General features: G+C 49.3%; 1 protein-coding gene across 3 annotated transcripts; it reads left to right on the top strand.

Annotated features, from left to right (window-relative positions):
• The first annotated feature begins 13,393 nt into the window (after positions 1-13,393).
• On the top strand, positions 13,394-241,160 carry apc2 (APC regulator of WNT signaling pathway 2). Of its 3 annotated transcripts, XM_072482138.1 has the most exons (15): positions 13,394-13,542; positions 117,177-117,335; positions 152,955-153,045; positions 163,319-163,514; positions 166,859-166,967; positions 170,672-170,785; positions 177,265-177,342; positions 213,629-213,709; positions 214,435-214,813; positions 217,369-217,464; positions 220,013-220,152; positions 223,681-223,758; positions 226,168-226,284; positions 227,593-227,807; positions 229,921-241,160. In XM_072482138.1, exons 1-15 carry the CDS (start codon positions 13,489-13,491, stop codon positions 235,685-235,687), a joined length of 7,674 nt encoding a protein of 2,557 aa, XP_072338239.1. In that variant the 5' UTR covers positions 13,394-13,488; the 3' UTR covers positions 235,688-241,160. The 3 variants fall into 3 exon arrangements, with proteins under 3 accessions (XP_072338239.1, XP_072338241.1, XP_072338240.1); XM_072482140.1 differs by lacking the exons at positions 13,394-13,542; positions 117,177-117,335; positions 152,955-153,045; ... (2 more) ...; positions 170,672-170,785; positions 177,265-177,342 and adding an exon at positions 189,384-189,849; XM_072482139.1 differs by lacking the exons at positions 13,394-13,542; positions 117,177-117,335; positions 152,955-153,045; ... (2 more) ...; positions 170,672-170,785; positions 177,265-177,342 and adding an exon at positions 189,384-189,858.
• The last annotated feature ends 6,513 nt before the right edge of the window (positions 241,161-247,673 follow it).

Below are 247,673 nucleotides of genomic sequence, written 5' to 3'. Positions count from 1 at the left end.
AAAGTACCAAGTGCGGCTGTATTTAAAAAAAATAAGTTTAGAGTACCCAATTATTTCCCCCCCCCCCCCCAATTAAGAGGCAATTTTTCGTGCCCGGAAGGGATCAAAGCAAAGTGGGAGGAAGAATTGGGAGAGGATATGGAGGAGGGGTTCTGGTGTGAGGTGCTCCAAGAGAGTGAACGCCTCCACCTCGTGCGCGAGGTTGGGGCTGATACAGCTGAAGGTGGTATACAGAGCACCCCTCACAACGTTCCCGGGGGGGGGGGGGGGGGGGGGGCGGCGCGGCGCGAATCACGTTCATATGTTTTGGTCCTGTCCAAAGCTGGAGGTTTACTGGAAGGAGGTTTTGAGGGTAATCTCTAAAGTGGTGCACGTGAAACTGGACCCGGGCCCTTGGGAGGCCATATTCGGGGTGTCGGACCAGCCAGGGTTGGAAACGGGTGCGGAGGCAGATGTTTTAGCCTTCGCCTCGTTGATCGCCCGAAGGCGGATCCTGCTGGGATGGAGAGCAGCCTCTCCAGCCAGTGCCCTGGCGTGGCGGGGGGACCTGTCGGAAATCCTTGACTCTTGAGAAGGTTAAGTTTGAACTGAGGGGAAGCTCGGAGGGGTTCTACAATTCATAGGCATTATTCATTATGCACTTTCAAGAACATCGAACATTAGTTTGGCCGGGGGTGGGGGGTGGGGGGGGGGGGGGGATTGGGGGGAGGGGGGCTGTATGTGTTAATGGTGACTATGGGTGATTCCTGATTCCTTTTTATCATTTGTTTATGTGAACATGTGGGCTAATGTTTGGGGTTTGGTGTGAGGATGGGATCGTTGTTATTGCTATGGGGATTGACATATTTGTTACTGATTATTGTTTATTGTTGGTGGGTGTAAATTTGGGAGTAAATGTGAAAAAGGGGTGAATAAAAATATTTAAAAAAAAATTGGCGTGGCCAATTCACCTGCCCTGCACATCTTTTTGGGTTGTGGGGGTGAGACCCATGCAAAATGTGGGTGTATTACACTTGGGGAGTGGCGAATTTCCCCTGTATCATGCCATTTCAAATAATCTCCATGAACATTCCCGTCAAATGAAACCGTAATTGCACATTAAACAAAGGGTCATTTCAATTTTACTGGTTATCTTCCGTGATCAGAATGACTAGCCTTTGAGCTGCAGCTACAGCAACAACCTGTATTAGGTAACATATTTACTGTCGTGAAAAAGTCCAAAGCTGCTTCGCATCAACATTCTGAAACAGACCCGAATGAGCAGGTTCTTCACGGAGGTGGAGGATAAATGTGGACAGTGTCAAGGAGGCCCGGCCAACCATGCCCACATGTTCTGGACATGCCCCAAACTTACCGGGTGCTGGACAGCCTTCTTCAAGGCAATGTCCAAGATTGTGGGGGTGAGGGTGGAGCCGAGCCCCAAGAGTGGCAATCTTCGGGGTATCGGACCAGCCAGAACTGCATGTGGGGAAGAGGGCCGATGCCCTTGCCTTTGCTTCACCCACTGGAGAATCCTGCTCGGCTGGCGATCAGCAGCACCACCCACAGCTGCAGACTGGCTGGCAGACCTATCGGAATCTCTCCGCCTGGAGAAGGTCAAGTTCACCATCCCAGGTCAGAGGAGGGTTTTCTCAAAACATGGAGGCCATTCACTAACTTGTTCCTAACCCGGTTTGACGCCAACAATCAATAGAGCGGGGGAGGGGGAACGCACGGGAGCCAACGGGACCACAGGGAGGAGACAGAAATGGGGGTGGGAGGGAGGAAACGGGGGGGTGGGGGTGGCAATCGGAGGAAACAACAACAATAATAACGTTTATTAGTGTCACAGGTAGGCTTACAATAACAGTGCAATGAAGTTACTGTGAAGAGAGAGGCCAGAGGGCGGCTGACACAAAGACCAGAGGGCCCAACACATGGCCACGCGAAAGAGAACCTTCAAAAGCAGGCTGACAACAGGAGGGGAGAAGAAGGGAGGGGAGGCCAAGTGATAGGGAGGGGGAGGAAGGTGAAGGAGGGCACTGTCCACATATAAACACCAGACAACTACCCACGCTGTAGTAAAGGACCAAGGAAAGGGCCCTGAAACAGCGAAAGAAGGGAGGTGGGGGGAGGGCACACCAAAAAAGAACAACTTGTAAATTGTAACCGTCGCATCCATCCCGAATCAGTGTTCAGTGTATAAAGTGTAAAAGCTTTAATAAAAATATTTTTTAAAAACCATCTTGACACAGAAATTAACACCAGACCACGCAAGGAGAGATTAGCATAGAGAAGTGTTTCACAAACTTTTTTCCCAGGAGCCGAACCTTTACCAACCGGCTGACCTTCCGGACCCAGGCCAGCCGACCTTCCGGACCCAGGACAGCCGACCTTCCGGACCCAGGCCAGCCGACCTTCCGGATCCAGGCCAGTCGACCTTCCAGACCCACGGCAGCCGATCTTCGGGACCCACGCCGGCTGATCTTTACGACCCACCGTTATCTCACTTGCTTCGTCATTCAAAGTTACATTTCTGTATGGGTTGTTGATCAGAAGTCCTGGAGCTCACACCAGCACTGCTTTGTCCTGTTGTGGACGCTCCTGGGAAGCTCTCTCCAGCAGATTTAGTTGTGAGATCCTGGCCTGTTTGTGTCTCTGGCCCTCTCTTCCTTATTACAAAATGATCCATCTTCAGTTTGTCACACAGTCCTGTTGCTTGCTTGCTGGCAGCTACAAAATGGAGGAAGCTCTCCTCAGTAATTTCACTCCCAGAGTACGTGATGTCAGTGTACTGTATGCGTGACCTACTCTCTGCCATCGCTTCTGGTGGGAAGACTAATCGGTTTAAAAAATAAATTTGGTCCTGCGACAGCACATTGACGACGGAGAAGGCAGTCTGCCCCGCTGGGCTCCAGGCCTGCGCACTGCTACATCCGGCTGAGGAGGCACGCATGTGCAAAAGGGTCAGCATCCTTGAAAGCCTGCAGCCGGCCAGCATTTATTGTTAAAAAAAATTAGAGTACCCAATTATGTTTTCCAACTAAGGGGCAATTTAATGTGGCCAATCCACCTACCCTGCACATCTTTGGGTTGTGGGGGTGAGACCCACGCAAACACGGGGAGAATGTGCAAACTCCACACGGACAGTGACCCAGAGCCGGGATCGAACCTGGGACCTCAGCGCCGTAGGTAGCAGTGCTAACCACTGCGCCACTGTGCTGTCCTTTGACCGGCATTTTTAAAAGACGCCTTTGGCCGTTGGACACTTCTTCCCACAATTGGGAACACCACAAACGATAGCTCCATGATCCTCCCGATACGCACCCGCGGGTCACGACCCGGAATTTGAACATGAATGGGATAGGTGACCATACATGCGGGGCTGACTGCCTTCTCCATACGTCAGTGTGCTGTCGCAGGAACAAATTTATTTTTTAAACCCATTAGTCTTCCCACCAGAAGCGATGGCAGAGAGTAGGTCACGCATACGGTACACTGACGTCACGTACTCTGGGAGTGAAATTACTGAGGAGACCATACATGCGGTTCCTGCATTTCAACAGTGACTACATTTAAATAAAAACTATTTCATGAACTGCAAATCTCTTTGGGGGTAACCTGAAAGATGCCAAACAAATGTAAACTTCCCTTTCTAATTCCGGGAATTTCGTGGCCTGCGTGTCTTCAGCACAATCCTCAAACGTGAACCCTGCCGTCTGAATTGGCAATGGGAGGCCTCTCCAAACTCCTTCTCAAACTGGAAGGCCATGGGGTGGCACTGTGGTTAGAACTGCTGCCTGACAGCACCAGGGACCCGGTTCGATTCCGACCTCGGTCCGGTGGGCCGAATGGCCTCCTTCTGCACTGCAGGGACTCTAAGGGGTTCCTTTTCTGAAACTGCGCAGAGCTTTCAGGATAATTTGATTCATATCCACTTTGATGATCGTGATATGCTCATACGAGTTGGATGAGCAGCCAGCACCATAATGAATGGCGCAGCCGCCTTGAAGGGCCGAATGGTCTCCTCCTGCTCCTATTTTCTTTTTTAAAGAATTTAGAGTACCCACTTCTTTTTTCCCCCCAATTAAGGGGCAATTTAGCGTGGCCAATTAACCTACCCCGCACATTTTTGGGTTGTGGGGGGTGAGACCCAAACAGACACGGGGAGAATGTGCAAACTCCGCACGGACAGTGACCCGGGGCCGGGACCGAACCGTGGGTATAACCACCCTGCCGCCCCATGGCCTTCCAGTTTGAGAAGGCGTTTGGAGAGCCTCCCATTGCCGATTCAGACGGCAGGGTTCACGTTTGAGGATTGTGCTGAACACACACAGGCCACAAAGTTCCTGGAATTAGAAAGAGAGGCTTACATTTTTTATGCTGCCGTGAGACAGCAGTGCTAACCACTATGCCGCCATGCACCCCCGCTGCTCCTATTTTCTATGTTTCTAACAATCTAGGAATTCATCCATAACTATCTAAGTGGTCACGTCACATCCGTCACATGGTGCTGGGTCAGCCTGGGAAACACACAATTCCAGTTTTTTATAATAAACTTAGAGTACCCAATTCATTGTTTTCAATTAAGGGGCAATTTAGCGGGCGCTCTAGCAGGGTGGGGGGGCTCACTTGTGCCTGACACTGCATTGCCCCTCACCTTCTCTGGGGGACTCCCGTAATCTGGCACATTATAATTGAAGGTTCTTTTATTTTTCTGCCTCCGTAGATAGTTCAGGCAGTGTCCTATTGGGCCCCCCTCCACCAGCACCCCGACTCCCCCCTTCCCCACCATCCTCCTTCCCCTCTCTCCCCACCATCCCCTTCCTTTCCCTTCTGTTGGTACAGAGGACCCCCCCCCCCCGACCCCCCCCCCCCCCCCCCCCCACTCCCCGTACATTGGTACTGAGTGGAGGGCACCCTGTTTCTCCGGCACAAAATTAGTGTATGTACCGTTTGGCCTTGTATATATTTTTTACTGTTTTAATGAAAAGATATGGCCAATCCACCTATCCTTTTGGGTTGTGGGGGCGAAACCCACACAAACACGGGGAGAATGTGCAAACTCCACACGGACAGTGACCCAGAGCCGGGATCGAACCTGGGACCTCGGTGCCGTGAGGCAGCAATGCTAACCACTGCGCCACTGTTTCAGTTTTAATGATATAAACACAAATTGGCACCTACGATGCTTCACCACAACCTCACTTGAAGCAATGCCAAATATGCAAATACCTACCAATCTCGAATCTGATCGCTGCACAGCGCAAAGATCACCTCGGGCCTGTGAATCATTCTCTGCCTATTAGAAAGAGCTCAGAGTGTGTATGGTTACAAGCATGCACGTAGTTTCAATCCCCGTGAGTAAACCTTTTAACATTTGTATCCCAACAGTTAAAACAAAAGTATCCAACAAGGTTATGAAGCAGCCAAGAGGTCCAACCCTTTGAAACCCAGCTGCACACCAGGGAGACAGTGGCGAGGTGGTATTGTGACTGGACTAGTGATACAGAAATCCAGGGTAAAAATGCTCTGAAGACCTGGGTCCTGGATTCTGGGTTTGTTTATTGTCACGTGCATTGAGGTACAATAAAAAGCATTGTTCTGCGTACAGTCCAGACAGATCACTCTCTACATGAAAAGAAAATACATAAGGCAAACATAAAATACACAATGTAAATACAGAGACACAGACATCGGGTGAAGCATACGGAGCGTAGTACTACTCAGCAGAGAAGATGTGTGGAGAAATCAGTTCAGTCCATAAGAGGGTCATTCAGGAGTCTTGTAACAGCGGGGAAGAAGCTGTTTTTGAACCTGTTAGTGCGTGTTCTCAGGCTTTTGTATCTCCTGCCTCTTGGAAGAAGTTGGAAGAGTGAATAAGCCGGGTGGAGGGGTCTTTGATTATGCTGTCCGCTTTCCCAAGGCAGAGGAAGGTGTAGACACAGTCAATGGATAGGAGGCAGGTTTGTGTGATGGACTGGGTGGTGTTCCCAACCCTCTGTAGTTTCATATGGTCTTGGGCTGCGCAGTTGCCATACCAGGCAGTGAAGCAGTCAGATAGGATGGGTAGGGTGCTCTTTCAAAGAGCTGGTGCAGACTCGATGGGCCGAATGGCCTCCTTCTGCACTGTAAATTCTATGGTGCATCTGTACAAGTTGGTAAGAGTCAATGTGGACATGCCACATTTCCTTAGTTTCCTGAGGAAGTATAGGCGCTGTTGTGCTTTCTTGGTCATAGCATCGACGTGGGTGGACCAGGACAGATTTTTGGAGATGTGCACCCCTAGGAATGTGAAGCTGTTAACCATCTCCACCTCGGCCCCGTTGGTGCTTTGCTTCCTGAAGTCAATGACCAGCTCTTCAGTTTTACTGGCATTGAGGGAGACATTGTTGTCGCTACACCACTCCTCGAGGTTCTCTATCTCCCTCCTGTATTCGGACTCATCGCTGTTCAAGATCCGACCCACTACGGTCGTGTCGTCAGCAAACTTGTAGATGGAGTTTGAGTCAAATTTTGCCGCACAGTCGTGTGTGCATAGGGAGTATATAGGATTTTGTGCATTCTCCCCGTGTGTGTGTGTGGGTTTCACCCCCACAACCCAAAAGATGTGCAGGTTAGGTGGACCCTGGCGCTCTGTGAGGACGGGTCTACCTTGCGCTGTGTTCTGGTCCATGCGGGGGGAGGGGGGGAGGGGGGGGAGGGGGGGAGTCCCCGCTCGGTTTCGAATCCCACCAGGGCAGATGGTGGAATTTGAATTCAATTTAATCTGGAATTAAAAGTCTAATGACAACCATTGTCAATTGTTTTAAAAAAAACATCTGATTCACTAATGTCCTTTAGGGAAGGAAAATATGGCCAAATGCCCTGAAGGATGGGCAATACTGCTGGTGCCATGAAAGAATAAAATTAAACTGGAGTTATATATGGTGCCAAACACCACAAGTAATGTGAGGTGTCTATACTGGGCTTGCTTAATTTTACTATATTTGGATGGGGAAATGTCTCTCTCATTGAACCAAAATACTGCATAAATTCATGTAAATGCCCCCTCACACAGTTTGGTCAGGATTTCCAGGTTGTACTGAGGAGGTTGTACAATGTCAGACACTTCGACCAGTTTATTAATCAAAAGTTTTACCCAGGTGTCTTTATTGACGAAACCCAAGAACAATGGACAACACAAGTATAAAGTTTATTTAACACAATAACAATATCCCTCAAATTATTTCCAAAATATTCACTAAAAGGCCCCAAAATTCACAATACTCCCCGTGCCGTTGGAGTCAGTCGTGCCCAGGGTCCAATTCTCTGAGCCTCACGTTCCTCAGGGCCTTCGTTGCGAAGGTGGGTCCCGCTGGTTGCTTCCTTCTGTCTCTGGTCAGCCTTCCAAATCTTCACGGTCACCTCCATGCCGAGTCTTCGCTGCTGGGAGGTCCGAGGTTTGATTCTTATACCCCTCCCCTTGCCTTTCCAGGATGTTCCCTGGCTCCCAGCCGATGAGGTCACAGGATGGGAGTGGCACTACCCAATGGAGTTACTATGGTCAACCAGCAGGTAGTCCATGGGAGCCCATTTCCTGGTGCATTGTTGTATGTACCCTTGGCTACTCAAAACAATCGATCCTTGATTAGAACGGTGATGCACGGTCAATGACCACTAAAGCGAGGTTGTAGTCCAACCGAAGGCATTAATAAGCTAGATGTTTCCCCCAGCAGCTCAGGTACAGAATGAGGGCTGCTGGGGCGGCACGGGTTCTTATACCCCGGGGTGCTTGGCCTGCCCGTAAAAGTAGCAGCGGGGCCCCTCGGGGTTGCCAAAAGGCCGCCTTGCAGTGCAGGCCTGTGGGGGAATGGGGGAAGTCTAGGGGTCGGCCGCGGAGGGGTTCCACGCTGTCCAGGGTGCTGCCGCGCGGTCGGGAACATAAGCGCGGGCGTTCCTGGGGGCCACGTCCAGGGAGCCTGCAAGGGCCCGTGCCTCCCTGAGACCCAGGGTGTCCTTTTCTAACAGGCACTGGCGGATTTGTGACGATAGCATACCTGCCACGAAAGCATCCCGGACTAAGAGTTCCGTGTGTTTGCTCGCCGAAACTTGTGGGCAGCCGCAGCTTCTGCCCAACACCAGGGGCGTCATTCTCCGACCCCCCAGCGGGTTGGAGAATGGCCGTTGGCCGCTGTGAAACCCGCCCCCGCCGCCCGCCGAAGTCTCCGGTACCGGAGATTGGGCGGGGGCGGGAATCGGGCCGCGCCGGTTGGCGGGACCCCCCGCTCAATTCTCCGGCCCGGATGGGCCGAAGTCCCGCCCAGAAATTGCCTGTCCCGCCGGCGTAAGTTAAAGTTGGTATTTACCGGCGGGACCAGGCGGCGTGGGCGGGCTCCGGGGTCCTGGGGGGGGCGTGGGGCGATCTGACCCCAGTGGGTGCCCCCACGGTGACCTGGCCCGCGATTGGGGCCCACCGATCCGCGGGCGGGCCTGTGCCGTGGGGGCACTCTTTCCCTTCCGCCTCCGCCACGGCCTCCACCATGGCGGAGGCGGAAGTGACTCTCCCCACTGCGCATGCGCGAGAAACTGTCAGCGGCCGCTGACGCTCCCGCGCATGCGTCGCCCCGAATGTCATTTCCGCGCCAGCTGGCGGGGCAACAAACGCCATTTCCGCCAGCTGGCGGGGCGGAAATCCCTCCGCCGTCGGCCTAGCCCCGCAATGTCGGGGCTCGGCCGTCAAAGATGCGGAGCATTCCGCACCTTTGGGGCGGCGCGATGCCCGTCTGATTGGCGCCGTTTTGGGCGCCAGTCGGCGGACATCGCGCCATTGGGGGAGAATTTCGCCCCAGGAGTGCACGGTAGAATTCCTCCAGCGATTCCCCCGGGGTATGTCGCCTTGTTGCAAGCAGGTGCCGGCGTGGACTTGGTTTACCGGGCGAATATAGTGTCCTTTTAGCAGCTCTATCGCTGCATCAAAGTCTTCCGCTTCCTTGATGAGGGTGTAAATCCCCGGGCTCACCCTTGAATGCAGGACATGCAGTTTCTGCTCTCCCGTGGGTGCATTATCGGCCGTCTCGAGATACCCTTTAAAGCACGCCAGCCAGTGCTTAAAGATTGCCGCTGAGTTCGCTGCGTGGGGGCTAAGTTGCAGACACTCCGGCTTGATTCGGAGCTCCATCCTTTCTTCTTAAAAACTAGCTTATTAAATTGATGCACGATCAATGACCACTAAAGCGAGGTTGTAGTCCAACTGAAGGCTTTAATAAGCTAAATGTTTCCCCCAGCAGCTCAGGTACAGAATGAGGGCTGCTGGGGCGGCACGGGTTCTTATACCCCGCCTTGCAGGGCGGAGCTATCAGACACTCTAACCAATAGAAAGCAGACAGTTTCCACCAATGGTGCTTTAGCCTATCAGGTACCGTAATACCTATAATACCACAAACGGATGATCTCTTGGTGGGTGATTGATTTACTCAACCATGTGAATTGTGCCAATTGTCCTTTGATGGGTGATTGTTAGGACAGGTCCAGACATGTCCTGGCTGTTTTCGAGTTTCAGTGCATTCGAACTTGGCTGTTTGCTGGAGCTGGCTGTGGCTTGATTTAAAATGCCCAATTTTTAATTTAAAGCATCCGATTTTATCGCGCCTAAATTACAAGCCACTGTACATGTTACCACATCTTCAAATACCAGAACTGGCCGGCATGCTGGTTCCCAAAAGGGCCGAGGTGAAGATTTTGACAGCTTCAAATTCCTGGGAGTGCACATCACCAACAATCTATCCTGGTCCACCCATGTCCTCGGTAGCACAGCGGTTAGCACTGTTGCTTCACAGCACAAGGTCCCAGGTTCAATTCCCGGTGTGGGTCACTTTCTGTGTGGAGTCTGCAACTTCATCCCTGTGCGCGCGTGGGTTTCCTCCGGGTGCTCCGCTTTCCTCCCACAGTCCAAAGATGTGCTGTAAGGTGAATTGGACATTCTGAATTCTCCCTCCGTGTACCCGAACAGGCGCCGGAATGTGGCGGCTAGGGGATTTTCACAGTAGCTTCATTGCACTGTTAATGTAAGCTTACTTGTGACAATAAAGATTAATATTATTATTATTAAAGACCCCTCCCACCTGGCTTACTCACTCTTCCAACTTCTTCCTTCGGGCAGGAGACACAGAAGTCTGAGAACACGATTCAAAAACAGCTTCTTCCCCGCAGTTACCAGACTCCTAAACGACCCTCTTATGGACTGATCTCTTCACACGTCCTCTCTACTGAGCAGTACTACACTCCTGTATGCTTCACCCGATGCCGGTGTCTATAATTACATTGTGTACTTTGTGTTGCCCTATTATGTATTTTCTTTTCCTGTACAGAATGATCTTTTTTTTTTACAGAATTTACAGTGCAGAAGGAGGCCATTCGGCCCATCGAGTCTGCACCGGCTTTTGGAAAGAGCACCCTACCCAAGGTCAACACCGCCACCCTATCCCCATAACCCAGTAACCCCACCCAACACTAAGGGCAATTTTTGGACACTAAGGGCAATTTATCATGGCCAATCCACCTAACCTGCACATCTTTGGACTGTGGGAGGAAACCGGAGCACCCGGAGGAAACCCACGCACACACGGGGAGGATGTGCAGACTCTGCACAGACAGTGACCCAAGCTGGAATCGAACCTGGGACCCTGGAGCTGTGAAGCAATTGTGCAATCCACAATGCTACCGTGCTGCCCCTGTCTGAGCTTTCTGAGCTGCACGCAGAAAAATACTTTTCACTGTACCTCAGTACACGTGACAATAAACAAATCCAAATCCAAAATCCACAAGGCGGACAATTAGGCTCGCTAATAACTTTGTTAAGAGTAAGTTCAGAAGGTCAGGGATGGCACGGATGCGCGTGGTTAGCACTGCTGCATCACGGCGCCGAGGATCCGGGTTCGATCCCGGTCCCGGGTCACTGTCCGTGTGGAGTTTGCACATTCTCCCCATGTTTGAGTGGGTCTCACCCCCACAGCCCAAAGATGTGCAGGCTAGGTGGATTGGCCACGCTAAATCGCCCCTGAATTGGAAAAAAACCAAATTGGGTACTCTAAATTAAAAAAAAAAGTACGTCCGGAAGGCTGACTGGGATTTTCCAACTGGCCTCCAGTTTCCCAATGTGCCGACGGGCAGATTAACTGCCTAGAGCACGACATCCAGGAACTGGCTGAGTGTCCAACATTCCAGGCACACCGAGGGGCCCTCCACCCCTGCTAAAATTCCCTCAGTTTTGGACATGTCCAGAACATGTGGACATGGTTCGCTGGTCCTCCCGCACACTTCGCACACCTGTCCTCCACCCCAAAGAATCTACGCATCCGGGCCACTGTCATGTGAGCTCGGTGAACGACCTTAAATTGGATCAGCCTGTGCCTGGCGCATGTTGCGGTCGCGTTGACTCTACTCAACGCGTCCGCCCAGAGGCCCTCCTCTATCTCTCCCCCCAGCTCCTCCTCCCACTTTTGCTTCAGCTCCTCGGTCTGCGTCTTCTCCGATCCCATAAGCTCTTTATATATGTCTGATTCACTCCTCTCTCCTATCCATCCTCGAGAAACCACCCTATCCTGAATCCCCCTCAGCGGCAGGAGTGGGAAGGTTGATACCTGTCTACGCAGAAAGTCCCGCACCTGCAGATATCGAAGTTTGTTTTCCCCCGCCAATGCAAACTTCTCCTCCAGCGCCCTCATATTCGGAAAGCTCCCCTCTATAAACATGTCCCCCATCCTCGCAATCCCCGCTCTCCGCCAAATTCAGAACCCCCCGTCCATCCTCCCCGGGGCAAACCGGTGATTATCGCAGATTGGGGACCCGACCGATGCCCCCTCTGCTCCCACATGTCTCCTCCATTGCCCCCAGACTCTCAGGGCCGCCGCCACCACTGGACTGGCGGAGTATCGCACCGGCGGGAACGGCAGAGGCGCAGTTACCAGCGCCCCCAGACTTGTGCCCTTGCAAGAAGCCGCCTCCATGCGCACCCACGCCGGCTCCCCCCCCACCAGCCACCTCCTCACCATGGCTATATTAGCTGCCCAGTAATAATTGCTGAAATTCGCCAGCCCACCCTCGCCCTGACTCCGCTCGAGCATTGCCCTCTTCACTCGCGGGTACTTGCCCCCCCCCACACAAAGCCCGCAATAGCTTTATTGATCCGCTTAAAAAAGGACCGCGGGATGAAGATGGGGAGGCATTGGAAAACGAATAGGAATCTCGGGAGGACCGTCATTTTTACCGATTGAACTCTGCCCGCCAGAGACAATGGGAGCGCATCCCATCTCCGAAATCCTCCTTCATCTGATCCACCAACTGGGCCAAGTTAAATTTGTGCAGCCTGTCCCAATCCCTCGCCACTTGGATACCCAGGTGCCTGAAACTGTCCCCTACCACTCTGAACGGCAGTCCCCCCAGTCCCCTCTCCTGACCCCCTCGCCTGGACCACAAACATCTCGCTCTTCCCCATATTGAGCTTCTACCCCGAAAACCGGCCGAATTCCCCTAAAATTCCCATAATTTCTTCCATCCCCTCCATTGGGTCTGAGACATACAAAAGTAGGTTGTCCGCATACAGCGAGACTCTGTGCTCCACCTCCCCTCGGACCAACCCCTTCCAGCCCCTTGAGGCCCTCAGAGCAATTGCCAGCAGCTCTATCGCCAGTGCAAACAGCAGTGGGGAGAGGGGGCATCCCTGTCTCGTCCCCCGGTGCAGTCTGAAATAGTCCGAAGTCGCCCTGTTTGTCCGTACACTTGCAACCGGAGCCCGGTACAGCAACCTAACCCAGTCAATAAAGCCCCTCCCAAAACCGAACCGCTCCAGCACCTCCCATAAATAATCCCACTCAACCCGGTCAAAAGCTTTCTCCGCATCCATCGCAACCACTAACTACCTCAACCTCCCTGCCTTCCCCGGGTGCATCATGATCACATTTGCAGAGAAACATTATTAAGGGAACAGATGGAAGTCTGCCTTGTGCACCACTAGGTGGGAGTGAGCATAATTGTGGCAGAGAAACAAGTGCAGATACCCGCCCTGACCACTGGGTGGTGCCAGTGTTCCGTTTTCACCACAACTCCCAGCTCTGCTGATGCTGACACAATGACAGCCACCTGCAAGTCCAGGGGCAAACAAAATGATTTTGTAAATCCTCTACCTGAACGGTTAACTTCCTGAATTTTAGACCGAACAATTCTGCGTGCGCAAATGCTTTGCAGCCTGAGCTTTTGATGAGTCTGTTTGCCCAACCCCACCAGAAGGCTATGAATCTGGCTGTTGGTTTGGGGACTGAGTGTTTGAAACAAAATTCATCTTATTATTTTTCTCTCTGTCTCTGTGTACAATGAGCCTGGGCAGGTACCCTGCCACCTGGTGGGGAGGAGCAGACTGCACCCAGACAGAGGGACACACACACACACACACAAACCAAGCCCGCAAGAGTGAGCCAGCCTTGCTCTCACTCAGAGTTCCTGGATGCAGCCCCTGGCCAGACACAGTCCTTCATGGGTTTGCTTTGGCTCCTTTCATTCCTGCATTCTTCTCTTTTTGGAAATGAGGTAAGCCTGCTCCTAACTAGATTCTCAATGTCTGCTGTGTGCTAAAGCAGGCTCCCCCAACCCTCACCCCCCCCCCCCCACCACCGCTATGTGTTAACGGTTGGTTTGCTGCTGCTGTTATTGTTGTTGTGCTTTATTGTTCAATTAATCAGCAATGTGAAGGCAGGTCCCTCTACGGCTGGGGAATAACGGCACCGGGGAGCGATGCCTTAGGCTCGCTCTGCTTCGTGATTTCCCTTCATTCCCGGGTGCTGAACAGAGCTCTCTCGTGGGTCGAATATATTGAACCGTTCGCCGGCAAGGCGTTTACTATTGTGAGCTTTAGATTTCCGTCCTCTCTCTCTCTCTCTGCGAGGTAAAATCCTGTGGCTGTGCGTCACTCGGTATCATTCACGCGTGGGACCATGTTTATGTTTCCAAAGCGAAGGCTTCTCAATTTATTCCCCTTTTTTCCCTCTCCAACGCCCCCCCCCCCCCCAACCCCACCCCCCAACCCCACCCCCTCAGCTCCCAAAACCAAAATTTGCTGTCGGTTTGAAAGCTTCCTTGCCTTTAACAAAAAAAATTAGAGTACCCAATTCATTTTTTCTTTCCAATTAAGGGGCAATTTAGTGTGGCCAATCCACCTACCCTGCACATCTTTGGGTTGCGGGGGCGAAACCCACACAAACACGGGGGGAATGTGCAAAGTCCACACGGACAGTGACCCGGGGCCGGGCTCGAACCTGGGACCTCGGCGCCGTGAGGCAGCGGTGCTAACCACTGCGCCACCCTGCCGCCCCTTAAAAGCTTCCTGGCCTTAGGGGTTGGAAAAGGAAAGAAAGAAACCGAGCATGTTAGAGATGTGGGACAAGAAGTGAAAACTCTGGAAATGCACAGCCGGAAATGCAACGTCTGAAAAGAAAATAACTGCTGAGTGTGGCCAGTGGGAAACATCCTGACAAAGGCTTTCTGTCCGATAGGTTATCCTGTCCTCCTTTGGAATGTCGAATGGTTCCAGAATGGTTTATTTTGGTTCTTATTTAAGAGCTCTTGTTGTTTTGCATTGACAAGGTGTTTGGAAGATAGGGTAAGGACCACCTGTGTGTCCCTGATTGCTTGAACCCTGTGTGAAATCAGCACGGCTAGGTCACAGGAGTGAGTTGATGATGAAAGATTAAAGTGTATTAAGCTGCAACATTTGTCTGTGTGGCTATGAGCAAAAACCCCCATTGGGGTGGGACACACACAGAGGAATTGCATCATTTCACCTGAACCGCCCCCCCCCCGCCCCCACCACCATCACCATCACCACAGCAGTCCCAATGCCTTATGGTTTTCTTCCCTCTTTCCCTGAGCATTCTGGCTCCTTCTAGGCTCAATATTACAATCCATTGAATCCCTACAATGCAGAGGGAGGCCATTCGTTCCATCGAATCCGCCCCGATCCTGCGAACGAGCACCCTGCCTAGGCGCGCTCCCCTGCCCTATCCCTGTAACCCCACCTAACCTGCACGTCTTTGAACTGAGGGAGGAAACCGGAGCACCCAGAGGAAACCCACTCAGACACGGGGGAAAAAGTGCAAACTCCACACAGATAGTCGCCCGAAGCCGGAATTGAACCCGGGTGCCTGGCGTCGTGAGGCAGCAGTGCTAACCACTGTGCCGCCCTTCATATTCTTTAAATGCAGGCAGCCTCCAGCACCCTTGCCCTCCTCCATCTGTGAGCCCAGACTATTTGACTGCAGCGAACATCACTCATTTGCACGTCCTGTTCCCCCCCAGTCCACCCACGCACACACAGAGGTCAACAGACGATGATCAGGAGTGAGAATCCTGCATGATACTTGTGTTTCTTTGCCTGAAAGTGCTGGCTTGGCACACAGCACAGCACTCTATTGTTGGCTAGAGTATCAGGGCACTGCGCAAAGCACTTCTCTCTAATGGAATATCAGAATACCGACTGCATAAAATATGAAATAACTAATGTGCCGCAATCATGCTGTACGATATAAATAATAAATGAATTAATGTATTTGGATGGAATTCCGATGAAACTTCCCGACTTCTGTTTCTTCTCTCCAGGTTGTTGGCTAAAATTAGAGTCAGCTTCTGTTGTCCAGGCAGGGAGCAGGGGAAGGAAGGGCTGTACTTTCACTGAACGCATGTGGAATGGTAAATGTATGGGCGGTGAACTCCCATTGACAAGGTGGGGAACTGTCCTTGTGAGTTTACAGCAGTGGCAAAATGTTAAAGTGCCGAGAACCTTTGGGGGACGGGCTTGTTCCCCATGGTGGCACCGACCAGGTGGTCAGCAAGAAAGAACTTGCATTTACATAGCACCTTTCACAGCATCAGGGCAGCCCCGAAGCCCAAAGCTGTTTCCAAACAATGAAGTGCTTTTCTCTGCTGTTTGAGGGGAAATCCACATTTGGCACATGGGAGTCTTTTAAGGAGCAGCTGATGGGAGTGCAGGACAGACATGTGCCAATGAAAAGGAAAGACAGGAAAGGCAGGATTCAGGTACAATGGATGACCAGGGGAATTGCGAGTCCAGTCAAAAAGAAAACCTATGCATACATGAGGTCTCGGCAACTAAAAACAGATGAAGCACTTGAAGGACACAAGGAAAGTAGAAAAGAGCTCAAACAGGGTGTTAGGATTGCAAAAAGGGGTCACTAAATGTCCTTGGCAGACAGGATTAAGGAGAATCCCAAGGCATTTTATACGTATATTAGGAACAGGAGGGTAGCTAGAGAAAGAGTTGGTCCAATCAAGGACAAAGGAGGGAAATTATGTGTAGAACCTGAGGAAGTAGGTGAGGTCCTTAATGAGTATTTTGCATTGGTGTTCACAAAGGAGAGGGACACATTGATTGGTGGTTTCTCAGAGGGATATGTAAGCACTTTGGAACAAGTTGTTATTATGAGGGAGGAAGTGTGAGGTGTGTTAAAAAGCATTAAGGTAGACAAATCCCCAGGGCCAGATGGCATCTATCCCAGATTACTGAGGGAGGCAAGAGATGAAATCGCTGGGCCTCTGACAGAAATCTTTGTGTCCTCATTGGCCACAGGTGAGATACCAGAGGATTGGAGGATAGCCAATGTTGTACCATTATTTAAGAAGGGTTGCAAGGATAGTCCAGGTAATTATAGGCCTCTGAGCTTGACGTCAGTGGTAAGGAAATTGTTGGAAAAAGCTCTCAGAGATATGGAGCTGGATTCTCCGAAAATGGGGCTATGTTCCCACGCCGGCCTAAAAACGCAAACGTTGCACTCCCGAGTTTCCTAGAAAAAAACGTTGCGATTCACTTACCTTCAGGGGGCTGGCAAGTTGGTACAAAAGATTAAATCACACAGGGTCAGGGGTGAACTAGCTGGATGGATTCAGAACGGGCTTGGCCGTAGAAGGCAGAGGGTAGCAGTGGAAGGGTGTTTTTCCGAATGGAGGTCTGTAACTAGTGGTGTTCAGCAGGGATCAGTACTGGGACCTTTGCTGTTTGTAATATATATAAATGACTTGGTCGAATATGTAGCAGTTCTGATTAGTAAGTTTGCGGATGACACTAAGATTGCTGGAGTTGCGGATCGTGATGAAGGTTGTCAGAGAATACAGCAGGATATAGATAGGCTGCAAAATTGGGTGGAGAAATGACAGATGGAATTTAACCTGGGCAAATGCGAGATGATGCATTTTGGTAGACCCAATTAAGTCAGGCGCTATAAAATAAATGGCAGAACCATCAAGAGCATAGACACCAAGATCCTTAAAAGTGGCAGCACAGGTGGAAATGGTGTAAAGAAAGCATATGGCATGCTTGCCTTCATAGGACGGGGCATCAAGTATAAAAATATCGCAAATTAAGTTACGGTTAACGAGGACGTTGGTTAGGCCCCATTTGGAATACTGTGTCCAATTCTGGCCACCACACTACCAGAAAGACGTGGCGGCTTTGGAGAGAGTACAGAAAAGGTTTACCAGGATATTGCCTGGTATGGAGGGTATTAGCAGGTCCCCACACGCCGGCGGCAAGAGAAGTACATGAGCGGCATGGCAGCACAGTGGTTAGCACAGTTGCTTCACAGCGCCAGGGTCCCAAGTTTGATTCCCGGCTTGGGTCACTGTCCGTGCGGAGTCTGCACGTTCTCCCCGTGCCTGTGTGGGTTTCCTCCGGGTGCTCCGGTTTCCTCCCACAAGTCCCGAAAGACGTGCTGTTAGGTGAATTGGACATTCTGAATTCTCCCTCCGTGTACCCGAACAGGCGCCGGAGTGTGGCGACTAGGGGATTTTCACAGAAACTTTATTGCAGTGTTAATGTAAGCCTACTTGTGACAAGGTTGTTTAAAAAAAACAGGTGTTAACATTTCGGGACGATGCACTTTCAGCGGGACAGGAGGATTGTCAGGGATGAATAGTTTTTTAAAGCACGGTGGGAAGTAGGGTGAGGGGAGGTACAGGGGATAAACAAAAGGGAAGGGGCTGTGATTGGGTGGGGGACAGGGGGGATTAAATGCAAAAAAGTGATGAGAGTACAAGAACAAAGAACAAAGAAATGTACAGCACAGGAACAGGCCCTTCGGTCCTCCAAGCCCGTGCCGACCATGCTGCCCGACTAAACTACAATCTTCTACACTTCCTGGGTCCCTATCCCTCTATTCCCATCCTATTCGTGTATTTGTCAAGATGCCCCTTAAATGTCACTATCGTCCCTGCTTCCACCACCTCCGCCAATAACGAGTTCCAGGCACCCACTACCCGCTGTGTAAAAAAACTTGCCTCATACATCTCTAAACCTTGCCCCTCGCACCTTAAACCTATGCCCCCTAGTAATTGACCCCTCTACCCTGGGGAAAAGCCTCTGACTATCCACTCTGTCTATGCCCCTCATAATTTTGTAGACCTCTATCAGGTCGCCCCTCAACCTCCGTCGTTCCAGTGAGAACAAACCGAGTTTATTCAACCGCTCCTCATAGCTAATGCCCTCCATACCAGGCAACATTCTGGTAAATCCCTTCTGCACCCTCTCTAAAGCCTCCAAATCATTCTGGTAGTGTGGCGACCAGAATTGAACACTATACTCCAAGTGTGGCCTAACTAAGGTTCTATACAGCTGCATCATGACTTGCCAATTCTTATACTCAATGCCCCGGCCAATGAAGGCAAGCATGCCGTATGCCTTCTTGACTACCTTCTCCACCTGTGTTGCCCCTTTCAGTGACCTGTGGACCTGCACACCTAGATCTCTCTGACTTTCAATACTCTTGAGGATTCTACCATTCACTGTACATTCCCTACCTGCATTAGACCTTCCAAAATGCATTACTTCACATTTGTCCGGATTAAACTCCATCTGCCATCTCTCCGCCCAAGTCTCCAAACAATCTAAATCCTGCTGTATCCTCTGACAGTCCTCATCGCTATCCGCAATTCCACCAACCTTTGTGTCGTCCGCAAACTTACTAATCAGACCAGTTACATTTTCCTCCAAATCATTTATATATATACTACAAACAGCAAAAGTCCCAGCACTGATCCCTGCGGAACACCACTGGTCACAGCCCTCCAATTAGAAAAGCATCCTTCCATTGCTACTCTCTGCCTTCGATGACCTAGCCAGTTCTGTATCCACCTTGCCAGCTCACCCCTGATCCCGTGTGATTTCACCTTTTGTACTAGTCTACCATGAGGGACCTTGTCAAAGGCCTTACTGAAGTCCATACAGACAACATCCACTGCCCTACCTGCATCAATCATCTTTGTGACCTCCTTGAAAAACTCTATCAAGTTAGTGAGACACAACCTCCCCTTCACAAAACCGTGCTGCCTCTCACTAATACGTCCATTTGCTTCCAAATGGGAGTAGATCCTGTCTCGAAGAATTCTCTCCAGTAATTTCCCCACCACTGAAGTAAGGATCACTGGCCTGTAGTTCCCTGGATTATCCTTGCTACTCTTCTTAAACAGAGGAACAACATTGGCTATTCTCTAGTCCTCCGGGACATCACCTGAAGATAGTGAGGATCCAAAGATTTCTGTCAAGGCCTCAGCAATTTCCTCTCCAGCCTCCTTCAGTATTCTGGGGTAGATCTCATCAGGCCCTGGGGACTTATCTACCTTAATATTTTTTAAGACGCCCAACACCTCGTCTTTTTGGATCTCAATGTGACCCAGGCTATCTGCACCCCCTTCTCCAGACTCAACATCTACCAATTCCTTCTCTTTGGTGAATACTGACGCAAAGTATTCATTTAGTACCTCGCCCATTTCCTCTGGCTCCACACATAGATTCCCTTGCCTATCCTTCAGTGGACCAACCCTTTCCCTGGCTACCCTCTTGCTTTTTATGTACGTGTAAAAAGCCTTGGGATTTTCCTTAACCCTTTTTGCCAATGACTTTTCGTGACCCCTTCTAGCCCTCCTGACTCCTTGCTTAAGTTCCTTCCTACTTTCCTTATATGCCACACAGGCTTCGTCTGTTCCCAGCATTTTAGCCCTGACAAATGCCTTCTTTTTCTTTTTGACGAGGCCTACAATATCTCTTGTTATCCAAGGTTCCCGAAAATTGCCGTATTTATCCTTCTTCCTCACAGGAACATGCCGGTCCTGAATTCCTTTCAACTGACACTTGGAAGCCTCCCACATGTCAGATGTTGATTTGCCCTCAAACATCCGCCCCCAATCTAGGTCCTTCAGTTCCCGCCTAATATTGTTATAATTAGCCTTCCCCCAATTTTGCACATTCACCCTAGGACCACTCTTATCCTTGTCCACCAGCACTTTAAAACTTACTGAATTGTGGTCACTGTTCCCGAAATGCTCCCCTACTGAAACTTCTACCACCTGGCCGGGCTCATTCCCCAATACCAGGTCCAGTACCGCCCGTTCCCTAGTTGGACTGTCTACATATTGTTTGAAGAAGCCCTCCTGGATGCTCCTTACAAACTCTGCCCCATCTAAGCCCCTGGCACTAAGTGAGTCCCAGTCAATATTGGGGAAGTTGAAGTCTCCCATCACCACAACCCTGTTGTTTTTACTCTTTTCCCAAATCTGTCTACCTATCTGCTCCTCTATCTCCCGCTGGCTGTTGGGAGGCCTGTAGTAAACCCCCAACATTGTGACTGCACCCTTCTTATTCCTGATCTCTACCCATATAGCCTCACTGCCCTCTGAGGTGTCCTCCCGTAGTACAGCTGTGATGTCCTCCCTAACCAGTAGCGCAACTCCGCCACCCCTTTTACATCCCCCTCTATCCCGCCTGAAACATCTAAATCCTGGAACGTTTAGCTGCCAATCCTGCCCTTCCCTCAACCAGGTCTCTGTAATGGCAACAACATCATAGTTCCAGGTACTAATCCAAGCTCGAAGTACATCTGCCTTACCCGTAGTACTTCTTGCATTAAAACATATGCACTTCAGGCCACCAGACCCGCTGTGTTCAGCAACTTCTCCCTGTCTGCTCTGCCTCAGAGCCACACTGAAAATGAAAAAATGAAAATCGCTTATTGTCACGAGTAGGCTTCAATTAAGTTACTGTGAAAAGCCCCTAGTCGCAACATTCGGGTACATGTTCGGGGAGGCTGGTACGGGAATTGAACCGTGCTGCTGGCCTGCCTTTGTCTGCTTTAAAATCCAGCGATTTAGCCCAGTGAGCTATTCCCTAGTTCTCCCTCAATGCTCTCACCTTCTGACCTATTGCTCCCGTGCCCACCCCCCCTGCCATACTAGTTTAAACTCTCCCGTGTGACACTAGCAAACCTCGTGGCCAGGATATTTATGCCTCTCTGGTTTAGATGCAACCCGTCCTTCTTATATAGGTCACACCTGCCCCGGAAGAGCTCCCAGTGGTCCAGATAATGGAAACCCTCCCTCCTACACCAGCTGTTTAGCCACGTGTTTAGATGCTCTATATTCCTATTTCTAGCCTCACTGGCACATGGCACAGGGAATAATCCCGAGATTACAACCCTAGAGGTCCTGTCTTTTAACTTTCTGCCTAGCTCCCTGAACTCCTGCTGCAGGACCTCATGCTCCTTCCTGCCTATGTCGTTAGTACCAATATGTACAATGACCTCTGCCTGTTTGCCCTCCCCCTTCAGGATGCCCTCTACCCGTTTGGAGACATCCTGAACCCTGGCACCAGGGAGGCAACATACCATCCTGGAGTCTCTTTCACGTCCACAGAAGCGCCTATCTGTGCCCCTGACTATAGAGTCCCCTATTACTATTGCTCTTCTGCGCTTTGACCCTCCCTTCTGAACATCAGAGCCAGCCGTGGTGCCACTGCTCTGGCTGCTGCTGTTTTCCCCTGATAGGCTATCCCCCCCGACAGTATCCAAAAGGGTATATCTGTTCGAGAGGGGGACAACCACAGGGGATTCCTGCACTGACTGCCTGCCCTTTCTGGTGGTCACCCATTTCTCTGCCTGCACCTTGGGTGTGACCACATTTACATAACTGCGATCTATGACGCTTTCCGCCACCTGCATGCTCCTAAGTGCATCCAACTGTTGTTCCAACCGAACCATGCGGTCTGTGAGGAGCTCCAGTTGGGTGCAGTTTCTGCAGATGAAGCCATCCGGGACGCTGGAAGCCTCCCGGACCTGCCACATCTCACAGTCAGAGCACTGCACCCCTCTAACTGATATTGCGTCAATTAATTAGTAAATTAAAGTTAAAAGTTAAAATTAAAATTACATTTTTTTTTTAAATGTTACCGTTAACTATCTGTTTCCCAGCACTAGATTTCTACTATAAATGTGAAAGCTAAATATAGTACTCTCCGATCTCTGGCTTAGATACCCCTCTAAATTATAATTAAGTAATTATGTTTAATTAGTTACCAATGCTTAATTTTTTAAATTTAGTGTAGATTCCCACCCAGCCACTCAGGTCACAGCTTTTCTGTGACATCACTTCAGTCCCCCCCCCCGCCCCCCCACACACACACAATTTGAAAAGGTAATAAAAGTGAAAATGAGTAAAAATCACTTACCTACCTTCTGAGGGTCTCAGATGTTCTCAGGTTTTCTCCCTGCTGATTAAAAGTTACAGGCCAGAAGAAAGAGAGAGAACAAAACAGTAGGGAAAAAGCACCTTCTCCCACTCTTCCCCGAATTACCTCACTGCACCAAATTACCAAGTTTCAAATTCTCACTCTGTCTGTGTCTCCTTGACCAGCGCAACGCTTACTAAGTGTGCTTTCTGTCTGTCTTTGATACAGACTTTAGGATGACTCACACTACTTAAACTTCAAAGAGAAGAATACAATGTGTACCTTTGTGCCCTGAAACAGGCCTCAGGTGACTGCCAGATAACTGCCTCTCAGCAATTAGGGTGAGGGGCAGCGTCAGCCAATCAGACACTAATCTACATTACACTTTTAACTGAAAAACAACAGAATTAGATTTATCACTTACCTTTCCTGGTTACCTCACTGCACCAAATTACCAAGTTTCAAATTCTCACTCTGTCTGTGTCTCACTCACTCAGGCTGTGTCTCCTTGACCAGCGCAAGGCAAAAGGAGATTGGGACAAATATGGAAACAAAGGTCGCTCCAGAGTAAATAAGAATATCCAATCGGGCCACAGTGGGAATGTCACTGCAGCAGTAATCCAGAGGCCCAGGTCAACATTCTGCGGACATGGGTTCAAATCCCACCATGGCAACCTATGGAATTCAAATTCAATGAATAAATCTGCAATCGGAAAGCTAATGCTGACCATGCAACGATTGTCGTAAAAAACCATCTGGTTCACTGATGTCCTCTAAGGGAAGGAAATCTGCCGTCCTTACCTGGCCTGGCCTACATGTGACTCCAGACCCACAACAATGTGGTTGACTCTTCACTGCCCTCGCACGCCAGGATGTTCAAGGGCAATTAGGGATGGGTAACAGATGCTGGCCCAGCCAGCAACGGCCGCATCCCATTAATGAATAAAGAAAAGAAACAGTACAAGGGAACAGTGGTTAAAAAGTTGGTAAACTCTTTTTAAAAAATAAATTTAGAGGACCCAATTCATTTTTTTCCAATTAAGGGGCAATTTAGCGTGGCCACCTACCCTGCACATCTTTGGGTTGTGGGGGCGAAACCCACGCAAACACGGGGAGAATGAGCAAACTCCACACGGATAGTGACCCAGAGCCGGGATCGAACCTGGGGCCTGGGCGCCGTGAGGCAGCAGTGCTAACCACTGCGCCTCCGTGCTGTTCCGACAGTGAGACACATAATATCAGGAAAGCAGGTTAAAACTTGGGATGGAGCTGCAGGCAGGGAGCTAGGGAACCTGGATGATTTTTATTGCCACCCTGTCTGGTTTTCAGTTTAAAGTCACTCCCCATGCACCCCAATCAACCAGGAATCGTCAGAGCTGAGCCTAATCCTCATTTAACATTCAGAGGTGTCTAACTTTCAATGAGTCAGCACGGTAGCGTTGTGGATAGCACAATTGCTTCACAGCTCCAGGGTCCCAGGTTCGATTCCGGCTTGGGTAACAGTCTGTGCGGAGTCTGCACATCCTCCCCGTGTGTTCGTGGGTTTCCTCCGGGTGCTCCGGTTTCCTCCCACAGTCCAAAGATGTTCAGGTTAGGTGGATTGGCCATGCTAAATTGCCCTTAGTGTCTAAAATTGCCCTTAGTGTTGGGTGGGGTTACTGGGTTATGGGGATAGGGTGGCGGTGTTGACCTTGGGTAGGGTGCTCTTTCCAAGAGCCGGTGCAGACTCGATGGGCCGAATGGCCTCCTTCTGCACTGTAAATTCTATGATATTCTATGAGTCATCTGTGGGGTGTAAGATGCCTGCCTATTAATGGTGCACAGCAAAGAGATAGCAAGATTGGAAACTGAAAATACCCTTTGATTCACGCTTGGTTAATTTATTCATTATGCAGGGCGGTTGTGGAAGAAAATCAATACAGACACAAAAGAATGAAGAGGTTGTCTGTTGAACTACTATAGGTTTGATGAACACGTATAAATAAATTCATATTACAGATTGAACAGTGCAGTGTGAATTTGGGTGTGTCATGAGGCGTGTGTGACATTTCCTTAGGTGACTCTACACACTCCACAGAAGAGATGTACCCTCCTTACAGAAATTAACTGACGTTTCTTCACGCAAGGATTACAATCAAAAGTAATGGCTGCAAAACACCTTGGGACATCCTGAGCTCATGAAATACATTGGGCGCAATTCTCCCAAGAGGAAACAAAGTCCCCTAGCGAGCACGATTAGCCATGTGTTTCCCGGCAACAGTGCCAAGAAACACATGACTGTTCAACGCGGCTCGCGTTGTGCAAGGGGCCTGAACGGGGAACACACGGCTGAGGCCGCACAGAGCCCCGTTCTGTATAGCGGAGAGCTCTGCTCGCCGGAACTCCCCATTGTAGCGAGAGATCGGGACATCATTTAAAAATGGCATCCCGATCTCCGAGGCCCCCGAAAAAATCCCCGACCTCCCTACCAGCCCGAACACAATATGGGAGGGTCTCACCCCCCCCCCCTCCGCCCCCCAGCATGCCCCATTACCCAAGCCGGGCACCCTGGCCCGATTGCATGCATGCAAAAATGCCAGCTTGGTACCTTGGCAATGCCAACATGGCAATGTCCATGCCAGCTGACAGTGCCACCTGGGCACCTTGGCAGTGCCTGGCTGGCACCAAGGTGGCACTGCCAGGGTGCCAGGTGGCACCAGCAGTGCCAGGACAACACCCTGCCCAAAGGGCATGCAGCTGGGGGTCTCCGATCCACTTGGAGACCCCCACGAGTGCCGATCCACAAACGGGGACCAGTGCTGGACGGCGCTCGCGGAGGTCTCCCACGTGAAGGGGGTGAATCCCAAAGCTTCAGGCATCCCGGGAATCATTAGGGTGAGGCTCCTCAGGAATCTGCACATCACAGTGGGCGGGATTCATATCGCAATATCTTGCAAGATCGCGTTGGATCTCGTGAGGCGTGGCGAGCCAATTAGATTCTGGGGAGCACGGTCTCCCGACTGTCAACGACCTCGCTGTGCCGCGGCCGATGGATCGCCCCCTTTGTATTAAAATGGATAGCATCTTCTCTCTGGCAGCTTCCCCCATTTACAACAAAGAGGGAAGTTGACCAAGAACACTAATTAGCATTTTTAATGTTTGTCAACCATTTATTTGGGTTCCTTTGTGTGTAACGGAAGCCCATCCTCCATTGTATGGCAAAAACAGGGCTCCAAATCTAAATAAACAAAGGTTTGACAAAACATCACGACCACTGCCTAGATTATAAAATTGGTGATTCTGAGATCTAGTCCCCCTCAGCGGGGAGCTGCACTCACAGCGAATGTGTCTGCAGAGATTGTGGGTGTCCATCACTTTGTCAGGTTCAGTACTGGAACATCAGATCCCCGAAACGCAATCCCTACATCTGTCATCTCCGGCTCGGAACATGTAATCATCCCTAAAGCTTGCGAATTTTGAAACGCCAAGCGTTCCATTGGGATCTTGGTGAGGTTTGTTATTCCAGAACGATGAGATGGAAAGGTCTCCTGATCATCTTGAGATCTTGCGATGGGAAGAAAATGGACAACGGTCCAAGATAGTCATGGACCTCTGACGGTTTCTGGACAAGGGTAGAAGCATTGAGATCACAAATACAGCCTTAAGGGGGCAGCGCGGTGGCGCAGTGGTTAGCACTGCTGCCTCACGAGGTCCCAGGTTCGATTCTGGCTCTGGGTCACTGTCCGTGTGGAGTTTGACCATTGTCCTTGTGTTTGCGTGGGTTTCGCCCCCACACGCCAAAGATGTGCAAGGTAGATGGATTGGCCATGCTAAATTGTCCCTTAATTGTAAACAATGAATTGGGTACTCTAAATTTAAAAAAATACAGACTTAAACACACTGTAGCATGCAATATTTTAACTGATATACGTTCGTATGTTTGCCTATTTCTATTCTTTGTTTCCCTTGTTGGAAAAACACAACGTAGAGTTCACTGGGTGGGAATATGCAGCCCAGGCACTTAGCTTGAACCTTCTCTCAAGTCTTCCAATCTCGTGCACCTCTGCACATTCTGATACCACATGGAAAATACTCGTAACACTGAATGATGTCAAACTGCAGCTGCTAATGGTGATTGAGTCATTTCCATTATCGACAATTAAAGCAGCTGTGTTGTTCTGCGTCAATGTCTTGTTTGACAATAATTTGCCACAGATTAACTGCTATAGCCTGGCATATAAAAACACATCCAAGATTGGCCTGGCTGTCCTTCTTACTGTAACTTTCAAGAGGGGGCTGGATGTTTGAAGGAAAAGGGCCCCGAGGGATAGGTGGACTGGGACCAACTGGAATGCTCTTCGAAAGAGTTGGTGCAGAATCGACGGGCCAAATGGCCTCCTTCGGCATTGTGCGGGACAGGAAGAAAGGAAATTCAAGCAGACAAAGATACAGTTCACTTCTAATCATACATACTTTCTAGGTTGTCATTGCATGTCACAGCTGATGTGAGATTGATTGGTGCCGAGTGAAATTTGCAGATGGTAAAATTCAAATTATATTTGTTGGCTACAAAATACCATCTGGTCTCCAGCAGAAAGCCCTGGGTCCTTCAGTGTTCACACATCCACGTGCACAGCTCTGTCTCCTGAGTGGAATTTCATTGAAAGCAAAGTATGTTCATTAAGGTTTTACATTTTAGCAAATGATGCAATAAAATTACAACATAAATGAATGCACCGCCATACGCAAGAAAAAACCCAGCGCAACGTACACTGAGCAGAGAGGGACAGGAGAACAACATGATAACCGGCTCGATACAATCATTAGGCATAACTAGGTGCCTATACAGCCCCGCCAGGGACTGAGGGAGAAACAGGGTGAGGCCATGAAAGATGTGGTAAAATGGTGCACATCCTCCCACACTGCGCAAGCTCGCAATCACCACGGGAATTCAGGATATATTTTCAGGATATATTTTCTGCGCCATGCTCGGGTGCTCACCAAACGTACATCTCCCCCAACTCCCGCAGTACAAAAGGCACCAACGACCTCCACAGCCTCCTCTCCTCGGATACCAGGCCCGTCTGCACCCATGCAGAAGCCAAGAACGGAACCTTCCTGTCCACCCTTACAATACACGAAAACCCCAGTTCTAAAGGGATGTTACGTACATACCACACAATGCAACGTAATCCCAATCTCAGGCCCAGTGCGGAATCAACGCCATTCCATACAATTGTGCAGACACGATCAACTGCTGGATGTTTGGAATGTGTTCAAACATTCAGGGCCTCCCAACGAAGAAGGCAAAGGGAGAACTAACCACAGGATAACAAGCGATTAGGACCCACCCAAGGCTCCGTATTACCCTGGCGCCCGCCCAGCACTCACCAATGAAGAAGAGAACAGGCCACTTAATCACACAAGGAAGTGTCCCACCTCCCCGCAGGGGGACAACGGGATATTCACCGAAGCCAAGGACTCTGCTCATTTCCAGGCCCCTGAGCACCGAAGAAGCGAAACCCAACCTCTCGGGATGTCCTTAATAAGGGCCTTCGAGAAGGGCCCCAGGGACAAGCGGGTACCAGTCGCAGCACCGGACCTGGCCTAGCCCAGCACATCCCAACCCACAGTAAACTATACCCCCAGGAGCTCCAGCACACCCCAAAACCTGCACCCCAGCCGGATCCACACCTCCCCCACCCCCATCCGGGGCAATTCACCACCCTCACTTACACTAATAAGAAAAAATGAAAATCGGTCCAGCCCCAGACGGGGAGACCACATCCTGAGGAGAAGAAGAATCGTCAAGACACCCAACATTGGGCGCCCTGGGAGGGGGTCCGATTCCCTCCTCCCCGGTATATCCGGGGGAACCTCCCCATAACCACTGGACCGGACCAGGATTAGAAACCGCAATGAGGTTACTGTGAAAAGCCCCTCGCTGCCACATTCCGGAGCCTGTTCGGCTACACTGAGGGAGAATTCAGAATGTCCAATTCACCAAACAGCACGTCTTTCGGGACTTGTGGGAGCAAACCAGAGCACCCGGAGGGAACCCCCGCAGACACCGGGAGAACGTGCAGACTCCGCACAGACAAAAGGAATCGAACCCAGGCCCCTGGAAAATGGTGGCCATAAAATGTACCAATTTCTACCCCTGCAATTGGAACATTCTGTCAGTAGAAACACTTTAGTATCGTCACTAGAAAGGTACAATCACAGTGTTACCTGGTCACAAAGACAGTTTCCCTTATTACTGTGACCATGGAAACCTTGGGCTGGATTCTCCGACGTAGGGATTCTCCGTTACGCCAGCAGCGCACCCACACCCGAGGATTTCCCGAGGGCGTGGGGCTGCCCACAATGGAAAGCCCCCATTGGCTGGCTGGTAGGGTGGACAATCCCGCGACTGGTGGGCACGGTGGCGCAGTGGTTAGCACTGCTGCCTCTCGGCGTTGAGGTCCCAGGTTCGATCCCGGCTCGGGGTCACTGTCCGTGTGGAGTTTGCACATTCTCCCCGTGTCTGCGTGGGTCTCACCCCCACAACCCAAAGATGTGCAGGCTAGGTGGATTGGCCACGCTAAATTGCCCCTTAATTGGAAAAAATGAATTGGGCACTCTAAATTTAAAAAAAAAAATTCTGTGACCATGGGAACTGGCAATAGAATTGGATAAAAAGGGAAAGTTTTGCAAGATGTTAAAATAGGGGCTAAATTGTGCATCCTGGCCAGGTCATACCCTGGATTTCCAACCCCGCCACCTGAACGGTACTCTGCATCTTGACTCTCATACTCAATGCCGTGGGAGGTGAATATTATTATTTGTGTATATTCTTGATATGGTTATCTGTGACAGCTACACTGTCATTGCTTCAGCTCGTTGCTTTTGATTTTGTATTAGTATGAAGGAAAATTTAATTTAGCGGATAACCTTTCAGCGTCAATTCTTGAAAGACATTTTGAATCTGTAGCTCTTTCACCCGCTGTCAGAGGTGTTTGATATCCTGCATTCGCCTCGCAGAATCGGCAGAGCGGAGCGGATCTCCTATTCTAGAGATTGAGCCAGGAGCTGGTTCTGATTCATGCTGAATTGGGAGGGAAACCGAATCAGACGCAGGAAGGACTTTGAAGAATAAGGGCAGGCAAACACGGAAAATATCGGTCAATCTCAGCAGGTCTGACAGCATCTGTGGAGAGAAATGGGAGCTAAAGTTTTGAGTCTGGTTGACCCTTTCTCAAAACACGACGGTGAAGGAGGGTAGTATACAGGACCTTCATGAAGCTTTCGGGCAACATGTGCCAGAGGAGACTCCGCCTCACCAGGGACGACTGTGTGTCCCCTGTGCCACATCCTTGTCGACACCTATGTAAGACTGCTGTTCATCGATTGCAGCTCCATTTAAACACCATTGTCCCGACAAGACTAATAACCAAACTCTGCAATCTTGGACTTGACCCCTCCCTGTGCAGCTGCATCCTTGACTTCTGCACCAACAGACCGCAATCGGTCAGGATAGGCAACAGCACCTCCTCCACAATAGTCCTCAACACCGGGGGCCCGCAAGGATGTGTGCTCAGTCCTCCCTATACACACATGCCTGTGTGGCAAGATTTAACTCCCAACTCAGTCTGTAAGTTTGCGGATGATATGACTGTGGTGGGCCGTATCTCCAACAACGACGAATCAGACTATAGGAGGGAGATAAATCACTTGGTTGCATGCAAACAACCTCTCTCTAAATGTCGGAAAGACCAAGGAACTGATCATCGACTTCAGGAAGCGCAGCACGACACACACTCCCGTCTGCATCAATGGCTCCGAAGTGGAGATGGTCGATAGCTTTAAGTTCCTGGGGTCACCATCACCAACAGTCTGTCCTGGTCCACTCACTTTGATGCAGTCAAGAAAGCCCAACAACGTCTCTACTTCCCGCGGAAGCTAAAGAAATTTGGCATGTCTGCATCGACTCTCACAAACGTCTACAGATGTGCGATAGAGAGCATCCTGTCCGGCTGCATCACAGCCTGGTATGGCAACTGCTCAGTCCAAGATCGCACGAAACAGCAGAGTGTGGCGAACTCAGCCCAGCCCATCACGCAAGCTTACCACCCCCACATTGATTCTGTATACACCTCCCGCTGCCTCAGGAAGGCAGGCAGCATTATCAGAGACCCCTCCCACCCAGGCATTGCCTTCTTCCAGACCCTTCCATCAGGCAGAAGGTACAGAAGTCTGAAGACTCACACATCCAGACATAGGAACAGCTTCTTCCCCACAGCTACAAAACTCCTCAACGACTCCCCCTCGGACTGATCTGTTCCCTGTAAGAACACTATTCACGCCGCCCTATGCTGCACTTGCTCTTCAATTTGCTTTGTTTGGCCCCTTGTTCCGCACTGTAACCAATCACTCTTCATCGATGTGCCATTTGTCAATGTTCTCTGTTGATTATTCTCTTTGTCCACTCTGTACGTACTGTGTACGTTCCCTCGGCTGCAGAAAAATACTTTTCACTGTACTTTGGTACATGTGACAATAAATCAAATCAAATCAAATCAACTTGGCGCCACATGGCGGCAGAGGACTCCCGTTCCCTGTTCTGTCAAGGTCACGGCAGCTCCCAATTTTTACGCAATGGGATCGTTCCAAGGCTCCATGAGTGACCCGTGTGGCATGCTGCTGGTGTCCGCCCATAAGTGCATCTGTGAAGTCACGATCCACTCTATGCTCGGGCTGTGGACTTTATTCATTTTGAGCTGGAGCAGGCCCAGCTTAGACGAGAGAGCTATGGGCGTCGGCAACAAATCTGGTCTGCTACAGGTGCAGGGGGCGATCGACTGTGCCCATGTTGCTCTACACGTCTCGTGGCATCAGGGAATTCCTTTCGTAAACAAGAAGGGGTTCCACTCTCTCAATGTGCAGCTGGTGTGTGAGCACCAGATGTGATTCATGTGCATGCGTTCCAGGGAGCCCGCATGACTGCCCCTCCTTGGGCAGTCGCAGATCCTTAGCATTTTCGAGGTGCAGGGATGGCTTGTAGAGGATGAGGGCATTCGTTGAGGTTTTGGTTGATGCCACCAGAGCGGAGGCCAGAGATTGCCGCAGAGGCCTTGTACAATGAAGTTCACAGCGCCAATTGATCTGCGATAGAGCAGCGCATCGGCCTCCTGACGATGTGCTTCCGCTGCCTTGACAGGTCTGGTGGGGCTCTCCAGTACAGTCCCAGAGGGTCTCCCGCATCATGGTGGTCTGCTGTGCGCTACAGAGCCTGGCTCTGCAGCAGAGCAACGCCCTTCATGAGGAAGACCTCGGGGAACAGCACAAGTCCTCGGATGAGGGTGCCGTTCAGGGAGGAAGTTGAGGGAGAGGCTGCCGAGGACCCGGAAGATGGAGGCCAGGCAGGACAGGGGTGCGCATGGTCAGGAAGGGTAGGGACGTCCTCATCCCCTCCTGCTTCCTGGAGTAGGATCAACATGTTGTCTGACAGCGCAACACGGCCCCCCCCCCCCCCCCCCCCCCCCCCCCCAGCCCCCCCCAGCACGTTGTGACCCCTCATCTTACTCATCAGGGTGGCTGGGACTGGGGACTCCTTGAGTGCCTGCTGCCCAGTCAATGCAGGAGGGCGATGACGACTCGCAGTGAGGAATGGTCTGTGATGCTCCTCAATTATTGCCTGACTCCTACCTGTCTGCGGCCAGCAAGCAAACTCTCCGGCTTGTGTCCGAGTGAGGTTCGGCTCCACATTACTTTGTCCCTTAGCTCTGAAGGGGGGATTAGTGGCGAGGGTCTCGTGTTCACTGAATCTTGCCTGAGTCCTATCACTGTGAGTGACGCATTCACACTGAGAGGGCCTAACCGTCTGGCAGGCATTGAAGGTCAGTGAGAAGAACATTATCCTGATGGTGAGAAGCACTCTGCCACTGGGAGGAGGCTTCAAGAATGTGGGGCGTGCAGGTGGTGAAGAACAATAATGTTTAATTCAGTGTCAAATGCAGATGTTACAAGTGATAATGACCCCCAACTACCTCCGCCTATCATCAGCCACCCTCTGCCCTCCCTGCAATTCCTTCCACTATATCTGGGTGTGTTCCCAGGGTGCCGATCAGAGTTGGAGGCGGCCTGCTGCCTCCCACGCCCTGCGGCCTGATATGCCCTGGGCGTGCCTCTGGAGGGCTGGGGCCTGGAGGGCCCCGGCCTACTTTTGGGCGGCACTGATGCTGTCACATCACCCTGTTCTGTCCCCTGCGTCTGTTTCGCGGCAGTCTCGGGAGCGGGGGCAATCAGCTGGTCACTCTCAGGGTCTCTCGGGAGGAAGGCCCCGGGATGTACTCCGGTGAATCTCCTCCCTCCGGGTGCTCGTGGGCCCCTGGGTTAGTCCATGTGATGGAGGGGCAGCTGGAGTGAACTCCAGAAGCTTCAATGTTATCTGGCGCTGCCATCCTGGTGGCCCGTCATTCCCTGCACCATGGTGTTAAACCCCTCAGCCCTGATCCTCAGGGGCTGAGCCATGCTTCGGAGTTCTCCCGTCATGGATCTGGCCTCTTGCCCCAGGCTTCCCACTGCAGGCGCCACCCTTGCAGTGTTGGTCTGGGTGCCAGGCAATGTTGGCAACCCTGTGACTGAAGGCTTTGGGTCTCCTCCATTCGGCCTTCTAGTCACAGGGATGTCGCTGACAGCCCCTCCTGTTATTCCAGGCTCTGTCTTTGCATCTCCAGCAGCTGAGGGCTGGACGTGTCCAGAGGCCCGGCACCCGGCACCCAGCTGGGGCACAGTTGAGTCCTGGGATCCAGCAGATCTCCGACTAATCAATCGCTGGGTCATTCCTGACTCCACCTGAGTTGCTTCAGAAGCCCCGTGGTGCTCACCAGATAGTGACCCAGAAGCCTGCCTGCTCAGTCCAAAGATGCGCAGGCTAGGTGGATTGGCCATGCTAAGTTGCCCCTAAGTGCCCAAAGGTTAGGTGGGGTAATGGGGATAGGTTGGAGGAATGGGCCCAGATAACTTGTTCTTTCAGAAGCTTGGTGCAGACCCGATGGCCCTCCTGGCCCAGTGTAGGGATTCTATGATTCTAAGTTCGCCCACCAAGGTGTGTATCTGCGATGGTGGATGGTGTGTGTGATAGCTGTGATACTTAATCCATGTCCTCCGAGATCTCCTCCAAGGCGGTGTTGAGGGCGCACGGTGGGGCCACTGCTGGTCGATGGGCCTGGCTCTTCGTTTGATATTCCCGCAAGGCAAGGGACATAGTTTTAGTACATTCCCTGGTCAAGGGTTTGGACTATGCAGAACTCACTTGATACCGATCACCTGGATTAAGGTGTAGTGGTTCCTCACTTTTCTGTCGCAGGCCCACCTTGCTCTCAGCACTGGCCCGTCCCTGTGAGCTCCAGGGCTCTCCTCATGCGGAATCAGGATCCTCAGCATCCCGCCGCCCACCTTCTCTCGCTCCTGGCGGTTGTGGGTGAGCCCTCTCCTGTCGAACACAAATGTGGATAATTTGAGCTGGACACCTAACGGGTCAGAGATCCATGACACCTGGCATGTGTGGGCACTGCGCGTAAGCAGGGAGGGGTTCTGACGAGGAGTGCCGGGGGTTTGAGGATGCTGGTGGGAGGGAGGGAGCTGGAACCCTGCGAGGTGGCGGCATGAGGGATCGAGCTGACATTCCGAGGGGGTGACGGAAAGGGGGGAGTGCAGCGAGGAGACAGGGAGCACTTACCCTGGCCGATCGGAGTAGGCACACCCGTCCTCCTGGTCAGGCGGCCGGCACTGACCAGTGCTGCCACGTATCCCAGGCGGGAGTGGTCACCCCGCTGGAGGGCCGTTTGCCAGTCCGAGGGTATATTGTCACCCGCCTCTCCTCCACGGCGTCCTGCAAATGGCTGAGGGCTCCCTCTGTGATCGAGGGGCTCGTTTCCTGGCTGCCATCTGCCTGGCTTGAATGAGAGTGATTCCTGTGGAGCTGTTTAACGGCAGCACCCACTTCCTTGAAGTGCCCGACGACCCCGGGGCTGGGCCAATCAGACCCTTTGCTCCTCGGGTGCAGCGCTTTCCACCTGGGGAGAACATATTTGTTCAAAGTGCCTGAATATCGAGGTTCGGACTGCAGCACCGAAGCCGACGGGATTCACACTGATTTTATCGCCGAAAATGATGCTGTCATTTTTCTGATTCGCTCCCACATTTATGGCTCATTGGTCACCAGCAAAAATACGGGAGAGAAATGGCCTGTGATTGGAGGGGCAATTCTTTGAAGAATCTTTAACTTTACTCACCGACATTTTAAACGTCGGGTCCATGGGCTGGATAGAGAGGCCTGACGAAGTGGGTAGTGACCCATGGGCCACGTGTTGGACAAGCCCGATCCACAGGATGCGCTGCAGCTACCCGCCAAGCTCCCTCCGACAGCACTTGCAAACCTCTGTCACCTAGGACAAGGGCAGCAGACGAATAGGAACACCACCACTTGCAACTTCCCCTCCAAGCTACACAGCATCCGGACTGGGCACTTGTTATACCGTCAATTCACTGTGAGACCGTGAGAACGAGTGAACATTAGGCTTTGTTATCCATGAACTCGCCTGCCAGAGTCGGCTGTACAAATGAGTGCCACCCACAGGTGGCCGGTCTATATATGGCCCCGGTGAGGGCGATGCCAGAGGCGGAGCCCACCGGGGTTCCAGGACAGTACCTGGAAATACACCGTATCATCACTTCCAGGTCATAGGTCACAGCATTATACAGACAGCTCATGCATTAGGTGAATACATTCACCACATTCACCCCCTGTTAAAAAAATCAAGTCCAGCAGGGGTGACGTGGGGTCATTAAATATTCAGTCTGTCTGGAGGCCGGATCGTTCTTTTAGACTCCTCAGCTCTGGCGATGCGGCGGGCACGGTTGTTGCAGATGGTGACTCCGGGGGCGTTGTGGCTGGAGCTTGAGTCTCAGTCCGGCATGTCGGAGACGGTTGGGGGGTGGGGGTAGGCAGGGGGTTGGTGGGTGGCGGCAGTGCCAGCGCGGGACAATACAGGAGACCCAGGGGCGTAAGGGGCGCAGGGGATGGCGGTAGGCAGTGGGGAGGGGGGAAACCAGCTGACGTCAGGTCTCGTAGGGAGACCGTATCTTGCCGTCCGTCCTGGTGCGCGATGTAGGCGTACTGGGGGTTGGCGTGCAGCAGCTGGACCCTCTCGACCAGGGGGTCGGTCTTATGGCTCCACATGTGCCTCTGGAGAAGGTCAGGTCCCGGAGTTGTCAGCCAAGGTGGAAGCGAGACCCCGGAGATGGACTTCCTAGGGAAGAGAAACAAGCGGTCGTGTGGGGTCTCGTTCGTGGCTGTGCAGAGGAGCGATCTAATGGATTGGAGGGCGTCGAGGAGGACCTGCTGCCAGCGGGGGATCAGGAAACTTCTAGACCGGAGGGCCAGAAGGACGGCCTTCCATACCGTCACGTTCTCCCTCTCCACCTGTCCGTTTCCCTGCGGGCTATAGCTCGTAGTCCTGCTCGAGGCGATGCCTTTGCTGAGCAGGTACTGACGTAGCTCATTGCTCATGAACTATGTGCCCCGGTCGCTGTGGACGTACGCAGGGAAACCAAACAGCGTGAAGATGCTGTGCAGTGTTTTTATCACAGTGGTCGAGGTCATGTCGGGGCAGGGGACAGCAAAGGGGAAGCGGGAGTACTCGTCAACGACGGTTAGAAAGTATATATTACGGTTGGAGGAGGGGAGGGGCCCTTTGAAGTCAATACTTAGGCGCTCAAAGGGCCGGGAGGCCTTTACCAGGCGGGCCTTGTCTGGCCGGTAGAGGTGTGGTTTGCACTCCGCACAGACTTGGCAGTCCCTGGTCATGGCCTTGACCTCCTCGGTGGAGGAGGGCAGATTGCGGGCCTTAATAAAGTGGGTAAGCCGGGTGACCCCCGGGTGACAGAGGTCATCGTGGATAGCCCAAAGTCAGTCATCTTGCGCGCTGGCGCATGTGCCGCGGGATAGGGCATCTGGCGGCTCGTTGGGCTTCCCAGGACGATACTTGATATCGTAATTGTCGGTGGAGAGTTCGATCCTCCACCTCAAGATTTTGTCATTTTTTATTTTGCCTCGTTGTGCGTTGTGCAACGTTGTGCGTTGTCAAACATGAAGGCGACCAACCGCTGGATCCAGTGCCGCACGGCTTCCACTATGGCTTGTGCTTCCTTCTCGACCGAGGAGTGTCGGATTTCGGAAGCGTGGAGGGTTCTAGAGAAGAATGCTACTGGCCTGCCCGCCTGGTTGAGTGTGGCAGCCAGTGCGACGTCTGACGCATCGCTCTCTACCTAGAAGGACGGACTCGTCCACCGCGTGCATTGCGGCCTCAGTGATGTCGGCCTTGATGCGGCTGAAGGCCGAGCGGGCCTCAGCTGTCAGGGGAAAAGTGGTGTTTTTTTTAAGGGGGCGGGCTTTGTCCGCATAGTTGGGGACCCACTGGGCGTAGTAGGAGAACAGCTCCAGGCATCGTTTGAGGGCTTTGAGGCTGTGGGGAGGGGGAGTTCCGTGAGGGGGCGCATACGGTCGGGGTCGGGCCCTAGGACTCCGTCCTCCACGACGTAGCTGAGGATGGCCAGTCGGGTAGTGTGGAAAACGCACTTCTCTTTGTTGTACGTGAGGTTGAGGGATTGGGCGGCCTGGAGGAACCTCTGAAGGTTGGCGTCGTGGTCCTGCTGATCATGGCCGCAGATGGTAACATTGTCCGAGTACGGGTATGTAGCCCGCAAACCATACTGGTCCACCATTCGGTCCATCGTTCTCTGAAAGACCGAGACCCTATTAGTGACGCCGAAGGGGACTCTGAGGAAGTGGAAGATTCGGCCGGCTGCTTCAAAGGCAGTGTAGTGACACTCTTCCAGGCGGATTGGGAGCTGGTGATAGGCCGACTTCAGATCGACCGTTGAGAACACACGGTACCGTGCGATCTGGTTGACCATCTCCGCTAAGCAGGGGAGGGGTACGCATCCAGTTGTGTGAACCGGTTAATTGTCTGGCTGTAGTCCACAACCATCCGATTCTTTTCCCCGGTCCGGACGACCACCACTTGTGCTCTCCAGGGGCTGGCCTTGATGATCCCTTCACTCAACAGTCGCTGGACCTCCGACTTGATAAAAATCATGCCTTTGGAACAGGTGGCGATGGGCTTACAGTTGGAAGTGAGGATCGCAAAGAGCGAAGAGGGGGAGACCTTGAGGGTCGCGAGGCTGCATACCATGAGGGGGGGGGCAAGGGTCAGGCTTCGGTGACTGCATTGGAAGTCTGATCCGAGCAGCAGGGGGGCGCAGAGATGAGGGAGGACATACAGCTTAAAATGAGCGTACTCTCCGCCCGGCATCGCAAGATTAGCGATACAGTACCCCCGGATCTGAACCGAATGGGAACCGGAGGCAAGGGAGATTGCTTGGGATGCGGGGTAGATGTGGAGGGAGCAGCGCCTTACCGTGTCAGGGTGGACGAAGCTCTCCGTGCTCCCGGAGTCGAAAAGACAGGGGGTCTCGTGCCCGTTGACCCGGACGACCATCATTGAGTTTTTCAGGTGCTTTGGCTGCGACTGGTCGAGGGTGACTGCGCCAAACTGTGGGTAGACAGCGTGGTCGGCGGTATCGGGGTCACAAAATGGCGGCCCCCATGAGTCGCACGTATTGGGCTGGGTCGAAGATGGCGACCAAGATGGCCGCCCCCATCGGTCGCACGTGTCGGTCGGTGCCGGAGCTGACGGCCAAGATGGCGGCCCCCACGAGTCACACGTGTCGGCCGGACTTTGGAGCCGGCGGCCAAGATGGCGGCCCCCATGAGTCGCACGAGGCTGATGACACGTCTGAAGGGGGCGTCCCGGGCAGGTACGCAGCCACATTGCGGGGTTTGCGGGCCTGCGAGTCCATGGGTCGGGCCTGGTGAGTTTTCGATTTCTGGGCTTTAGGTCGGCCCAGGCAGACTCTGGCGAAGTGTCCCTTTTTCCCACAGTCGCTGCACGTCGCTGTGCGGGCCGGGGGTGTTGACCCTGGCCGCAGAAGTAGCACTGCGGTTCCCCGGGCTGGACTGTGACGTAGTCGGGTCCGACGGGGGCCGCGACGATGGTGTCCACAAGGGGTTCGCTGGGTCTGCGGGGAACGCACTGAGGCTCTGGTAGGCCACCTCTAATGAGGTAGCTATCTTTACCGTGTCCCGCAGGTCAGAGGTCCTGTTTTCCAGCAGGCGCTGCCTGATGTAGTTCGATCGGACCTCAGCCATGGAGGTGTCCCGGATCTGTAGGTTCATGTGTTCCTCCGCCGTCACATCCCGATAGCTGTGTGGTAGTCTGTGTAGAGGTATTACGGTACCTGGTAATGCTGGAACACCATTGGTAGATATTGTATGTTTCCTATTGGTCAAGCTGTATGGTAGCTCCGCCCTGCAAGGCGGGGGATAAGAGCCCGTGCTGCCCCAGCAGCCTTCTTTCTGTACCTGCTTCTGAAATCTGCCACTCCTCAATCGAAAAGGAGGCCCAGGCCATAGTAGAAGCTGTGCGACATTGGAGGCATTACCTGGCGATTCACTCTCCTCACTGACCAACGGTCGGTCGCTTTCATGTTCGATAATGCACAGCGGGGCAAGATAAAAAACGATAAGATCTTGCGGTGGAGGATCGAGCTCTCCACCTACAACTACGAGATCTTGTATCATCCCGGGAAGCTAAATTAGCCTCCTGATGCTCTGTCCCGCAGCACATGTACCAACGCACAAGTGGACCGCCTCCGAACCCTCCACGAGGACCTCTGCCACCCGGGGGTCACTCGCTTTTTCTACTTTATCAAGACCCGGAACCTGCCCTACTCCATCGAGGAGGTCAGGACAGCCACCAGGGACTGCCAAATCTGCGTGGAGTGCAAACCGCACTTCTACCGGCCAGAGAGAGCGCATCTGATAAAGGCGTCCCGTCCCTATGAACGCCTCAGCATGGACTTCAAATGCCCCCTCCCTTCCACCGACCGTAACACGCACTTCCTGAACGTGATTGACGAGTACTCCCGGTTCCCATTCGCCATCCCCTGCCCAGACATGACCGCAACCACCGTCATCAAGGCCCTCCATAGCATCTTTGCACTGTTCGGGTTCCCCGCTTACATACATAGTGATAGGGGGTCCTCCTTTATGAGCGACGAACTGCGTCAATTCCTGCTCAGCAAGGGCATCGCCTCGAGCAGGACGACCAGTTACAACCCCCGGGGTAACGGACAGGTAGAGAGGGAGAATGGAACGGTCTGGAAGACCGTCCTACTGGCCCTACGGTCCAGGAATCTCCCAGTCTCCCGCTGGCAGGAAGTCCTCTCGGATGCCCTCCACTTAATCCGGTCAATACTTTGTACCACGACCAACCAAACACCTCACGAACGTCTCCTTGTCTTCCCAGGAAGTCCTCCTCTGGGGCCTCGCTCCCGACCTGGCTGGCAGCTCCCGGACCCATCCTGCTCTGAAAACACGTGCGGGTGCACAAGTCGGACCCGTTGGTCGAGAGGGTCCATCTTCTCCACGCTAACCCCCAGTACGCCTACCCTGACGGCCAACAAGATACGGTCTCCCTACGAGACCTGGAGCCCGCCGGATCCCCACGCACACCTCAGCCACCAGTCCCACCCTCCCTCCCACCAGTGCACCTTACAGGAGGATCGGTCCTTCCGCCGTCCCCGTCTAGGCCCCCCCCACCCACCGACTCACCCCGCAGGCGCTCCCTTCCCAGGTCAACCGTTTTCCCCACCAGCGCCATCTAGGGGTGTTGAAGCTGCCACGCTCCCGGAGTCACAGACGCCCGAGCCTCCACCGGCGTCACCACCAAAACTTGGACGATCACAGAGGACGACCAGGGCCCCCGATCGACTGATTGCTTCATTTTAAAGTATATAGTTAATTGTGAATCTGTAAATAGTTATGAAACGTTGTACAAGGATAAGAGTGGTCCGAGGATGAATGTGCTAAATTGGGGGAAGGCTAATTATAACAATATTAGGCGGGAACTGAAGAACATAGATTGGGGGCGGATGTTTGAGGGCAAATCAACATCTGACATGTGGGAGGCTTTCAAGTGTCAGTTGAAAGGAATACAGGACCGGCATGTTCCTGTGAGGAAGAAAGACAAATACGGCAATTTTCGGGAACCTTGGATGACGAGTGATATTGTAGGCCTCGTCAAAAAGAAAAAGGAGGGATTTGTCAGGGCTAAAATGCTGGGAACAGACGAAGCCTGTGTGGCATATAAGGAAAGTAGGAAGGAGCTTAAGCAAGGAGTCAGGAGGGCTAGAAGGGGTCACGAAAAGTCATTAGCAAATAGGGTTAAGGAAAATCCCAAGGCTTTTTACACGTACATAAAAAGCAAGAGGGTAGCCAGGGAAAGGGTTGGCCCACTGAAGGATAGGCAAGGGAATCTATGTGTGGAGCCAGAGGAAATGGGCGAGGTACTAAATGAATACTTTGCATCAGTATTCACCAAAGAGAAGGAATTGGTAGATGTTGAGTCTGGAGAAGGGGGTGTAGATAGCCTGGGTCACATTGTGATCCAAAAAGACGAGGTGTTGGGTGTCTTAAAAAATATTAAGGTAGATAAGTCCCCAGGGCCTGATGGGATCTACCCCAGAATACTGAAGGAGGCTGGAGAGGAAATTGCTGAGGCCTTGACAGAAATCTTTGGATCCTCGCTGTCTTCAGGGGATGTCCCGGAGGACTGGAGAATAGCCAATGTTGTTCCTCTGTTTAAGAAGGGTAGCAAGGATAATCCCGGGAACTACAGGCCGGTGAGCCTTACGTCAGTGGTAGGGAAATTACTGGAGAGAATTCTTAGAGACAGGATCTACTCCCATTTGGAAGCAAATGGACGTATTAGTGAGAGGCAGCACGGTTTTGTGAAGGGGAGGTCGTGTCTCACTAACTTGATAGAGTTTTTCGAGGAGGTCACTAAGATGATTGATGCAGGTAGGGCAGTAGATGTTGTCTATATGGACTTCAGTAAGGCCTTTGACAAGGTCCCTCATGGTAGACTAGTACAAAAGGTGAAGTCACACGGGATCAGGGGTGAACTGGCAAGGTGGATACAGAACTGGCTAGGCCATAGAAGGCAGAGGGTAGCAATGGAGGGATGCTTTTCTAATTGGAGGGCTGTGACCAGTGGTGTTCCACAGGGATCAGTGCTGGGACCTTTGCTCTTTGTAGTATATATAAATGATTTGGAGGAAAATGTGACTGGTCTGATTAGTAAGTTTGCAGACGACACAAAGGTTGGTGGAATTGCGGATAGCGATGAGGATTGTCTGAGGATACAGCAGGATTTAGATTGTCTGGAGACTTGGGCGGAGAGATGGCAGATGAAGTTTAATCCGGACAAATGTGAGGTAATGCATTTTGGAAGGTCTAATGCAGGTAGGGAATATACAGTGAATGGTAGAACCCTCAAGAGTATTGAAAGTCAAAGAGATCTAGGAGTACAGGTCCACAGGTCATTGAAAGGGGCAACACAGGTGGAGAAGGTAGTCAAGAAGGCATACGGCATGCTTGCCTTCATTGGCCGGGGCATTGAGTATAAGAATTGGCAAGTCATGTTGCAGCTGTATAGAACCTTAGTTAGGCCACACTTGGAGTATAGTGTTCAATTCTGGTCGCCACACTACCAGAAGGATGTGGAGGCTTTAGAGAGGGTGCAGAAGAGATTTACCAGAATGTTGCCTGGTATGGAGGGCATAAGCTATGAGGAGCGGTTGAATAAACTCGGTTTGTTCTCACTGGAACGAAGGAGGTTGAGGGGCGACCTGATAGAGGTATACAAAATTATGAGGGGCATAGACAGAGTGGATAGTCAGAGGCTTTTCCCCAGGGTAGAGGGGTCAATTACTAGGGGGCATAGGTTTAAGGTGAGAGGGGCAAGGTTTAGAGTAGATGTACGAGGCAAGTTTTTTACGCAGAGGGTAGTGGGTGCCTGGAACTCGCTACCGGAGGAGGTAGTGGAAGCAGGGACGATAGGGACATTTAAGGGGCATCTTGACAAATACATGAATAGGATGGGAATAGAAGGATACGGACCCAGGAAGTGTAGAAGATTGTAGTTTAGTCGGGCAGTATGGTCGGCACGGGCTTGGAGGGCCGAAGGGCCTGTTCCTGTGCTGTACATTTCTTTGTTCTTTGTTTTGTTGGAGGTATTACGGTACCTCCATAACTATAATTTCGACCACGTTACCATGTTGTAATATCAAGCCACCACCCCCGCCGGACCCTTTTTTAATGGGAGGTGAATGTGGTAGTCTGTGTAGAGGTATTACGGTACCTGGTAATGCTGGAACACCATTGGTAGATATTGTATGTTTCCTATTGGTCAAGCTGTACGGTAGCTCTGCCCTGCAAGGCGGGTTATAAGAGCCCGTGCTGCCCCAGCAGCCTTCTTTCTGTACTTGAGCTGCTGGGGGAAACATCTAGCTTATTAAAGCCTTCAGTTGGACTACAACCTCGCTTTAGTGGTCATTGATCGTGCATCAGCTGCAGTTCCTCGCGAGTAGGGTCAGGATTTCCAGGTACTCGTCCAGCAATTCCCCAGCGCGTTGACGGTGAGTAGTAAGAAGGTGTCGGGCGAACACCTCGTTTATGGGCTTCACGAAATGCGCCTTGAGGGTTGCGACCGCCGCCTCGTACATGGCAGCTTTCTCTATCATCACGGAGATTCGATGGCTCACCCGAGCGTGGAGGAGTCGCAGCTTGAGGGTCTCAGTGGGAGGCGTTGTGGAGGAGTCAAGGTAGGCCTCGAAGCAGCAAAGCCAATGTTCCAAGATCGCCTTGGCCTCTGACGTGTGCGCGTCGAGTTCGAGCTTATCTGGCTTTAGAGTGGCTTCCACAGTGCTGTCGATGGATAATAAATTGTTAACCCATCAATTCACTGTGAGACCGTGAGAACGAGTGAACATTAGGCTTTATTATCCATGAACCCGCCTGCCAGAGTCGGCTGTACAAATGAGTGCCACCCACAGGTGGCCGGTCTATATATGGCCCCGGTGAGGGCGGAGCCTGTGGTGATGTGCATCAATGTAAATGCATGTAGGCTAGCTAGACACTAGAGGGAGCACCAGTGACATCACACACACACACTCAACCAATAGATCAGGTAGATAAGACACGACCAATGGTCATTCACGATACACACGGAGGTGACACGACCACAGGGGGACACCAACCCATATATAAAGGACACCACACACATGATCTGCCTCTTTCCAGTGGAGACAGTCAGTGAGTAGAGACACAGGGTTGATTCAATATTACACCCACCACGTGGATTGCAGCAACTGGTTAGTCAGTCTGGGCAGCTATAGTAGGATTAGCAGTAGTGTCGAACCCGAGTAATAGAAGTGTAAATCGTTTAATAAACGTGTTGAAGTTATCGCCACGTCTGGACCTTCCTTTGTCAAGTGCACCACAAGGAAGCCGCTTATGTTACACCTACAACATAACAAATCAGAGCCCACCGGGGTTCCAGTACAGTACCTGGAAGTAGACCGTATCATCACTTCCAGGTCATAGGTCACAGCATTATACAGACAGCTCATGCATTAGGTGAATACATTCACCACAGCACTATATCGCCTTCACGTTTGCTGGGCTGAATCCCTGGGACTAACAATGGTTCAATAAGCCGGCTGTCCACCACCTTCCGAATGGCAATTTGGGGATGGGCGACAAAGGCTGGCCTGGCCAGCGATGCTCAGTCCCATGAACAAATAAAACACACAAATAACAGCTATTTGAGTGAGATAACACTTCTGTAAAGCACCTTGGCGTGTTCTATGATGTTACAGGCATGATATAAATATGGGTAATTGTTATTGAGATAATGGTGGGCATTCAAGACCTTCAGAAAGACAAGTTAGTTAAAGCTTTCAGAAGTGTAGGAGGGGAAGGTAAACTGCTACCTCTCTGTGGCTGTCACGAACAGTTGTGCGAGAGCTGCCTTTGGGCTGGATGTGACTGCACAAAGCACATTCTCCGAATCCCTTGTGTGTGTTTTATTGTGATTTATAACTCCCAGTCGCAATCTCTCCCTCCAGTGACAGTGTTCAGCTGGTTCAGGGAGGCTATGCAAATGGAATTTTTTGCCGATTTAATTTGGAAGGAATTGTGGAGCAGAGAAAAATGATTAAAGCGAGGGGAGTATTTTGTGCTTCTGAGGGTAATTTCAGTTTGTGAACCAGATTCCTGAATAACAGATTTCCCTCTCTTTGTTGATTAAGAATTACATACAATAAATCAGGTGGCTTCTGTTGCCATGGAGCCGCCTAGCATATAGCCCATTGCCTGCCGAGACCAGCCACCAACAAGGGATTCCTAATTTATTGAGGAGGGTGTAATATATTCCAGTAGTATCATTAACAAAGAGAATTCGTTCATATCAAGCGCAGGCTTTGAAAGCAGACCAAGGCAGGCCAGCAGCACAGTTCAATTCCCGTACCAGCCTCCCCGAACAGGCGCCGGAATGGGGCGACTAGGGGCTTTTCACAGTAACTTCATTTGAAGCCTACTTGTGCCAATAAGCGATTTTCATTTTCATTTCATTATGGACATCAGGAATGCCTCAGAGAGCTTCAGACTTTAGAGGTGCAGTAGCTGACTAAACTTGACAGCTATCCCACCCCCAGCAAGATCCCGTAGAGGGCAGACAATGGGTGAAAGGTTAATCTGTTGGGTTTTTTTTTGGTGGCTGGGGGAATGTTGAGTAGGGGTCCTCCCTGGTCTGTTTTGATGTACAGCGAGGTGGGAGGGCAAATTCCGGGACTGGTGAAGCGGCCTGCTCCATCCAGGATGGAGGCCTGTCCTACCTCAAGGGCCAGGCTAGATTTCCCCGGGATTGGCGGAACATTGGGTAGCCTGGATGGTGATCCGGGTTAGCAAGAAGGTGTTCCTTGATCAAGCGGACATGACTACAAGAGAAAGGGCCGGCCATTTAAAACTGAGGTTGCGTAGAAATTCCTGGGTGGTGAATTGCTGGAATTCTCTGTCCCGGAGAGTGCTGGAGGCTGGGTCATCAGAAGTATTCAAAGTGGGGGTGGATAAATATTTGATAGATCGAGGAATATAGGGCTATGGGGAGATGCACAGAAAAGGAGTTGAGGTCGGCATAGATCGTCCAGGATCGCATTTAATGGCGGGGCAGGTTTGAGGGGCCTGATGGCTCACCCCTGCTTCTATTCCTTGTGTTCTTGTGACACAGTCCGCATTATTCTTCTGGAACCCCCTGGAGAATTCCTCTTGCCATATACATTTTCAATCTCTTCTGCTGCACAATCAAGCATGGCTGAGTGCAATGTCCATGTAACATTCTCCACCCAGTTCTGAATACACCTGCGGTTTTGGAATAGTCCACTTGGCCCCTTGGACTTTACAACTTCGCCAGGGTCTAATTTTGAGATGGTAGCACAGTGGTAATGTCACTGGACTAGTAATCCAGAAAATCAGGTTTATGCTCTGAGAACTCGGGTTCAAATCTCACCGTGACAGCTCGGGAAATTTAAATTCAATTGACAGATCTGGAATTGAATGGAACGGTTCTATGGCTCTGCGGGAACCCAATCTCAGTAATGGTTACCATGGAACTATCATTGATTGTTGTAAAAACCCATCAATTAGGTATATGGTAGCTCAGTGGTTAGCACTGTTGCTTCACAGCGCCAGGGACCCGGGTCCAATACCGACCTTGGGTCACTGTGTGTGGAGTTTGCACGTTCTTGCCATGTCTGCGTGAGTTTCCTCCGGGTGCTCCGGTTTCCTCCCACAAGTCCCGAAAGACGTGCTTGTTAGGTGAATTGGACATTCTGAATTCTCCCTCAGTGTACCCGAACAGGCTCCAGAGTGTGGCGACTAGGGGCTTATCACAGTAACTTCATTGCAGTGTTAATGTAAGCCTACTTGTGACACTGATAAAGATTATTATTATTAGAAGACATAGAAGCCCCAACGGTGCAGAATGAGGCCATTCGGCCCATCGAGTCTGCACCGACCCTCTGAAAGAGCACCCTGCCCAGGCCCACTCCCCTGTCCTATCCCCGTAACCCCAGCTAACATGCACAACTTTGAACACTAGGGCAATTTTAGCGTGGCCAATCTAACTAACCTGCATATCTTTGGGCTGTGGGAGGAAACCCACGCAGACACGGGGAGAACATGCAAACTCCACACAGACAGTAACTCAAGGCCGGTATTGAACCCGAGTCCCTGGTGCTGTGAGCCAGCAGTGCTAACCACTGTGACACCATGTCGCCCTATTGTAAAATCCACCTGGTTCGCTGATACCCTCCAGGGAAGGAAATCTGCCGTCCTTGCCAGGGCTGGCCTGACCTACATGTGACTCCAGACGCACAGCACTGTGGTTGACTCATAACTGCACTCTGCAATGGCCGAGAAAGCCACCTAGATCAAGGACAATTAGGAATGGATAATAAATGCTGCCCTTGGTCAGTTACACCCACATCCCACGGAAGAAGCAAAGGAAAAAAAACATCTATTTATAAGGATTCTGATTTGCATAGATTAGTTGATTCAGGCGGGCGTCTTAGCCACCTACGGGTAAGCCCAGGAAAACTCCATGACATGTTTTGTTACGTTTCCTTTGTAACATAAGCGGCTTCCTTGTGTTGCATTTGTCAAAGGAAGGTCCAGACGTGTAAATAACTTCAACACATTTATTTACACTATGTACACTTTTATAACTTGAGTTCGACAAGAGATCTTGGGGTCTATGTTCATACGTCTTTGAAAGTTGCCACTCAAGTGGATAGAGCTGTGAAGAAGGCCTATGGTGTGCTCGCGTTCATTAACAGAGGGATTGAATTTAAGAGCCGTGAGGTGATGATGCAGCTGCACAAAACTTTGGTAAGGCCACATTTGGAGTACTGTGTACAGTTCTGGTCGCCTCATTTTAGGAAGGATGTGGAAGCTTTGGAAAAGGTGCAAAGAAGATTTACCAGGATGTTGCCTGGAATGGAGAGTAGGTCTTACGAGGAAAGGTTGAGGGTGCTAGGCCTTTTCTCATTAGAACGGAGAAGGATGAGGGGCGACTTGATAGAGGTTTATAAGATGATCAGGGGAATAGATAGAGTAGACAGTCAGAGACTTTTTCCCCGGGTGGAACAAACCATTACAAGGGGACATAAATTTAAGGTGAAAGGTGGAAGATATAGGAGGGATATCAGAGGTAGGTTCTTTACCCAGAGAGTAGTGGGGGCATGGAATGCACTGCCTGTGGAAGTAGTTGAGTCGGAAACATTAGGGACCTTCAAGCAGCTATTGGATAGGTACATGGATTACGGTAAAATGATATAGTGTAGATTTATTTGTTCTCAAGGGCAGCACGGTAGCATTGTGGATAGCACAATTGCTTCACAGCTCCAGGGTCCCAGGTTCGATTCCGGCTTGGGTCACTGTCTGTGCGGAGTCTGCACATCCTCCCCGTGTCTGCGTGGGTTTCCTCCGGGTGCTCCGGTTTCCTCCCACAGTCCAAAGATGTGCGGGTTAGGTGAATTGGCCATTGATAAATTGCCCTTAATGTCCAAATTGCCCTTGGTGTTGGGTGGAGGTGTTGAGTTTGGGTAGGGTGCTCTTTCCAAGAGCCGGTGCAGACTCAAAGGGCCGAATGGCCTCCTTCTGCACTGTAAATTCAATGATAATCTATGATTAATCTAGGACAAAGGTTCGGCACAACATCGTGGGCCGAAGGGCCTGTTCTGTGCTGTATTTTCTATGTTCTATGTTCTATGTACTGCTAATCCTATTATAGCTACCTAAACTGACTAACCAGCTGCTGTCTTCCATGTGGTGGGTGTAATATTGAATCAACCCTGTGCCTCTCCTCACTGACTGTCTCCACTGGCCAAAGGGCAGATCATGTGTGTGGTGTACTTTATATATGGGTTGGTGTAATGCCCCCCTGTGGTCGTGTCACCTCCTTGTGTATCGTGAATGTCCATTGGTCGCCTCCTATCTAACTTATCTATTGGTTGAGTGTGTGTGTGTGATGTTTCTGGTGCTCCCTCTAGTGTCTGGCTAGCTTACATGTATTTACAGTGATGCACATCACCACAGAGAGATGAAAAGAAGAATAAATAATACAAGAAAAGACGACATCAAAGACTGGCTTTCTTTTAGCATTTCTCAATGCATAGCATGTACAAGTAGTTGGCTGTCCCGATATTTGTATCAGATTCCCAACTCTGGCTGTACCTGTGGATTTTATCACAATATCCAGCCTTCGACCACCAATGTTTTTATAATATAAATGACAATGACACAATATTTTTAATGCCCCTCTGTCTTTATTTCTTTCTGGGGTTGCGTGCAGAATTGGTGGATGATCCATTTGTGGGCAATCCGGTGCGAGTTGGTAACCTCAAGTGTTCTTGTGCCTGAAGGAGGCTGTATTCCCAGGACATGCAGGTGGGGGAATTGGGTCTCCAGCGTTCTCTCTCTGTCGTTGTGCTTCCACGTCTTTGCCATTGCGAGCGTGGACCTTAGGGTCACACTGACAAAGGATGACTTTGAACTGCCAAGGTTCTCCTGTAACAGGCTTCGTATGAATAATTTGCTGAATTAATAACCGGAAAAATGCCACCAGATGTTATTTTGTTACCTTCCTTCGGGAAAGGTTCCAACATTGATGTTATGGAGCCCCTGGTAAAGATATTCTGAACACTTATGGATGATTTAAAAAAGAAACCGATAGGGCAACACGGTGGCACAGTGGGTTAGCCCTGCAGCCTCACGGCGCCGAGGTCGCAGGTTCGATCCCGGCTCTGGGTCTCTGTCCGTGTGGAGTTTGCACATTCTCCCCGTGTTTGCATGGATTTCGCCCCCACACAACCCAAAGATGTGCAGGATAGGTGGATTGGTCACGCTAAATTGCCCCTTCATTGGAAAAAACGAATTGTGTATTCTAAATTTATATTAAAAAAGGAACAGATTAAATCTTTGCTTTCTGATGTTGGGATGGTGCAAATGCGGATTTTGAATAATACAAAAAAATCTGGATTTGTGCAGATCTCCGTATGGCTTTAAAAACATGAAAGACTCAATCACATGTTTAATAATAATAATCTTTATTATTGTCACAAGTAGGCTTAGATTAGTTGAAGTTACTGTGAAAATCCCCTTGTCGCCACACTCTGGCACCTGTTCGGGTAAACTGAGGGAGAATTCAGAATGTCCAATTCACCCAACAAGCACGTCTTTCGGGACTTGAAGGAGGAAACCGGAGCGCCCGGAGGAAACCCACGCAGACACAGGGAGAACGTGCAGACTCCGCAAATCATTGGCAGGTGGAATCCTCTCTGCTTCTTCCAAAACTTTGTGGAATATATTACACGGAAGAAAGTCGACCACCTCCTCCTCAGCGCAGCTAAGATTGGGCAACGCCAACCTCACCTGTGAGTCTCACATCCAGCGAGAGGACCAATAATAACGAAAGGAAAATATTGCCTCTTAGCTGATTTGTTACTCATTCCACATGCCCAAAGATTAAAGAGGATCCAGTTGTACAAAACAAAAGACTCCTTCATTAGTAATACTGGCCCTGAAATAAGGTCACAATATTCTAAGATGTGAATGCTATGGTCTGAAATTCCTCTCCAATAGCGCAGTTTCTAATCCATTTATTTTGAACAGGTTGGCTGGGTAGTGGAGGGGATCACAATGAATGTGTTGAGCTCTTTGCGCCCTTACATAGCTAACAAAGCCAATATTGACACCATGGGGCGGGGGATCAGAGCTGGAATCCGTCGCCCTTCTTGCCTGTTCCCTGTTTCCATCCAGCCTCGGGGCTTTTCTGTGGAGTAGCCATTCGGTCTCATTAGGAGGCCACCCGAGGCCATTTAAGGCAGGCAGTGGGTTCCCGGGACCCCACAGCAGCGGGGGCCAGTTTCAGCGCCTGAGGGTGGGCACCTAGTGGCTTGAAGCCCAGACCTGCCTGCCTGGATGCAGGAGCAACCACAGGCTACCTTGGAGACCGATTCCTGGAAACAGCCCCAACCTCTGTTTCCTGCTCTGGATGAGGCAGAGTCCAGTCCATTGTGCCAGTCAATGAGTTGGAGATGGGCCTAGACTTACAAAACTCAGCGAGCAGAGTCTATGTAAACAATAGCTGTCTGTGGCCTCGTGGTAACCTAGTAAGCCTGAGGTTCGGGCTAATGCTCTGGGTTCAAATCCCATTAAGCTAGTGGAATTCAAATTCAATGAATAAAATCTGGAATTGAAAACCAGTCTTAGTAATGGTGACCCTGAAACTCTCCTCGATTGTGAGAAAAACCCAACAGTTTGCTGATGTCCTTTAGGGAAGGAAATCTGCCGTCCTTACCTGGCCTGGCCTACATGTGACTCCAGACCCACCGCAATGTGGTTGACTCTTAACTGCCCTGTGAAATGGCCGAGCAAGCCACTCAATTCCAGGGCAATTAGAGATGGGCATCAAATGCTGGTCTTCCCAGTGATGCCCACATCCTCGGACAGAATCAAAATAAACCACAGCATGATGAGTTTATTTAGTCCACATAAACAGTCTCTGCGAACTACAGCAAGCAGAATTGATGAACAAAACAGAGCAGAGACTCCTGATTAAAGAGAATGATTCTCAGACAAAATATGGTGAGGAGAGGATAGTAGATTCATGTGAACTTTCATGCGTAAAATCAAACCCATTCGCTCACAGCTGGGCGAGCGCCATGCTTGATTGACAGGGGAATTACCCAATCATTTCCATTCTGGCTGGGACTTGTGGTGTGACTATATAGAGCCTGCAATTATTTTTTGTTGCTGAAAAGAGAGATTAGTTGCAGATACTTTTTAACTTGCACCCATCAGGACAAAGAGAAGAATGCCAAATTACAAAATATCAGAAGGTGTGATTCCACAATTGGTCAGCACTTGCTGAACAATCCTGAGTGCGCCAATAGCTACAATAACAACCAATTTAAGACAATCAGTTGACTTGTAAGGTGGCTGATTTACACTTGCTGGAAGCAACATACAATCATACGCAGGGACTCATTATCCGCAAACACAAGGAATATGTACAAGCCCTGCATAATCTTTGAATGACCCGGAGGCTTGAGGAACGTACAGTTCCCTCTTTCTTTCCCCATGGCAACACCTCAGCCAATCAGAGACAACTTACAAATTAATTTACTCCTCTAGTATTAATTGTTGTAATTGTTTAAAATTTGGCATTCTTGTATTTGTCCTGATGAGTGCAAGGTATAAAGCTTCAACACTATGCATCTCTTTTCAGCAGTATTCAGCTAATTTTTAAATATCTCGGGTGGGATTCTCCGTCCCTCCAGTCCCGTTTTCCGGCGTGATGCACCCCCGTTGACAGTGGAATCTTCCGTACCTGCAGCCGGCCAATGAGGTTTCCCATTGTGGGCCACTCCATGCCATCAGGAAGTGAACTGGCGTGGGTGCGTTGCTGGGCGAAATGGGGCTGGTTTAGCACAGGGCTAAATCGCTGGCTTTTAAAGAAGACCAAGGCAGGCCTGCAGCATGGTTCAATTCCCGTACCAGTCTCCCCGAACAGGCGCCGGAATGTGGCGACTAGGGGCTTTTCACAGTAACTTCATTTGAAGCCTACTTGTGACAATAAGCGATTTTCATTTCATTTCATTTCATTTCATTTCACATTAGTGAAACTTTCCATATCGGCTAGCTTGTATCAGCACCAGGCACTCCCTGGTCAAGTATAACACAGAGGAAATATCCATTTCTCTTTCCCCAACAACCTACCCCAGTCTCACCCTTTGCAACATTTTCCCATTTCCTGCACACCAGCCATCCGCTGATCTCATTGAGCTGTATTTTATGTGCCCCGTTAGTGTGTGTTTTGGGTGGGGCGAGCAGATAAAATCGGGTGAGTGCCCACCAGGGGTAGCACATAAAATAGGGCGGGGCCCACCACCTTAGTGCCCACCCCCGTGCTCACCCCCATGACATGGGGGGCTAGGCGAGTGCCAAGATCAGCAGCCTGTCAAACATATTCAATTAAATAATCAAGGGCCAATTAGGCTTGTTATCGAGCCAACTAACTCTGGTAATGCACTATCCTCACCATAAAACCTTTGATGCGGGAGGCTGGGCAGGAATGGGCAGCTCGATTTTAAAAAAAGACACTTCTTCAAAATGGTGTAAAGAAGGGGAAGGTTTCGCTCTTTGGGGGCTGCCCTTTGCCAATTGTGCCCCCTCAAGATCGAACCCCACTTCCTTTGGCGTTGCCCAAAGCCTCAAACCCACCAACTCCTTTCCACCCTGCCCCCCATTACCGTAACCTCCCTGCCCGAGACCCTGGACTTACTTGTCCCAAGGACCCATGGCCTTCTCCCTTCACCACCTACAGTGCTGGTGTTGGTGGCAGCCGCCAAGGACGTGCTTGGCTGATGGAGTTGCCCGCCAATCCCATTGCCCAGCAGCTCCAGATGGTGGGACTTCATCCTCAGCGAGGGCTTATATTAGAATTCATATTACAATTGGACTATCTACCATGGCAGGAGTCCAACCAGTTGTCTTGGTTTGCAGTTTACCAGGTGAGTGACCTGTACCCCTTGGCCACAGGAGCAGCCCTGTGAGGGATCCAAGTCCCACTTAGTAGTTGTTTTGATGGCCTGCAGCGGCTACGGCCACGGGTCAGCATGGAGCATGTTGGCTCCACACTGGCTTTGTCTCCGGGGGGTTGGGGGGGGGGGGGGGGGGGTGCGGCTATGCGCCCATCCCCTTAATCTCTCCTGCATTGTTCAGCCCACTGAGTGGGACTGCCAATTTTGTTCTACCAGCTCAATCGCATGAGGAACTTCCCAAAAATCATTCCTTGTGAGATTTGTTGCGTGCAGTTAACGCCGTGTGTTTGAAACCAGGCAATTGTATAACACACTTTACTCTCCTGTGGAGTGCTTTACATTTTTAATGATTTGTACACTTCAACAGACAAAGCCGAATGTGGAAAAATATCAGCATCAGTACTAATTGTATTATAATAGCAGTAATACTTCATTTCTGATAAATCTAGTAGAAATGTAACAGTCATTAATTTCCGCGTGATGTCTTTAATCGGTGCAGTTCATAGGTCAGGCTTAGGACTTTATTGGGAAGAGATTGTCAGGATGTGATATGAAGCCATACCTGCCCACTAACTGCAGCTCAGTGGGAAAAAAAAATCACTTATTGTCAATGAAGTTACTGTGAAAAGTCCCTCGTCGCCACATTCCGGCGCCTGTTCGGGGAGGCTGGTACCGGAATTGAACTGTGCTGCTGGCCTGCTTGGTCTGCTTTGAAAAACAGCGTTTTAGCCCAGTGTGCTAAACCAGCCTCTGGGTCATAAGTCTTGGGTTCAAGTCCCAGACTAGAGGCTGACATCCCAGTCCCATATGAGCGCTGCGCTGTGTAACGTTAAATCCTCTCAGGATCTAAAAGATTCCACGGCAGCATTTTAAAAAAGAGCAAGGGAGTTCCCCCTGGTGTCCTGGCCAATATTAATCCTTCAAACAACATCCTGAAAACAGATTGTTTGATGATTTGCCTCAATGCTCTTTGTGGGGTCTTGCTTTGTGCTAACTGGCTGCTGTGGTTCCCACAGTGACTACACTTCAGAGGCATTTAATTGGGTGTAAAGTAAAGCACCTTGGGATGCTCTGAGATTCTGACAGGTGTGAAGTGTTGGGTACTCTGACACACAGACGAACCAACACGGTTGCGAATGGTACAACGCAGTTTTATTTCAATCGACTATTAACAGAGTAAACTCTGGTACTCAGCACATGGTGAATGTCTGAGTGGCTGGCAATGAGGTCTGTGCCCTGTGCCGTCTCCTGCTCGAGTGTCCAGGAAGTGTCGTGTTCCCTGTTTTGTACTGTGTATGCTCTTGTCTGTGATTGGCTGTCGTGTTGTGTGTGTTGATTAGTCCGTTGATCTGTCCATCATTATGTATGTATGTATGTGCTATGATGTTCACCTGAATATCATGACAAGGTGCTATATAAATGCAAACCTTTTTGTTTACTTTTACGGATGAGAACTTTCCATTTCAACTCTTGTTCCAAGCCAAGCTGATCGCAGCTGTTGGTGCATTAAAGTTTACTTCAGCACGGCTAGGCTAGGCAGGGAAGAAAGAACAAATAGCAGATGTGTTCTTCTGCCCCTTCACCCCCTCCCCCCCCCCCACACCCCTCCACTGCCGGTCAACCGGGGACTGTTGATGCATTGTGCTCATGAGACCGCGTGTGGGCTGTCATGCAAGCGAGGCCTAGAAGGATTGCGGCCGTAACTGGGCCCTACACGGCGACTCTTTGCGGGAGTTTCCCTTCACCTTCACAGCCCCCAAAGTTCCCACCTCGAGTTGCAATGAGGGCTTGCGAGCTGTGTGGAGATTTCGGAACCGTGATTGTTTCAGTCCTGTTGACGGTGCTCAGAATCTTCCCACCACATCTCAGAATCACTTCCCGTACAGGACATTTCACAAATGAAGACTGCAGAAAAGCCGCAACAGCAGAGCGATTGTGGAAAAGAGCACTGATCATTTAGGCCGCGACTGACACTCAGAAACGGAGAGAACGTGTATCATTGTGTGTGCTGCTTTCCATTCATGAAAAACTTTATCGTCCAGTGCTGCAGTGTTCCGAGACAACCTCCACAGCTATTCCTACAAATTTTCGCTTGACGTTTCTACATTTTGAAGATCTCAGATAAATTTGGCTCTCTGACAATGTTGAATATTGAATGTTGAATATTGTATTGGATTAGTTGATCTGAGCAGGATCTGATGGTGGGCCCTCAGTGGTCAGGGTGGGAAGGGGCAAATAAATCAACCAAGTTGATTGCTGTTCCGGATGCATCCTGGGAAAACTCTAGGAGTATTGTGGCACGTTTATAATCCAATGTAAGTGATTCTGGGATGTCGGGAACCTGAGGCAAGAATCTGAGCGACGGCCGTTCAGTAACCTGAACTGGAAGGCGCGATGTCGGAGACTCGGAGTGAGGACATGGTCTCAATTGTAATCAGTTGCATATTTTGCTGGCAATATGAGATGTTTTTAAAAATAAATTTAGAATACCCAATTAATTTTCTTCCAATTAAGGGGCAATTTTGCATGGCCAATCCACCTAGCCTGCACATCTTTGGGTTGTGGGGGCGAAATCCACACAAACACGGGGAGTTAGGATCTGAAATCACTCACGGTTTAACCATTAATACAAGTCGCCAAAATCATTGTGGTGTTCAACCCAGTAATAGAAACAAATCTGTAAGAACTAAATGGAACATACAAATCAATGAAGAATGAAATTATAATGTTTGTTCATTAAATTCGATCAAAATCTGTGCTGGCCTGGAACAGACCTATAAAATCTTGCCTTGGATACACATTTCCCATATTAAGCATGTTACAGTCAAGATTGTTATTACAGTCGCTAACATAGCCACACATTGAGCACTCCAGCAGAGTTACAATACATCAAGTCATCTTGGATTTGTTCCTATCAGATGCAAATAAAACATTTCCAGGCAAGCTAGCTTTGGAGAATAACGGGGTGAGACGGCTCAAAGAACTAATTGGCCCTTTGGCAATTGTGTTCAGAAGTCTTCGCCAGGCAGCAGCTGTAAGCGATGGACCCCACGCTGTTTGGCCTTACTTACAGCCTGTGCCTTGAGCGCAGTCCAGCATCCGCGTGGAGCGGGGCTTTTTAAAGCAGAAATGCAGGCAGCAAGGTTTACTGTAGGGATTTAGCCACGTCGCAGAAATCTGGAGCGGAAGAAAAAGGTTGTTCTGGTTGTGTGCAAACATCTACCTTTGCATCACCCAGAAGGAATTGCTGGATAATGATTTACGGTGGTAAGATCGGCTCCCTGCCTGTCTATAGCTCCCGCCCCATGTCTGTTGCCAGGTGAGTTTACACACAAAGTCCTTGCTAGCACCCTTCCAACATGTACCGGAGCTGGGTTAAAATCAAATCGCAGGGCAGCACGGTGGCTCAGTGGGTTAGCACTGCAGCCTCACGGCGCCAAGGTCCCAGGTTCAATCCCGGCTCTGGGTCACTGTCCGTGTGGAGTTTGCACATTCTCCCTGTGTTTGCGTGGGTTTCGCCCCCACAACCCAAAGATGTGCAGGGTAGATGAACTGGCCACGCTAAATTGCCCCTTAATTGGAAAAAAATTAATTGGGCACTCTTAAATTTAAAAAAAATCAAATGTACCAGCCTCAAAGAATGTAAATCAGTAACGTTCATGCAGAGATCACTAAACCTGCATATTTTGCTTTCTGTTTTTTTTTTAACCAAACGGAGGATTATTGATTTAGCGCACTTAAAACCAAAGGATGGAAGTTTCAAAATATTTGGGCAACAAGCTACGTGTTCATTAATATTTAATAGCACAGCAATGTAATTGTGATCGTAAGCTGTTTGATTTGTGTAAGCGAGGGAGCCCAGCCGCTTCAGCGGTCTGCTGGGATTAAACATGTCACCCCCGTTGCCATGGCTACGATAATCCCACGGCAGTGAGTGAAGGTTGTAGAACCCTTGGCTGTAATTCTCTCTGACAGAATAATTGACATTCGCTGAAGGTTGAAAGGCTGTGTGTCGAGTGCGTGGAACTAGATAATTAAAAGTCACTCAGTTCTACATGCTGCTGGACCATCCCAAAGAGATCCTAGCAGCTTTAATCAGCGACGGACGAAAATTGGTTCAAAATGGAGGGAAAGCCTAATCAGCAAACCTTAACCAAACAGAGGTCTCCAAAAATCAGAAATTGGCCGAAGTGTGCTCAATGAGCTTGGCTCATGTGAGTATGAAGAGATGATAATCTTCATCCAGGCTGCATACATAATTGATGTGTTATGGGGGAGGGAAATCTCTGTTTAAATTGCTGTTGAAATGGCTCCGTAGCAAGAAGAGGGAAAATAAATCATGTCATATTAGCGTCACAAGATAGTTTGAGGCCAAGCTTCAAACAAAATGTCTGTTCTTGCATCTGAAGTGGTTGAAGAATTGTCAGACAGTATTCTCGCCCCGGAGAATTGCCAATCATCCTTTATGAAGGGAAGCTTTCTCACATAGGGGCACCACTGCTTTACAACGTTTCATGTCCTTTTTTCATGTTCATTTTCTCTTTTGGAGATGCAGGCGGAGGCTCTCTGTTTCGGTGCTCCGCTAACCATAGTTTACTGCTCGTTAAAAACAACATTCAAGAAGCTTGATGACCCAAGAGACATGAGCAGGAAGGCTAACTCAGTTTATTTGCAATACAAAGGTAAAACTGCTAATTCAGCATACAGCAATAGAATCCCAACCTGGGACTACAAGCACTGCCCAGTCCCAGCTGGGCCGGCCCCCGCCCGCTACCAGGAAACCCATATTCCATGGGCCGCACCGGGAAATCTCCGGTGGCCCTCGTGGGAGTTATCACAACACCAGTCAGGACAAACCAGCCCGTTTCATTGGCACCCCACCCACCACCTTCAACATTCACTACCTCCACCACCATCTGGACCCCATTTGTGGGCCCAGTGCTGAACGTCACTCGCCCAAGGTCTGAGGCAAAGGGGATAAATCCCAAAGCCTCAGGTACCTCGGGAATCTGCACATTAGAGTGAGACTAGCTGTCATATTAGAGCGAGACAGCTAGTCTCACTCTAATGTGCAGATTTGCCAAAAAGTGATCCCACCCACAATGGACGGGATTTACATCGCAACGTCTCGCGAAATTGCATTGGATATTGCAAGGCATTGCGATCTGGGTAAATCCCAAGAAATGAAATGAAAAATGAAAATCGCTTATTGTCACAAGTAGGCTTCAAATGAAGTTATTGTGAAAAGCCCCTAGTCGCCACATTCCGGCGCCTGTTCGGGGAGGCTGTTACGGAAATTGAACCGTGCTGCTGGCCTGCCTTCAAAGCCAGCGATTTAGCCCTGTGCTAAACAGCCCTTGAAATGAAAAATTAAAATCACTTATTGTCACAAGTAGGCTTCAATGAAGTTACTGTTAAAAGCCCCTAGTCACCACATTCCAGCGCCTGTTCGGGGAGGCTGTTACGGGAATTCAACCGTGCTGCTGGCCTGCCTTGGTCTGCTTTCAAAGCCAGCGATTTAGCCCTGTGCTAAACAGCCCCTTAGAGAGTGGAGTCTCCCGGATTTTATCGGCAATGCTACGCGAGTTGCTTTTCCGGCCCAATACATTTAATTCCTTCGTCCAAATCATTAATATATAATGTGAACAGTTGAGGTCCGAACACAGATTCCTGAGGCACCCCCATTAGTCGCTGCCTACCAATCGGAAAAAGACCCATTTATTTCAACATTTTGCTTCCTGTCTGCTAACCAGCTTTCTATCCATCTCAAGATACTATCTGTAATCCCATGAGCTTTAACTTTACAAAGTAATCTGCTATGTGAAACCTTGCCGAAAGTCTGCTGAAAGTCTAAATAAACCACATCCACCAGTTCTCCCTGGTTAACTCTACCAGCTACATATTCAGAAAATTCTAATAGATTTTTCAAGCATGATTTATTTCCCTTTTGTAAATCCATGCTGACTTTGTCTGATTACATCACTGCTTTCCAAATGCTGTGCTATGAAATCCTTGATAATGGACTCCAGCAACTTCCCGACTATCGACGTTAGGCTCACTGGTCTATAGTTCCCTGATTTCTTTCTACCTCCCTTTTTGAATAGTGAGCTGATATTAGCTGCGCTCTATTCTGTAGGAACCATTCCAAAGTCCAAAGAATTTGGGAAAATTACCATCAATGGATCTACTATTTCTATTCCTTAAGTACTCTGGGATGAAGATTATCCTGGAAATTAATCCCCACTCAATCCCATTAATTTCCCCCAAATCATTTCTCTACTAATGCTTATTTACTTCAGCTCCTCACTGAAACTTGTGTTTCTTAGAACCTCTCGTACATTATTCATGTCTTCCTTTGTGAAGACAGAGGCAAAGTACGAATTTAGTTCCTCAGCCATTTCTTTGTTCCGTTATGAATTCGCCCGTTTCTGAGTGTAAGGGGCCTACGTTAGTTTTTAATCAATCTCTTTCCCTTCAAATACCGATAGGAACTTGTACAGTCAGTTTTTATGTTCCCCGCTAGTTTACTTGCAAATTGTATTTTTCCCTTCTTAATCAATCCCTGGGTCTGCCTTTGCTGAATTTTAAGCTGCTCCCAATCCTCAGGTCTGTTGCTTTTTCTTGCAAATTTGTATGCCTCTTCTTTGAACCTAATGCCATCTCTTATTTCCGTTGTTATCTACGGTTTGGCCGCAGTTCCCTTTCTACTGTTGCGCCAAATACGAACAAACAACTTTTGGAGTTCACCTATTCGTTCCTTGAATGCCGACTATTGCCTGTCTGCTTTCCTTTCTTTCAGTAATGTTTCCCAGTCCATCATAGCCAGCTCATGCCTCATGCCATCACAATTTCCTTTATTGAGATTCAGGACCCTGGACTCAGAATCAACTACCTCACTATCCACCTTGATAAAGAATTCCACCATATTTTGGTCACTCATTCCCCAAGGGCTCTCTCACAACTAAGATTGGCAACTAATCCTTTCGCTTTGCACAACACCCAGTCCATGGTGGCCTGCTCCCTTGTTGGTTCCTCAACGTATTGGTCCAGAAAACCGTCCCGTAAACACTCCAGAAATTCCTCCTCTATTGCACTGTGACTAATTTGATTCACCCAATCTAGATGCAGATTAAAATCACTCATAATCACAGAAGTTCCTTGATCGCATGCATCTCTGATTTCCTGTTTGACTCTATTCCCAACATTACCTCTGCAGTTTTGTGGTCTGTATACCACCCCTATGAATGTTTTTTGCCGCTTGGTGTTTCTTAACTTGACCCATACAAATTCCACATCATCTGCACTAATATCTTTCTCCAATCTTGTATCAATATCTTCTTTAATCAACAATGCAACTCCACCATCTTTTCCTTTCTGTCTGTCCTTCCTAAAAACCGAATAGTCCTCAATGTTTAGATCCCATCCTTAGTCACCTTGGAGCCATGTCTCTGTTATCCCTACTATATCACATCCTTTGATATCGATTTGTGTAACTAGTACATCCATTTTATTTTGAATGCTCTGTGCATTCAAGTATAAAACCTTAAGGTTAGTCTTTTTAACGTTCTTTGTCCCGTCTCTACTATTTTAGTAGACTGGAGACCCAGAGTACTGCTCTGGGGACCCGGGTTCAAATCCGACCACTGCAGATGGTGAAATTTGAATTCATTAAAAATTTGGGATTAAAAGTCTAATGATGTCCCTGAAACCATTGTTGATTGTCGTAAAAACCCATCTGGTTCACTGATGTCCTTTAGGGAAGGAAATCTGCCGTCCTTACCTGGTCTGGCCTACATGTGACTCCAGACCCACAGCAATGTGGTTGACTCTTAGTTGCCCCCTCAAGGCCAATTAGTGAAGGGCAATAAAAGCAGCCCAGCCGGTGATGCTCATGTCTCATGAACAAATAAAATAAAACATTCCTGGAGGTAGGAAGCTTGATAATGGGGGGGGGGGGGGGGATTTCAACACGGTGCTGGACCCAGCACTGGATCGCTCTAGGTCCAAGACGGGTAGGAGGCTGGCTGCGGCCAAGGTGCTTAGGGGGTTTATGGACCAGATGGGGGGAGTGGATCCATGGAGGTTTGTCAGGCCCCTGGCCAGGGAATTCTCATTCTTTTCCCACGTCCATAGAGTCTACTCCTGGATAGATTTCTTTATTTTGAGTAGGGCGCTAATCCCGAAAGTGGAGGGAACGGAATATTCGGCCATAGCCATCTCAGATCACGCCCCGCACTGGGTGGAGCTGGAGTTAGGAGAGGAGAGGGACCAGCGTCCGCTGTGGCGTCTTGATGTGGGATTATTGGCGGATGAGGAGGTGTGCGGGCGGGTGCGGGGGTGCATTGAAAGATATTTGGAGGCCAACGACAACGGGGAGGTGCAGGTGGGGGTAGTCTGGGAGGCGCTGAAGGCGGTGGTCAGGGGAGAGTTAATCTCCATCAGGGCCCACAGGGAGAAGAGAGAGGGTAGGGAGAGGGAGAGGTTGGTGGGGGAGATCTTAAGGGTGGACAGGAGATATGCAGAGAGTCCCCCAAGGAGGGACTACTCAGGGAGCGGCGGAACCTCCAGACGGAGTTCAACCTGTTGACCACAGGGAAGGCAGAGGCACAGTGGAGGAAAGTGCAGGGGGCGACGTATGAGTATGGGGAGAAGGCGAGTCGGATGCTGGCACACCAGCTCCGTAAGAGGGAGGCAGCGAGGGAGATAGGTGGAGTTAAGGATAGAGGGGGGAATACGATGCAGAGTGCGGTGAGAATAAACAAGGTATTTAGGGACTTCTATGGGGATCTGTACAGGTCTGAGCCCCCAGCGGGGGAAGAGGGGATGTGACGATTTTTGGATCAGCTGAGGTTCCCGAGGATGGAGGAGCAGGAGGTGGCTGGTTTGGGGGCACCAATTTGGCTGGAGGAGCTGGTTAAAGGATTGGGGAGCATGCAGGCGGTGAAGGCCCTGTGGTCAGATGGGTTCCCGGCGGGTTTTACAGGAAATACGCGGACCTGCTGGGCCCGTTGCTAGTGAGGACTTTCAATCAGGCAAGGGAGGGGGGACCTTGCCCCCGACAATGTCCGGGGCGCTGATCTCTCTGATCCTGAAGCGGGACAAGGACCCACTGCAATGTGGGTCGTATAGACTGATCTTGCTCCTCAATGTGGATGCTAAGTGGCTGGCAAAAGTGCTGGCTATGAGAATTGAGGACTGTGTCCCGGGGGTGATTCATGAGGACCAGACGGGATTTGTAAAGGGCAGGCCGCTAAACACTAATGTGCGGAGGCTCCTCAATGTGATTATGATGCCCTCGGTGGAGGGAGAAGCGGAGGTAGTGGCAGCTATGGACGCGGAGAAGGCCTTCGACCGGGTGGAGTGGGAGTATCTTTGGGAAGTGCTGCGGAGGTTTGGGTTCGGGGAGGGGTTCATCAGCTGGGTCAGGTTGCAATATAGAGCCCCGGTGTCGAGTGTGGCTACGAATCGGTGGAGGTCGGAGCACTTTCGGCTGTACCGAGGGACGAGGCAGGGGTGCCCCCTGTCCCCCTTGTTGTTTGCATTGGCAATTGAGCCTCTGGCCATGGCACTAAGGGAGTCCAGGAAATGGAGGGGACTGGTCTGAGGGGGAGAGGAACATCGGATGTTGCTGTACGCGGACAACCTGTTGCTGTATGTGGCAGATCCAGTGGAGGGGATGGCAGAGATCATGCGAATCCTAAGGGAGTATGGGGACTTCTCGGGGTATAAGCTCAATGTAGGGAAAAATGAGCTCTTTGTGGTGCATCCAGGGGACCAAGGAAAGGGGATAGATGACCTCCCGTTGAAGTGGGCGGAAAGGAGCTTTCGGTACTTGGGGCCGTGCACAAGCTCAATTTGACACTGTTGGTGGAGCAGATGGAGGCGGATTTCAAAAGATGGGATATGCTGTCACTCTCGCTAGCGGGCAGGATGCAGTCGGTTAAAATGATGGTCCTCCCGAGGTTTCTCTTTGTGTTCCAGTGCCTTCCCATTATGATTCCCAAGGCCTTTTTCAAACAGGTAGGTAGGAGCATCATGGGTTTCGTGTGGGCAAATAAGACCCCGAGGGTAATGTGGGTGTTTCTGGAGCGTAGCAGGGACAGGGAGGGCTGGCGCTGCCGAATTTGTGCGGCGATTATTGGGCTGCCAATATGGCGATGATCCGTAAGTGGGTAATGGAGGGAGAGGGGGCGGCGTGGAAGAGGTTGGAGATGGCGTCCTGTGTGGGCACGAGCCTGAGGGCGCTGGCGACGGCACCGCTGCCGCTCTCGCCGACAAGGTACACCACGAGTCCGGTGGTGGCGGCGACGTTGAAGATCTGGGGGCAGTGGAGACGACACAGGGGTGAGGTGGGAGCCTCGGTTTGGTCCCCGATTCGGGAGAACCATCGGTTTGTCCCGGGGAGGATGGATGGGGGGTTTCGGAGCTGGCATCGGGCAGGGATTAGAAGAATGGGGGACCTGTTTATAGATGAGACGTTTGCGAGCCTAGGGGCGCTGGAGGAGAAGTTTGGGTTACCCCTGGGAAATGCTTTCAGGTATATGCAAGTGAGGGCGTTTGTGAGGCGGCAGGTGAGGGAATTCCTGCTGCTCCCGGCACAGGGGATTCAGGACAGGGTGATTTTGGGTGTATGGGTTGGAGAAGGCAAGGTTTCAGCGATCTACCAGGAGCTGAAAGAAGAGGTTGGAGGCCTCGGTAGAGGAGTTAAAGGGCAAGTGGGAGGAGGAGCTTGGGGAGGAGATAGATGAGGGTCTGTGGGTTGATGCCCTGAGTAGGGTTAATTCTTCCCCCTCTTGCGCCAGGCTCAGCCTAAAACAATTCAAGGTTACTCACAGAGCGCATATGACAGGGGCGAGGTTGAGTAGGTTCTTTGGGGTGGAGGACAGATGTGGGAGGTGCTCGGGAAGCCCAGCGAATCACGTCCACATGTTCTGGTCGTGCCCGGCACTGGATGGGTTTTGGAGGGGTTTCGCGAGGACTATGTCCAAGGTGGTGAAAGTCCAGGTCAAGCCGAGTTGGGGGTTGGCACTATTTGGGGTATCGGACGAGCCGGGAGTGCAGGAGGCGAAAGAGGCCAGTATCCTGGCCTTTGCGTCCCTGGTAGCCCGGCGGAGGATCTTGTTATTATGGAAGGATGCGAAGCCCCCCAGTGTGGAAGCCTGGATAAATGACATGGCAGAGTTCATTAAGCTGGAGAGGATAAAGTTTGCCTTACGAGGGTCTGTGCAGGGGTTCTTCAGGCGGTGGCAACCGTTCCTAGACTATCTCGCGGAGCGTTAGGAGGAGGTCAGCAGCAACAGCAACCCAAGGGTGGGGGGGGGGGGGGGGGGGAGGGGGGGGTCTCTTTCGGGGGGGGAATTTCGGGTGGGTGGGGGGCTACCCTTTGGGTACCTTTGAATGTCATATGGGGGGGTTACTATATATGGGGGAAACCCAATGAATAAGTTTTGTATAATTTTTGACTGTTGTGTTTGTGGTTCTTTCCTTTTGTTATGGGGGGGGGGGAACTGTTAAAAATTCTGTTGGAAAATTTGAATAAACATATATTTTTTAAAAAACATACACATTTTTTCCAGGCCTGACAATTAACATTGGGTAATTAATCCTTTGTGCAAATGGATATGGAGTAAGAATGGCTTTGGTCTCAGCTGTGATGCTGTATCGTGATTGAATAACCAGACTCACACATAGCCGGGATTCTCCGATAACCTGCCGGGTCGGAGAATCCCCGGGGGAAGGCTCGAATCCCGCCCCGCCGCCTCGATGCCAGCTGCCCTATTCTCCGGCGCTTTTTTCGGAGGCTGGCAGGATTCCCGCCACGCCGGTCGGGGGCCATTGTCAGCGGCCCCTCCGCCGATTCCCCGGACCCCGATGGGCCGAGTGGCCGTCACGTTGTGCCCAGTCCTGCCGCCGTGAATTACTCCCCTCACACACGGCGGGACCTGGCAGGTAAGTGTGCGGGGGCAGTCCTGGGGTGGGGGACCCCGGGGGGTCCGCCCCCACGGTCGCCTGGCCCACGATCGGGGCCTACCGATCCTGCAAGTGGACTGGTTCCGTGGGGGCCTTCTTTCCTCCGCGCCGGGCCCCTGTAGGGCTCCGCCACATTGCCCGGGGGCCGGCGGGAAGAAGGGAACCCCCGCACATGTGCGGAAATACGCCGGCCAGTCCGCGCATGCGCGAGATCACGCCGGCCGTTCTGCGCATGTGCATTACCATTCCTAATAACTCTTGGAAAGGTGGTGGTGAGCCAGGTTCTTGAACCACCGCAGTCCATGTGGTGTAGATACATCCACAGTGCTGTTAGGGGGGGAGTTTCAGGATTTTGACCGTGATGGAACGGCGATATAGCTTCAAATCAGGACGGTGTGTGGCTTGGAGGGGAGGTTGCAGGTGGTGGTGTTGCCATGAATATGCTGCCCTTGTCCTTGTGGCTGGTGGCCGTCATGGGTTTGGAAGGTGCTGTCGAAGGAGCCTTGGTGAGTTGTTGCAGTGCGACTCGTAGATGGTTATGATACCGAGGCTGGGGCAGCACGGTGGCGCAGTGGGTTAGCACTGCTGCCTCACGGCGCCGAGGTCCTCGGTTCGATCCAGGCTCTGGGTCACTGTCCGTGTGGAGTTTGCACATTCTCCCCGTGTTTGCTTGGGTTTCGCCCCCACAACCCAAAGATGTGCAGGGTAGGTGGATTGCCCACGCTAAATTGCCCCTTAATTGAAAAAAAAAGAATTGGGTACTCTAAATTTAAAAAAAAAAAAAGCTGATACCGAGGCTCATTTACGGGGGAGGCTCGATGGACCACTTGACTGGCTCGGGGCCAATCATGTGGGAGCGCCAAACCCTGGCCAATGGGGGGTTTGTGCAGGGCCTTGGGAACTGGACCCTGGACAGTGTAGACCCCGGAGCCAAAGTGTTACGACCTGTGATGCTGAGTTCTGTGCCTGTTACCTAACTGCCTTTGTCTTTCATCAGTAAACCCCCGTGATAATTACGGAAGCTTCCAGTGTTTGTCTCGAGCCATCACACTGGTGACAAGGTAAACATTTTCAATTGCTGCTGACATGTGAATTGAGGAGGAAAGGAAGGAACGGTTGAGAGAGCAGAGAAGCTCCAGTAAGAGTCAGAATTATTTAAACCGTTGGCAAAAATGCCAATCATTGGGAAACTGGACCCAGTACATCGAACTGAGAGTCAGTACATCGAACGGTCCCAATATCCTTTTTTACCACGAACAAGGTCACAGGCGAGGACAAGCTGAAGGTGATATACTTCTAACTGTGGATCCCAGATATATAATTTACTTAAATGCCTTGGACCCAAAATCCCTTTGGTCCAGCAGGTGGACCGTACAGTCGGGAAGTGGTTTCAGGGTGAGCAGAGTAACAATTTGGAGAGGGACTTGGTTGGTGGTCCCCGCCCCTTCCTTTTCTTGAATTTCTTTGGGGAAGCAGGGGTGATCAGGAAGACTCCCAATCAGGACATGTGTGAAGAATTGCTACTTTGGGCAGCACGGTAGCACAAGTTGTGGTGATATGCATCACTGTAAATACACAAGGGGTTAATGTAGATACACTAGAACTAGGTAAACACTAGAGGGAGCACCAGAGACATCATGACACACAGACATTCAACCAATAGGTCAGTAAGATAGGACACGGCCAATGGGCAGTCAAGACACCCAGAGGTGACACTACCACAAGGGGGCTACCCATATAAAAGGACAGGGCACACATGCTCTTTCTCTTTCCATAGGCGACACTCAGAGAGACTGGGGCAGATCAGGAAGCATCACACCTACCACATGGATTAGAGCAGACTGGTTAATTAGGTTGAGTTGCTATAGCAAGATCAGCAGGAGAGTTGAACTCAAGTGGGAGAATTGTTAACTGTTCAATAAATGTGTTAAACCTATCTCCAAGTCTGAACCTTCCTTTGTCAGAGTATACGTCAAGGAAGCAGCTAATGCTACATGAAGAAGCAGAACACAACACAAGTGATTAGCACTGTGGCTTCACAGCGCCAGGGTCCCAGGTTCGATTCCCCGCTGGGTCACTGTCTGTGCGGAGTCTGCACGTTCTCCCCGTGTCTGCTTGGGTTTCCTCCGGGCGCTCCAGTTTCCTCCCACAGTCCAAAGACGTGCAGGTTAGGTGGATTGGCCTGATAAACTGCCCTTAGTGACCAAAAAAGGTTAGGAGGGGTTATTGGGTTACAGGGATAGGGTGGAAGTGAGGGCTTAAGTGGGTCGGTGCAGACTCGATGGGCCGAATGGCCTCCTTCTGCACTGTATGTTCTATATACTTGTGCACGGTGTTGGGAGGCTGGCATTGCGTATACGATCTCTGGGTCAATAACATCAAGGAGGATGAGGAAAGAAATCAGAAATAGAGTTCAAACAGAAGTGGAAAACAGCAACAGGAATTTGGAGCGGTGCTGAGAATTTACAAAGTAGCAATCTGGATCCTGTAGCAATTCCCAAGGCTCATTGTGTCCGGATTAGTGCAATAGAATGTTAATGAGTTGATGCTTTTAATCCCAGTAAAGCATTAGCAAGCTGTTAGATTTAATAAGCATTCAGAAAATGTTGAAAATGAATGAGACAGGGCGGCATGGTGGCACAGTGGTTAGCACTGCTGCCACGTGGCGCCGAGGTCCCAGGTTCAATCCCGGCTCTGGGTCACTGTCCGTGTGGAGTTTGCACATTCTCCCCGTGTTTGCGTCGGTTTCACCCCCACAACCCAAAGGTGTGCAGGGTAGGTGGATTGGCCACGCTAAATTGCCCCTCAATTGGAAAAAAGAATTGGGTACTCTAAATTTATTTTTAAAAAGTGAACGAATGAAACATTATGTGCTTTGGATGAACACAAATGGATCGATTTTGACTTAGTGCAGAGCTGCAACATTGCTGATGGTTCCACATTAATAGGCCATTGTTTAGGGGCGATTGGCTGTCTTGTAGCTTATATTGCAACAATGATCACACTTCAAAAGTACTTCATTGCCTATAAAGTGCTATGGGACGTCATGAGGTTGTGGAAGGTGCTATATAAATGCAAGGCTTTCACTTTTTTCCCTTGTAACTCTTATGGTATCTATAACAGGCTGGGAGCTGTCTCCGTGCTTGGTGGCACACATGGCTCAGTCCAGCACTAGACTGAAACTGGCTACAGGTCTTGTGCTGTCTGACACCACTGTCTGGGCAGCATTGTATTCAGTCCCACATTAACCCTACATGTGCCCGACCCTTATACTACAGCAATGGTCGCTCTCATGTCAGTAGCATTATCTGATGTCTGGGAGCTGCCTGCTTGGCCTCGGTATCCAGAACCCCACTCGCCCCTCTTCAAGGGCACCTGGCCATTGAGGCATCCTCTCTCTGCAGTTGCAGTTACAGCAACAGCCACTGCTTATGGTGGCGCTGCTGAGTCTGCCAAGCTATGGCCGTCCGATTAGGGTGGAGGCTCTTGGGGTGGGTCACCATCCTAAATAGGCAGGGGCCCCAGTGGCAGCCCTTTTATCTTGGCTGGAAGGGTCAGGTGGGGGTGTGGCTTACAGTTCTGGCTGCTGAATCTCCAGGATTACCTTGGAGTCACCAGGAAGTAAAGAACAATCTCCTGGATATGGAGTAATGTAGGGGAATTAAATCATGGGGGCATTACAAAAATTATGATTTTATTTTCAACTTGTTTCATTTATTAGTTATTTAAAAAAAAAAAATTTAGTGTACCCAATTATTTTTTCCCCAATTAAGGGGCAATCTAGCGTGGCCAACCCACCTAACCTGCCCATCTTTGGGTTGATCATAGATCATAGAATTTACAGTGCAGAAGGAGGCCATTCGGCCCATCGAGTCTGCACCGGCTCTTGGAAAGAGCACCCTACCCAAGGTCCACACCTCCACCCTATCCCCATAACCCAGTAACCCCACCCAACCCAAAGAGCAATTTTGGACACTAAGGGCAATTTATCATGGCCAATCCACCTAACCTGCACATCTTTGGACTGTGGGAGGAAACCGGAGCACCCGGAGGAAACCCACGCACACACGGGGAGGATGTGCAGACTCCGCACAGACAGTGGCCCAAGCCGGAATCGAACCTGGGACCCTGGAGCTGTGAAGCAATTGTGCTATCCACAATGCTACCGTGCTGCCCCACGGGTTGTGGGGATGAAACCCACGCAGACACGGGGAGAATGTGCAAACTCCACACGGACAGTGACCCGGGGCCAGGATCGAACCCGGGTCCTCAGCACCATGAGGCGGCAGTGCTAACCACTGCGCCACCGTGCCGTCCATCATTCATTAGTTATAAAGTTATTAGAGATTGGGGTGGAGACCGTTTTGTTCTGGCAGGGCAGTTAGAGGTGGCAGGGATTTCGATGAACCGTAGTCAGTAACCTTAAGCTACAGAGCAGTTGCGACCCGTACCCCACTCCTCTTCCCTTTTTAGGGTAATTACCATGATTGGAACTTGGGCCAGGCTCATTAATGGTGCCATTCAGATGCCCGCCTGAGGTTAGTGAGCTGATTCTGTGGCCAAGAGCAGCATTGTTAAAGGGCCTGTCAACGTTCAAAAAAGATACATTTGAAAAGTGGGCCACTTAAAATTCAAACCCCTCCCTGAAGAAACGTGAACAATGCTAAATGCCAGGACACACCTGGCTAGGGTGCCAATGGCTGGGTCTGTGTCATGTGGTCAGGCGTAAAGCAGTGGGCAGCAGTCTTGCCTCTATAGAAGGCTGTGGGTTTAAGTTCCTCTCCAGATCTTGAGCATTAAGTCTGAGCGAATATTTCAGAACAGTACCGAGGGAGTGCTGGACTATTGACAACACTGTGTTTTCCTGGGATGTTAAGTAGAGGTCCCGTTTGCCCTTGCAAGTGAATGTAAAAGATCCCGGGCGGAATCCTCCATTCCTGAGGCTAAGTTCCTGAGAACCCGTGGGAGTTTCACGACGGGAAAATCAGCGTGAGATGCCTGTGGATGGCGCGGAAAACGGCCGGAGAATCGGCGGGTCCGGGACGCGTATTCGCAGGGCAGACGACCTGCACCAATCGCGCTGGAAAACATGGCGCCGGTAGTGCTGGAACACTAACCCGCCAACCCCGACCCCACAGCTCAACCCCTGTCCACCCCTGACCACTCCCCCCCCCCCAACTCTAGCAGAAGCCCCCCGTCCCGGCCAGCAGCACAGATCCCGGATGAGTGTGATGGCAGCCGACACGCTGATCCGGTTGGAAGCCATTCTCCGCCCAATCGCCAATCCCGATTTCAGCATCGGGTTACTGAGACTCCAGCCACCGTTGGCAATATTTTTTGAAGAAGACCAGGAGAGCTCTGTTGCTCCAGCCAATATTTATCCCTTAGTCAATATCAACAAGCCACATTATTTGGCCTTTGGCACATTGCTGTTTGTGGGATCTTGCTGTGTGCAAATTGGTTGCTGAATTTTCTACATGACAACAGTGACTGTATGTCAAAAAGTACTTCACTGCCTGTGCGGCAGTGTGAGATGTTTGGTCTTTGTGAAAGGTTAAACGTAAGCCCTGTACTTTTTGCAATGTATTCCTGACGCTCTTTAGAGTACCCAATTCATTTTCCAATTAAGAGGCAATTTAGCGTGGCCAATTCATCTACCCTGCACATCATTTGGGTTGTGGGGGCGAAACCCACGCACACACGGGGAGAATGTGCAAATTCAACACGGACAGTGACCCAGAGCCGGGATCGAACCTGGTACCTCGGCGCCGCGAGGCTGCAGTGCTCCCACTGCGCCACCGTGCTGCCCTCTTGTATGTCAATCCTGAGGTGCAGCAGAAAGTGCTAAACAGAGGAATGTGAGTGGACCCATTTCCTGCTCACACTTTACCAACAATAGTTGCAAACATACATGTTTCTATAAATTAAATGGTTAATTTCTAACAAAGCACCGGGGTCAATAACCCTACACAGACGATATTTCCTTCATCAGCATCGCTAACAGGTCCTAATGGCTCTTGGCTTTTCGGGACAGTAATTCTGCATTTAAGTGACATATGATTATTCCATCAATGGTTATAATATCATTATTAATGGCTCTTGCTCTTGGCAGTGGATGTAGCTCCAGGAGCTTCCATTAAGCTGGACCGTTAACTCTGTTGCGCAAACTGAAGCCTCTGTACAAATAAAACTGATGTCTAGTGGGGTCATTAAACCTTCCTGCAAGGGTGAAAGATCCCATCACAATTATTGTTTAATTGCTGAGCGGGTCTCATTTCCAGCACTTTATCACACACAGCGCAAGCATTCTCTAAAATCTTTCCCCCCCTTATCGTGGAATCGTCGAACTTTGCAGCCCTGAAAGAGACCACTCTACCCATCATGCCTGCGTTGGCCCTTTGAAGAGCAGCCACTCCCCCCACTGTTAATTTAGAGAGTTTAGAGAGAATGTCCCAAACCCCATTATTCAATGAGCTGGTGTAAAAATGGCTCAGAACTCCAGATGTACATTATTGTCTATCTCCAGAACTGAGAGAATTGCATTGGGTAGTGTGGATGGGAGGTGCACCGAATGAGGAGGGCGACGGATTCAGCCCCCAGTTGGTCCTCGGTTAACTGGTCTCAGTTGGGAGCAGCAACTGTGGGACTTGCAATTGGCCTGAGTGTCCTGCTGCTGGAGACAAGCAAAAAACTCAGCCGGGCATCTGCTCCTTATTGCTATTGGGTAACATTCGCCAAAAGTGTGGCTATGTCACAGTGGGTTGGGTTCATTCATATTCATTCCGGGGATATGGGCATCACCAGGAGGAGCATTATTTATTACCCACCCCTCACCACAGTTGAGACGGTGGTGATGAAAAGTGTTTGAATCTTGTGGGTAATGCGAATGCCTCCCCGATGCAGTAGAGACTTACGCCTGTGATTTCAGTGTATGGCATACTGCTGGGACAATGTAGCAACAATTTGTATTGTGCCAACACAATATGTGGCCTTGGATTGTACATGGTGTATGTTTCCCAAGAGAAAATGTTCCAACACTGCCATCCCTCAGCTGGATGAACTGACTCACACTTGAAAATAAGAGAATACAAAAAATAGGAAAAGGCTTGCATTTCTTTTTTGATTTCTGATTTTTCCAATTACGGGGCAATTTAGCGTGGCCAATCCACCCAACCTGCATACCTTCGGGTTGTGGGGGTGAGGCCCATGCAGACACGGGGAGAATGTGCAAACTCCACACAGACAGTGACCCTGGGCCGGGATTGAACCCAGGTCCTCGGTGCCGGGAGGCAGCAGTGCTAACCACTGTGCCGCCCAAGACTTGAATTTATTTTGTACTTTTAGCACAGGTTGTCCCAACATTTACAGTTAATGAAATACTTCATGTGTGCCCTAGAGTCTTTAATGCTCGCCGGAGCCACCCATGTAGGCAGGTGGGACCTTTATTTAACGTGCCCTCTGAAAAGGTGGTGCCACCAGTAGAGCAGTACTCCCTTGGTACTGCAGTAGGTTATACGCTCAAATCATTGAGTGGTTCTTGAAGCACTGTAATCACTGTTGCAATGTAGGAAACAGGGCAGCCAACTTACACACAGCAAGATCACATAAACAGCAATAGGACAATGATGAGATAATCTGTGTTCTTGAAGTTGATTGAGGGATTGATATTGGTCAGGGCGTAACTCCCCTGCCCTTATTTGGAACAGTGCAATGGGTCTGTCTTGTAAGAACACCTGAGAGGGGAGAGGAGACCTCGGTGTTACGACCCCCTACGGGGACAGAACTTGTACTGCATCCGACTCCCCTCCTACCCCCTCAGAATATGAGCTGCCCAGGAAGCAGAAATTGACTGGTGGCTTTGATTGATTATTTGAGAATCGATTCAATTATGAACTTTGAACAAGGAGCACTGTACACGAGATGGAGGGAAAATGTAGACAGCATATGACTAGCAGCACCAAATCTGGTGAATGCTCAGAATATTTCACATAAAACAACTTCTCGATAAAATAATCAAATATATTCAAAAGCTATCAAGTGGGCTGTATTAACCTGTCATTCATTCGGATAACTTATGTTACAGTCTGCATTATATTTTCTCCCAACCAAATTTGTCAAAGATGCATTTACCAGTGAAGTAGAGACGGGAGCGCTCAATATCGAGTGAACTGCTTTTCTGCACATTAATCAGGAACATAGCTCTAAAAAGTTAAGAAGTTAATATGGCGGTAAAATGAAGCACATTTCTCTAGCCTAAACTTGGTAGTTTTTTTTAGTGCAGTATTACAATCCCCAACCAGACCCCAACATTTTCTAGGAAACCGGACAGGAAACGAAATCCCTTTTTAAAATTTTGTACAACTGTGAGGAGAGGATTCTTCGCTCCAGGAATGATCCTACATGCAAATATGGATATGGTGTATTAAAATAAACTCTATTACTAACGCAGTGATAATCTACCTGAACATCACAGAAATATAGCTTACAATTACCAGTTAAACAATACTTAACAATAAAAGGAAACACTTTAACTTCCTTCTTTATCTCCAATCAAGCAAAACCCATCACAGGTCAAAAAACACTTTTAAATAAAGTTAGCAAACACAGTATCAATTGCTGTTCTCTGGATAAAGAGTTCTGTGAAAGACTGCTCAAAGGGAGAAGTCTTACAACACCAGGTTAAAGTCCAACAGGTTTGTTTCGAATCACTAGCTTTCGGAGCGTGGTTCCTTCAGTGATGAAGGAGCTGCGCTCCGAAAGCTTGTGATTCGAAACGAACCTGTTAGACTTTAACCTGGTGTTGTAAGACTTCTGACTGTGCCCACCCCAGTCCAATGCCGGCATCTCCACATCATGCTCATAGAGAGAGAGATCATTTCAGTAAACAGCCTGAAGGTCCCTGTGTCAAGTTAATGTTGAATCTGACAGCCTTCTGCAAAAGCTGTTGTTCAGCTGACAGCTTCTAGAACCTAACTACAACTCCCTGCTACAAACCTGGTCCCTCCCATTAATTACATCATCTGCATTCCCCGCCAATCCCATGGCCTACTTACTTAGGTGTCTCTAGTAATCTACTCCCTGGGGAATCTCCAGAAACCATTTTTAAAAGTAAATTTAGAGTACCCATTTCTTTTTTTTCCAATTTAGGGGCAATTTAGCGTGGCCAATCCTACACTGTACATCTTTGGGTTGTGGGGTGTGACCCACGCTGACACGTGGAGAATGTGCAAACTCCACATGGACAGTGACCTGGGGCTGGGATCAAACCCGGGCCCTTGGTGCCGTGAGGCAACAGTTCTAACCACTGCGCCACCGTGCCGCCCGAATCGCCAGAATTCATATCAATTCCCATTCGGGCTCTCCTTTAAACATAAACATGGTTGGAAAGGATGATGATCTCACTTTTATGACATCTTAATTGTACATTTTGCAGCCACAAGGTCTGTCTGTCTTTTAAACTAGGATTTGAAAATATATCCTAACCCAGGCTTTTAAAACATTACTGCAACAAATACATATAGAACAATGGGCGGGATTCTCCAACCCCCCGCCGGGCCGGAGAATCGCCGGGGGGCGGGCGGCGTGAATCCCCCCCGCCGCCCTGATGCCGGCTGCCAAATTCTCCGGTGCTGGTTTTTTGGCGGGGGCGGGAATCGCGCTGCGCTGGTCGGGGGCCGTTGGCAGTGGCCTCCCCGGCGATTCTCCGCTCTGCGATGGGCCAAGCGGCCGCCCGTTTTCGGCCAGTCCCGTCGGCGTAAATTACACAAGGTTCTTACCGGCGGGACCTGGCTCTGCGGGCGGCCTGCGGAGTCCTTGAGGGGGGGGGGGGGGCGGCACGGTGGTCCACGGTGGCCTGGCCTGCGACCGGGGCCCACCGGTCTGAGGGCGGGCCTGTGCCGTGGGGGCACTCTTTCCCTCCGTTCCGGCCTCTGTGAAGCTCCGCCATGGCCGGCGCGGAGAACAAACCCCCTGCGCAATCGCTTGGATCATGCCAGCGGTTCTGCACATGCCCCAGGACACGCTGGTGCTCCCACGCATGCGCCAACTCGCGCCGGCATTCCTGTTGGGCCTGGACTTCCAGTGCAACCTCCAGAGCCTCACCCTCAAATATGGCGGGCCCTTACCCCCCCTTACCGTTTGCGGCCTCGTGACCCTCAAAGTCGATCCCCCCTCCCTTTTTGCCAATCTAACTGCGGATTGCAAGCCCGTTGCCACCAGGAGCAGATGGTACAGCATCCACGACAAGACCTTCATCAGCTCCGAAGTCCAGCAGCTGCTTAAGGAGGGTATTATCGAGGCCAGCAACAGCCCGTGGAGAGCCCAAGTGGTAGTGGTTAAAACTGGGGAGAAACACAGGATGGTCGTGGACGACAGCCAGACCATCAATCGGTACACGCAGCTCGACGCGTATCCCCTCCCACGCATATCTGATATGGTCAATCAAGATGCGTAGTACCGGGTCTTCTCAACAATTGACCTGAAATCCGCCTACCACCAGCTCCCCATCCGGAAGTTGGACCGGCCATACACGGCCTTTGAGGCGGACGGTCGCCTCTACCACTTCCTTAAGGTCCTTTTCGGTGTCACAAATGGGTCTCGGCCTTCCAAAGAGAGTTGGACCGAATGGTCGACCAGTACGGTTTGCGGGTCACCTTTCTGTACTTAGATAATGTCACCACCTGCAGCCATGACCAGCAGGACCACGATGCCAACCTCGATAAATTCCTCCGCACTGCCACTCTTCTCAACCGGACCTACAACAAAGAGAAGTGTGTGTTCAGCACGACCCGGTTAGCCATTCTCGACTATGTAGTCCAAAACGGACTTCTCGGGCCTGACCCCGACCGCATGTGCCCCCTCATAGAACTTCCCCTCCCCACTGCCCCAAGGCCCTCAAACGCTGCCTGGGGTTCTTTTCCTACTACGCTCAGTCGGTCCCAAACTATGCGGACAAGGCCTGCCCACTCATTCAGTCCACCCAATTCCCCTTTGTGGCCGAGGCAAAACACGCTTTCGCCCGCATCAGAGCAGACATCACCAAGGCCGGGATGCGCGCAGTGGACGAGTCACTGCCTTTCCAAGTAGGAAGCGACGCTTCAGACGTCGCCCGTGCCGCCACTCTAAACCAGGCAGGCAGACCCGTGGCATTCTTTTCCCGCACCCTTCATGCCTCTGAAATTCAACACTCATCCGTCGAAAAGGAGGCCCAAGCTATTGTTGAAGCTGTGCGGCATTGGAGGCATTACCTGGCCGGTAAGATATTCACTCTCCTGACGGACCAACGGTCGGTAGCCTTCATGTTCAATAACACACAGCGGGGCAAGATCAAAAATGATAAAATCTTGCGGTGGAGAATCGAGCTCTCCACCTATAATTACGAGATTTTGTATCGCCCCGGTAAACTCAACGAGCCACCAGACGCCCTCTCCCGAGGTACATGTGCCAGCGCACAAGTGGACCAACTCCAGGCCCTACACGACAGCCTTTGTCACCCGGGGGTCACTCGATTATACCATCTGGTCAAAGTTCGCAATCTGCCCTACTCCGTCGAGGAAGTAAGGACAGTCACCAGGGACTGTCAGGTCTGTGTGGAGTGCAAGCCGCACTTCTACCGGCCAGACCGTGCGTGCCTGGTTAAGGCTTCCCGCCCCTTTGAACGCCTCAGCGTGGATTTCAAAGAGCCCCTCCCCTCCACCGACCGTAACATGTACATTCTCAGTGTGGTCGACGAGTACCCCAGATTCCTCCTCGCCATCCCATGCCCCGATATGACGTCTGCCACCGTCATCAAGGCCCTCAGCACCATCTTCGCTCTGTTCGGTTTCCCCGCCTACTTCCACAGTGATAGGGGATCCTCATTCATGAGTGATGAGCTGCGTCAGTTCCTGCTTAGCAGGGGTATAGCCTCCAGCAGGACAACCAGCTACAACCCCTGGGGAAACGGGCAAGTAGAACGGGAGAATGAGGCAGTTTGGAGGGCCGTCCAGCTGACCCTATGGTCCAGGAACCTCCCAGTCTCCCGCTGGCTGGAGGTCCTCCCTGACGCTCTACACTCCATCCGGTCACTATTGTGCACCGCCAGTAATAACACACCCCATGAATGTGTTTTTACCTTCCCCAGGAAGTCCACATCTGGGGTGTCGCTCCCGACTTGGCTCGCAGCTCCAGGACCAGTCCTTCTCCATAGGCACGCCTGACTCCACAAGGCGGACCCCTTGGTGGACAGGGTTCACCTGCTCCACGCCAACCCTCAATATGGCTACGTTGAGTTGCCCGATGGCTGCCAAGATACTGTCTCACTCAGGGACCTGGCACCGTCAGGTTCCACCCCAACACAGCCCCCCACCCATGCGCCCCACCCACCCCCTCCCACCGCGCCGGCAATATTGACCCCTTCAGACCACCCCCTCCCCCCTTTCCACACAAGAGGACGGAGAGGACTTCGGCACGCTCCCGGAGTTCCCCGATGACTGGCCAGCATCAGCACCGCCACCACCGCCATCGGTGCCACCTCCACCACCGCCAGCACCGACTTCACCGCCACCATTACGACGCTCCCAACGAAGCACCAAAGCACCGGACCAGCTGAACCTCTAACGGACTCCGGACCGTGAACATGGACTTTTCTTTTTCCTACCACTGTACATAATTGCACTAATTGTATATAGTTTCACGTCACCCCCGCCGGACTCATTCTTAACAGGGGGTGAATGTGGTGAACCACTGTATTAGGAGATGTAAGGTAGGACCTGCACTACAGGTTCGCCGGTAGCTCCTGCCGGCTGGCTCCACCCACGGAGAACTGTATAATGACCTCCAGTGCCCTGCCATTTCGCCAGCTGCAGCAGGAGGCCACTCATCTGACTGTAATAAAGCCACAGTTGTACCCAACTTTAGTCTTTGTGCAATTGATCGTGCATCACTCTCTCTGTTTCTCTGTCTGTCTCTGTCTGTCTGCTTCTCTCTCTCTGTCTCTGTTTCGATCTCTCTCTCTGTCTCTGTTACTCTCTGTTTCTCTCTCTGTCTCTCTCTCTCTCCTGTCAGTCGGTTCCACACTGGCCGACCTTTTATATAAATACGGGTAAGCTACCCCACCCCTAACGGTGGAGCTCGTACTCCTCGAGGAGCACGGGGGAAATAATCATCCCCACACTGTCTGTCCCGTGCTGGTTATTACATTCCTCCCCCCCTCAAAGTCCGAAGACCATCTCGAAGGACGATGATGAGGAGAAGACGACAAAGTTGCAAAAATCAAGGAAGAAGAAGTAGAAAGCGGTTCTGTGCTCGGAGCAGCCGGATGGCAATGGCGTTTCGGCTCTGGCAGGTTGCCGCTGAGCGGGTGAGGAGAATCGCCGGGCCGTATCTTGCCGGTGAACGTCGTTTATGGAAGGAATGCCTGGGCGGACAATCAGCCAAAGGTGGCCAATCCACAACGGCAGCACGGGAGACCCCAGACGTCTGCGTCGCCATGTTGGAGCCTGAGGACAGGACGTCTGGCATGTCGGCGTTGTGAGAAAACAGAGAATGTGCAGCAGGTCGTACCGGCAGAGAAACTGGCGGATCTCCTTTGGGGCACCTCACAAAGGACAGACTGTCGGGAGTGGGTATGATAAGTCTTTCGGGATTTGTGGGAGGAAACCGGAGCACCCGGAGGAAACCCACGCAGACAAAGGGAGAACCTGCCTACTCCACGCAGACAGTGACCCAAGCCGGGAATTGAACCCGGGACCCTGGTGCTGTGAGGCAGCAGTGCTAACCACTGTGCCGCCGTGCCGCCCTTAATTAATTAATGTCATTGGGGGCAGCGCTCGGCATGATGAGGGGGCGGGGTGTGAAGCGGGTCCCCTGCACAGAGGGAGAGTGCGGAGCCCCCAAAAGTGTAAACCCAACTCTTCCACTCGCCCATTTTAACGCACTGACTAGTCAGGAGGTTGATAGGTTGCAAATTCATTTTAGTTGAGGCAATTGTGCCAATCAGAGGGTAGTGAGTGCCGAGATAATTGTTTGAACACAGTTCTGGTAAATTACAAGGCAATTTGAACCATCCAGACTACGCTTGGACAAATTGCACCATTTGCAATTTCTGTGAAAACATCTAAGATGCTCGATAACCATTTCCTAGTTCATGTGTTGTTTCTTTTCCCTGCTCTAACTCTCGATAAAATGCAACCTTTCAGAGGCTGAATTACAGCTGGTGTGTAAACTGGGGTTCATGGGCTTGCTGCGGCCTAATCTGTCAAGCAATCAGCAGTTTCTCTCTTCCTCTTGCACCGTTTATGTCTCTGGGTTTAATGACGATTTCTCTACAGATGGTTACTTACCATTCTTCAAATGCCAGCAAAATCAGAATGAGTAATTTCACAGAGTTAATTGCCACTTATACTGATCTGGGCACTGATTGTGTACATTGTGTTAACAAGGCAGAGGCGATCATGTCTATATGTGTAATTTGATTACCGTACAGTGTGATATTTAAACCCTAGTTTAAGCTGTAAATTTTGAGGTGGCAACAGCAAGACAATTGGAACACTTCTCTTTTGCAGGTTTCGAATGACCGAAGGGGTGAATTCTAATCTAATGTAAACGCAATTTAACCTCCAGTGCCAATGGGCTGCACCTACTAAACCACTCAGTTGTTTGTGTGCTTCAAGCTGCAAATGGAGCAGCCACAGCGAAAATTGAAGTGTGCACTGGCCTTTGATCTCTGAGATCCGTGTTCGAATCCAGTCTCGGCGGATGTGCCAAAAATTCTCTGCCTGCCGTTTATGATTAACCTTCGTGAAATGGTTGTCGAACTCCAGTGGGAATGCGTTCCAAGCTGTCAGCAGTTCATACACGCAGCGTCCTCATTAGAATTTACAGTGCAGAAGGAGGCCATTCGGCCCATCGAGTCTGCACCGGCTCTTGGAAAGAGCACCCTACCCAAGGTCCACACCTCCACCCTATCCCCATAACCCCACCCAACACTAAGGGCAATTTTTGGACACTAAGGGCAATTTATCATGGCCAATCCACCTAACCTGCACATCATTGGACTGTGGGAGGAAACCGGAGCACCCGGAGGAAACCCACGCACACACGGGGAGGATGTGCAGACTCCGCCCAGACAGTGACCCAAGCCGGAATCGAACCTGGGACCCTGGAGCTGTGGAGCAATTATGCTATCCACAATGGTACCGTGCTGTCCTTTCATTCAGAAAGGACAGGGTACTGGGGGTAACCGGACTGCAGTTGTGTGGGGCGGGGAGAACCGTGTTGATGCTGGGGACGAGGCAGGGTGAGGAGAGAGTCTGTCATTGAACTGTGGTGTTCCTGCTGTAGAATTGCTGGGTTGCTTGTAATGAGAAGTGTTTCTGTTAGTTGGCCTCAAATTCAGAGCAGAATTACAGGGGCTGTTTAGCACAGGGCTAAATCTCTGGCTTTGAAAGCAGACCAAGGCAAGCTAGCAGCACGGTTCAATTCCCATAACAGCCTCCCCGAACAGGCGCCGGAATGTGGCGACTAGGGGCTTTTCACAGTAACTTCATTTGAAGCCTACTTGTGACAATAAGCAATTTTCATTTCATTTAATTTCATGATTCATGCTCACTTTGCAGGCGATCAGAAAGACTAATGCAGAGTTTGGTTGCTCCCAAAATGATCTGGGCAGGAGTAATTTTTAATTCCTCAGCTCTTAATTGCATTGATTTCTATCAAATACTTGCTTGCAGCTGCTCCTCGGAAACAGATGTCCAGCAGCAATGACAGCATTACAGGGCAAAGCAGCCTGCTTGATTGGCACCCCATCCACCTCACTGAACACTCACTCCCTCCGCCATCAACGCGCAGTGGCAGCAGTGTGTAGCATCCACAAGATGCACTGCGGCAACTCACCAAACCCGCAGCCCTCACCGCCTAGAAGAAGGGTAGCAAATGCATGGGAATACCATCGTCTGCTAATTCCTCTCGAAGCCACGCACCATCCTGACTAGGAGCTATATTGCTGTTCCTCCATCGACGTCAGGTCAAAATCCTGGAACACCTCTGCCTAACAGCACTGTGGGGTACCTAAGCCACATGGACTGCAGCGGTGCAAGAAGGCAGCTCAACACCACCTTCTCAAGGGTAAATAGGTTGGGCAGCAAATGCTGGCCCAGCCAACGATGCCTACATCCTGTGAAATAATGAAAGATAACGGAGATTAGCGCTTGCTACCGAGTTGTGCCACAGAATGATGAGGCGCAGTTATAGTCTGGCACCTGCCTCCATTGCGAAAAATGGCTTTCCAATTTGTGAGTGAGGAGAGGTGTTGCAGTACCGAGAGGGTGAACTGCAGCAATAATGACAAAGAATCTGAAATCTGGGTTTTTGCCAGAATGGTTTTCCTCTCAATTGTTTCACAATAGTTTTTCAAAGTAAAACTTGTTCCCCATAATCCAAGAGTTCTATCATTTTAGTAATCTGTCCTTGCAGTGTCACTTGGCTGTGAGGATTATAAATGAGTGATTTGCACGTATCTTCACCTTGAATTAACCATAGCTACGATGTAACTCCCTCTTACAGGAGCCAAAATATTTACTTACCCTAAAAATATAGTGTAATAATAATGGGGGCGATTCTCCGATATGGAGGCCAAATGTTCGCGCCGTCGTGAACGCCGTCACGCATTTCTCACGATGGCACGAACAGGGCTCGGGCACGACCTATTCTGGCCCCCTATGGGGGCCAGCACGGTGCTGGAGCGGTTCATGGTGGGGCTGCCCAATCCTGCGCATGCGTGGGGAACGTCTTACGCACGCCGGCCCCTCACCAACATGGAGAGGCCGGCCCGGCGATTGGTGGGCCCCGATCACGGGCCAGACCCCATCGGAGGTCACCCCGGTGAAGGAGCCCCCCTCCCTCCCTCCCCAGCGTTCCCACAGAGTTCCCGCCAGCAGCAAGCAGGAGTGGATGGCGCCGGCGGGAACCTGTCGTGTCGTAGTGGCCGCTCGGCCCATCTGGGCAGGAGAATTGCCGCTCGCTGGTTCTCCGAGCGGCCCGGTGCGAATCGCGCGCCGCTGGTTTCCGGGGGGTGGGAGAATCGTGTGCGGGGGTCGGGGCAGCGTGGCGCGATTTGCGCGGCTCCTCGCCGATTCTCCCACCCGTGGTGTGGGGGGGGGGGGGAGAATAGCGCCCAATAATCTTTATTGTCACAAGCCGGCTTACATTAACACTGCAGTGAAGTTACTGTGAAAATCCCCTAGTCACCACATTCCGGCGCCTGTTCGGGTACACTGAGGGAGAATTCATAATGTCCAATTCACCTAACAAGCCCGTCTTTTGGGACATGTGGGAGGAAACCGGAGCACCCGGAGGAAACCCACGCAGCCACAGTGAGAACGTGCAGACTCTGCACAGACAGTGACCCAAGCCAGGTATCGAACCCTGGACCCTGCCGCTGTGAAGCAACAGTGCTAACCACTGGGCTACTGTGCCGCCCTATAAATTAGGAGAATACTAAAATATACAGTCTGCAAACATCAAAATGATTCATGATGGGTTAATTACACTTCCAGGCAGTGCATTTCAGACCCTAACCGTTCGTTGTGTGAAAATGCTTTTTCTCACATCACACTTCCTACTTTTGCGAATCACTTTAAATCTGTACCCTCTCATTCTGAATCCTCGTACGAGTGGGAACGGTTTCTCCTGGTCAGCCCCCTCGTAGTTTTGAACATCTCTATCAAACCTCCTCTCAGCCTTCATCTCCCCAAGGAGAACAGTCCCAACCACTCCAATCTATCCTCAAAACTGACATTTCTCATCCCTGCAACCATTCTTGTAAACCTCTTCTGCACTGTCCCCAGTGTGTTCCCATCTTTCCGATAGTCCGGAGCCCAGTTCTGCAGCTGAGATCTAACTAATGTCTTGTAAAGTTCAGCATTATCTCCTTGCTCTTAATAAAGCCCAGAATACTATAGGCTTTATGAACTGTGCCCTCCACCTCTTCTGCCACCATCAATGACTTACCCACATATCCACCCAGGTCTCTGCGCCTGCACGCCTTTAAGAATTTTACCCCTTATTTTATATATGTCTCTGTATGTCCTTCCAAACAAAATGCATCACCTTACCCTTCTAAATGTACATGATCCAGTTAGTACATTAGACAAAACTGTTTGCAGAGGGATTGAACGCCTATAAAAAATTCTCATCAATCATTGATTGAAATTAACTTGGGATCAAATATCCTTTTCATTTCCCAATTAGGAGTTTCTATCGGAGCTCTTAATTGAGAATGAAACAGCCACTCCATATATTGGTGACGGGGTTGGTTACACAGCAGCATTAAGAGTTCCTGCCCTCTAGCCTGTCCATTGTAAATGCTGCATTCTTCCTCAGCTGCAAATGAATTAAAGTTTAAAAAAAAAAGAGTGCAATACATCCACTATAATACACAGCGAACACTGTGACATTCTTTACATTGCACACACAATTAGAGGCTCCTCTGCTTTTTTGCATATAGATTGGCCTCTCACATGTGAGGAGTATATGGGATCCTTTGTGATGTATATTGTTTAGTCACAATTTTAATTTAGGAGGCACGAAAGCTAATTTGTCACAGCAAGTCCAGCGAACAGCAATGTGATAACAATCTGCTTTTAGTGATGTTGGTTGAGGAATAAATATTGGCCAAGGCACCAGGGAGAACTCCCCTGTTCTTCTTCAAATAGTGACAGGAGATCTATTATATCGGCCTGAGAGGGCCAACAGCCTCATCTGACACCGGAATGTTAGCCGAGATTTTGTGCTCACGTCCCTGGGGTGGGATTTGAACCCACGAGAGTGAGACCCGCAGTTAAACCACTTTGGGGTTATGGGGTGGGGAAGTGGAATTATTGACAGGGAGTCTTTGTTACTTTCAGTGCATTGAGGGTGTAGACTATGACAGGGAATGTGCCTGAGTGTTATTCTGATGTTGTATTGTTACATTTACTGGCGAAGAATGGCAACGTCAGGAATTGTACAAGTAGCCTCGATTCAATGGAGAGAATGCCAGTCTCGTCACAAGAGGTCAGTCTTGCTTCATGTCACATTAAGAGAGTGAGAGTCCTATTGTCCCTGTCACAAATAGTAAGGACCAAAATAGAAATTTCCCCATTAGCTTTTTAAATATCTTGGTCAAGACACCAGTTTGGTGTCAGGGGGCAATGTCGGCCTGGGGGGGGGTTGAAGGTTTCATGGGAAGGTTTCGGGGGCTCTATGGTGAGAGAGATGGAGGCCCACTCTGCAGGTTGCAATACATTCCTGAACGTGACTACAGTGGAAGTGACCAGTAGGCCATGTAACTCCTGACCATTCTATGAAAAGCAGCATGGGTTTGACGGTAAATGCTGAGAGGATGCTTCCCTCATGGGAGAGTCTAGGACCAGAGGGCAGAGTCTCCGAATAAAGGGGTCGTCCATTTCAGACAGAGATGAGGAGGAATTTCTTCTCTCAGAGGGTTAGAACAAGAAGAACAAAGAAAATTACAGCACAGGAACAGGCCCTTCGGCCCTCCCAGCCTGCACCGATCCAGATCCTTTATCTAAACCTGTCTTCTATTTTCCAAGGATCTACTTCCCTCTGTTCCCCGCCCGTTCATATATCTGTCTAGATGCATCGTAAATGATGCTATCGTGCCCGCCTCTAACACCTCCGCTGGCAAAGCGTTCCAGGCACCCACCACCCTCTGCGTAAAAAACTTTCCACGCACACCTCCCTTAAACTTTCCACCTCTCACCTTGAAATCGTGACCCCTTGTAATTGACACCCCCACCCTTGGAAAAAGCTTGTTGCTATCCACCCTGTCCATACCTCTCATAATTTTGTAGACCTCAATCAGGTCCTCCCTCAACCTCTGTCTTTCCAATGAAAAAAATCCTAATCTACTCAACCTTTCTTCATAGCTAGCACACTCCATACCAGGCAACATCCTGGTGAACCTCCTCTGCACCCTCTCTAAAGCATCCACATCCTTCTGGTAATGTGGCGACCAGAACTGCACGCAGTATTCCAAATGTGGCCGAACCAAAGTCCTATACAACTGTAACATGACCTGCCGATTCTTGTACTCAATACCCCGTCCGATGAAGGCAAGCATGCTGTATGCCTTCTTGACCACTCTATCGACCTGCGTTGCCACCTTCAGGGTACAATGGACCTGAACTCCCAGATCTCTCTGTACATCAATTTTCCCCAGGACTCCTCCATTGACCGTAACAGCCTGCTCTTGAATTAAATCTCCCAAAATGCATCACCTCGCATTTGCCTGGATTGAACTCCACCTGCCATTTCTCTGCCTAACTCTCCAATCTATCTATATTTTGCTGTATTCTCTGACAGTCCTCCTCGCTATCTGCATCTCCACCATTCTTAATGTCACATGCAAACTTGCTAATCAGACCACCTATACCTTCATCCAGATCATTTATGTATATCACAAACAACAGTGGTCCGAGCACGGATCCCTGTGGAACACCACTAGTCACCTTTCTCCATTTTGAGACACTCCCTTCCACCACTACTCTCTGTCTCCTGTTGCCCAGCCAGTTCTTTATCCATCTAGCTAGTACACCCTGAACCCCATCCGACTTCACTCTTTCCATCAACCTGCCATGGGAAACTTTATCAAACGCCTTACTGAAGTCCATGTATATGACATCTACAGCCCTTCCCTCATCAATTAACTTTGTCACGTCCTCAAAGAATTCTATTAGGTTTGTAAGACATGACCTTCCCTGCACAAAACTATGCTGCCTATAACTGATAAGTCTATTTTCTTCCAAATGTGAATAGATCCTATCCCTCAGTATCTTCTCCAACAGTTTGCCTACCACTGACGTCAAGCTCACAGGTCTATAATTCCCTGGATTATCCCTGCTACCCTTCTTAAACAAAGGGACTGTCATAATATACACCAGTATATCATGGTGCAGACACACACACTGATGGACACACAGCAAGACCAATCAACACACACAACACTGCAGCCAATCACCAGTTAGAGCACACTCATTATAAAGACAGAGTTCCCACTCATTCGGGATGCAGCCTCCTACAAAGACAGAGCTCACAGCTTACAGCACAGATCCTCACCATGTGCTGAGTGCATAGACTGGTTCGGACAGGCATAGGTCTTTAGTTTAATCTAACATCGTGTTAACCCACAGTGAAAGTATGTTCACCAGTTTATAACTCAATAAAATAATGTTGCACTATTTTATGTGTTGGTGGCCTGTATGTGCTCCACCGATCCAGAGCACCCAACACATCAGGGACAACATTAGCAATTCTCCAGTCATCCGGGACCTCACCCGTGCTCAAGGATGCTGCAAAGATATCTGTTAAGGCCCCAGCTATTTCGTCCCTCGCTTCCCTCAGTAACTTGGGATAGATCCCATCTGGACCTGGGGACTTGTCCACCTTAATGCCTTTTAGAATACCCAAACCTTCCCCCTTCCTTATGTCGACTTGACCTAGAGTATTTAAACATCCATCCCTAGCCTCAACATCCGTCATGTCCCTCTCCTTGGTGAAGACCTATGGTGTGCTAGTGTTCATTAGCAGAGGGATTGAATTTAAGAGCCATGAGGTGATGATGCAGCTGTACAAAACCTTGGTAAGGCCACATTTGGAGTACTGTGTGCAGTTCTGGTCGCCTCATTTTAGGAAGGATGTGGAAGCTTTGGAAAAGGTGCAAAGGAGATTTACCAGGATGTTGCCTGGAATGGAGAGTAGGTCTTACGAGGAAAGGTTGAGGGTGCTAGGCCTTTTCTCATTAGAACAGAGAAGGATGAGGGGAGACTTGATAGAGGTTTATAAGATGATCAGAGGAATAGATAGAGTAGACAGTCAGACATTTTCCCCGGGTGGAACAAACCATTACAAGGGGACATAGATTTAAGGTGAATACCGATGCAAAGTACTCATTAAGAATCTCACCCATTTCCTCTGACTCCACGCATAAATTCCCTCTTTTGTCTTTGAGTGGGCCAATCCTTTCTCTAGTTACCCTCTTGCTCCTTATATACGAATAAAAGGCTTTGGGATTTTCCTTAACCCTGTTAGCCAAAGATATTTCATGACCCCTTTTAGCCCTCTTTATTGTGCGTTTGAGTCTTTGGAACTCTTTGCCACAGAGAGCTGGGGGGGCAGAGTCCTTGTGTATATTTAAGGCTGAGATAGATAGATTCTTGTTCAATAAGGGAATCGAGGGTCACGGGAAAAGGGCAGGAGAGTGGACGTGAGGAATATCGGATCAGCCGTGATCTTATTGAATGGCGGAGCAGGCTCGAGGGGCCGAATGGCCTACTCCTGTTCCTGTTACTTATGGTCTTATTAAAGGCTGCTCTGGGGAAAATCTCATTGAGAGACTGTTTACCCCACACAAAGCAGGGGAAAATATGCTGAACCCCTGAAAGAAAGCAACCCCCTAAGTATCTTACACAGTTGTACAAGGCTGCTTCAGATGTCTCTTATTGAGATTGAAGGACCCAAGAGTCTTATCTGCTGTAAGGAACAATATTATGATGTGGCTACTTCTTCTGTTTTTTTATTAAATATTTTATTGAAAATTTTTGGTCAACCAACACAGTACATTGTGCATCCTTTACACAATATTATAACAACACAAATAACAATGACCTATTTTATAAACAAAAAATGAATAAATAATAAATAACAAAAATGAAAACTAGCCCTAATTGGCAACTGCCTTGTCACAAGTAACACTCTCCAAAAATATAATTTAACAGTCCAATATATAATTATCTGTAGCAACGACCTATACATACTATACAGTATATATTAACAACCCTGAGAGTCCTTCTGGTTCCTCCCCGCCCCCCCCCAACCCCTCCCCCCCCCCCCCCCCCCCCCCCGATCCTGGGCTGCTGCTGCTGCCTTCTTTTTCCCATTCCGTCTATCTTTCTGCGAGGTATTCGACGAACGGTTGCCACCGCCTGGTGAACCCTTGAGCCGACCCCCTTAGGACGAACTTAATCCGCTCTAGCTTTATAAACCCCGCCATGTCATTTATCCAGGTCTCCACCCCCGGGGGCTTGGCTTCTTTCCACATTAGCAATATCCTGCGCCGGGCTACTAGGGACGCAAAGGCCAAAACATCGGCCTCTCTCGCCTCCTGCACTCCCGGCTCTTGTGCAACCCCAAATATAGCCAACCCCCAGCTTGGTTCGACCCGGACTCCTACTACTTTTGAAAGCACCTTTGTCACCCCCATCCAAAACCTCTGTAGTGCCGGGCATGACCAAAACATATGGGTATGATTCGCTGGGCTTCTCGAGCACCTCGCACACCTATCCTCCACCCCAAAAAATTTACTGAGCCGTGCTCCAGTCATATGTGCCCTGTGTAATACCTTAAACTGAATCAGGCTTAGCCTGGCACACGAGGACGACGAGTTTACCCTGCTTAGGGCATCTGCCCACAGCCCCTCCTCGATCTCCTCCCCCAGCTCTTCTTCCCATTTCCCTTTTAGTTCATCTACCATAGTCTCCCCTTCGTCCCTCATTTCCCTATATATATCTGACACCTTACCATCCCCCATCCATGTCTTTGAGATCACTCTGTCCTGCACCTCTTGTGTCGGGAGCTGCGGGAATTCCCTCACCTGTTGCCTCGCAAAAGCCCTCAGTTGCATATACCTGAATGCATTCCCTTGGGGCAACCCATATTTCTCGGTCAGCGCTCCCAGACTCGCGAACTTCCCATCCACAAACAGATCTTTCAGTTGCGTTATTCCTGCTCTTTGCCACATTCCATATCCCCCATCCATTACCCCCGGGGCAAACCTATGGTTGTTTCTTATCGGGGACCCCCCCAAGGCTCCAGTCTTTCCCCTATGCCGTCTCCACTGTCCCCAAATCTTCAGTGTAGCCACCACCACCGGGCTTGTGGTGTAGTTCCTCGGTGAGAACGGCAATGGGGCTGTCACCATAGCCTGTAGGCTAGTCCCCCTACAGGACGCCCTCTCTAATCTCTTCCACGCCGCTCCCTCCTCCTCTCCCATCCACTTACTCACCATTGAAATATTAGCGGCCCAATAATACTCACTTAGGCTCGGTAGTGCCAGCCCCCCCCTATCCCTGCTACGCTGTAAGAATCCCTTCCTCACTCTCGGGGTCTTCCCGGCCCACACAAAACCCATGATGCTCTTTTCAATCCTTTTAAAAAAAGCCTTCGTGATCACCACCGGGAGGCACTGAAACACAAAGAGGAATCTCGGGAGGACCACCATCTTAACCGCCTGCACCCTCCCTGCCATTGACAGGGATACCATATCCCATCTCTTGAAATCCTCCTCCATCTGTTCCACCAACCGCGTTAAATTTAACCTGTGCAATGTGCCCCAATTCTTAGCTATCTGGATCCCCAGGTAACGAAAGTCCCTTGTTACCTTCCTCAGCGGTAGGTCCTCTATTTCTCTACTCTGCTCCCCTGGATGCACCACAAACAACTCACTTTTCCCCATGTTCAATTTATACCCTGAAAAATCCCCAAACTCCCCAAGTATCCGCATTATTTCTGGCATCCCCTCCGCCGGGTCCGCCACTTATAGTAGCAAATCGTCCGCATACAAAGATACCCGGTGCTCTTCTCCTCCCCTAAGTACTCCCCTCCACTTCTTGGAACCCCTCAACGCTATCGCCAGGGGCTCAATCGCCAGTGCAAACAATAATGGGGACAGAGGGCATCCCTGCCTTGTCCCTCTATGGAGCCGAAAATATGCAGATCCCCGTCCATTCGTGACCACGCTCGCCACTGGGGCCCTATACAACAGCTGCACCCATCTAACATACCCCTCTCCAAAACCAAATCTCCTCAACACCTCCCACAAATAATCCCACTCCACTCTATCAAATGCTTTCTCGGCATCCATCGCCACTACTATCTCCGTTTCTCCCTCTGGTGGGGCCATCATCATTACCCCTAACAACCTCCGTATATTCGTGTTCAGCTGTCTCCCCTTCACAAACCCAGTTTGGTCCTCGTGGACCACCCCCGGGACACATTCCTCTATTCTCATTGCCATTACCTTGGCCAGGACCTTGGCATCTACATTTAGGAGGGAAATAGGTCTATAGGACCCGCATTGTAGCGGGTCCTTTTCCTTCTTTAAGAGAAGCGATATCGTTGCTTCAGACATAGTCGGGGGCAGTTGTCCCCTTTCCTTTGCCTCATTAAAGGTCCTCGTCAGTACCGGGGCGAGCAAGTCCACATATTTTCTATAGAATTCGACTGGGAATCCATCCGGTCCCGGGGCCTTTCCCGCCTGCATGCTCCTAATTCCTTTCACCACTTCTTCTACCTCGATCTGTGCTCCCAGTCCCACCCTTTCCTACTCTTCCACCTTGGGAAATTCCAGCCGATCCAAGAAGCCCATCATTCTCTCCCTCCCATCCGGGGGTTGAGCTTCATATAATTTTTTATAAAATGTCTTGAACACTCCATTCACTCTCTCCGCTCCCCGCTCCATCTCTCCTTCCTCATCCCTCACTCCCCCTATTTCCCTCGCTGCTCCCCTTTTCCTCAATTGGTGTGCCAGCAACCTGCTCGCCTTCTCCCCATATTCGTACTGTACACCCTGTGCCTTCCTCCATTGTGCCTCTGCAGTGCCTGTAGTCAGCAAGTCAAATTCTACATGTAGCCTTTGCCTTTCCCTGTACAGTCCCTCCTCCGGTGCTTCCGCATATTGTCTGTCCACCCTCAAAAGTTCTTGCAGCAACCGCTCCCGTTCCTTACTCTCCTGCTTCCCTTTATGTGCCCTTATTGATATCAGCTCCCCTCTAACCACCGCCTTCAACGCCTCCCAGACCACTGCCACCTGGACCTCCCCATTATCATTGAGTTCCAAGTACTTTTCAATGCACCCCCTCACCCTTAGACACACCCCTTCATCTGCCATTAGTCCCATGTCCATTCTCCAGGGTGGGCGCCCTCCTGTTTCCTCCCCTATCTCCAAGTCCACCCAGTGTGGAGCGTGATCCGAAATGGCTATAGCCGTATACTCCGTTCCCCTCACCTTCGGGATCAATGCCCTACCCAGCACAAAAAAGTCTATTCGCGAGTAGACTTTATGGACATAGGAGAAAAACGAGAACTCCTTACTCCTAGGTCTGCTAAATCTCCACGGGTCTACACCTCCCATCTGCTCCATAAAATCTTTAAGCACCTTGGCTGCTGCCGGCCTCCTTCCAGTCCTGGACTTCGACCTATCCAGCCCTGGTTCCAACACCGTATTAAAATCTCCCCCCATTATCAGCTTTCCCATCTCTAGGTCCGGAATGCGTCCTAGCATCCGCCTCATAAAATTGGCATTATCCCAGTTCGGGGCATATACGTTTACCAAAACCACCGTCTCCCCCTGTAGTTTGCCACTCACCATCACGTATCTGCCCCCGTTATCCGCCACTATAGTCTTTGCCTCGAACATTACCCGCTTCCCCACTAATATAGCCACCCCCCTGTTTTTCGCATCTAGCCCCGAATGGAACACCTGCCCCACCCATCCTTTGCATAGCCTAACCTGGTCTATCAGTTTCAGGTGCGTTTCCTGTAACATAACCACATCTGCCTTAAGTTTCTTAAGGTGTGCGAGTACCCGTGCCCTCTTTATCGGCCCGTTCAGCCCTCTCACGTTCCACGTGATCAGCCGAGTTGGGGGGCTTCCTACCCCCCCCCCCCCCTTGTCGATTAGCCATCACCTTTTTCCAGCTCCTCACCCAGTTCCCACGCAGCTGTATCTCCCCCAGGCGGTGCCCCCCCGCCCATCCTCTCCCATACCAGCTCCCCCCTCTCCCCAGCAGCAGCAACCCAGTAATTCCCCCCTCCCACCCCCCCCGCTAGATCCCCCGCTAGCGTAATTACTCCCCCCATGTTGCTCCCAGAAGTCAGCAAACTCTGGCTGACCTCGGCTTCCCCCCGTGACCTCGGCTCGCACCGTGCGACGCCCCCTCCTTCCTGCTTCTCTATTCCCGCCATGATTATCATAGCGCGGGAACCAAGCCCGCGCTTCTCCCTTGGCCCCGCCCCCAATGGCCAACGCCCCATCTCCTCCACCTCCCCTCCTCCCCCCATCACCACCTGTGGGAGAGAGAAAAGTTACCACATCGCAGGATTAGTACATAAAACCCCTCTTTGCCCCCCACATTTGCCCCACCACTTTGTTCGAACGTTCTTTTTAATAACCCGCTCATTCCAGTTTTTCTTCCACAATAAAAGTCCACGCTTCATCCGCCGTCTCAAAGTAGTGGTGCCTCCCTCGATATGTGACCCACAGTCTTGCCGGTTGCAGCATTCCAAATTTTATCTTCTTTTTATGAAGCACCGCCTTGGCCCGATTAAAGCTCGCCCTCCTTCTCGCCACCTCCGCACTCCAGTCTTGATAAACGCGGATCACCGCGTTCTTCCATTTACTGCTCCGAGTTTTCTTCGCCCATCTAAGGACCATTTCTCTATCCTTAAAACGGAGGAATCTCACCACTATGGCTCTGGGAATTTCTCCTGCTCTCGGTCCTCGCGCCATCACTCGGTATGCTCCCTCCACCTCCAACGGACCCGCCGGGGCCTCCGCTCCCATTAACGAGTGCAGCATCGTGCTCACATATGCCCCGACGTCCGCTCCCTCCACACCTTCAGGAAGACCAAGAATCCTCAGGTTGTTCCTCCTTGCGTTGTTTTCCAGTGCCTCCAACCTTTCCACACATCGTTTCTGATGTGCCTCCTGCGTCTCCGTCTTCACCACCAGGCCCTGTATATCGTCCTCATTCTCGGCTGCCTTTGCCTTCACGACCCGAAGCTCCCGCTCCTGGGTCTTTTGTTCCTCCTTTAGCCCTTCGATCGCCTGTAGTATCGGGGCCAACAGCTCTTTCTTCATTTCCTTTTTGATCTCTTCCACACAGCATTTCAAGAACTCTTGTTGTTCAGGGCCCCATGTTAAACTGCCACCTTCCGACGCCATCTTGGTTTTTGCTTGCCTTCCTTGCCGCTGTTCTAAAGGATCCACTGCAATCTGGCCACTCTCTCCTCCTTTTTCCATCCGTATCCAGGGGGGATTCCCTTCTGGTTTACCGCACAGTGTTTTTAGCCGTCAAAATTGCCGTTGGGGCTCCTATCAAGAGCCCAAAAGTCCGTTTCACAGGGAGCTGCCGAAACGTGCGACTCAGCTGGTCATCGCCGCACCCGGAAGTCCTGATGTGGCTACTTCTAATAGGAGACAATAAATCTTTGAAAAATAAAGTAGCAACTTATTATCAAAGAGCAAATAATGCGACGGTTGAACAGGCGGTGGACTAAGCTGTGACCTTTCTTTGACACCGCTAACGTATTCATGGTGACCTCCCAGCCTCCGTCTTTGCGGAGACTCATGTAGAGTTCTGAGCTTTTGCTGCCTTTCTGAAGCAGTTCAGGCAGTGCTTACTGTGAACGCGACTGCAGATTGTGGAGGTATATATGTTCTGCACAAAGCTTTGCACACCTGAAGGTGAGGGTTGTCAGCGTTGGGTAAAACGTCTCCATTTTGGATGTATAAGCATTATAAGAACAAAGTCCCATATTGAGAGGGCACAGCCATGTACCAGTGAGTCCTCACACTCTGCTGCTATTGTAAACACAGTGGGTGGAATTTTCCCGCCGTTCCGGCCGGCAGGATCTTCCAGTCCCGCCGACGGCACACCCACACCGCAGACTTCCCGGCAGCAAGAGGTGGATTCAACGGGAAACCCCGTTGACAACAACGGGACCAGAAGACTTTGCTGCCGGCCACCTCCGCTGCTTCGAAACTTGTGGCAGGTTGCGCGGGAAGTCATGCCCGATGGGTGTATCGCTAAGGTGCCAGTTTTTACATCCACAAACACTCTCGAAACGCAGAATAACGTAGAGGCTGGAAATCTGAAATAAAACAGAAAATGCCGGAAATACCGGGCAGGTCAGGCAGCTTCTGTGGAGGGAGAAACGTAGTTTTATTTTTAATAAACATTTTATTGAGGTATTTTTGGAATAGTAACAACCACAAAATAAACAATATACATGAAACCATAAACATAGTGCAAAAAACGTTTACCTTTCGTACAGGTCCCACCCTTATTACCTACCCCCCTACTCTAACCTAAACTACACCACCCCCCCACCCATCTGCTGACGATTAATTTGCCGCAAAGAAGTCGACGAACGGATGCCACCTCCGGGTGAACCCTAACAGTGAACCTCTCAAGGCGAACTTAATTTTCTCCATACAGAGAAAGCTAGCCATGTCCGATAGCCAGGTCTCCGACTTCGGGGGCTTTGAGTCCCTCCATGCTAATTGTATCCGTCTCCTCCTGGATTCCGGGATCTTCCGACACCCCGAACATCGCCGACCTCTGGACTCAGCGCCACCCTTGTTTTTAACACCGTGGACATGATGTCCGCAAACCCCTGTCAAAATCCCCTAAGCTTTGGACATGTCCAAAACATGTGGACATGGTTTGCTGGTCCTCCCGCGCATTTTGCACACCCATCCTCTACCCCAAAGAATCTGCTCATCTGGGCCACTGTCATGTGAGCCCGATGCACAACCTTGAATTGTATCAGGCTGAGCCTGGCACATGTTGCAGACGCATTGACTCTACTCAACGCTTCTACCCATAGACCATCCTCTATCTCTCCTCCCAGCTCCTCCTCCCTCTTGCGCTTCAGCTCCTTGGTCTGCGTCTCCTCCGACCCCATAAGCTCCTTATCCATGTCCGAGACGCTCCCCTCCCCTACCCACCCTCTGGAAATTACCCTGTCCTGAATCCCCCTCAGCGGTAAGAGCGGGAAGGTTGACACCTATTTACGAAGGAAGTCTCGCACCTGCAGATTCCTGAATTCGTTTCCCCTCGCAAACCCAAACTTTTCCTCCAATGCCCTCCTACTCGGAAAGCTCCCCTCTATGAACACATCCCCCACCCTCTCAATCCCCGCTCTCCGCCATAACCGGAGCCCCTCATCCATACTCCCCGGGGCAAACCGGTGATTAACGCAAATTGGGACCCAGACCGATGCTCCCACTGCTCCCACATGCCGCCTCCACTGGCCCCAAACTCTCAGGCCCACCACCACCACGGGGCTGGTGGAGTACCGTGCCGCGGGAGCGGCAGAGGTGCAGTTACCAACGCCCCAGACTAGTGCCCTTACATGAAGCCGCCTCCATACGCTCCCAGGCCGACACCCCACCCACTTCCTGATCATGGCAATATTCGCCGCCCAGTAATAGTTGCTAAAATTTGGCAGCGCCAGCCCGCCCTCTCCCCGACTCCGCTCAAGCATTACCTTCCTTACCCGCGGGGTCTTTCCCGCCCAGACGAAGCCGTGATCACTCTGTTGACCCGCTTATAAAAGGACCGTGGAATAAAGATGGGGAGACACTGAAAGAGAGAAACATAGTTAACGGGCCGAATTATCCGGCACTTCCAGTTGAGAATGTAGCTGTGATGCAAGCTCCCTGGAAAATGGCCACACACATGCATGAAGCCGGTTTGATAGTCATACACCAGCTGGACATTAAGGGAACCCCTTCTGTTTATGAAGGGGTCTCCCAGTGCCAAGGGGCATGGAGAGCGACATGGATGCAGCCAATCGCCCCCTGCACCTCTGGCAGACAAGCTATATTCCCAAAGCCCGTAGCCCGCTCTGTGGGCTCTGTCCCCTTGGCCTCCCTGATGCTAGGTGAAGACGGTGACGCTCAACTCCTTCCTCCCTCTCAGAGGTCGAGGCACATTGGGCGCGGGGTCGGAGAATGGCCGTTTGCCGCCGTGAATCCCGCCCCCGCCGAAGTCTCCGGTACCGGAGATTGGGCGGGGGCGGGAATCGGGCCGCGCCGGTTGGCGGGACCCCCCGCTGGATTCTCTGGCCCGGATGGGCCGAAGTCCCGCCCAGAAATTGCCTGTCCCGCCGGCGTAAATCAAACCTGGTATTTACCGGCGGGACCAGGCAGCGTGGGTGGGCTCCGGGGTCCTGGGGGGGGCGCGGGCCGGTCTGACCCGGGGGGTGCCCCCACGGTGGCCTGGCCCGCGATCGGGGCCCACCAATCCGCGGGCGGGCCTGTGCCGTGGGGGCACTTTTTCCCTTCCGCCTCCGCCACGGCCTCCACCATGGCGGAGGCAGAAGAGACTCTCCCCACTGCGCATGCGCGGGAAACTGACAGCGGCCGCTGACGCTCCCACGCATGCGCTGGGAAACTGACAGCGGCCACTGACGCTCCCGCGCATGCGCCGCATTTCCGCGCCAGCTGGCGGGGCGGAAATCCCTCCGGTGTCGGCCTAGCCCCTCGATGTTGGGGCTCAGCCCCCAAAGATGCGGAGCATTCCGCACCTTTGGGCCGGCGCGATGCCCGTCTGATTGGCGCCGTTTTTGGCGGACATCTCGCCGTTGGGGGAGAATTTCGCCCCTGGTTCCTGTTTTTAAAAAGCAGCAGTAATCCGGCTTGATGTCACACCTGGTGGTTGGGAAGATTCAATGCGGGCTGAAGATGTGATGTTAACCACGCTAAGTGTAAGGTAATGATTCAAATTCATGCGAATCAGGTTTGCGCCCTTCCTGGGGAGTGCCCGGGAAGATTGTGTTTGGAAATTTGTCCGGCACGAATCCTGGGCGAAATTCTCCCCCAACGGCGCAATGTCCGCCGACTGGCGCCAAACAGGGCGCCAATCAGACGGGCATCGCGCCGGCCCAAAGGTGCGGAATGCTCCGCATCTTTGGCGGCCTAGCCCCAACATTGAGGGGCTAGGCCGACGCCGGAGGGATTTCCGCCCCGCCAGCTGGCGGAAATGGCGTTTGTTGCACCACCAGCTGGCGCGGAAATGCGGCGCATGCGCGGGAGCGTCAGCGGCCGCTGTCAGTTTCCCGCGCATGCGCAGTGGGGCGAGTCTCTTCCGCCTCCGCCATGGTGGAGGCCTTAGCGGAGGCGGAAGGGAAAGAGTGCCCCCACGGCACAGGCCCGCCCGCGGATCGGTGGGCCCCGATCGCGGGCCAGGCCACCGTGGGGGCACCCCCCGGGGTCAGATCGCCCCGCGCCCCCCCCAGGACCCCTGAGCCCGCCCACACCGCCTGGTCCCGCCGGTAAATACCAGGTTTGATTTACGCCGGCGGGACAGGCAATTTCTGGGCGGGACTTCGGCCCATCCGGGCCGGAGAATCCAGCGGGGGGTCCCGCCAACCGGCGCGGCCCGATTCCCGCCCCCGCCCAATCTCCGGTACCGGAGACTTCGGCGGGGGCGCGGGCGGGATTCACGGCGGCCAACGGCCATTCTCCGACCCGGCGGGGGGTCGGAGAATGACGCCCATGTTTTTGGCCTCTCGTGAGATTTAGCGGCCATGGTGGGAATTTTGCCTGTGGCTAATACGTTCGCTAAATTCCAAGCTATGCTTAAAAGAGAAAGGGAGATTTAATAACAATGTTAAAAATCATTAAGTGTTTTGATAGAGTAAGAAATTATTTCTCACAGAAAGGAGGATCAAAGACATAGGCCTGAATCTTTCCTCTGGTGGGCGTGTACACTTGGGGGGCCCGAGAGCAGGTGTGAAATGCACATCAGGTAGCGATTTGCTCTGAATTTGCCCAATCATTGGCCATCTAGCCATGACATGCGTTCTGTGAAAGACTAATCTCTACTGAGGAGGATGGGGGGTGGGGGGCCTGAATGGAGGTCGACGCTAAAACAAAAGGCCACCTGGCTAATCGGCCCACCTGCCAAATATAAAAGCAATGGGTAAAATTGCGTTTAATCGGCCTCTTAATTGGCTGAAGTGTCTGCTGGATTATGATCAAGCGCACTTCCAGCTCTCGCACGTGCCCGTTGACTGGAACATCGAGTGAGTGCGCAATGACAACAGATCATGCTTGTGCGCCATTTCATGTGCTTCTGGGTCGGGAGCGTGTCTGGCAGGGTGATGTGGAATATTTAGATTTAGGATAAGGGACAAAGGGGAGGTGAAAATATTCTTGTGAAGTGTGTTATATTACTTTGTGTAATTTTTGAACCAGCCGAGTTGATGAAATGAACAATAGTCTTCTTGGAAAGATGAACTAATTTATTGAGTAATATAAATAATATTTGTGAGTCCTTTTTACTTAACTAGTAAAGAAATAAAATATAGTAAAGATAACTAACTAACTATACAATGTCATAATAATGTGCTGGTTTAGCACAGGGCTAAATAGCTGGCTTTTAAGGCAGGCCAGCAGCACGGTTCAATTCCCGTACCAGCATCCCCGAACAGGCACCGGAATGTGGCAACTAGGGGCTTTCACAGTAACTTCATTTGAAGCCTACTTGTGACAAGTAGGGCAGCACGGTAGCATTGTGGATAGCACAATTGCTTCACAGCTCCAGGGTCCCAGGTTCGATTCCGGCTTGGGTCACTGTCTGTGCGGAGTCTGCACATCCACCCCGTGTGTGCGTGGGTTTGCTCCGGGTGCTCCGGTTTCCTCCCACAGTCCAAAGATGTGCAGGTTAGGTGGATTGACCATGCTAAATTGTCCTTAGTGTCCAAAATTGCCCATAGTGTTGGGTGCGGTTGCTGGGTTATGAGGATAGGGTGGAGGAGCGGACCTTGGGTAGGGTGCTCTTTCCAAGAGCCGGTGCAGACTCGATGGGCCAAATGGCCTCCTTCTGCACTGTAAATTCTATGAATAAGCGATTTTCATTTCAACTTCTCTCTCTCTAGCTATTCCATGTCTTGTCTGTTCACTCTCCTGGTGCACACTCTCTAAAAACGAGCGGGAAAGTCCTTTTTATATCATCTGATAGTGAGACATCTAGTGTTGAATTGACTGTACTAGTTTTACATACATTGATCATGTACATTGATATACAGAGATCACTACAGAGTGTTAGAACAGCACAGGTTCAATACCCTTACCGACTGAGGTTATCCACGAAGGCCCCACCCTCTCAACCTCGCCTGAGGTGCAGTGACCCTCAGGCTAAATCACCACCAGTCAGCTCTCTCTCAAACGCCGGGAGCAGCCTCTGGTCCTCGGGGGCTACGGCAACTTTCATTTTTCATCATTGAATTTGCCTCCACCAATCATCAGGAGGCACTTCCCAGACCAGAGCAACTGTGCTGAAAACAAATCTCCCACCCCCCACCCTCCCCGGAATTCTTTGGCCAAGTGGCTTTTTCGAAATGGACTGGCCTTAATCAGATACTATTGGCGAGATTATAACTCACTCAAAACCCATACAATTGCTCAGTATCGAGCCCACATATTTACACTGTTTTGTTTAGCCGATGGCAGGAAAACCAAATGTTTGCAGTCAGCCCTACTTCTAAAATGAAACATCACCTCACGTATCGTCACTTCTATCCTGTTACAAATCATTTTCGTCACAAATGTTTCTGCTTCTGCAGTCAAGATCAGAGTCCAACATCTGTATTGAACCGCTGCATGTGAATGTGGCAATGATCAAATAATCTGCCTCTTTATGATGTTGATTTGGGGGATTTGCCGTGACTTCAGAGATAATTACCCTGCTCCTCTTCAAAGTGGTGCCGGAGGGTCCATTCCGTGCCCCCGAGCAGGCAGAGTATGACAGCACCTCTGACAGCGCAGTGCTGAGGTAGCCTTAACCTGTGGGCTGAAGCCCTGGAGTGGGACTTGGACCCAGAGCCTTGCTACACTGGTGGGGTTTAGGCGCCATGGTTTCAGGTGAGGAGCAATACTAATACAACACCTTGTCTCCGGATTGGGGGGCTGGGCTTGGGGCCAACAACTCCACCCTGTAAAAGAACATCAAGTTTGCAGAAATTGTGACAAATTCCGTTGCAACATCTCGGGACCTAACATGGAACACCAGCCGACACACCAGGAATATATGACTGCTTCAGGTGAAATCCCAGCCAGGCAAGTCAATGAGGGGTTTTCTGGGGCCCAAAACAACAGTCCATCTTGGAGCACAGAACATCCACACCATGTCTGAAACATCAAGTTATCAGAGAGGTGCAGAGGCACAACGTGGACAGCATAAAACGTGCGGGTCAAAAACAACATGGCCTTGGACTGTGGTGACTGAACTGTAAGACGTGGGATTTAGATGAGGCGAGGCACAAGCCAGGGCACAAAGACAGGGCTTGATGGAGGAACATTGTTTGGGCCTAATGCCCCACCGGGGACTAGGATGTTTCAAGGACCATCTGCACCAAACGCGCAACATCCATTGTGGCCATTTTAGGACTCTTGTTTTGCCTTCTTCTGATATGAATCGATTGTCCGGTTGATTGGAGGTGTCGAAAATACAACTTTATAGCCAATTATTCACTTTAATACACTTGCATAAGAACTGAATCAAAACCTAGAAACAAAATATCAAACAATACATAAACTGGTCAAATACATGGCAAAGAAAAGCATTAAACATAAGAGCATAAAGAAATCACTTCAAACAAACAAATAGATGATTCAAGAATTTAGGAAGGCAGGACTTCAGGAACGAAACCTCGACCACGAGGTCTTCCTTTCAAGGGAATCCTTATCTATAGTCTAATCCCTCATTTACTCTCATCGGTTTCTAATTCTCAGCTGAGACCTCCTGATTTGTTCAAATGGATGTCTGTTACTTAGAGGATGATTTATTAATCAAACATTGGCCATTACTTAAGATCGACTGGTGTCCATAAAAGTTAGTTCAGCGTCTACGTGCACAGACTCATGAAAATAGGTTTCTCATGTCACCGCTGGCCATAGACCTTGCTGTAACTAATTAGTTGATACATTCTTATTGCTAAATGCACTGAAATACTGTGGTAATCAGTATTAGGGATATTACGGTACCAAATCTGCGCAGAGTGCAAGCCGCACTTCTATGGGCCAGAGAAAGCGCACCTGATAAAGGGTTCCCGTCCCTTTGAACGCCTCAGTCTAGACTTCAATGGGCCCCTCCCCTCCACCGACCGTAACACGTACTTCCTGAACGTGATTGACGAGTACTCCCGGTTCCCATTCGCCATCCCCTGCCCCGACATGACCGCAGCCACCGTCATAAAAGCCTGCCACAGTACCTTTACACTGTTCGGTTTCCCCGCCTACATACACAGCGATAGGGGGTCCTCCTTTATGAGCGACGAACTGCGTCAATTCCTGCTCAGCAAGGGCATTGCCTCGAGCAGGACGACCAGTTACAACCCCCGGGGAAACGGACAGGTAGAGAGGGAGAACGAAACAGTCTGGAAGACCGTCCTACTGGCCCTACGGTCCAGGAATCTCCCAGTCTCCCGCTGGCAGGAGGTCCTTCCGGATGCTCTCCACTCCATCCAATCACTGCTGTGTAGCACGACCAACCAAACACCTCACGAACGTCTCCTTGTCTTCCATAGGAAGTCCTCCTCCGGGACCTCGCTCCCAACCTCGCCGGCAGCTCCTGGACCCCTCCTGCTCCGCAAACACGTGCGGGCGCACAAGTCGGACCCATTGGTCGAGAGGGTCCACCTCCTTCACGCTAACCCTCAATACGCCTACGTGGAGTACCCCGACGGCCGGCAGGATACGGTCTCCCTATGGGACGTGGCGCCCGCTGGATCCCCAACCCCACCACCTACCCTACCCTCCCTCCCACCGGCGCACCCCACAGCCGCCCCCTTCCCAGGTGGATCGGTCCTCCCACCGGTCCCATCTAGGGGTGATGAAGCTGCCGAAGAAGCCGAAGCCATGCTCCCGGAGCCACGAATGCCCAAGCCGGTGCCTGCATCACCGCCGAAACTGCGACGATTGCAGAGGACGATCAGGGCCCCCGACCGACTAATTGCTTCCTTTTGAATGTAAATAAATACTGTAAATAGGTGCAACATGTGACGAGGCAAAACTCTGTACTAATGTATACTGGGTACCACCATAACCTACACCTCTACCACTGTATAACGCGAGACGCCCCCCCCCCCCCCCGACGGACTCTCTTTTTAACAGGGAGTGAATGTAGGAGTCGGTATTAGGGGTATTGCGGTACCCAGGTTGTGCTGTAAGACCATTGGTGTGGGAGGTACCTGAGACAGCAATATCATTGGTGAAGCCTGCCTGCTGGTTCCGCCCAGTAAGGCAGAGTATAAGAGCCTGTGTCTCCCTAGCAGCCGCATTCTGTACCTGCGCTGCTGGGGGAAATATCTAGTCCAATAAAGCCTTTAATTGTCATCCAATCTCGCTTCTGGAGTTATTGATCGAGCATCAAATACAATAGTCAATTCATTATATGAAACATTCACTGAAACAATGTCTAAATTTACACAGACAAGACACCAGAGTTCAATAGTTGGTTCGTTATCGAAAACAATGACTGTATTCCCACAGTCAAGGTATTTTTTAATAATTTCACTTTTCAGCTATGCATTCAATTAGCACCTAAGACCATGAAGAAATCAATGAATCAATAAATCAATAATCTTTTCGGCCAGAGGAAGGCCAGATGTGGCAAAGAGGTCCCCCCCCTCCCCCCGAGCACCAACAGTGGCAACATGAACTGCCAATTAGTTCTGTGGACACCCACGCTGAACCCTCACTGGATCCTCCGGTTGTGAGAGGACGTCACTTCAAGTTGGACATACTCGAACAACGAGGAGTCCCTTTGTTAGCTATAATTCAGGTACTCCCGGTGGGGAAGTGGCATAAATTAGCACATCCTGAGGCCAGGTAGAGGCTAATTGTAGAGGGATTTTTTGTGCGTTGGCAGCGGCTTATAAATCCCTGGTCCCAGACCTGGCAGGGACGCCAAATTTTCAAGGTCGGTAAAACCAACAAGAAAATGACTTTTGATATTTAATTTGTGGAATCGGATGTACATTGCGAATATTCTTTACCGTATATCACACCCACATGTCTGTGTATATAAATAATATGTGGGCAGTTTTGAACCCGCAATCTCCTTCGGTTAGAAATGCAGCGTGGACTCAAAATCCAGAGAGAATCGAAAAACGCAATTCTCTCCAGCGTGACCGGGATTTGCAACTTTCATTAACATGTCATCAGTGAGCACTCACTTCGGAGCTTCCCCCCTCTCACGGAATGTTCACCAGGTGCTGGCGTGATGTCATGCGGGCACCCTTTACAACAGGTTTACATAAACATGAACCTGTCGGCCTCACCACCGAGCGGGATATGGGAGGTGAGCGCTCAGGCGGCCATGGTTCTCCAGGGTGTTCTCGGGGTGTACCGGAGAGGACGTGAGGGACACGGGTAAGTTCAACTCGGGCACAGGCTGGGAGTCAGTCGCTCAATCCCGGGGGTGGGGGGGGTCACTGTTGGGCCTCACCTTTCATTCACTTCGGGATGCCCCTTGCTCTAAGCGGATCTGGAGACGGGCAATGCAGCATCGCTTCCTGTGTCCTCCTTGCTGGGCCTGTGGTCAAATCACCGCTTAGGGAGTCTCCGTCCTGAGTGGGAGCTGGAAGGTGGGTGGGAGGAGGTGAATAGCAGGAGTCAGGACGGGGGGGGGGGGGGGGGGGGGAGACTGTGAGCTTCCTGGGTGGGTCCCATGAGAGTCCAGGCTGCAAGGGCAGAGTGGAGGACTCAGGAATGGGTTGTATCCCTGCCTCATGAAGAATGAAGACCCTCTCACGAATGCACGACTGCAGTGTGGGTAGAATCCCGCACTCAGGCAGCACAGTGTGGACAAAGGGCTTAAGCCCTATGGACTTCCAATTCCACTTGTCTGGGATGTTTGACTGTCCAGAATTAGTGTGTTAGGCTGTGAAATTGGTGAATGAGTGTGTCCTCCAGGTCTGTGCTTGTCATCCTAATTCGAGGCGTCACTCTAATCAGCTGTGCCTCATTTGCCACAAGAGGCAATCAAGAGGCTGATATGCTACCTAACTCTTCATTGACAAGTAAAGTGTGCCAATAAAATCTGAAGAGCTAAACTTTACTGCGACTGGTTAGAATCCCAGCATTGAAATCCAATGCTCAGACAAGAGTTAACATCACACAGGATACACTGATGTGCACCCCAATGCACAACTTCATGGTGAAGTCTATCATCACTCACACGACGGTGCCTTTAAAGGCATGGGGCAGGATTCTCTGTCCCGCCAGACAAGCGCGCGCGCCCCTGCCGGCAGTGGGGTGTCCCATTGCGTCCACCCCACGCTGTCAGGAAATCAGTGGACGCGTGTGCGCTGCAGGCGAAGCGGAGGATCCCGCCGACGGAGAATCCTGCCCATGATATTGGAGGTGCCCCCTGTGGAGGCAGAGACGGGTAATCTGCATCCACTCAATTGCGCTGTCACTTAACACAAGGATTGGGGATGGGGTGGTCACCTTGCTGGTGGGACGCTTTCTGGAGTTCGGGTACAGGACGCCCCGCCTCTGACCAATGGTCTGACCAGGGATCCCTCCGAGAATCTTGGAACAGGTTTCCTGGTGGCCATCTTACCTCCAATGGATTCGGGACAAGTGCTGGGGAGGTGTTTATATGGAGATCCCCAATGATTTCAAGGAGTAAGTCGCCCTGGGGCGAGGGAATCAGTGGGAGGCCCCCAAGAGTGTGATTCACATGGAGACAAAACCTTTTGTTTAAGAGGTGACACTGGTCTAACACTGGCTGCAACTGGATGCAGCTGAGATCAGAAAGATACTCCAGACCTTGAAATTAGTTCAATCAGGTTTATTGAACTAATAGCACAGTTAGCCCAGTTCTCTGTGAGTTCGACTCTCTGCTAACGTAAGTGTGGTTACTCTGTCTGACTGAACCAGACTAGCTCTTAGCCACGTGGTGGAGGTGTGAGATTGTAACAACACCCTTGGCTGACTCTCTAGATGTTCATCAGTGAAAAGAGGCGGAGTGTGAGTTGCCTCGTGTCTTTTATAGTCAGATCCCACCCCTGAGTGTCCTGCCTGCTTATTGGTCATGTCCTGTTCTCTGTGTCCATTAGCTGCTTGTCTGTATATCATTATGTGTGTGTCCGCATATCATGACAAGAGGCTCATAATTCCATGAGAAATGTTGACTACGCCGTGGGTGGAATTGGCACCGTTTTTCTCACCAGACCTGACACTTTCCCTTATTTTTGGTGCCCTCTATAAGAAGAAAGGAAGTTGGATTTATATAGCGCCTTTCATAACCTGCAAATGTCCCAAAACGTTTTACAGCCCAAAAATACTTTTTGAGGTGAATGCACCCTCATAGAAGAGTGACGATGAGCCATGAAAGCTCCCCCAACGAGCAGTGAAATGATGACATAACCCTGCTCATCCACCCCTCGTGATCACACCCCCAGCAGCAGGATACGTGGAACATAGAAACACGGGACCGGGATGAGGCCATTGAACCCCTCGAGTCTATCCCACCATTCAATGACATCATAGTTGATCGGCGATTCAACTCCAAATGCCCACCGTTGCCACATATCTCTTGATAACCTCGGGTAACAAAAAATCTATTAATCACAATTCTAAAATTTCCAAACGATCTGGCAACAATTGCCATTTGCAGAAGAGAGTTCAGAACGTTGGTATTTAATGCTGTCGATGAAGGTCTTGCCTGTGGGCTGAGGAGCTGGCGAGACTCCCATGCTGCCTCCGTTGAGGAAGGCCAGCCAGTATTAAGTGGCTCTCAGTGGCCAATAGTGGGCCTTCCCAGGACACTGGTAGCGGATAGATAGGGCCCCCATCCACCCGCCAACCCTGAGAGCTACTGACCAAGCAGAGGCCGGCAGCTGTTCAATGCAGGCAGCACCAGTAGGAGCAGCTGCTGGCAATGCACTGAGGGAGAGGCCCAGGATCACCAAGGGATCACCAGGCCACAGGTGAGTGAGAACAGGGCGGGAGGTCAAGCAGTGGAGGTCTGGGGAGATAGGCAGAGCAGGGTCAGCAGCAAGGGCAGGAGAATGACACTTTCCAGGTCCCTCAATCAAGCACAGAACGCCTGAAAGCCTGAGTGGGGCTGCCCAGCTGGTGGGATACCAGCAGCAGTGGGATAAGGCCCTTAAATTGGCATTCTGCTGGGAGGCGGTGGCGTACTGGTACTGTCACTGAACTAGCAATCAAGAGACCCAGGGTAATGCTCTGGGGACCCAGGTTCGAATCCCACCACAGCAGATGGTGAAATTTGAATTCAATTAAAATCTGGAATGAAATGCCGAATGATGAAACCATTGTCATAAAAGCTCATCTGCTTCACTGATGTCCTTTAGGAAGGAAATCTGCCAGACTTACCTGGCCTGGTCTACATGTGACTCCAGATCCACAGCAAAGGTAGCACAGTGATTAGCACTGTAGCTTCACAGTGCCAGGGTCCCAGGTTCGATTCCCAGCTTGGGTCACTGTCGGGGCAGAGACTGCACGTTCTCCCCGTGTCTGCGTGGGTTTCCTCCGGGTGCTCCGGTTTCCTCCCACAAGTCCCAAAAGACATGTTTGTTAGGTGGATTGGACATTCTGAATTCTCCCTCAGTGTACCCGAACATGCATCGGAGTGTGGCGACGAGGGAATTTTCACAGTAACTTCATTGCAGTGTTAATGTAAGCCTACTCGTGACAATAATAAAGATTATTATTATTATATGGTTGACTCTTACATGTCCTCTGAAATGACCGAACAAGCCATTCAGTTCAAGGGCAATTAGAACATAGAACTTACAGCGCAGAAGGAGGCCATTCGGCCCATCGAGTCTGCACCGGCCCACTTAAGCCCTCACTTCCACCCAATCCCCACAACCCAATAACCCCTCCTAACCTTTTTGGGCACTAAGGGCAATTTATCATGGCCAATCCACCTAACCTGCACGTCTTTGGACTGTGGGAGGAAACCGGAGCACCCGGAGGAAACCCACGCAGACACGGGGAGAACGTGCAGACTCCGCACAGACAGTGACCCAGCGGGGAATCGAACCTGGGGCACTGGCGCTGTGAAGCCACAGTGCTATCCACTTGTGCTACCGTGCTGCCCACTTGATGGGATGGGCAATTAATGCTGGCCCAGTGACACCCATGAATGAATAAAAATAAATTAACTGCCCACTTGAGGACCTCGGCTGGTAATGGGACAGAAAGCGCATCGCCCGTCCATGACCCTTCATGCCAGGGACTTAATCGGGGGCAGAAGCAGTGCTGTCCCCATCCTCCCACACAATTAAAAATAACTCCGAACGACTTCCGGTGGCGGCTATGAAGGAGTAAGTCACACATTTGGTGGCTCCCGCTCGGGTCGGACTTTTGGACCATTTCCCCTGATTTTCTCCCGGACTTGAATTGAAAAATTGATGACAGAGGCAACTGTGTACTGAATTCCCACATCGCTGCATGGAGAGAAGGACTAGAAGTGCTCGTAAAGGCAGAAACAGAAAGACAGAGAAGGCTTGGGCTGAAGCTGCAGCAGGAGACAGCATGGCGGAGGACCGGACCTCTGGGTTGTCGACCCAGCGGTCAACGGAGCAGCTGATGCAAGTTATTCAGGAAGGCTTTGCTAAGCAGAAACGGGACTGCTTGGACCCGATAAAAGCGTTATTTGAGCGGCTAGAGCTTAGATTGGATGCCCAAGGTCGGGCGATCAGGAAGGTAGAGAAGGCTGAGCAGGAGGAACACCAAACTGTGGTGGAGCTGGGGGTGGGGATGCTGAGAGACCTGCAGAAGAAGCTCCTGGAGAAGGTGGAGGACCTAGAGAATAGGTCCCGCCAGCAGAACTGGAGAATCGTTGGGCTCCTGGAGGGGTCCGAAGGAGTAGACGCTGGGGCATACATTGCAGACATGTTTGCCCCATCCCCCAGCAGCTTCTCATTCTCCTGACCCTTGGAGGTGAACAGGGCTCACAGAGCGCTTGTGAGGAAGCCACGAATGGGAGACCTCCCGAGGGCAATGGTGGTGAAATTCCACAGGTACTTGGATAAGGAGCGCATTCTACAGTGGGCCAAGCAGACACGGAGTTGTAAATGGGACAACAGTATCCTGCGGATCTACAAAGACCTGAGTGCGGAGGTGGCCAGGAGAAGAGCAGGCTTCAACCAGATCAGGTCGACCCTTTTTAAGAAAACGGTGAAGTTCGGACTGTCGTATCCGGCCCGTCTCTGGGTCACGTACGAGGAACAGCACTTTTATTTTGAGTCGCCTGAGGATGTGCCGGACCGGTGGTGGACTGAGAACTTTTGAACTTTGCTGCAACGTTCTTGTTTTTTTACAAAAAAAATAATAATTCCTAACCTCCCTGCTTCAGGGCTGCTGCCTCTGTTCCACCCCTGACAGGGAGACAGATCTGCCAATCAGTCTGGCTTCTGAGTGGGAATCCTGTAGAAAAAGAAGCAGAGTTAAAAATGCACAGAATCTGGGTGCAGGAACCCTTCCTTGTGCACTTGAACATCCAACCTTCAGATCAGGGCCTTGCAGAACGTTTGTAGGTTACTGAGAATCTGCATATTTTGTTATGGTTTACTGTGCAAATGCGGCCAAAGAGGACAATAAAACACTTTGCCAGAGATTGCGGTGGAATATTTTCCCCTCAGGTCACTGTATTGATATTAAATGTTGAGTTATTCGCTCAACTGCTCTGCAGCATCCAGCAGCTCATTTCAGCCGTATACATTTCACATGAATTACACAGGGGCAGCTCTCTGCTGTCCTTGAAGTTTTTATTGCTGATCGGAGAGCATAGGAATAATAGTAGTCATGTTATCATAGCCAATTATCTCTGCACACAATACCTGTTTCACCATTTTCTCGCTCCTAGGCGATATGAATCAAAATGTCTGGTAATGAGATCTGGGAATAATAGTCTTTTTAGAAAGCTATTTTCTCAGCGAAAGATAGGGACATCACAGGATGGGATTGATTGGATAACTCTCCTGTCAATCACACCTTCAGACTGTGTGACTGGGAGTGGCTGAGAATGATAGGCGCCGGAACGTGGCGACTAGGGGCTTTTCACAGTAACTTCATTTGAAGCCTACTTGTGACAATAAGCGATTTTCATTTTTTTAGGGGCTGGTTTAGCACATTGGGCTAAATCGCTGGCTTTTAAAGCAGACCAAGGCAAGCCAGCAGCACGGTTCGATTCCCGTACCAGCCTCCCCGAACAGGCGCCGGAATGTGGCGACTAGGGGCTTTTCACAGTAACTTCATTGAAGCCTACTTGTGACAATAAGCGATTTTCATTTCATTTTCATATATTTGTACGTAACTGTCCCCCACTCCCTGCCTGTTGCTGAAGAAATGGACTTGTCTTCCCAGAGCCTGTCCCCCATCTACAAGGCACTGGTCAGGAGTGTGATGGAATACTCTCCACTTGCCTGATTGAGTGCAGCTCCAAAAATGTGCAAGAAGTTCAACATCAACCACGACGAAGCAATTCGCTTGATCGGCACCCCTTCCGACACTTCAAACATTCACTCCCTCCACTCCCGATGCACAGTGGCAGCCGTGTGTACCATATGCAAGATGCACTGCAGGAACTCACCAAACATCGTTTGACAGCATCTTCCAAACCCGTGATCTCTACCACCTAGGGGTACAAGGGTAGCATGGAACACCACCTCTTGCAAGTTCCCCTCCAATCCATACCAGCCTGGAACCACCTTTACAGCACTATGGTGTACCTACACCAGCGGGATGGTGGCAGTTCAAGAAGGCACCTTACCACCACCTTCTCAAGGGCAATTAGGGATAGGCAAGAAATACTGGCCTTGCCAACAATGCTCATAACGGAATAAAAAAATCCTCCCTGCTTTCATTGGGAGAAGATGCTACCGTTTCAGTCATCAGTTCTGTTTGCTGTAGTTCAAAGAGAATCAGATTAAGTAGACTCTGTAGACTGTTTGTTGTAGTGTGCTGTTCAAGCAGACATTGGGCTATATTTTACATGTTCCTGCTGGGCATGTATCCAGTGGGGGGGAACATTAATATAGGATAGGTGCCATCTCCACTACCTCCCCACCCTTCCCCAAGCTCACTCCCATAATATGCTGATTTCTGCACCCACCTTCTATATTCAAATAGGTAATCAAGGGTCAATCAGGCTTGTCAGCAAGACAATTGACCTGGATAATGCCCATGCCATTAGACTTTTAGTCCATTCTTCAAAGAGTGGGAAGGAAGTGAGTTTGAACTTTTGGGTGCTGCTCTTTGTGCATTGGGGCGACACCCCCAAGATGGAAATCCCTCACTCTTCCTAACTCCCCACAATTGTTGCAAATGACAAAACTTGTCCGAGAAAGGGAAACTTCAGAAACATTTGAGAGGGTCAGTGAATGCAATGTGTAACATTCAAATGTGGCTAAGCACTGCTAATTTCTATCCAAGGCATAAAAATTAGGACACCTACATAGCAGAGATTTGCACATAATAACACAGAAGGCTTCATAGCTTTATATATCACTATAGTAAGTCAATGATCATAGTGAATGGAAATTTTAAATGCTTAAAGCTCACATTATCCATTTCCTCTGGTTCATCTCATCAGTTCCATGCAATTTAAATGAATCCAATGTCTCTCTTTATATACTTAGATTGATTAATGAGTTGCATTCCCAAATGGAGCACGAAGTGTATATTATGTACTAAAAAAATAACTCTGAAGTTTGAAAACACCGATAGCCGTTGAGCATGTTTAGTGTGGCTTAATGGGGAAGGAAATGAAGGATGGAATTAAATTAGTTTGCACAGAAACTAATTAGTTAGTTAATTAGTTGGATAATTGGAAATAATTAGCCGGAATTTTTTAATCTCCTCATATGTTGAAGGTACTGATTCTGGGATGTGAATATAACCGGGAAGCCAACTTTTGTTGCCCATTCCCTAATTGCCCGTAGGAAGGTGGCAGTGAGCTGTCTTCTTGAACTGCAGGTGGCGCAAGTATACCCACGGTGTAAGGTCCACCTTTGTCGTTTTTGGTTTCCAGGCCGATGCTGGGTGGTCCGTCTGGCTTTATTTCTAGCGCTTTGATACAACTGTATACAACGGGGCAGCATGGTAGCACACGTGGCTAGCACTGTGGCTTCACAGCGCCAGGGTCCCAGGTTCGATTCCCCGCTGGGTCACTGTCTGTGTGGAGTCTGCACGTTCTCCCTGTGTCTGCATGGGTTTCCTCCGGGTGCTCCGGTTTCCTCACACAGTCCAAAGTAGCGCAGGTTAGGTGGACTGGCCGTGATAAATTGTCCTTAGTGACCAAAGAGGGTTGGGAGAGGTTGTTGGGTTGCGGGGATGGGGTGGAAGTGAGGGCTTGAGTGGGTCGGTGCAGACTCGATGGGCTGAATGACCTCCTTCTGCATTGTATATTCTATGTTGTATGCCTATGAATGGTTTGTCAGGCCATTTCAGGGAGCAGTTAAGAGGCAACCACACTGTATGGAGTCACATGTAGTACCCACCAGGTCAGGTGTAAAGACTCACAATCAAACTATCATCTTGCATCATTGGCTTTGTCTATATGTGTTTGCGTAACCTCCCTCTTCACTCACCTGACGAAGGAGCTGCGCTCCGAAAGCTAGTGATTCGAAACATACCTGTTGGACTTTAACCTGGTGTTGTAAGACTTCTTACTGTGCTCACCCCAGTCCAGCGCCGGCATCGCCACATCATGGACACTATGATGTGTGTTCTTCCCTAAAGGCCGTGAATGAACCAGCATTCCAGAAGTTCAGTCTTTTATTCCTGATTTATTAAATTTAAAGATGACCAACTTCCCTTGGTGGGAATTGAACTTGCGTTTTCAGGCCTCTAGGTTACACCATAGTCCAGACTCCCATTGGCAGAGGCAGTCATCCTCTCCCTGGGCCAAATGGCAATAGATCTTTTCAACCAGGGAAAGCGTCACCACTGAGACCAATCTTATTCTTCTTCAATGCCTACACCTTCCAGCAGGATGACTAAAGCAGACGTTTTACCTCTCCTCCTGACTGGTGGCATTAACTCGATATGTATCGGGCCAACTGCTACTGCAGTGGTCACATGTGGTCCTCCTGACTGGTGGCATGGTCACATGTGGGAATAGAGTAATCAGAGGCTCAGAAAAATAAAACCAAAATCTACATTGACATCAATGGGAATGAAAATCAGGAGAGATGTAAAATGAATGATTGGGTTGCTATTGCCCAAGGTCAAAATAAATCCCCTGTCTCTACGAAAACTTCCTTTCCTCTTACTTATGCTCAAAATTGGTGATTTCTTCCTAACTCTATTCTGTTTATGCTTTCCTGGCTATATTCCCTAACCCTTTCTTTTGGTTTGTCCTCTATTCGTCCTGAATAACACCTTCGATAATCGTCCCTCCCTGTACAGTATCCACTATCCACTTTGTCAGCAATGCCTCGATACACAAGGGAAAACTACACAACATAATCCTTTATACAGGAGGTGAATTGGAGTCAGTGATGATAAACTCCAAAGAACATTCGAGAGACGGGGAGTAAGTGAAGCTTTAACAGGATACTTCTTTCTTCAATGCTTCCTGTCCAATGCTCTCTTCTCCGGCCTTCTGGATTTTCTCCAGACCGTACTCACTGCCCCCAGAATGGGGCATCTCTATCCTGCCCGCCCCTTTCTGAACTTTTCAAACGGAGTCTTTCTACTCTGTGCTGCTCTCGTTCAAGATTTCATTCCAATCACTCAAATCCTGCTGTTTTCTTACCCATCGCACTGAAACAATTCTGCCCAAACCACCCCCTCTTACACCATGCCCATGATTGGTCATCCAACCTTGCTCTTCTCAAACCCCCTAGTAGCGTGTGACTGAGTCCACAGTATCATCCTCCTCCAGAACCTCTTCCACCCCACCCCCAATCTATACTCCATGGGGCTGCTGTTGCATTGTTCAATTCAATCTATCCCTATCCATAGCTTCTCTTCATGTCCCTCCATCATACTTCCAAAGCACATTATGGTTCCATCCTGGGTCCCTTCTTTTCTCTTGTGCACTTGACAACCGTATCCATAGACACTGGAGATGTTGACACAAGTGTAAGAAAGACAGCCAAATCTTCCTTTTCATTATCTGTCTCAGCACCAAGGCCACATCCATGGTGTCAGACTGCATGTCTGATATTAAGTGATCTTAAGCAAAGCTTTTTCCAATGCCAAGGGATGTGAATGATTTTCTCGTCCCTGTCAACATCTCATCTCTCTTGGCAATAGTTCCTTTCCCTTCTTTGGCTGCTTTGAGGCTGAATTATTCAGCGTGGAAATTTAATATTGGGTTCAACGTCAGCCAGATTTCTACCCTCACATCTAATTGACGACCAAGGTTCCTATTCCCAGCTGTGCAACATAGACCATCGTTGCCTCAGCCTCTCTTGCTAAAACTCTAATCAAGCTTTTCTAACCTCTGGATTTAATCATCCTAATGCTCCCCCCCCCCCTCCCTCCCGCCAGCCCTCTGCTGTTCACCCTCCACAAACTCTATCCTGTCCTTCACAAACCCACTTATCCTTTACCTCCTGAACTTGCTGACACTGGCCCCCTTCACCCCAACATATTAAATTTAAAATACTTCTTCCTTTTGCCAGTTTTCCTCCCTCTCCATAGTGTCCGCTCTCTGAAAAACCCTATCCTAAACACTTTTCCTTCCCCACTTTTCTCTTCTTTTGAGCACCTTATTCAAAATGCATTTTCCCGATCGATCATTTGGTCACCCCACCTGACATCAACACCCTCTCCTGTTTGAGAGGGAATGGGAATGGCCGGGGTGAGTGTATTGACATTGGGATAGCACGGAGGGCATGAGGGGCCATGGGAAGTGGTTCGAGTGAAGACCTTTCAAAGGATTTTCCAATTCAGACTATGGTTCACACTTCCACTGAGGGACCACGCGTCACAAATTATGAACAAACTGGTCCGACTCTACGAAAATGTCGGTGTGCCAATGAATGCCTGCGACCACAATGGAGCCGGACAAGTCACATGTGCAGGGGCGAGCTCGCTACGTGTACCCTCATTCCACGTTGGCAAAATGGTGAAATTGGTAATGCTTACCAATACAAACGTAAATCCTTTAAAACTACCTTTGTTTTCCAAACAGGAACATGTCAGCTTCCTAACTCAGTTCCTAATGGTGAACTATCCACTAAGAATGTTTACATTTCCTATTATGTGCAAACAAGATTGCTCTAGAACAATGTCTGACTATATACTAGTGCCCCCAGTAAATATAAACAGATTGGCCCGGATTCTCCGATCCCGCGCCGGGTCAGAGAATCGGCGGGTGGGGGGGCTTGAGAATCGGGCCACGGCGCTCTGGCGGCGGGCCACCGATTCTCCGCCGACCGGAGAATTGGCGGCAATCGCACTCGCGGGATCACCACCGCGCCGGTCGGGTGCCGTTGAAAGCGGCTCACCTGGCGATTCTCCGCGCTCGACGGGCCAAGTGCCTGCCAAGTTCTGGCTGTGTGGGCCGTCCTGGTGGGGGATGGGGGGATCCGACTCCGGTGGGGGGGGGGGGGGCCTCCACGGTGTCCAGGCCCACGATCGGGGCCTACCGATCGGCGGACGGGCTAATTCCGGGGAGCCTATGTTCCTCCGCACCGGGCCCCTTTAGGGCTCCGCCATATTGCCCGGGGGCCGGCACAGAGACGGCAACCCACGCCCATGCGCCCAGGGTGCCTATCTGGCAGTACCAAGGTCCTTGGGTGCCAGGTTGCCCATGCCAGGGATCAGGCCCGGTGGTGTCCTGCCCTTATGGGGTTGGATGCGCGAGGGCTTGAGGACCCTCTAACAGGTAAGTTTGGGCTTTGGGGGTGCCCGAAGGCTGTTGTAGGGTGTCCGGGAAGGGGTAAAGAGGTAATTTTTAAGTGCCACCCCGTCTCCTCTTGCATTGGTGAGCTGAGCTTGCTGAGGCCAAAACAAACAGAGGCTGTAAGATAGCGGGGTCGTTCTCAGTGCTGCAGGCAGCACGGTGACACAGTGGGCAGCACTGCTGCCTCACAGCGCCAGGGACTCGCGTTCACTTCTGGCCTTGGGTGACTGTCTGTATGGGGTTTGCACTTTCTCCCCGTGTGTGCGTGGGATTCCTCCGGCTGCTCCGGTTTCCTCCCACAGTCCAAAGATGTACAGGATAGGTGGCCATGATAAAATGTCACCTTCGTGTCCAGGGATGTTCTGGTTAGGTGGAGTTAAGGTGTTACAGGGAAGTGGGGGTCTCTTTCCAAGGGTCGGTGCAGACTCGATGGGTAAATGGCCTCTTTCTGCACTGTAGGAAATGCATGATTCTATGAAACACGCTCAAAACAAGACTCTATTCCCCCTGTTAAATCGCACCCATGCCCTTTGTTATTTTTTCTTGACTGGTGAATTACGCACCATTTCTGATTCGAAGTTGCTATGGTGATCGGTGCACACCAGAGGTGTCTGGCCTATTGGGGGTCAAGTAGTCACCTTGACCATCATGATTAATTGGGCCTGGGGGAAATCTGTGCTGAAAGAAGGAACTGTTCGCCTTCACTTAGACCACCTCCATATTTTATGTGCCGGTTTTAAAATTAAATCTGGTTGACTCACCTTCGCTTAAGTCTGGGCCATGTTGTAACAAAAATAGTGAGAACTCCATTCTGCCTGCGTCTTGGAAAATAATAACAGGCGCTTTTATTCTTGAGGAAAATTAGCCGAGAGTTCCTGACATATCTGTGATTTAACACTCTGCTGTCCAGTGTAGCAGAGAGCCCGATCTTTCAGCAGTTAACATCACAATGGCAACAGTCCGAATCCCCATTCGCGAATAACATTTTGAAAGAAAGAAATTGAAAAATTGCATGAGGGACAAAAGCCAAAGGTCCCAAGTACAAGTGTCAGCCTATAATCTCAGCATGGCAGCAGTTACGACTCATCGCCTGGCCTCGGTGCTCTGAGCTAGAGAGAGGGGAATTAATCCTGCTCCTATTCGTTGACTGGGGTTTCATCCAAATTGCATGAAGCTCTGACGAGAGAACAGCCTTGGGCTCAGTTTTGTCTCTCGCAGCACCTCCGCGGTGAAATATCGCGTGAATGCTGGATAACGTGCGGAGTCTGCACGTTTTCCCCGTGTGTGCGTGGGTTTCCTCCGGGTGCTCCGGTTTCCTCCCACAGTCCAAAAATGTGCAGGTTAGGTGGATTGGCCATGATAAATTGCCCTTAGTATCCAGAATTGCCCTTAGTGTTGCGGGGGGCGGGTTACTGGGTTATGGCAGTGGGGGGAGGTGTGGGCTTGGGGGCAGGTATGGGCTTCCAAGAGCCGGTGCAGACTCGATGGGCCGAATGGCCTCCTTCTGCATTGTAAATTCTATGATTCTATATAAATGGTTAGTTTGGCTGACGTGGAGATTTCTGCACTCACCCAGCATGTTAACATGACGCAAAATCTAGCCCATTGCATTCATTGTAACATGCTGCTTGCAGAGGATTTCCCCACATTACAATAGCCCCTTCAAAGTCCTTAATGACATATGAAAATCGCTTATTGTCACAAGTAGGCTTCAAATGAAGTTACTGAGAAAAGCCCCTGGTCGCTACATTCCGGCGCCTGTTCGGGGAGGCTGGTACGGGAATTGAACCGTGCTGCTGGCCTGCCTTGTCTGCTTTCTAAGCCAACAATTTAGTCCTGTGCTAAACTGATATGATGCATTTTAAGGTGCTTCTGTGACACACAGTATGATGTTATCTAAAAACGTCTTTCGGTCAATACTAATTTCTCAAACCGTGTCAATTTTTGCTTAGTGGTAGCCAGTACATCTGGTTTGTCCTAACTAATTGGCGTGGTAGTGTAGTAGTTACGTTACTGCCCCAGTAATTTGGAGACCCTGCACTAGTATTCCAACAGGATTTGAGTTCATGATTTCACCATGGCAATTTGAGCATTTGAATTCAGTTTAAATATCTACAAGGGTGGCACGGTGACGCGGTGGTTAGCACTGCTGCCTCACGGCGCCGCGGATCTGGGTTCGATCCCGATCTCTGGGTCACTGACCGTGTGGAATTTGCACATTCTCCCCATGCCTGCGTGGGTTTCACCCCCACAACCCAAAGCCAACACACTGCAGTCAAGCCTTTAACTCATGATCTTAAACTATAGGGTGAAAATATGAGTTGAATGTCAGCCTTTGTTCCTAACGTTTTTTGTCATTGCAAACAACCTGACCTTCCTGTCACCCAAACCTATTGCTTTGAAATTAATATTAAAACAATTTTCCTGTGTAGGTATTGGAGGAACTCAGGATGTCTGGGTCTACATCTTCCTATGAGCATCTGGTGAAGCAGGTGGAGGCACTTAGAAAAGAGAACTCTCATCTACGGCGAGAGTTGGAGGACAACTCCTGCCATCTGACCAAGTTGGAGTCAGAGACCTTGGACATGAAGGTGAGGTTTTTGTTACCTGGCCCTTTGATGAGCGGGAGGCTTTTGCTCAAAGTTTAACCCAGCCGCTTGTTGAAAATCCAACCTGAGTCTTAAACCAGTGGCACTGAAGAGGTGAGGGAACAGATTGTGCAGATGGCCCAGGCTATCGATGGGTTACTTAGGGAAAGTCAGGCAGTCGATACAATGCACTCAGGGATGGTCTTATCACACAAACTGAAGTTGAGAAGCTGTTTCATCTCTACAAAGATTCACATTGTCGTTTGCTTTTTCATTGTGCTGGAAACATTTACGTTAAATTATTGGGGCAAAGTGTATTTGAATTGTAGTATGTATGGCGGGGGGATGCATGGTGTGTCCATAATATTGGTTGCAATAGAGAAACAACTGTACATATATGAGATTTATAACTTTTAATTTACTTTGATTACTTTTGTCTCTCTCGTTTTCTCCCATCCCTTCCTTGAAGGCGTCTCACTGGGGTAAGCTTCAATAAGCACCTTCTCACACCCTGCTATTGTCCACATGTGGAACTTTGGCAGTGGGCATGGGTCTCGGTCCTTGGAGGGTGTTACAGCTCAGGCTGATTCTCTCCTCACCTCGCTTCCATACATATACACGCACAGTAGGAGTTCTTCTGTACCCTTTTGTTTAATGCTTCCTTAACTCATTGGCACTGAGGCCAACTGAGTAGCTGTTTCATTCAGGATCTATGTGGTTGATTTCTAATGCTCAGAGACAGGGCAGTCCAGGCAGAGGATCTTTGGTCCGCAGGTTCTATCCGTCATTCCATCCCAGATTCCAGGATCATGGGCATTTGTATGGATTGGTTGGTCACTCACAACATTAATGGCATGATTTGGCTGCCTGCCTAACAGCTCGTAGGGGGGGGTCCAATAACAGCACAACGATACCTGATCGAAGAAACCCAAAGAATAAAAAAGGTCCTTATTCTTGAGAAGCTAACTTATAGAACATAGAACAGTACAGCACAGAACAGGCCCTTCGGCCCTCAATGTTGTGCCGAGCTTTGTCCGAAACCAAGATCAAGCTATCCCACTCCCTGTCAATCTGGTGCGCTCCATGTGCCTATCCAATAGCCGCTTGAAAGTTCGGACTATCACAGCAGGCAGTCCATTCCACACTCTAACCACTCTCTGAGTAAAGAACCTACCTCGGACATCCCTCCTATATCTCCCACCCTGAACCTTATAGTTATGCCCCCTTGTAACAGCTACATCCACCCGAGGAAATAGCCTCTGAACGTCCACTCTATCTATCCCCCTCATCATCTTATAAACCTCTATTAAGTCGCCTCTCATCCTCCTTTGCTCCAATGAGAAAAGCCCTAGCTCCCTCAGCTTTTCCTCATAAGACCTACCCTCCAATCCAGGCAGCATCCTGGTAAATCTCCTTTGCACCCTTTCCAATGCTTCCACATCCTTCCTATAATGAGGTGACCAGAACTGCACACAATACTCCAAATGTGGTCTCACCAGGGTCCTGTACATTTGCAGCATAACCCCACGGCTCTTAAACTCAGGCTCCCTGTTATTAAACGCTAACACACTATAGGCCTTCTTCACGGCTCTATCCATTTGAGTGGCAACCTTCAGAGATCTGTGGACATGAACCCCAAGATCTCTCTTTCCTCCACATTCCTCAGAACCCTGCCGTTGACCCTGTAATCCGCATTCAAATTTGGCCTACCAAAATGAATCACCTCGCACTTATCAGGGTTAAACGCCATCTGCCATATTTCAGCCCAGCTCTGCATCCTATTAATGTCTCTTTGCAGCCTACAACAGCCCTCCACCTCATCCACTACTCCACCAACCTTGGTGTCATCAGCAAATTTACTGACCCACCCTTCAGCCCCCTCCTCCAAGTCATTGATAAAAATCACAAATAGCAGAGGACCCAGCACTGATCCCTGTGGTACACCGCTGGTAACTGGTCTCCAGTCTGAAAATTTTCCATCCACCACCACCTCTGTCTTCTACGTGATAGCCAGTTACTTATCCAATTGGCCAAATTTCCCTCTATCTCACCTCCTTACTTTCTTCATGAGCCGGCCATGGGGAACCTTATCAAACGCCTTACTGAAATCGATGTATACGACATCAACTGCCCTACCTTCATCTACACACTTAGTTACCTCCTCAAAGAATTCAATCAAATTTGTGAGGCAAGACCTACCCTTCACGAATCCGTGTTGACTATCCCGGATTAAGCTGCTTCTTTCCAAATGGTCATGAATCCTATCCCTCAGGACCCTTTCCATTAACTTACTGACCACCGAAGTAAGACTAACCGGCCTATAATTACTAGGGTCATTCCTATTCCCTTTCTTGAACAGAGGAACAACATTCACCACTCTCCAGTCCTCTGGCACTATCCCCGTGGACAGTGAGGACCCAAAGTTCAAAGCCAAAGGCTCTGCAATCTCATCCCTTGCCTCCCAAAGAATCCTAGGATTTATCCCATCTGGCCCAGGGGACTTGTCGACCCTCAGGTTTTTCAAAATTGCTAATACATCTTCCCTCAGAATATCTACCTCCTCCAACCTGTATCACACTCTCATCCTTAAAAACATAGCCCCTCTCCTTGGTGAACACTGAAGAAACGTATTCATTCAACGCCTCTCCTATCTCTTCTGACTCCATGCACAAGTTCCCACTACTGTCCTTGACCGGACCTAACCTCACCTCTTATTTCTCACATAAGAGTAAAAAGCCTTGGGGTTTTCCTTGATCCGACCCGCCAAGGACTTCTCTTGCCCTCTCCTAGCTCTCCTAAGCCCTTTTTTTAGCTCATTCCTTGCTACCTTGTAACCCTCAAGTGACCCAACTGAACCTTGTTTTCTCATCCTTAGTTTCCTTTTTCCTCTTGACAAGACATTCAACCTCTTTTGTGCACCATGGTTCCTTCACACGCCATTTCCTCCCTGCCTGACAGGGACATACCTATCAAGGACACGCGGTATTTGTTCCTTGAACAAGCTCCATTTTTCATTTGTGCCTTTCCCTGGCAGTTTCTGTTCCCATCTCATGCTCCCTAATTCTTGCCTAATCGCATCATAATTAACCCTCCGCCAATTATAAACCTTGCCCTGCCGTATGGCCCTATCCCTCGCCATTGCAATAGGGAAAGACACCGAATTGTGGTCACTATCTCCAAAGTGCTCTCCCACAAACAATTCTAACAGTTGGCCCGGTTCATTACCCAGTACCAAATCCAATGTGGCCCCACCTCTTGTTGGCCTATTCACATATTGTGTCAGGAAACCCTCCTGCACACACTGTACAAAAACTGCCCCATCCGAACTGTTCGACATATAGAGGTTCCAATCAATATTTGGAAAGTTAAAGTCACCCATGACAACTACCCTGAGACCTCCACACCTATCCATAATCTGCTTTGCAATTTCTTCCTCCACATCTCTATTACTATTTGGGAGCCTATAGAAAACTCGTAACAACGTGACCGCTCCTTTCCTATTTCTAACTTCAGCCCATATTACCTCAGTAGGCAGATCCCCTCGAACTGCCTTTCTGCAGCCGTTAAACTATCCTTGATTAACAATGCTACTGCTCCACCTCTTTTACCACCTTCCCTACTCTTACTGAAACATCTATACCCCGGAACTTCCAACAACCATTCCTGTCCCTGTTCTAACCATGTCTCCGTAATGGCCACGACATCGTAGTCCCAAGTACCAATCCACGCTCCAAGTTCGCCTACCTTATTCCGGATGCTCCTTGCATTGAAGTAGACACGCTTCAACCCACCTTTCTGTCTGCCGGTACACTCCTGTGATCTTGATACCCTCCTCAGTACCTCACTACTCTCAACACTGGCTTCTGGACTGCAGCTCGTTTTCCCATCGCCCTGACAAATTAGTTTAAACCCAGGGCAATGCTCTGGGGACCCGGGTTCGAATCCCACCACTTCAATAAAAATCTGTAATTAAAGTCTAAAGGTGACCATGAAACCATTGCAAATGTCGTAAAAACCCATCTGGTTCACTAATGTCCTCTAGGGAAGGAAATCTGCCGTCCTTACCTGGTCTGACCTACATGTGACTCCAGACCCAGAGCAATGTGGTTTACCCTTGACTGCCCCTCTAAGGGCAATTAGGGACTCCCATGTCCCATGAACAAAAACAAATCCAAATACAACCCAACCATGCCCTTCAAAAATTTATTGTCTTATGTCCCTAACAATGATGAAGATCAAAGATGCACAGACCAGTGTCTTAGGACCAGTGTCTATTGGAACAAATGTGGAAATGATAACAAGATGTCCAGGCGGATTGGCCACGCTAAATTGCCTCTAAGTGTCCAAAGGTTGGGTGAGATAGGGCGGGGGATTGGGCCCAGGTAGGGTCTTTCGATGGGTTGATGCAGACCCGATGGGCAGAACGGCCTCCTTCTGCACATTCTAAGATGTTGGGCGGGATTCTCCGTTTGATAGACAAAGTGCTGATGCCAGGACTGAATTGCGGATAAGCCTCCACTCCCCACACACTCTCATTCCAGCCAAGAAGATGCCATCCCGAAGAGCATCCCCAAGATTTGCTGATTCAGAGCTGGAGATACTGCTGGATGCCATGGAGGAGAGGCCGTGACAGCAGCGACGAGAAGTCGGTGTTGTCCCCGGGCACGTACCCCGGGGCAATCGCGGGGTTGCGGCTGGGTGGGACAGAGGTTGCCATCCGCTGATAATAACCGGGCCTGGGCACAGGTGGCAGAGGCCATAAGCGCCATGGGGCTCACCAGGACTGGGCTTTAGTGCGGGAAGAAGCTGCACGACCTCCTCAGGACGGCCAGGGTGATTCGCAACCACCACCGTCCCCCTGGCATCAATTCCCCCTCCTCCGTAACCCCCACCCACAGAGGGCGATTGAACCCCACCCAGTGGCAGTCTGCTTGTAACCCACTCTGCACCAAATGCCAACACCCATACTGCCCTCCATGGCCGGGTGCCCTGCACACACAGGCCGCTAGCTGCAGGCCCCCTGTGTTGGCCGCATCTGGGTGCCTTCCACTGTGCATTATTTGTCCCCCTAGAAGACGGTGGCCCACAACCACAGGGTGAGAGAGCATACCGGAGGGGGCCCACCAGACCTGCAGCCCCTCACCATCGCAGAGCAGAGGGCATTGGATCTGGTCTGTGGGGTTGGAGAAAGGACAGTCGCCGAGGTGGAGTTCGGCATCGGAGATGCAGATGAGTCCCCAATGCATTGCGATGTCCCTATGGCACGTGTGTCACCCAGCCCCCCACACCTCACCTTAGTTAGGCCACACTTGGAGTATAGTGTTCAATTCTGGTCGCCACACTACCAGAAGGATGTGGAGGCTTTAGAGAGGGTGCAGAAGAGATTTACCAGAATGTTGCCTGGTATGGAGGGCATTAGCTTTGAGGAGAGGTTGAATAAACTCGGTTTGTTCTCACTGGAATGAAGAAGGTTGAGGGGCGACCTGATAGAGGTATACAAAATTATGAGGGGCATAGACAGAGCGGATAGTCAGAGACATTTTCCCAGGGTAGAGGGGTCAATTACTAGGGGGCATAGGTTTACGGTGCGAGGGGCAAGGTTTAGAGGAGATGTGCGAGGCAGGTTTTTTTACACGGAGGGTAGTGGGTGCCTGGAACTCGCTGCCGGAGGTGGTGGAAGCAGGGACGATAGTGACGTTTAAGCGGCATTTTGACAAATACATGAATAGGTTGGGAATACAGGGATACGGACCACAGAAGTGTAGAAGATTGTAGTTTAGTCGGGCAGCATGGTTGGCGCAGGCTTGGAGGGCCGAAGGGCCTGTTCCTGTGCTGTACTTTTCTTTGTTCTTTGTTTGTTCTATCCCCACCCGCGATCTAACCATGTGTGTTGTCTTTTGTCCTGCATCTCACCTGGTGACGAGGTGGGACCTGCTGGTGACCCACGTCCCCAGCCGCAATCCCGCGATTACCCCGGGGTACATGTCCGGGGACGACACCGACTTCTCGTCGCTGCTGTCACCGTCACTCGCCACCATCCCAGAGACACTCACCTCGATTGGGCTTCACTTCAGTGAAGAGGCTCCCGGGGCACCATCTGGTGCGCACCACACATGTGCTGAGGTACATCAGGTGGAGGTAGGAACCCCCAGTGCGTGGGGCAGGCTGCATTCATGCCGCTATCATGGCGCAGAAGCACGGCATTCCGTTGGATGCCCGACGCCGACCTCAATCTTAGGCCGATTGCGATTCCCGATTCGGGCGTCGCTGGACGCGCATTGTTTCCTGTTCACATGCACAAACTCTGAAATGGGCTGGAAATTTTGAAAATGAGGAAAGAAGTCTTGGAACCCATCCCGCAGCCTCACCCGTCAACGTAGACTTCGAAAGCCAAGGGTCTCTGTTGGTTAAATCCGAGTAATCAGGATGGTTCTAACATCTGCCGACTGTCTTATGGTTACTACAATGTATCTGCTGTCTCCCGGCTGTGCGAGGGAGAGTGGCTGAATGGCTGGAGAAAATGAGGAAGAACTGACTCCCAGATGTCCACCACTTTGACTCTCGTCAAGAATTGCAAGAGCCCATAGTAGATGTCAAATTACTGGTCTGTCGTTATCTGATTTTTCATAAACACATTATAACTTGTCTCTAGTTCCTGGCACAACTTGCATATTTGAGAATTGGAAAAATGTGGTTTGAACCTTCAGGATGTTCTGTCTGAGTCCTTTCAATAGTTTTGAATGCATTCCATTATCTTGCCCACTGAGTTCTGCTTTTTAAAAAATTAATTTTTTCTTCTATAGTTACCTCAGATGATTTTTTGTGTTTTACTCTAGTGCGCCTACATTTCCAACACCTTGCTGAAACATTGGCACAAAGTAGTTATCCGCATTTGGAGTAGTGCGTGCAATTCTGGTCGCCGCAATATAGGAAGGACGTGGAAGCATTGGAAAGGGTGCAGAGGAGATTTACCAGAATCTTGCCTGGTATGGAGGGAAGACCTTATGAGGGATGGCTGAGGGACTTGAGGCTGTTTTTGTTAGAGAGAAGAAGGTTAAGAGGTGACTTAATTGAGGCATACAAGATGATCAGAGGATTGGATAGGGTGGACAGTGAGAGCCTTTTTCCTCGGATGGTGATATCTTGCACGAGGGGACATAGCTTTAAATTGAGGGGAGATAGATATAGGACAGATGTCAGAGGTAGGTTCTTTACTCAGAGAGTAGTAACGGCGTGGAATGCCCTGCCTGCAACAGTAGTGGACTCGCCAACACTAAGGGCATTCAAATGGTCATTGGATAGACGTATGGACGATAAGGGAATAGTGTAGATGGGCTTTAGAGTGGTTTCACAGGTCGGCGCAACATCGAGGGCCGAAGGGCCTGTACTGCGCTGTAATGTTCTATGTTCTATGTATTTAGGTCTTCTGGCAGTATCACTGATACCTCTAGAGAGCTTAAGAAAGCCAGCTGTGATGTACGTCTCTGAAATAGCAGTTTTTGATTTATATTACTGTGTAGCTGAGATGGAAGTCACTGCGGAGCAGGAGTGCTACATAATTAAGCCATTACTTTCACATTCTCCTTCTTTAGAGAGTGGCCACAATGGCTGAACAATTCCATTAACTTGCAATGACGCTAAGTGGCTTCCGACGCTAAAACATAAATTTTCTTTTGCCAGGTCCACAGTATGGGAGTGAGTTGAAAGGGGGATGGGAGACATGAACACGAAGCTTTAAAGGAGCCATATTCCTGTCTTATACCTTCAAATACTATCCGATAAAGAAATGAGTTGTTTTTATTTGAACGTTTGATAGACCGACCTGCCTGAGGAGGATCGTCAAGTTGTTTTCAAGATTTTGCATGTCGACTCCTCCTTTATAATATCATCATGCTTTCAGCATCACCCGTTCCAGGCCTAACACGCCCCCTGTCACACCCCTTCACACATTGCCACATAATAATAATAATAATCACTCATTGTCACAAGTAGGCTTCAATGTAGTTACTGTGAAAAGCCCCTAGTCGCCACATTCCGGCGCCTGTTCTGGGAGGCTGGTACGGGAATTGAACCCGCGCTGCTGGCATTGTTCTGCATTACAAGCCAGCTGTTTAGTCCACTGTGCTAAACCAGCCTCTCATGCCGAAAAGCTTACTCTCACCTCTGACACCCCCTCATCGTCTTCTCCTGTGACCCCTCCCCACCCTGCATCTGCTAACCTTTTCACACTCGCCTTTGACCTGGGGTCTCACGATGATCCTGGGCCTCGGGTAGGTGCAGTGACACTAGCCGCCACTGCTCCTGCTGGCTTCTGATTGGCTGGTAGCTCTCAGTGGGCGGGACTCCCATCACTAGGGGCCTTAATCCCAGGAAAGGCCTGATATTGGCTACCTAAGGGCACTTGGGGCCTCCCAAAATATTTCCAAGTGGCGGGAATCGAGATGTGATTCCCACTGGGTGGATCAGCGCGATTCAGAGCACAATCTACCCACATGTACAAGTTTTGCTTGGAGCCAGGGGAGATTCACGCCATTGAATCCACAGGAGCCAGCAAGACTGGATCCTGAGAGATCGGAGAACCCTTTATAAAGCGTGCTCCAATCCTGCAATAACCCTACAGCTTCCTCCTTTGGAACCCCCTCTTCCCCCCCCAGTTCCCCCTATAGGCTCCACCTCTTGACACTGCCAACCGGGTACAATGGACTCCATGAGAGAAAGCAGGTGAGTACCCTCTCTCCACTTACCTCCGCGATGCCAAGGGAGTCCTTCAGGGAGGTGAGGTTTGTGGGAGCTTGGGTTGGGTTGGAGGGACTCAGGTCGAGAGTTTTTCCATGAGGAAATCTTCCCTCTGTAACCTTCATAGAATTTACAGTGCATAAGGAGGCCATTCGTCCCATCGGGTCTGCACCGACGCTTGGAAAAAGCACCCCACTCAAGCACACACCTCCTCCACCCCATCCCCTTAACCTAGTAACCCCAATTAACCTTTTTTTAAAGGGCAATTTAGCACAGCAAATCTATCTAACCCGCACATCTTTGGACTGTGGGAGGAAACCGGAGCACCCGGAGGAAACCCACGCACACACGGGGAGAACGTGCAGACTCCGCACAGACAGTGACCCGAGCCGGGAATCGAACCTGGGACCCTGGAGCTGTGAAGCAACTGTGCTAACCACTGTGCTACTGTACTGCCCTTGAAAACCTTTCTCAGCATGTCAATTTAAATGATGTCAGACGAACGTAAACATCTTCCCTTTGATGTGTTGGAAACCTTTGAAGTGCTTTATCACATTTAATTTAATTCCCCTTCAACCTTTTTAAGCCTCTGGGTTTAGGAGGTCTGGACAGAGTAGATAGGGAGAAACTGTTTCGATTGGCAGAGGGGTCCAGAAGCAGAGGGCACCGATTTGAGGTGAATGGCAAGAGAACCAATGGCCTTCTCTAAGCTCTAACTATTTGAGCAATGATTCCTGGATTCTATGATAACTGATCCTGCCGGTGTTTATGCTCCACAAGAACCTCCGATGCTGCCTTTCATCTAATCCTAATTTTCTGGCTGTTCCTGGTGGGATCGTCTGCTGCTCCCTGGTGGCAGAGGGTGTGAACAACAGGAAACCGCGTTGACAGCAGGGTGACTGGAAGAGCCCACTGGGGCCAATGGTGGGCTGCCTCCACAAAGTATGCGACAGTGGGGAGGGGGGAGGGAGGGGGGGGGGGGGGGAGATGGTAAACCCCGCCCTCAGAATCAAACTTTGAATCTTGTCCATGATGGAGATGGATCCTGTAAGTTGTTTAATTTCTGGTTTCTTACAGCAAGTTGTTTATTATAGCAGTCGACCAGCTTTAGCCCAGGCCTTGACTGTCAGTGAAACTACTTTGATTAATATGAATCTCACTTTCATTGTCTTACAATTATGCTTTTCAAAATGTATGTTGCTCCTCATGTGTTTTCAAAATGACAAGTAAAATAAAAGCTGGAAATGCCGAATTAGTTGGCGTGTTGTTGGTGACCTTGTCCATCATAGAGATGTAAGTGCATTCCAAGCACTAAGTGCATTCCAATCACTCAATCACTCAAGCATGTGATTTAATTGCACTTACATCTCTTTGATGTGATCAATGTTTACAAACATTGGGATTTCACCACTTAGACCACTGAAGCGTGAAGGGATATGAATGGATACAAGTTGCACATTGTTTTCACAAGCTGCCAATCACAGACCTCCAAAGCTATGAATGGGCTGCAGATAGTTGATCTGTGGGAGCCAGAGGCAGGCACAGCAGGTCTCCTTAGAGAAATGGACACGTGAAGCTGCAATATAAGTATCACAGCTATAATGCTTCCCTGCCCCTGTCTGGACTGCTCTCTAGCTTCGTGACAGGGGTCCCTTTTCGGCGGGGGTGGGATCTGTATGGGGGTAGGGGTTCTGTATGTGCACGGGAGGCTGTGGAGGAGTTCCTTTTGGCAGGGAGTTCCTGTTGGAAGTTCCACTATTACAGGGGTTTCTAGGGGGGGACCCTGTTACAGGGGTCCTAGGTGGGGGAGGGGGGTCAGGTCACCCCCGTACTTGAGGCAGGAGGGGGACACAGAAATTCCGGGGGTGAGGGGACTGCTGTGCGGTGGGGAGGGGGAAGGGCGTTGGGGCCAATTTGTGAAGGGGAGGTGTCTGAGCCGATTTGCGATGCGGACGGAGGGGGGAGTTGGCTGACCGCGACCCTCTCTATCGGGCCGCCCGCTCAAGATGGCAGCCTGATAGCAGGATTCGCTGGGAATCCCTCGAATTCCATGCCATGCAGAAATTTGCATTGCATGGAACGCTGAATTGCATCCCACTTTACGACCGCAAGGGCTTCGTAAAACTGGTGCCATTCAACTCCGACGGGAGAACATCTCCCAAACAGTAAATCCAGCCTACTGTCCTTGCTGAAAGCAGGGTTGGCAATGCTGGTGGGACATTAGCAACGGCGCAACTACTTAGTTGGCAGCTCGTCTTGGGGTCAAAAAGGATGCCATGGTTGCAGTCTGGTTTCATCTCGGAGAGAGGGATGGAGCCAGTATCTGGGAATTGAATCCGGAGCGATTACTGAAAACAATCAGCCTTCCCTGTATTTAATTGGAGGAAATCCCGGCTCATCCAGTACAGTTAGGATAATGATCTGAAAGCAACACAACTGTGGAGGAACAGTAAGGCACACTTTGGATTTGATGGACGTCAATCACTGAAGGGGCAGGAGGCCCATACTGCCCAATGTAAAGTTCACTGTCATTCCATTCCGGCAGTTCAGTCGTGGCTCGGTTTATTTATGTGGGAATTTCTCGTTTTGCAAATTAGTTTATCAACTCAGGCTTTGTGTTGCCCAGTCGTTGCCATGGATCCTTGTACCCTTTCCAGCTCAGAAAATTAAACGTTTTGTGGATCAAATACTCACTGCTCCGTTCACCAGAGTCTGTCCGGCTGTGAGATTAATTCTCTGTGGGCCATGGGAACCAAGATGTAAACGCTAGCCTGTGTCGAGTGGTTTTCTACAATTTTCCTCTTTGAGATGGTGTGATTGATTCTGATAGTTCATTGGGGGTGGGGGGGGTGGGGGCGGGGGTGGGGGGGCGGGGCGGGGGGGGGGTGGAGAGGGGCGTCTTTTTGTTTCCTGCCATCTCATATATCTCGAGGAGCTGGAATGGAAAACAGGAATTGTGTGTGATCTTGTTTGGTCTGAAAATGAGAGTTCAGAAAGGCAAGGAGATGATATTGGGTGCTATAAAACATTCTCGCATTATTCATCTTCATCCAGAGCACTCAAGAGTCACGGCGATGCAGGAACTCCAGGATGAAGTGGTTCTATTTTGCAACATTCGGATCTGAACCCTACATTATTATCAACTAAGGGATTCAATTTTTCTTTATTCTTTCATGGGCAAGGCCGTGAGCATTTCTTGCCCATCCCTAATTGCCCTTCACCAGAGTGCAGTTAAGAGTCAACCACATTGCGGTGGGTCTGGAGTCACATGTAGACCAGGCTGGGTAAGGACGGCAGAATTCCTTCCCTAAAGCACTTTAGTAAACCAGATGGGTTTTTACAACAATCAATGGTAGTGTCATGGTCACCATTACTGTGATTTACTTTCAGTGCGGCACAGTGGTTAGCACTGTTGCTTCACAGCTCCAGGGTCCCAGGTTCGATTCCCGGCTTGGGTCACTGTCTGTGAGGAGTCTGCACGTTCTCCCTCGTGTCTGCGTGCGTTTCCTCCGGGCGCTCCGGTTTCCTCCCACAAGTCCCGAAAGACATGCTGTTAGGTAATTTGGACATTCTGAATTCTCCCGCAGTGTACCCAGACAGGCGTAAAGGGATCAGTTATTTGCTCTCCAGGTTAATCAAAGGATGCAAAGGATTGTTCCTCTGCGACCAGGCACTTTTGAAAAGGATCTGGGATGGAGATAAGGCGACAGCACTGTACCTCTGCATTACTGACCTGTGCTCCCATCCACTCAATCGGATCACTGTACCTCTGCATTACTGACCTGTGCTCCCATCCACTCAATCGGATTGGGATGGAGAGGTTGGCCCCACACTTCACCATTAATTATTATAGAAAGCATCAAGTTAACCAGTCCACTGAAAGTAATAGAAACGGAGGCTGGTGGCTTTATTCTCATGACGGGTGACCTTGCTTCCACTCCTGATCGAAACAAGGATTGTAGAACAGTGCCTGTAAAATGTATTGATCATTTTTATGTCAATAAGGGGAGTCCTTCCCAAACATAACATTTTGTGAGATTTTCTCCGACATTGAATAAAGCAGCACAAATATTTAACATGAATGCAATGATTTGAAGGACACAGGCAGCTGGTGTCAATGACTATCTTTGTTTGTGTTCCACTACATGCCTTCAGGACGCTTTTATGCATGAGTCTGCCCCATTGATTTCCTCTCTTGCTATGGATTTAATAACCTTTTGCCGACCTTGCAGCAGTCCTGTGAATGAAGCACCGATGAAGCGAGTGTAATTCACCACATGCCTGCTGGAAAGACAATTGAAAATACCTCTAATATCCGCAGCACAATTGCGCTCAAAATATGGGTTCCCACCAGTCCTCCGAATCATCACCATCTTGCGTGTTAATCAGCGCAATATTTTCTTCTATCCAAACAAAGTTGAAATAAAACTGGTCCTATCCTTCTTTCCAATGTACAAACGGCACGATCTGAGAATTCACCACACTTCAAAGTGTCACAGTTTGAAGGGTTACACATTTGTGTCCAAGGTTATGAAGCTTTTTGGTAGAGTAACTAAGGAGGAATTATTTCACTGGCTCGAGGCTCAGTCACCAGAGGACAGAGATTTAAGTTAATTGAGATAAGAAGCAGGGGACAGTCGCAATTTCTTTTTTTAACGCAGTGAGTTATTATGAGCTGGGATTCAGTCTCTGACATATCGGGGGAAGCAAATTCAACAATAGCTTCAAAAAGAGATTAAATATATATTCTGAAACAAAAGGTTTGCAGGATTTTGGGGAAAGAACAGAGGACTGGGACTAATGGTATTGCTGTATCAAAGAGCTAGGGCGTCATTCTCCGACCCCCCGCCGGGTGGGAGAATGACCGTTGGCCGCCGTGAATCCCGCCCCCGCCGAAGTCTCCAAAGGGAGAAAAGTCGGCGGGGCGTTAATGGCGCCGCTGCCGCGGAGAATGTCACGGGTCTGCGCAAGGCAGCCGATTTTCGGCCTGCCGATATTCTCCCTTCCGGATGGGCCGAAGTCCCGTCGACGTGATGACCGTTCACGTCGACGTCAATCAAACCTCCTTTTCATCGGCGTGACCCGGTGCTCCAGGCTCACGCCGACCAGCGAGGAGGTGAGTGACGGCCTGGGGGGTTGGCTCTGGGCAGGAAATGGCATGGCCGCAGACTGATTGCGTGAGGAGAGGTGTGTCTCGGCTTGTGCGTGTGTGCGGCGGGGGGGGGGGGTGGTTAGAGTAGGCTGGGCTCCGGGGGAGTGCCGGGAGGGGGTCCGTGCCGGGGTGGAGGTTGGGGGCTGGGGGGGGTCCGTGCCGGGGTGGAGGTTGGGGGGGGGGTCCGTGCCGGGGTGGAGGTTGGGGGGGGGGGTCCATGCTGGGGTGGAGGTTGGGGGTTGGGGAGGGGGTCCGTGCCGGGGTGGAGGTTGGGGGGGGGGTCCGTGCTGGGGTGGAGGTTGGGGAGGGGGTCCTTGCCGGGGTGGAGGTTGGGGGGGGGGTCCGTGCCGGGGTGGAGGTTGGGGGGGTCCGTGCCGGGGTGGAGGTTGGGGGTTGGGGAGGGGGTCCGTGCCGCGGTGGGTGATGGGAGGGCAAATGAGTTGGTCCACCTGGCCAGGTGCCAGCCTCCAACAGTTGGACCCATGCGGTCCATGCCACCTGGCTGGGGGGAGGAGGGGATATGGGCAATGATGACATGTCGTCGTTCCCCTCCCCCCCACCAGGCCGTCATGTTTTCAGACCATCCAGCGATGTTGGCCGCCGTGGTGGCAGCCGCTCATGTCTATGTTGCCCTGGATGAGGAGGAGGAGGAGGAGGAGGAGGAGCGTGCCAGAGAGGCGGCGCAGGCTGCCGCAGAGGGGCAGGCGGCAGCCGCCCAGGCTGGAGGGACACCTGATCGACAGGACGAGGAGGGGGAGGAGGACGTCGCGGCCCCACGGCAACGGAGGCACCCGAGGGCGCCCCGTGTGTACCGGCCCCGGCAGTCATACCAGGACCTCACGGACCGGGAATGCAGGAGGAGACTCCGGATGAGCCGGGAAACCGTGGCACACATCTGCCACCTGCTGGCACACCTGTCACCGCGTGGCACTGGCGGGGGACACCCTCTCCCCGTGTCCATCAAGGTTACGGTGGCCCTGAACTTTTATGCAACGGGGTCATTCCAGGCACCGAGTGGGGACCTGTCCGGCATATCGCAGACATCGGTGCATCGGTGCATCCGGGCAGTGACAGATGCCCTTTATGCCATGGCGCACCGCTACATCCGCTTCCCCGTGGACCGGGCCAGCCAAGATGCCCGGGCCGTGGGCTTCTCTGCCGTTGCCGGGTTCCACATGGTCCAGGGCGCGATCGATGGGATGCACGTCGCCGTGCGGCCACCTGCAGAGAACAGGGCCGTGTTCACTAATAGGAAGGGGACCTATTCAATGAACGTACAGGTGGTCTGCGACCACCGCATGATGATCCTGCACGTCTGCGCCCGTCACCCAGGCAGTGTACACGACTCATTCGTGTTGTCGCGGTCATCCATCCCCGGCATGTACGAGGGACGCCATCCCCGGCTGAGGGGCTGGTTGCTGGGCGACAGGGGCTACCCATTGCGATCGTGGCTGATGACGCCTATACGGAGGCCACGCAATGAGGCGGAGAACCGCTACAATGATGCCCATGTAGCGACAAGGGGAGTGATCGAGAGGTGCTTTGGCGTACTGAAGATGCGTTTCAGGTGCCTGGACCTCTCTGGGGGCGCCCTCCAGTATCGGTCAGATAGGGTCGGCCGCATCATTGTGGTGTGCTGCGTCCTGCACAACATAGCCCAGCAGAGGGGCGATGTGCCGCAGGCAGAGGAGGGCGGAGTGGAGGAGCAGCAGGAAGAGGCCCAGTCCTCCCCAGATGAGGGGGATGGGGGCAATGGTCAGGGCAGACGGGGTAGACACAGGCGGGTGGCTGTCCACCGTTACCGGCTGGCCCAGCGGGCACGGGACAGACTGATAGACGCCCGCTTCACTGACTAGATGGGCGTGGGAATCGGGTAGTATGGCCACAGACCGCACACCATGACAACAGCCGACCACCCACACCCCCCACCCATCCACCCACCCAGCACCCTCACCCCCCTCCCCAACCCCACACACCCCACCCGCATGCACACCACCCCCCACCCCCAATTGCCGATCCACCGGCGGCACAACGGGCCGGGCTCACCCAGTTGCGGGTGGACGCGTGTCTATCGCAGGCCATGGAGGATGATGACAACCCGCCTCCGATGAGCTCCTGGCTCTACATCGTTGGACTATGTCTGACCCATGGCCACAGTACCACCATCCACCCGGACCATCCCTGCATGCGGCTGTGACACTGCAGCGCACGGTCCCGTCCTCTGCCCGGGGGATGTTGATGGCGGCCCAGGGGGAAGGGGGCAGACTCACCTGGGGCTGAGGTAAGGTCACCCGTCACACACACACTTGCGCTCAACGTACATGACACGCCCGCACACTTTGGACAGAGCACAAAGGCAGCTTCGGTAGGTGTAACATTGACTTTAATAACCAAAGGAGTTCATGCACGTGCCCTAGCCCTTAAAACTCATCTGTGCCCTGCACCCGTGCCAACTTACTCAGTGTCTAATTGTTTGGCCTTACGGGCCCTTTGACTACGTCTACGTGGTTCCCCAGGCGGTACAGCAGAACTGGAGGTGGACTCCTGTGATTCCTGCCCTCTGACACTGGATCCCTTTGGCGGCCGTTTCCTGGGGCGTCCTGGCCTAGATGGGCCAGGCTGCGGCCCGGGCGACTGGGATGGCGAGCTGCCAGCCTGTCCTGCCCGTTGCCCACCCGATGCACCTGGGACGGAAGGGGGGGGAGTCCGAGGTGTCGCGGTGTACCGGGACCTCCCCTACAGAGGGAGCCGGGACGGACCACACCACCTCCTCCTCCCTCGGGGTGCCCGATGGCCCCCAGGCCTCTACATGGGTGGGGGATGCGAACGGACTGGCCATCCGACGCGCCCCCGACATCTGGCGCTGCCAGTCCTGGAGGCCCATGCTGGTATCGACAGGGGTCTGCAGGTTTGCAGCCATGGAGCCCAGGGGGTTGTTGAACCCTGTCTGCGACAGTGCGACGCCAGCTCGCACATGGCCACTGGCGCCGATGCCCTCAGCGATGGCCTGCTGAGACTGGGCCATGGCCTGCTGAGACTGGGCCATGGCCTGCAGAGACTGGGCCATGGCCTGCAGAGACTGGGCTATGGCCTGCTGAGACTGGGCCATGGCCTGCTGAGACTGGGCTATGGCGTTGAGCGCCTCTGCCATCTGGCGCTGGCACTGACTCATGGCCTCCTGTGAGAGGGCAGCCATTTCCTGGGCCACAGACGCCGCCTGCACGGAAGGCCCCAGGCCTCGCAAACCTTTCCCCATGTCTGACACCGTCGCACCCATTGCCTCCACCGTGGACGCCACCCGTGCGGTGTCAGCCTGGGTGGCACGCATGACCGGGGCCACTCCCAGCTCCTGGACGCGGGTGGACTCCTCCACCTGCGACCGTAGCCGCCGCAAGCCACCCGTCACCCTATTCGCTCGTCTCCGTGTCGGTGGTTGCATCGGATCTATGTGTGGGTGTGGTAACTGCAGGAACCCGGGATCCATCTGGGCGGCAGATGTTCGCTTGGCCTGGGCTACCCTCCGACCGCCCGGTCCCTCTGCTGCTCCTACCTCCACCTGCTGTACCGGGACGGCTGTGTTGTGCGCACCAGTGAGTGTACCAGACGCCTCATCACTAAAGTGCCCAACCGTGGTGAGTGTTTCTGCGATGGTGGAGGGTGTTGGTGACAGCAGTGGCACTGTGTCATGCTCTTCGTCCCACTCTGAGTCCATGGCACTTTGGGGTGGGGGTTCGTCTCCACCCATCCACTCTGAGTCACTGTCCGGTATTTCGTCTTCCCGGGTAGGGGTGTCCTGGGTAGTGCTGTCCCGGGTAGTGCTGTCCCGGGTAGTGCTGTCCCGGGTAGTGCTGTCCCGGGTAGTGCTGTCCCGGGTAGTGCTGTCCCGGGTAGTGCTGTCCCGGGTAGTGCTGTCCCGGGTAGTGCTGTCCCGGGTAGGGGTGTCCTGGGTAGTGGTGTCCCGGGTTGGGGTGTCCTGGCTCGGATGTGACGGGGGCCTGTGGCTGCCCCCCTCATCGCTGGGTGGTCGCTCCCGCGCGTGATGGGGGTGTCGTCTCCCTGTTGCTCCAGGTCTCTCCATCTCCCGTGGTGTGCGAGGGGCATCCTGCGGGCGTCGCATGCTGGAGGGTGCGGGTCTCTCCGTCTCCCGTGGTGTGCGAGGGGCATCCTGCGGGCGTCGCATGCTGGAGGGTGCGGGTCTCTCCGTCTCCTGTGGTCTCCGAGGGGCATCCTGCGGGCGTCGCATGCTGGAGGGTGCGGGTCTCTCCGTCTCCTGTGGTCTCCGAGGGGCATCCTGTGGGCGTCGCATGCTGGAGGGTGCGGGTCTCTCCGTCTCCTGTGGTCTCCGAGGGGCATCCTGCGGGCGTCGCATGCTGGAGGGTGCGGGTCTCTCCGTCTCCTGTGGTCTCCGAGGGGCATCCTGCGGGCGGTCTGCATCTGCGGGGATGGGTGCCTGGACGTTTGGTCCTGCGATACACAATGAAGCATGCATGGTTAGACATCAGGCAGTGATCAGGTGATACGGGGGAGGGGGATATAGGGGAGGGGGGATATGGGGACGGGCTGTTGGTGGCTCACTTGCTCGTGGGGCCCCGACCTCTGCATCAGCAACCTCCCGGTCCTCAGGTCCGCCAGCCAGTTCCAGGGCCCTTTCCTCGTGTACGGTCAGTGGCCTCTCATCAGCGGGCCCTCCTCCAGTCCTCACATGCTCCCTATTGTTGTGTGTGCGCTTCTCCTGTGGGGGGGGGGGGGGTGGTGGCAGGGGTAAAAGGCAACAGTGTTAGGCAGGTATATGAATGCACGCCATCGGTTGCGCGTGCATTGCAGAGGTTAAGGTTAGGGCTGGATTCACTTGGGGATATGGGGGAGGGGGGATATGGGGGAGGGGGGATATGGGGGAGGGGGGGTATGGGGGAGGGGGTTATGGGGGATATGGGGGAGGGGGGTATGGGGGAGGGAGGATATGGGGGATATGGGGGAGGGGGGGATATGGGGGAGGGGGGATATGGGGAGGGGGGATATGGGGGATATGGGGGAGGGGGGATATGGGGGAGGGGGGAAATGGGGGAGGGGGGATATGGGGAGGGGGGATATGGGGGATGGGGGGGATATGGGGGAGGGGGGATATGGGGTATATGGGGGAGGAGGGATGTGGGGGAGGGGGGATATGGGGGATATGGGGAGGGGGGATATGGGGGAGGGGGGATATGGGGGGTATGGGGGAGGGGGGATATGGGGGAGGGGGGGATATGGGGAGGGGGGATATGGGGGATATGGGGGAGGGGGGATATGGGGAGGGGGGATATGGGGGAGGGGGAATATGGGGGATATGGGGAGGGGGATATGGGGAGGGGGGATATGGGGGATTTGGGGAGGGGGGATATGGGGGAGGGGGGATATGGGGGGTATGGGGGAGGGGGGATATGGTGGAGGGGGGATATGGGGGAGGGGGGATATGGGGGATATGGGGGAGGGGGGATATGGGGAGGGGGGATATGGGGGAGGGGGGATATGGGGGATATGGGGGAGGGGGGATATGGGGAGGGGGGATATGGGGGATTTGGGGGATATGGGGGATGGGGGGATATGGGGGAGGGGGATATGGGGTATATGGGGGAGGGGGGATATGGGGGAGGGGGGATATGGGGGAGGGGGGATATGGGGGAGGGGGGATATGGGGGATATGGGGGAGGGGGGATATGGGGGAGGGGGGGATATGGGGGATATGGGGGAGGGGGGATATGGGGAGGGGGGATATGGGGAGGGGGGATATGGGGAGGGGGGATCGGGGGATGGGGGGGATATGGGGGAGGGGGGATATGGGGGATATGGGGGAGGGGGGATATGGGGAGGGGGGATATGGGGGATATGGGGGAGGGGGGATATGGGGGAGGGGGGATATGGGGGATATGGGGAGGGGGATATGGGGGAGGGGGGGATATGGGGGAGGGGGGATATGGGGATATGGGGGAGGGGGGATATGGGGAGGGGGGATATGGGGGAAGGGGGATATGGGGGATTGGGGGGATATGGGGGGGGGGGATATGGGTATATGGGGGAGGGGGGATATGGGGAGGGTGGATATGGGGAGGGGGGATATGGGGGAGGGGGGATATGGGGGAGGGGGGATATGGGGAGGGGGGATATGGGGGAGGGGGGATATGGGGAGGGGGGGATATGGGGGAGGGGGGATATGGGGGATATGGGGGAGGGGGGATATGGGGGAGGGAGGGATATGGGGGATATGGGGGAGGCTCACCCTGCCTGCTCTGACGAGGTCGTTCACCTTCTTGTGGCACTGGGTGCCTGTCCGTGGTGTTAGGGCCACAGCGGTGACGGCCTCTGCCACCTCCCTCCACAGACGCCGGCTGTGGCGTGGGGCAACTCTGCGGCCGTGCCCGGGATACAGGGCGTCCCTCCTCTGCTCCACCGTGTCCAGGAGCGCCTCCACATCGCGTGACTCGAACCTCGGGGCTGAGCGACGGCCAGCCATCAAGTCGGGTGATGCGGTCGGCTGTTCCGGTCGGGTGGGGGGGAGCTGCGCGGCCTTATGAGCCGTCACGCCGTGCAGCGCGTATGACGCTGCACGGCGTGAACCACTGCGCAAGCGCGGATCCCGTTACGTCGCTGCTAGCCCATCTCGGGCCGCAGACTATCGGCCCATTTTTATGACGTGACGCAAGTGGGATTTGCGCCGTTTTTTGCGCCGATCGGCGGACTTTCCGCCGATAACGGAGAATTTCGCCCCTGGTATTTACCGGCGGGACAAGGCGGCGTGGGCGGGCTCCGGGGTCCTGGGGGGGGGGGGCGCGGGGCGATCTGGCCCCGGGGGGTGCCCCCACCGTGGCCTGGCCCGCGATCGGGGCCCACCGATTCGCGGGCGGGCCTGTGCCGTGGGGGCACTCTTTCCCTTCCGCCTCTGCCACGGCCTCCACCATGGCGGAGGCGGAAGAGACTCTCCCCCACTGCGCATGCGCGGGAAACTGACAGCGGCCGCTGACGCTCCTGCGCATGCACTGGGAAACTGACAGCGGCCACTGACGCTCCCGCGCATGCGCCGCATTTCCGCGCCAGCTGGCGGGGCAACAAACGCCATTTCCGCCAGCTGGCGGGGCGGAAATCCCTCCGGCGTCGGCCTAGCCCCTCAATGTTGGGGCTAGGCCGCCAAAGATGCGGAGACTTCCGCACCTTTGGGCCGGCGCGATTCCCGTCTGATTGGCGCCGTGTTTGGCGCCAGTCGGCGGGCATCCCGCCGTTGGGGGAGAATTTCGCCCCGAGTACGGGTTCAGTGAGCTGAATGGCCTCATTCTGTGCTGTGCTACTCTATAGTTTTATGATGCAGAATCAAACTGACCTATAAGAGTAGATCCCTTTCCACGTAATTCACGTACAAAATAAATTCTTTGCAGATATGCTCATCCTTCTCTGGATCTCAGAAAACAAATTTGTGTCTATGCGGGAGTGAAATTAGTCTTGGCTCGTAGCATGATACACATTCATAGAAAATCGGTGTTCATTTTACATCCCGTTTGACCTTATTTTCTCTGGACGCGATCGAATGGCCTCATCGCGCCCGACTCGGTGACACAAACAGGGCCCTGTTTGTGACGCTTGGAATGCCTCACAAGATCTAATGAGATCTCGGGAGATGTTGCGATCTGGATCTTGCCCTCGTTGGGCGAGATCCAGTTTTACATATTCAACTGAGCAGTTAGTCTCATTTAAATATGCCGGCTCCCGATGCTCCCGAGGCCCGGGAACGAACACCAATGTCTGGGCGTCATTTAGCCTTGGACCACACAAATGTGGATCAGGTGTAACGGCACCTGGGGGTCCTCCAGGCCTTGGAGGGCCCTGGGTGGTCAGTTTCTGGGCAGTGTGGGGCCCTGGCACTCCCACTGCGGCCTGGGCATCTTGGCAGTGCCATGACAGCAGTGCCAAGGTGCCCAGAGGCACTGCCAGGCCAGCAGGGGCAGTGCCAGGCTGGCAGAGCCATGGTCCCCAAGTGTCAGTTTGCCCGGGCCAGGGATCGGGTGCCATGCCTGTATGAGGTGGGGTGAGGGGGTCTCGAGGACACCCGGACAGGTAAGTTGGGATGTGGGGAGGGGGTTGGTGTCTGGAAGTCGCTCTTGGGAGTCTGAGGGGGGCCAAGAGATTGGGTAGCATTTTTAAATGCTGCCCGATCACTTCCTGCATTCTGCTTATCAGTGCAGGAAGCGAGGCAAGTATAGTCTCGATCGGGCAGACATGAAGTTCTCCTTGATGGTGATGTGGGATGACCTCTGGTGATGCCTCATTTAATGGTGTCAATTTGGAGCTTCTGAAACGTCAGAATTCTCCCACCGGCGGCTAGGTTTTGTGGCGGGGCTGGGGACGGGGAGCGGGGGGTCGCCAGGAATCCATGCAAAATCCTCTGCCCCCGTCTTTCAAGGTGGGGTGGGCTTGATGACATGCTTCCCGCTGTCATATCTGGGCGCCATATTTAACAGATGCCTGACATCACCGACCACCTTTGAAGAAAGAAGATGGACTTCCAGGAACATGCCGAGGCTGGAAGATGGACCTCCTCAAAGACAATGAAGCTGCAAGGTCCAGCTGATAGATGCTCCTAACCACTGCTGTGGTGTTCCAGGGTCCAGTGTCATTAACGGCCTCCAACCTGAACTCCAGAGGCAGCCCCAGACCTTCTTCAGGTAAGTCCTGACTTTTGCGCACCTCGTTACTCCAGACATGTTCTGAACTGGTGTTTTTCCACTGACACGGTGGAAGGGGAAGACTCTGGTCAGGCATTTATCTGCGTCCCATTAGAGGGACACAAATCAGTTCCACACCGGCCTCCAGCGGGATTCCCAATCCGCCATGCTGGGCAGCATCGAAGGTCCCGCTGTAATTTCGTGCCAACGTGAAACCGATTTTTTTGAGCCTCCTGCCAAATTCTGCCCCCTAGCCCATCAGTGATCCCTCTGGTGGTGAAATGGAGAATTCTGCCATGGTGTCACCGTGGTGGTGAACACCTGCCCACCGCTGGTGTTGCATTTTGCATCAATGTCAGCTCGAGATCCCCCACTTGTCATGATTAACGTTGAGGGTTTAAATGTCTTTAGGCAGTGTCCTAAGGCAGCACGGTAGCACAAGTGGATAGCACTGTGGCTTCACAGCGCCAGGGTCCCAGGTTCAATTCCCCGCTGGGTCACTGTCTGTGCGGAGTCTGCATGTTCTCCCTGTGTGTGCGTGGGTTTCCTCCGGGTGCTCCGGTTTCCTCCCACAGTCCAAAGATGTGCAGGTTAGGCGGATTGGCCATAATAAATTGCCCTTAGGGAGCAAAAAGGTTAGGAGGGGTTACTGGGTTATGGGGATAGGGTGGAAGTGAGGGCTTAAGTGGGTCGGTGCAGACTCGATGTCCTTAAATTGAACTTCGGGCAACCCTGCTGGCCTCTTGGCCTGGGCTACCTCCCCAGGTATTAGCATGTCCGTGGGAATTAAGCCACCTTCCATTCTGTACACATGCCCAAGCCAACAATGCTTTTCTTGCCTGATTAGCACGAGCATTCCTCACTTAACTAAATAACAGTAACTGCATAACCAAAACCCGTTAATTCCATGAAGCGCTTTCGGAATCTAGAATAATAAGGTGCTATCTAAATGCAGGTATTGATATTGTTACACTCTGAGGAGTATGTTTTCTTCTGAAAAAAAAAAGCGTCGGCCACTTAGCCTCTTGAACCAGTTCTGTTTTTTAATTCAACCACAGCTGAACTGTGACTGAGCTCCGTAAGCCGCCTGTTCCCCATGTTTTCTAATACTTTTGGATAACAAAAATCTATCATTCCTAATTTTAAATTAACAATCGACCAGATGTGAACAGTTTTTTTCAGCAGAGAGTTCCGAACGTCTACACCCCTTTGTGTGCAGGAATGTTTCTTCATTTCACCCTGAATGTTCCGCCTGTAATTCTTGGTCTTACACTCCCCAACCAGCAGAAACATTGGGCGGGATTCTCTGGCTGCGCCCGCCTGGCGACCGGTAATTCCTGCCCGAGGTCAATGGTGCGTGGTCTGCGATCCAGCCCATTTTCTCTCTCTCTGCTCCCCTCTCTTTGAAACGTCAATCAAATCGCCCTTAACCTTCTAAATTCCAGAGAGTATAAATCTCTCTTTGTGATCTAACCTTCAGAGTGAATTATCACCTCGGGACTGCAAGCTCCCACCAACCTGCAAACCATCCTGCCTTGGAACCATATCGCCGTTCCTTCACTGTCGCTGGGTCAAAATCCTGGACCTTGCTCCCTGACAGCACTGTGGGTGTACCTACACCACATGGACTGCAGCTGTTCAAGAAGACGGATCATCACCACCTTCTCAAGGGCAATTAGGGATGGCTGATAAATGTTGGCCACGTTCTGTGAAAGAATAAAAACAAGTACCCAGTAAATCTACCGTACACTCCCTCCTTGTGCCATCTTCAAAATAGAGAGTGAGCACTTATTGCACAGCGCTGAGCATGGCAATTACTGGAATACATCAACCTAGGGAGAGATCACACTAGTAGAGAACACAAAACAGAAACAATATTGTATTGAATTTATTGAGCTGCGGTGAGCTGGGCAATGCTGCTATTGGCCTTTGGAAATGTGAATCAGAAGAAAATAATGCTTCTGATAGCACAGAGCTCACTTTATTATATGTCGTGCTATCCATGCTACAGATAGGAAGCAAATACTGGAGCAATGTGAACATTTACCAGCAGCATTTGTTCTGCCAAACTTTGTCCAGGGTGTCGAGGGCTCTGGCAGCAGCAACATAGTGTAGCACCTTCCATTTGAAGGTGTCGGTCGAATGGCAGCTGATTGCAGGGCATCGTGTTGGGCAGCACGGTAGCACACGTGGCTAGCACTGTGGCTTCACAGCGCCAGGGTCCCAGGTTCAATTCCCCGCTGGGTCACTGTCTGTGCGGAGTCTGCACTTTCCCCCCGTGTGTGCGTGGGTTCCCTCCGGGTGCTCCGGTTTCCTCCCACAGCCCAAAGACGTGCAGGTTAGGTGGATTGGCCATGATAAATTGTCCTTAGTTTCCAAAAAGGTTAGGAGGGGTTATTGGGTTATGGGAATAGGGTGGAAGTGAGGGCTTAAGTGGGTCGGTGCAGACTTGATGGGCCGAATGGCCTCCTTCTGCACTGTATGTTCTATGTGAAAAGGCAGCTGGGACCCAGCCTCCCAGTATCCAGAGCCACTGGAATTCCTACAGCCAAGTAAACACGTTGCACGTATTCATGTCAGCTACAGCAATTATCTTTCATTGCCGACCAATCAATATTAATAATGGAAGGCATTAAAATGGAAAAAAGAATCTGAGCTTTTTAGCACTTCAGAAATACAACAGGAACATGTGGTGATTCATTTCACCCTCGTCACTCAGTTATGTCAATAAAACATGAAGGGAAACCCCAAAGAAGTATGTGTCAAAACTTCATTCTTTTTTGCTACTTTTAAAATGGACTTCCTGCCGAACAAAGTGGATGGCTGGCACATGTCACATGACCGCAGGATTGGCACTTCATTCTGGGAGCTACCAACAGGAGTTACAAGATCAAAGGGATCCTCCTCTCACCATTGTGGAATTTCACACCGGACATTTAAATCACAAAACTGAGGGACTCACGGGTCAAAATTTGTTATACCTGCAGAGTTGTTACCAGATCCACCTCATACTTGGGACTGTAAAACCCATTTCAAAAAGGGACATTGAGGATCCATTTGCATCTCGATAAGCTTACTCCTCTAGTGGAGTCAGAGGATCTGCCTGGACAACAAAAGCCCCAGTAGGGATGGTAACTCTTTCAAAAGTTAATGGCTGGGAAATTATTAGTCCTGAAACCAACAGCCAGCTCCAGACAAGACCTAAACATCTCACTGTGGAAAAGGAAGGTAACATGACTTTAGTGACCATTTTGAAATCTCTACATTCATTTGAGAACTGAGAAACCCTCATACTGCTCCTTTAACACCAACTGGGAATAATATCACCGCCCGGCTCACCAAGCAGTCTGCCACCATTTCTCAACTCCTCAAACCTGTTTTGATTACTAAACGTCTGCGCTGATTGCCTGCTGTGAGATCCAGCATGCCACATCATCATTCATTTGAAGGAGTTTTGTGCTGTTGACTATACCCAGAAACTGGTCTGGACTGAACTCTGCCACAACGGAACCCTTTGGACTTTGCATTCTTGGATTTTGGAAGGGATGTGAACTAATAATAATTTCCGTGGTTCTTTTATTGCTGTTGTCCACAGTTGTAAATCTTTTCTATCCTGTGTGCCTGTATATGTGTGTATGTGTAATAATAATAATCTTTATTGTCACAAATAGGCTTAAATTAACACTGCAATGAAGTCACTGTGAAAATCCCCTAGTCGCCACACTCTGGCGCCTGTTCGGGTACACAGAGGGAGGATTCAGAATGTCCAATTCACCTAACAAGCACGTCTTTCGAGACTTGTGGGAGGAAACTGGAGCACCCGGAGGAAACCCACGCAGACACGGGGAGAACGTGCAGACTCCGCACAGGCAGTGACCCAAGCCGGGAATCGTACCGGGACCCTGGCGCTGTGAAGCAACAATGCTAACCACTGTGCTACCGTGCCACCCATAAAGCGTGTATATATGTATTTGTGTGTATATGTGTATATAGTGTGTGCATATGAAATGAAAGTAAAATGAAAATCGCTTATTGTCACAAGTGGGCTTCAAATGAAGTTACTGTGAAAAGCTCCTAGTCGCCACATTCCGGTGCCTGTTCGGGGAGGCTGGTACGGGAATATATCCGCATATATATGTATATGTGTGCATGTGCATGTGTAGTGTGTGTGTACGTGTACATGTGTGTGTGTACTGTGTATATATATATATATGTGTGCGTATATGTGTATGTAGTGTGTGCATGTGCATATATGTGTGTATGTGTGAAGTGTGTGTTGTAAGAGTCCTTCCTGTTTGTTTCCTTTGTTCCCATGTTCTTTTCTTTTATTATTTTGGCCCGTGGACCCATATTCAGAATGTGCCTTCAAGTTGAAGCAGCCTCTTATCAGGACACTGTGGGCGAGATTCTCCACTCCTGCGCCGGTTGGGAGAATCGCCTGGGTCGCCAAAATTTCCCGGGATGCCGGTCCGACTCCCTCCCGCGATTCTCCCAAGCGGCGGGAACGGCCCCGTCGGGTTCCGCGGGCCGCAGGCCGGAGAATCGCCGGAGACACCCAAAATGGCGATTCTCTGGCACCCCCGCTATTCTCAGGCCCGGATGGACCGAGCGGCCAGGCCAAAACGGTGGGTTCCCCCCGGCACCGTCCACACATGGTCGCTGCCGTCGTGAACGGTGCGTGAACGCTGGGGGAGTGGCCTGCGGGGGGTGGAGGGGGTACCTTAAATGTGGGGTGGCCCGTGATCGGTGCCCACCGATCGTCGGGCTGTCCTCTCTGAAGGAGGACCTCCTTCCTTCCGCGGCCCCGCAAGATCCGTCCGCCATCTTCTTGCGGGGCGGACTTCGAGAGGACGGCAACCACGCATGCGCGGGTTGGCGCCAGTTATGCGGCGCCGGCTGCGTCATCTATGCGGCGCCGCCTTTACGCGGGCAACAAGGCCTGGCGCGTGTTGATGATGCGGCCCCGATCCCAGCCCATTGTCAGGGCCTGAATTGGTCGGGATCGGGCCCGTTTCGCGCCGTCGTGAACCTCGACGGCGTTCACGACGGCGCGGCCACTTCGGCGTGGGAGTGGAGAATCCCGCCCTGTGTTCCTAGGTTTCGTATTTTGGAGAGGGGAACCCGACCCGTCTGCTCCGTGTAAATCTTAGCAACCAGCTTTGGAAGAAGTTAGTTCAATTGGTTGCTTGGCCACCGGTGGATTGGCTGGGACAGTGCTTGGTTCCTGTGCTGTGCTTTCTGAGGGAGCTTGGCAGAAGTGTTTGGACCTTGGAAGTGAAAGGGACGGTTTCTCTCTCTCTCGCTGCTGAGGGAAAGAACTGCTTTGTTGTTCTAATACCAGCGAATATCTGGCATATCTTTGTTTAAACTTGCAATAGTTCAGAATCTACAGAGAAAGTAGACAACTTTGCCAGAAAAAAAACATCTCCAGCCTAGAAGGAAGTACCTAAACGAAAGCTTTCAGCTTTAACTCCGGAAAGATATGAAGTGAAAGCCACCCTGGTGTATCAAAGACCCTGGGTGGGATTTTCCGGTCTCTGGTGCCGAAATCGCGTTTGGCGATCGGCCAGAGAATCCACGCTGCCGCCGAAATCGGGTGCGGTGCCGCTTTTGCGATGCTCCGCCCCCTCCAAAACGGTGTACTCTTACACCGCACGTCGTCGGGATGGCCTCAGGACGTTACCTGAGGCCTGCCCCCAATGCTCCGCCCCCGATGGGGGGAGGGGGCCGATCCACTGATAGTGGGGCTTTGGTGGGGGCTGGGGGCATTGGTGGGGGGGGGGGGAGGGGTGGTCCGGGGGTGGTGAGCCTGGCCAAAGGGGGGCACTATTTGGCAGGCCAGGTCCGTGCACGGCCGCCGCGGACCCAGCAATTCTCCGGCCATAACCGCAGCTAGAGCTGTGGGCTCTACACCACGTGCCTGCTGGCCCCCCACCAGACAGAAGATCGGTGGCTGTTTTGCCCCGTTCTTTCAGTAGTAATACACCACCGTGCCCACACCGCCGTCAGGACATCGTCTCAAAATTGGAGAATCCAGCCCCCTTTATCCATTTATTTTTATCAATTTTTTTTCCCTCCCAATCACCCTTTCCTCCTTTGTGTTGTTCACCTGTGCATGTAGAGAGTGGGGGTAGTTAGAAAGAGTGTGGGGGGGGAGTTGGGAAAGGGGTATTAGATAGTCAGTTACATTTTTCTGTCAGTTTAATTATAATGCTGAATATAATAAAAGGTTACTTGTGTTAAAATTACAAACCTGGGCTCAGCAAGGACCTCGGGTATTTTAAAATAACATTTAATTTCACTTGTGTTGTCACTCTGGCCCAAGTGGGGCTGGAGTTGACCCCACACTAGCCCAGCGCATTGTATGAGTGTGTGTATATGTGTGTGTGCCTGTATATGTGTGTGTAGCATGACGTGTGTGTGGTTGCAAACATTTCCTCCTTGGGTTTGAATGTAAATAAACTAACCTTCTGAGTTGAACATAATGCGAGTTTGCTGTGAATTATCACTGAGTTCAATCATATAAACTGAAGGTTTGGGGAAAAACACCACAGTCTATATTAGAAATAATTTGGGCGGCACAGTGGTTAGCACTGCTGCCTCACAGCGCCAAGGACCCGGGTTCAATCCCAGCCCCGGCTCACTGTCCTTGTGGAGTTTGCACATTCTCCCCGTGTCTGCGTGTGTCTCACCCCCACAATCCAAAGGTGTGCAGGGTAGGTGGATTGACTATGCTAAATTGCCCCTTAATCGGAAAAAAAAGAATTGGGTACTCTAAATTTATTTTAAAAATGCATTAAAAATAATTCAAGAACATCTCTGCTTATGGACGGATGAGGAGAGGATAAACAAGTTCAGTTTCTCTCTCTCTTGTCCATAACAACCCTCTCTGTGTTCAAATTCTCCAACATATAAAATAGAGGCTCTGCTGCTTGAGTCGATACAATGTGAAGTGAACTTTAACAATCTCAAGGGAGTTCTTAGGAGGCACAAGTCATCAGTATGAAAGTATAAAAACTCAACATTAGCCAGCACTAAATTGGCACGTCTCACCAAGAATGTCTGGTGGGGGAAATATATATGTAAAATTGACCTGCTGACTATTGGGACCATGGTCCCATAACATTAAGCCTTGACAAATGTGATTTATGAAATTGCTGAAAGTGTGGATTCTGCTGTTGGGAAATATGTTTCAGTTACTCTTTCTGCCCGTAAGGCCTCATTTATAGCAAATGTTTGGAGCGTAACTTTGCTCGAGAGATTGATAAGTTGGAGGATCGCGATCATGCTGTTCTAACCCATCTTCGACTTGTGTTCTCATTCTGTAAAGCTCTACTCTGGGAGCACACGGTGGCAATGGTGGTTCAGAAGGAGCTCGGGTGCATAACAGCCTAGAAACGTAACTATAAAAGGACTGGTCAGTTACTAAATACAATCATGGAGGGCAGTTTTGGCCTTGTTACTGAAGGAAGACTATAGCAGCATTGGAGGGAATGCAATGAAGGTATCCGTTGTGGAAAGGTTGAGAAGACAAGTCCTATATTCCCTAGATTCCGGAAGAGTGAGAGGCGATCTCATTGAAACATACAATATTCTTCCGGGGCTAGATGCTGGAATTTAGTAGAAATCTGTGGGTATCCCGTGGCAATGGGTGGCTCTCCTGTTAGAGTCACCGTCATAGAGTCATAGAGTTTTAAGCACAGAAAGAGGCCCTTCAGCCCATCGTGTTTGTGCCGACCATCAAGAACCCATCTAATCTAATTCCACTTCCCAGCACTTGGTCTGTAGCCTTGTGTGCTGCGGCGTTTCAAGTTCTCATCTAAATGCTTCTTAAATGTTGCGAGGGTTCCCGCCTCTCCCACCCTTTCGGGCAGCGAGTTCCAGATTCCCACCACCCTCTGGGTGAAAAGGTCCCCCCTCAAATTCCCTCCAAATCTTAACTCAAATCTATGCCCCCTGGTTATTGACCGCTCTACTGAGGGGAAAAGCTTCTTCCTATCTACCTTATCTATGTCCCTCATAATTTTGTACATGTCAATCAGGTCTCCCTCCCCCCCCAGTCTTCCCCGCTCTAAGGAAAACAACCCCGGCCTATCCAGCCTCTCTTCATAGCTGAAACACTCCAGCCCAGGCAACACCCTGGTGAATCTCCTTCGCACCATTACACGTGCAATCACATCCTTCCTATACTCTGCTCTCCTACTGAAGTCAACAGACAGTGTTATTGAGCCCAGTGTTAGGACCCGGATGAAAACCCAACTATTTGCAATTTGTAAAACTGAGGAAATGTTACTGCACCGCAGGAGTGATAACACTGGTCGATACATATCTTTTATGTTAAAAAAACTCTAATTTAAACCCAATATTAATGACATTAGCAACAAAGAAATAGCGTTACAAATAAAATTTCAACAGTTTGGATTTGTTGGATTACTATTTGTTTATTGTCACATAGGGGGCAGCACGGTAGCATTGTGGATAGCACTATTGCTTCACAGCTCCAGGGTCCCAGGTTCGATTCCCCGCTGGGTCACTGTCTGTGCGGAGTCTGCACATCCTCCCCGTGTGTGCGTGGGTTTCCTCCGGGTGCTCCGGTTTCCTCCCACAGTCCAAAGATGTGCAGGTTAGGTGGATTGGCCATGCTAAATTGCCCTTAGTGTCTAAAATTGCCCTTAGTGTTGGGTGGGGTTACTGGGTTATGGGGATAGGGTGGAGGTGTTGACCTTGTCTAGGGTGCTCTTTCCTAGAGCCGGTGCAGACTCGATGGGCCGAATGGCCTCCTTCTGCACTGTAAATTCTATGATACCGAGGTACAGTAAAAAGTATTTTCTGCGAGCAGCTCAAACAGAGCATTTAGTACATGAAAATAAAATAAAATAAAATGAAACAAAAATACATAATAGGGCAACACAAGGTCCACAATGTAAATACATTGACACCGGCATCGGGTAAAGCATACAGGAGTGTAGTATTAACCAGGTCAGTCCATAAGAGGGTCGTTTAGGAGTTTGGTATCAGCGGGGAAGAAGCTGTTTTTGAGTCTGTTCTCAGACGTTTGTATCTCCTGCCCGATGGAAGAAGTTGGAAGAGTGAGTAAGCCAGGTGGGAAGGGTCTTTGATTTTGCTGCAAAGCTTTCCCCGAACCTGGGACCCTGGGGCTGTGAAGCCAGGCAGCTTTCCCCAGGCAGCGGGAGATGGAGTCAATGGATGGGAGGCAGGTTTGTGTGATGGACTGGGCTGTGTTCACGACTCTCTGAAGTTTCTTGTGGTCTTGGGCCGAGCAGTTGCCATACCAGGCTGTGATACAGCCAGATGCATGCTTTCTATGGTGCATCTGTAAATACCTGCTGCTATATATTCCAATTAAGCAAACCAATATAGTTCAAATATCACTTATAAATAAAGTTAACAATCAGGTTTACTTGCTTTTCCTTGTGCAGAGCCCTTGGAGCAAAGTGAAAGACGTTTTTTTTTTTTTTTTTTTTTTTTTTTTTTTTTTTTTCTTTTCTGCTCCCCCCCCCCCCCCCCCCCCTCCCCGGATTTTCCCTCTCCCCCCGGCCTCTCGGTGTCCGGGGATCTGCCCCCACCCCCCGGTGCCCGGGATCTTCCCTCTCCACCCGGCCTCTCTGTGCCCGGGCGGCGTGGGGATCCCATCCAGGGACCCGGTTCGCTCTCTCCCCCGAATCGGGTCCTACACCCCCAGCCTCCCCTCCCGACCCACGGTGCTCAGGACCCATCTCAAGACCCTTCCACCGTCCCGAGCTCCCTCCCCGCCCATCTCCCCCGGACCCGGCCTCTCGGTGCCCGGGACTCGGTGCTCGGGCTGCTCGATTGCACGTGTCCCGGAGAATGTGGAGCAGCCTCCAACCCGCCCCCTCCCCCGCCCGGGAGAGTCGATCCGGCGTCTGCCCCAGAGCAGCCCGGTGATCAACAAAAAAAAACCAAAAGGGTTAACCCGGGAGTTTGTTGTGTTTTGTTAAAATTAATATTTTAACCCAGATCCCAGCAGGATTGGCGATGATGTGAGAGCGGCGGGCGGGCGGCTTTTCCATGAGGTTTCCGCACACGCGGAGCTGCAGCTTGTTGTAAACATTCAGCACGAGATTTTTTTCCCAATCACAATCTACTTCCAGCTTTTTTGAAAATCTTCCAAAAAATAGAGAGAGAGAGAGAGAGAGGAGGGGAAGCCGATGTGAGGCGGCGAATTAAAAAAAAAAGTTGCGGCGGCCGGGGATAAAGTGCGGGTGATTTGGAGAGAGTGAGTGTGAGAGAGAGAGAGGGGATGGTGTGAGAGATGTGGTTCGGACAGCGGACTGACTCAGTGAAAGACGTTTCTTGGCAGATTAAAATCTTATGGCAAACTGAAACTACAGACAGACCTGGCTCCTCCCCTTAGTTACATCATCTGGACCCAAACCATAAGGCATTCTTCTGTCTCCTCCCACAAGATGTCTCATGACCTGGTTAGCCAGGAACAAATAAAATATCTCTCATAAATTATCCACACCCTAGGGACCTCCAAACCAAAACAACGTTCAATTAGCCACCTATCTGTAAACAAGTAAATGCTTCTCAAATCTATCAGTACAGCACACCCCCTGCAAAATCAAGGATTACCTCACTTTTCTGACCTCTAATCACAGCTTTAGCAGAGATACTGGCTGTATGCATCTTAAACCCTTTCTTTTACTAACATTACTGCAACAAATAAAAAATATAATAATTTCTTGCAGTTATCACAGTAGTTTAAACCCCAGCATTCCACTTGGTCTCATGTGTCTCCTGCCCAGCAAATTAGATTAAAATGACCCAAAGAATATACAAAAACGGGTGCCAGAATATTTAATGAGGTGCTGTCCTTCTGCGCATTGAGATGAGATTTGATGGAGCTATTCAGAATCATGAGGGGTCCAACCAGAGGAGATTGAGGGACACCTTGTGCCCACGGTAGCACAAGTGGATAGAACTGTGGCTTCACAGCGCCAGGGTCCCAGGTTCGATTCCCCGCTGGGTCACTGTCTGTGCGGAGTCTGCACTTTCTCCCCGTGTCTGCGTGAGTTTCCTCCGGGTGCTCCGGTTTCCTCCCACAGTCCAAAGACGTGCAGGTTAGGTGGATTGGCCATGATAAAGTGCCCTTAGTGACCAAAAAGATTAAGAGGGGTTAGGGGGATAGGGTGGAAGTGAGGGTTTAAGCGGGTCGGTGCAGACTCGATGGGCCGAATGGCCTCCTTCTGCACTGTATGTTCTATTTCAAAAATCAAACCTTTCCCATTGCCAAAGGGTCAAGAGTCAGGGGACAATGATTTAAGGTGATTGGCAAAAGAACCAAAGGCAACACGAGGAGTATCATTTCACACAGCAAATGGTCAGGATCTGGAGCGCACCGGCTGAGGCAAATTCAATCGTGGATTTCAGAGGAATATTGGAAAAGAAGGGAAGCAATGTTCCGGGCTACAGGGAAAGGGCAAGGAGTGGGACGAGCTAAATCGTTCTTGCAGAGAGCTGGCACGGGCCCGATGGGTCGAATGGCTTTCTCTGATTTTAGGCTGGTGTTGCAGTTTGAGAAGCGATTTCAATGTCAGGTGATGACAGCGTGATTCAGCACTTCTGCCGTTTTATTGATGCGGTGCATTAGACTTCCGAAATTGCATTTTAAATCTTTCGTGTGTGTGTGCTTTTGGGAGGCACTGGTCCCCAGTCTCTGAAGATCTGCTGCTTTTGATGTAGTGCTTGGAACAGAATAGGATATAGGGCGAGTGCAGTTGTATCTTGTTCCGACATGGCAAGCCTAGAGCCACCCGAATCTCTGATTTAATTGCACAGAACGGGGGCCATCTGTAGAACAGCACATGGACGCCAAATGTGGAGAGGCCTGGAGACGCCACATTCAGCTGTGCTTTGAAGAGACTTCCTTTTTAAATTAAAATCTAAAGAGGCAGGATGCAGCCGGTGCACACACTTGTGGACGTTGATGTCATGAGCCTATCCTTTGCAGAGAAATAGCTACTGGCTGCAAATATTGGATGTACAGTGGCAATGCTGTGCAGTTAGGCTGCTCAGTGTGTCCTGGATATCTTGAATAGATTCCTGCACACTGCTTTCACAGTGATCAGTAGGATCCACGGGTGCAGGAATTAGATGCAGTAGCGGCTTTGTAATAGCTGACTGGAGCAGGATAATCTTCTGAGCATTTTAGCGACTAGCTGGGGAACTGACGAAGGATCAAAATGTGTTGAAACCCAGTCTGTGGATAAATTAATGCTGTCTTTTAATTTTCTGCTTCACAATTTTGGAATCAGCCGCTGCTTTAAATGACATTTGGCTTAATCTTTGGAGATAGGAACACAGGGCATTTGAAGGTAAAAGGCTATGGCATGACAATCCCTCCCTATGTCATGCAGCAGTGCAATTACAACAGGAACTACATCCACTCCCTTTTGAACGCAGTTTAAGAGCAAGGGCCTGTTCCATTGTCTCAGCTTGGAAGGTAACAAGAGTTCTCGCAGCACTGTGCGGTGCCTCTGTGGAAAAGGATGGGTTTAGTATCGATCCGTTGCAGTAATAATGGTGTATGGCATATTCGGATTGGAATGAAGAAAAAACAGATCACAGGATCAAATAGGAGGTCAATTACAATTGCAAGGGTATATCCTTTATTGCAGCAGTGATTCTCGACGGAGCCATTGTGGGCATGATATTAAAGGTGATGAAAGTCACCTAAAACAGCAGAGCTTCCAGCAGTGAAGACGCGGAGGGCACCAAAACAGGTTAATCTCGCAGTCGGCTGTGGCATTTACACATTCTCCAATTAATGCCCGTGTTTCAGTGTCGGGAGCTCCAAACAAAGCACAATGAAAGGAGCCCTTGACATTTGCAAATTTGGCAGGGACTGAAATGAAGACAAAATTAAAAGTCATTCCCTGGAGCAATCTCGGTACCACAGGGCCTCTTAAGAAAGGTTCTTCTGACAGTCCAGCTTGTGTGTGTCACGCATGCTGTAGCAGAATGATAGGTATACTGATTACCCTTAATTACCTACTGCAGGAAATGTTAAAGCAGCTTCAGACCAGGCTGGAGCAGGAAGCCTGCAACTTAGCATCCACTGGAAGGATCGACATTCTGGACCAGTTGAAAGGTAGGACATATTTCCTTCTTTACAACGTAAAGACGTGGGGCGGGATTCTCTCAGCCCGGAGCCGGGCCGGAGAATCATCGTGGCTGGCGAGAATCATGCCATGCCGTCCCGACGCCGGCACGTGATTCTCCGCAGAGCGGATAATCGGCACCAATGGCGCCGGCGGGGTTGGCGCGGGCCGGGATGGGCCAAGTGGCCGTCGTGGAAGCGCAGAGTCCCGCCGGCGCCATCCACACCTGCTCTCAGCCGGCGGGACCGCAGCGTTGAAGGGTCGGGTGGCGGCCTGTGGCGGCATGGAAGGTGCTATATAAATGCAAGTCTGCCTTTATTATATAAAGCATTTAAGTGTAAAGATTTTCCCCCTCTTTGATGGGATGTGTGCATCATTGGCCAGGTTGGTATTTATTGTCCATCCTTAATTCCCTTTGACCTGAGTAGCTTGCTGGGCCTTTAAGGGGATGGGTCTGGAATCACATGTAGGCCAGGCTGGGTAAGGATGGCAGATTTCCTTCCCCAAAGGGCATTAGTGAACCAGATGGGTTTCATGGTCACCATGGCTGAGACTAGCTTTCGATTAATTGAATTGGCGGGATTTAAACCCATGTTCCTGATGTGTTGGGTATGCTGGGTCGATGTGGACTGCACTTGATGCAGTGTAGCGAGAGACAGACCTCCAACACTTGATAAGATGCAACACTTATTTAACATCTAAACTATTATACATGTTCAACTGTGGGTTGACACTCTGCTGACTTGACTGGAGACCTGATACTAGCCTAACCAGACTTACTAGCTACCACAAGGTGTTTGCACTGGCCAGCTCACTAACTCTGACTGTCTCAGAGGCTGGGTCCCGAGAAAGCGGGAAAACTGCTGCCCTCTGGCTTTATAGTGGTCGTGTCCTGTCTGGTGATTGGCTGCTCTGTTCTGTGTGCTTACTGGTCATCCTGTGTGTCAATCACTGCCTGTCTGCACTCCATTATATACATAGATGTAAATTATGACAGCTCCCAGAGCATTAACCTGGGCCTCCTGGGTTACTAGACCTGTGACGTTACCATTATGTCACCACCTCTTTATGGAATGAAGGTTTACTGAACGTATCAAGAAACATGGGAAAGGCAATATTTTGTACAACCTGATCCAACCTCAAGACGAGGCATGTAACCACTGGATTGGTTACAGTCGCACATCCACAAAGTGGGAGCAGGATTTCACCTGGGCAGAACACATAACAGTGCTGCATTCGAGTTGAAAATGCCTGTTCCTCCTTTTAACCCGCCCAACAGTAAATCTGCTAAAGTGTGCTGAATTTACAACTCTGCTTTAACTGGCAGTGACCTTGTAAACAGGATTGCAGTTATTGTTCTAAATAAAACCAGCACGCGAACCTAGGCCTGATTTGGGAAATAATCTCACCGTGCCTGTTGTGCGACGTTACCCAAATCCTTGTTTTCGCAGTTTTCGATTTTGCCACCTCACAACAGACCCATCCATCCTTGTATTGACCCCTGCTCTTGTGCTGTTTAATAACTGCCCAAACCCTACCCCCCCCCCACCCCCCGGGTGTCGTGATCGATGCACTGTTTGCTCTAATTAAACAAGCTTCGAGCAATTGTTTCCCATTTTGAGGAATAAAACAGCAACTGATTCCTCTGTGACGGAGGAGACCAGCAAAGATTTAATGACAAGCCTCTGTCCAATTGCAGCAATGTGTTAGTTGAGGCTGATAATCTAATCAGTTCAGTTGGCGAATAGGTTTTGCTCACAGACTGCCAGAGGTTGTAGTTTGGAACTGATTATTCTCCAGTACGTAGAGGAGCTCTACTTGGAGTTGGTGTCAAGAATAATTTCAGCTACAAAAGCAACAGCTGGTATTTACATAGCACCTTTAGAATGTAAGAAACACCCTAATGTGCGGCCCATTATAAAACATGTCACTGAGCTACCGAAGCCCATATGCGATCAGATAACCAAAACCTTGGCTATAGAATTGTGTTTTCAGGAGCTGTGTAACAAAAGGAGAGTGAGGTAGATAGAGGGTGAGGGTCAGGGAGGGAATATTAGAGGTTAGAGTTCAGCCAGCTGCAGGCAGGCCCACCAGTGGTGGAACCATTGTAGTCAAGGATGCTCAAGGGGCCATTATTTGAAGAATGCAGATTTTTGGACAGTTATAGCTCTGGAGGGATTTGGAAGCAAGGATGAGAATTTTGAAATTGAGGCTTTGCTTAATCGGGAGCCAATCTAGGTCAGCAAGTGCAGGGGTGATGTGTGAAAGGGGCTTGGTGGCAGTTAGCATATGGGCAGCAAGGTTTTGGATGACTCAGGTTTATGGTGGGAGGTGACCGGTAATATGTTGGAATGGTCAAGTCTGGAGATAAAACTATGCGGGCGAGGGCTTCACTAGCCAATGAGCTGAGGCAGGGTTGGAGTCAGAAACGTTATAGAGGAGAAGGTAGGCAGTCATGGCAATTTGGCCAGAAGTCCATCTCGGGGTCCAATACAATACCAAATATGCAAACAGTCAGATTTAACCTCAGAATTTTGCTATGTCGCACCTTGCATGACCTCAAGAAGACCCAAGCGTTTTACAGCCAATGCATAATGTTTATGTGCGGCACGGTAGCACAGTGGTTTAGCACTGTTGCTTCACGGCGGCAGGGTCCCAGGTTCGATACCCGGCTTGGGTCACTGTCTGTGCGGAGTCTGCACGTTCTCCCGTATCTGCGTGGGTTTCCTCCGGGTGATCCGGTTTCCTCCCACAAGTCTCGGAAGACGTGCTTGTTTGGTGATTTGGACATTCTGAATTTTCCCTCTGTGTACCCGAACAGGCGCCGGAATGTGGCGATTAGGGGTTTTTCACAGTAACTTTATTGCAGTGTTAATGTAAGCCTACTTGTGACATAATAAAGATTATTATTATTGATGTCAGCCCAGGCAGTAAACGGTGGCACTTCTGACTGGCGGTGGGTGTTTGTTTTTATACATTTAGACTACCCAATTATTTTTTCCCTTTCCAATTAAGGGGCAATTAAGTGTGGCCAATCCACCTAACCAGCACATCTTTGGGTTGTGGGGGTGTAATCCACGCAGACACGGGGAGAATGTGCAAACTCCACACGGGCAGTGACCCCAGGGCCGGGATTCGAACCCGGGTTCTCAGCGCCGTAGTCCCAGTGCTAACCACTGTGCCACATGAGCCTTGCGGTGGATGGGTTGAGGGGTTTTCTCTTCCTGAAACCGGGGATGTTAAGGTCAATTCTGGCGCCCTGGTAGCAGCTCCGACTGGCTGGGGTGGGACTTGCACTTGTCCAATCTGGACGGCTTTTAACCGAGGGCATCAAGCAAACCTCCGCACTGAAATTTGTATCCCTGTGTGACAGCTTAAAGCTATTTACATGTACTCCCTTCACAGGAGCTGAAGATACGGCTATGTAATCTTCTCTGCAGGGGTTAGATTATGTGGGTGCTTAATGCACAGAAACGTTACATCAATACTGATGTATTTTTCCAGTTGATAGATGGTTAAACCAATCTCAGTAACTGTACTGGGGAGTTTTAACCCTGCAATATCTGTGGTGCATGTAAACATGATTGATGTGTTTACAATACAATGCAGCCTCAATAATTTGGGCTGTAAGTATGGGACCGGTAGGAATTTGGAGAAGTCTATAATGATATATTGATTTGCTGAGGCTGCCGCCCCCTCTTCCCCCAGACTCAATACCCCAATTAACGCTCAATTTCACTCGGGATGTGAAAGTAACATGTTATTGATCCAACTGAAGAGAGGGTGAAACAGACAGTGTCCCTGCTTTCTTCCTCCCTCACGCCAGGGATTTACAAACAGTCAACAATCTGCGAGCTCCCCTCGTTGGTAATTTAGCACAGTGGGCTAAACAGCTGGTTTGTAGTGCAGAACAAGGCCAGCAGCGTGGTTTCAACTCCCGTACCGGCCTCCCTGAACAGGTGCCGGAATGTGGTGACTAGGGGCTATTCACAGTAACTTCATTGAAGCCTACTTGTGACAATAAGCGATTATTATTATTTTCAAGCCTTCACTTGACCTCAGGATGTGCCCATTTACAGCACCTTTACCATGTGACCTTAAAGAGGCAAGCCACCTAACCACAAAGCTAACCCCGGCCACAGAATTATATGCTGCACATTACACTGCATACACGCCTGGCCTTATATAACACGCATCATCTGATTCATCAAGAGGACAGCATGTGCGATTTGTTGGTTTATATTTTTTAAAACGCCATTTGACATGTGACCAAAGTTAATTTCAAAGTTCCTTGGGCACTTGATCACCTCCAGAATTCAATTGTGCCCCAGTGGTTGCATTTTATTTGGTAGGTCATCAAGCTTTCAGATACAAAAATGTAATGGACCATTAGATAGCCTCCTGATAATTTAGTGGTAACCTGACACTGTGAAGGTTACAGCGACGCTTTAGAAATGCCCTCTTTATTCCCTGTGGCAGGACACATCAGACTGCTTCCCCTCATTGTCAGCTGTGACTCAGTTGGTAGCATTCTTGCCAAGTCAGAAACCTGTGCGTTCAAGTGCCCATTCCAGGACATAATTTAGACTGATAATTCAGTGCAATACTGAGGGAGTTCTGCACTGTTGGAGGTACGGGGCTGGATTCTCCATTTGGGAGACTAAATGCTGACACCAGCGGAGCATGTGTGGTCTTCCAGGACCAAAAAATAGGCATGAACCCCTCTCCGATTCCGGTACCGGTGAGGGGCTAGCACCGGTGCCGACTGAAACTCCCGCCTCTCGTATCGAAAACGGCTGGATAATGGCCGGGTCCCGGGCGACGCATGCGCCCGGCTGACGACCGGCAGCGGTCGCGCCGTACAACATGGTGCCAGGCCTGCGCGAACCCAACCCGCCAATCACGACCCCCACAGCCCACCACCTCGCTACCCCCCACCAGATCCCCCAGCCCTAGCAGAAGCCCCCCCCCCCCCCCCCCCCCGGCCAGCGGCACGGCTCCCGGCCGTGTGTGGTGGCGCTGGACGCGAAAATCCATTCTCCGCCCGATCGCTGAACCCGATTTCAGCATCAGGCTACGGAGAATTCCGCCCCAGGTCCTCCCGCCGGAGCTGAATTGCTTCTGTTCTGCGCTGGAGCTGGGAGCAGAGCCCAGAAGCGATTCACTATCCATTGCCGTGCAAACGTATGCATGACGGGGATCGCAAGGGATTCCGTCGCAAATCCCACTATTACACCATCGCTTTGAGCGGGTGGTCTGATAGTGAGGTCTGGCAGCAGCACACCCCCCTCCTGCAACGCAAATCCTGCTCCCCCTGACAAGTAGGGGCATCATACACCCTCCCACCATAGGAAATGCTGGGTCACCCTCACTCCACGCAGCATGAGGGTGACCCCCCCACTAGAGACCCTCACTAGTGACCCCCACCAGAGATCCCCCAGCAGAGGTCCCCACTAGAGACCCCCCACCAGAAACCCCCATTAGAACCCCCACCAGACACTCCCCACCATAGACCCCATCAGAAACCTCCATCAGAGACCACCACCAGAGACCCCCCCCTCAGACCCCCGAACCAGAAACCCCTATCAGAGACCCCCATCAGATCCCCTCACCAGAGACTCCCACTAGAGAACCCCCATAGGAGAGAACCCCCCTATATTGGGGAATCCCCCATAACAAGGAACCCCCCCATAATAGAGGATCCCCCCACCCATAGTCTTTGCCCCACACCCCATAGCAGAGAACCCTCTCCCCCATCAGTCACTCCTGCCTGGAAACTGAAGGGCAGACCAGGCAGAAACAGTGCAAACAATCAGTGCTTTTTCACTCACCTGTGCCTTACACCTGCTGCCTCAGACAGATGTCTAGAAAGCCACAGCTGTAACTGAATAGAGAGCCAAAACCACATCACAAGGCTTTAAACCCTCTCAGATCCCGGTGCCAATCTTGCTTTTTCCCTGAGGTTAGATTTTCCGCCGCATCGGTGGCGGAGAATCCAGTCCACTGTCTTTAGGATGAAACTTCTGCTCCTTCAGGTGAAAGGCCTGGGATCTATCCCAGAGAGCTTGGTCTGACACTTACCCACTAAACCTTGTGGGAGCACAGACATAGAGCTTTTAACGCCCCACAACTGACGGCCCCCTGTCTTCCTCAGATTGCGACTATGACCACCAGAAAATCGCATCACATTATATTGGAGAAGAGAAGGGGAATTATCCCCAGTGTCCTGGCCAATATTTTCCCCCTCATTCAACATCACAGCTCATTACCACAAGGTATAGTGCGTAAGTGTAACCACTTTCTGTGATAGAATCCCAGGTTTGATGAGCAGATTCTGCATAGTTATCTGGCCTTGTTTCGAATCGTGTTAAGACTTCGTGCCACTAGCACAAGCAGGAGATAATACTATTCCATAGAACCCCTAAGTGCAGAAGGAGTCCATTCAGCCCATCGTGTTCGCACCCATCCTCTGAAAGAGCACTCCATCTAGACCCATTCCCCCGCCCTATCCCCATAACCCCGTGCATTGATCATGGCCAAATCAGCACATCCCTGGACACTATTCCCATCATGCCACCCAACCTACACATCCTTGGACACTAAGGGGCAATTTAGCATGGCCAATCCACCTAACCTGCACATCTTTGGACTGTGGGAGGAAACCAGAGCACCCGGAGGAAACCCACGCAGACACAGGGAGAACGTGCAAACTCCACACAGTCGCCCAAGGCTGGAATTGAACCTGGGTCCCCGGTGCTGTGAGGCAGCAGTTCTAACCACCATGCCACCTCTATATTATTATCCCATGGCCCACTGTAATATGTGAGGTCTTGTGGTGCAGTGGGACCCAAACTCTGGGTTTGAGTCCCATCCCAGGTCTTGATGGTTAAGGAAGACGTTCATAACCTGGCCAAACAGGTTGAGTATTAACTGGTAAATCCTCGCAACACACGCCAATGGCAGGAGGCAAGAGCGGGAGAGATTCCTGCTCAACAATGTGATGGAGATTCTGCCATCACCATCCATAGCTCTAGACTACAATATGTGTGTAAAAATGCACATTGCTGCAGCAACTTAAACTCCCTGAGTGAGTGTAACATATCAACCCACTGTATATATATATGTGTCAAGTGAAAGTAGAATCAAGCTCATCTGTGATAACCCAATGATCAAGAGCTTGTCTACATTTGTATGACATTTCTCTAGCTCTTCTCCTGAACTCCTGTGCAAATTGAATCCCTAATTGCTTTGGCTTATGTAAGTTGAAGAATCACTAATGCAACAGGCGATTCAAGCACATGGATTGCATGAAGGTTATAAAACAGAAATCCTTTATTCCACCGACATCAGTTCTTTACAAACATTAGTGGAAAACCTTAACTTAGAGGAACAGACTGTTTACAATGAATATTTGTCACCGACACTCCTGGAAGCTTCGAGAGTTTAACTCCTGGTCCTTAATCAGCTGGATAACAGTGTTCAGTTGCTGGAGCCCCTATTGTTAATTTCCCAGGATCACATGGCCCAGATTATCTCATCTCCTACACACAGGGGGGAATCTTCCTGTCCTTGAGGCGTCCTGGACTATATGTCTGCTCACATCCACTCCCTGGTTCTCTCCCACCATCAGAGGTTTGAGCTGCCCTATTTGTGGCCTTGGCACTTACCATGCTGTAGCGCACAATCCCTGGACTCCTGCTCCCTGCTAACCTCTCCCTCACCCCACGGCATCTGACTCCTCCCCAGCCTGCCGAAGGCATGGCTCCCTGCGCCAAGTGGCCCAGAGGGGACAACCAGTTGCCCTGCTCATGCTCTCCCCCACTATTGCCACCTGCTAGTGGAGGCCCTGCAATATTAAGGTGAGATACAACACTTGGTCAATTGCCCCCAGTAAGGCGAGGAGGAAATTTGGAAACATTGCCCAATGACCATTCGTGTCATCCACTAAAGCAAATGGATCAGCAATCTTGGGCAGCATGGCTGTGGGTTCCCAATAATTGCCTAAAATGGGTAAGTCTCCTTGGCAACTTAGAAACCGGCTTAATATTTTCAGTCGCAAAATAAAACCATAAGACAAAGGAGCAGAATTAGGCCATCCACCCCATGGGGTCTGCTCCTCCATTCATCATGGCTGATACGTTTCTCATCCCCAGTCCCCTGCCTTCTCCCCGTAACCCCTGACCCCCTTATTAATAAAGAACCTGGGCGGGATTCTCCGTCGGCGGGATCCTCCGCTTTGCCGGCAGGGCCCTCACACCGGCGGATTTCCCGACAGCGTGGGGGTGCCCACAATGGGAAACCCCATTGGCCGGCCGGCGGGACGGAGGATCCCGCTGCTGGCTGGGGGGTGGGGGGGGGGGGGCACCAGAAAATGGGGCTGCCCGTGGGGAGAGTCCCGCTCCCTTTTTAATTAATTATTTTTTCAAATGTAAAGTACCCAATTTTATTTTTCACAATTAAGGGGCAATCTAACGTGGCCAATCTACCTGCCCTGCACATCTTTGGGTTGTGGGGGTGAGACTCATGCAGACACGGGGAGAATGTGCAAACTCCACACGGGACAGTGACCCGGGGCTGGGATCGAACCCGGGTCCTCATTGCCGTAGGTATCGGTGCTAAACCACTGCGCCACCCTGCCGCCCTATCTCTGTCTTAAAGACACTCAGTGACTTGGCCTCCACAGCCTTCTGCGGCAATGAGTTCCACAAATTCACCACCCTCTGGCCGAAGAGATTCCTCCTCATCTCAGTTTTAAAAGACCGTCCCTTCAGTCTGAGGCTGTGCCCTCGGGTTCTAGTCTCTCCTACTGGTGGAAACACCCTCTCCACGTTCACTCCCTCTAGGCTTCTCAGTGGGTGTCACAATGTGAGCAGTAAGTCAATCTCAGTTGTCAAGGTGGTGGACTCCCTGACTAAGGCCGGCCATTCGTCAGACACTAAGTGAGGAAAGCTCTTCCCAGGCACAATGTAGATCAGGCCATCACTCAAACATCAAGTGAGGTATTCCCACTTCCTTCCCAAATATAACAAAGGGAAAGCAAACAGTGAACTGGATGATTCACACAACTCTCCCAGCTGAGGGGCTGTATGCAGCACAGAAAGGTCTATTCGATCCAAAATGCGGTTGAAAGATATTTTGGAGAGCTAGGACAACAGAGGAGGATGTTGGCTGTATATAAATGGGCAGCTATGAAAGGGCGGGCCAAGCCTGATCAATGTAAGCTGGTGGCCAAGAATGACAGCCTCAAATGTAGCCATGATGTGGAGATGCCGGCGTTGGACTGGGGTGAGCACAATAAGAATGCTTACAACCCCAGGCTAAAGTCCACCAGGTTTGCTTCAAACTTGAATTTGAAACACACCTGTTGGACTTTAACCTGGTGTTATAAGACTTCTTACTGAGCTCAAATATCGGGGGATATGTGTAAATTGACAGATTCAGGGTTTGGAAGGAACTCCAGTGGAATTTTTTGTCCAAAAGGTAATGAATTTGTGAGATAGGTTATATCCCAGAAGGTTATTAAAGTGAAATGCTGGAGCGAGAGAAAGGATTTAGCAAAGTAAGGTTGATTGTGGAACAAACTGGGCGGGATTCTCCGACCCCCCCCGCCCCCCGGGCGGGTCGGAGAATCGCCGGGGGGCGGCGTGAATCCCGCCCCCTCCGGCCGCCGAATTCTCTGGCACCCTTATCGGCGGGACCTGGCGGCGCGAGCGGGCTCCGGCGTCCTGGGGGGGGGGGGGGCGGGCAGATTTGGCCCTGGGGGGGTGCCCCCACGGTGGCCTGGCCCGCGAACGGGGCCCACTGATCCACGGGCGGGCCTGTGCCGTGGGGGCACTCTTTTACTACGCGTAGGCCGTGTCGGTCTCCGCGATGGCCGACGCATAGGTGACCCCCCCCGCGCATGCGCGGGGATAACGTCAGCAGCCGCTGATGCTCACGCGCATGCGCGGACACCCGCCAGCCAGTGGAGTCCCTTCGGCCCTGGCTGGCGTGGCGCCAAAGGCCTTCCACGCCAGACGGTGGAGCGGAAACCATTCCAGCGCGGGTTTAGCCCCTAAAGGTGCGGAGGAATCCATACCTTTGGGGCGGCCCGACACCGGAGTGGTTCACGCCACTCCATCCCGCCGGGACCCCCCGCCCCGCCGGGTAGCGGAGAATCCCGCCCACTATCTTGTTGGTTTGAACGGCATGTTTATAAATAAGCTTATGTCATATCAATGCCCTGGCATTTATAGTCAAACAGTCTTCTGCTTTCTTCCATAGAATTGAACACGGATGTTGCCAAACTCTGTGACATAAAGTTGCAATCAAATATGGTGTACTCGGAGCAAGGCGAATTTGTACTGGAGCAGACAGCTGAGGGAAACCAAATACGCCCTCAAGTGATTGTACGGGAACAAGATCCTTCGCCAGTGGCGTACGGAAGTGTGGAGCACCTGGAGGAACTTAATGAAGAAAGGTAACTCATGTAACACGGGGGGAGGGATCCACCAGTTGTCACTAGGCTGGAATTTATGGTCTAACTGGAAAGGTTAAAGATGGTAACAAACTTAAAAGAAAAAGCATATAATTGTGCAAAGAAAGATCGAAAGTCAGAAGATTGGACAGAATATAAGGATCAGCAAAGGAAGATTAAAAGATTAATAAGGAAGGGAAAAAATAGAGTCTGCAAGAAAGCTAGCCAGAAATATGAAAACAGATAGTCAGAGTTTCGAGAAATAATTTAAAAAGAGGCGAGTTAATAAATTGAGTGTTGGTCCAAAAGAAAGTGGGTCTGGAGAATTGATAATGGAAAACAAGGAAATGGCAGATGAATTGAACATGTATTTTTAGTCTTCACTGTAGAGGATACAAGTAACATCCCAGAAGCTGCTATAAATCAGGAAATGGAAGGGAGGGAGGAACTCAGGAAAACTACAATCACTAGAGAAGTGAGTATATTGTTGGAGCTGCGGGTTGACAAGTGCCGAGACGTCATTCTATGGTCTTAAAAAGAAGTGCCCAGTTGATGCATTGGTTTTAATTTTCCACAATTCCCTAGATTTGGGGAGAATCCCATTTGATTAGAAGATAGCAAATGGAACTCCTTTATTCAGAAAGGGAGGGAGACAGAAAACAGGAAACGACAGAAGGTTAGAAGCTATTATTGAAGAAATTATAGTCGGGCACTTGGATAGGTTCAAGGCAATCAGACAGGGTTTGTGAAAGGGAAATTGTCTTTAACTAACTTACCGGAGTTCTTTGAGGAAGTAACATGTACTGGACTTAGATTTCCTGGGGGCATCTAATGAAGTGTCCCATCAAAGGTTATTGCGGAAAATAAAAGCTCTTGGAAAAGGGGATAACATATTGGCATGGATAGAAGATTGGCTGACTAACAGTTCGGCAAGATTTAACTAGTGGTATTCCACAGGGTTCAATTCTGGGACCCCCAACTATTAACAATTTATATAAATGACTTGGATGAAGAGGTGAATGGGGTGGTTGCCAAATTTGCTGATGGCACAAAGCTAGGTAGGGAGATAAGTTGTTAGCAGTGGTTAGCACTGCTGCCTCACGGCGCCGAGGTCCCAGGTTCGATCCTGGCCCTGGGTCACTGTTCCGTGCGGAGTTTACACATTCTCCCCGTGTCTGCGTGGGTTTCACCCCCACAACCCAAAGATGTCCAGGGTAGGTAGATTGACCATGCTAAATTGCCCCTTAATTGGAAAAAAAAGAAATTGGGTACTCTAAATTTAAAAACAAAAGGAAGATAAGTTGTGAAGGGGACATAAGGAGGTGTCAAAAAGACATGGATAGCTTAATTGAATGGGCAATATCGGGCAGATAGAGTACAGTGTGGGAAAATGTGAAATTGTCCATTTTGGCAGGAATAATAAAATAGAAGCATATTACCTAAATGGTGAGAGATTGCAGAGGGATCTGGGTGTCCTGGTGCATGAATTACAAAAGGCTTGTATGCAGGTACAGCAAATAATTAGAAAAGCTAATGGAATGCTATCTCTATTGTGGGGGGAATTGAATACAAAAGTAGGGAGGTTATGCTTCAGCCAGAAAGAGCACTAGTGAGACCACATCTGGTGTACCGTGTGCAATATTTGTCAACTTATTTCAGGAACGATGCAAATGCATTGGAAGCAGTTCAGTGTGCTGGTGATGGTGGTGGTGGTGGTGGTGGGGGGGGGGGGGGGTGGTGTAGGGGATGGCTGTTGCAGGGGTTGGTCTGCAGTTGTTGATTCACAGTGCTCCTGAATGCATGGTCAATCACAACCTGTCACAAAGCCACTGTAGATCGGGTTTGCCGACTTCTGCACTCAATCCTCAAATTGGTGTTTTCAAGCCCCCAAAAATTACCTTCATGCAGCAGCTTGACATGTAATTAGATACATCCTGGGGTTGGGCCTACGGTGGGTGCTGGGCAACGAAAGGCTCGTCGCTGCCTCACCAGGTCTTGGTCAGATAGCCAAAGCCACTTTTGCATTCCCCAAGTATAATACTACTATACTCCTGAATCACAGCAGTGTTAAACAACACTACAGTTCAATTCGCATGAGTTGGATAATAGAATAGTGTCCGTTACAGCCCAACATTCTGCCTGTTACTGGGAAAAAGAAGGAACAAAAATCACACCCAAGTTGCATAAAGTTCATAAAATTTACACAATAAGGGTGTTGTTCATCTTGACTTCAGACAATGTGAATTTATGACATTTTAACTTTTTGCTGTATAACACAGCCCCTCCTATGGTTTAGCTCAGTGGGCTAGCCAGCTGGTTTTTGATGCAGAACAAGGCCAGCAGCGAGGGTTCAATTCCCGTACCAGCTTTCCCGAACAGGCGCCGGGATGTGGCGACTAGGGGCTTTTCACAGTAACTTCATACTTGTGACAATAAAAGGTTATTATCATTATTATACTCGACATTTCATGGACATGCTTTAGGCAGGTGTCAGCTGCGACTCAGCTGGTGACAGCCTTAGCTCTACGTCAAAAGGTTATGGGTTTAAGTCCCAACTAAGCCCAAAAATCCAGTCTGACACTGAGGGAGTGCTGCACTGTCGAAAGTGCCACCTTTCAGATTATCTGGTCATTATCACATTGTTGTTTGGGGGAGCTTGCTGTGTGCAAATTGGCTGCTGCATTTGTCCACCCTACTAGTTACATCCTCAAAACACTCTGATAAATTTGTCAAACAGGATTTTGACAAGTAAAACCATGTTGACTTGTTCTAATCATAATATGCTGTACTCAGCGTATTGTTCAGTCTTCCTTAATAAGGGACTGCAGCATTTTCCCAACAGCTAATGTTAGGCTAACTGCTCTGCACTGGGTTCTCTCCCCCTCCTTTCTTGGAACATGGTGCAACAGTTGCCAACTTCCAATCTGTTGGGACTGCTCCTGAACCGAGGGCATTTTGGAAAAATCACCAAGGTGGGAGAAGGGCAGGAAGACGATGCAGTAACTGGGAAAACGCAATGGAATAGCCAGCTGAGGAAATCATCTCACTGCACCGGGAAGTTCCACACTGAGCTAAACACCCGGAGCAGGAGTGCTTTGACCTTGAATATCGTTGAAAAGAGATGCTTTGTTCGCCTTGCACTATTCAGGACAAATACAAAAATGCTAAATTTCAAATGATCAGCACCATTTTCTCTTGTCGTATAAATTGTTGCGATCGTTTGAAATTTGCCCCCCGTTAGCCCAGCTTCGACAACATGTCCGTCTTTTCAGCAATATGGTTTGACCTTCTGTGCAAAATGGCTGATTCATTGCCGACACTAAGATGCCTCCTCTCTTCTTGCACAGGGCACTGCTCCTTTCTGAGATTGAGAAGGAAGAGAAAGAAAAAGCCGTTTATTGCACTCGGATCCAGAACCTTAGCAGGCGGGCAGATGATCTCTCACAAATCAGGAGTGTGAGTATAACTGGAACGAGAATCATGGTTCAGGAGACTTGGTTCGACCCCCGTTCCAAATGTGCACATCGGTGGAGCAACGTAAGAACATTCTGGAATGTGGAAAGGCCATTAGGCTCAAACTATTGCTGTCGAATGTCATATAATTATCCAGCCGAAATGATAATTATGTTTTAGTTTGATTTACTGGCCCTATCCACACAGGAGGGAGCAATGTTTGAAAGGTTTTGGAGGGTCTGCGCTGCAGTTTTGTGGTTCCGCCTTAGAACTGTACACACTTCGGACATGGATTTGGTTAGTTAGACTTTTAATATCGAGTTTACAACCTGACAGAAAGGTTTGAAAGAAACTATTGTGACGTTGCCCAAGGCTGACATCTCCATGAGGGAACGCTGCCGGGCTGGTGAGGTTTTAAGCTAAGGCCCAATCTGCCCTCTCGGGTGCAGGTAAATGATTTAGAAGAAGGACGGGAGGGTTTTCCTCAGCCAAACATTTACTGTTTCAATCAACATCATGAAAATTAGGAATAGATAGGATAGATGCGGGCAGGTTGTTTCCACTGGCGGGTGAAAGCAGAACTCGGGGGCAGAGCCTCAAAATAAGGGGAAGTAGATTTAGGACTGAGTTTAGGAGGAACTTCTTCACCCAAAGTGTTGTGAATCTATGGAATTCCTTGCCCAGTGAAGCAGGGGAGGCTCCTTCATTAAATGTTTTTAAGATAAAGATAGATAGTTTTTTGAAGAATGAAGGGATTAAGGGTTATGGTGTTCGGGCCGGAAAGTGGAGCTGAGTCCACAAAAGATCAGCCATGATCTCATTGAATGGCGGAGCAGGCTCGAGGGACCAGATGGCCTACTCCTGCTCCTAGTTCTTATGTTCTTATATGTTCTAAAACAGATGATCTGGCCTCATTGTGGGAATTGTGTGCAAACTCGCTGCTGCGTTTCCTGCATTCAAACACTGACGACGCTTCAAATGTAATTCACTGGCTGTAACACACTTTGGGATTTCCAGAGGTCATAAAAGGTGATCCTAAATTGCAACTCTTTTCCTATTAGGCTGAAATTTTCCGGCCGTTGTGACGCACTTTTCCCACCGGCAGCACACCCCTGCCCAGAGATTTCCCGTTGGTGTGGGGTGGCTTCAATGGGGGATTCCATTGACTATCGGCGGGAGAGATAGAATCCCACCGATAGCGAACGACGTGCAGCCGAGAAACATGTGCCTGGGGAACTGGAGTTTCCCGCCCTTAATTTGTAACAGCAGGTTTCATTTCTAGGTTTCCTGTTAATTTCTAGTCAATATCCATGGTGAGAGAGGGCTAGATTTTCCCAATTAGGTGTCCTGGCACATAACCTCACCTGGTGGGAGCTCATTATTGGAATGTGGGCAAGGGGTTCAGTGTGCCCCACGTGATCTTTATCCCACATCCCATTTTACAGTGACCACTGCAATCACCTAAATCCCTCAAAGCATTTTAACTCTGGGATATTTTCCATTTCTCCCCATTGACTGCCAAATGGGCAGAAAAGTGGCGGATGGAATTTAACTGTGAAAAGTGTGAGGTGATACACTTTGGAAGGAGTAATGTGACAAGAAAGTACTCAATGAAAAGCCTGACACTGGGAAGTTCCGAGGAACAATGGGACCTTGGCATGTTTGTCCAGAGATCTCTGAAGGCAGAAGGGCAGGTTAATAGGGTGGTGAGAAGGCAAATGGGACACTTGCCTTTATCAATCAAAGCATCGATTACAAATGCAGGGAGGTCATGTTGGAGTTGTATAGAACTTTGGTGAGGCCACAGCTGGAGCACTGTGTGCAATTCTGGTCGCCACATTATAGGAAGGATGTGACTGTACTGGAGGGGGTGCAGAGGAGATTCACCAGGATGTTGCCTGTGATGGAACATTTAAGTTATGAAGAGAGGTTGGATAGGCTTGGGTTGTTTTCGATGGAGCAGAGAAGACTGAGGGGCGACCCAATCGAGGTGGACAAGATTATGAGGGGCATGGACAGGGTGGATAGGGAGCAGCTGTTCCCCTTAGTTGAAGGGTCAGTTACGAGGGGGCACGAGTTCAAGGTGAGGGGCAGGAGGTTTAGGGGGGATTTGAGGGAAAACATTTTTCCCAGAGGGTGGTGATGGTCTGGAATGCGTGGCCTGGGAGGGTGGTAGAGGCGGGTTGTAGAAAGTACTTGGCACATCATAACATTCAAGGCTATGGGCCAAGTGCTGGCAAATGGGATTAGGGAGGCAGGTCAGGTGTTTTTCATGTGTTGGTGCCGACTCGATGGGCCGAAGAGGCTTTTTGGTGCTGTATTATTCTGTGATTCGGATTCTGTGATTGGAAATTCGAAGCAGGAGAGATACGAAATTGGGTGCTGATTTGTCAATCTCCCATTTACACAATTGCACACACTTCCCCGTGTCTGATTTACACCCAGGCAGGGGATGGCAGGGGCCGGGAGGTGCTCGCAAATCAGCTCGAGCATTACAGCTTTGCAATCTTATCATTGAGCGACTAATTGATACTAGGGTGTGGAAATAGGAAACAGTTTTAGCAACTAACCTTGAGGACAGAAGCATTCAGTTGAATAGTAACGCTGATTAAATAGAGAGAGGGGAAAGTTCAGTGGATACGAAGAAAGGTTGAAGACCAGGGGCGAAATTCTCCGGTATCGGCGCGATGTCCGCTGACCGGCGGCAAAAACGGCGCAAATCAGTCGGACATTGCTCCGCCCCAAAGGTGCGGAATCCTCCGCCTCTTGGGGGGCCGAGCCCTAACGTTGAGGGGCTAGCCCCGCGCCTGACTGATTTCCGCCCCGTCAGCTGGCGCGGAAATGACATTGCCGGGTGGCGCATGCGCGGGAGCGTTAGCAGCCGCTGACGGCATTCCCGCGCATGCGCAGTGGAGGGAGTCTCTTCCATGGTGGAGACCGTGGCGAAGGCGGAAGGAAAAGAGTGCCCCCACGGCACAGGCCCGCCCGCGGATCGGTGGGCCCCGATCGCGGGCCAGGCCACTGTGGGGGCACCCCCGGGGCCAGATCGCCCCGCGCCCCCCCAGGACCCCGGAGCCCGCCCGCGCCGCCTTGTCCCGCCGGTAAGGTAGGTGGTTTAATCTACGCCGGCGGGACAGGCATTCTAGCTGCGGGACTTCGGCCTATCCGGGCCAGAGAATCGCGGGGGGGGGGGGGGGGGGGGGCGCCAACCGGCGCGGCGCTATTCCTACCCCAGCCGAATATCCGGTGCCGGAGAATTCGGTAACCGGCGGGGGCGGGATTCACGCCAGCCCCCGGCGATTCTCCGACCCGGCGGGGGGGTCGGAGAATCTCGCCCCAGAGGTGAGATATGATTTGCTTTTTTTCTTGTATTGTGTCTGGTGAAGGATTTTTACACGCAAGCCCCTTTAATAGTAGAAATATTCTTACGCACTTTGGGGTGGGACAAAGTAATGGAGACCTGCAATCTTGAGGCATCTACTCTCACCCTCTAACCTTGTCTTTTCACATAAACATCTTGTCCCTTTAAGGGGGCGGGCTCCAGGGGCCATGTGAGTGGCTCAGGGCCAATCACACAGGAGCACCAAACCCTGGCCAATAGGGAGTTTGCGCGGGGCCCTGACCATGGAGCTACAACTTTTTTGGAGCTATGCTTTTGGACCATTGCATCGTCATTGGTTCAGTTTGTCTGTATTTGTCTCTCCTAGGTATCTAAGCACATGGATTTGATTCGGCAGCAGTTACAGTATGAAGCCCATCAGATCAAAACCATTATTGACGAGAGGTACGGGACAAGCGACAACATGACAGAACGGGTCCAGGTAATGTCTGCACCGCACGTTTTGGTCGATCAGAGGATTTATCCATCAATAGCAATTAAGATAGACAGAATTGATCGGGCGGAATTTTCTGCGTGACCCACCGCATGTTACATGGCAGCTGAGGCTGCTCGCCATTGGCTGGCAGTGGGATTTTCTGGTCCGGCCGTTGCCAATGGGGCTTCCAGTTGAATGCACCCCTTGTCCCCTGGAAACAGGCGGTGGGGGGGGGGGGGGGGGGGGGGGTCGACGGGGCTGGAAGATCTCACTGGCCTGAACAGCCATAAAATTCCAGCCATTGTTCATCCTGAACTAGTAACAGATCTGACTTGCCCTTTTTCCTACCTTATCATTCCAGTCAAGAGACCAACAGCAACTATATTTACAAAATGCCTTGGTGCCATACAATGTTCCAGGGTGCGTCACAGGAACTTTACCAAAATATATTTGCTCCTGAGCCACTTGGGGAGATATTAGGACAAGCTTGGTTAAAAAGGTAGGTTTTAAGGAGCATCTTAAAGGAAGCGGGCCAGTTAGAGAAGTAGAAAGGTTTACCCAGGGAATTCTGTGGCTTTGGGCCTCGGCAACTGACGTCGCAGACGCCAGCGTTGGAGCGATGAAAGTTGGAAAGCACAAGAGGGCATAATTGGAGGCGTGCAGAGATATTGGACGGCTGTAGGGCTTGCATCTCAGCAATGAGAGAAAGCAGTTACCCTGCAAATTCTTGATCATTTCTGGAGAGGCACAGAAGTCTCATCGCCACCTGACAAGCTTTAGAATTGAGCGTATTTGCGCGTGTTCCTCATACAAAAGTCCAGGAGAAGTTCGTTTTTCTGCAAAGAAGTGTCCATCTTTTTTAGTTTGCAGAAAAGAGAATGACCTCCGATTTGAAAATGGCCATGTCGACATCCTCTGAAGCAGAGACACAAAATTTCTGTTTCTGTCTCAGTTAAAAACCGGCAGAAATCAGTTGAGACGAAGAAACCCTGACGTATGGTCGGGTATTGGCCTTAAGGGTGCTCATGTTTCCATCTTCAGTGTTTTAAATCTGTGCATCCACTGTTCGCTCACTTGTATAGACTGATAGCATTTGACAGTGCACATGCTGGAGGCTCTGAATGACTTTACAGAGGTTGGCAAGTCCTCTGTGTCCCAGCTGACGAGGCACGCGCACAAAGGGAAAATTCAATCAAGTGCGTAATTTTTCCGGGTTAAATTGCCACACACCATTTATTCACTGGTCAGATTCATTTAAGAATTTGGGGTTTACCTTGTTTTATGACTGATCTGCACAAGTAGATGGGGGCCAGGGAGAGATCAAGCGACTTTCAAATTCCCAAACTGAAAATGTTCTAATTAGTTCATCACAATCTCCACGATGATGCTCAGATATTCTTGGTCCACATTGCCAGCAATAACCTGCGATAAGAGACCTGAAGGGGGGCAGCACGGTGGCGCTGTAGGTTAGCACTGCGGCCTCACGGCGCTGAAGTCCCAGGTTCGATCCCAGCTCTGGGTCACTGTCCGTGTGGAGTTTGCACATTCTCCCTGTGTTTGCGTGGGTTTCGCCTCCACAACCCAAGAGGAAACAGGATTGGGTGGTGCGTATTTTGCTCATTTATCTTTCAAGCGTCAGGTAATTTATTGGTAATTGTAAAGTTTTATTAGCATTGATGAGGTTTCCTGGCGTGAGTACATTGATTGGGAATAGTATGGTTCATTAATTATAAATTCATTAAGAAAATAATAATAATAAATTAATTAAGACACAATAAAGATGTCAGGGCAGCTGATGTGCCGAATGTGGGAGTCACTGGACACCAGTATGATTCAGAGCAAACACATCACTAGTAAGGGGCGGCACATTAGCACAGTGATTATAATAATAATAATCTTTATTATTGTCACAAGTAGTTACTGTGAAAATCCCCTAGTCGCCACACTCCGGCGCCTGTTCGGATACACGGAGGGAGAATTCAGAATGTCCAATTCACCTAACAAGCACGTCTTTCGGGACTTGTGGGAGGAAACCGGAGCACCCGGAGGAAACCCACGCAGGCACAGGGAGAACGTGCAGATTCACGCAGACAGTGACCCAAGCCGGGAATCGAACCCGGGTCCCTGGCACTGTGAAGTAACAGTGCTAACCACTGTGCGACCGTGCCGTTTAGCAGTTCTGCCTCACAGCACCAGAGACTCGGGTTCAAATCTGGCCTCAGGTGTGTGTGTGGAGTTCCTCCCCCTGTCAGCGTGGGTTTCCTCCGGGTGCTCTGTTTTTCTCCAACAGTCCAAAGATGTGCATCCCAGGTGGATTGGCCATGCTAAATCGCAAGCATCCAAAGATGTGTAGGTGAGGTGGGATGATGGGTATAGGGTGGGGGAGTGGGCCTAGGTATGGTGCTCTTTCAGAGGGTCGGTGCAGTCTCAATGGGCCGAATGGCCTCCTTCTGCACTATAGTAATTATAGGTGTGAGTGGTTCAGACTCATTGAGCTCGAGACAGAGCTGCAAACAATGTGATGCCCCAGGGAAAGTTACCTGGATACTTTGTTCCAGAAGGCGGTCAATCCCTTCGGATTAGCATCTTATGATTTGGTCAGTGGTCAGAGGCAGGAAGGTATGACTGCAAATGAGGCAGGTAAGGGGATCGAGAAGGTAGAAGTGGAGGAAGCTCAGCCAATGCAATTGTCCAATGGGTTTAAAGTTCTTGCTGCCTGTGGGAACGAAAGCAGAGACTGCAGGATGGATAAGAAAACTGACCACGGCATCGTGGGAAAGAAGCCGTTCAAGTGGGAGGAGTAAATGGAAGTATGTTGGCAGTAAGGGACCGTATAGTCGTGGGATAGACATAATTCCCTGCACTTGAGAGGGTGAGCCAGACATCTGTGCTGCTTGTCCAATGCCAGAGTTCAAGACTTCTGCTTCGTCGGGCTGGAGAGGAACCTGTCGTGGGAGGGGGAGGATCCACTTGTTATGGTTCGTGTTGGTACCAATGACATAGATAGGATTAGGAAAGTGGTTCTGATGAGGGATTAGGAGCAGCAAGGGGCTAAATTAAGAAGCATTACCTCAAAGGTAATAATCTCTGCATTATTACCTGAGTTGTGAGCAAATGTTCATAGGGCAAATAAGACCAGAGAGATGGATGCATGGCTTGTATGGAAGAAACGGGTTTCGATTCATGGCACCAGTACTGGGGAAACGGGCAGCTATTTTGTTGGGACGGACTTCGCCTGAACCGTGCTGGGAAGAGTGTTCTGGCGAGGCATGCAACTAGGGCAGTAGAGTCGGCTTTAAGCTAAATAGTTGTGGAAAGGATCACATGAGAGGAGATGTAGCAAATCAAAGGGTAACAACAAGGTACTCAGCAGAGTAGAGATTTGGGTAAAGACAATCAGAATGTGGCAGGAAGGGACAGAGAATACAAACGTAAGAATCCACCAGCAGGTAAAACAGGAGATTGAATAAAATGATAAAAAGACTGAGTTAAAGGCTCTGAATCGGAATTTTCACAGCATTCAGAACAAAATGGATGAATTATTGGCGCAGATAGAAATAAGTATTTACAACAATAATAATAATCTTTATTGTCACGAGTAGGCTTACATTAACACTGCAATGGAGTTACTGTGAAAAGCCCCTCGTCGCCACATTCCGACGCCTGTTCGGGTATGCGGAGGGAGAGTTCAGAATATCCAATTCACCTAACAAGCACGTCTTTTGGGACTTGTGGGAGGAAACCGGAGCACCCGGAGGAAACCCACGCAGATACGGGGAGAACGTGCAGACTCCGCACAGACAGTGACCCAAGCGGAAATCGAACCTGCACTGTGAAGTCTGAATTCTCTCTCAGTGTACCCGAAAAGGCGCCGGAATGTGGCGATTAGGGGCTTTTCACAGTAACTTCATTGCAGTGTTAATGAGATTGGCAGAGGCACCAGTGTCCAGGCGGAATTGTATTTGGGACCGGTTGACCGTAAGGGTGGTACACCACTCATCGTCGGGATTGATGCTGTATACCGATAGAGGCTGGATTCTTTGCTTCGGGGACACCCTGTTTTTGTAACGATACCGATTCGAAAAGGTGTCTTCGGGTCCTCGGTGTCAATAGCGGGTAGTAGGTCCGCATCGGACTCGGTGACCGTGGGTTAAATAGCCCGGACATTCCTGCGAGTCTGGCCGGAGCGATACGAATTGGCAGGCTGATCTGATCTGCATAAAGCAGCATAGTATCCAAGTTTGCCACATCTCAGGCATTGTCGGGATTTGGCAGGGCATTGCCGCTTTAAGTGGGCGGAGCCACAGTTGCCGCACGTTGTAGCATCAGTACGTTCGCTGCGCCACCGCGCATGCGCAGTGCGGCCATACATGGTGCGCGCCTGCACAGTACGTTCGTCGCCGTCCCCTCGTTCGGTGCGCACAAGCGCGCAAGGAGTTCGCGAAAAGCGCGCGAAATGGCCGCCCTCATCCAGGCTGAGGCCCTGGAGTTGCTCGATTGCTTGGACCCGTTCTGCCTCGTGGGGACCTTGCCGCGCCATTTCAGCCGCTTGGATGTGGGAATACCGACTAATGGCGTGTTCGTGTAGCACGCAGGTTTCGATGGCAGTCGCTAGGGTGAGCTGCTTTACCTTGAGGAGCTGCTGGCGTAGGGGGTCCGACTGAACACCGAAAACGATCTGGTCGCGTATCATGGAGTCGGAGGTGGGCCCGTAATTACAGGACTGCGCAAGGATGCGGAGGTGGGTGAGAAAGGACTGGGAAGGTTCATCCTTACCCTGCAAACGCTGTTGGAATACATAGCGCTCGAAACTTTCATTCACCTCTATGTTGCAGTGAGTGTCAAACTTGAAGAGGACCGTCTTGAATTTTGATTTATCTTCATCATCAGCAAAGGAGAGAGAATTGAAAATGTGGATGGCATGTTCCCCGGCCGTGGGTAGGAAGAGAACGATCTTCTTGGTGTCCAAGGCATCTTCCCGGTCCGTGGCTTCCAGGTAGAGCTGGAAGTGTTGATTGAATATCTTCCAGTTGGCCCCCAGGTGATGGGGAGTGGCGGCGGCGGACGCTGTCCATTTTGCAGGATGACTGTATGCTGGTGGAAGGCAGATCACTTGCAGGTAGGTCTAAGAAGTTCTAATATCCCTCAACTCCTGGTATCATGATGTGTTGGGGGCTCTGGATCCGTGGAACACATACAGGCCACCAACACTTAAAATAGTACAACACTATTTTATTAAGTTATAAACTGTTGAACATACTTTCACTGTGGGTTAACACGATGTTAGATTAAACTAAAGACCTATGCCTGTTCAACCCAGTCTATGCACTCAGCACATGGTGAGGACCTGTGCTGTAAGCTGTAAGCTCTGCCTTTGTAGGAGGCTGCATCCCGAATGAGCGGGAAAACTGATGCCCCATGTCTTTATAGTGCGTGTGCTCTAACTGGTGATTGGCTGCAGTGTTGTGTGTGTTGATTGGTCTTGATGTGTGTCCATCAGTGTGTGTGTATCTGCACCATGATATACTGGTGTATATTATGACAGTGGTGAGCTGCCTTCTTAAACCACTGCAGTCCCAGAGGCCTAGGTATACCCACTGAGCTGTTTGGGAGGGATTTTTGATCCAGCAACAGTGAAGGAACAACCGATATATTTCCAAGATACATTGTGTACCTTGTGTCGCCCTATTATGTATTTTCTTTTTATTTTCTTTTATTTTCATGTACTAAATGATCTGTTTGAGCTGCTCAATGAAAATATTTTTCACTGTACCTCGGTAGACGTGACAATAAACAAATCCAATCCAAGTCAGGGAGGTGTGTGATTTAATGGAGGGGACGCTGAATGCAATCGTGTCCCATGCATCTGCTGTCCGTTGAGGCGATAGAGGCCTCAGGTGTGCAAGGTCAATGAAGCCTTGGCGATGGTGCGTATTGCCACCACTGTGCATTAGTGATGGAGGGAGTCATTGGTGGATGGGCTATTGGTTAAGCGGATTGTTTTGTCCTGGATGGTGTTGGGTTTCTTGAGCGTTATTGGAGCTGGCAAGTAGAGAGGATTCCGTCACATTCCTGACTTGTGCCTTGCAGATGGTGGACAGGCTTTGGGAGCCAGGTGAGTTACTCACCGCAGAACCCGCAGCCTCCGACCTGCTCATGTAGCCACAGTACTTGGCGAGCTACACTGCCATTCATGGTTTTATTGCATGGCTTGCACTTCCCAATGCAGTTTTGTCTTGGGTGGATGTTCGGATGCATGGTAGCTATGTTACTATGGTAACTAAGAGCGTGAACTCTGGCTGATATTTCCCTCCGTAGTCGAAGGCCGGTTGTAACTGAGGACAATAATTGTACTGTTACCCCAGCTGAGACCAAGTAACGCAGAATGGGCGAGAAATTGCTTGCTCAAACTCTCTGGCCTCACACCAGTGGCGCATTGAAGAAACAAGCTCATTGCTTTGTACTGTTTTTTTTCCCCCTGACAGATGCGAATTAACCGGATCCAACAGATTGAAAAGGAAATTCTTCAGTTCGAGCAGAAGGCACATCAGAAAGAGGCACAGGTCAGGTTCAAAGGCATTGCCACATTTTATATAGCCTGTTACAAAGTAATAACTAGATGCTAAAAAATACCCCTAAAGGGCAAGTCTGTTTAATTCAATCGAAGGTCTATCTGACCTCAAGTTTCTGCCCCAAAGGCTAAATCGCGAGACTGGTTGCAATATTCAATTCACTGAATACATTCTTCATTGGATTATACTTTGTGAGAGTCGCAAAAATCTTAAGTGGCATCATATTTTTAGTTCCATTGTTATCTTAAGATGATGCGTAATGAAGAGTTGGATAAGATGCAATGTGAAGTACACTTATATTTGTTTCCTGTGACTCGGGGAGTTAACCCGCATGGCTGAGTTTGTGCAGGGAAACATTCAGTGCTGTGAAGTGTTTTTTTGTCCAGTTACAATTGCATTCCCTTCCCCACTTCCACCAGAACATAAATCTTTTTGCTTGTGCATTTGGTCGTTCAGCAGTACAGAACTTGAGTATTGCTGAAAAAGAGAAATACTGTTGAAGTTTTTCATCTTACACTCATCAGAACAGCTCGCAAGAAATTAACTCCTAACGAGGGAACAACAATTTATACTGCCTGAGACATCCTGCATGATACTACAACGAGCACTCTATTCTCATGCAGCACGGAATGGTTGTTTGCCTGTTTTAGGTTGGTAATTTCTTGTGAACTAACCTGATGGGTGCAGGACGAAACATTTAGGTAACAAGAGCATTTCTTGTCAGCCATTTTTCAGGTGATTCACAGTACCTAATGCAAATTTCTGGACCACGCATTTCGCATCCGTAACACAATTAACAAATCAGCATTCAAAGAACTTGCAAGTCACCAATGAAAACCAAATTTGGAGCCACCTGACTATTTTGCACAAGAACAGAATTATGTTCAAAATTATGAGGGGAAGAGATAGAGTGTATAGGATAAAATTGTTTCCCTTGCTGGAGAATTCTAGAACCAGGGGACCCAGATTCAAGATAAGCGGCAGAAGGTGTAGAGGGGACACGAGGAAGAACTTTTTCGTAGTGGGATTCTGGGATTCACCACCCGAATTTGGTGGTGGAGGCAGAGACCCTAAACCCTTTTAAAAAGTACCTGGTTCTGCACCTTAAGTGGAGTAAACTACAGGGCAATGGGCCGAGTGCAGGAAGGTGGGATTAGAAAGAGCACCTGTCCACGGGCTGGCATGGACAAGATGGGCCGAATGGCCCCCTTGTGTGCTGTAACCTTTCTATGATTCTATGAGATTAACTAAATGCTGAAGAAGCATTTAGATGAACACTTGAAATGCCACAGCATACAAGGCTTTGGACCGAGTAATGGAAAATTGGGTTAGAATGGATAGTTGCTTGGTGGCCGGCACAGACACGATGGGCCGAGGGGCCTGTTTCTGTGCTGTACAACTCTATGACTTTGAGTATTAATCTCTCCCAATGCATTTTATTGAAATTCTTCGTCATTTGAAAAATGTGATATATCTCCTCCTCTGCTTCATTGGCCCTGATAGTTACAAGTTCTCTGCATACTTCATTATACTTCAGGAATGGCACTTTGTTACAGAGGAAAAACAAACTTAAAGAGGGGAAAGATGGCAAGTTAGTTACTACATCCCTGACTTTGAACCGCTGCCTAAAATTTACAAGTAATCGGCCTTGCTAACTTACAAGCAGCTACATTTAGCTGGATTGTTTCGCAGTCGTGACCTCAAAGGGACAGGTCACATTCACGCTTAAACTTCACAAACATGCTCCAGGTTCCAGATTCCGCTATCTGGGCCTCGGTGCCAGTGCAAGGCACATTCTCAGAGGAGGACCTCATCTGCTGGTTCTGTGATCGCCCTCCCCCTCCACACTCCACCCCCCACAACGGGGGCCGCAAACCGCTGGTTTGGGAATTGCTGTTTTACAAATGTGAAATAGAGGTGGAGAGTTTTACGGAGGTAGTAAGGCCCAAGGCAGCTTTAAGTAGGGCTGCCAGTGGTGAGGTTAGGGGAATCAAGGATGCTCAAGCAAAATCCCAGGAATTTGTCTCCAGTCCACCATTGTTATTTGGGAAAGGTGAGGTGGTTAACACTGTTGCTTCCAACGCCAGGGTGCAAGGTTCGATTCCCGGCTTGGGCCACTGTCTGCGCGGAGTTTGCACGTTCTCCCCGTGTCTGTGTGGGTTTCCTCCGGGTGCTCCGGTTTCCACCCACAAGTCCCGAAAGACGTGCTGTTAGGTGAATTGGACATTCTGAATTCTCCCTCCCTGTACCCGAACAGGCGCCGAAGTGTGGAGACTACGGGATTTTTACAGTAACTTCATTGCAGTGTTAATGTAAGCCTACTTGTGACAATAAAGATAAACAGAAACTATTTGCATAGAGTCATTTGCATATTGAAATTATGAATGATAGTGATTGTTTATCTTTTCAAAAGAAGAGTTATCACAACTTGAAGAATCTTTAGAGGCTGCAAGTTTCCTGAAGCATCTGTAGAGTCCTACTCCATCGCTACATAAATAACTTTTCCTCGTTTAAGTGTGAGAAACATAGGCTCAAAAAAAACGACAAACGTAACAGGTCAGAGACAAACAGAGAAATTTAGATTAAATGATTTATTTGCCATTGAATAATTAGACAGACATGATTGTTACATGTGTATTATTCAGGAATGGCCGTTGGCTCTGTTGACCATACAGCTGTTTCGTGATGCGGAGAGACAGCAATAGCGTGGGTTCAATTCCCATGCCAGCTGAGGTTATTCATGAAGGCCCCATCTCCTCAACCTCACCCCTCGCCTGAGGTGCGGTGACCCTCAGGTTAAATCACCTCCAGTCAGCTCCCTCCCTCAAAGGGGAAAGCAGCCTATGGTCATCTGGGACTTTCATTCAGCTAATTTTAATCAGCTACTGATCTGTCCTTAAATATCTGCATTGGTAACAAAGAGATGTTTTCATTCCCATTTTGAACCGTACTCCACGGAGTCAATTCACGTGGCATTGTTGCCCTAAGTCGCTATTGGTGAGGTTAGGGGTGTTATGAGACTAGATTAATAATGCAGAAGGCCTGGACTATGTGAGTAACATGAGTTCAAATCTCATCATAGCAGCAAGACAGCTCAGACTCAATCAATTAAATAAAATCCCTGCAGTACGGAAGGAGGCTGTTCAGCCTATCAAGTCTGCTCTGACACTCTGAAAAGGCAGCTTACCTAAACCTACTCCCCCACACCATTTCTGCAATCCCGCAACCTAACCTATACATCTTTGGACACTGAGGGGCAATTCAGCATGGCCAATCCACCTCGCCTGCACATATTTGGACTGTGGGAGGAAACTGGAGAATCCGGAGGAAACCCACACAGACATGTGGAGGACATGCAAACTCCACACAGACAGTCTCACAAGGCCAGAATCGAGCCCGGGACCCTGGCGCTGTGAGGCAGCACAGTGCTGACCACTGTGCCACCGTGCTGCCCAAATCTGGAATTTAAACTCTAGTATCAGCAATGGCGGCCATGAAACTATTGGATTGTTGTTGTTAGAGGCAAAAATATTCGCACGAAGGCCTGAGGATGAGTATAAAGAAGCAGTTTATTATTTCAGATCTGGGAGAAAGATTTGGAGACTACGCAGTCTCGCAATCTTCTTTCTCACTTGAGCTAAGGTTCGCATTGGGTTAATATACAGATTCAAGGGGCGGAATTAGTTGTATTCTCATTTACATACAATCAATCAACTATATTCGCGTTACAATCCATTCCATGGAGTCAATCAATATTCTTAGCATCCCAGTTATCACATATATGGTTAAAGTGGGTGTTGTCCTACCTGCCCCTAACTTCATGCAGAAGTCATTCAAATCTAACACAAGGATATGTCCTGTCTACAGCGGGGGACCTAGAGCTTATACATTGCATTCCTTGTTCTGTGACGCTGTTATCAGCAGCTGTTGAGATTCTCCCTAGGTTCTCATGAGGTAGTTTACACAGTTTGTAACTTATTGTTCAGGAATGTGGCTAGTTCGGCCATTTTGTGTCTTTAGTATTGCTTTAATAGCTAACAGGCATTTTGTGTCCTTTCTGATATTAACAAGCATTGTATATACACCATCTATTTCTACAAGTTGCCTCTTCTAAACAGGCATCTAAGCCAATGAGTACCTTTTGTCTCATCAGAACTATTCAAAAGTAATATAGGAGCACAAATGTAGTTACAGAGCCACCTATAAATTATATCTATAGTCCTGTATCAGAAAATGCCCTCCAACATTGTGAAAACCCACCAAGTTCACCAGTCTCCTTTTGGCAAGTCCGACATGTGATTCCAGCCCCCATAGCAAAGCGGTTGACTCTTGACTGTTCTCTGGAATGGTCTGGCAAGTCACTCAGTTGTATTCACCTTCTCAGGGATAATTAGGGAATGCCAGCGAATCCTGGCCTCCACTGATCCATCCTCACAGTGAAGAAGAAAAATAAATCAGACCATCTCTCACACACATCCTGGGCTGGATTTAGCACTCCTCACCAGTGAGGTGAGGGGGAGGGGTCAAGTTAAACCCAACATTTGTTGCCCGTCCATAATAGAGCATTGGTCGCAAAAAGTATAGGACACACAGCCAAAGCGATGGATAGAGTTCTGATACAGATCGGCCCAAGACCTCAATAAAGAGTGGAGCAGGCTTGAAAAGCTGAATGACCTCCTCCTGACCCCCCAGGGACAGGGAATTATCCTCCAAAAACCCACAAAAAGTTTGTGGGCAGCTGTAAGGGCAGCAAATGGCAAACAGCGAGCCGTGTTCCTTACTCGCTATCCACTAAAAGACTGGCCTGTGCGATCTTGTGACAAATGATTTCATCCAACTTATGAGCTTTTAAAACATAATTTCGATTTGAGAATGTGGGTAAGGGGACTTGAATCTAAACGTGACTGACTGCTGCTAATACTAGCTTGTGACAGCTCCGCATATGTAAGGCCATTAGGTTTCAGTTTTCCCAGGGAAAAAAAAGCAAATCTGTGAAATAATTTCTCCTTGTTCCCACTCTTGACCCTTTGCCAATTGGTTTATATTTCTGACCTTCGGTTAATGTCCCACTTACCAGTTTTGCCCCACTTTCCTCTTAAAAACTCCTCAATATTTTGGATACTTCTATTAGGTCTCCCCCAATACAGGCCATTTGTCAACCTCTTCGGGTTTTACTGGATTCCTTTTTTCCCCTATAAATTTAGAGTACCCAATTCTTTTCCAATTGAGGGACAATTTAGCATGGGTAATCCACCTAACCTGCACATCTATGGGTTGTGGGGGTAAGACCCACGCAGACACGAGGAGAATGTGCAAACTCCACATGGACGGTGATCCGGGGCCGGGATCGAACCCAGGTCCTTGTCACCGCGAGGCAGCAGTGCTAACCGCTGTTTAGTGGATTGCTATGTGTGCTGTATGTTATAAAGATCTCAGCTTGCAAACCTGATCTCTGCCGAGTTGGATGGTCCTGTCTGGGACTGCAGTACATGTGGTTCAGAGGTGCCACTTATGCCTCTGATTCTCGTCCCTGTTCAGACACCTGAGCAGAAAACCTAGGCTGAAGAAGAGTTTTTCCTGGTATCCAGGCAAATTATCCCCAACACAAGAGGTTATCTGGTCATGACCACATTACTGTTTTGGGAAAGTACACTCTTTGCAAGTTTGACAGCCCCTACACTTCCTACATTATAGCAGTGAGCACATTTCAAAATTACTTGTGTCGTGTTAGGTACACTGGTCTAACACAGGCTGCAACTGGATGCAGCTGAGATCAGAAAGATACTCCAGACCTTGAAGTTAGTTCAATCAGGTTTATTGAACTAATAGCACAGTTAGCACAGTTCTCTGTGAGTTCGACTCTCTGCTAACTTAAGTGTGGTTACTCTGTCTGACTGAACCAGACTAGCTCTTAGCCACGTGGTGGAGGTGTGAGATTGTAACAACACCCTTGACTGACTCTCTAGATGTTCCTCAGCGGAAAGAGGCGGAGTGTGAGTGTCTCGTGTCTTTTATAGTCAGATCCCACCCCTGAGTGTCCTGCCTGCTTATTGGTCATGTCCTGTTCTCTGTGTCCATTAGCTGCTTGTCTGTATATCATTATGTGTGTGTCTGCATATCATGACAACTTGCAATGTCTTAAGCTCATCTAAGGTGCCACATAATTCAAGTCTTTATTTAGGGGGTGCTGCAGAGTATCAAAGAATAGGATAGGACAGCTTTTCCCCAGGACCTATGTTGCTCCTATCTAGGCACAGAACTGTAAGAATTCCTGTCCTAGAGCAGGCTCACTCCCTGCTCAACTCTGCAGTTGAGGTCCAGGCCGACAAGATCAGGTCCTTCAGGTCACGATGGTCCCAGATGGGCCGCTGTGGTGGCAGAGGGGTGGGGGGGGGGGGGCAGTACAGGTCTTCGGCTTGCATCCGAGGACCCCTGCGCACTTGGTGATGCGAAAGTGTCACCATTCCTCCAGGAAAAAAAGGGTGGTGGGGGATCAGAAAGGCACATGTCCCACCTCGGGGCCAAGGGTACAGTGGGAAAACTCTACTTCCAGTTCCCTCCTAGCTCTGGTGCCCGGTGCCTTTAAGGGACGATCGGCCGATAGCATCACATGACCCAGAAAAACCATCTTAGACGGGGGTAGGATGGGCTTTTGCCTGGTATCGATTCCAGATACTGACTGGCAGCCATGAAGCTGCAAGACTCTGTAAGATAGTGTGTTGCAAATAAACATTCATTTTCTCGTACCTAGTTGTGGAGCCAAAGTTTTACATTAGCAACGAGGGTAAAGCAGAGGACATAAGGTCCTAAGGCTGTGAGTACCGAACCCGTTGTGGTCGAGGTCATGTTGCAAAGCAGAAGTGTCCTACAGAAGAAATTCTTCTATTTGATCAATTAGATCCATTGAGGATTGGACAGAGTATATAGAACATCGACTTCATTATTTTATGACCAATAGAATAAAGGAGCTCAGGGAGAAGAAGGTAATCATTTTAAACACGTGTGGGACCCAGGCCTACAGTCTAATCTGTAGCTTTACATCCCCGAACGCGCCCGATTCTAGTTTGTTCACGGAGACAGTGGATTGGGTGAAGGTACATCATTACCCAAAGTCCTCAATCAACCTGCAGCACTTCCATGGAGAGAGCCCCAGGGGAGGCCATTGCGACCTGTGTTATGAAACTAAGGCAAATTGCAGAACACTATGACATTGGGCCACCCTGAACGATAGGCTGTGAGATCGCTTAGTTTGTGGATTCATTAATGAGGCCATCCAGAGAAAGCTGTTAGCAGAGGCAGATTTCAATTTAAAAAAGGCGCTGGAGGTAGTGCTAGTGATGGAGAGCGCTGAGAAGGGAGAACAGGAGCTTTAGAGTTCGCAAAATGGCGGTGGAGTACATCAGTTAGGGCGGGAAACTGCAGTCAACAATGACGTCAAAAGTGAAGGTGCTAGTTTTAAACAGGAAGGAGCAAACAGAGTCAGAAGATTTAGAGGAGTGAAGGTAGCACCAAGGATCAATGCAGAGTGTTACCGGTGCAGGGGTAACACCTCCCCAGCCACTTGCAGATTTAAGGAAGCAGAATGCTTCTCAGAGCACAGGAAGGGGCACTCGACGTACCAGTGAATGAGCAAACCAACCTACTCAGTGCTAAAGGCAGTAGCACATCGCAAATACGCGGTGTAGATTTCCCTACAAATGATTTGAGCGTCCATTCTCTGAACAACATGAAAATGGACAAGGTAGCCCCCTTTACAATGGTGCTTTTGGTTAATAGTAAACCTATAGAGATGGAAGTAGACACGGGAGTGTCTATTCCTGTATTAGGGAAACACACACGCACAGGTACTTGCGAGAAGAGGTTCAGCCTTTGGGTTTAAGGATTACATCAGCACAATTGCCGACCTATATGGGAGAGGCCATCATGATCACGGATGCTAGCACCGTACCAGTGAAACATAAGCCGTATCAAGTCGAGGACCACATCTACTGGGCCGCGACTGGCTCATAGAAATTAATTTAAATTGATCAGAAATTTTTCAAATAAAACGAGGAGGCCTGCTAGAATTAATAAAGATGATGTGGAGATGCCGGCGTTGGACTGGGCTGAGCACAGTAAGAAGTCTTAAACACCAGGTTAAAGTCCAACAGGTTTGTTTCGAATCACTAGCTTTCAGGGCACATCTCCTTCCTCGGGTGAATGAAGAAGTGGGTTCCAGAAACATATATATAGACAAAGTCAAAGATGCAAGACGATACTTTGAATGCGAGTCTTTGCATGTAATTAAGTCTTTACAGGTCCAGACGGAGCAACTGGAGAGAGGGATAACCACAGGTTAAAGAGGTGTGAATTGTCTTCTTAGATGATAGGTCTGAAAGACCGATAGGATATGTCTCCAGAACCCTCTCAGAGGCTGGGAAAATCTATTGTCAGATTGAAATAAAATCATGTAGAGATGAGACATGAAGGTTCAGTTAGGACGCTCGAGAGTTACAAGTTAGCTAGGAAGGACCTAAAGAGAGAGCTAAGAAGAGCCAGGACGGGACATGAGAAGTCTTTGGCAGGTAGGATCAAGGATAACCCTAAAGCTTTCTATAGATATGTCAGGAATAAACAAATGACTAGGGTAAGAGTAGGGCCAGTCAAGGACAGTAGTGGGAAGTTGTGCTTGGAGTCCGAGGAGATAGGAGAGGTGCTAAATGAATATTTTTCGTCAGTACTCACACAGGAAAAAGACAATGTAGTCGAGGAGAATACTGAGATTCAGGCTACTAGACTAGAAGGGTTTGGAGTTCATAAGGAGGAGGTGTTAGCAATTCTGGAAAGTGTGAAAATAGATAAGTCCCCTGGGCTGGATGGGATTTATCCTAGGATTCTCTGGGAAGCTAGGGAGGAGATTGCTGAGCCTTTGGCTTTGATCTTTAAGTCATCTTTGTCTACAGGAATAGTGCCAGAAGACTGGAGGATAGCAAATGTTGTCCCCTTGTTCAAGAAGGGGGGTAGAGACAACCCCGGTAACTATAGACCAGTGAGCCTTACTTCTGTTGTGGGCAAAATCTTGGAAAGGTTTATAAGAGATAGGATGTATAATCATCTGGAAAGTAATAATTTGATTAGAGATAGTCAACACGGTTTTGTGAAGGGTAGGTCGTGCCTCACAAACCTTATTGAGTTCTTTGAGAAGGTGACCAAACAGGTGGATGAGGGTAAAGCAGTTGATGTGGTGTATATGGATTTCAGTAAAGCGTTTGATAAGGTTCCCCACGGTAGGCTACTGCAGAAAATACGGAGGCAATGGATTCAGGGTGATTTAGCAGTTTGGATCAGAAATTGGCTAGCTGGAAGAAGACAAAGGGTGGTGGTTGATGGGAAATGTTCAGACTGGAGTCCAGTTACTAGTGGTGTACCACAAGGATCTGTTTTGGGGCCACTGCTGTTTGTCATTTTTATAAATGACCTGGAGGAGGGTGTAGAACGATGGGTGAGTAAATTTGTAGATGGCACGAAAGTCGGTGGAGTTGTGGACAGTGCGGAAGGGTGTTACAAGTTACAGAGGGACATAGATAAGCTGCAACTCTGGGCTGAGAGGTGGCAAATGGAGTTTAATGCAGAAAAGTGTGAGGTGATTCATTTTGGAAGGAATAACAGGAAGACAGAGTACTGGGCTAATGGTAAGATTCTTGGTAGTGTGGATGAGCAGAGAGATCTTGGTGTCCATGTACATAGATCCCTGAAAGTTACCACCCAGGTTGAGAGGGTTGTTAAGAAGGCGTACGGTGTGTTAGCTTTTATTGGTAGAGGATTGAGTTTCGGAGCCATGAGGTCACGTTGCAGCTGTACAAAACTCTGGTGCGGCTGCAGTTGGAGTATTGCGTGCAATTCTGGTCGCCGCATTATAGGAAGGATGTGGAAGCATTGGAAAGGATGCAGAGGAGATTTACCAGAATGTTGCCTGGTATGGAGGGAAGATCTTATGAGGAAAGGCTGAGGGACTTGAGGCTGTTTTTGTTAGAGAGAAGCAGGTTAAGAGGTGACTTAATTGAGGCATACAAGATGATCAGAGGATTGGTTAGGGTGGACAGTGAGAACCTTCTTCCTCGGATGGTGATGTCTAGCACGAGGGGACATAGCTTTAAATTGAGGGGAGATAGATGTAAGACAGATGTCAGAGGTAGGTTCTTTACTCAGAGAGTAGTAAGGGCGTGGAATGCCCTGCCTGCAACAGTAGTGGACTTGCCAACACTAAGGGCATTCAAATGGTCATTGGATAGACATATGGACGATAAGGGAGTAGTGTAGATGGGCTTTAGAGTGGTTTCACAGGTCGGCGCAACATCGAGGGCCAAAGGGCCTGTACTACGCTGTAATGTTCTATGTCTATGTCTATGTCCATAGAATTCCTACAGTGCAGAAGGAGGCCATTCGGCCTGTCAAGTCTGCACTGACCCTCTGAAGGAGCACCCTGCCTAAGCCCACTCCCCCTTCCTATCCCAATAACCCCACCTAACCTGCGCATCTTTGCACTGTGGGAGGAAACAAGAGCACCGGAAATATAGAGGGGATCACTCCTGACCAGCACGCCAAGTGCCAGCGGAGACCTCGAGCGATTCTATGTCTGCAGGGGCACTTTGTCTCCAGAACGGAGGATCTAGCCCTAAATCTATCATGGATTGAATGAATGGGTTAAATTTATTGGGGACTGTAGAGCTTGGGCACGATCCAATGGCCACGCTAGAAAAGCAGCTTTCCGCGGCACTGTGTGGCCAATAAAAGCCGAGAGACTTCGCTCCCCACACCTTGTCAGATGCAAGACGATCTCGCGAGGCGTTGAGTTCTTTTTGGCAAATCTGCATGTTCGAGCGAGGCAGCTAGCCTCACTCTAATGTGCAGATTCCCGAGGTACTGAGGCTTTGGGATTCATCCCCCTTTGCCTCAGAGACCTCGGGCGAGCGCCGTTCAGCACCAGTCCCCACAAACAGGGGCCAGACAGAACAGCACTCATGGGAGTCTCCCAGGGGATTGGAGGCCCCAACTGCATGCCCATGGGTTTGGGAGAAGGAAAATCACGGAATCTCAGAATTGTTACGGTGCAGAAGGAGGCCATTCGGCCCATCGTGTCTGCACCGGCTCTCCAAACGAGCATGATGGCTAATTGCCATTCCCCTGCCTTTGGCCCGGACCCCTGCACCTCGTTTCTATTCAAATTATCATCCATTGGCCTCTTGAATGCCTCGATTGAACCTGCCTCCTCCACCCTCCCAAGCAGTGCATCCAGGCTCCTCACTGCAGTTGGACCCTGGAAGGCCGGTGCCTGAGAACAGTACTGCCCTTGACTGTGATGCCTCCTGTGTTTGAATAGTCTGTTGCTACTCCCCGTCATGACTGTCAGCCATGACTGGCATCATAATATTCCTGGTCCCTATGGACCATCACCCCAAAAGCGATGGGAAGAAGTGTAGAGGAAGAAATAATTGAATATATTCATTACGACTGATGGGAATATTTTGCCTGTTTTCTCCTACATTAGGAACCCGTTATATGAATCAGCAGCAATTTATTTTTCACAGGCTTGACACAACAGAGACATTTTTTAAAATCAGTCCTTCAGCATTGCAAAGACACAATAAAATGTCAAACACCTTTAAGTCTCCAGAATTGTTTCTGAATGTAATGTTTTGTTCTAAGAACAATTTTACATTCCCTCTCTCCTCACAAGGGAATGAATACCACTGGATCCCCTCAATGCAAATTTCAAACACTGAATATTTTACCAACTGGCGCTGGGAGTGATTTCCACGGTGGGAAATGCACAGATGCTGAAAAAGCATCAAAGAGGCGTTGCTGCTGAGGAAGACTGCATTTGCATTGCAAATGTGCAAAGAGAATATGAAAATATTGAAGAAGAATACCTCTGAAGTCACCACATTTTCCAGACCTTGCTTTTCACCCGGTGTTGCTAGGGTGAAAAGAAAAGGTAGTTGTGAAAAGATTAACTGCTTGCTTGGTGATTGGGCGTTGGGATGACATCAGGGATGTAGCAGTCAGGCAGTGGCTGTTCTCTCTCTCTCTCTCTCTCTCTCTCCCCCCCCCCTCTCTCTCTTCTTCGGCTGTCATCGTGAATATTGTGCCAGAATTGTGTGAAAGCTGAGGGATTTGCACTGCGAGCGAAAAGGAGCCTCAGCGGAGATTTCTACCCGGCCTCTCGATTGTGCGTTCTGTTGCCGCGTGGGTTCTACACGCCACCTCCCCCCCCTCCCCTGTACGACCGGGGGGGGGACGCAGCCATTTTCATTCTTGGGAAGACTGGTGTGTTTTTCTCTTCTTGTTGGAAGGCTGGCGTGGTGTCTGAGTGAATGTGCCTCTGACCCGGTAGACGGGCTTCTGTAAGGCTCGGTCGGGGAGATGTTCGTCTTGAAAGCTCGGAGAACCGGAGACAGGGTCACATGGTGCTGAAAACTAGGACAGGGGATGTCGGAATCCATCCCGCACTCCCATGAGGTGAGTCAGGTAGGAATTTCAAATTGTACAGTCCTCCAGGGTGTACCAAACATGCAGCTTCAGCTGCATACTAATAAGCAGTGGCTGACTAGGGCTGTACCTTTCCTTTGTTAAACATCAACAAACGTTTCGTCCAGATACCTTTTCATGGATGCCTGACATGGTTCTATGTTTCCGAATACTTTTCCTCCGAATACCATGGTTTGTCAACAATTTAATATCATAGGTATCATTTGCCTTGCATCCTACGACATTAGCATAACCCTGAGGAAACATTGTCTGCATAATGTTGTTTTTCATTCAGGTCCTGTCAAATGCAAAGGATTTATGAAATGATGGACGAGGAGGGTGATGAGTCTCTCTGCCATTTGCATTTAAGGATTTCGCATTTAATCACATATTTTTCTCCTCGCCTGTCGTCCTTTTTGGTTTGAAAGGTGCTCGACAGCAGAGACACGCATGCTTGCCCTGTGGGTGGATTCAGTCAGTGTGCCAGATCAAATTCCGTGTGTCCCTATTAAATCAAATTCATGATGCAGACATGAGCTGTGCTGCATAATTCTGCCCATTTCCCCATTCTGTTCTTGTTCCGCATTCATTCTTAGTCTATTGTCTAGTACACGCAGTGACTACAGCGTACTCGTCTCCTCTTGCACATTTAACACCATCTTGAAGAAGGAGCAATGCATTTTACGATTGTCCCTGTACACGTCTTGACACTTGCTCATACATAATGAAAAGCAGGCAATATTTGACTTACACACTGCAACAATTCAGATCTGACCCGAAGCCAGATTTCTTAATTCCTCTTTTTTAAACGTCCTTTAATAAAATGTTCCTTTTTAAATGCCTTCTTTCAAATGCCATTTTAAATGTCTTCTTTTTAAATGCCATTTTTTTTTAAATGACCTCCTTTTGTTCTGTCTACCTTACCCATGATTAAAGCTCGTTTTATTTCTGCTTGTTCCGGCACTGCCTGTGGACATTGTTCAGGAGGGCGGGCAGGTAAACCGCAGGCCTCTACCCACACAGAGCTTCAACCTGCCATTGACAGGTTGTCTGGCGACAAGGATTTGCCCACCATCCTGTGTGACAAGAGGAATTGCCTTCAAGGCAAACAGAAACTCCCCAGGATAGAGAGCAGAGATTGGGGAGTCACTGTATGGAGAACTATTCTCAATTGTTTTGCTTTCTTTGCTTGTTCCAAGGCTGCGATGGTTACTCAGTACTTTTCACAAAGGGCTACCCTTGAGCGACGTGGTGCCGAGTGTCAGTAGGCTATTTAACCATGGAGGCATCACAGAGAAACATAATCCCTTTCTCTTCACCTCTGTGATTAGGAGCAAGAACTTCAGCGTTACATCCTCCGCCCCCCAGTAACTTAGTAACTTGTTCCCACTTCCCCCTCCATATCCTTTGATCCCCTTCGCCCCCCCCCCCCCCCCAAGTGCTACATCTAACAGCTTCTCGGAAACAAATGTTTTGGCCTCAACTACTTCCTGTGGTAACAAATTCCACAGGCTCACCACTCTCTGGGTGAAGAAATCTCTCCTCATCGCTGTCCAAAATGGTCCATTCCGTATCCTCAGACTGTGACACCTGGTTCGGAAGGCCTGATTTTTATTACAAGAACACTTGCAGCTAAAGCTATAAACCATTCATTAACATTAACTGTGGATATACTATATACAAAACAACAGATGAATAACAGTAAGATCAAGCACAAGCAACCTCTCTTCAGCTTCCTCCAGCCAGTCTGAGGGGTCATCTGACTCTAACATTCATTTATATACTAATGAGACTCCTAGTGGTCAGTCTGTGAATTACAACACAACCATGATATCACTACAACCCCCAGCATCGGGAACATCCTTATTGCATCTACCCTGTCTGGTCATGTTAGAATTTTATAAGTCTCTATGAGATCTTCCCTTATTCTTCTGAACTCGAGCAAATACAATCCTAACCGACTCAATCTCTCCTCATACGTCCGTCCTGCCAATCCAGTCATCAGTCTGGTAAACCTTTGCTGCACTCCCTCCAAAGCAAGAACATCCTTCCTCAGATAAGGAGTCCAAAACTGCACACAATATTCCAGGTGTGGCCTCACCTCACTGAATAATTGCAGCAAGACATCCCTGCTCCTCTACTCGAATCCTTTTGCAATGAAGGCCAATAACATTTGCTTCTTTATTGCCTACTGCACCTGCATGCTTACCTTCAGTGACTGGTGTACGGGGACACCCAGGTCTCGTTGCACATTCCCCTCTCCTCATTTATGGCCATTCAGATAAATAGTCTGCCTTCACGTTTTTGCAACCAAAGTGGATGACCTCGCATTTACCCAAATTATACTGCATCTGCCATTCATTTCCCCTCTCACTCAACTTTGTCCGAATCACACTGAAGGATCTCTGCATCCTCCTCACAGCTCACCCTCCCACCCAACTTTGTGTCATCTTCAAATTTGGAGCTGTTACATTTTGTTCCCTCATCCAAATCATTAATATATATATCGTGAATAGCTGGGGCCCCAGCACCGATCCCTGCGGTACCCCACTAGTCACTGACTGCCAACCAGTTTCCTATCCATCTCAATACACTACCCCTAATCCAATGCGCAGTAATTTTACACGCTAATCTCTTATGTGGGATTTTGTCGAAAGCCTTCTGAAAGTCCAAATATACCGCATCCACTGGCTCCCCCTCATCAACTCTCCCAGTTGCATCCTCGAAGAATTCCAGCAGGTTTGCCAAGCATGATTTCCCCTTCATAAACCCATGCTGACTCTCTGATCCTGCCACAATTTCCTAAGTGCTCTGCTATAAAATCTTTGATAATGGACTCTAGAATTTTCCCCACTACCGATGTTAGGCTTACTTGTCTAGAATTCCCTGATTTCTCTCTACCTCACTTTTTGAATAGTGGGGTTATATTAGCAACCCTCCAATCTGCAGGAACTGTTCCAGAGTCTAAAGAATCTTGGAAGATGACCACCAATGCATTCATTATTTCTAGAGCCACTTCCATAGGTACCCTGGGATATAGATTATTTGGTGCTGGGGATTTATCAGCCTTCAACCCCATCAATTTTCCCAACACCATTTCTCTACTAATATTGATCTCCTTCAGTTCCTCCCTCTCACTAAACCCTATGTTTCCCAACATTTCTGGTATCTTATTTGTGTCCTCATTTGTGAAGACAGAACCAAAGTACGTATTTAGTTGCTCAGCCATTTCTTTGACCCCCCCCCCCCAATAATAAATTCCCCTGTTTCTCACTGTAAGGGACCTACATTTATCTTAACCAATCTTTTTCTCTGCAAAAGTCAGTTTTTATGTTCTCTGCAAGCTTACTCTCATACTCTATGTTCTCCTTCTTAATCAATCCCTTGGTGCCCCTTTGCTGAATTTTAAACTGCTCCCAATCCTCAGTCCTGTTGTTTCTTTTGGCAAATTTGTATGCTTCTTCCTTTGATCGAATACTATCTCTAATTTCTCTTGTAAGCCATGGTTTGGCCACCTTTCCCGTTTTACTTTTGAGCCAGACAGGAATAAACAATTGTTGCAGTTCCCCCCCGCGCTCCTTGAATGTTTCTCATTGCCTATTCACAGTCATCCCTTTAAGTAACATTTTCAAATCGATCATAGCCAACTCGCACCTCATATCATCGTAGTTTCCTTTATTAAGATTCAGAATCAACTGTGTCGCTCTCTATCTTGATGAAAAATTCTACCTTATTATGGTCGCTCTTCCCCAAGGTGTCTCGCACAACTAGTTTGCCAATGATTCCGTTCTCATTACACAATACACAGTCTAGGATGGCTTGTTTTCTAGTTGCTTCCTTAATGTATTGGTCGAGGAAACTATGTGACAACATGGATTTTTCTTTTTGCAAGGCAAAATGCTTACATTGATTGTGGAGTTAAGTGTGACTGGAATATTCTGAACACAGCAAATTTTCATATGGTAACTATAAATGCAGTAATCTAAAGTTAAAAGGAAAGGGAACCTTTTTTTTGCCTGAGAGTTATGTTCACAGATGTGCTTTGATGTCCTTATGGAGAAACCTAACCCTCATTGATGCTGATTTCATTCAGGGGTTGAATCTCCAGACCCTGATTGGCACAGGAAGGCTTCCTTGAATGTTGGCCAGAGAATGCATTTGTGGTTCAAGAACCGCGTTCGAATGCAAACATTCGGTTGACCCGCCGACATTGGAATTGTGAACTTCCCAGTGGTATCAGAGACCCCCACCCTTCAGTGGGTTTTACAGACAAACTCAGAGCTCTCTGTTTGAGAATGATCATGGGATGAGATGTGAGGAAGGGAGTATTGCGTCAGTGGTATTTTCCTGAAACTGGCACTGCGGTGGACAAAAATATCCAGACTCACTATCCTGAGCCACAAGAGCAGACTCATACCCAATTGAACATGATGACGTAGCTCACCAGCCTCTGCTGGTGGTTACACCGGGGAATTTGCTACCACGAGGATTAGTTGAGGTGAGCAGCATAGATGTATTTAAGGAACTGAAAAGTCTGTTCCCATTGTTGATTCAAATCACTCTTGATAAAAAACAAACAAACACACTAAGATTAAGTTCTCTTCAGGGTTCTATTGATCCAGGAGCCTGTAATGATATGTAGAATATCATTTGTGTATAATTTAATAACCGAACTGTAAGTAAAGATAGGTGCCATATGCATAGCCTGAGATTCTAGCATCCGATCACTAGGTGACATGATGTCAGGAGACCGTTACTGGAACACATGCAGTGTGCAGCAGAACATGGATAGTAGGCGTGGAGTCCAGTCGCATACCTTTAGTCAATAGTAATTAATACTAGTTAATCATAGTTATTCGTATTTAGCCATAGTATCCAACTGTAATCCTAGTGGACATCATAGAAACCCTTCAGTGTTCTAGTTAGTTAATGAACAGTTTTGTTCATTCACAAAGCCGTATGTTCTCTGATCACTTCAACTACAAAGACATCGCCATCCGTGCATACAGAGAACATTACAGAGCTGAACTTGGGGTGAAAGGGAATTGATTGTGTTTCCCATTGCACTTTCCTTACCACTGACCACTCATATTGATCTTGGGTATTGTCACAAGATCATCAACCTCGAAAGCCTTAACGCTGACTTGTTAAAGGGGCTGGGGACCTGCTTCTGGAAGGCCTGGCCATAGACCGGCCCATTCTGTAGGTTGGACAGTGAGATGCTGACACTGGGCTTGAGTGTAGGGCCCAAACCCCAGCTGCCCAGCTCCATGGCTGCTAGATATGCACATGAAGGAGAAAGGAATAGAGAGATATGCTAATAAGTTTATATGAAATAGGATGGGCGGGGGGGGGGGGGAGTATAAACAGACATGGATCTGCTGGGCTGCACACTCTATACAATGCAAGTTGAGCATCCCTTATCCGAAATGATTGGGGCCGGGTGTGTATCGGATTTGGGAATTTTTTGGATTTCGGAATATAATGTGCATCTGCGGCGTGTTGAGGACTTCGGCCAAAGTACTGACAGCACAGGCCATTTGGTCCAACAGATTGATGCTGGTGTTTATGATTCACACAAGCCCCCTTCCACCCTACTTTATCTATCCCCGTTAACGTATCCTTCAGTTCCTTTCTGCCTCATGCATTTATCGAACTTCCCCTTAAACGCACCTGTGCTAATCACCCCAGCTACTCCCTGTGGTAGAGTGCTCCACATTCTCCCCACTCTCTGGGGAAAGAGGTTTCTCCTGAATTCCTGACACAACTGATTAGTCACTGACTTGTATTTACGGCCCCCAGTTCTGTTCTCACCTGCAAGTGGAAATATCTTGACAATTTAGTGATCCGTGTATCTGTACGCCAAACCTCTCTGTTCATCTAGCCCATTTAGCGGGATTTCCTGGCCCTTCCCACAATGGAATCTTCCGTTCTGCCGAAGGTGACCCCCCCCCCCCCCCCCACCCTCCGGCTGCGAGTTCCCAAACGGTGGGACGGGTGAGCCGTTCAAAACACCATAGTTATCAACGGGACCGGAAAATCCCGCTGGTGACTGATTGCAAACCACCTCCACTGCCCTAAAACACGCCATGGGGGGGGGGGGGGGGGGGGGGGGGAATATAAATACACCCACTTAGTTTCCAAGGAGCACATGTGACCTCCTTATTCTTCATATAAAAATGTACGGTTTATACCAACAGACCCCATATATGATTTGATATTACTAAAGCTTATGTCAGAGTTATATTACGTATGGAGGCTTAAGGAGTTATGGTATAAAAGAACGTAACCCTTATTACTGAAGATCTTTTGAAAAACGTGTAGCCAACACCACCTGGTAATTCGTAAATTCTTTATATCTGGGACATTTTCTTTTTAAAAAAAAAAATAATTTTTAATAAAGGTTTTCATAAAATATCAATAACAAAATGAGAAAGAAAAAAGAACCCAACAGGGTTAAGTACAAAACACAATCTAAAAAAGCAACCCCCCAAACCCCTCCCCCCCGTACCTAAATTATAAATTAACATTAACACCCCAACTTAAGACAACAGGTGTATACACCCCCTCAGACCCTTCCAGTGTAAATAACATAAACAAAAATAAAGTAAACCACCCCCCCCCCCCCTCACCCCCTGAGTTGCTGCTGCCATTGACCAATGTCTATCATTCTGCCAGAAAGTCTAAGAACGGTTGCCACCGCCTAAAGAACCCTTGTACCGACCCTCTCAAGGCGAATTTCACCCTCTCCAATTTAATGAACCCTGCCATATCGCTGATCCAGGATTCCACGCTTGGGGGCCTCGTATCTTTCCACTGAAGGAGAATCCTTCGCCGGGCTACCAGGGACGCAAAGGCCAGAATTCCGGCCTCTTTCGCCTCCTGCACTCCCGGCTCCTCTGCCACCCCAAATATTGCGAGCCCCCAGCCCGGTTTGACCCTGGATCCTACCACCCTCGACACTGTCCTCGCTACGCCCTTCCAAAATTCCTCAAGCGCTGGGCATGCCCAGAACATATGGGTGTGATTTGCTGGGCTCCCTGAGCACCTAACACACCTGTCCTCACCCCCAAAGAACCTGCTCATCCTTGTCCCGGTCTTGTGTGCCCTGTGCAGCACCTTAAACTGTATGAGGCTGAGCCTCGCGCATGAAGAGGAAGAGTTCACCCTCCCTAGGGCATCTGCCCACGTCCCCTCTTCGATCTCCTCTCCCAATTCCTCCTCCCACTTACCTTTCAACTCCACCACCGAGGCCTCCTCCTCCTGCATCACCTGGTAAGTTTCCGAGATCTTCCCCACTCCCACCCACCCCCCCGAGAGCACCCTGTCCTGTACTGTGTGTGGCAGTAGCCGTGGGAATTCCACCACCTGCCGTCTGGCAAACGCCCATACCTGTAAGTACCTGAAGGTGTTCCCCGGGGGGAGCCCGTACTTCTCCTCCAGCTCACCCAAGCTCGCAAACTTCCCGTCCACAAACAGGTCCCCCAACTTTCGTATGCCTGCCCTGTACCACCCCGAAAACCCTCCACCTGTTCTTCCTGGGGCAAACCGGTGGTTCCCCCGTAATGGGGTCCACGCCGAGGCCCTAACTTCCCCCCTATGCCGCCTCCACTGCCCCCAAATTTTGAGGGCTGCCACCACCACCGGGCTCGTGGTATACCTCCTTGGAGGGAGCGGCAGCGGCGCCGTTGCCAGCGCCCCCAGACTCGTACCCACACAGGACGCCCTCTCCAGCCTCTTCCATGCAGCCCCCTCCCCCTCCATCACCCACTTGCATCTGGGACATTTTCAACATACACTGTCCTCCAACCTGGCAGAGAGTGACAGTTTTTTCAGTGATAATCACAGAAAGACTCATATTAACAAGGTAACATCAGTTAAACCCCTTATAATTAACAGTGGACTGTCCTTGCTGCTGGATAAACAATAATTAGGCAATCTGCATCCACGTTTTTCCTGCGCTGGAGTGGGGGGGGGGGGGGGGGGGGGGGGATGACAAGAAAGAATTGCCTCTCATTGCTGAAGAAAAACCCAAGGCCATTTTCACACCAAGGAAAAAACCCAAGGGTCTATTTGAGGATAATGAATCCACATAATGAGGTTGAGTGATTTAAAAAGAACCTCAATAATAAATAAGAATGGAAGCAACATTTAACCATTCTGTGCCTGATTGTCATCTGCAATTGATGGGATTCTGTGCGCTGGGATTGGGACATGTTTAGTGTTGTTTTGGCGTTGGCTAATGTGGGGTGAATTCGGTTTGGTTTGGATGTACACTGAATCAAATTTTGCCGGCGCTCCATTACTGTAGGACAACCCACTTTATTTTTGTTGTGGTGATGTGTTGTTGTTCCTGTTGATGATATCGGACGAACCCGCGGCGTCTAAAAAGCCGGAATGATTTTATTTTGTTGAATACAAAATAACGGCCATCATTAAATGGAACTGTCTCATCCCCTTCCTGCTTTGGCCCATAAGTCATTGTGCTGAGTCTGAATAATTTTCCCAATTGGGAGGTTTAACAGTAAAGCTGGAGGCTTCTGTTGGAACATGAGACACATTTTGTGGTTGGGTACATAAAATAAAACCTCTCTTAAGAAGAAAGCAGTGGCAAAGTCACGGATAGAATTCATTACTGTCAGAACAAAGGCTGTTTCTCCATTTAGTCAGAACCGTGTCTGAATAGAGGTTGTTTGTATCCTGTTATGTTATGTTAGAGTTTGAGGAATTCAAGATGGTCTTTTAAACACCAGCTACTAATGTCAGAACTTAAGCAACTGGCTAGATCTGGAGCACGCTAGTCAAGAATTTGTAAAACAGGAGTAGCCATTCAATTGCCGCTATTGTGGGCGGCACGGTAGCACAGTGGTTAGCACTGTTGCTTCACAGCGCTGGGGACCCAGGTTTGATTCCTGGCTTGGGGCCATTGTCTGTGCGGAGTCTGCACGTTCTCCCCATGTCTGCGTGGGTTTCCTCCGAGTGCTCCGGTTTCCTCCCACAAGTCCTGAAAGACGGGCTTGTTAGGTGAATTAGCTACAGGAGCAGGCCAGAGGCTAGGAAACCTGCGGTGAGTAACTCACCTCCTAACTCCTCAAAGCCTGTCCACCATCTACAAGGCAAAGTCAGGAGTGTGATGGAATATTTTCCACTTGCCTGGATGAGTGCAGCTCCAACAACACTCAAGAAGCCTGCCACCATCCAGAACAAAGCAATGCACTTGATTGGCACCCCTTCATCAAACATCTACTACCTCCGCCACCACTCATGCACAGCAATGTGCACCATTTACAAGATGCATTGCAAGAACTCATGAAGGCTCCTTAGGCAGCACCTTCCAAACCTACGATGGACAAGGGCAACGGACGCAGGAGGACCCCACCACCTGGATCTTCCCCTCCGAGCTCCTCACCATCCTGACTTGGAATTATATTAAATTATATTATATTTGACTCACTGTCACTGAGTCAAAACGCTGGAACTCCCTCCAAAAAGCACAGTGAGTGTACCAACACCACAATGGCTACAAGGGTTCAAGAAGGCAGCTCACTACCACCTTCTACATGGTCAATAATTCTAGCCTCGCCAGTGATGCCCATATCCCATGGATTGAAAGAACGCAATGGGAGAAAAACAACAAGAAGCAAACCTCATGCATTTGTACATACACATGTGGAACATACTTTCAATCCATTTGAAATGAAGGAAAGGTTTGATTGCGATAACATAACATTTAATATATGATGCAACAGAGAGAGGAATTGTAATAAGTAATTGGAAAAAGAATATTGACCAAGTTCTCTAGAGAAATCTAAAGCTGCTGAAAAGCAAGGCACATTATTTATCCAATTTTCTCTTAATGGTTGCTGCTTCAATCATACCCTGTGGCAAAATGTTTCAAACTTCATCGACTCACTACGCAAGCAACACTTTGCTATCATTCAAAATTACTGCCTTTTCATCACCCACTCCCCAACCAGTATTCTATATGTGCCTATTGATGGCAATTTAGCAAAAATATTATAAGAAAATAAATAAAATAATGTTACTCTGAGTCCCATGTAGTGAATTCTGCTCATTATTTTTTGCGTTGTAATTGAACCGTTGACTGGAATTCTCCAGCCGAGCACACCGGTGGGATTCTCTGGTCCTGCCAGCACGCGGCTGGGAGTCCATTATCTTCTTCAAGTCCTAGGCCGGGATTCTCCATTCCGGAGTCTCAGCACTCCCACTGTCGGAGAATTGAGGCACGTTCGTGCTGCTGCTGGGAGCGGTGCCCAGGTGCGAGTCTCACTCCTTAACCATGCAAATTTATGCAAAGGAGCTCAGTGGTTTCATTTCTTCTGTTCTCACAGCAGAAAGAACTTAACTCCTTTGATCTGGTGAGGACCTATCAAGCATAGCAAGGGCATTGATAAACATTGAGGTTAGTATCAAAATAGGGGGCGAAATTCTCTGGTATCGGCGCAATGTCCGACGACCGGCTGCAAAAACGGTGCAAATCAGTCGGGCATCGCGCCGCCCCAAAGGTGCGGAATCCTCCGCATCTTGGGGGGCCGAGCCCCAACCTTGAGGGGCTAGGCCCGCGCCGGACTAATTTCCGCCCCGCCAGCTGGCGGAAAAGGCCTTTGGTGCCCCGCCAGCTGGCGCGGAAATGACATCTCCGGGCGGCGCATGCGTGGGAGCGTTAGCGGCCACTCACGGCATCCCTGCGCATGTGCTGTGGAGGGAGTCTCTTCCACCTCCGCCATGGTGGAGACCGTGGCGAAGGCGGAAGGAAAAGAGTGCCCCCGCGGCACAGGCCCGCCCGCGGATCGGTGGGCCCCGATCGCGGGCCAGGCCACCGTGGGGGCACCCCCTGGGACCAGATCGCCCCGCGCCCCCCCCGCAGGACCCCGGAGCCCGCCTGCGCCGCCTTGTCCCGCCGGTAAGGTAGTTGGTTCAATCCACGCCGGTGGGACAGGCATCCTAGCAGCGGGACTTCGGCCCATCCGGGCTGGAGAATCGGCGGGGGGGGGGGGGGGGGCCGCCAACCGGCGCGGTGCGATTCCCGCCCGCGCCGAATCTCCGGTGCCGGAGAATTCGGCAACCGGCGGGGGCGGGATTCACGCCAGCCCCCGGCGATTCTCCGACCCGGCGGGGGGTCAGAGAATCTCGCCCCGCGTACTTGAGAAAGGTGTGAAAGGAAAGATAAATTATAATTTCCACCAATCAGCTGTGTCTGAACCATTAAACTATCAATCACAGGCTAGCGGAAGGCATTTCTCTGAAATGGAATGGGCTTTTTGCATTTCAAAGGGTGTCAGGAGATCTGAAGTCTTTTCAGTGTACTGGATGTTCGAGGAAGTCTCTGACACGTGTAACAGCTGATGCTTTAAAGGCTTTCGTCTGTCGGACCAGATCTGAGGAAAGAGAAAGTGTTTCTGCTCTGATTCTTCACTGGACTGCTGTCAGGAGGAGCAGTTCAGGCTGAGGAGGCCACCTCAGAGTTTAAAATGTCATACCTGGGGGCAGCATGATGGCGCAGTGGTTAGCATTGCTGCCTCACGGTGCTGAGGTCCCAGGTTCGATCCCGGCTCTGGGTCACTGTCCGTCTGGAGTTCGCACATTCTCCCCGGGTTTGCTTGGGTTTCGCCCCCACAACTCAAAGATGTGCAGGGTAGATGGATTAGCCACGTTAAATTGCCCCTTAATTGGAAAAAATGAATTGGGTACTCTAAATTTATTTTTTAAAGAAATGTTATACCAGGACGATGCTGTTCAGCAGAGGGCTCCCTTTCCCAGCATCTGCTCCCTCAGACAAAGCTTTCATAGCAGCAGCTGTTACAAGTGTCAAAGGTTGATCTTCAGGTTGCCCAGGGCTGAAGGTGTAGACCATCCTGGGGGTCCCAGGTCAACCACGAGCCCACCCAACCACCAGGACCCTTGGGCGGGACAGCCCCCTCTGGCAGGGACAGAGGGTCACATTACCAAAGAACAAAGAACAAAGAAAAATTACAGCACAGGAACAGGCCCTTCGTCCCTCCAAGCCTGCACCGATCCAGATCCTCTATCTAAAACTGTCGCCTATTTTCTAAGGATCTGTATCCCTCTGCTCCCTGCACATTCATGTATCTGTCTAGATACATCTTAAATGACGCTATCGTGCCCGCCTCTACCACCTTCGCCGGCAATGCGTTCCAGGCACCCACCACCCTCTGCGTAAAGAACTTTTCACGCATATCTCCCTGAAACTTTTCTCCTCTCACCTTGGACTCGTGACCCCTAGTAATGGAGTCCCCTACTCTGGGAAAAAGCTTCTTGCTATCCACCCTGTCTATACCTCTCATGGTTTTGTAGACCTCAATGAGGTCCCCCTTCAACCTCCGTCTTTCTAATGAAAATAATCCTAATCTACTCAACCTCTCTTCATAGCTAGCACCCTCCATACCAGGCAACATCCCGGTGAACCTCCTCTGCACCTTCTCCAAAGCATCCACATCCTTTTGGTAATGTGGCGACTAGAACTGTACGCAGTATTCCAAATGTGGCCAAACCAAAGTCTTATACAACTGTAACATGACCTGCCAACTCTTGTACTCAATACCCCTTCCGATGAAGGAAAGCATGCCGTATGCCTTCTTGACCACTCTATCAACCTGCGAGCCACCTTCAGGGTACAATGGACCTGAACACCCAGATCTCGCTGTACATCAATTTTCCCCAGGGCTTTTTCATTTACCGTATAGTTCGCTCTTGAATTGGATCTTCCAAAATGCATCACCTCGCATTTGCCCGGATTGAACTCCATCTGCCATGTCTCCGCCCAACTCTCCAATCTATCTATATTCTGCTGTATTCTCTGACAGTCCCCTTCACTATCTGCTACTCCACCAATCTTAGTGTTATCTGCAAACTTGCTAATTAGACCACCTATACCCTCCTCCAGATCATTTATGTATATCACAAACAACAGTGGCCCCAGCACGGATCCCTGTGGAACACCACTGGTCACAGTTCTCCATTTTGAGAAACTCCCTTCCACTACTACTCTCTGTCTCCTGTTGCCCAGCCAGTTCTTTATCCATCTAGTTGGTACACCCTGGACCCCATGAGACTTCACTTTCTCCATCAGCCTACCATAGGGTACCTTATCAAATGCCTTACTGAAGTCCATGTATATGACATCTACAGCCCTTCCCTCATCAATTAACTTGTCACTTCCTCAAAGAATTCTATTAAGTTGGTAAGACATGACCATCCCTGCATAAAACCATGTTGCCTATCACTGATAAGCCCATTTTCTTCAAAATTGGAATAGATCCTATCCCTTAGTATCTTCTCCAGCAGCTTCCCTACCACTGATGTCAGGCTCACCCGTCTACAATTATCTGAATTATCCCTGCTACCCTTCTTAAACAAGGGGACAACATTAGCAATTCTCCAGTCCTCCGGTACCTCACCTGTGTTCAAGGATGCTGCAAAGATATCTGTTAAGGCCCCAGCTATTTCCTCTCTCACTTCCCTCAGTAACCTGGGATAGATCCCATCCGGACCTAGAGACTTGTCCACCATAATGCCTTTTAGAATACCCAACACATCCTCCCTCCATTTGCCGACATGACCTAGAGTAATCAAACATCTATCCCTAACCTCAACATCCGTCATGTCCCTCTCCTCGGTGTATACCGATGCAAAGTACTCTTTAAGAATCTCACCCATTTTCTCTGACTCCACGCATAACTTTCCTCTTTTGTCCTTGAGTGGGCCAACCCTTTCTCTAGTTACCCTCTTGCTTCTTAAATATGAATAAAAGGCTTTGGGATTTTCCTTAACCCTGTTTGCTAAAGATATTTCATGACCCCTTTTAGCCCTCTTGATTCCTCGTTTCAGATTGGTCCTACATTCCCGATATGTCTTCAGTTGCCTAGACCTTATGCATGCTTCCATTTTCCTCTTAGCTCGTCTCACAATTTCACATGTCATCCATGGTTCCCTAATCTTGCCATTTCTATCCCTCATTTTCACAGGGACATGTCTGTCCTGCACTCTAATCAACCTCTCTTTAAAAGCCTCCCACATACCAAATGTGGATTTACCTTCAAACAGCTGCTCCCAATCCACATTCCCCAGCTCCTGCCGAATTTTGGTATAGTTGGCCTTCCCCCAATTTAGCACTCCTCCTTTAGGATCACTCTACCACTCTCGTCTTTGTCCATGAGTATTCTAAAACTTACGGAATTGTGATCACTATTCCCAAATTAATCCCCGACTGAAACTTCAACCACCTGGCCGGGCTCATTCCCCAACACCAGGTCCAGTATGGCCCCTTCCCGAGTTGGACTATTTACATACTGCTCTAGAAAACCCTCCTGGATGCTCCTTACAAATTCTGCTCCATCGAGACCTCTGACACTAAGTGTATCCCAGTCAATGTTGGGAAAATTAAAATCTCCTATCACCACCACCCTGTTGCTCCTACATCTTTCCATAATCTGTTTACATATTTGTACCTCTATCTCACGCTCGCTGTTGGGAGGTCTGTAGTACAGCCCCAACATTGTTACCCCACCCTTCCTATTTCTGTCAGTGCCCTGACCCCCCTTGAAACCCCTCGTGCTCCACAGCTGCAGGGCTGCACTTGAATTTGAATTTCCTGCCAGCGCGGGGCAGGTAGAACGCTACTGCCGGTGGTGGGGGAGCGGAGAATGGCAGCGGGTATGGTGCCTGATACCGAACCCATTTCTCTGCCCAATCAAGACTCCTGATCGTAGCGACGGGGAACGGAGAATCCCGGCCTTAGTTAGACATAGAATTTACAGTGCAGAAGGAGGCCATTTGGCCCATCGAGTCCGCACCGGAAGGACTAACCCACCGAAGCCCACAACTCTACCTTATCCCCCCCGTATCCCAGCAACCCCACCTACTCTTTTTTGGAACATTATGGGCAATTTAGCATGGCCAATCCACCTAACCTGCACATCTTTGGACTGTGGGAGGAAACCGGGGCACCTGGAGGAAACACACGCAGACACGGGGAGAACATGCGGACTCGCACAGACAGTGATCCAAGCCGGGAATCTTCAACCATTCCTTCACCTGAACTTTAGAAAAACAATAGAGGTTGGATTTCCCATCCATTGATAATATAAGGCTGGATTCGCTGATAGCATTGTTTGGTGAATGATTAGATAAGTGTGTGTTGTTGAAATCTTAATATTGCATTAATAGGTATCTATAATATGGTAGCAAATTTAACTGCAAATTACTGAAAATTGAAACGACAGCTGAAATATCAACTCTAACGATGGCAGATTTAGGAAGGGCCTGGTTAGATAGTTGATGGAAAATTAATTGAGGGATGTGATGTATGCCATAGAGTACATAATATTTTTCACTGTTTGGAAGCTGGTGATATTGGCTGGAGTGGCTCATTGAAAGACTGGGATAGTAACTGTGTAAAGGACAGAGAGGAAGACGTGCTTATGAATTGAGTTTATGGGGAATTTTCTGAATCCGGGTGCTTGTGGCCCAGGGAGGAAAGAAGCACTGCTCCATTTGTTCCGGGACATAAGGTGGGTCAAGTGGATCAAGTGACAGTGCAGGAACATTTAGGGGATAGTGGTTAGGGCTAACTATAGATCAGAACTGATGACAGGTTAGCGACCTGCTCCTGGGAAAACCTCGCTATGGGAACAGATGAAAGTTTGCCATTAGCACTCTTTCCCCTTTGGTTACTGTGGCCATTAGCACTCTTGGTTCCCTTGGTTTCTGTGGCTATTAGCACCCGATTTCCCTGGGTTTTTGTGGCTATGACTCATCTTTCATTCTCAAGGATGGGAAGGCTTTAGAGAGGGTGCAGAAGAGATTTACCAGAATGTTGCCTGGTATGGAGGGCATTAGCTATGAGGAGCGGTTTAATAAACTCTGTTTGTTCTCACTGGAACGACGGAGGTTGAGGGGCGACTTGATAGAGGTCTACAAAATTATGAGGGGCATAGACAGAGTGAATAGTCAGAGGCTTTTCCCCAGGGTACAGGGGTCAATTACTCGGGGGCATAGTTTTAAGGTGTGAGGGGCAAGGTTTAGAGTAGATGTACAAGGCAAGTTTTTTACACAGAGGGTAGTGGGTGCCTGGAACTTGCTGCCGGAGGGACGATAGTGACATTTAAGGGGCATCTTGACAAATACATGAATAGGATGGGAATAGAGGGATACGGACCCAAGAAGTGTAGAAGATTGTAGTTTAGTCGGGCAGCATGGTCGGCACGGGCTTGGAGGGCCGAAGGGCCTGTTTCTGTGCTGTACTTTTCTTTGTTCTTTGAGAGAGAGAGAGACAGAGACAGAGCGAGAGAGAGAGAGACCGAGGCAGAGACAGAGAGAGACAGGGAGAGAGAGAGAGAGAAACACTCCTTTCCTCCTGTCCAGATCTCGACTGTGTTTTCCTGGTTCTCTGACAAAAATCCCACTTGGGTAGGATCCAATCACTGCCAGTTACCGGGTAAAATGTGGCCTTTTGGCCAATTCATTGGCCACTAGCCAATCAATCGAACCAAGTCCCACCGATCTCGCGGGTGCCAAAAAGTCTGAGGTCTACTGTCCGAAGGCTAGCACAGTGAACTATGTCATAACTTTTGAGTTCCTCACTTCCTCTGCTCGACCTAAAGACATAGGTTCATTAGGCATCCATGGGTTAAACTGATAATGGCAAAATTAAAGAAAAGGGAAATAAAGGAATCAATAGGAATGGCCCTCACAGTGTATTGGACACAATTTCAAAATTTGTTTTCAAACTTAGAAGTATTGTGTACTGTGAGCAGTGTAGTAATAAACAGTGAGAGGACATAGACAGGCTGATAGAATGTGCAGACAAGTGGCAGAAGAGATTCGATGCAGACTATTTATCCAAAGACACAGCACAAGATGTGGAGACCTAGCGTGGCAGACGATGGAATTTGAATTTGAAAGCTGCAATTAAATGTCTATGCGATTAAATTTAATGCACACGCTCATGAAACCATTGTTGTAAAAACCTATTTGATTCACTAAACATGCCCCCGCTCACGTGACTCTTAAATGCCCTCTGAAATAAATGCTGGCCACATCCCGTCAATGAATTTTAAAAATCTTTGTTTGTGTGGATAGATTTGGGGCTGTTCTCCTTGGAGATGGGAAAATTCAGCTTGAGGCGTTCACAATGATGGAAGGTTTGGACAGAATTGTTGGGGCGAAACTGAGGATTGGCAAGGGAAGCAAAGCTTTTTACGCAGTGAGTGGAGTGGACTGAGAGTGTGGAAGAGGCAGATTCAATCGAAGCCAAGAGAAAATTGGATGATTATCTGGAGTGAATTGCAGGGGTACAGGGAAAGGGGAGGTAAGTGGGAGTTACACTTGCAGAGAGCTGCCATACACCCGATGGGCCAAATGATCTCCTTCTGTCGTGTACATTCCTATGTTCCAATTTAGATATTTGGCAATAATTCATAATTCATTGCAGTGAATAATTTTACACGTAAAACATCAGGAAATTTGACAGCTAAGAGTTTTTCAAAATTGGGCCTATTCGAATGCTCATCGTTTCGGTGACATTTTTCATAGTCCTAACAATCATTTGTTAACTTCTGTCTTTCAAAGTATTACAGTGTGCTACCAAATAATAATTAATTCCATGTGGAAGTGAAAGATTAGTGAGGGAAGTGGTTACGTATATTATTGCTCTTCATCTGAATCCATACATTTAATTATTGCCTAGAAAGTCTGCTCCAGAGATAATGTTGGTCTTTTTAAGAGGTTAGAGGCTCTCATGACTGATTTTGCTGATGGGTGTGAATCTCTCAGACTTTGCAGGTCAAGCGTCCCAGGAATCCAGGAATGGATTGTATTTTATCTGTCAGAGCTATACCCTGGATCCTAAGTAGTGGTTTTCTCACTATTTAAATTCTCCATGGAAGAATATATCTAACTCGAGAATATATTTTTTAAAAATAGGTCCATGTGAGGACTGCTAAGTTTGGCACTTCAAGAGACACTGTGGGTTTCTGGCATAGGTCATTGCCTGTGAGTTACGACTAACCGTAACTCACACAGCTCTCTGGTGCTCTAGAATGTTTAGGAGAAGTCAATCAACAGACTGAACACTTGATTCACTAACCTAGGAACAGACTTGTTCCCCAGTGCTGTTCTTTTATAACCGATTGCCCATAGATGTGTAAGAGAGGCCTGAATTGACACAGCGGAACAATATACCATCTTATGAAGGAACAATTTGCTTCCACTTACCTCAAATGCCCTGCTGCGATGTGTAAACTGAAGCTCAACCAGCCTGGCGGATGGATCAGAGAGTCAAAGCTTCGCAATTGTGCAATTTCTAAAGCTGCACTTGCATTGACTTTCTATATAATATTAGAAGCAAGTGAAAATTCCTTCCGATGACTCTGCCATCCTCCAAACTTGTCCTCTTGTGTATTCCTGATTTCCTTTGCCCCATCATTAACATCCGTGACTTTAAGTATTGCCGTGGTGGGTTTCTACGAACTAACTACAAGAGATTCAGGTACAGGTTGCGATAGTTTAACCATGATTCAAGCATGGACAGCACTACCCCAGAGAAAGCTCGGAAGCAGCACTCCCCTCTAATACAGCCCTCACATAGACACCACTGTAATACATCGGTCTCAGCCCTAAGTCATAGATATAGGGGGTGATTCTCCGATATGGAGCCCAAGTGTTCGCGCCGTCGTGAACGCCGTCGTGTTCTGGCCCAGCCAGCACGGCGCTGGAGCAGTTCACGCTGCTGGCACCGCGCCAACCCGTGCATGCGCAGTTGGGCCGCGCCAACCTGCGCATGCGCGGGGGACTTCTTTAGCGCGCTGGCCCCGACTCAACATGGCGTCGGTGTTCAGGGGCCAGCGTGCCAGAAAGTAGGCCCTGGGGGGGAGGGGGGGGGCGGAGAGGCCGGCCCGCCGATCAGTGGGCCCTGATCGCAGGCCAGACCCCATCGGAGGCCCCCACCCGGTGAAGGACACCCACCCCCCTCCCACAGGCCGCCCCCCGACCGTTCGCGCAGAGTTCCCGCCGGCAGCGACCAGGGGTGAACGGTGCCGGCGGGACTCTGTCGTATCGGTGCGGCCGCTCGGCCCATCCGGGCCCGAGAACCGGCGGCCTCGCGGATTCCAGCGGTCCGCGGCCGGCGCCACGTCAAACGCGCCGGCGCAAATGGCGCCAATTCGCCGCACGTCGGGGTCGGGGCATCGTGGTTGCGCCGATTCTCCGGCCCGGCGCGGGACTCGGAGAATCACCCTCATACTGTATTTATATAGTTAGTCAATACACAGAACATTGTTTTAAATTCCAATCTGGTCTACATAGGTTTAGTGTTAAACCTTCACCCAAAAGCAGAACTCGCTATGTGCTCCTGATTGAATGTCTGTCCTTCTAACTACAACCTTGCTGGAGAGTTCTACAAATCCCAGATCCTTGAGATGTGCAAAGTTCACTCGGGGTATAAACATTTCACTAGTGTGTGCTCTTTAATCTATTGCAGGGGTGCTAGCTCTAAACTTCCTCTTTCTGAATCATTTCCCCGAACAGCATCAAGGACCTAAACTCTGAAATTCCCTCCCTATCTCTTTCTTCACTTTTAAGATACTCTTTAAAACCTACCTCTTTGACTACCCACTATTTATTAAAGGTGAGAGAGGGAAACCAGGGAATTATTGAGAAATTAGCCTCCTGTTTATTATTGGGAAACTCTTACAGTTTAGAATTAAAGTGGCTGAACCACCTTGAAAAGTTTCAGACTATCGGAGAGGCAGCCTGAATCTGTAACGGGCAGGTCATGCCAGATGAATCTGATTGAAGTTTCTGAACAGGGGATAAAAGCAGCGCGTGTGGAAATGTCGATCAATGACATTTATATGGACTTCCAGAAGGCGTTTACTAAAGTCCTTTGTAAGAGATTAGGGGCGGCAGGGTTTCACAGTGGTTAGCACTGCTGCCTCACAGCTCCAGGGTCCCGGGTTCAATTCCGGCCTCGGGTGACTGCGTGGAGTTTGTACGTTCTCCCCGTGTCTGCGTGGGTTTCGTCCGGGTGCTCCGGATTCCTCCCACAGTCCAAAGTTGTACAGGTTTGGCCAGGCTAAATTGCCCCTTAGTATACAAATGGTTAGCTCAGGTTTCAGGGATCGGACTTGCCGGAGCTGCGGACGAGTGCGGGAGTGCCTTCTCCTCGTTGGTTGCTCGGAGACGGGTCCTGTTGAGTTTGAGGTTGGTGGAGCCGGGAGGTGTGTGTTTTATAGGGCTAATAGGTAAGAGGAAAGGGGTGGTACTATCTCAGGTTATCTGCTCCCTGATGTGCAAAGTGCTGCCCTCTGAAGATAGTACTCCCCCTTCCTTCCCGCCCTTTTTCAGGGTTTTTGTTCAAAACATGCCATGTCTACTAATGATAAACATGTTTTGATGTGGGCAGGGTATTATCAGGACCAATTGGCTGTTAATAAGCTCATTGACCCTTGCTGAATTATTTAAATATGGCAGATGGGCTGCCCATTTCAGCCCCCCCCCCATGTTATTAAGCTAGAAGTTAGAAGGTTAAGGAGTGATCTGATTGAGGCATTCAAGATAAGGCGGCACGGTGGTATAGTGATTAGCACTGCTGCCTCACAGTGCCAGGGACCCGGGTTCAAATCCAGCCTTGGGTGTCTGTGGAATTTGCACGTTCTTCCCATGTCTGCGTGGGTTTCCTACGGGTGCTCCAGTTCCTCCCACAGTCCAAATATATGCAGGTTAGGTGGATTGGCCATGCTAAATTGCCCCTCAGTGAGCAGGGATGTGTGGGGATAGAATGGGGCGGACATGGGTAGAGTGCTCATTCGAAGGGTGAGTGCAGACTCGATGGGCTGAATGGCCTCCTTCTGCACTGTAGGGATTCTATGATATTAACAGGGAAAGACAGGGTGGATAAAGATGAACTATTTCCGCTGGCTGGAAATTCTAAAACTAGGGGGCATTATCTAAACATTAGGGCTAGAGCGTTCAGGAGAGATGTTAAGAATAACGGGCGTCATTCTCCGACCCCCCGCCGGGTCGGAGAATGGCCGTTGGCCGCCGTGAATCCCGCCCCCGCCGAAGTCTCCGGTACCGGAGATTGGGCGGGGGCTGGAATCGGGCCGCGCCGGTTGGCGGGACCCTCCGCTGGATTCTCCGGCCCGGATGGGCCGAAGTCCCACCCAGGAATTGCCTGTCCCGCCGACGTAAATCAAACCTGGTATTTACCGGCGGGACCAGGCGGCATGGGCGGGCTCCGGGGTCCTGGGGGGGGCGCGGGGCGATCTGACCCCGGGGGGTGCCCCCACGGTGGCCTGGCCCGCGATCGGGGCCCACCGATCCGCGGGCGGGCCTGTGCCGTGGGGGCACTCTTTCCCTTCCGCCTCCGCTACGGCCTCCACCATGGCGGATGCGGAAGAGACTCTCCCCACTGCGCATGCGCGGGAAACTGACAGCGGCCGCTGACGCTCCCGCGCATGCGCCGCATTTCCGCGCCAGCTGGCGGGGCAACAAACGTCATTTCCGCCAGCTGGCGGGGCGGAAATCCCTCCGGCGTCGGCCTAGCCCCTCAATGTTGGGGCTAGGCCGCCAAAGATGCGGAGCATTCCGCACCTTTGGGCCGGCGCGATGCCCGTCTGATTGGCGCCGTCTTTGGCGCCAGTCGGCGAACATCCCGCCGTTGGGGGAGAATTTCGCCCAACATCTTCACTAAAAGGCTGGTAGTGGTTTGGAACTCTCCCACAAACAGCAGTCGAAGCTAGGTCACTTGTTAACTTTAAATATGAGATAGATAGATTTTTGTTGAGCAAAGATATTGAGGGATGTGGTCCAAAGGCAGGTACATGGAGTTAGGTCACAGATCAGCCATGATCTCATTGAATGGCGGGACAGGCTCGAAGGGCTGAATGGCCTGCTCCTATCTCTATGTTTCTATGCTGGTGAGCTCAGGGGTGGGAGGGAAGATGGTGGGGTTGGCATCCACCCTATATTACCACAGTGAAAACACGCCCAGTGTGGGCACTTCTCGTCCAAGTCCATGTATCCACATTTGCTGATGATACAAGGCAGCAATGTAGCTAAATTAGGTGACATAAAATTGCAATGTGATATTGCTGTTCAGGTGAATGGACAAAACTGTGGCAGAAAGGCTCCCATTTCTTTTTTTTTAATAAATTGAAGAGTGCCCAATTCATTTTTTCCAATTAAGGGGCAATTTAGCGTGGCCAATCCACCTACCCTGCACATCTTTGGGTTGTGGGGGCGAAACCCACGCAAACACGGGGAGAATGTGCAAACTCTACACGGACAGTGACCCCAAGCCGGGATCGAACCTGGGGCCTCGGTGCAGTGCTAACCACTGCGCCACCGTGCTGCCCTGAAAGGCCCCCGTTTCTACACCACATTTCACGACCACTGGATATCTCACAGCACTTTGTAGCTAATTAAGTACTTTTGAATTGTAACTTCTGTTGTAGTGCTGGGAATGTGGAGCCAATTTGCGCACAGCAAGCTCTCACAAACAGGAACATGATAATGACCAGATGAATCTGCTTTTGTGAAGTTGATTGATGAATAAATGTTGGGCAGGATGCCAAGAATAACCACCCAGTTCCTCTTCAAAGTAACGTCATGGGATCTTTTAATATAATAATATAATATAATAATAATCGCTTATTGTCACAAGTAGGCTTCAATGAAGTTACTGTGAAAAGCCCCTAGTCGCCACATTCTGGCGCCTGTTCGGGGTGGCCGGTATGGGAATTGAACCCACACTGCTGGCCTTCTTCTGCATTACAGGCCAGCTGTTTAGCCCACTGTGCTAAACCAGCCCCAGTTTACACACACGGGCAGGCAGATGGGCAGCACGGTAGCATTGTGGATAGCACAATTGCTTCACAGCTCCAGGGTCCCAGGTTCGATTCCTGACTTGGGTCACTGTCTGTGCGGAGTCTGCACATCCTCCCCGTGTGTGCGTGGGTTTCCTCCGGATGCTCCGGTTTCCTCCCACAGTCCAAAGATGTGCAGGTTAGGTGGATTGGCCATGCTAAATTGCCCATAGTGTCCAAAATTGCCCTTAGTGTTGGGTGGGGTTACTGGGTTATGGGGATAGGGTGGAGGTGTGGACCTTGGGTAGGGTGCTCTTTCCAAGAGCCGGTGCAGACTCGATGGGCCGAATGGCCTCCTTCTGCACTGTAAATTCTATGATCTATGATCTATGGGGACTCGGAGGTGCTATCTTTTGGCTGAGGTATTAAACTGTCAGTCCAGCGCTTTCTCAAAGTTGTGTCAGCATTGACTGTTGTGCTCGAGCACTGGAGTGGGACTTGAACCAGCAACCCTGTGATGCAAGAGTACCACCAACTGAGACAAAGCTGACACTCGATAATTGACGACAAGGCGGCAATTATCGCCTTTTGGACAAGGTGGCCATCCTATACAATCTCTGGTCCATTGTACTGTAATTAAGGGAAGCTGCTGATCTTGTGCAACTTACAGCGTACTGTGCAGTAAAGATTCAAGCTTCTGTAAGAGACTCAGCTCGTTAAGGAAACTAACTGTCCGCGGCACAAATCAAAATGTTGGTAACAAAGCCAAAACTTGGTTGTGTGAATATTTACCCCTTTGATGGGCGCAAAATTCACCAACGGGTAAATGAGTAGAATTAAATCAATTACGCTTTTCGAATCAAAATAAAGAATGTCTCTGTCACATTTTCCTTCTAAAAAGCCAAGCATTTGTTTGTGTGCAGGGTCATGGAAATTCGAATGATCGAGTTGCAGACAGCACAATGAATAATTTACCTCAAGGACTGAGCAACCTGGGCAGCAAGGTAAGTGTCCAGTTGTAACTGGACAAGAAGTGTAAAAGACTCCCATTCACACAAAATAAACTCCATGTACACACACAAACTCCCAGTGAAACAACGATGGTCAGGTGTCCCTCTATCCATTCAGTCGGGCAGATGAAGAATGATTGATCTGAAGGATTAACTCTCTTTCTCTCCACAGGTTCTGCCTGGCCTGCTGAATGTTCCAGGCATTTTCAGCTATTGTTTGGGCAAAGTGCTTATCAACAATCTAGCTTGAATGAAAACCTTCAAGGGAAGAGGAATGTTCAAAAACACTTTTTTATTATTCATTTACAGAATGTGGGTGTCGTTGGCTAGGCCAGCGTTTACTGCCCATCCCTAGTTGCCCTTCAGAAAGTGGTAGTGAACCGCGTTCGTAAACCGCTGCAGTCCCTGAGGTGTAGGTGCACCCACTGTGCTGTTAGGGAGGGAGTTCCAGGATTTTGCCCCAGCGACAGTGAAGGAACGGCGATATATTTCCAAGTCAGGGTTGAGCGTGGCTCGGAGGGGAACCTCCAGGTGGTGGGGCTCCCAGGTATCTGCTGCTCTTGTCCTTCTCGATGGTAGTGGTCGTGGGTTTGGAAGGTGTTGCCTTAAGGCGGAAGGAATTATTGCAAGAATTGGTACAGATCCTGTAAAATCCGGAGGGGACACAAAATAGATAATAATAAAAGAGAAAGTAAGCCTCTCTGTGTCTCACCCTGCAGGTAGAGATGGTGTTCTGGCTGCTTTCCAGACTGGCAGCCCGTGACAAGGATGACATGTCGAAGACGTTGCTCGCCATGTCCAGCTCCCAGGACAGCTGTGTCGCCATGCGCAAGTCTGGCTGCCTCCCTCTGCTCATACAGCTCTTGCACGACAGCGAGAGGGACTCGGGGCCCAGCAGGAATTCCAACAACAGTAAGGAGGCCCGAGCCCGTGCCAGCGGCGCTCTGCACAACATCATCTACTCCCAACCCAACGAAGGGCAGGCCAAACGGGAAATGCGTGTCCTGCATGTGCTGGAGCAGGTGCGCTTGTACTGCGAGACGTGCTGGGAATGGTTGGATACTAAACGGCAAGGAAATGGTCCAGAATCTAACAACAGTAAGTAAACAAACCGCCATTTCTGTTAGCCCAACCAACCTGGGTTTGGGTTGGTTCCTGCATGTTATTCATTGATTTCAACTGGAAATTTTAGTTGTGTTTATTTTTGGGTGCGAATACGAAGTTGCCGTTTGGCCTCACATTTAAGGAGAAGAGAAAATGCTCTCTATCTTTGCGAGTCTATAAATCCAGATTGGGTTTCGGAAAGATACTTCAAGCAGCAGTGATAATGCGTTGAGGCTTAGTGCATCGTTTGGTTCACAAGATGCGGTTGCGGGGAGATTAAGGTAATTGTCCCATTCTTCATCACAATGGGTGAGATCTTCCAGCTGTCCAGGCCGACAGAATCTTCCAGTCCCGCCAACTGTGTATCCCCGCCAGGGGTTTCCCGGCAGCTTGGGGTGGATTCAGTGGGAAGTCCCATTGACCAGAGGATCCCGTAGGCAGCTGAAAGTCACACCGCAGGGAGACCGGAGAATCTCCCCCAATAGCTAAACCAGTTTGCAAAGGTTATTTTACTCTGATCTACAAAGAACATTATGTGACCCAAAGAGGAATAGGGTTCAGGGATTCTCTGATCCTGAGGCTAAGTGTTGATGCCGTTGTAAACGCTGGAGAGTTTTACGACACCGTCAACAGGCCCCCAGGATCATCGATCCTGCGCCGCACAGGGTACCAGCATGGCACTGGAGAGCCTCACGCTGCTCCAGCTGCCGACACCGGCGTCAGAACGGGCGCCGCAGGTCCGCGCATGCGCGATCTCGGCCGGGGCGACTTTGCGCATGGGGGGGGCGGGGGGGGGGGGGGGGCCCTGTGCGGTGGGGGCACTCTTTCCCTTCCGCCTCCGCAACGGTCTCCACCATGGCGGAGGCGGAAGAGACTCTCCCCACTGCGCATGCGCGGGAAACTGTCAGCGGCCGCTGACGCTCCCGCGCATGCGCCGCCCTGACATGTCATTTCCGCGCCAGCTGGCGGGGCAACAAAGGCCGTTTTGGGCGCCAGTCGGCGATCATCGCGCCGTTTGGGGAGACTTTCGCCCCAGGAAAGGAAATCTGCCGTCCTTTCTGGCCAAGGTGACTCCCGACCAACAGAAATATGGCGATTCATAACTCAGTTCGAGGGCAATTTGGGATAGGACAGGTCAGGCCACCAACTCCCACACCCCATGAAAGAATAAGAAAAATGTCTGGTGATTTGTGGGCACCAGAACATTATTGGCCCCTAATGTTAGTGATTGTCGTTAAGAACACAACTAATTCCACTTCTACCATAATTATGATATATTACATGGATTACATAGGATATATACAACACAGAAACAGAACATTGAGCTCAATTAATCCATGCAATGTTTATGCTCTTCTCGAGCTGCCTCTCATCTTTCAGTATCCAAATCTACCACTGTATTACTTTATCCCCTTCTCCCTCAGAGTCTTGTCTAGATTCCCTTAACTGCACTAAATAAACTATTCGCTCCAAACACTCCCTGTGCTGGCATGTTTCACATTCTCACCACGCTTTGGGAAAAGAGGTCCTTTCTTGAATTCCCAATTGGATTTCTTGTGACTTCTATATTGGTGGATTCTAGTTATGTTCTTGCCCACAAGAGGACACATTTTCTCTGTACCCACTCGACCAAAACCTTTCATTATTTTAAAGACCTCTAGTCGGTCACCCCGCAACCTTTGAGGAGGAAAAGATCCCAGTCTGTCAATCCTTTCCTTGTGTCTCCATGTGTGTGCCTCCAACATGATGTGGTTGATTCTTAGTGGCCTCTGATGTGGCCCAGATGTGGCCCTTCAGCTGACACCACAATCACTGAACAAGGTGACGACCTACCACCATGTTCTTAATGCACCGAAGAATGGGCAGCAACTGTAACCTTGGCAGTGTTGCCCACATCCCAGCAACAAATAAAAATAACTAACTTTCCCAAAACTAGGTCTAAACATCTCTGAAGGAGTGCACTATAAAAGCTGTATGCTTGCGCAACACTGACGTAATAGGTAAAGTAACTTCTCAATGTAGCATTAAGTTAGAAAGACAAGAAAAGTCCAACTTACACAGAACTTAAAGCACAGAAAAAGGCCATTTGCCCAAATGGTCCATGCCAGTGTTTAAGCTCCACACAAATCTCCTCCCGACACACTTCATCTGACACTATTAGCATACCCCTTTCTCATATACTTAATCAGCTTCCCCTTTAAGATATCTCTGCTATTTGCCTCATGGTCTGCTACAATCTAGCTGATCTCAATGGGGTCACTTGGATGATGAGCTAGGGGAGAGTTATGGGCACTTAGGCCGAGGTGTAGGAGCTAGAAGGAGGCCATTTGTCTCATCGAGTCTGCGCCGCCTTTAAGTGAGAACACGACTGATCTGATAAACCTCACTTTCACTTTCCCGCCTTGTCCCCTAACCCTTGATCCCCTTACTGATTAAAATTGTGGAACTATATGCCATAAGAAGTTAAGAAAAGGAGGCGAAGGAGACAGCTAGGGACAAAAGCTCTAACTGGATGCTGCTGAATTTTGAATCTTCTTTTCTCCTTGTAGTGCCACTGCCCATTGAGCCTCAGATCTGCCAGGCAATGTGTGCAATAATGAAGCTGTCTTTCGATGAAGAGTACCGACGCGCCTTGAATGAACTTGGCAAGTTGCAAAAATTGTTATTTAGCTGTTTCTTGGATGTTCTCTGGGTGTCCCCATGAATTCTTCATTTTAGTTGGTGGTACCTTGCAGAGGAAAATTTGGTTTTGTGATTGGGTTTTATGGAGCATTTCACAGGAACAAGCCCTTAAGAAAAGGTGAGATGTAATGAACCCAAGGTTGAAGCCTAATATGGCCAGACTAACTGGAGCTCATTCATGTGCATCACACAGAACATACTGTAGTACATGCGAAGATAATTATGCCCACTGGAGTCTTATTAGAGGACTAGAGATCCAGCCACGGCCAGATGTTATTAGTGGTGCTAACTGCACTTATATTGTGCTTTAATGAACAGAAATAATGGCACTTTAGATTGTTGGGGGGTTGGGGTGTGGGGGGGGGGGGGGGGGGGGGGGCGGGGGGGGGGGCAGTGTTGGTTGTGGACACTAAGAAAGGAATGGAGAAGATTAGGGGTGGTAACTGATGACGAGGTCACAGAGGGTAAGCTTTGAGAAGGTCATGAGAAATGTAACCAAACCTGTTCACGTTTTGTTTCCCTACTTCAAAGAGGAATTTTGGGCCAAGGTTCACGTATTACTGTACCATCATGGGGAAAATGTGTAACTCATGATTAAAGTCTTGATTTTGTACCACTGTGATTTGGATTGGATTGGATTTGTTTACTGGCAAGTGTACCGAGGTACAGTGAAAAGTATTTTTCTGACTTCAAATGCAAATAGTCACTCAAAGCTGCCAGCCAACCAACATTGTCCCTTTTCCATTCTTTTATTAGACCAGATGCTTTACAGAATCATAGCTGACAGAAGGGGGCCATTCGGCCCATTGTCACCTGCCAGCTCTTAGAAAGCGCAGTCATGCATCATCCTCACATCTCCACTTATTGTCCTTAATCTTGGAATTCCTCATCACAGAAAATACAGTGCAGAAAAGGCCCTTCGGCCCACCGAGTCGGCACCGACACATGAAAAACACCTGACCTGCCTCCCTAATCCCATTTGCCAGCACTTGGCCCATAGCCTTGAATGTTATGACGTGCCAAGTGCTCATCCACGTATTTTGAAAGGATGTGGGACAACCCGCCTCTATCACGCTCTCAGGCAGCGCATTCCAGACCCTCACCACCCTCTGGGTGAAATAGTTTTCCCTACATCCCCCCCCTAAACCTCCAGTCCCTCGCCTTAAACTTGTGTCCCCCTCGTAACTGACCCTTCAACTAAGGGGAACAGCGGCTCCCTATCCACCCTGTCCATGCTCCTCATAATCTTGTCCACCTCGATCAGGTCATCCCTCAGTCTTCTCTGCTCCAGCGAAAACAACCCAAGCCTATCCAACCTCTCTTCATAACTTAAATGTTCCATCCCAGGCAACATCCTGGTGGATCTCCTCTGCACCCCCTCCAGTGCAATTACATCCTTCCTATAATGTGGCAACCAGAATTGCACACAGTACTCCAGCTGTGGCCTCACCAAAGTTCTATACAACTCCAACATGACCTCCCTGCTTCTGTAATCTATGCCTCGATTGGTAAAGGCAGGTGTCCCATATGCCATTTTCACCACCCTATTTTAAAAAAATGTTTTTATAAGAAATTTAGTGTACCCAATTCATTTTTTTTCCAATTAAGGGGCAATTTAGCGTGTTCAATCCACCTATCCTGCACATCTTTGGGTTGTGGGGGCGAAACCACGCAGACACAGGGAGAATGTGCAAACTCCACACGAACAGTGACCCAGGGCCGGGATCGAACCTGGGACCTTGGCGCCGTGAGGCAACAGGGCTAACCCACTGCGCTTCACCACCCTATTGACCTGCCCTTCTGCCTTCAGAGATCTCTGGACAAACACGCCAAGGTCCCTTTGTTCCTCGGAATTTCTAAATATCATGCCATTCATTGAAGACTCCCTTGTCAAATCACTCCTTCCAAAGTGTATCACCTCACACTTTTCATTGTTAAATTCCATCTGCCGCTTTCTGCCCATTTGACCATCCCGTCTATATCTTCCTGCAACCCAAGACACTCCACCTCACTGTTAACCACCCGGCCAATCTTTGTGTCATCCACAAGTGTACTGATCCATCCCCCCACATCGTCATTTATATAAATGACAAATAATAGGAGACCCGGCACAGATCCACAAGAGAAATTTGATGAAGAAATGTGACTGTGCAGTTGAGATTCGGAGTCCTGAATTTAAATTTAAATTTCAACTCAGTAGTCTGTGTTCATTTCAACTGACTGACAAGAGGTCCCAGGTTCTGAAATTGAGTCATTTTGAATCATAAATTGTTGGGAAAAAAACTAGTTTGGAACAATTTCACCTGCTGGATCCTAACAAGCCCTGCAAAATATCACCTGTTACATCTCTAACTTTTTCAGTTCTAATAAGAGGCTATTGACCTGATAGCCCCTCTCTCCACACATGTTGCCTGACCTGCTGAGCATTTCAAACATCTCCTGTTTCTATTTCTGAGACTTGTGAGTCTTACAGTTGTTATTTTCTCGCCCTGCTCCCCTTCCCAAATGCAGGAGGCTTGCAGGCCGTTGCTGAACTTCTTCAGGTTGATTGTGACATGTATGGGCCCACCAATGATCCCCTGAATTCAGCCCTGCGTCGGTATGCAGGAATGGCCCTGACTAACCTCACCTTCGGAGATGTAGTCAACAAGGTGAGTAACGAACTGCACCGTCTCCATGTACACCTGTCTATGGAGTGCTGAATTAGAAAAAAAAAGAGAAGGATTTGTAGAGTAGCCTTTGCTTTTAGTACAGGAATAATATTCGGAGGACTCCTGTGGCTGCTATTACGACCTTTATGATGTTTCTGTATGTTACAATGTTCGTGCAAGAATAGGAAATTAGGGGCACATGATGTGACTACATATTGATGGGGGTGGGTGGCAATTGGCCTGCTCACAATAATAAAATACAGCGCAGAAGGCGACCAATTTATTATTTCATCGGATGTGGGTATCACTGGCAAGGCCAGCATTTGTTGACCACCCCTAATTTCCCTTGAATGGAGTGGCTTGCTAGGCCATTTCAGAGGGCAGTCCAGAGTCAACCAACCACCTTGCTGTGGGTCTGGAGTCACATATAAGCCAGACCGGGTAAGGATGGCAGATTTCCTTCCCTAAAGGGGCAGTCGTGAACCAGGTGGGTTTTTACAACATTCAGTGATAGTTGCCATGGCACCATCAACTTTATAATTCCAGATTTATCGTTTGAGTTTAATTCCACAAGTTGGTATAGCAGCGTTGGGATTTGAACCCGTTTCTCCAAAGCCTGGGTCTCAGTCCAATGACATTCCCACCATTGTCTTCCCACCCAGTTTGTGTTATGAATCTCTGCCCTTTCCCAGTATCCATGAACTTTTTTTCTCCTTCAAGGTTCCCATTGAATACGAAACCAACACTCTTGTCAAGCATTGCAAATCCTGACTACTTGTAGCATCAAAAATTATTTCCCTTGTGTCACCTCTGGTACTTTTATCAATCACCTTAAATCTGTGTTGCCTAGTTCTCAACACTTCAGCCATTGGAAACAGTTTCTCTCCATTTACCCTGTTTAGCCCTTTATAATTTCGAACACTTCTGTCAAATTTCCTCTCAGCATTTTCTGTTCCAAGGGGGAGAACCTCAGGTTCAGTCTATCTATGTGATTGTAAGCCCCCATCACGAGCACTATTTTAGTAAATCTCTTTGATACCTTTTCCAAAGCCTTAATGTTCTTCCTGAAGTGTGGTGCCCAAAATTGGATGCAAGATTCCTTTGGGGCAGAAGTAGAGTTTTATACACGTTTAGCATAACTTCCTGGCTTTTGTAACCTATGCTTCTAGTCACAAAGCCCAGGATCCTATATTTTTATTAATCGCCTTGTTCACCTGTCTTGTTATCTTCAAACCTTTTGTGTACAAATATCCTCTAGCATCTCTCTCTTTCCTACACCCACTTTAATGTTGTACCATTTAGCTTGTACTGTCTCCTTATTCTTCCTTGCAAAATCTATCACCTCACTCCTTTATGAGTTGAATTCACCTGCCATTTGTCCACCATTCTACCAGCCTGTCTATGTCCTCTTAAAGTCTGTTCCATCTGCTTTACTGTTGACAATACTTTCACGTTCACGTGTTCAAGCAGATTTCAAAGTAATGACCTGTTACCCCCCCTCCGAACCAATTATTAATGTACGATTAGTGCTTGTACAAGTGCTAAATTTATTCCGCATTGTAAACAGTACAAATTTGGGTGCGTATTGCCTAACCTCTCGTGTTAAAGTATATGTGGGTAATCATTGTACTCCATCTGTGGCTGTGGAATTAAAAGGATCGCAGTTACTGAAGATCAATACAATGATATAACTTGTGTAAACCTATGATAATAACTATTGAATGCCTGGAATTAATATACCATGGGCAGAGGGAAGCGGGAAGCAATTATTCACTCCGTGCTGGTCGAGTGGGAATTCCCAATATACTCAGTCCTTCGGATCATTTTTACCTCATTACAATGTTCACGTCAAGCCAAGATTGATGGAAGAGAAGCTGGTGCCGGCGGACGTAGAAGTCAATCAGATTGACATTAAAACATTTCAGATCCGTTTATTTGCCAGTCGATGAAATTCCTTTACATTCTGTCAATTTATATTCGCCAATCTTTTAAGTTTATTGAAGAATAAATAACCTTATCTGCAATTCATCTGTTATTGAAACAGCGAATCTTCTGGAATGAGAAGCCCCCTTTTTAAGTCCGAGATGAGGAGAATTATTTTCCCTCCGAGGGTGGTTGGTATGTGGAATTCTCTTCTACAGAAAGCAGTGGGGGCCGGGCCATTGAATTTGTTCAAGTCTGAATAGATAGATTTTTGACAGGTGAGGGTGTCGAGGGCTATGGCAGGGCAGGCAGGAACACGGAGTCGAGACCACAGCCAGATCAGTCATTTTATGGACTGGCGAACCAGGCCCAAGAGGCTGAATGGCCTCCTCCTGTTTCTAAGTCCTACGTTCCTACAGGTCAGATAGGGCAGACTGTCTAACCTTTTCCAAAACAGTTACGGATCACAAGGAACATTCAAACTGGTCATGGGCAATCGCTGTTCCTGAAAGGGAGGTGGCTGCGTAGCGGTATTGTCACCGGACTAGTAATCCAGAGGCCCAGGCTCATGCTCTGGGGACCCGGATTCCAATCCCAGATGGTGAAATTTGAATTCACCAAAAGTCGAATGACGACCATGAAATGATTGTCGTAAAAGTCCAAGTGGTTTCCTAATGTCCTTTCACGAAGGAAATCCGCTGTCCTTACCTGGTCTGGCCTATGGATTTGATTCTCCGGTCCCCCAGGCACGTGTTTCTCAGGGACGCGCCATCTGCTGGTTTATCTACTCCCGCCGCTTGTCAATGGGATTTCCTATTGAAGCCACCCTACGCTGTCGGGAAACCATGGGGGTGGGGGGGTTCTGCTGGCGGGAACACAAAATCCCAACTGCCAGAGAATTCCGGCTTATATGTGACTCCAGACCCACACCAATATCCTTGACTCTTTTTTTTTAAAAACCCTCTAAAGTGGTCTAGCAAGCCACTTGAGGGCAATTAGGGATGGGCAATGAATGTTGGCCCTGCCAATGACACCCACATTGAATAAATGAACAAAATGACAGGAATGACTTTACCCTCCTCTTCCATAAAGCCTCCCCCTCTTTCCCTCACCCTCTCTAAATGAAGCTCAATACTTGTTAAGATATTATTCCAACCAGAACCTCAAGATGGTTGTTCTCCATGTGGGAGTCGCAATTGTGAGTTTCAGTAAGTTAGCCAACCTTTGGACAGTATCACAGTCGATGCAGTTTTCCTTCAGGTCCAGTGGATATCACCAGCTTTGGGAATGTTGGCCGCATAGATTTTTCCACTCACTTCCCAGCACTTCCCAGAAACTTGGCTCAGGTCGGCTAATCCACCACACAGAATCAAATTAATACTTTATCACAAAACTGGCCCATTTAAAATCAAGCTGATTTAAGATGTTGCCGTAATGAATCATTTTCTCATCTTCCCAGTGGAGCCATGATGTCCCATAAAACAACCAATCACAGGTCTGAACTTTTGCCTTGGTCTGAAATATCTTGACGCGAGGGAATCCAAATGTTTGGTAAATGAGATGTGCTCATTCGTTTTGTCTTCTGTGCCTGTTTTCCTTTTGCAGGCTACACTGTGCTCCAGAAAAGGGTGTTTGCAAAGCATCGTGGCCCAGTTAGAATCTAAAAGTGAAGACATACATCAGGTTGGTGAATTATGAAGCATTTTTTTCAGGTAGTGTAAAAGTTTAAAGGAACACTCCAAGATAACACACTGTAAAAAAAAATAAGAGAACAACATCACCCTGCCTGCTCAAACACAGAGGTTTGAAGTGTATTTGTTTCAATGCAAGAAGTATAGCGGGTAAGGCAGATTAACTTAGAGCACTGATTAGTACTTGGAATTATGATGTTGTGGCTATCACAGAAGCGTGGTTAAAGGAAGGGCAGGATTGGCAGCTGAACGTTGGAGGATATAGATGCTTCAGGAGAGATAGAGGGGAATGTAAAAGGGGTGGGGGAGTAGCATTACTGGTTAAGGAGAATATTATAGCCGTACTGTGGGAGGACACCTCGGAGGGCTCACACAATGAGGCAATCTGGGTATAGCTCAGGAACAGGAAGGGGGCAATCACAATGTTGGGGAATTTATTACAGGCCCCCCAACTGCCAGCGAGAGATAGGGGAGCAGGTAGGCAGAGAGATTTTGGATAGATGCTAAAGTAACAGGGTTGTTGTGGCAGGGGATTTTAATTTCCCCTACAGTGACAGGGACTCACTTAGTGCTAGGGGTTGGATGGGGCAGAATTTGTAAGGTGTATCCAGGAAGACTTTAAAAAAAAAAAATTTAGAGTACCCAATTCATTTTTTCAATTAAGGGGCAATTTTAGCATGGCCAATCCACCTACCTTGCACATCTTTGGGTTGTGGGGGCGAAACCCACGCAAACATGGGGAGAATGTACAAACTCCACACTGACAGTGACCCAGAGCCGGGGCCGAACCTGGGACCTTGGTGCCGTGAGGCAGAAGTGCTAACCACTGTGCCACCGTGCTGCCCTCAGGACGCCTTCTTGATGCAACATGTAGATAGTCCAACTAGGGAAGGGCAGTACTGGACCTGGTATTGGGGAATGAACCTGGACAGGTGGTTGAGGTTTCAGTAGGGGAACATTTTGGGAGTGGTGACCACAATTCCGTAAGTTTTAGGATACATTTGGACAGGGATGAGGGTAACCCTCGCGTTAAGGTGCTAAATGGGGAAAGGCAAATTACGATAACATTGGACAGGAATTGAAGAATTTGGATTGGGTGCAGCTGTTGGATGGAAAATCAACATCGGACATGTGGAAGTCTTTCAAGTGACAGTTGATTAGGATTCAGAAAGTCACGTTCCTGAGAAAACGAAGGATAAGTATGGGAAGTTTAGGGAGCCTTGGATAACAAAGAATATTGTGAACCTCGTCAAAAAGAAAAAGGAGACTTTTGTACGGTCTAGAAGGGTGGGGACAGTCGAAACCCTTGAGGAGTATAAAGAAAGTAGGACGGTACTTAAGCAGGAAATTAGGAGAGCTAGGAAGGGTCATGAAAGGTCCTTGGTGAGTAGGATTAAGGTGAATCCCAAAGCTTTTGGGGCAAAGTTTAGAGGAGATGTGCGAAGCAGGTTTTTTACACAGAGGGTGGTGAGTGCCTGGATCGCGTTGCCAGGGGAGGTTGTGGAAGCAGATATATTAACGCCGTTCAAAACACATGGATAGGATGGGTATAGAGGGATACGGCACAAGGAAGTGCTGAGGAGTTTGGCAAAGGTTGGTATCATGACCGGTACAGACTTGGAGGGCCGAAGGGCCTGTTCCTGTGCTGTATTGTTCTTTGCTCTATAATGTACTTAAACTTGCATATTTATCTTTTAAAAATTCTCTTTGTACAGGATATAAAATAACAAACTAAAAATATATTGGTCTTTGGCTCCCTGATCAGAGCTGTCATTGTAAAAGTGAAGCGAGAGCCATCATTTAAAAAAATAAAATTTAGAGTATCCAATTCTTTTTTTTCCAACTAATGGGCAATTTAGCGTGGCCAGCCCACCTACCCTGAACATCTTTTTGGGTTGTGGGGGTGAGACCCACACAGACACGGGGAGAATGTGCAAACTCCACGTGGACAGTGACCGAGCTCAAACCCGGGTCTTCAGCGCCGTGAGGCAGCGGTGCTAACCACTGCGCTACTGTGCCACCAGAGTCTTAATTTGAAGCAAAAATATTGCAGATGCTGGAAATCTGAAATAAAAGCAGAAAAGGCTGGAAATAGCCAGCAGGTTGCGGCAGCAGCCTGTCGAGAGAAAAGCAGAGCTAACGTTTCAGGCCGAAGACCTTTCCTCAGAACTGGGAAAAGATCGAGTGGGGTTTGAGCAAGGTCAAAGGGAATTCATTGCTCCTGTGAACGGGAATGAGAATGAGACTGGGTTTCATATTTGGGGTGGGAGACAAGCTGAAAGAACCTAAAAATCAGTTTGCCATTGTGTGCTGCCACAGTGCCTAACAAGCAGCTCAGAGTGGAGTTAATGATAGGTCTGCACATTTGGGTTCAGTGCTTCACATGTGTGTATTATTCCAGGTTGTGGCGAGTATTCTGAGGAATCTTTCATGGAGAGCGGATGTCAACAGCAAGAGGATTCTACGGGAAGTCAGGAGTGTAAGCGCATTGATGCAATGTGCTCTGAAGGCTAAAAAGGTGCGTTCTTATTTAACGGACGCACATTTCATGGTTAACCTAAGATTCTAGCGAAAGATATTGATGGAAAAATGTAGCCAGGGTGAGGGGGGCAGGAAGAGTGGGACTGGTTGACAATCCGAATGACAATGCCTCAATCATTTAAAGGCAACAATCTAAGTTGACCTTAACGTCATGTGTACTTTCTTGTCATCCTTGTGTGTCTCTCACTCAGTGACCCAGCCCAGGGGGGGCTTCTGCGATGGCTGGGGAGACTGGTGGAGTTGGTCAGGGGGTGGCCAGGGGGTGTGCTGTCAGATTGCGGATGGTGGGTTGGGTCCGCGCACAACCGGTGCCATGCTGTACAGCGCGACTGCTGCAGGTCGTCAGCCGTGCGCGTGTGCGACCCGGGTATTCTCCAGCCGCTTTTGGCGTGAACCGCAGCGCCGGTGCTAGCCCTTCACCGGTACCGGAATTGGTGAGGGGTATGCGCCGATTTGCCGGTCGTGAAACACCACGGGTCCCACGCCAGCGTCGGCACTTAGCCCCAGAAATGGAGAATTCCGCCATTGTCACTCTAGTTTTAGCCTCTTGAGCATGCTAGATTTTAATCATTCCATGTAGCACAATCAATCAGTCACGAGGCAAGAAGAGATTAAGTCAATCGATGGCTTTATTACGCAGACTTGTTCCCCAGCAGCTCGGTTACAGAATGTGGCTGCTGGGAGAACCCGGGTTCTTATACTCTGCCTTACTGGGTGGAGCCAGCAGGCGGCAGATCCAATCAGGACCCAGTGTCTGTCCACCAATAGCCTCTCGGCATCACTGGGTACCGTACTACCCCTAATACATACCACCACACTCCACCATTGGTAGTTTTATCTCAACTGTCTAGCCTGAACTCTGAAATTCCCCCCATACCTTCCCAGAAACCTCTCTGCTTTGTTTTCCTCCTTTAAGTTGCTTCTTAGAGCCTACTATTTTGATCAAGTTTATGACCTTCAATTCTGATATCATCTTATGTAGATATCAGTGCTAAATTTTGCTTGGTAATGCTCCTGTGAATCACCTTAGGAAAGTTTATGTTTACGATGCTATATAAATACAGAAGTCAGGAATAAATTCTTCTCAAGTACAATAATCAACACTTGGAATAAAGCTCCAGGAAGAAGGGAAGATGCTTTGAGTTATCCAAGAGCTTATTGGGTGATGAGATGAGTGGTTTCACATGAATGCGCTAAACTTTATAGAGAATTGAGTGGCAACTCTCATCTGGATTTATCTTGTGAGTAGATGTCCTGAGCTTTGCATTTTCATGTTCCTCTCAAGGAGTCAACATTGAAAAGCCTGCTGAGTGCTCTTTGGAACCTGTCAGCTCACAGCACAGAGAACAAGGTGGCCATCTGTTCTGTTGAAGGGGCCCTGGTTTTCCTTGTGGGTACCCTGACGTACAAGTGTCAGAGCAATTCGCTCGCCATCATTGAGAGCGGGGGGGGCATTCTGCGAAACGTTTCCAGCCTCATTGCAACAAACGAGGAGTACAGGTAGAGCAATTAATGATTTATTTTAAAAGCATGTTACTGTGCACTAATTGCTTGCATCGTCTAAATAGGTAGGCATCCCTGTCATCTCTGAATCAGACGATCGTAGGTTCAAGGCCAACTCCAGGAACTGGAGCACAAAATCTAGGCTGACACTCCAGTGCAGTGCTGAGGGCAGACTGCACTGTCAGAGTTGCTGTTTTTCAGATGGTCTGTTAAGCCGAGGCTCCCTCTCAGGTGGAGGTGAAAGGTTCCATGGCACCATTCTGAAGAAGAGTGCGGGGGTCCTCCATGGTAACTTGGCCAATATTTATTTATCCCACAGCATCTTACCAAAAAAAAAGCTGATCATGATAATATTTCCGTCTGTTGGAGCTTGCTGTGCACAAATTGTCTGCTGCATTTCCTACATTAGAACAATGACGGCACTTTAAAATTACTTCATTGACTGTAAGGTGTGTTGGGACATCCTGAAGCTATGAAAGGTGTACTGATGGCTGCATCAATAGTGAGTTGATGTGGCTATATTCCAATTCTGACACATAATGCCAGTGTGAAGAGAGCCCCTTTTCTTTCTGAACTCTAGTCACCCGCAGCTTGATTTTGTGCATTCACCTTTTTTTGGAAAAGCTATAACATGGTGCAGATTTTCAGAACTCTCTAAGGTAATTGGACAAATTCAAAGGATGCCAGAAATATTCTGCAGGACGGGCAGCATCTGTGGAGAATGAAACAGAGTTAATCTTTCAGCTCGAAGACCTTTCATCACAACCATTATTTAGTCAGATATCTGTTATTTTGTATTGTGAAATAGTTATGAACATTAATACTTGTGAATATTAATGTAGCTAACAAAGCATAAAAACAATGAGTAGATTGTTGGAATTACTCAAGAACGCGATCATTTTATATCATACCAGTAAGTTCTAATTAATTCTATTTGTTTTTTGTTTATTCTTTCATGGGATGGGGTATTACCATTTGTTGCCCAACCCTAATTGCCCCTGAACTGTGTCTTGCTTGGCCATTTCAGAGGACAGTTAAAAGTCAATTATGTTGCCATGGGTCTGGAATCACATGTAGGCCAGACCGGGTAAGCACGGCAGATTTCCTTCCCAAAAGGGACATTAGTGAACCAGACAGGTTTTTATGACAATCGACAATGGTATCACGCACCATAACTATTTTATATTCCAGGTTTATTTAAATTCGCCCAAATGCCTGCGGTGGGATTTGAATCCATGTCCCCAGAGCATTAGCTTGGGGCCTCTGGAGGGGGCAGGACGGTGGCACATTGGTTGGCACTGCTGCCTCACAGCGCCAGAGACCCGGGTTCAATTCCAGCCGTGGGTGACTGTCTGGGTGGAATTTGCACGTTCTCCCCGTGTCTATGTGGGTTTCCTCCGGGTGCTCCGGTTTCCACCCACAGTCCAAAGATGTGCAGGTTAGGTGGATTGGATATGCTAAATTGCCCCTTAGTGTCCAAAAATGTGCAGGTTAAGAGGGGTTGCAGGGATAGGGTGGGGAGTGGGCCTAAGTACGGTGCTGTTTCAGAGTCAGTGCAGATTGGATGGGCCAAATGCCCTCCTTCAGCACTGTAGGGATTCTATGATACTAGTCCAGTGTCATTACCACCATGCCACCATCTCCCCCACCTTCTGTTTTACACTACATTGTACTTCAAAATTTAAAAATGAAGACATATACTATGAAAACATTGAAATAATTGCAACTAGTATGATAGCAATTTTTTTTAAAAACCCGCACATTTTGATTATTTTTCTCTTCCATCTATTTTATTATTAAAATATAACTGTCTCCAGGGACCCGGGTTCGATTCCCGGCTTGGGCCACTGTCTGTGCGGAGTCTGCACGCTCTCCCTGTGTCTGCGTGGGTTTCCTCCGGGTGCGCCGGTTTCCTCTCGCAAGTCCCGAAAGACGTGCTGTTGGGTGAATTGGACATTCTGAGTTCTCCCTCAGTGTACCCGAACAGGCGGCGGAATGTGGCGACTAGGGGCTTTTCACAGTAACTTCATTGCAGTGTTAATGTAAGCCTACGTGTGACACTAATAAAGATTATTATTATTTTGCTTAATCGCCTTCTTTTGTCTTTTAGGCAAATCCTACGTGACTACAACTGCCTGCAGACCTTGTTGCAACATCTGAAGTCCCACAGTTTGACCATTGTCAGCAATGCTTGTGGAACCTTATGGAATCTCTCAGCTCGCAGCTCGAAGGACCAAGAGCTACTGTGGGACCTGGGAGCCGTCAGCATGTTGAGGAACCTGATTCATTCCAAACACAAGATGATAGCAATGGGGAGCGCAGCTGCCCTGAGGAATCTTTTGACCAACCGGCCAGCCAAATACAAAGACACCACCATGGTATCTCCTGGTTCTTGCATGCCCTCTTTGTACATGAGAAAGCAGAAAGCTTTGGAGGCTGAGCTGGATGCCAAACATTTGACGGAGACATTTGATGGCATTGAAAAGCTTAGTCCTAAGCACCCCAACATCAACAAGCCTCTCCGGCACATTGAAAGCCTGGCCAAGGATTATGCTTCAGACTCTGGATGTTTTGACGACGATGAGGGTCCCAATATATCAACTGGATTGGAAACTGGGGGATTAAGCGTGCTTTCCATGTACCTCAATTCCTCCTTTCTTCAAGGACAAGGCTTGTCCAGATGTCGTAGTAGTGGAAGATGTTCAGAATCAGAAAGAGATCTTGAGGGAAATCTTCAAAAATTCAATCCTGCCACTGATAATGTCTCTGTTGCAGCGGAGAGACTTGTAAACCAGATATCCACAACTGTAGCTAGAATTGACAAAATAGTGGAAGACATGTCTAACATACACACATCCTCTGAAGACAGTTTCAGTCTTAGCTCTGAAGATCAATGCATTGACTGGCAGTGTGCGTTAGATGACTTGAATGAGCCCAGGACAAAGTCTTCATCACCCTGTCATTTTAGGGATGCTGCTAATTCAGGCAAACGTGAAAATCGGAGTAAAGTGCACGCGATCTTGGGAGCAAGAACAGACTACACAAACCTATCAAGCGATAGTCTGGATTGTGCCAACAGCACTGGCGGCTGTGACATGAAAGGCCACATTCTTTCAATGAAGGAATCCTCGGCAAAAGACCAAACGGACGAACTTCCTATGTATCAGAGAAGACCGACCAACTTGGACCTAAAGAGTGGGGAGAATGATCAGCTAGATCGAAAGGATTCTGATGGACAATTGAGATCCAGGGAATCCAAAATGACATTTAATGAAGCCTGGGGCATAAGAAAACCGGATGAAATAAGTAAAAAACAATTCTCACCTTTTTATGAAAAGATCCCTGCGGCATCAGTCACAACGGGAAGCAGTCAAAGCCCAAGCCCAGGAAATTCTCTAACTCCTCAGAGTTTGAGTGGCAGAAGGCAGGCATGGGTCCATTCTGGATACTCACAGAGCAGTAGAAATGCGAACCAAGGTCTTTCTAGCACATCGGCTTCCACACCAATGTCCAATGACCAGGAAACTTTACAAACGTACTGTGTGGAAGACACTCCAATTTGTTTCTCAAGGTGCAGTTCACTCTCATCCCTTTCATCTGCTGAAAATGTCTTGGACGTTCAAATTGGCAGCGAAAATGATGTTGACAGCGACTCCTCTTTGGAAATCATTGGTGTCGAAAACGAGTCACCACAGCCTGAGGAGAAGTCACTGAGCGATGACTCCTTTGCCTCAAAAGAAATGCGGATCCAGCCCAGTGACCATTCCTTCAGCAGCTCATCTCAACCAATTGAAATACCTTGCCCCAAGCACGAGAAGTTTTTGTTACGCAAGAAAGTGTCTTCGAGAAATATGGATTCCAGCCCATCAAGTCCTTCTGAAAATTATTTGCAAGAAACCCCACTGGTGTTAAGCAGGTGCAGTTCAGTCAGTTCACTTGGGAGCTTTGAGAGCCCATCCATTGTAAGTTCTATTCAGAGCGACCCTTGCAGCGAAATGATCAGTGGTACCATCAGCCCCAGCGATTTGCCCGACAGCCCTGGTCAGACCATGCCCCCCAGCAGAAGCAAGACCCCTTTGCTTGACCAAATGGAAAAGGATGCCGGTCAAGGCAACAGCCAATGGGATGGCGATATGAGAAAACACATGGACATCAATGATTTTAAGGAACGATTTCACCTTCCCCCAGATATTGACACCATGCTCTATTTCACTTTGGAAAAGCCCAATGAAAACTTTTCCTGCGCTTCGAGCCTAAGCGCCCTCACTCTCCACGAGCCATATATTCAGAAGGACATTGAGCTAAAGCTGATGCCTCTCTTCCAAGAGAAGAGCTGTTTCAATTGCTGTGCACACGGGGAAGACATCAGAGAGGAGAGGAACGGGGATGGGATGGAAAAAGTCGATAAGCTGGATAGTATCCTGGAAAACTCCGACGATGACATTGAGATCCTGAAAGAATGCATCAATTCTGCCATGCCCACCAAATTCAGGAATGTGAAAGCTTCTGCCGCATCTGGTTTACCCACCCAGGATCCGCAATGCAGCAAATCGCGCCAGCGGCCTGTTTTCATGCTATTGCCAGCTCACTCCCAGTTAGAACCGTCTGGTCAAAGCCCCTCAAAAAATGACACTTTTCGCGAAGATTCCTCATACTCGGATTCAGTGGAAGGGACTCCAGTTAATTTTTCCAGTTCCGCCTCGCTCAGCGACGAGACCTTAGAGTACCCGCAGAACGAATCACCCAAACTGACAAACGTTAAGGCCGAAGTGATGGAGAGAAGGGAGCTTCTTCCCGCAGAAGGCCAAAATGCTGATGACTTGGAGGTACCTATAGCTATAAGGATGCACGACAGGAGTCTCGAACAAGGGAGTAAATACAACTTAAATCTAAATAATTCCATGTCAGGGGCTCAATCGTATTCACTTCATTTCAGCCAAAGGGAGGTTTTGAAAAGGAACCAGACCCCATTACCCCCACAGTCATGTCAAAGCCAGAACGTTCATGCTTTTCAACCAGGATTGATTGCAAATAGCTTCAGGAAGGAGCAAGCTTCACCAAGACACACGCTGGAGTTGGACACAAAGAGAAGTGTTTGTAAGAACCCGGAGGAAGGGCAGCAGAGGATGGATGTTTCCTGTGGGGAATACATTCACGGGAGCTTCGCGTTCCAATCTCTACGGCACACCACCCCCACTGAAGAGGCTGTGTACTGTTTTTATGAGAATGACTCTCTCGACAGGCTGGGTGTCCCAAAAGATGCTGCGAAAATTGAAGGAGAAGATGACTATGGAGGGAAAATCATCAAACACAACAGGGTAGCGAGAAACGAACCAACCCACAGCCATAATCCAGTCTCAAAGTTCAGAAGCGCCAGTGTGGCCAACAAAACTGAGCGAAATCTGATAACAGATGAAAGCCCTCTCTGCCTCTCCCTGAGCTCCTCGTTGAGTTCACTGAGCGACATGGACTCGGAGGACACGCAGGCGAAAACACGGAAGGCATTTGTGAAATCGAGGAAGAAGTCTCAGAACCCCACTGTTTCTAAGTCTTTTAATAGTGGATACCCGTCCCTGTCAGCAAGAAGGGACAGTTCCGCCAGCTCGCCCAGCTACGATTCGGAAGATGACCTGCTGCAGAAGTGCATCAGCTCAGCCATGCCAAAGAAAAGGAGGCATTCCTCACGGCGAAAGTCTGAGAGGTCCTCAAAGCAAAGCCTGAAAGGCGATGGCCAGAGCAACTGTGGCAGAGACATGGCTGGTGGCCTGGAGTGCAGCAAGGACTCGAACCAAGATGTTTACAGCTCACTGTCAGATTTAACATCCCCTGACTTGGGAAGCATTGAGTGGAAAGCCATCCAGGAAGGTGCCAACTCAATAGTTACCAGCTTGCACCAGGCTGCAGCTTGCCTTTCCAGAGAGCCGTCCTCGGAATCCGATTCAATTCTGTCCTTTGTGTCAGGACTGTCCATCGGATCGACCCTGCATTTCACCCTTGAGCGGAAGGACAAGAAAAGGGCCCCGAAGGAGCAGACACGCAACGTAGAGGGTGCAGAGACCACTTGCAAAGAAGGGAAGAGGCCAAGTGAAAATAAGGCGGGTAAATCTTTCATTGGTGGGAAGGTTCCAAATGCGCCCAAGCCACCCTCTCGGGCAGTGAGCTTACCCGTGGTCTTTCGAGGAAGGACTGTGATCTACATGCCCGATATGTTTAAGAAGTCCACGAGTGCGAGCCCTGCTTCAAAGAAAGCAGCGCCTCAAAGTAACCCGGCTTCCAAAACTCCTAGCCAGGCGTTTAGATCACGGAGCTTGCACAGGCCGGGAGAGACAACAGTGAAAGTGGAGAGTACTCTTCCAAAGAGAAGTGTGACTCCACCAGCAAGAATAGCAAGAGGTCCTTCACGGGGGTCGTCCAGGAATTCGACACCATCACGGCAGCCCCCGAAGAACGTAACGAGCACTCTACAGTCGGCCAGGCAAGGGACGCCAAATGGATCAAAAATCAATATCAACAAGTTTGATCAGAAACCCAGAGCTCAGGTGAGTTCTACACTTTCCACTCCAAGCATCAAGACTCCAATTTCAGGGAAGCTGTCTCGCAAATCTCCAGTCCAAACACAAAATATTCAGACGCCAATTAAACAGGTAACCCCGGCAAAGAAGGGGCCCTCTTTTCAAAGGATTGAGCCTCTGGGACCAAGTAAGAACCAAGGCTGTAAGAAGGTTATGCCGCCCAATAGGCTGGACCTGGTGAGAATGTCATCCGCAAAATCAAGCGGCAGCGAATCTGACAAATCCAACTTTGTCCGGCAGCTGACATTCATCAAAGAGTCCTCAGGCCTGCTGATGAGGCAGAAGTCTGAGGCTTCTTCCTCCGAATCAGTCTCCTCACTGTCCCAGTCTGTCTCACCAAGGAGAAGCAAGTCGGATTTTCAGAAGGCTTTCACACGTTCAACTCAACGCCAAGAGCTAAAAGTGGCCAAACCAGCCCCCAACCTGAGCTTGAGTCAGAGGAAATCCTCGTGCAATGAGGAAGGACTCCGAATTGAGAAGCTGTCGAGAAGGCCAAGCTCGGAAAGCCCCTCGAGGCTCCCGGTGAAAAACAGCGCGGTCTGGAAGCATGATAACTTCAAACGCTATTCATCTTCACCTCACATCAATGTGTTGCAGCGGGCTGGGAGCCCATCTTCCACGCGTTCCGCCTCGTCAGAATCGAGTGACAAGACAAAAAGTGAAGAAGAACCTCGAAGTAGTCAACCGTTTGCAAACCAAAAAGAACAGCCAACGAAGAAGATCCAGCCCAGCTTAAGAGGGATGTGGAGAAGAATCAAAGATGAAGACATTCCATATTTTCTCAGCAACTCCCTTCCGCCCTCAGCAATGGCACTAGTAAATAAATCAGAGTCTGAGCAACAGTTGAACAAAGTGGGAACCGTGGAAACTAAAACCAGTGATGCTTTTGTGCAAACTGACGACTTCCCCATCACAAAAATAAATTCGAGCACATCGCCAACTTTGGACCTCATCCCTCACATTGCGCAAGCTATTCCTAGGAATACCACAAGCAGATCATTGATGGGGAAAAATCCAGAGACCACATATGGCATCTATTCAGACAATGAACAGGAACTTGACACATTAATGCTGATGAGGAACAATATGACCACTTCAGCTGAGATTGAAAACTATGCTAATGTCCCAGGACACATGCATTTCAACTCAAGTAGACATGGTTCTCCAAGCAGAGCTGCACGAGTGACCCCTTTCAACTACATACCTAGCCCCAAGACAATGAGATCAGACAGTGGATCTCTCCAACCATCTCAGATACGAGCACCTATTATTAATGAAAAAACAGTGGGAGAAGTGCAAAGCTGAAAGCCAAATTGATCAGTAGACTACTTGAGCTTAAGTACTTTGTTACTTTGCAGTTTTCACTTGACAATAAACAACCCATGAATGATATGCTCATTCATAAATGTGCCTCAAGCACAGCCTTAAATTGGGGTACAAAATGCATGCATCATCTAATTTAGTTCTACCACTATCCATCCAATTATGAGACTATTATTTAATTGAGACATTATAAGGTGAGGCACCTCCCGCGAAGACATTAACAACAATGTTGGTGTATCACTTGTTTATATTTAGGAGCTGGCTAACAAATGGTGACACACAGCTACACGTGATTCACGCGTGTGAACACTATGTTCTAATGATAGGGTTTAGTGACTAATGGTAACACTCAAAAACTTTGATCAGTTTCAACTCACGTTGGTTTCTGTTTGGTCAATTGTTAGGCAGATTTGCAAATATTAGTTGAATGAAGAATAGTTAGCCGGTTGACGCTAATCAGAGATGCTGAGACAGTTACGTTTGAGTTGAGTTCTGCTGGAACAAAGATAATTTTTAATAATTATAAAGCTAATAGTATTCCTAATAATTTAATGATGATTGCTACTTCAATGACTATCTCAATTTATGAAGACAATTAATGCAGTACATTGTGTAACAATAATGGGTCTGTTAGCCCATGTACATTGATCAAGGCACTCAATTATGTCTGTACTATGATTACTGGAGTAATCGTTAACGTACTGGTGTTCTACATCCTGCTCACGAATATGTCCCATGCGTATCCACAACTGGGCAATTTAAGTGGGAGGAAGGACAAGAGGGGACAACGTGCCATCTTCTTAACCAAGGCCAAACATAGGCCTCTCGTTTTACAAAGCAGCACTTTCGGAACGTCCAACGTACCACTGAACATCAAAAACAGATGGGCAGTCGGGACAGAATAGTGAAAACACTTTACTCATAATACATTCCTAGTTTGCAAGCAACAAACATTTAAATAAATATACTTTTAAATTGAGAAGGGGGAATATGCTATGTTTGATGGGAGCTTACAATCAAAAGCAAAACAGGGGGAAATAAATGTTTTGAAGGGGTAGTATCACTTTCTAACCAAACGTGCTTCAATTTCTTCAGGAAAGTTGCATCTTCAGGATTTATAATTCAAAACGTTCTCATTAAAGTTTCGCTTTCCTGTTTGTTCAATGTTACAAATGATTTGTAAAATTTTTAAGAGGTTCTATATGGACTAATTTCCCATTCTGACATTCTGCTGGCAATGTTGCTGACTGCATTTTTTTTGCAGCAATTATACACTGATACTTAGATATAGAAGGGATAAATACAGAAAATTTAACCTTTAAAATTGCTACATTCTAAAAATGCACTTAAATAACTCCATGGAGTTTAGAGAGAAATGCACGGTGCAACACTTGAATGGTGTTCGAGAATATGTGCATTGCGTTGACGCCAATTGGGATTTAGATTTTAATCCAATTCGGTCGGAAGGGATTCAGGTTTCTTCTTTCTCTGACAGATGTAGGGGTTTACAGCAAATATACCTGCATTTTAGTATAACTGGCACAAAAGTTGACATTAGCATTCAAAGAGGCCAAGAGGGTGGGAGATTTGAATACCACGCTGATGGGCATTCTGCTGGATTTTGGGGTTAAAATTGGGCATTCTGTATTTAATCTGTCCTATACCTGACTTGGGATCATTCAGTGCTAATGCTTGGTGTCAAATAATGACCTGCTTCCCCATTCCACATCTTGGTATGTACAAACAATCAATCGAAGATACCAAATGCTTCAAAAGTAAATATTGAGCTTTGGCAAGAGCTGCAACAGCAGAAGAGGACAGTGATTGGGAAAGAACTATATGTTGTGCTTTTAGAAGAAAGGTTACTGAAAAGTAAGCAAGAGGACCAAGTCAATGTTTTATTTCAAAAAATAAAATTTATGTCATTGTAACGTGGTGACCTTTGGTTGTAAGAGATTTGGGTCCACAAGTGACAGACAGTGAACAGATAAGCACATGAAGGTTTATCATGCTCCTCTTAATTTCTTTATGATGTGGAGATGCCGGCGTTGGACTGGGGTGAGCACAGTACGAAGTCTTACAACACCAGGTTAAAGTCCAACAGGTTTGTTTCGATGTCACTAGCTTTCGGAGCGCTGCTCCTTCCTCAGGTGAATGAAGAGGTCTGTTCCAGAAACACATATATAGACAAATTCAAAGATGCCAAACAATGCTAGGAATGCGAGCATTAGCAGGTGATTAAATCTTTACAGATCCAGAGATGGGGTAACCCCAGGTTAAAGAAGTGTGAATTGTCTCAAGCCAGGACAGTTGGTAGGATTTCGCAGGCCAGATGGTGGGGGATGAATGTAATGTGACATGAATCCCAGGTCCCGGTTGAGGCCGCACTCATGTGTGCGGAACTTGGCTATAAGTTTCTGCTCGGCGATTCTGCGTTGTCGCGGGTCCTGAAGGCCGCCTTGGAGAAGCGTTCTTCATGAAGAGACCTCTTCATTCACCTGAGGAAGGAGCAGCGCTCCGAAAGCTAGTGACGTCGAAACAAACCTGTTGGACTTTAACCTGGTGTTGTAAGACTTCGTACTAATTTCTTTATCAAACAGAGGTATCAATCTTTGTGTGGTTTGGTCGCTAGCAGTCCCTTCTGTCTGCTGTGTCTGCGTGGAAAATCGGGACCCTCATGACACGACATGAAGCAGAGAAAGTGTTTCTCTTTCAAAGCCACTCAAACGTTGCCAAAATAACAATTAGCTGGACATTCATCTCTCACTGTATGGAAAATGGCTGCTGTATTTGCCCATTTATGAATGACGACACCTCAAAAGTAATTTGCTGCTTTTTCTGTCCTGAGAAATATACGGGAGTGCTATATATGTGCAATCTTTATTTTGCTTCTTTGAGCAGTTTAGCAGAGACACCCAGCGTAATTCAAACCAGTCAGGTTAAAATCAACCAGAGAAGTGATGGGATTGAGTGCAATGTTGGACTTACACCCTCCCTCTCCCCGCTGCATTTAACTCTGTTTTGACCTCTACCCTTGGGAGAGGAATGTTGGGTAGATTGTAAAATCAGCATTCCACCCATTCCCGTGAGCTTCCTACAGGTCCGGCTAAAATTACAGCTGAATTGAGTTTGTATGCTATTTTTTGCACAAGGTCATTTGAAGGCCATCTTGATCATGTGTAAGTTTATGCAGCAAAACTGGAGCAATGCTGTCCCTTTGAGGTGGCATCAAGTGTGGGAAAGCTGTCATGTACATAAAACGATTAATTATGTTCATCAGTGGGTAATGTAATTAATTTACTTTCACTTAATTTAAATTAATGAAAGAGGCAGAATGACGTATTAGCACAATGGCCAGTACTTTTCTAGACTTTGTGCACCAGTTGAGTTTAATTTACTGGAATACTTAACTAACTAAATAAGCTTGGATCGGTTGTTAATTTCACAGCATTTTGTTGAAAACCCAAATCTTTAGCTGTGCTTTTAGTCCATATCATACTTGAGTAGTAACTTTTAACCTTATTGTTCCATACAAACAAAGTAAAGGAGTTTAGTGGGGAGAAATGTAAACTGACAAGGGCAAAGTATATTGGAGGAGCAATTCCACAGAAGGATTGTGAGTCATAAAAATTATTCTGCATTTTATTCCATTATCGGCATTTTGCTTCAGGTCTACATTGAGGGCAGAAAATGAAGGATTGAAATAATCATTGTTTCATTCATGTTGAGTGTAGCTTTATTCCAAAAAATGTATTTTAACCTTTCTTGTTCTAACATGACAACTTCACAAAGCAAACCTTTCAAGTAAGATCAAGGGACTGCTACTTCCAGACTCATTTAGGAAACAGCTGGGTGCTCGTGTTGGGAAGATAGGTGCGGCTGTTATTCGGGAAGGAAGATGCCAAATGGACAAAAGGGCCTTTTTCATCGAGAGCTATTTTGTGATCTTGTGGCCAAGGGTGGGATTGAGGAGGGCAAAAGTCGAGGCGGTGAGGTGGGCTTTTAGCAAGAAAAGCGCAATTGAGATCATTCTTTTCTGAAATATGGTTGTGCCATCTCCCCATAGAAACAATCCTGTTACAATAAGATGTGCTGATTAAGAGGCTATTTGGTGCCAATATTATTTATCCTGATATTTTCCACTGATTTCTGCTGGGCAATTATTCTCTGGTGTCACTATGAATCCTTCCCTAAGTGATCACTTTTCCTGTGTGAACATGGGCATTAAGTGTTGATGGACATTCCATCTGAAGGGTGTCACCATGGAGTCCAATATGCTTAGACGAGGAAGGTGAGGAATCACGCAAGATTTCTTCTTACCTGCTATCTGTAACATATTGAAAACTTACATCTGTGTGCACTCCGTTTACAAAACTGTATTCCATTTGTTACATTTTTTGCCACACTTTTGTCAGTTTTGTTCATGATAACATTTTATGCCCACTTTTATAAGGGAAATTGCCTATGTAAACCTGTCACACTGTATTTACATCCTCCTACCAGTGGTGGGGCCGTAGCACGTCACTTTTCCCTCTCTTGCCTTCTGTACTGCAGGGAAACTCCTTTTTTCCAACCACTTTATTCTGCTTCTCAATGTCTATTAAATTATGAATAAAATGATCTACTTGTTATGTAAATATAACAACAGAATGACTTTAAATAGGTCTGTGGCACATGGTTTAATTATCCCCTGCCCCCTAACCCTATTTCGCCTGAATATTGCACTTGGTCTTAACTCACCCATGTGCAATGCCACGGGAGATCAAGTAGAAGTTTAAATAGCTGCTGCAGTTGTAAGCTTGTATTTCTGCTTCTGGTGCAAAAAAAAGGCTGGATGTGAAAGGTTTATCGAACAATACATTTTTTTAAAAGTCAAGGCCAATAACAGCATATTAGGGTATGCTTGATCTTTGACTGCTATTGCTTAAATTAAGCCTTCTAGGCCATTTAAAATATGGCCCCTTTAAATGTCATGGAAACTCTGGTCCTGTCTTGCTTCTGAGATTAGTTTCTATGGCAATGGAACTGAAGTCCTTAATCGTGTAGACTGTTGGTTATTTTTAACCTTCAAGTAGAAACATCTCATTTTGCAGGACAAAATCTCGTATCCAATATAGGCATGACTGACACGTCTGTAATTATGTGCTGTTAAGTAGTATGTGTTATTTTCTTTGGCATACCATGTGTTGGAGTTTGGCAGAAAATATAACTAACTGTGGTGCCAACCGAATGAAGGCAGATAGTTGTTGGCTAGTGAAGGCGGTACTGGGGGCGATTGAATCCCCAGGCCAGTGCACAAATGCCATCTTATCACTGCCTCTTCAAAGGATTTTTATGTTTCACTGGACAAATGTGCAAATCGGCACTTTGCATATCAGAAAAATGTGGTGTATATATTTATAACTCGTTCATGTATTTTAAATGTTTGTCTCATTAAAAAAATCTTCAACTCAGATTGTTAATGAGCTTCCAACATTTCTTTCTGCTAAATTGTGGAGTTGTCAGCTTTGGCTCTCGGTTCCATGTTTTTCCTTTTATTAAATAAATTTAGAGTATCCAATTCATTTTTTCCAATTAAGGGGCAATTTAGCCTGGCCAATCCACCTACCCTGTACATCTTTGGGTTGCGTGGGCGAAACCCATGCAAACACGTGGCGAATGTGCAAACTCCACACGGACAGTGACCCAGAGCCGGGATCGAACCTGGGACCTCGGCGCCGTGAGGCAGCAGTGCAGGCGCCGTGAGGCAGCAGTGCTAACCACTGCGCCACCGTGCTGCCTTGCTTTTGGTTCTTAAGTTAACTCATTTGTTCAATCAGTTTGACCGTGCAATGAAGATACCTTCCTTGCCCGTCACGTCCTGGGGTGGGACTCAAACCCAGAGCTGGCTCAGAGGCAGGGACGCTATCCATTGCAACTCAAGACCTCCCTACGTCTTTATGTGTCTCAGTCAAATAACCTTCGATAGTGCTCCTGGGAAGCACCTTAGGAAGCTTTACTACATTTAAGGTGCTGTATAAATGCAAGTTGTTGTTGCTGTCATTACAGGGATATGATGGCGTTACACAGAACCACAGAACTTTTACAATGAAGGAGGAGACCATTCAGTCCATCTAGTCTGTACTGGCTCTCTGAAAGAGCACCCTATCTAGCCCCACTCTTCTGTCTTGACCCCGTATCTTAATTTTCAGATAGCAATCCATATCCCTTTTGGATGCCTCGAGCAATCCTGCTTCCACCAGCCGTCCTTTCAGGAAGCTTATTCCAGATTCCAACTGCCCTCTGGGCGTTAAAAGTTTTATTCCCATCACTTTTACCCCTTTGGCCAATGACTTTGAAGCTGTGACCTCTAGTTCTTGATGCTCTCTTGAGTGGGAACAGTTTCACTCCATTACTTGATCCAAGTGGCCATTCTTTATAGCAAGCTAGTCATCTTTAGACATCATTTGCTGAGCCTAATCTTGTCTGCACCCAATATTAACCGATGTACAATACTAGCAGGGAGCACTGGATTATTATAACACTGGATAATTTTGTCTTCCTAACTGGAAGCTATTTGTTACTCATTACCACCACCCAACTAGAGTTACCAACATTAATACCATGTATTTCTGGAGGTTTCATCATATGGACCAACCATTTTGACTGTTGCTGCTGTTTTGCATCCCCTGTATTTTGGGACAATATGCAGTTTGACATTGAGTTTTAAGATATCACTTCAAAACGCTCCACTTATTTTGCACAACATGCAAAGAAGGGTGGATTTGGGGCAGCATGGTGGCGCAGTGGGTTAACACTGCAGCCTCACTGCGCCGAGGTCCCAGGTTCAATCCCTGCTCTGGGTCACTGTCCGTGTGGAGTTTGCACATTCTCCCCGTGCTTGCGTGGGTTTCGCTCCCGCAACCCAAAAGATGTGAATGGTAGGTGGATTGGCCACGCTAAATTGCACCTTAATTGGAAAAAATGAATTGGGTACTCTTAAAAAAAATGTTAAAAAGAAGGGTGGATTTATTTTTTACTGCAAACTGAAAAATACAATGTGTGAAGTACGCTGGACTACAGAGTATCTCATTTTATTAAAGGCGAAAAATTTGTAAATGTATTCGTTTTCATTTTAAAGGAGAAAAAAAAAGCATTAGAATTGTCCCAGCAGGCCTAATTAAATCAAACTACTTCCTCTAAAACACTGGATTCAGCAAGACTCAATGTGGTTAGGACCATAATGTGTCTATATAAGTGCTAATATCATCCAGGTAGCAAGCTGAGTTTCCTATTTTTGAATTCTTGTGGTTTTCAAAGTGCAATCTACAAAGGTCCTTCATAGACAAAGGAATGTATTACCATCAAAATAAGTCACAATGGCTCTTACATTTATCCTGAAGAATATTTCAGTGTGGAAGGGATTTTCTTCTTGCAAATGTTTCTTATAATCACTGGGATTGTGCAAAGAGGGAGGATTGCATATTACATTCCATAGTAACTCTGTTGTGATCATAGGTATTTAGATGCAGAGCTGGATCTAATCTTTCAGACAATTTAAGGACTTTATTTCCTCATAAAACACAGTACCTACTTTCTCGACTGCTGAAAGTGGATGAGTATGGCACTGTTTTGCTGATAGGACATTCACTTGTACTATTTAGACACAATTGATGGTTACCATGGGGACGTCAGACACGATCCATGATGTACAATCTCCAGTGTCTTGCTCAATTCATTCTTAATCACTGGTGCTGAGCAGGCCCATTCAGGATTGCTATGGAGAAAGTATACAAACTACAATCTATTTTCCTTAATAACCATCTCCGCTCAGTTATTCCTTAGTTCCTAAGCCACCGCTGCGGAAATGATCATCTATGCTTTTGTCATTCCGAGACTAAACTTTTCCAGTGCCCTCGCTGCTGGTTGGTAAACTGCAGCTCACATCGCATTTAACTCATGCAGGACTCTGTTGTCGCATTTTAGTAATTTGAGGAAGCCAGCGGTAGTGGAACAAGGATTTATTGAACTATATACAATATTCTGCCCATGGCAGTAACTCTCTTCCAGTCCAGTCCTTGCTGGGAGAACTAGGCACACCATGCCCTGCCTGGGCCAGCTTTTAATAATAATAATCTTTATTGTCAGAAGTAGGCTTACAGTAACACTGCAATGAAGTTACTGTGAAAATCCCCTAGTCGCCACATTCCGGCGCCTGTTCGGGTACACTGAGGGAAAATTCAGAATGTTCAATTCACCTAACAAGCACGTCTTTCGGGACCTGTGGGAGGAAACCCACGCAGACACAGAAAGAACGCACAGGCAGTGACCCAAGCCGGGAATTGAACCTGGGACCCTGCGCTGTGAAGCAACAGTGCTACTCACTGTGTTACCTAGCGCCAGGGTCTCAGGTTCGGCTCCCGGCTTGGGTCACTTATGTGTAGTCTTTAATGAGCCCTAGCTGGGAAGCTTGTACTCTACGAGTCCTATGGGGAGGTCAACAATGGTTCCCCCGTGGTCCTCGTGGCGGTTATAACACATTTAAAGTTCTGTTAACTTATCACTCCAATTCTTGCCAACCAAAACTGGCTTCCCAACCCTCAGCGCATCAAGTTTAAATTCCTTGTTTACAATCTTCAAATTCCTTGTGAAGAAAGGCGCAAAGTCGTTAGCGTTCAATTAATTTCTTTCACAGAAACCTCTACAAAAATCCATTTTCTCCGTTGGAATTGCACTGACCCCAATTAGCCTTCTAATGGTTATATGAAATGTAACTTTGTCAGACGAGGAGAATCCAAATAACATTTCTTAAAGGAAGGCACTATCAAACTAAAGGGAAAGTAATTTGAGTCTCAGGTCTTTGCTTCTGATGTAGAAATACTATTGAAAGGTCTAATGCGATTGTTCTATTGAGGGTGGGTTGGGTAATTGAGATTCAACGTCTGTCCTTTACTTTGCCCTCGCTTTGATAAGACTGCACACATTATTAAACATTGCACTGGAAGGGTGCAATGTTTCATATTAATTGATTCACGTTGTCTTGTGTCCTGCTCGTTCTAACCTTGATGTTGTCTTGTGCTGTTGGTTCATCAATTGACTGGTCAATTTGTTAAACATGTCCCTTTCCAGGTTTGTTTATATGATGCTGGATTGCTTATGCAGCAGCATATTAATAGCTTGTATCATTATTCTCAGTTTCAATGCAGGTTCAACACCTTGCATTTAAGTTCGATGTACTCATCAGTCATGTTATAATGGAGATTTTATGGTCATTCATTCCACTCGAATAGTCACCCAGGAAAATAACTGATCAATCACGATTGTATTGAACCTCACAGTGGAAATAAACTTCTGCAGTTCCAGCTGATCTGCACGGTAACAATGTCTGAGTGGCTATTTGAGAAAAAAGGCTGCATTCCTGATTTTTACTGAACTAATTATTTTGCTGTTTACCACCTTGCTCATGTATTTTTGACTTTTTCGCCTCGACTAGGGTAACATTTTACATCATTCAAGCAACCATCATATATTTCTCTCAAATGATCATTCTTTATCTGCGACCTAACACAGTGAATAAGGATAGGCTACTCAACCACTTGGGGCATCACAATCAAGTTCTCTCTCTCCAGGTTCTCACCTAACTGCTATTGAACATATTTTCCAACAGAGGTCACTGAATAAGAACAGTGGCTAATTCCGTCACCCAACACCTCACCTACCCCAAATGCCCCGAACCCAAAGATTTCTAGCATCCATCTCCCATATTAGAGTGGAGATCAGCTAGCTGAGTATGCACCAGGGTTTGAACCCGAGATCTCCCTTGCCTGAATGGCTCGAAACAATAACACGCAGTGATGGTATCCACTCATCAAGGGAGCTCATTCCTTCATGCATTATTTTAATTCTGAGAAGACTTGCAAAGGAATAAATATATTATTAGATGGGGCGGCGTGTAGAACAGTGATTAGCACTGTTGCCTCACAGTGCCAGGAACTCGGTTTGATTCTGACCTTACGTGACTGTGTGGCGTTTGCACGTTCTCCCCGTGTCTGCCTGGGTTTCCTCCGGGTGCTCCGGTTTCCTCCCGCAGTCCAAAGATGTGCAGGTTAGGTGGATTGGCCAAGATAAATTGCCCCTTACTGTCTAAAGGTGAAGTAGGGTCACGGGGTTCTGGGGATAGGGTGGGGAGTGGGCCTAGGTTAAGATGCTCGTTCAGAGGGCCGGTGCAGACAGAAGGGGCCGAATGGCCTCCTTCTGCACTGTAATGATTCTAGGATTCTATACCATTAACAGCTGTAACATAGGCAGCACGGTAGTGCAGTGGTTAGCATTGCTGCCTCACGGCGCCGAGGTCCCAGGTTCGATCACAGCTCTGGATCACTGTCCATGTGGAATTTGCACATTCTCCCCATGTTTGCGTGGGTTTCGCCCCCACAACCCAAAGATGTGCAGGCTAGGTGAATTGGCCACACTAAATTGCCCCTTAATTGGAAAAATTGAATTGGGATCTCTAAATTTTTTTTTTAAAAAATAGATGTAACGTGTCTTGGAGGTAATACAAAAAACAAAGAAAAGTACAGCACAGGAACAGGCCCTTCGTCCCTCCAAGCCTGCGCCGACCATGCTGCCCGTCTAAACTAAAATCTTCTGCACTTCCGGGGTCCGTATCCCTCTATTCCCATCCTATTCATGTATTTTTGAAAGCAGACCAGGCCAGCAGCATGGTTCAATTCCTGTACCCCGAATAGGCGCCGGAATGTGGCAACTAGGGGCTTTTCATAGCAACTTCATTTGAAGCCTACTTGTGACAATAAGCGATTTTCATTTAATTTAATTTCATATTTGTCAAGATGCCGCTTAAACGTCACTGTCGTCTCTGCTTCCACCACCTCCTCCGGCAGAGAGTTCCAGGCACCCACTACTACCCTCTGTGTAAAAAGCTTGCCTCATACATCTCTTCTAAACCTTTCCCCTCACACCTTAAACCTATGCCCCCTGGTAATTGACCCTTCTACCTGGGAAAAAGTCTCTGACTATCCACCCTGTCTGTGCCCCTCATAATTTTGTAGACCTCTATCAGGTTCTCCAGTTTCCTCCCACAGTCCAAGTATGTGCAGTTTAGATGGATTGGCCATGCTAAAAAAAATTTCCTCCTAGTGTCCAAAGATGTGGTTCGGTCAGGTTACCGGGTTATGGTGATAGGGCAAGGGAGTGGGCCAAGGAAGGGTGTTCTTTCAGAGGGTCGGTGCAGATTTAATGGGCTGAATGGTCTCCTTCTGCACTGTAGGGGTTCTATTGAATTCTCTCAAAAGGATTGTGAAACTAGAATTCACTACGTTAGAGTGTGGTGGATGCCGGTGTTATGGGCCAGGGTTTAGAGAACCCCAAAGTGTATCATGGAGTTCACCTGACCCACAACTTTTAATAGATTGTGGTATGGGGAGCACACGGCCCACTCTACAGGTGTGGTCGAGCAGAAATGGAAAAGTATTTTTTGAAGCAAAACAATGTTTATTCTATGAACTCAAGTTAACCTTTTTAAAACATACAGTGAACATCTTAGCAACCATTAATTCAAATACAACCCCCAAAGAATACAACACTAAGTAATCCTTAAGTTGTCCTTTTAACATCCATAAGACTTTAAAAAAACTTTAAACAGAAGCACATCAGGTTAAAGTCACTACTGAGAGCAGTTATTGGTTTTAAATCACCAAAGGATCGATTTACAGTTTTTAGATTACAGAGAGAGACTAATACCCCTTCTGGCTGTGACTGCAGCTATCCAGCTCTGAAAACGAAACTAAAACACACTCTGCAGCAAAACAGCCTAAAACGAAAGTAAAAAGCTGACAGACAGCCCAGCTCCACCCACACTCTGACATCACTTTCTTTTTTTTCCTCTTTTTATTTACACTCTGACATCACTGATAAACACCCATTTCTTAAAGGTACATTTCTTAAACACCCATTTCTTAAAGGTACTTTC

Source organism: Scyliorhinus torazame, chromosome 18, assembly GCF_047496885.1.
Source record: "Scyliorhinus torazame isolate Kashiwa2021f chromosome 18, sScyTor2.1, whole genome shotgun sequence".
Classification (NCBI taxonomy): domain Eukaryota; kingdom Metazoa; phylum Chordata; class Chondrichthyes; order Carcharhiniformes; family Scyliorhinidae; genus Scyliorhinus; species Scyliorhinus torazame.
This window is presented reverse-complemented; position numbering and strand designations above follow the sequence as displayed.

Coding starts and splice junctions, on each gene's coding strand:
- apc2 (XM_072482138.1), top strand. CDS start 13,489: ATGGGTTTGCTTTGGCTCCTTTCATTCCTGCATTCTTCTCTTTTTGGA. Junction 163,515..166,858: donor GAGGAACTTAATGAAGAAAG/GTAACTCATGTA, acceptor CTTCTTGCACAG/GGCACTGCTCCTTTCTGAGA. Junction 223,759..226,167: donor AAAGTGAAGACATACATCAG/GTTGGTGAATTA, acceptor GTATTATTCCAG/GTTGTGGCGAGTATTCTGAG.